The sequence below is a fragment of the Fringilla coelebs genome (genome assembly GCF_963513975.1).
Source record: "Fringilla coelebs genome assembly, chromosome: 14".
Taxonomy (NCBI): Eukaryota; Metazoa; Chordata; class Aves; order Passeriformes; family Fringillidae; genus Fringilla; species Fringilla coelebs.
Window position 1 is genome coordinate 326,039 of NC_140040.1, and position 288,358 is coordinate 614,396.

At 49.6% G+C, this 288,358-nt stretch overlaps 1 protein-coding gene across 2 annotated transcripts; it reads right to left on the reverse strand.

Moving 5' to 3' along the window:
• Positions 1-5,431: 5,431 nt before the first annotated feature.
• On the reverse strand, positions 5,432-130,761 carry ZFHX3 (zinc finger homeobox 3). 2 transcript variants are annotated; one of them, XM_084215096.1, is made up of 10 exons: positions 130,598-130,761; positions 86,864-89,607; positions 84,442-84,938; positions 62,414-62,645; positions 34,967-35,074; positions 26,259-26,392; positions 25,868-26,068; positions 18,623-18,728; positions 12,706-18,138; positions 5,432-9,993 (listed from the first exon to the last, which is right to left on the reverse strand). In XM_084215096.1, the coding sequence occupies exons 2-10, from the start codon at positions 89,559-89,561 to the stop codon at positions 8,429-8,431; spliced, it is 10,974 nt and encodes a 3,657-aa protein (XP_084071222.1). In that variant the 5' UTR covers positions 89,562-89,607; positions 130,598-130,761; the 3' UTR covers positions 5,432-8,428. The 2 variants fall into 2 exon arrangements, with proteins under 2 accessions (XP_084071222.1, XP_084071223.1); XM_084215097.1 differs by lacking the exon at positions 130,598-130,761 and adding an exon at positions 103,061-103,137.
• Positions 130,762-288,358: the final 157,597 nt, after the last annotated feature.

A 288,358-nucleotide genomic window follows, 5' to 3' on the forward strand; every position in this document is an offset into this window, starting at 1 on the left:
GGCCATCGGGGGCTGCTCCACACTGCAAGGACATCAGCGCGGCCGTCGGGGCAGTCCAGACCGGCCCTTCCCGGCTGCTCTCACACGGTTCTGCCGCTTGCCAGTGGCCCTGCAGCCTGGGCTGCAAAGGTGCCGTTAAAGGGTATCACCAAATGCCTGAGGGGCACTGCTGCCACACCAGCGGCAGCAGGAGCTGATGCCACGGTAGGAGCCGGGGGTCAGGCTGTGTCCCAGCCCAGGTGCGTGCTCAGCTCACCGCATCCGTCCTGTGCCTCCAGCGAGGCCCCACGCCCGCATCCTGCTCTCACCGGGATGTGGAATCAGCAGTCCCCAGCCCCGTCCGAGCCCCCATGGGGGAGAAGGGGCAGAGAAACAAAGTCATTTATATAATGTATCTCCCTGCTGAGCTCCTAATGGCTGGCGCTTTTGTTCTGCAGTGGCTGCCTGGCTGTGATGGGCAGGAAGCCGCAGTCTCCCTTTGTTCCACGGCCTTATTCAGCAATTTAGATCCATCATAAAAATCAAATATGCATGTTGCAATCGCCTTGCGTAAAACAGCTTCAATTTTCGCCTTTCTTTAATTGAACTCCATGGGAGAAAGAGGCAGGGCTGGGGAGCAAGGGGCAGCAGGAGAAGCGCTTTGTGTTTTTGTTCAGCGGGCTGTGAAAATGGGTAGTAATGAAAATACAGAATTTTTATCTTTGCCTCATTATTAAAAAAAAAAAAAAAGGACAGAAATCCTTGATAAGGCCTCCCTGGTAGAGGACAGTAGGGGAGCAGCCTTCTTTCCCCTGCGTTGTGGGGATGACAGGCTCAGCGGGGCTGGGGTTAAGGGATGGCCCTCAGCCTCATGGCAGGGACTGGTGATAGAGCTGGCAGCTCCATGCTGCCATAACACACAGGGCTGAGCTGACACACCAAGGCTCTGCTCCTTTTATCCTTCCAGAATGCCCAGGTGCTCTTCTGTTGCTGGGAGCAAACAAGTATCTTTAAACATTTTGCCATCACCTCCATGTGCTGCTCACCCGGGGCTGCTGGGCACAGGTGCCTGGCGCTGGTGGAGTGCTGAGTGCCAAGCCCGGCCTGGAGGGGCTGAGGCAGCACTAAGTGGCAGAGCTGTTTTCCCTCCACTCACTCCACAGCCTCCCCACAGCCCCATGGCATGAGAGGGTGACTGCCAGGGACAGAGCCAGAACCTGGCAGTGCAGGCAGGAGAGTGTGCAAACAGGTTTCTGTCTTGCCCCCACCTCTCTGAGATGGGGAGCTGCTGGGAGCAACTCCCTGCGAGCAGAGTACAGAGAGCGGCTTTGCCTTGAGCTGTCCCAGCAGGAAGGCCCTGAAGTGGTCAGGGGAACCTGCTGGTGTGTGCCAGTGACTTTTCTGGTGTCCTCCCAGAAGCTGTCTGCCTGCCCAGAGCCAAGTCCCAGCCTCACAGAACCTGGCAAGAATGGCACAAGGCAATTCACGGTCTCAATCCTGTATTTGTCCCCCGGGCACTCCCTGACCCTGGGCACAAAGGGGAGCCCCTTCCAGCTCACTGGGGCGTGGCAGGGCCGGGGGACACGTGGCAGGACTGGTCATGTCCGTGTCCCTCTCCCCGGCTGAGTGCCCTGATCATGATGCTGCTGGAGCGGGAGGGACACGATGTCACACAATGAACACCGAATTGCTGCTTAAAAAGGAACTGTCACTGCTCTGCCAAAACACTGAGCGTTCCCCGCACACATCTGCCTGACTGGGGGGTGAAAAGAGGCTTTGCCTTCTCTCTGCCCCAGTGATAATCCTCTGACAATTCTGATTTGGCACTGACTTTCCTCACTCTCTCAGTGTGCCCAGCTCTGTGCCTTGGCTGTGGAAGGGGCCCACCCCACTGACCCACTGCTGCAGCCACAAGCTGTGCTGGGGTGGCCCCAGTGGCTCGGGGAGGGTGGGAGCACTGGGACAGGAGGGGGTGGGCACTGCACACATGCACGTGTGTGCATGCATGTGCAGGTGTGTGCATGTGCATGCCTCTGCATGTGCAGGTGTGTACCCAGCCCGGCCAACAGTGCTTTGGCTGAGAACCCCCTCCCCCATGATGAGAAAAGACCCTTTTTTGCTGTGACAATTCAATATAATTGAAAGTTTGCTTAGGAAAGAGAGTCTTTTTAACAGAACATGCTCACAACCGAATCGATATGAATTATACGGCACAGAAGATGCCTAGGGTATTAAAACATTAATTAAGTAACATCATGCTCCCATCTAACCAAGAGAACAATACCATTTATAGGTACTGCTGTCTGCTCTCTGGGGCAGTGTGAAGTCTCTCCTCTATCACTGCAGAGGCTGTGGGAGACCTGGAGATCCCTTGGCTGTGGCTCCTTCCCAGCTCATGCGGGCGCCATCCCTCGGGTTGGGGCTGCGGGCACAGGCAGGTGCCCCCTGCCCCGTGGCCCTGTGTGGAAGGGGCTGCATGGCTGTCTCTTGTTTCTGTGTGCTGCCGCCCCGCTGCCACCTGTGCCCTGCTGGTGGCTTGGGGTGACAGCTGGGTCCTGCTGGGGACAAGCCACCAGAGCCAGTCCCACAGGGCCCGGCCAAGGGGTCGTGACTTGGACTTGTGGAAGGTGCCAGCAGCTCAGCACTGACCTGCCCGGGGGAGCCAAGCAGTGGCTGTGCCCATGCAGCAGCGGCTGGATTAGCTCACATCAGGCTGGGGACCAACACACTGATTCCACAAAACACCAAAATAGAAAGTCATTGGAGTGAAATCAGTGTCTTCACCACATCCCCTCTGGCAGAGCGTTAATTAAAATGACTCTCTAGTGCTTTAGATCATCAGGTGTACCTTGTTAACGAGCTTGGAACAGAGAACCAGCTCCACGCTGGAGTTTAAGCACTCAAGAGTTAACCCTTCCCCAGTGCTGGCACAGCCCGGCCTGTGGCAGTTTCCAGCACATCCAGCCATGCTGGGGACGTCTCAGCAGCCTTCCAGTGTCCTTCAGCCCAGGCGTGGGCACGGGACCCTGCCTGGGCCAGTGGGGCCAGGCCACAAGGGTGGTGTCACTGCCGCCTCTGCACTGTGCCTGGGAGGAGTTCCTGGGGCTCTGCTGGGTCCCTCCAGCTGGAAATGCAGCTCCAAACCATTGGCCAGGCACGTCCTGCCATGGGTGTATAAATATGCATTTTTTGGCCTGTAAGGTGCACTAGTGAGAGCTGTCTCTTTCAGATGATGGCAATGAAAGGTCATTAAAAATCACTCCCAGCCTTCTCTTACCAGAATCACAGCATGGAAGAACCTTTTTATTCCTGCCAGAGGTTTGCACAATTCCCATGGATGGGCTGCTCTGTGCAGGATGCTGCACAGAGGTTTTTCGTTTGCAGCTTGTGCTGCTACTCGAGGCCATTTACACCTTCCTGAACATAATGAGGCACTTCCTCAAGCGTGGCTGTTTTACAGTAGAATTCAACCCAGGAATAAATAGCAATGTTATATAATAAACTTACAAAGCAGCTGGTCTAGGAACAGGAGAGATGTTAATGCAGCGCAGTGCGAACACCAGTAGCAGGAGGGTCACATTGGCGACCCTGTCACTGCCGCAGTCCTGTCTGCCTGTTAAAAAGGCAGGATGGAGTTTTCCTATTCAGAAAACCCCAGCCAGCTGAGAGACAATCCAGATCCTCATCTGCTTAGGCTCATGTCAGAGGAACAGTGCCCAAGCCAGGGACAGGACCGGGCAGCCTGGCCAGAAGAGAGTTTGAAGAGTCCTGAGCCGCAGTGAGTCCAGGTGCACTTGGCCTCGCGCCCCTGGGTGCCCATGGGGCAGGGGGTCGCCTTTGGGGGCTGCTCCTGGGGCAGGGCTGGGGCAGCTACGCCACAGCACCCAGAATCACGGGGACCTTGGTGATTTTGACACGCTTTACTTTGTAATTCAGCGCCTGTGGAGCCCAGGTCAGTCAGTATGAATGTTAACCAAGGAATGCTGCGCACCCCTGGGAGCTGTCACATTTCCTCCCTGTGCCCTCTGCTCTGCTGGAGACAACGGAGCTCAGCCCCTCTTGCGTGGAGGGGGAAGGAAGGCCCTTGCTGTCCTGGCAAGTGCACCAAGGACACCCATACTGGCAGATGCTTGCCCCACCTGCAGTGGTGGGTGTAAATTATTTATCACTGTAGTTATAAATTAGAGATGAGCTGTGGCCCCTGTGACTCCTCTTGGATGTGGTCCCTGTTAGCGGATTTCAAGCTTTTTCTGCTGCAAGGGGCAATTTTTGGCAAGAGAATTGTGTACTGAACACTCAGCAGTTCCTCTGCGTTCCCTCCCTGCTGCACAGGGAGCGCAATGAGTTGCCACTTACCTAGTTACCTGCATCTTCTTTTGATTTATCAGCAGAAACAGGTGTGATTTTTTTAGTTCACAGGTTTCAGGATGGACCATCAAGGCATTGCACTTGCCCTTGAACCATTCACTACAGAACCATGCCCAGACTCATTTGCAGTCATTTAATAAAATTAAATGCACTTTTAATGTCCTTTTCACACACAGAGCATCCCAAAGCTGCAGTACGGACAGCGTTGCTTGGCTCATTACTTCCACTGGCAGGGAAACTTGCAGCACCAGCCCAGGCACTGTGGCCCTGGCGGGAGGGACAGGGCGTGCACGAGGACACGTGTGCGGGCACGGGCTCTGCGGCAGTGCCCACCTGCGACGGGTGTGCCCTGCGGAGCCATGCCACGTGGCACACACCCACCCAACACGGACCCAGCACCGCACACGCGGGACATTGACACTAGAGCTTTTGCTCATTTTTTTTTAATGTATCACAATGAGCAGGAAACATACGTGATGAAATAGTTCCAAAGGAGTATATTCAATTACCATCTACAGTCAACTCAACTATGACAACAAAGTCTTTTGTGACAAGTTTTTTAAAGTTTTGAAAGTTCCATGTGGTTTGTTTCTGTCAGTCTCATGTATTTTGGTACAGTTCGAGATCAGCATTGTTACAGTAACAAAAAAGCTAACAAGACTACAGTATAGAAAAACACCAAGAACATCATTTTTGGTTTCACTTGCTCTAGTTTTTGTACATTGCAAAGGCTGTTCATAACCCTCTTCACCTCATTTATGCTTTCTGTTCTACCGAAACTCGCCCCCCCCCAAATAAAAACAAAAAAATAGTCGAAGTTTTGTTTCACAGTGGGCAGTATCAGCGCCAACCAACCGACCAACAATCAAGCGACCGACCGACTGACCAACCAACCGACCAACCAACCGACCAACCAACCCAACTTCTGCTTCTATTTAAAAGCTTTTATTTTTTTTTTTAAAGCAAAATATATTTTGGTGAGCGTGCTGGCTGTATCCACCCCCTTTGTCCCCCACCAGCCCCAGGCGGCCCCGCACACCCCTGATGCTTCTCTTTATTCTCAATTGTATGAAACTTTGGCCATCTTCACCACTTAAAAAAGCTTTTTATTAAAAATAAAACAGAAACCCGCTTAATGCTAAGTTTGAAGTGTTTTCCTCGTGCCCAGCCTGGCCCTGCTCTGCCGCTTGCTGGAAAGGCCACGTGTGGGCTGGGGGCGGCACGAGGCTGGCGTGGGGTCCCCCCGCCAGCCCCGCGCAGCCAGGCTGCAGGAGGAGGAGGAGGAGGCAACCTCGCACGGAAAGAGTCTCTAGAAACATTTAGAAAAAATACAAGGAAATTAATTTATAAAACTTTTAGTGGGTGGGAAGGAGGAGGGGGAAGGAGGAGAGAGAAATTGCACTATGACCAAAACAAAACAAAACAAGATATAAGAAAAGGATTTCCAAAAGAGACCTTGCAGAATTGGACAGACAAAGCTTGTGTTAAACTGGGAACTGGCATCACAGAGAGAATCCAAAACAAAACAAAACAAAAATATTTCTATATGATACAGACAGAGTAACATACAACAGTTAAATGGCAAAAAATATATATATATATATTTCATAGAATTACAAACAAGATAAAATAATGGAAAAAAAACTGTACAACTTTAGAATTTAAAAAATGTTCATCTCAAACACAGGGAGAAATACAAGAACTTCTGTTAAAGAAAACAGTTTGTTAAAACAGCAAACGCTCCATGGGTACGTGGTTCTGTTTTTGACACCTTATGCTACAGCTGGGTCCCGGGAGGAACATCCGGTGGTTCGCGCTTTAGTATCAACTACTTAAAAAACAATTAAAAAAGGAATTTGCACTGTGCATTAGCCTAGTCAGAAATATGTACAACAGTTCAGGATCTAGTCTTTCGTCAAACTAAAACCAAAACTCCATAAAAATATAAGTGTCCCGCTAGAAACCGAACCCGCGCTCAGACGCTCCAGTCTCTCACGGAGGTGGCGAGCGGCTTCGGCCCGGCGAGGAGCAGCCGAGGCGGCGGGAGGAACCTGCGCTCACAGTCTTCCAAGTTCCCTTTTGAAGCAGGAGGAGGATGATGATGGTGGGCAGAAGGCTCTCGTGCTTTCGGGCAGAGGAAACATGGCGGAAAGAGGTTGTTTCTGTTGACATTTGGTTATGGAAGGGAACAGCAAAGTATCTACGTCTCCAAAAATCTACATTTTAGCAGCATAAAGTTTTCCTTTCAAAGTCTGGGCCACTTGAGGTGCGTGTGGGCTGGGGGGGCTGGGGGCTCCGGGCCTCCCTGAGCCTGGCACCCGGTGCTGCCACTGAGAGATCTTGGAAAGAGAAACCTGCCTGGGGTGCACTGGGTGCTCACTAAGAGTTGTCTCTCTGCTTGCAGAAGAAGCACAGATAACAACCTCGGTACGTTTTTTTATTCTTTATTTAAACTTAGACTTGTTTGTTTAAATCAGAAACAAATTCTCAAGTAAAAAGAATCCTTTTTGCTCATTCTGCACCAGTGGTGAAGGGTATGTCTTTGGATTTTATTTAAAGCATGAATTTTCTTTAGAGAAAAAAAATGTAACAAAACCTTTTTTTTTTTTTTCAAAAGAAGGAACAGAGTGCAGCCTAATTACACAAACAGAACTGATGCTCAGAGGTCAGGAACAGAGTCTTTGAAGCATTTACAAAATGAGTAAAGGAATAGGGGAAGAAAAAAGAGAAGAAAAAAAGAGAAATGGAAAATAAGAATAAAATAAGTGCACAAGGGTAACAGACATAGGTAAATCGCATGTATATGCCTTAAAAAGTTTCAAACCCCCAACAAAAAATATTCTGCAAGGGATCCTACTGACCCCCAAAACCCTTTGAACTTCTTTCTTTAGTTTTTATAAAATAATTATGCAACCACCCTCTAAGAAATGAAGGTAGCGACCATAAGTGGAAGATTACAGGATGGGGACGGGGATAAAGGTACAAAGGGGAGAAAAGCTCAGGCGAGTCGATGGATCGCAATCTATCTGTCTAGGAATGAACAAGACAACATCAAATGAGAAGCCGTCAGCTGGACCATACAAAAGCTAAATGTACACAAAAGGGTTTTTTCTTTTAAATCTACCATACTGCTTCAGTTCATTTCCAATGCAACAATCTACTCAACACCAAAAATGGTCATATCTATCATAAATACAGAAAGTCAGTTGTTTTAAAACTTATTTTTTTAAGCTCCAAGTCCTCAACACTCTTTGTGTGTTTTTTTTTTTCTGAAAAGTGGGAGTGCTTAACTTTTCCCCTTGGAATTGGCTTCAGCAGAAAAAGCTACCCTTAAAATCCCCGAAAAGCTAAAGCAGTTCACATTGTTTTTCTCTTGAATACTTTCTGCCCATTTTAAATTAACAAACTTCCCCGCCCCCCCACCCCCCCCGCCCCAAACCAAAAAACAACAACAAAAAAAAATCCTTTTCTGGAACAAAACCAAACCAAACCAAAACCCCCAAAACAAACGAAAGAAATTATATATATATGTATATATATATATATATATATATATAAAACAATGATTCTGAAAACAGAACAAAGTGTGAGCGATTGACCTGAGAATAAAAAGACATTACATTTCTTTTTTCTTTTAGCAAGCCATTGGTATCTGAATGCTAAGATAGCAAGAAATTTAAAACTGTCTCCAGGTGGGCTGCTTTCCCATACAGCGCTGCCGGGCTCTGCTGTGCTATCAACGGGGGATCGGACGGGGCAATGTACAGGGGTGCGAGCTCCGCAGGCGCCAGGAGGCAGCACGGCCTTCGTCTCCCAGACCAACAGTACCTTCCAGAGGACACATGTAACAGATTTTTTTTTCTTTTTTTAAGTTTTATTTTATTAAAAGGAAAGGAAAAAAGAAATGTAAAACCCACCGGCATCGTTATATGGGAAAACAACCCACGCTTTTTCTTTTTTTCTTTTTTCTTTTTTTTTTTTTTTGGTTAGAAGCTTTGGAATTGCAGTTAGTCTATTTTTGAAATTGGTTTGTTATTAACTTTTTTTATTTAAATTCATTTTCATTGTTCATCTTCAAAGCTTACAATCTGAAGGTGTCCATTCCTATGCTAGCTAGACCACTGTCCTTAGGGCAGCCGGGGTCCTGGGGCCCCTCCGCCGGGCTCGCCGGTCCATCTGACTTTTGGCTAAGATCCGTGTCAGACTCCTCCGAATAGTCGTCTGTTGGCATCGAGGGCTGAACCCCTGAGGTGCTGCATGAACTTGAGGTAACCGTTGAAGATGAGGAGAGAGGAGGGAAGGGCGGCGTTGGCGGCTGCCCTGGCGGGGCGCGCGGGGCTGCCGGGGGCCAGGGCTTTCTGGAGGCGTGGGGGGAAGCCGGGGGGGGCCGGGGGGGCGGGGGGCTGTCGTTTGAGTGAGCGGCCGACTGCGAGGTAGATGCGGTGCTGGGGTCGGGGGGGCAGGCAGAGTGAGGTAATAGACTGGGGTGCTCTTTGGCGTTTCTTGCTGCTCTTGTGATTGTTCGATGTTTGTGCGGGGCTGACTCGAGATGCTGACTGAGGGCTTCGTCCCCACACACCGTGCTCTCGCACGCCACGCACTGGTACGAGCCGCTGCCCTGGCCGCTGCCCGTGGGCACGTGAAGCACCATCTCATGCAGGTTCGCCACAGACTGGCCGAAGAAGCAGAGGGACTTCAGGTGGTCGCTGGCCGCCTCCTGGTCACCGAAGCACGCCTGGCACTTGCGGCAGACCAGCTTGTACTGCACCTTTGGGACAATGAAAGGGTCGCAGAGAGAGTCCGCGCCCTTGCCTTCCGCTTCAGGCTCTTCTTGGGGTTTGGGCAGGAGGGGGGACACCTCGCGGGGTGCGTTCTTCTGCTCTTCTTGCTTGGGGGGTTCTTTGGCAGGGTCTTTGTCCGGGGTGGCAGCCCCCGTGGGGACGGGGGTTTGGCTTCCTTTGGGCTGCTGCGGTTTCTGCTGCTGCTGTTGCTGCTGCTGCTGTCGCTGCTGCTGCTGCAATGCCTCCTGCAGACTCTGCTGGTATTGCTGGTACTGCTGCAGCAGTGAGCCAGGAGACAGCCCCAGCAGTGCCTGTGACAGTGCAGGGCTGTAGGGGAACAGCCCCTCCATCCCATACATGGGCTGCAGGTACCCGCTCTGCAGGGCGCCAGGGATCTGTGGGGCGTAGTAGGGGGAAAAGCCGGGGACGAAGTAAGGAAGGAACTGGCTGGTCAGCAAGGTGGTGGGGTCTGAATTCAGGGCGGCCTGCAGCGCCTGGAGCTGGGCGGGCTCCACCGCGTACTCCATGGTGGGCAGCGGGGCCGCCAGGGTGCCTGCCGGTGCCTCCCCCTTCTCCTTCTTGGGCCCTGGCAGGGTGTCCCCCTTCCCCTTGGGTGCCTTCTCCTTCTCTTTTGCCTTCTCGCTCTCCTTCTCCTTGCGCTGTGCGGGGGGTGGCTGCTGCTGCTGCGGCTGCGGGGCCGTGGCTGGCGGCTGCTGCGGGGCCACGGCTGCCGTGGCTTGTGCTGGGGTGGGCGAGCTCAGCGCGGCCGGGGGCTGCTTATTTGGTAATCCAGAGGTGGGGAGGCCGGGTGAAGGGACGCTTGTGCTGGGCAGGCCCATCAGGTTGGGTTTGGGAGAAGTTAAAGCTGCAAGAGGAAGAGAGAGAGGGGTGAAAAGTCACTTTGTGCTGGGCAGGCAAAAAGCATGAGGAGGGTGACCCCAATCCACCCCACAGCCTGGAGCCTCTGTCTTCTATGTTTGAGGGCAGCCACCAGCCTGAGCTGATGCATTGCTGCAGTCACTCTGCTGCCATCTGTGCTGCCACTCCCTCTGGAAAACGGCTCCTGTCCCACCCCACAGGCCCACATGGAGGGGACATGCCCCCTCAGCCCTCACTGCCTTGGCCGCACTGCCCAGTGGCACTGACTGTGTGACGGGGACACCCACCAGCACGCGGGGTGCCCAGCACAGCTGTTTTCCTGACTTCTCCGAAATTCCCAAATGATTAACACTCATGTCAGCATCTGCTCTAACGGGTCCTTGGGCCAAAGGACTCCAGCAGCAGGATGGTGCTACACCAAAGGGTGAGAACACTCAACACTGCTCATCTTGTAGAAATCTTTACAGATTGGGAAGCCCCAGTCATGACAACTGGAGACTGAACAGGCTAAACCTAACTTATTTTGTCCTTACTAAGCTGATGTTCATGAATCCACAAACCTTTAAAGCAACTCCTTCCTTCCCTTCCTCCCTTCTCTTCCTTCCTCCCTTCCCTCTAATGCCAGGGGCCTTGGATGCTCAGCTTCTGAGCAATTCCAGAGTTTATGTGGTGTTCAGACATCCACCCTGGGCATAAGCATCGTGTTTTGGGTGGAAACCAAAAAGAGTAGTGATGCTTCCCCATCATTAGGAGCTAGATTAATGGTGGAATGTGAAGCTTGTCCTTCTTCCCGACAGGAGGAATAGCCTCTAACAACACTTTCCCTGGTGCCAATTTCTGCTCTTACAGTGGCTGGGAGTGAGAGGACTGGAGAGGCTCCTGGAGTCACCTCCATTAGTCATGGCTGCTGCAGCTGGCAAAGAAGCTCCTGAAGAGGAACATTTTGCTTGGCAACTCCCATGATGCCATGTGGGGAAAAAACCTCCCAAAATAAAGCTCCAATATCCTGCTGGCACAGCCCTGTACATTCCCCAGCTCCTGAGCAGGAACCTGCTGTAAAACCGACGGGCAAAACCCGACCAGTCTGTAACAAACCCGAGTCCCAGCACTGCAGCAGGGGCTGCTCAGAGAGAGACCAGCCTGGGCAGGAGCAGCCGCGGTGCCTGGGACCAGCCAGGGAGGCATGGTGATTTTTATTTTAGGTTGTACTGCCAAGGAGCAGCAGGAGGGCTGCAAGGAGGGTGGCTGCAGCTGGGAGGGTTCAGCCATGGCTGACCCAAATCCTTCTGAAACCTGTGTCTGCTCCTGATGGGTGCTGGGACAAGAATGATTTGTGAAAACAGGACAGGTATGGAACGAGGCTCCACGCAGTGGCCCTGGAGATCTCAGATAAGGGCATGCTATACGTGGACACCACTGAAATGGATGTTTCCCAACTGAACATCCCTGAGAGGTTCAAGTGAAGGAGCAGGAGGTAATTCACAATGTTCCTGGATGCATGGCCTTATCTGCTCTGACAGGCCCGGAGCTGCCGTGGCCTGACCTTTGGAGCTTTATCTAAAGGCCACAAACAGACTGTTTGACTTTCTAAACAGTTCGGTCCTGTCTAGGCAGTCACTGACAGCATTTAAGATTCATCAGATGCAGTCCTGTCTCTCCAGGACACATCCTAGGCTTTGGAGAAAAATAAAAGCAACAATATGGACTGAAGTGCAAAAAAGTAATTTTAGTTTTTGTTATAAACTTGGGGCACTAAGCAAACAGTGCAGCAGAGCAACCTGCAACAGGGTGATGATATGATTTGCCAAAGAGATGCTACTGGCCAAGTGCTCTGAAACAAGATCTGTGGTGAGAAGGGTGACACGGACAACCCCTCGCATGTGCAGAAGCCCTTCAGACACATAATGAAACAAGGCCTTTGGATCACATTTTTTAGGTCGCTGCTGGTCATTGAGCTGCACTTTCCACTGCCAGTGTTTGCTACATGACTTAGACTTTCCACCTATCCACGAGGTACAAAGGAAAGGGGCATTCTCAAAAGATGAAGTCCAGTATCTGAGATTAGGCCACCCAAAGAATTATGACAAATTTCATTTTTATGTAGCATTATTAAGAAAAATCTTATTAATATACAAACTGGATTTGTCCCACAACTACACCATCTTTTGTTGAGGACATGCTTTCAGGTCATACCCAGCCATTACTCAAAACTGATTGCATTGTGAAAGCTGCATTGGAATTTATCCCAGAGTTCACCTCAGGGACACATAAAGATGCTCAAGGCATCTGTCACCAGTGCTGCCACACACACCACACGTTTCCCTAAAAACAGTTTGGATTTTTGAATGCTTGGGATGGCACCACATAAACTGAATGTCAAAAGGAGTAATGAACAGCACATCAGTCCTTCTGTTACACTGGATAAATCTTCTATATTCCACTTCCTTGAAGGAACTTCGGGATTTCTACACAGGGATATGCAGCATGTCTAGATGTTGTTCTAGTTCAGACTTTGCTACAAAACTTCCTTGAGTTCAGGAATTAGATAAAATACCTACTTGCTTTTTTGCTGTGAAGTCAACGTGCTGAACTAGAAGGACAGGAATCCTGTTATCAGTCATTCTCTGAGGGAAAAACTCCTTGTGCTAGGTATGTGCCAAGTGAAGGTGTGCCTAAGCAGGGTAGCACCCGTACCCACCTGTGTTGGATGGAGTGAAGCCAGGTAAGGATGGGCTGTTGAGGCCTGGGAGCAGGACTGGAGGGATGCCCTGTAGCGCAGGGTACGCAGCAGGAAGGTTCAGAGCTTGCAGGGGCGTGTTGTCAAACATGCCTTGCTGTTGAGCTGCCAGACCAAGAACCTCGTTGGCTTTTTTGATTCGGTCCAGCTCCTGCTGAGCCATCAACTGACGTACAGTAGCTGGGTCAAAATACTCCTTTTCCTTATCCAACTGACTTCCAATGGTTTCTTTAACTTTGGAGATATGCTGTTGAGAGAAGATATGGTCACGTACAGACAGCCGAGCGCTGTACTTGATGCCACACAAAGTGCACTCTGTTTTGGGTCCCTCGTAACTTGTTTGGTTAATACCAAAATGCTTGGCCATGCTGAGTTTTGACTTCTTCTCTTTCGCCCTCGCATTCTGGAACCAGACCTGAACAACTCTCTTTGGCAGTCCAATGTCATTGCCCAGGACCTCACACTCCAGCATGGTCGGTGTCCTGTAGTCATTAAAGCATGACTTAAGAACCTTGAGCTGGAGATTAGTCATCTGAGTGCGAAAGCGTTTCTGCCCGGGCCGGTCCCCGCTTTCGCCAGACTTGCTGGCTGAACCACTTGCACCAGGGCTGGGTGAGCAGGGGTCTGCAAGGCTGGAGGTTTCACTGTAGTCCACGGTACCTTCATTGTCATACTCTTTGCTGTAGAAGCTGGGAGCTGGGCTGACCAGGCCAGAAGACAGACGATCTTCATATTCGGAAATTGCTATCATGGCTGCTTTAGTCAGACCTTCGCTGGGTCCTGATGTGGATTTGGTTTCGGTTGCAATCCCTGTTGCACTGTCGTTGTCTGCGTTCCCTTCGTCTCCTGTGGTAGTGTCTGTGATTGCAGTGTTGACAGAAGAGCAGTCATCGTTGTCCAGCTTTGTCTGGTCAAAGTTCAGATTGACTGAGGACATGGAGGGACTCTCAAAGTCTTCAACCCCTTCCACCTTGATGGAAGATGGACTCAGCAGGGTTCTAGGTGACAGTTCCATACTCTTGTTCACCGGGGAGAGGGGAACGCTCTGTCCGTCACTGCTGGCTGGTGGCATGTGGGAGAAGCTGGCTCCATCAAAGATGTCTCCTTTCATCTGGAGCCCCCCGTCGCAGTCTAGGAGCATAGCAGACAGCGTCAGGTTGTACCCAGCTCGTTTGGCCTCGTGCCAGTGACGGGAGCGGATGTGAGCTTCCAGAGCTGTCTTTGCCTTAAAGAGAGCTCGGCAGAAGGGACACCGTCTGTGGGCTTGGGCAGGCCCCACAGCTCTGAACTGCCCCTTCCTCTCTCGCGCACGGGTGTTCTGGAACCAAACCTGTACCACGCGCTTCTTCAAGCCCACTTCGTGTGCGATGTGATCCAGCATCTTCCGTGTGGGGTTGGAGTCGAGCAAGTACTTCTGGTACAGGATTTCCAGCTGCTCAGGGGTAATGGTTGTCCTTAGACGCTTATCCCTTTGGGGTTCTTCTCCCCCAGTCCCACTGTCATTCTCTCCAGGGCTTGCACTGGCCTTTTCCTCCAGCTTTCTCTTCAGAGTGTTCATGGTGGATGTTGGAGTCGATGGTGAGGTGGCTGAGCTTGCTGGAATCTGTGGTAACGTTCCAGACAGCAGCTGGCTTGCCAGTAGTGGATTACTGGGATCAAAAAGCATGAATGGCATATCCAGTGTTCTGTCCAGGAAAGGGGGGTGGATAAACTGGTTCTGTGCACTCAGGAAATGGAGCTGCTGATGCTCTTGCCAATGCTCAAAGGAAGGAAATGCCAGTTTACACTGGTCACACTGGTATGGGATTAGCTGAGGAGGTAGGTTTGCCAGCTGCTGAGGGGTGGATGTGTGAATGGGTTTGAGGGAGAGGTGTGAGAGCTGAGATGGACTTGGACTCGACTGTGACAAGGAGCACTGAGGGGGCTGAGGAGGAGGTGGCTGTTGCAGCGAAGAGGGGGAAGATAACTGTGAAATCTTTTGGTGTGCTGAACTTGTCTTTTGTTCTCCTTGGTCCTGTTGCTGCTGAGGCTCTTGCTTTGGTTGCACTTGCTTCTCTTGGGTTTGGTTTTGCTGTGTACTTGGAGGTTCAGACTGCTTTGGTTTCTCATCTGTAGCTTCTGCTTTAGAACTAAAGGTGGAGGAATCGTCTGCCTCTGCCGTGAGCTGCAGAAGAGCTGAGGAGGTCGCGTTGGCTGAAGATGTAGGTGTGCTGTAAGCTTGTGAGGGCATCGGGGTGCTGCAGGAGGAACTGGTTGGAGTCAAGAGCTCTATTGCATCCATAGAGTCTTCATTCTGGCTATCATCCTGTCCATCCTCATCCTCATCTTTGTAACAAAGCTTTTTCTGGTGTTTAATGAGATCAAAAATGCGCTGAAAGACCAGACTGCACTTTTTGCACTGGTAGTTCAAGTTGCTTGTTCTAATGTACCTGTCATTTGTGAGCTCCCGTCGTTCCCCATCTTTGCCTTCTCCCTGATTCTCATAGTTTTTCCTAGCTTTCTGACGGGCATTCTGAAACCACACCACTATAACACGTGTTGGGAGGTTCAGCAAGTTAGAAAGCTGCTCAAATTCATCATCCTTTGGATAAGCATTGGCATCAAAGAAGTCTTGCAGGACTCTGAGCTGGTAGTCAGTAAAACGTGTCCGAGAGGACCGCTTGCTTCCCCAGTACTCCTGCTTTTGGGGCTCTGGAGAAGGAGGCCGTGAGTCTATCTTCAGCTCTTCCAGACTGGTAATGGGAGGGTTGCTGAAGTTGTACGGGGAGTCCTTGTTGCGTTGGCGCTCCTTGAACAGGGTGTTTCTGAACCAGTGCTTGATCACTTTCTGGGGCAATCCAGATTTGTCTGCCATCTCTTTGATCTGTTCCTCACTTGGGGAATTGTTAATGTCAAAATACTGCCGGAGGACTCTGAGCTGGTCATCGGTGATCCGTGTGCGCGGCCTCTTGTTCTGCTGCTGCTGGAGAAGGCTGGGGTTGAGCTGATGCTGGTACAACTGGGCCAGGTCGGCGGGCAGGGGGTCTACGGGGCCCAGCTGAGGCGGCAGCTGTGCTGGCAGCGTCTGCAGGGGCATGGTTTGCATCATGAGTGGTGAGAAGATGGGGAGCTCCATAGGCATGGAGAGCTGGGTGAGCGGCACCGAGGGCTGGGCTGGAGCGATGGTGGGAGAGGTGATGGGTGGGGCTGACGTGGGGATGGCAGGAGCAGCAGCGGGCTGGGGAGGGGCGGGGGGCAGCGGAGGGGGCGGCGGCGGTGGCGGCGGCTCCGGGGTCTGCGGCCGCAGCGGGTACAGCTTGTCATAGTGTTCTCTGTATTGTTTGGCAAACCTCTCTAACTGCTTAAAGGGAAAGTAATGTTGGTGAACGTGCTCTTGGTGGCTCTTCAGGATGAGGATGTTTGAGAAGAACTTGCCGCATGTATCGCACTCCAGCTTTTCCAAGTTCTCACCTTGCTCTGTCTTCCCATTTTTCTTCTGCCCCTTTTGCTTGTTCTCGTTGTACTGAATGACGAGCTCAAAGCCAAAGTTTTCCAGCAAAGCTTTGGTGGCATTGCCCCTTGCGTCAGAAGCAATCCGTGGAGGCAGTATGGAGGGCTCTGAACTGCTGCCTGGCACAAAGTCCTTCTTCTCTTTGGCCTTTAAGTTATCAGGAAGAGACTCCTTCAGTGTAACATTATTGTCTCCCCTCTCTGTGCTTTCCCTTTCCCGTGGGGTTTCTTTATCTTTCTCCTTCACTATAGATTTATTCTTCTTCTCTGGGTGCTGGCTCTGCTGTAATAGGACGGAGTGGGGTTGTGACAAGGACAGCTGACCTTGCTGCTGCTGCAAGAGCTGTGGATGGCTCTGCTGAGGGAGCTGAACTTGTGCCTTCAGGTCCTCCAGCAAATTTGGACCCGTCCCAGTCAATGTCAGTGCACCACTGGTGACAGGCAAGTTGACTTCTGGATTGAGCTGGAACTCAGCACTGGGGATGTAGAATGGAAACAGAAGATGCTGCTGCTGCTGCAGCTGCAGAAGGGTCTCAGTGGTCATTGGAAAGTGCGGCAAAAGTGCTGGGTTGAAGAGCTGGGACTGCAGAAGAGCAGCTTGCTGCTGCAGCTCCTGCTGCAGGTGGGCCTGGACCTGTGCCTGTGCCAAGGTTTGAGCTTGTTGCTGCTGCTGCTGCTGCTGCTGCTGCTGCTGCTGCCTGGATGCAATCATGTCTGCCAGCTTCTTGCGGTTCACCTCTTTGGGCTCTGCAGGGGAGGAGATGTTAGTGCTTACAGTGTTACCCAAGGGAGGAATTCCCACACTGTCACTGGAGACCTGGTTGAGTAGGCTGGGAATGGGAGCGGTGCCTGAAGTGCTCGTGCTGGTGGTTGCAAAAGCATTGCTGTTGCTGGCACTCACAGGGCTCGGCGTGGACGAGCCCAGGGAGAGGCTGCTGCTGCTGCTGCTGTTGCCAGCTCCGTTGCTGCTGCCGCTGGCTGCCTCCAGCTTGGCCGCGCGAGCCTTGGTCTGGTGCAGGACAGACCTCATGTGGATCTCCAGAGTCGAGCTCTGGCTGTAGGCCACGTTGCAGGTGTTACACTTGAAAGGTTTGTTGTCTGGGCTGCTGGTAGGCTCAGGCTGCCCAGTAGCAGACTCTTGGAGGGCTCGTTTCAGTTTATGCAGATGAGAAACAGAATTGTAATGTACCAGGAGAATGTTCTTCTGTGTGAAGGACTCCTTGCAGACTGTGCACTTGTATGGGCGAGATGGATCTAGAAATTTCTCCATAGTGAAGTTAGGGCCCTTCCTGAAGGGTAAGGCCCTTTTTGGTTCTGAGCCAGAGTCCTCTTGCACCGACCCCGAATCGCTGCCTGTTGGGCTCTGCTTATCTTCCAGGTCGCTCTCTTCTTCCTTATCTTCCTCGACTATTATTGTGTGGTCCTCAGCAAGTGAGGGGTCACCCATAGCAAGGAGGTCCCCATTGACCAAGAGACCACCGTACAGCTGCTGAATGTCAGCCTCACTCAGCTCCAGGTGGCTAGTCTCCAGGTGCTTCTTCAGGGCCTGGAAGGTTCGGAAGCTGCGCTGGCAGAGGCAGCACATGGTGGCTGCCCGGATGACGTGGTACTGGGAGTGGAGCTGCAGCTTCTCAATGGTTTTGAAGGCCAGGCTGCACTGGTTGCAGCGGTACTTGTAGACGTGGCGGTCAGAGACCGGCAGCTGAGGCCGCTTGGCGTGGACATCGTTGAAGTGTGTCTGCAGGGCTGCTGAGCTCTTGAACACCTGGCTGCAGCCCTTCTTCCAGCACAGGAAGCCAGAGTCCTCCCGGGCAGCGCTCGGATCCGCTGGAGTGGGCTTGGGGTCTCCACTGTGCTCTGCACTGTCCGATGACAAAAGGGTCTTCCCCACATCCTCAGAGATCTCTGTGAAAACAGAATTAGAGCAAACCCAAAAATTACACCAGCACACCATGGTAGATCAACACCCCTTTTCAGTCTTGAACACTCTGTGATCTCCAACACGACAACTATTTCTAACATTTCTCCTCTATCTTCATTCATTTGTTTCAATACCAGCCCATTAACCTCATCATGGCCCATTGCATAAACCTACACAATTTACTTCCTTGCTCACTTTGTATATCTGGAAATTATTCACGCACACATCCCTTAGTGCATTTATCACCTTCAATTCTCCCTTTCAAGCAAAAGCCATTCAGCCATCTCTGTCTTCACTGCTCCTTTTTGATGTCCTGCCTATTTTTGAAAAAGAAGGCTCATCAAACTGAACATAGTATTTGAGTCTAGGTCCTATCAAAGAGAGGATTAACAGGAATGAACTGGTCCCTGAGCAGGTGATGGAGCTGGGGGTGTGGTGGGACAGTCAATCTCATTGATCTGCACTCACCAGACTGTTTCCCCTCCCGCTCTTCTGTGCCCGAGTTCCCATCCTTCTCTGGAGCAGCTGCTGGAAGGAACATGCTGCTGGGCATCATCACCTCAGGGGTTGTCACCTAGAGATAGGGGGAAAGGACATAGGGAGAGGAAAAACACAAGAAAATATTTTAAACATCTCCAGTCTCAAGACTAGACATCAGTATTGTGAAGTCAGCGGCGTCATTTTTCCCAGCTCACTGAAGACTTCGTATTTATTAGACAAAGCTCAAATCAGTCAAAAGTGTTTCTACAGTTACATTCTGGACATAATTAGCAGTGCACACTTGAAGAATAATCTTATTATTAATATTTTTCCTTTATGTGGAATTCAGACTTTGATCACTGACAATGTTTTGTCATGGGCTGTGAAACTTCTTGTGCAACCAATTAGGTAGATAAGTTGAAAGGCCCACCTTAAGCTGCTGAAAACATAATAAGGCCCCTAATTAAATCATACCTAGTAAAGTACACTGTAATCTTGAACCAGGGAGCATTGCAGCACTGTTTTCAAAGTGTATCGATGCAGAGAAAGGAGGGGCATGAGAAAGAAAAGTACAAATAAGGAGAGAGGTGACAAAGGAAAGGATGAATAAGAAAGGACTAAAGAGAAAGCAAATTGTGAAATAAAAAGCTTTTGGTAACCCTTTCCTTGCTCTGACTGATGCATTCCCTTTGCTCCTCTTCAAGTATTTGGTGCTAGATCCTGCACCATGAAAGCCAGTGCAGTGCTGGGACACCACTGCTTCTACAGAGCTGGAGAATCTGCATGGCTCAGCTGGAAAGGCTCTTTGGAAAAGCCGAATGTGCACACTCATCCTGTTCTGAAAAACTGTTTCTTTGAATATACCTGGCCACAAACCATCTCGCCAGCAGCCTGCATGTGGCTGGCATCAGATGTGGGACAATGAACGTCCTTTTGAATGTCTGGAGACAATGTCTCACACTGCTGGAACGTTGTCTCACAGCACAGGGACATAGAGACCTGCCTCAATGTCACCATCCCTGTGTTTTCCAGCACAGGGCTTCCGGTGCTGGTCAGTGCCTGTGGCAAGCGAAGACTCCTCTACAGCCTTGGCTGCCACCCAGGGAGCGCTCCCCTTCCACCAGGGGCTCCTGCTCCCAGCCTCCCACTGCTGGGAAGGTGAGGCACAACTAAACACTCCCATGCAGGGGTAAGGCAAAGCAAGCCTCTCCATCCTTCTGCTGGATATGGAGAGGACATCTGAATGCTGGATTTCAGGAGAGAGAGAATGTGTGTGGCTGCTGCATGCCATGTACCTGGCTTCCTGCCCAGCCAAGGACCACAAGGCTCTGAGTGAGCTGCAGGACAGAAGAGCACACCTGTGGCAAAGCTGGAGCTCATGGAAAATCTCAGGATGAAATGGTGGCACAGAAGTGGCTGCAGAGCCATGACCTGAGCTGCGAGGGACACAGAGCTCCCTCCCTTTCCTGGGCCAGCCACTGCATGGCAGTGAGTGCCAGGTTCCATGGAACAGCAGAGAAGGCCGCTGACATATCCCAGGAGGGGAGATGAATGCACCAAACTCATTCATTCCACCTTCTACTCTAAACAGAAGCATCTGATGGCTGTGGGTGGTTGGCTGGTAGACGTTAAAGGTCACAGAGTAATTTCCAGTAGCTGGGCTTGGAGGAGGGGGATGAGCATGGACGCCGAGAAGGGAGGCAAGAAGAAACCATCCCTCTCAGCTCTAGCAGCAGGAAGAGCCTGCTTTCCTAGGATCTTTAGGAATTATGAAAAATAAATCATGAGAAATTAAAAAAAACCCCAACAGAGTAGAAAAAGAATAAAATTATCTAACACCTCAGCTGCACATCATTATAGAGCTGTGGCTTTTCATAGGCGTTACAGTACGGCAGCCGTCCCCACCACCACGCTCAGTACGACGGATCAGTAATTGTTTTCATACACTTTAATTAGAAAAACTCAGATGGCTATGAATAATAATGGAAAAGAGAGACTTTTGCACTTGAAAGGTTGAAGTCAATCAAGTGTGAATGACGGCAAAAAAGAAAAAAAAAAGACACCAATTCATCAGGCCTCTGTTGTCTCGCCGCGTCTTTAATCATAATTCCTGATTGGGATTCAAGAAGGCAGTAAGCAGCGGTTCTTTGTCTGCCTTCACCTTCCGTCAATTAACTCTCCCCGAAATATAATCATCAACCTCACATGCTCCTCTGCATCTTAATCTGGGGCTCCAAACCTGTAAGTCCTGCCCTATATGTGTTTAAGTAATTACCTTTATCTACCTGCATCTCCACAGCCACCATTCCTTCCCTTCCTTCCATCCTCCCTCCACCACAGGGTAGGAAAAAAAAAAAAAAAAAAAAAAGAGAGCGAGAGTAAAAAAAAAAAGGCTGTGGTACATTAATTGCTACAGGCACAAAATTCCCAAAGGCAAATGGAAAAAAAAGCTTGAAAAAATTGCAGGGAACTAGAAATTCTGGGTATGGATGTGGGAACTGCGGCAGTGCAGCCGTGGGCTGGCCTTGGGGATCAAACCACCGGAAAGATGGCACTGCTCAGCAACTGGACTCACTCTAGTCCTCTGGCTCTATGCAGGCGACTCCGGTCCCTTTCCTACCATCGATCCAGGGCAGGAGCCTCCGTCCTTTCATCCCCATGGACCAGCCCCGAGCAGGTGGCAAAGACACGAGTGCAAATGAGCTGCACATCCCAAATCACTCTGCACTGACACGGAATTCCAGACTGCCTTTTTTGAAGGGTTAGTCCTTTCACACTGCAAAAACATCCGAGGACATCTCATTTCTTTGGACCTGCAGAATTTGCCTCACTTGCTGAGGCTGCTTTTCGTATAAACCCAGAGTGGGGGCAGGAAGGTGCAGTGGCCCACGGCTCATGGCAGGTGTGACAGGAGCAGTGCTCAGCGACACAGCATCTTGTACTGCAGATGTATCTCATGGCAGCAACTGTTCCGTGATGGCAAGGAGTGCGTTCATCTGCAGCACAGCCCGTGTCAGCGCGTGCGGCTGTCAAACGCTCTCCTCCTCCCTCTCACCTGCAGGTACCTGGTGTGTCATCCTGGCATCCCTCCTCAGCTTGGCACCCCCTCCCCCTCCTCAGCTCCTGTCTACCCATTTCAATGGCTCCAACACTGTTTCACAACAGCAACACGTCAGTCAGTGTGAACCATTACTAAAACACAACCTTCAGCTGTGAGTTCAACAGATGTGGTTTGTCTCCTCCCTTCCCTTCTCCTGTTCATGCCTGTTCTTTTCTGTCCAACACCAAACCCTACCCCTGTGTGGCTGCAGCTACCATCTCCTGGCCCACAAGTCACCAGCAAAGCTCACTGCAGCATGATAGCTCTGTCTCAGTCACCCCAGATCCACCCCTGTGCCCAGCCTGAGCACCATCCCCTGCAGCTTTGATGGCTAAGGTCCCTCTAAGTTCTCCTCCTGTTACCACACAGAAGGCCCTTAAAGGACGCAAAGTTGCTGGACAAGACTCTCTGCTTCCAAGAACCCCACCTTTTGGGTGAAATTCAGACCCCTTCAGCAGATAAAATGTCTTTATGATGAGGAGATCCATGGAGAGGCAGGTGCACCCCACATCAGTGGCCATTTCTATGGACACAGTGCCCTGGCAACGACTGTTACAGAGCACCTGAGCGCCGATGGGTCAGGTCTCCTGCCTCCCTGCCCCACCAGCATGCACACGCCCTGACACCTACAAACCTGTCACCCCTCTGCAGAACAACCAGTGGGCCCACTCCTCACTGGTGACAACCAACCTCCAGCGGTGACACGCACGGCTCTGGCCACCACTGCATCTACTGGATTTTTAACAACCAGCTGCAGAGCTGCTTGTGTGCAGGGCTGGAGGCTCAGAGCCCAACACCCACCAACATAACACCCTCATATTGCTGACATGTCCAAACAATTACTCCTGGCTGGTGAGAGCCTCTCACACGGCACCTGCCTGTGCTGACTGTCCATGGACACGTAACGAGGGGATGGTTCCCCTGAATATACCCCAAAATGCTGAAATCATGTGGCTCTGAAAAGAAAACCTCTAGAAGAGGTCTGAGGAGATACATCACTGTCCCCATGTCTATGAAACCAGGGGAATTACAGACCGGAGGGAAGGTTCCCCACCAGACAAAGGAGGTAATTTCCATTACAAAGAGAGAGAGAGAGGGTGCTGGAGTGAAAAGCTTCATTAGACTCTGAGAGGCAAAGTGATGGCAGTATACCAAGGTCACTTCTAATTTAGACCATCTAATTGGCAAACATGGCTCCAAATGGCTATCATCTCACAGGGCTCAGAATTAATGAAGCCCGATTATTTTCATTACCTTCATCCGAGATGGAGAATGAGACACAGAGTGAGAGGGAAAGGGGGGAGAGGGAGGGGGCGAAAAGGAGGGAGAGAGAAAAATTGAGTGACAGCAGAAGGGAGAGAGCAATAAGAAAAGACAATGGGAAAGAGGGTAAAAATGTAAAGATTGCAGGAGGGGGAAGTGAGATGGTAGGGATGGGCAGGAATGATTCCTGGAGCAAGGGAGAAATGAAAAAGATGGAAAGATGACTGGAACACTGGAACACTGGGAAGATGGCCTAAATGAGGAAGAGAAAGCTGACAGCAGAGATGACGAGACAGAAATGTGTAGAAGGATAAGGCTGGCTGTGGGAGGAGGGAGAGCTCCCACTCCCAGAGGCTCTTGGGAAGCCATCCTCTCTCCCGGCTCCAGCCCATCAGTCTTGTAATCGCCTGCATGAGCAAACTGCACTTCACCCTCCCTACGGCCCCGCGAGTGCAGCGGGCCAGGCAGGGGTGCGATGGGCACGACGGTGCCTGGCCCTGCCCAGAGAGGCCACGATGCCACACAGAGAGAGCTTGGCTACCTTCATCCACCAGCCCCACGGAAAGGAAGCTGCAGGAGATGGGAGGACCCCGGCCTCTGTCCCTGTGGGGCACGGCCTGTACTCTGTTCCCCAGGCAGCCCCTGTCCCTGCCGTGGGGCCAGTGGGAGGACATGGGGGTCCCGTGGGACAGCCAGCCTGGCTGCTCGCTGATATGAAAAGGAGGGAGCACGACCAGGCAGCTCAGAGATGCTGAGCACAAGCAGGAGCCGTTACCATGGCAACAGACATATTAGACACTGCAGGTTCCTGAACGGCGTCTGATAAGGTGTTATTAACTGAGCCTCCTCCCGCCTGGCGAGGGACCGGCTCCGTCACGGGGCTGCGATTCCCTCGCGCGGTGCTCGCACCCGGCAGACCCAGATGGATACTCATGACAACGAGCCCAGTCAGGGCCCTCCCATGCTGCCATGTTCTGCACAAACCATACTGATGCCTCACAATATTGTCACAGAATACAAAAAGACCCACCTTCTTCACCCTGTGCTGTGAGACCTGGAGGAGGAGAGGCGACCCTCTAGGTGCCAAAGGGAAAAAAGGTGGGAAAACCAGAACACGCATGAGGATGAGCATCGTGGCTGGGCCAGTCTCTGCCACCCTTGCAGAGCCCTGTGGCCCTACTCTAGCACAGCAGGTGGGCTCACCTAAGGGACTGTGCCTGACCTGCTCTGCAGAGTGTCCTGAGCTCCTCCCATTCCCTCATATCCTGGAGGACACAGATGCCCTTGAGGACAGACCAGCCCAACACTCCTGCTCCAGACCACACACCCTGCCCAGGCACCCTGCCTGGCTCAAAACAAACCCCTCCACACCAGTATGACAGCTAACCTGAGCAAACTGGTTACGCCCGCTGGCCTAGGAAAGGGGCTTGGCTTCCGCTTGCTGCTCTTAGAAAGCCAAAACACCTGCCACCAATGTAGTTAAAAGGTGAACAAGGGCTGTTCAAACCCTCAGAAGGTATTTCCACACTTGAACAGCACCAGTGAAATGGACACAGGTCACAGAGGCTGTGGGATGGGACAGCTCTGTGATCCAGGTGCATAGGCTGGGCAGAGCTCGTCCTGAGAAGCCCTGAGGAGACAGGCAGCTAGTAATGCCAAGCAGGAAGGTAAGAACATAAAGGCACTTAGGGAGTGGGAACAGGAACAGGCTGCCCAGAGAGAATCTCCTCTCCTGGAGATACCCAAATGCTGTCTGGACACAATCCTTGAGCAACATGCTCAAGGAACCCTGCCTGAGCAGGGAGGTTGGACTGGAGCAGCTCCAGTGTCCCTCCCAAGACCACTCATGATTCCGTGACTCTGTCACTCCTGTCTTCAATAAGGAGTAACAAAAGGAATCACAGAATCATTAAAGCTGGAAAAGACCCTTCATCTTCCAAGTCCAGCCATCAACCCAACACTACCACCATGGTTAAACTGTGTCCTCAAATGCCACATCCACATGATTTTTGAACACTGCCAAAGATGGTGACTCCATCCATAGTGGTGACTGCTTCTAGAGGCAGCCTGTGCCAAGGTTTTCCAACTCTTTCCATGAAGAAATTTTCCCTAGTATCCAGTCTAAACTTCTCCTGGTGCAGCTTGAAGCCAGTCCTCTTGTCCTGTCACTTGTTTAGTGGGAGAAGAGACCTATCCCACCTGGCTCCAACCTTCTTTCAGGGAGTTGTAGAGAGGAAGAGGGACAGAAAGAGAAGACAAGAAAACTGGAAGGGAACAGCTGGGTCATGTTGCATGTCTTTGCACAGAGGATGACACATCAGGGAGCTGGTGAAGAACATCAGCGTTACAACAAACACCGTGTTATTCAGCCCCAGTGCCAAGAACTGGCAAGGAAAGGAGAAAACAAGCAGGACAGGGTGCAAGAAAAAGAAACACAAAGGGAAAGAACTGGCAGGAATCAAAAGAAACACTTACTTTATATACTTAATAAAAGTTCTTAAATGTAGACACAACTTTGCATTGAGTATTGTACCAAGGAAACAACAGCGACAATATATCCCATCAGCTGCTGGATCTTCCAGAAGCTTTTGCACAAGCTGCCATCTGAGGCACTGACCTCATAAGGTCAAGGAAATTTTATTTATCCTGATTTCACAGTGAAATCACTCAACAGTGGAGCTTCATAGGGCTGAAGCAGGGACACAACATAACAGGGTGCAGCAAACATGGACGGCAGAGCTCTGACAGGTGAAAGGGCTGCTACAGCAACTCTCTGCTCCTCACCTTTGTGGGCACAGCAGAGGACATGCCAGGATGGCAGTGGACATGCTGGGATGGCAGCAGCCATGCTTGCCTACACAGCCACTTACCGTCATGATGAGTTTCTCGACACAGTCAGGTGACACGCTGTGCAGGTGGGTGAGGTGCAGCTGCAGGTGGATCTTGTTGTTCAGCATGTCCTGGCAGAGAGGGCAGCGGAGCATGGGCTGCACCGAGTGCTGGGTCATGGCGTGCACCCGCAGCCGGTTCACATCTGTGTTGCTGTACTTGCAATATGGACACTGGTACATCTGCAGAGCAGACAAATGAATCACACAGCTCTTCCAGGTGCTACTTTCCTCTCTTACAGCCAGGCTTCAATAATTTGATGCCTTCTACCACCAGTTATTGCCTTTCAGACTCTTCCTCCCATTTTATTCTTTGCTTTTGGCACATTGGAAACACATTACCTGCACAGAGAGACGGGTTCTTCCGCCTTACCTGCTCTGATTTGGTCTCCTCTGAAGTTTTTGACCACTTAAAGGAGAGAGGTGACTCAGAGCTGCTGGGGAACGAAATCCGCTTGGAGGATGCTGGAGGCTCTGTCAGCTCCTTCTCTGGCTGGCTGGCTGGGGCTGCAACAGAAAGGCATGAACATCAGCACGCCCCACAGAGGCCTGGGCTTCCATTCACTGCTTGACATGCACCCTAAGGACTTGGAGGAGGATGAATCTGAGACTGACCTATGTCCTCAGTGCACACCAGGCCAAAACCAGTTCCCTCTTGCTCATCTCCCACAGCAAGGGAACTGTGTCACTGGTGGCCAGAAGCAGAAAGATCTCAGCTGTTTCTGGAGGATATACTTACAACCTGCAGGTGCAGGAGACTCTGGGCCTGCGGCTGCACTGGACACACAAATGCTTTGCCAGATGGTGAAGGCCCATGTGTCACCTCCAGGAGCAGCTGGACTTACTCGGAAAGGTAGAACTCACAGCCCCGGCTGACCCAGGACATTCTACACACGGACACTCTGAAATGCATTTGCCCTGGAGAGGGCTGGTGGTTGTGGCTGTCAGTCCAGTCAATGGCACCTGTGCTGGCAGCAGTGGTGCTGCAGGGATGGCTCTGGCTGGTTCAGCCCATGCCTCCAGAGGAATGAGCATATCTGATGCTTCCTAGCACATGGTCCTGTCAAAATCCCAATTTTGGCAGGACCTGGCCAAACATTCCCGCTATGATAAGCCAAGAAAAGGCTATTTTGTTCAGCCAAACAGATAAATGCAAATGAGCCCTAAAGTCAACAGCAAAACACTCCATGAGTTGTGGCACTGGGAGAATCACATCCCTGACCTTTCTCCTCCCCCGAACCCTGGCTGCCTTCAGTACATAAATTTGTGGGACATCTATTATTTAAAAACTGTAAGGACAAGTATATTATACACAGCCCCCGTCTCCTCCTCCCCGAACACACATTCATAACGGTACTTTAATCTGTCTCGAATCGACTTCAAACCCATTTTGCCCTTAATGGGAGTTATTCATTTTCACTTGAAAGGTAATATCTGACAGCTGGATATTTAATATGATGGATCAGCTGCCGATTAACAAGGCGCTGTAGCATTCTCAGGCCAGTCCCCCATACTCTTCCCCCTTTCTCCTACTCAACTTGTGAACCCGCTGGTATCTGCTCCTTGTTTCAGATGATACCACCAAGAGTCAGATCCCAGCAAACTGCTTCCTTCCCAAAGACCCTTCTGTGCACTGCCACGAGCTGTAATTCCAAACATACTGCATCACAGTGGAGAATGCAATTCTCATTCCTAACTACCTTCCCTGACAGTCCCCATCGCTGCATTCAGCTGAATAGAGGCAAAATAAGTTCAGGGAGAGGGAAAACAACTACGGGTAGCAGTACTGCCAGAGGGAGGCAGGGATTAGAGATCTGGGATCTGGGTCTGCTGAATTTCTCCTGGTAGGCTTGTCCATACTGAATGGGCTTGGAAGTGATCTTGTTCCCCACAGCACCGCTGGCTGCATGCCTGGTGCTTTGTGCCTGGCTGGGCAGCAGCCTCCACGTGTGCATGTACAGTCCTGGCTGCACCTGGGGTACAAAGCCAGGACTCTGCTGTGCTGCCAACTCCACAAAAACATCCAAAGCAGGGGTGGAATGAGCTTGCAGTGTCAGTGCTGACTGATGGACACCATCACAGACGCTGCTCTGCCCTCACAGCATGATGGGTTGCTCTGCTCAGCTCCCTGCTTGAACCGAGACTCTCCCTGTGGTTCAGAACTGGAAATGGCTTTAAGATGTCTGCAGGGCCACAGCTGACCTTCCCTGCTTCCTATAATGAATGTGCTTGGAGCACTGGGAACATGGCACCACTCTGCTGCCCCTCCACTGAGGAACACAGTCCCTCCTGGAGGCTTTGGGGAGGACAGACCCACAAAGAGCCAGCACTGTGGTGGGTGAAGGACCACCCTACCTTAAAATGCCCTGCCTGAGCCCTGTGTGATGTGAGTGGCCTTTGTCAGGGGCCTGATCACTGCTGGCACTGTCCAGTCCTCAGTGTGACCTCGGACACTGACAAGCCAGCCCCCACCAGGCTGCTGGGTGTTGGGAAGAGCAGCTGGAGACCCCAGGTCTGCCAGGGTGGTCTGGCACAGCCATGGGAGTCCTGCTCTAGACCCGCACTGGGCGGGGACAGTCATGGCTTCGGGCCCCTTTAGACCTCTCTAGGTGGTGACTGTAGCTCCTGTTGGTCACACTGCGTCCCTGGGCACTGACCACTGCCAGCTGCTCACCAGTGGAGTGTCTCTGGATGCAGTGACTGAATTCAGCCCAACCATCAGCAACCCCAGGCTGCTGAACACCAGCTCCAACCTTGGGAGTCACAGCAGGGTACTTTCTCATCTCCTTTCCACTGTGAAGCAGCCTGCTTAGAATTAGTAACAGGTAATTAAAATGTACCATCTCCTAAGTGTCCAATTTCATTAAATCACTTAGTCCAACCCATAACCTTAATCCTTCAAAACTAGAATTACTGATGATTGTCCGGACCAAAGAATAACTGATTTGTCGCACATAGGATATTTTAAGTATTAGTTTTTGAGTTGACAGCTCAAGCTGGGAATTTTAACACCAAGACTGAAGTTTGTTGTTGATAAACAGTCAAATGCACAAAATGACACATTCAGTCCACATCACAGATGATCAGAGGAATTAAGAACTCTCTGCTATCAGGAGAAATGAGGACATGGCTTGGCGTCTGCCCGCAGAGCTCTTACCATAGCCTGGGACCTTCTGTCTGTGCAGAGAGGACAGGAGAGAATGTCCAGAAGGCCATGGCCTCAAAGGGCTCAGTGACACTGGAGCACACAGGGACACTCCCTGTGCCAGCATCTTGCTTCCAGGCCCAGGCCTCGCCAGGCAGAAAAAGGAAATTGCTTTAAAGTAAGATATACCATCTGCATATCGGATAGTATTGTTATTACTTTGACTCTTTAGTTTAGATTCACTGAGACCTGTGTTTGTCAACAAATGTTCCCTAAAGCCAAGTGCGAAGGGGCAGGGCTGCCACAGCACTTCTGGAGATCTACTGATCTTCTTGCTCTTCTCAGCAGCTTCTGCTTTTCTCAGGAGGAGGAGAGATCCTCCCTGGGTACATTCAAGAGGTGAGATGGGCACTTCCTTGCAAGTGGGGGCCTTTCCTTTTCTGGTTCCAGAGGCAAAGCCAGCACGGATCCCCTAAACTGCTGCTCTCCATCCTGGTGGGAAGGAAGTCACCACCCACCTCCTACCCATCAGATTCTTTTAGCTAAAGTATCACTGACAGCCCCTTCATCTAAACTTCCATCTCCCAACCAAGCAACATAATGGAAAAGCCAATTAAATGATTATTAATTCATGCTGCTTTCCGTAAGCCAGAGGTTCTCATCTCCCTGCATTCCGTAAACCAGCTTGCCACTTGCCCTAGAAATTTACAGTGGGGTTTCTGCTATTGCCATTGATTGAAACACCACCAGCCTCCAAAAAACTCCTTGCCACGAATCCAGCTGCTGGCCTGGGCAAGTTCTCAGCGAGACCAGGGAACTGTGCTTTCCCTGACTGATGGAAAATAGCATTCTGCATTTGGTGGTGCCTCCTTCCTCAAATCACCTCAGTGTGCTCTTGGAGCCATCAATCCTCAGAGCAGTGGGAGCTGCTACTGTGCTAGTGTCCCGCACAGCCCTGTGCCATCAATGCCCAAGAGTTCTGCCCCCTGTGCCCTCACAGCTCCTGTGTGTCTCCTGAAATCCAAGGCTAGTTTATCTGTTCATCCATTCTCCAGAAACCGCCTTGATGCAGGAATGGCCAGAGCCCATATGGACCGCTGGGGAAGGGCACAGGGCACCCAGAGTGCTGCAGCACTGCCACCTCCTCAGTAACATACAGCCAGCACTTCCTCTCCAAACACTGTCTGTTTAGTTCCCCACTCCCTGAAGGAACTTCCATTCCAATCAGCTGCTGTAGCCACACTATCAGGCCTGTGCACTACCTGTTGCCCTGCAGTGTTTCTCAGCTCTGTATTTGACAGTAACTCAGCTGACAGGTAAATGTCCCATGCTCGGTGCACTCTGCACCCATCCTCACTCCTGCTTCACAGCCCCAAAAATGGCTGAATCATTTGTTTTTCTAATGCTGTGTCATACCTTCCCACCTGCAGCGAGTACCCACAGCTGAATTACTATTAAATATTCATATCCAGAAGCTCCAGCCGCCACCAGGCTTCCCTGCCTTGCTCCATATGAGCACGAAACACCCTGCAAGTGCCTCTGTGAGATGCCAAGCAGCACCAGGGGCTCCTGGAGGTGGGGCTTTGCCTGGCATCACAGACCTCTCCTGCAGCACCTCCAGGGCTGGCAGAGCCCAGCCTGCCCAGAGCTCAGCCAGCAGCTGCATGGAGCCACCCAGCCCAGCCGTATTTCTGGGCTGGAGCTGCCACCCAGGCAGCTGTTGTGTTTCACATATCCTTGGAAAAGCACAGTTGGAGGCAAGCTCCCAGTCCTTGTCTCCCATCCCCTCTCCCTGGTTGCCCTCGCTCAGGCACCGGTGCTGAGTGGCTTCATCGTGCCCTCGTCCCTTCCTGCAGCCTCTCAGGCCCCCAGAACATCCCGGCCATTAAGTGCTCCACAAACGCCAGATATTAAAAAAAAGCAGCAAAAAGCAGCCGGGGGGAGGAGCAGGAATAGATTTCCGTCAGGATGTGCCTGACCTGTTTTTTTCAATTTCAGTAATTAGAAAGGCAGTCGGCCTGTAGGAATTATTCATAAACTGCAGGAGCTGTGCAGTATACATTTATGTTAAACATGTCAAATCCAATTGAAATCATGCCTGCCAGCACCATACTCCATAAACACACTTTTCTGCAACAATTTCCCAGCTCTCAGCAGCCCATTAATACTTCCTTTAATAGCAATCTACCACGGATTCGAATCAGGGACGGTCCATTGCACTAATTGCTCTGTTAGGTGAGCATCACGGACAAAAAAAAAAAAAAAAAAAAAAAAAAAAATCATTAACAAAAATAAAAGCCCCTCAGGCCAGTCCTCCAGAAAGATTTCATTTCAATCTATATTTTAAGTAGACTTTGTTTCTTGTTTTTGTGGAAAAAACCCTGATATTCTCCATGTACCCAACGGACAGTGCATTAAGGAAGCCTCTGGTAGTTGGGTCACTGCTGGTGATGGGGTTGTCTATCTGAGACATGAACCAGCCCCACTTCAAATCTGAGAGGCCTTGTACTGCAAGGAGTAAGGCTTCAGCTGAGTATCCATCATCTACATCCTGCCTTAAAAATGGAATTGGAATCAGCCACAATTCCTTTCCCTCTTGCTGGTTTGCTTGTGGTGAATCTCACATTAGCCATAACGAGAAAATGTCTAACACTGAATCATCACGCACACAGCATCTCCCTGCTCCAGTGTGGAGGCACTGCCATCTTCCAGAACATTCCAGAAACCACAGAGATTTCTGTAAAAATCAAGATGCAATGAGTCCTTATTTGGGATGGAGTTTTCCCCAAGTATATTCAATTGAAAAGCATCACCTAAAAAAATGTTTCTGCTTCATACTACTGATTTTTAAAATAAATACATAAAATGTATCAATACATTTATTTTGCAGTTGAGACACTTTGACAAGTTTACAGTGAGAACAGAGGTTTTCTCCTTGGTGCTGACACTAACCCCAGCACAGGCTGTACCTGGACTGTACCCCCTGTGGGGCAGACACTCACCCCTGGGCTGGGGCAGGGAGATGGGCAAAGGAACTCAGTGTCTCGTTACACATCTTGCAAACCTTTAAGGAAGTGGAAGAAACAAATCCCCTGTGCACAGTGAGGGAACTGAAGCACAAAGGGGAGTAAATTGCTGAGGAACATAATCAAACTGCACGTGGTGAGCAGCAGAAAAGTCTGTCCCCCTCCCCTTTCACATGCCCCATCACTGGCTTTCCGGCCACACCTCTCCTGCTTCTCCATCTTCACACCTGGCTCAGAAGCTTTTCCTAAGGTCAGCCAGTCCATCCAAAGCAGGACAGACTAAGCCTGCCCTATTCCTGACGGCAGCTCCTCTATAATCTTCTTGAAAGACCTCTGAGGAACCTTCCCAGAAAATTCACAGCAGTGCTTAAGCCACAGGCTGTACAGGAGGACTTTTAAAAGTTTGTTATCTAACATCAATCTTTCTCCCTTCAATTTAAGTCCTTTGTGTCCTGTTTGTTGTCTGTATCCTCAACATGGAGAACAAATAATTTCCTTCCTTTCAGAAGCATTTCACACACAAGACTTATCTTGTCCTCCTCTTTGGTCTTCTTTTGGGTCAAATAAGCCTGTTCATTCCATTTTCTCCTCCTGACTGATGCTGCACTGTTCTGGGTTTTTCCTGATGTTTGGGCTTTCTGAAATTGCTGCCCAGCCTCCCCAACACCCCAGCTCAGGAATGGAGCGCTTTGCAGTACTAATGAAACCCACCAGTGGTGCAGTACTGTCACCTACACTTCTCTGTCTGTGCTTCACTTCAGCCTGTCCTGAAAAGTGGCACTGAAAGCCTTCCCAAGGAGACACTGACTCCAAACAGGACCTTCTTCACATGAAGGGAAATTGGGTCGTGCTGACATGATTTGTTCTTGACAAATCTGTGTCGACTGTTCCTCATCTCATTATCTTCCCATCAGCACTTACAAACAGTTGTTTGGTCAATTCCCGGGAAAATCTGGGGCAAAGATGGCAGGTGTACAGTTCCCCAGCCACTCCCTCCGTCAGGGACAAGCCCTGTGTCTGTCCCTCACTGCACCTCCCCTCTCTGCAGAGCACAAGAGAGAGCAGCTGGCAGGTTTGATATGCTCCAGGCACTGTGTCCCAGCACCCAGGTACAGTGCAGCAGGTCAGGGACAGCGTTCAGCATCACAAGTGCTCCGCAGCCCATCCCTGGTAGCTGGGGGACAGCCTCTCCCCAGGCTGCTGCTGACACAGGCTGTGCTGCTCTGCTCATTGAGGGCAATGCAAAGAGGGCTTCATGTTCTTTAATTTTATGACACTGTGGTCACAGCCTCCCCCTGCTGCTCTGTGTCAGCAGCCTCCTCCTCCTCCTCCTCCTGCGAGGGGAGCTTCCTGGAACTGCCTGCTCCCCTCCCTGCTCATGGCTCCACTGGTACCAGGTATTGTGTCCCTGCACCCTTCTCTTCTGGGGCTATCAGGCATAACCTGACCCAGCTTCTGTTCCTTCCCATGTCTGAGGTCCAGGAGGACTGTCAACACTCATGTTCCTCAAGGGACAAAAGCAGAAACAAGAGCAAGGTGTGGTGCCTCCTTTGCACACTGGCTGGACAGCAGCTATTGGTAATACAATCTGGCTTTAAGCTCAGGGGGTGGTGTTGCATGTTTGGCAGCAGCCTGAGCCCAGCACCAGCCCATCACACGCACCAGGGCTCACACAAGGCTGGGCCCACGCCCCATGGGCTCACAGGCTACTCTGTGTCCTCCCCACACAGCTGCCTTTGCAGACCCCATGGAGCTGTCCCATTTCTGATCTGCTCCTTGGCTCACCAACACTGGGTAAGGAATTGCGGTGGGTGAAGAAATTAAACCATCCAGATTCAGAGTTTCTGGACAGAAAAGGGTTTAAAAAGTAGGCTCCTCATCTTTCCTTACATATTTTGAGATATAAACTTTGCACACAGATCAGCCTTTTTAAGTGCTTCAGGTTTGGGCAAAGAGCCCTATTTACCCCTGAAGAGATTTAATCAATAAACAAAACTTACATGTGTCTGTCACACTTCACAAAATGGTTGTGCTCAGCATCACACAATCCCACACAATGAACTGAGACTAAAAACCACCTACAGCCAAGCCAAATTGCATTTCCAGGTTAAGAATCAGTATGTGATGGGAAGGAACGTACAGAGCAACCCCAGCGAGTATAGCCCAATCTGAGAGCACAAACCTCAACAGCCACAGGGCCCAGCTTGCTCTCTTCCCTTCTCCGGACACATCTTCCACTGACTGAGGCTGAGATGGGCCGAGACTGAAACTGTCGAGGTGAAATACCACATCCCATTTTGGGAAGACAGTTTAAGACAAAGTATCTTTGTCTGGGGCTCTCCAAGAGGCAACCAGGAAGGCAGCAGGAGAGGCTGCCTGGAAGAAGCATTTCTGAGCGTTTCTGAGGCATTGCACTGACCAACACTGAGCCTGCCAACCAAACGGGACCTGGAGCCAGAACTGCTGTGTCCTGGGCCAAGGAAAATCAATGCTACCTTCAGCACCTCGGGTTCTGGACCCAGGCTGAAGAGGGCAGCGAGGACCAGATACGGGTGGAAGATGGACGGCCCTCTCCAGGGTGGGACAATCACAGAATCATCAAAGGACACACTTAATGCAACCAGGCGCTGGCTGCTGGCAGGAGGGGTCATGCCCTCCTCCCCCCTCCTCTCCCAGCTGTTGGTCCCCACTGCCTGGGGCAAGCCCCAGAGCACCCCCGGCCCAGCCTGACCCCCACAACTCCATCTACTGAAAGCCTCCGAAGAGGGTGACACTTATGTCACACTGACACTGCCACATTGTGGTCAGCCAAAACCAGTTTTGTGGACCACTGTTTTTTCCATCTCCCCTTCCTGGATTTGAAGATAATGAAGGACCAAACACCACCTCTGCTAAATCACAGAATCATACCTGTCCATTTACTCTGGTCCTTGTCCCCTCCACTCTCTTGCTCCTTGGCAGGTTCCTCAGCATCACCAGCTGTTTCATTGGGCCCTTCCACATCTTCACTGGGTTCTTCTGAAACAAGAAAAGCAGAAAGTGTGACACAGACATGGAAGGCAGTACAGAAGAATAGGTAGCTGCCAAAGAGTAAAAGCAACAGCTAAGGCTGTGCACAAGTGTTGGGTGGCAGGCCATCAACATCCCCCAGTGTTCTCCCAGCACACCTGCTTATGGGTCAAGACAGAAACTGTAAAGAACTAAGAGATGAAGACAAAACAAACCTTGCCTACTTCTACCCTGGAGCTGCTGAGGTCCCCTGAGGTGTCATGTACAGTGACATGGCTCTCTACACAATAAGGTTCTACCCAGCCACATCAGGAATTACAGAAGCATGAGTGAGTGACCAGAGCCTCCAGCACCTTCAGCCTCATCCTTCCTCCTCATCCCCATCTCAAGCTCTTTGGACCCAGTGACAGGGTGCAGTACTGACCCTGCTCACCAAGATGCCAGAGTCACTGCAGACAAATGACATCCCTCCTGTCCAGACCAAGCTCAGAGCAGGCCGGTCTGCTGCAGCCCCAGCCCAGACATGAGGCACAGGAGGAACACACTGGCAGCCTTGCCTCCATCCCAGCAAGGGAAGAGCCTGCAAACCCAGGCAGCACCATGCAGGCGCAGAAGCACGGAGGAAACACTCAATGAAGTGCTGAAAGCTCAGAACAGAACATGGAGCACCATGGTCCTGCCCATAATGGGCACAGAGTGTGTGGGGCAGCTCCACTCCAAGGCACCTGGTCAGGTGACACTCTAGGAGAGAGAGTGCTGTGGCTGCCAGACCCCTTACACCAGGGTGTAACAGCCACATTATCATCTACTATTATGGGTATTGACATACAGTCCCTGTAACTGACAGGGGTTACCCCACCACTGGCCTAAAAGAGGCACTTTTAGGCCATTATACCAATTTTTAGGCAGGATAGTTTAGAATTTAAACTCACATTATCTGGTCACGGTAAACCCCATGAACCCACGCAATCCTGAGATTTACCCGCACCACCTAATGGGTTCAAGCACCAACCCCCATCCTCCTCCTAACAAAGACAAGGCTAGAAATTCAGATTAAAAGTATATATTAGCAGCTTGCAGATACTCAGCAGTGCCGTTTGAGGATATGACAGCCTAAATTGGGAGTGAGAGGGGACATGGGTGGCAGTGCTGACAAAGGCATCCAACATGTAGAAAGACACATCTCACTGGTGCAGGGGTGAGATGGGCAGTCTGAAATGTGACCTGAGTGCTCAAGTTTGCTGGGAGAAGGGCTGTGAAACCAGCAGTTGGGTTCACATTTCAGAAATTAAAATTCCAATCGTTTTTGCACTCTAGGGAAAAACCACAACAAACCATCCCCACCCCAACCCCACCACCCTGGTGCCTTCAAACCACTTCACACAGGGCAAGGGTGTCCTGTCCCTTCAGCTGGGGCAGCTGCTGTGGAAACAGATTTTAGCTGGTTTTATTAAAACCTTTGGTAATGGGTTTCTATACTTAATTTAAATCATCATTTTAACCATTCTTTGCTGGCTCAGGAGGCCCCCTGGACAGCATGAGGAGACAGCCCCCACTGCCCACGGTCCACAGCCCATCACCCAGTGCCCTGGCCTGGGCCCCCCACCACGCAGCCCCAGTCCCCAGCCCAGATCCCCAGCCCAGATCACCAGCTGGGATCCCCAGATCCCCCAGCCCCCATCCCACATCCTCAGCCCAATCCCCGGCCCGGCTGCACAACAAAGGGCGCCTGGCGCAGCGGCACTCCCAGCTGCGACCCGGAGGTGTCAGCATCGGCATGGGAGGAAGAGGAAGGGCGAGCCAGGCTCAGCCACTGTCTGGGCTCTAACCTGAGCATGTGGAAATAATACGTGTCTTCCAGTGTGCTGTCTGGTTCGAGGGGAATAAAATAGGACATTCATAAGCAGTTACACCATCTGTCTTTATACCATCATCATCATCAACAAGGGAAAAAATAGCTCTTTAAAATGGATGAAAGCCCAGGCTGACAGTAACCGGAAAAATGTGAGCTATGAATACCAATAACGGGAGAAAATGATTAAAAAACAAGGCTACAAACAGCAAGTCCCCAGCACGGCTCGGGCTGCAGCTCCTCACGTCCATCCACCACCAGCCTGGACTGAGCCCCCACATCTCTGGCAATGAGCATTCCACAGTCCTGCACCAGGAACGCTCCCTCTGCAGACACAAACTGCTGCTGGCTCCACACCCTCTGCTCAGCAGAGGGCAGGGAGCAGATCTAGCTGCAGACCCTCCTCCTGCTCCACCCTGGGCTTTTTTCTGAAAAGTAATTTTTCTAAAGCAGGATGGGAAGGGAGCAGAGTCTAAAACATGTACCCAGGGAGACTCTGAACCAGCTTGGGTAGGTCCTGTCCCATCCCTGCTCAGCTTCTTGCTGCCAGGGGCTCTGGCACAGATCCCTGGAAGGGGGAAGCACTAACTCCATCTCCTCATGATGCCCTTCCAGCAGAGCTCTCTGGAGGGCTGAGGCTGCTCTGCTCACCGTGCTCAATCTGGCTGGTGGCACAGCTGCCCAGGGACACTGGGGACAGCCACCCCAGCCGAGCTGGCTCTGTGCACTGAGTGGGCTCTGACCCACTGAGAACTTGCCTCCAGCACCCACAGCCGTGTCTGGCCCAGCATCCAGCCCACAGACCTCAGCACTGACAGCAGAAGCAGCCAAGGCCCTGCTCCTGAAAGCTCTGCTCCTGAAAGCTTTGTGCTCACGCTCTCTGAGCCGCTGCTGAGCCACAGCGGCAGCTCCATGGTGTGGGCAGGTCTGGAAAGCCAACACCTGTGTGAAGGCACCAACCAACCAACCAACCAACCAACCAACCAACCAACCAGCCAACCAACCACCCAACTAACCACCCAACCAACCAACCAGCCAACCAATGAACCAACCAACCACCCAACCAACCAAACACCCAACTAACCACCCAACCAACCAACCAACCAACCAATGAACCAACCAACCAGCCAACCACCCAACTAACCACCCAACCAACCAACCAACCAACCAACCAACCAACCAACCAACCAACCATTTAACCAACCAACCAGCCAACCAACCATCCCCTGTACTCCACTGGGGCATCCCTCTCTGAGAACAGGCTGGCAGCAGTCTGGCAGGGAAAGGTCTGCTCCTCTCCTCAATCCGCTGCACACCACAAGGAGCTTCCACTGCTGCTGCAAACTGGAGTCCCTGCACTGAGCAGTGACTCAGTCCTCATGACATGGCCCACAGGACCCACCTGCACAGAGTGTGCTGACCACCCCAAGACCAGCTCCTGAACAAGCAGTGGTCAGCAAGATGTAGGGAACGTCCAAACCACCATGACCTCTTCACCACCACCTGACCACTGCTCCCAAAGCTGCACGTTCTGTTCAGACTTCAGAGGTGCAAGAGCTGCTGCTGTGGGATTTTTATGGGGGAATCATGTCCCTGGGAAATCCAAACAACACACACTGTGCACAGGTTCCCATGCCACAGCTTCCTGAGTCCATGGTGGTTTATTAATAACTTTTAAAAGGAATTTTCCCATGCCAGGGCCCAGGTCAACACTGAGAGCAAGAAGTGCAGCCCCTGGAGCCAAAGGAGCTGCTCTTCCATCTCAATCCACCTGCCCCACACAAAATCCTAGGCAGAGTCTTTGCTTCCTTCATGAATAAATCATTTTAGGGAGCAGTATTTCCTTTTAATTTAAAATTAAACCGTTCACTAAGCGGGGGGTGGGGGGGAGGAGGGGGAAGAACAGGAGAAGTGTCTGGAAAATCACAAGTATCTGACTTCTGCAGAGGTCAGGGAAGCTGTGACTCAGTCACACACCAAAATGTACCCAAACTGCCGCATGCAAGTGCACAGGATCACAGCACTGTGGTCTGTCCCTTCCCAGACCCAGGAAGTTTGAGAGCTAGAGAAGTCAGGAAATGCTGATGGGATCCAAAACAGCTTGAACAGCTCGACCTCTCACCTCTTCTTCTCCCAGCCAGGTTTTCCTTAACAAACCCAGATCTCTTATCTGAAGGGATAAAGGGCATTTCTGGGGTGGTGAAAATGCAGGCATGGGAAAGAGCGTGCACTGCCTCTCCACCCTCCGGCAGGCTTGAGAGCTGAGAAACATTAGCTGTCATGAACCACAATCAAATCAGGTTTGAAATATTTAGCAGTGGCTTGGAAAATGTGGCGGTGCAGCTCTGACAGGCGAGATGTGCAGACACCCATTTTCCATTATAATGGAAATATCAAGCCTGTTCTGAATATGTATAACCTAGAAAAATGTATTGATTTTTCATTCGGCATTAAAAAAATGAAATACCCTGCAGCTGTCAAAAGCCTTTTGTTAAAAGCTCATCTTTCCTGGAATGAGGTTTACCAGAAACAAGTTTTAATTGTACACAGGGTCTCTCCTTTGGAACAAAAAGAATCTGTGGCGCTCCCTTTTTCAGGATAAGTAGCCAAAAAAGCCGACAGAAAGACAGGCCTGAGCCCTGGCTGCTGGCTGCACGCCGCGGCTGTCGGGGAGGTGAGGGCTGGCTGAGCCAGGCCCAGCACCACCTGACCCACAGCCCAGCTGCTGTCACCGGCACAAACCTGACCCACAGCCCAGCTGCTGTCACCGGTACAAACCTGACCCACAGCCCAGCTGCTGTCACCGGCACAAACCTGACCCACAGCCCAGCTGCTGTCACCAGCACAAACCTGACCCACAGCCCAGCTGCTGTCACCGGCACAAACCTGACCCACAGCCCAGCTGCTGTCTCTGGTACAAACCTGACCCACAGCCCAGCTGCTGTCACCGGCACAAACCTGACCCACAGCCCAGCTGCTGTCACCGGCACAAACCTGACCCACAGCCCAGCTGCTGTCACCAGTACAAACCTGACCCACAGCCCAGCTGCTGTCACCGGCACAAACCTGACCCACAGCCCAGCTGCTGTCTCTGGTACAAACCTGACCCACAGCCCAGCTGCGGTCTCTGGTACAAACCTGACCCACAGCCCAGCTGCTGTCACCAGCACCACCTGACCCACAGCCCAGCTGCTGTCACCGGCACAAACCTGACCCACAGCCCAGCTGCTGTCACCAGTACAAACCTGACCCACAGCCCAGCTGCTGTCTCTGGTACAAACCTGACCCACAGCCCAGCTGCAGTCTCTGGTACAAACCTGACCCACAGCCCAGCTGCTGTCACCGGTACAAACCTGACCCACAGCCCAGCTGCAGTCCCTGGTACAAACCTGACCCACAGCCCAGCTGCAGTCCCTGGTACAAACCTGACCCACAGCCCAGCTGCAGTCCCTGGTACAAACCTGACCCACAGCCCAGCTGCAGTCTCTGGTACAAACCTGACCCACAGCCCAGCTGCTGTCACCGGTACAAACCTGACCCACAGCCCAGCTGCGGTCTCTGGTACAAACCTGACCCACAGCCCAGCTGCTGTCACCGGCACAAACCTGACCCACAGCCCAGCTGCTGTCTCTGGTACAAACCTGACCCACAGCCCAGCTGCTGTCTGTAAACCCAAGTTCCCCCAGCCCTGTGTCGAGAGGTTCAGGTCCATATGGAGGAGGAGGAGGGAGGTCCACAGTGGGTCGATGCCCTCCTGCATCCTGGAAGCCCAGGATGAGCTCAGCTGCCCCGTGCAGAGCCTGGTGCAGCTGGCTCAGGAAGGTCACCAGGAGGCACGGGGAGGGCAGCTCCAGCTCCCACCACGCCCTGGGCCCAGCACAGTGCTGTGCTAACAGAGCAGAGAGAGGGCCCAGATGGGGGGCTGACCTCAGCTCCCACTCAGGATGCATGCATGTGCTGCAACTCCATCTGTGCCAGCTCCTAACGGGATTACTCTACATCGTCTTGTTCATTCCCACTGTTTTTCTGAAAGGAAAAGCAGGACTCCAAGCAGTACAAAGGGAGCACTAACCAAGGTTACGAGAGGAATGCCACGGAGCTCCATCCTGGATGCCAAGCTGGTGGATGAGTCCCACCTGACGAAGGGCTGCAGGAAGACAATATAATGCCACGTGTACCTTGGTTATTGAACTTATTTCCCAGACAGCTCCACTCCAGAGCATGGCCAGAGCATTTCTGCTGCTTTCACTGACAAACACAAACTGCTGACTATGCTGTGCTCAGCTGAGACGGACATCAGAATCACAGAATTGTTTTGGCTTGGGAAAGACCTTCAAGACCATCTTGTTCCAAACCCCTGACATAAGCAGGGACATCTTCCACTAGACCAGGCTGCTCCAAGCCCATCAAACCTGGCCTTGAATACACCCAGGGATGGAGCATGCACAACCAAGAACCCTTCCCTGGGGGAACATCACCATTCTCCCACTCCCTGGCAACAAGGCTGTCCATGTTTTTTGCAAACTGGGCTATATTTTAAGCCAGTGAAACCCAACAGGGACTTACCCCCTTTAATTTCAGTTGGACTAGAAAGGTTGCTGTTATTTTCACACATGAAACATAAAAAAAAAAAGGCAAATTCCTTGAGCATGTTTGTAGTGGAGCGTGATGTGATTGTGTTGTCATTTATGGGAAATAATCGCAAGCCCATCTCTCCCTTTCCCCCCATTTTCCAGTCCAAATAACCATGAAAAATTACACTTCAATGTCAGGAGGACAACAAAGGAGGGGCTTTCTCCTGCGGCTTGACGGCTTTTCAGCCTCCCCTTTCTTGGACAAAAACCTACCTTCAATTCTGTTTCATTTAAAATGTGATCTAACAAATGCATCTTGACAAGTTCCTTTCTCTTTTTCTTTTAAAGAGTATTTTGCACAGTTTAACCTAGCTCCAAACTGGAATCAGATGGAAAGGAGATGCATGCAAAAACACAAACGCAGATCCAACAGCAAAACAAAAGAGCCCATCTCCAGCTCCAGGTCTGCAGGGAGAGGACAGAGCAGTCCCCACACAGAGACCTGCAGGACAAGGGTCCAGAGACAATGGGACCTGTGGGAGGAGGAAGATGGAGGAGTTAGATGGCAGAGGTGACAAGGCACGAGCACAGGAAAGGTGCCCGGGGGCTGGGTGCCCAGCCCCACTTTGTGATGGAAGCAACGCCGGCCTTCTGCTAAAAACTCCTGGTGGAACTACTCGAGCAGACAACGGCAGCTGTTGTAGAATCATGGAACCATTTGGGTTGGAAAAGCCCTCTAAGATCATTGAGTCCCAGTGCTCCTCCAGCACTGTCAAGGCTTCCACTGACCCACATCCCCAGGCACCACATCTACATGGGTTTTAAATCCAGCCAGAGATGGCAACTCTACCACTGCCTCGGACAGACTGTGCCAGGGCTGGACAGCCCTCTCCAAGAAGGAATTTTCCCAATACACAACCTAAACCTCCTCTGGCTGAATTTGAGACCATCTCCCCTTATCCTGTCGCATGCTCCTTGGGAGAAGAGCACTGCAGGTCCTCACCAGACTGTGCCAGTAGAGCAAGAGATGCTTTCTGCTCACTGGGAATACAGGCTCACTTCAGAAAAGCTGTGGAGATCCACAAACAAACCAGTGCTGATGCCAAGCTGAAGTTAATAGCCAACTTTAGCAACTTCGCAGCAAGGTACATCTTGAGAACACTGTAACTATAACAAAAATGAGCTATAATTAATTCATGCTTAGCCTTAGGGGCCGAATATGCACAAGAGAGCTCCCAACAACCTTAACTCATCATCCTCACAAACCACACTTAAATGAAACACTAAAATGTCCTCTTCCTGTTTAGTTTTTTGTTTTTTTTTTTTAATATACAGCTCCTGCTCTGTCTCCCTCTCCATGGTATTGCTCCAAGGAGAAGTTAATTAATGTCTTGCTGACCCTCTTTCTCCCCCTCCCCAACTGTGCCCCAATCTCAGCAAGTTTGGAGTTCTTTTAAGCTCAGCTAAAAACTTGGGAAAGCCATAATTGCAGTGCCCAGGTTTATGAACCACTGAAATATCCCAGCAACCTGTCGGACCACAAGTTCCCAACACAGACATGGGGCAGTGAAGCAGAGTGGTGGGGCTGATCCAGGGCAGGGGAGCAAGGGACTTCAGAGCTAGGGCTGAGCATGCCCAGGAGCCCTGAGAAGGACAGGGCAAATACACCCAGCAGGATGGACAGACACTTAAGTACCACAAGGGCAATATCTGTGCAGGTTCACCAGGCAGAAAAAAGGCCCGGTAGAGCTGCAGTGCTGAAGTTTTTGGTGTGAATGGCCATGGTCTCACTTCACTGCAGAAGAATGGAGGCCATGTATGCACAACAAACACCTGCCGAGGAGAACAGGGAGGGGAGACAGCCCCCAGCTCGGCAGCCATGGAGCTGTCCTCGAGGGCTTGCTTGAGGGGTCCCACACCACCCTGCACGGCAGGGATGGCCACAGCCTGGCCTGGCTTGTTCCTCCCTGGTTTGGGTTAGTGGCACTGGCACAACATCAGTAATTGCTCTTCCCCTTGTACTAACGAGCTTTCAGCAGCAGCGACTTCAGCTTCCTGGAGCCAACAGCCCCTTTTTCTCCACCTCTCTGGGCTTCGGGTAATTGAAAGCGACTGCAATTTCAGCGCTGCCTCTCCGGCACTCAGCTGCTCCGAGAGGTCAGGGGATGTCAAGTGAAGCCTTTCCACTCACTCCCCACCACCGCCCGCTCACAGGGCAGCCCATCCACGCCTGAGAACAGCAAAACTCCAGGGGCTGCGAGCAGCCAGGGGAGCCGAGGCGAGGCGAGGCGAGCCCAGCCCAGCGCAGCCCAGCCCAGCCCAGCGCAGACCAGCCCAGCCCAGCGCAGACCAGACCAGCCCAGCCCAGCGCAGCCCAGCGCAGCCCAGCCCAGCCCAGCCCAGCCCAGCGCAGCCCAGCCCAGCGCAGCCCAGCCCAGCCCAGCCCAGCCCAGCCCAGCGCAGACCAGACCAGCCCAGCCCAGCGCAGCCCAGCCCAGCCCAGCCCAGCCCAGCGCAGCCCAGCCCAGCGCAGCCCAGCCCAGCCCAGCCCAGCCCAGCCCAGCCCAGCGCAGCCCAGCCCAGCGCAGCCCAGCCCAGCCCAGCCCAACCCAGCCCAGCCCAGCCCAGCCCAGCGCAGACCAGCCCAGCGCAGACCAGCCCAGCGCAGACCAGCCCAGCCCAGCCCAGCCCAGCTGGGACGGAGCTGCCCACTGCGGCCTTGCACCACCGTGAGCTGCACAGCCCTGCCCACCCTGGACCCCTGTTTTTTTTTCCTTTTAATTTAAAACAGCAGATGGGTTTCTTTTCAAGGAAACCATACCTTCATTCTTATTTCTTTTGCATCATCACAAAACCCCTTCCCCTGTGACGCCCACGTCTCCTGACACACACTGGGGAAGGATCTTCCACTTGTCATCAGATCTCAGGAAGCAACAGAGAATGGTTGCTCCAGCTCCCAAGTGAAAGACAGAGGATCAAGAGAAGGGGAAGAGCACAGAGCAGCTCCCAGTGAGACACCTGACGGTACTGATGGCTCTCAAGCTGCCAGCCTGTGGCCAAGCAGGGAGGCAGCACCAGGTGGGCCATGTCAGGGGACTGGGCAGACAGAACCCTTCAGCCACCCTGGGATGGTGCCTGGGGTCGGCAGTCCCTGAGGCTGGCTCCTTCCCACTAATAAGGGCACATAAGGTGCTCTGGGGACTGGCTCCACGGCTGGAACCTGGAGCAAGACGCATGCACAGGTGGTGAGTCCAGCAGAGGCCTGTGATAGGAATTTATTTCTCTCAATTACAGGCGGCTGTCCCCAGCCCCAGTTCATCAGCGCAGCAGAGCCGAGTCAATGAAAGCCCTAACACGCTAATCAGATGCACAGCGACTTCCTGCAGCTGCTGGCTGCTCCGAAAATAAGGGGCAACTTTGGGATGCATGTTTCCATCCAGTCCTGCCCCCTCTGCTCTGCCTATGGCCAGGCCAGAGGTGGTTCCCCTGCTGGGTCTGAGGCGCTGCCTTTGTGCAGCGCACCTGTGTGGAGGGGCAGGCAATGCAGTGCATGCCCACAGGAATCCCTCCTTGCTTCCAAGGATGGGTTACAGATTCTCAGATTAAGTTTTTAGAGGTTTTTTTGAGTTTGATATAAAATATATGTTCCCTTCAGCCCAAAACCATTCTGAAATAAATGGTGAATGCCCTGAGCAGAGAGAGAAGGGTCTAAATACCACCCTCACAGAGCAAATGTAAGACGAAAATGCCAGGGAAAAATCACGGCTGAGTTCCCTTCGGGTGTCCTCAGAAAAACAGCACCTCTGCTTTTGGAAACCTATTGGAAGTGTCAGGCTGCACGTGGCAGGTGCAGAGGGAGGGCTGCGCGCCCAGGACTGGGTGATTGTTTCCTGCTCTCTGGGATGCCTCTGGGCTGCGGCCATTTGGTTTAAAATAAACAAACAAACACCCCATCCCCTGCTTCCCCGTCCAAAGGGAGCCACAGGAACAGCCTGTGAACTCCGTGCTGTGCCCCCAGCCTGGCACAAACCATCCCTGCCCCAGCAGCTCCACGGAACCCGGCCAGCAGGAAGGCACAGGGACACTCCCTGCAGCCTGCTGAGAGAGCATCGATCCAACACACACTTGGTGCCTTCAAAGTTGTTTATGATCAATATGCAAATTGCCCACGGCATTGATCTGGTATTAATTTTCAATTAGGGAATCCACAAGGGGTCTCCCAGGGTCAATATCCAACAATCCAAGGTAACTCCACAGTAGAGCCTGTGGGACTGATGCTGCCCAGGGCCTGGGGCTGCTCCTGTACCTCCTGTCCCGATACCTATGGACAGTCCTGATGCTACAGTGGTGCTGGCACTTGGGACAAGCCTCTGACAAGTGGATTTAGGCAGCAGCCTTCAACCTACACGCTGTGTTACCTGTGTCAGCATGGTTACTGGTACTGGTGGTGTGGGAAAGTCCAGTGCAGGGCTGCGCCCAGCAGCATCTGCGGTCAGCGGCCGGCCAAGGGGCTCCAGCAGCTTCCCAGGGACAGAGCAAGAACCCAAGTTCTGCCTTTCACCATGGAACACAAGTTACAGAAACCTGTGCATCTCCAAAAACATATAAGTGTGAAAAGTGCCTGTGTGTTACACAAAGGTTACAAAAAGTGAAAGTAATAATTGAAAATGCCTTGAAAATCTAAAGAAGCATGCCCCTTCCCAGCCACCCTCCCAGCTCCCTCGCTCTGGGAGGCCCAGAGTGAGCTAGCTGAGGCTCCAAGCCCCTTGGTGGCACGGGGAAGGGACGTCCCCTGCACAGCAGAGAGGTGATGATGTCTCCTTTGTGCAGGGGAGGTGACGTCCCCTGTGCCCCAGCCAGCCTGTGCCACCCACGGCTCCACCACTCACTGTGCTAACCAGCACATTAGCTACCCAGGCTAATTGGTTTATGGATAACATTAATTACCATGTTGCTCATTAATGGATGAAATCTTTATTGGTTCCATTGATCAGCGGGACTTGTTAGCCGGCCTCCTAACCAATGGCGGATGTAACAAGCTCTCTTATTGGCATATCAATTAATGCAATCAATTTCTGGCCAGCGGCTGCCATTCGCTTCCCTGCTTGTTAGACTGGGGGAGACAGAGTCATGTCAAGTAAGCATTTATTTAAAGGGTTTCTAATTCTTCTTGAGCTGACTTCCCAGCAGGCTTTCTGCCACACAAGGGTTTTCTGCCTCCAGAGACCTTCCCCTTTCCTCCCCTGCAGAATCAGATCTATGACAGTCCCTGCAAACTGAATCATTTCTGTGAAAATATTTATCGAGTCTGCCGAGTAGGAACAGCCACAGCCAGAGGTATGGGATTGACAAGTCAGACTGTGCAACTATCCCAATTTAACACACTGGGGAGATTGGCAGAAGCACAACCCTGCTCCCCAAGGACAGATGGGCTCTCCAGCCCTGCTGCAAAGCCTTCCTGCACACGGATTAATGCTAATTCCAGGGTCAGTTCCCCAAATTAGCATAATTTTGTCAGGGAACAACAAGCCCTGGATACTTCTGCCCTATCCCACCTCCCAGAGTGAACACAGACCATGTCACATGAGGCTGCATCCACATCCCAGGTGGTGCTTGCAGCCACTTCCTCTGCCCCAGCCTGGAAAAGGAGAGCAGGATCACACTGCTCATGGGAGGAATTAGCTGGAAAACCCATGGAGAAATGCCACGGACTTATGTGAGCCTGACGGTCTTGGCAGACCAGTCCTGCCTTCCTGAGCAGAGTGGCACAGGGGATGAAAGCGCACAGAACTGGCTGTGGTATGACAAAGACTCAGAGTTCTGAGCCGTGTCCGCCATAAGCAAGAAGGGGCTTGCAGGTAACTGGATAGGAAGACAATGATGTCCACAAGGAGCAAGAGCCTCTGTTCTGACTCCAGATGCCTGCTCTGTTTTCTTTGGGGGTACTGGCCAGAGTTTGCTCACAAAGAGCTCCAATCCCATCCTACTGGGCTGAGGTTCCCCTGCTAGCAAGAGGCCCCAAGTACCCACAGCAATTCCTCCTGGCCTGAGCCCACTCCAGATCTTCACCCAGGTGACTGTGTGGGAAGGATCTTCCCCGCCAAACACAATAATAAATCAAACTTTATCAGAGCAGAACTATGAATCTGTGAAGACTCCAATAATTTCTAGCCATGGGAATAACACCACAAAAGTACTTTTTAAACTAATTACTCAGATTCTGAAGTGCTGCCCTAATGAGCCTTTCTTCTGCCCAGAACTTGCTAAGAGAAAAAAAAAAAATCTACCTTCAGTACAGTAATTACTGCTTTCCCCTTCAAACTTCTAACTGGAGATCAATGCTGCATTTTAAGACTCATTGATTTACAATTAGCCTGGCTTTCCTGCTAAAGTGTTTTTAAAGCAGAGTTTACTTTTATTTTATTTTGAAATCTCAAAGATCTGGTTCTTAGATTTTACATCCTCATGAGAGGTGTGCTGGGAGCTCATAGGGGGGCAGGCCCACATCGGAACAAGAAAAGAAAACAGGCTTTGTTATGCTGCAATTAGAAATAAGAGACTGAAATATTTAAGGGATAAACATGAAAAAATAAGGAGGAAAAGAAACAAAGCTAGAGGAAGGGAAGAAAAGGTGGAAAAATAAGAAATGTAATTGCAGAGACATAAAAATAAACTGCAGGCTAAGGAAGGAGAGTCACTGCTAGGTGGCTTGGAGCTCTCATTGCTCTGCTGCTCATCAGCATCCTCAGGAAACTCAGCAGCAGCTTTGTGCATCTCTGCAAAACAAAGCACTGGTTAAAAGCAGCGCGGGGCGGCGCCTGCGCAGCCTGGCTGCTGTGCAACCTGTCCCGTGAGGAGAGCACGAGAGCAGAGCAAGTGAAGCCATTAAGAATTCCTTGCTGATTGCTACAAACATGTTTTCTCTACGCCATAAAGATAATAGCCTCACAGATACATGTGCCTGCTCTCTCCTGCCTCCCCCCATCCCAGCATCATCTGTTTGGCATCCCCTGCCCTGGACTCCCAGCGCTGTAGCAGGACACTGGGACCCAGAGAGGCTGGGGTGGGGGGGGGGTCTTCACACCTTGGATATGCTTCAGACCCCAGAGGAGACAGCTCTGGCTGGCCTGTCTGTGAGCAGGGCCTGGGCTCAGAGGCCTCCAGAGGCTCTGCCAAGCTCTGCTGCTCCAGGAGGCTATGACCATTTCCAGAGCGCTGTAGCACTGCTTGGTTCTGACTAATTTTTGTGTCATTTCTGCTGGAAATGAGCTACATTGGACAAGCCAGTTCAGCCTTTGCCTCCTGCTTCTCCCTCCAAACTCAACATTAGGAAAGTCTTCCGGGATTAGCATGAGTAGCGACCCAACTGGAGACAGCCAGAGGAGCCGAGAAGCAAAGGGAACCACTGGCAAGGGTTTCCAGTTGTGGGGCCACCACAGCAGTGCAGCCTGCCCTTCACTTGTGATCTCACAGGTTTTATTCTTTATCACTGCGGAGTCCCTGGTGCCAGTGGCAGATGATGATCCTGGAGTGATGAAAGCAAAGCAAGAAAACAGGGAAGCATCTCTCCTTTTTGTGTTGCATTTTAGAGAAAGCTGCTTAGCCCCATTTCAAAGACTAATATGAAAAAAGTGCAATTAAATCCTTCAAAAACTGACAGATCAGCAAAACAAAACCACCCGGAGGAGAGCACGATTGAGCCTCATTAAGGAAGAGTTCAGTCTGTTTTTAAAACCTTTCTTAACATTTAGCTGGTACCGCTCAGCAGCCGCCACTCCCAACGCGCCTGGTGCAATTAGTGTCAGAACGGAAGGGAAAAAATCAGCCTAGGAAACAGGAATTAAAGCACCAGATCCAGGCAAGAGAAAAACGTTTGGCTGTAGTGAAGCCACCCAAATTTGGCCCCCTCCTCAGGGTCTATGGCAGCGTCAGCCCCGCTCCATGTGCTCTCACACACACACGAGAGCAGAGCACGGCACTGGGGCAAACCCGGGCAGCCCCTGTGCCCAGCCCCTGCCGGTCCCCAAACACTCTGCATGGCAGCCACAGCCCCGGCGAGGGCAGATGGACAGTAAATGACACTGACCTCAGCAGCAATTACAGCCACCGCCTTGGACAAGAAGGAAATGGATGCACAGGCAGAAATCCTGCGCCGTGCTGGGCAGAGCTGGGGCAGGGGGAGCACGCGGAGCCGACCGAGCCCACAGCTAGCCCCAAACAGCACCCGACACAGGCCAGAGCCATTCCTCTGCAGTGGGGGTGGGGATGAAGCACATGGGAGATAGAAAAGATGGCAGAGAGATGAAGCCATTTTATTAAATCAGGCAAATTCTAATTTATTCTAGGGAGATGGAGGAGAGAAAATGGATTCATTCTCAGCATGCACACTCCGTATCATCTGATCCAATCCTCACTGCCTCGCCAGAGGGGGGAGGGGGCCTCGGCCGGCTGCAGTGCTCCCACAATCACAGAAAAAGATTAAAAAATAGGATGATTCTCCTTTCAGATTGTACAGCAGTCACGGGGGAAAAGGCTTTTCCTGAGGGTGTGAGGTGCCATGCCCTGCTGTCAGCCATTCCTGAGTTTGGGGGTTTGCCCCTTGGGGATGTGGAATGGGCAGCACAAGGTCCAGGGCCAGCACAGCACATGCACCACGCAGGCAAAGGAGACAGAGACACATGTGGGAGGAACATCCTGCAGGGATCCTGCACACTGCCATTTGTGTTCACCCCAGCCTGCACCCTCACAGCTGGCAGGGTAACCACATCATTCTTCACCAGTAAGAGATGCTGGAATAAAAGTGCCACGTTAGCAGCACTGAGGAGGTTGGTGGGACCTCAGGTACCTGCGGGCTCATGCACTAGTGCAGAGCACTAGCAGAACACCACTGGTGCATGTGACCACGGGCACTTCAGGCTGCTCATGCTGCAGCCAGCACAGGGCTTCCACAGGTCTCAGCAGAACTCAGGAGCCGAGCCCCTCTGTGGCTCCAGCCAGTGCTCAGGAGCCGAGGAGCCCACCAGATGCAGCCAGGCTGGAAACCAAGAGTGAGGGCATCCCTTGTGATGGGATGGCTCAGGTTATCTGAAATGCCATGGGCTGCCAAGGGCTCTTGATCTGGGGATGGTGGGTTATGACAGTCAGGGGGGGACACCTTGCGCAGAGATGTTTCCAAGGGGAGTTGATTTACAAGCTCTGTGCTTGCTGGCTAAGTGTGATGGGCACAGCTGCCTGACATGCAGAAGCCAAAGAAACTTCTGCTCTAGAGAAGAAATGTCACTGAGCAGCACTGCACAGTTTTGGAACAGGGACAGAGTGAAAATGAAGAGGTTTGATTGAACAGCACTGAAGAAAAGCAACGGGGCTCCTGCTGCAGAGGACAGCCATCTCTGGGACTCATGGGCCAGCCATCCTACCAAAGGAACAGAGACCTGCAGCCCCTCGCTGCCCACACAGGGGACAAGGGCACTTTGGGATGGACATGGACAAAAACGGGGCACCCGCAGAAAGGGAAAGGAGAGAGAATGCTGCACAAAGCTCCGTGGGCACCAAGGTACCTCCCACTTCAGAATTAACTAGAGGAAAATGACAGCACCACAGAATTAATTACCAGTAGCCCAGTAAGTCCAGAAAAACAAACAAGACCTTGGGTGAATAAGAAGAATGCCAACCCTGGCCAGGGCAGAATGCCTTAGGCTTCATTGTCCTGCACAGAAATCATTCTAGTTATGCTTGCAATGATTAAATGAACTTTTTATACAACATCCTTCTGAAAATACTCCCCTGCAGGAGCCCCCCTTCCTAAAACCATCAACACTCTTCCCAGCTCAGACTGGGGCCTTGAGGGAACAGCTTTGCAGGAGGGAAAAGGCCAAGAGCCTGGGGAGAGGGGCCAAGGTGCAGCACCTGGAACACAAATTCCAAACATGAAAAATTCCTGTTTTGCATCCAACTCCAGCAGGGGCAGTGAAGCTGATTTTATGACTTATTTATTTATTTCATCTATGATGAACAGAAGGTTAATATAAGAACAACTCCTTGGCAAACCTTTAAGGGTAATTCAAGCGACACTGATGTGAATCAATGTTCCCTTTGTGAACGCATTACTTGGCAGAAACTGGCTTTTTGTAACCCCCTTAAACCTAGCTGGCAAAACAAAAAGAGAAAAAAAAACGTCCTTCAAACAAAAGGATGAGGTGAAAATAAAGAGAGAGTCGACTGCACTTTATTCTCTTTCACAGAAGCAAATGGATTTGGTGCTTTTTATACATTAATCAATCAATATCACTGACTGTACATCAGCGGCGCAGCCAAGTTATGAATGACCTTTCTGGCAAAGAGGACACTTTTAATGCTCATAAGACTGCTCATAGCTTAGCAACTTTCCGAATTTATGCCTGCATGATTACCCCTGGCAGGCAGGCGCCCATGAGCGCCGCGCTGCCTCTGACGGGGTTCGTCCTTGCCAGTCTGTGCAGCAGGAAGGGGCTGTGCCCCGCACGGTCACCTCCCGACAGCTCCTCTGGAGCAGGAGGAGACCAGCAGGGCCTGACCCTGCCAGGCCAACACGAACAAACCACGAGTGCCCCTCCACGCCACACACACCGAACAGGAGGAGCCAGCAGTAGGTGCTGTGCAAGGGAGAGCTGCCTGTGCAAGTGGAGTGGAACGGCTGGCGCTGAGCGGGGCTGGCAAAGGCCAAATTAATCCCATTGTTTGGCCACAAAGGAGGCAGCAAAGTAGCAGTGGAGGCCAAGGAACAATCCCAAACACTCAACCCTAATTCAACCTTCATCACCATGAAAAGGGGATGGAAAAGGCCAGAAGGCTTCAGCTTAATTGGTAACCAGAGAAGGTGCAGCAGCGCCTGCACACGTGAGCACAGCCATGGGCAGTCACATCGGGCTGTGCCCCTGGTGCTCTAACCCTAAACCCCAACCCTGGGGAGTGATGGGGGGCATGCAGGGCCCCCCCACACCATCTCAGAGCAACACTGAGATTTAGGGGTTTGGGGCCCCAGGCTGGGGCACGGAGGGCACTGAGTGGGGGGGATGTCTGGGGTGCACTGTGTGGAGCGGCCAGCACATCCCTGCAGACCAGCAGAAACCTGCAGCTGACACACTGACAGGGGAGAAAGCGCCTGTGTAGAACAGAACCAAAAACCCCAAACCATTGCTATTTATTTAATGAAGTGACCACACATGAATGAAAAGCCTGAAAAGGGGTAGGAGAAAGTACAGAGAAGTAGGGGGCTCAGGCTCTTTGAGCTGAAGGTGGCCTTCACAGGAGCAACCAAGGGAAGGTTCAGCAGAGTCAGACCAACACTGCTTCTCTGACTCACCACTCTTGGAAGGACTGACAAGGAAAAGGGGAAAAAATGCAAATTGGAAGCAAATACAGATAATAATTTCTCATACAGCTCCCAATTAACCTTTGGAACTTGTGGCCTCAAGAAATCATTGAGGTCAAAACAAAATAGATGGCAAAGGCATTGAGATGTGCAACTCGGAAAAGCAAACTGAGTATTTGGACAAAAGAGAAACCCTCTTGCTTAAGGGCATGAACTGAATTTTAGTAGGAACAAGGATGAGACCTCGATTTGGGTAGGTTATAATTTGTTTATGGGCCCCCAGATTTCCCTCTGAAGCAGTCAGAGCAGGCAGGACACTGGTGCTGACAGGCACATTATTAGCCAATCTTAGAGTTTTAGTGGAAAAATAAATGCATGTGGTAGCTCCCTCCCAGGCAGTTCTGAGGATGTTAATGTCATCACCAGAGGATCAATAGGCCTCACAGAAGGGACAGGAGAAAGTGCATTTCAGAAGTACAGGCAGACAGAAGACCAGAGCAGGGACACAGGAGAGTGGTCCAACATGCACACCACAGCAGTGGGAGTGCTGGAGCAGGCCAGGCCAGGGGTCACTGCCAGCTTGAGCCAGCTGCTGCAAAACCTTGTTTCACAAATCATCCCCCTGAAAATGTATGGAATCTTATTCTGCCTATGGCTCGTACAGGAAAAAAGGAATTCAATTCAGAACCAAAGCTGTATATCTCTTGCAATTAAATCCACAACCTACAGATTGGAGGTGAAGGACAGCACTTCCTATTCTCACAACGTCTCCTCTGAACAGAAGTCTCAACTCTCTCATTTTGGGCAGTGTATTGGGTTTGTATGGTGAGGTCTGGGTAGCAGGGGGGGCTCCTCCTTCAGTCCTGCCAGTTAAAGACCATCAGACGTGCTCCTGCAGCAGAATGAATTATGAGAGAACCACGGCAGGGACAAGGCAGGAACAACCAGGAGAGGAGCCGATGCCCTGCAAGGATATTCCCTGAAGAGAGGGAGGTGCAAGGACATTCTCTACAGTGCTGAGCATGATCCTGTAGGCTTGTATCAGCTTTGATAAACAAATGGATCTTTCACACAGGACTGTAAAGCCTGTAACTCTAACTGGGCATGTTTGGTGGCAGCAGTCTTCAAACCCACCTTCCAAACAGAAAGGCACATCAGCGTGCTGCTCCAGGTCTCACCTGCTCCACTGCTTATTCACAAACCAGTCAAACATCCTTGCTGCCTCTGAACACAAAGCCTGTGCCCAGCTGAACCTGACTGACCTTTCGTTTCTGCCACTGTCCCCAGCCAGGGTGTCACTGGGCCTGTCAGCAGGGAGCGAGGTACTGAGGGACCACTGTGCTGAAGCTCCAGCCCCTCTCAATTCAGGTCAACAGTGGAACAAAAGAAGAGACTCCAAACTAATACACCAAGAACAGCACAGCAGCTCGGCAATTCTTTCAACTCATTAACCTGGGAACACAGGAGGAGACGTTCATTCCAGAGATATTTAATTTGAAGCCCAGTACCACAGCAAGGGAGAAAACAGAAGCACAGCAGTGGCTACAAGAGACCTGTGGGAAGGTGCTGGATATGGGCTGCTGCAACAGAGTCTGTGAGAGAAACATCATAAATCAGGGCTAAAAGTGGAGGAACAGTTGCTGGAGAATGTGTCTAAGGTTTTGGAGGGTTTCTTTTTCTTCATGGCACCAGAAGATCGGAGCAGGGGTTTGGGTCAGACACAGCACCTGAGCAGGGGCGAGTCTGGGACAGAAGCAGCATGGCCACACTGACGGGACCTTCACCAAGAGGCCAGTCTGCTGTCAGTGTGAATCCCAAGTCACTCACATGGACATCTCACCTGCTCCAACACACCTGGGGACCATGCTGCAGTACCTGCAAGGTCTTCAAAGTCACCCCTCACAGGGAGAGAGACCTGCACCACTGCAACAACCACATCCAAGTCCTCAGGATAATAGTTCCCTATTCTAAATTGTGCAGGAGAAAGGGGAAGAGAGAAACAGGGAAGAGAAGAAGAAAGTGCAGTGGGCATCATGCCCTGGGCATCGACAGCAGAGCTTCAGACACAGAGTTCCAAGAGACAGGGATGCCATTCTTGAGTCCCAAGGGAAATAGAGCTCAGGGAGAGACTGAGCTCTTGATAGCTGGGCTTCAGTCTGGCTCTGGAGTTTGCTTGAATACAGAGAAAAGAGCAGAGAAGAAGAGGGACTGGGAGCCTCACAGTGTTGTACTGCAGCATCTGGTGATACTTCCTCCTTTACTTTTCCTAAGTGGAAAGGGCTTTAAGATGCAGCTGAACAAGAAAAACATCCTAGAACAAGTCAGCTGTCAGAGCCTCCTCTGTTTCTGCTTAATGAAAGCCACGAGCTCCCCAGGACAAGTGGAGGTGGAGCGGGATGGAGTTTGTGAGATTCCACCCAGCACCGGCTGGGTGCTGCTGCCCGTGCCTCCCCAGCCACCTCCTGCTGCCCTTTCATTACCCAGATGCTGCAGCCTTTGGGCAGGCTTCTGTAACAGCTCCCCTTTACCAGGGGCACAGGAAAAAAGGCACAACCAACTTCAATAAAAACCAAATTAAAATTATTAAACCTTTCATATCCTTTCGAGATTATCTCTTGGCTGCTGGTTGGTCAAAGCAGAGCTAAGGCACAAATGCTCTTGACTTTAAACTCAAAACCAGCTCCCGCCCCCCCAAAAAAACAACAAAGGAAATCTCCTTCTGCCAGACATTAAAGAGAACCAACTTTATCCCTGCATTCTGTGGACCCAGACCTCAACAGCCCCATGGTGTCCCAAATGGAAAAGGACAGAGAGATGCTGCTGGGATGGGAATGGGGCTCTCCACAATGTAGGTGGGAGAAAGGATGCAAGGAGGGAACAGATAGAAATGATGTTACAGGATGATACCAGGAAAGAAAAGACCCCTAAAAGTTTCGGAAACTGCTGGACTCTCCTCATGTCCTCAGGCCTTCTGAAGGAGCCAACTGAATGCAGCCACCATGATCCACGGCTGCTAGAAACACTTTTGCTGGATTTAAAGAGCATTAAAGCAACATGAAACTAAAGCAGGACCAAAAGCTTCCCCGTCTCTCTGCCTGACCATGGAAGAGAGACTCTGTCATCTGCCCAGACTTGGGATGGCCCTCAGTGGAGAGACCTTGCCAGAAATACTGCAACTCTGTTAGGAACTTGCTGGAAAGGTAAAAGGTCTTGAAGCCATTCAATCCATTAAAAAATGAAAAAAATTCCAAGGTTCAGCAGGAACAACAAAGGGCAAGGCAACAAACTGTCCTCTAAATGAACACGTGTGACACAAGATCTTGGAAAACAAGAGATAATCCTGCATGTGGGGGTAGCTGGTGGGGCTGGCAGGGAGATCAGAACTGCTGCAGTAAAGGGAACTGCAAGTTCAATCAGCCCAATACACACATGGCCCAGGGCTGTTTGCCTCTGCTCTGGGCCACATGTGCTACTGCACCACGGGTGAACATTGTCTCAAAGCAGGACAATCCCTGGTCCCGCTCCCTGAGTCCCAGCAGATGACAGGAAGGGCTTTCCACCCGGGACAAGCTGCTGCCCAGCCCCAGCTGGTGCACACCACGGAGCCCCAGCGCCCCAAGAACCACAGCTGCTCGCCCAGCTCTGACCCTGCCACACCACGGTTTGGCTGGATTCACATGCAGCACTTTGGAAACAGAGCTGAGCAGGGGCTACAGATCCCTGCCCTGGGGGTTACAGAGCACATACTGGGAAAAGGCAGTATCAAGTTTTGGAGAGTGAGAGGTAAAAAGCCCAAGAGATAGAGAGAAGCTGGGCAGCGCTTGTTGTTTGCACACAGAGCTCAGGCTATAACCTGGGTTGGCAGATTATTAAATGTGTCAATCAAGGACAAGCCTGGAAAATTCTTCCCCAGCCCTCTGCAAGGGCCACACATTGCAGACATGTAACTGGCATCACCAGCAGAGCCAGGGCTGCAGAGTGGTTTTGACTGGCAGATGCTGTAGCATGGGATCTGTCTGTTCTTTTCCTGCAGGCACCATACAGGTCATCTGCTTGGTAAGTTTTTAATTGCTGTGTGAAATCAAGTCCCATGAAAAACTGGAGAGAGATTACAAAGCAAACTGGTGACTTCTTTCCAAAACCCTCCATTACCTCCATCAGAAGTTGGAGACTGACAGGTATCATTAAGAATGACCACACTAATGGAGAGACCAAGTGGAGGACATCAGATCCCACTAAATTTATTTTAAGCAGGGAGAAATGTAATTTATCACTACCAACGTTCACTTCACAAGTTCTACTGAAAGTAGAGAGTCTGCTATCATGAAAAATCCACCCCAAAGGCACATCTCACACCTCTGCTGTAACAAACTCCATGAATAATTACTCCATGCTTGATGACGATGAAGGAATCGCATGACTCAGTGCACAGAGGTGCAGCAACCAAATGAGCACCCTGCTGTCTGCAGGTGACATAGGCAGAGTCAGGCTGAGGTGTGATTCTGAGGTTGGGAACTACTGTTTTTAAACCACGTGGGATTTTCTCATCTGAATACTGCTTTGCCTATACTGTAGCTCTGTTTACATACTTGGTTTCATTAAAGATTCACGTCCCGATTGCAGTCTGCAGCTCCCAGCCCTGCGAAAGGTCAAACACTGACACGAGGGAGATGTGGACAAACAGCGCAGCTCTGCCTGTGGGGCAGAGGGAGGGGGAAAGCAGGGGCTCTGAGGCATGCCCCCTTCAAGGAGTCAGCAGCTTTCCAGGGGTTCTCAGAGCAGAGCTTTGCAGTAAAGGTATTCCTCAAAATAACTGTAACCGCCCTGTCTGGAGCAGGGAGAGCAGCCAGCGCCTTGCTGTGGGCTGGCAGAGGGGCAGAGGTGGCCTCCCCAGCCCCCAGCAAGGGGTTCCCCAGCCTCCCCAGCCCCCTGTCCTACTGGGACAAAGGGGCTGTTCACAGCTTTTGATGTCCAGCAAGGGCCGCTGAAGTGCCAGCCCTGCTCCTCCTGCAAGGGCCCCAACAAGAATCCTGGCTGCAAGGAGATGATGGCCAAGGAACTGGCAGCAATGAGAAGTATTGCTGTGACAGTCAGGAAGGATTGCTGTGACTGTGGCCAACACAGGCACTGCCCTCTGCAGCAAAGGGGGGAGAGGCTGGTGCAGGCAAGGAGCATGGCCACCTGACGGACACCCAAAGGATGTCCGTCCCACACTGTGGGGAGGCTGGGCAAAGCCCTTCTGCTGCTCCCACAGGAAGACACCACGGAAAGGGAGAGCGGAGATGGAAAACAGGAGGAGTCAGGAGAAACGGGTAAGGGAGGAAACCCATCAAGCACTTGCGTGGGGGGACACAGGCTGAGCAGCGGGGGCCCAACACCCCCCCTGTGTGGGTGGCACGTGGAGAGGAATACCATGGGCAGAGCAGGGGCACCATGGGCTGGACACAGAGCAGAAATCCCGCTCTGACCAAGGACCCTGTGCAGCCCCTGTGCACGGCTGCCCCGGCTACAGAGAGGGGGGTGGTGCTCGATGCCTTCTGGGATGAAAGAAACACTTCCAAAGTCAGAATGAAAATTCGATGCAGGTTGTTCCACATTTGTTTCTGTCATTATCTAATGAGCTGTAAGTGCATTCATCAACATCTTGAGAACATTTCGGTTTTTATTATGGCCACTCTTTCTTTACTTTTTTCTTCTCTAAACCCCCATCATTAAAAATCAATTAGCTTATGGGTAACATTACACAGATGCTGCTGCAGCAAGGGGCTGACATCTGCAGCGGCAGCAGCTCAGATACCGCAGCAGGAGATGTTCAAAAATACCCTGAGAGGACAATACCCCCTTCCCTGAAGCTGTGTTCTCTCTGATCAACAAACCAGCTGAACTTCCAGCCGCTCCCCCATCTCCTGCATAATAAGCACACTTCTCAAAGCACAAAGAAAAGTTTAATTGTCTTTAATTATCCAGTTCAGGGAGGACTGGGTTTCCTGCCTGATGTCCCTATAATTTCCCTGCCAACAACTTCGTCATCCCTTTACTGGAAGTGGAGGGCAGATCCTAATACTCTTCCCCAAAAGACACCCAGGTTTGGAGAGGGCCGAGGGGCTGGCACAGGCAGGGACAAAGGTCCCCGTGTTCCTGGGGCGGCTGCTCAGGCTCCCTGTGCTTCTGCAGGGTGGGAGGGAGTGAGTTGCAACTAATGTGCAATCAAGAACCATCACAATTACAAATGTAAATGAATAGGCAATTGGCACTGACCTTTGCAGATTGTTAGAGGACTAATTAAGATGTGATCAGAGCTCTCTTCCAACAGATTGAGATGCATCTACACAAGCAAATATCTACTCACTATCTCCAGACAGCACTGCTCTCTCCTACATGCTTGCAGGCACCAGCGAGTAGGTACACGCAGAGTAGGTACACACAGAGCAGGTGCACCCACAGCAGGCACACCCACAGCAGGCACACCCAGAGCAGGCACACCCAGAGCAGGTGAGCAGGTACACCCAGAGCAGGCACACCCAGAGCAGGCACACCCAGAGCAGGTGAGCAGCCACACCCAGAGCAGCCACACCCAGAGCAGCCACACCCACAGCAGGTGAGCAGCCACACCCAGAGCAGGCACACCCACAGCAGGCACACCCAGAGCAGGTGAGCAGGCACACCCACAGCAGGCACACCCACAGCAGGCACACCCACAGCAGGTGAGCAGGCACACCCAGAGCAGGTACACCCAGAGCAGGTGAGCAGGCACACCCAGAGCAGGTGAGCAGGCACACCCAGAGCAGCCACACCCACAGCAGGTGAGCAGCCACACCCAGAGCAGGCACACCCAGAGCAGGTACACCCAGAGCAGGTGAGCAGGCACACCCAGAGCAGGTGAGCAGGCACACCCACAGCAGGCACACCCAGAGCAGGTGAACAGGCACACCCACAGCAGGCACACCCACAGCAGGCACACCCAGAGCAGGTGAGCAGGCACACCCACAGCAGGTGAGCAGGCACACCCACAGCAGGCACACCCACAGCAGGTGAGCAGGCACACCCAGAGGAGGCACACCCAGAGCAGGTGAGCAGGCACACGCAGAGCAGGTGAGCAGGCACACCCAGAGCAGGCACACCCAGAGCAGGTGAACAGGCACACCCAGAGCAGGCACACCCAGAGCAGGTGAGCAGGCACACCCACGGCAGGCACACCCACGGCAGGCACACCCACGGCAGGCACACCCACGGCAGGCACACCCACGGCAGGCACACCCACGGCAGGCACACGCAGCGCTCAGCCCCAGCAGCGGCGCTCAGCACAGACAGCGGATGGAGCAGGAGGGAATGGGGCGACTCCACTGCGGCACACGAGGGCACGGGACAGAACACACCACTGCACTCGGACTACAGCACAGCCACAACAAAGTCCCTGTCCCTCTGTGCCCCAGCAGAGACGTGTCACAGACCAGAGAAGTGTCACGGACAAGTATCTGTCAAGGTGTCTGAGGCTGATATCTAATACCACAGAGATGCCTTATCAAAAGGCAACAGGGAAAAGTCCACCCAGTGGTCAGGAAACAACAATAAACACCTTGATGGGGACACAGGAGAGAACCTGCTAGAGAGCAGGAGGAGACACAGGGCACAGAGTCACACTGTCCCCGCGCCCCGCAGCCGAGCATCCCCACATCTGGGGGAATGTAACAGGATCGGAATGAGTGGGAGATGGGAGCATCTGTTCTCCCCCTCAGGGTTACAGCAGCTTCTCATCCACACCTGACTCCCATCCCTGCAGGGACGCCTGGCCCAGCACACCAGTGAGGTGTCCCACTTCAGCTGAAGGATGGGCTGGAGGGTGTTTGAAATTAAGTATCTCAGCTTAAAGTGACTTGAAAAACCTACCCAAGATACCCCCTTTGCCTTCTGCAGCCTTATTCTTGGTTGTATTCACAACCTTTGAAATACAATATGATCAAGAAATTGTGACTTGTTTGCTGTCAGTTTTTGCTGAAGAACCAACAAGCTTAAAGGAAATTAAAATATTTGTAAATCGAGCTTTCCTTTCAGCGATTTTCCGGGACTTTTACTTCAAAAATAATAAGTTTTTTAAAATGGTCACCAAACTGTTTCCCCTCCCAGCCAGTCAGCTCCTGCCCTCCCAGTACCTGCCACGTCCTAATCTGGGCGGCCGGACAGGAAAGATAAGGTTTGTATAGAAAAAGACAAGGCAAACAGAAATTTCTAGAGTAAACAAGTATCTCAACCTTTTCAAGGTTGTTCTGTCTATCACAAAGGGCACGGATGGTTTCCCCTCGGTGCTCATTTTGCATTTAAGCAGCTCACAACCCACAGCCCTGCCCAAAGAGCCCTTTGGAATTGGGGATGTTTTTCCTGGGCAGCAGGGCTGCTGTCCCCGCTGTCCCCCCGGGCAGCACCACGCTCCCGCTGTCACCGCGACCTTTGGGAAGCGTGCTCCATGCTCTCCACTCTGCTGGGCCACCAAGGTCACAGATTGGGCACTTTTTTCCACAAGACTGAATTTAACTCTTAATGAAAAATCTCCTGTCATACTCTTGGGGTGTTTTGGGTTTATTTCAGATCTTCATTACTCACAGGCATACCAGCAACGAGACCCAGATGTGAATTCAAGGGACATTTCTGAAAACCCACATGTTCTCCCTCAGCTGCTGCTGCTGACCCTTCTCAACCCTTTTCAGCCAAGATCACCCTCCTTGTATCCATGAGCATTCACTGCAGAATGCCAGTTCCCCAGAGCGGCTATTTGTAGGATTTACCCATTTTCACAGCAGTCAGAGAAAGAAGTCCTGCTTGAAGCTATGAGGATTGTGAAGGTTTTTGCTGCCACACCCCAGCTCCAGCATCATTGTGCCTTGACAGCACACAAACCAGCTGATCCAGGATGATTCTCCTCCTCCCTCCCATGAGGGCTTCAGGAGACCTGGGTTTTTCAGAACATTAAAAACATCTCAACCCATTACATGACTAAACAAAGTACCATCTCTACTCCATCCAGCCTAGCCGCTCCTTTTAGGCACACCAGTTCCTGCTGGATTTGCAGCTGCAATCCCTGCCCGATGATCTATGTGAGCAAATGTTTATACAAGCCCTTCACTTTAGAGGAGACGTGGAAAACAGACATGGCAAACTCGCATGTTCTGCCCACCCCTTTTGCCCAGCTCCTCCTCCCAGTCCAGAGTGGCTGCAGCACCAGAAATCAGTGCCAAGCTGGCACAGCTTATGCTGGTGCTCAGGGCATCACTTGACTCATTGCAAAACATCTACCGGCGCACTGTTTGTTGAGTTGTCCAGATATGACAGTATCTTTAGATACTCATACAGTATTCCAGGACTTAAGACACTGACCTGAACCAACACACACATCAACCTCCCAAACCCCACCTCAGGCAGGTGGGATTCCTGAAATGTATTACTGATCAGCTGTGTCAGCCCACAGCAGGGAACAAAGACAGGAACATCACCCGGTTTGTCCCCAAACAGCACAGTGGGTTGGATGCCCCTCGCCCACCCCCGCAGCTCGGCCCCGCTCACGCCAAGGCAGCACTCACCAGCCTCGGCAGCCGGACACTTGCGAATGGTGAAGATCTGCCCGAGGTCCTCCTCTTCCTCAGGAAGGCCTTTCTGGAGGCGCTGCAGCTTGCGGAGGCTTTCGCTGCGCTGGTGTTTCATGGAGCGCACGTGCTGGATGAGGTTCAGCTTGGCCTTGGTGGAGTAGTTACAGAGTACGCAGTGGTAGTAGCAGCTTTCACCTTCGACCCCGCTCTCATGGTGCTGCAGATGCTGCGGAGAGCAAAGCAGAGGGATGTCAGTGACCTTTATCACCCCCAGCCTCCTGGGTTACTCCACTGTAAATTGCTAAAAGCCACCTGGGAATTAGTTAAGGAACCACATTTTGACACAGATCCAATGAGACAACGCCTGTTTGTTCCCAAGGTATTACACCATCTCCTGCTGAAGAGCATAAAAACCAAAATGCGCTGAAATGGGCACAAAGCACAGATGGACACAGCCAACATCATCCCACCAGTGAGGGAAAGCACCAGACCCAGCAGTTATACCTGCTCATGACCCACTCAGGGCTCATTCCTTCACACTTGTCCTGGGAGGGGATCCAACTGCATAACAAACTCAAAATTAAATTTGGTAAATTCTCATGGAAAAGTAGGAAGAGTAAAACCAAAGCAACCCTAGAACACAACAAACCCACTAGATAAAGAGTCCCTGGACACAGTGTATGGAAACAGAGAGCAGAGCCATCCTGTCCATCATCCAACTCTCTGCTCTCTGGCATCCAGGTTTTACTCCCTTGGATCAGGAAGGAAGCAGCAGCCTGGCATGTAAGATGGCTGTGACAGAGACCTTGGCTGAAAAGCCAGTGGTGAGCATGCAGCCAGGTACCACCTGAAAAACCCTGCCCCTCCCGAGCTGTGCAGTCACAGCCAGTACAGCTCATTCTGGATTATCATACCACAATTATTTGGCAAAACCTATCAGTCCCCTGGTACAGAGGTCCATGCCTCTGGGGAGACAAGCAGTCATTTCCTGTCATGGATCCCACAGACATAGAAATTTTTCTTAGAAGCAGAGGGTAGAATTCACCCTGCACAGCCACACTGGCTGCCACAGCACAGCTGCTGTCCCTTCCCCCTGCGCAGCAGGAGGTCACAGGAACTTTCCCAATTCCACAGTAAGGGTGTGTCACTAGCTGAGAAAAAATGAAAACCAAGGTGAAACAACATGAAATCCCTCAATGAAGGCCTTTGGTGTTTCCACCCCACATCTAACAGTTAGCTGTGCAATACTGCCTGCCAGCTCCTTCCATCCAACCCCGAGACCACCCTGAGTCTTTGTATCATCTCATGGAACGCCTTCCTCAGCACACACTTGGCCCAAGGCACAAGTATGGCGATTTGGACCTGATGTTGAGGTTTGTCAATCAAAAATATTGCCTACATGCAGCCAGGACCTTCTGGTAAAAAATTCTGATGCTTATTACCTCAGTTACAGCTGAGATAAGATTAAAGACACATATTACCCAGTGCTGTGTGCCTTGCTCGCACGGAGGAAGGAGAGCCCTCTGAGTCTAGGAATGATTAAAAATAGGATATGAGCTGATGCTGAGGCTTCTCATTGGAAGAGCAAGGCAAGAGAATAAATGTATTCTAGATCTGGCTAATTAGACGAGCCTCTTTTGGGATCACGATGTATTTAATTAAATTCACTGTAATATTTGAAGAATCCACGAGGGCACTAATCCCACTGGTGCCCTCAAAAGATTTTTTGCTGTTTTCCCTTATAAGAACTTCTTCCTCATCTCATTTCTATTGTTTGCATGCGTTACCCTCTTCCTGAGCCAGAAAAAGACGAATGGCTTAAGGCACGAAAGGTCAGCGAGCGCCACAAGAGCTGCATGCCCATCCCAGGCGGCCCAGCCTCGCCAGCCTGGCTCTGCCCGACCCCTGCCACAGCCTCCTGGTCCTGCCTTGCTGCCAGCCTGGCTCTGGCTCCAGGAGCCACACCAGCCCTGTCCTCCCATCCCACAAACCCTGTACCGAGCTCAGGAAGTGCCCACGGGCCCAGCGGCAGCTTCTGCGCCGAGCCAGAGAAAACCCCCAGTGAGCAATTAGAGAAAATCTGGTCACGGGTTCAAGGAAATATTAAGGACATGGTCTCTGTGGAACCAGAGGCACAGTCTGCACTGCTCTCATTTAAAAGGGGGTTTTAGGAAAACATTTGTTTTAAACAGTTTAATAAGTGTGTCTTATTTTATGCTCCTCTTTTGCTTCCTCCCAAACACCTCTTGTGCTGGGGTCAGCCTCGCCAGCCTACAATGCTGGAGGAGTCACAGGCTGAGGGTGCCACCAAGCCCAGCCTGGGCACAGCATCACATGCACCTGATTCAACCCATCCTCCAGCGGAGAAAAGGAGCAGTCCAGAGAAAAAAGACAAGAGGGCCGAGCCAGTCCGAGCCGTGAGCTGTTGGAGGTGATGAAATGTTGTCCAAGTACGTGTAGTTATTGCCCATCACACTGTTAAACTTCCCCCTTGTGAGAATTTATCCGTATCACAGGAAACAAATTCAAAATACTAAACCAGAACCTTGTTAGAAGACAAATCAACTTGAAAATCAAAAGAATATATTGTTCCAAGGAAAACCAACCAACTTCTGTCAGAAAACATTGATTTCTGTGAGTCTGAGGGGGTGTTCCCCCCTCCCTCCCCACAATAGGAAACTTCCAACATCTGGTTCTTCACGCATGGCATGCAAAATATTGATCAGGGTGAGTCAAAGCTACACTTTAAATCAGAAACAGAGAGAGGAACGCTCTGATGGAAACCATACGGCTCACGAGCACAGCTCCCCAGGGGACACGGGTGTTCCTGTCCGTGCACCAGCCGCGGCCTCCCCGCACCTATCCCCATACACAGGGCTGCCCCCAGTGCAGCCTGTCCCCACAGCGCTTGGCACAGCACGGTCCTGCTCAGAGGCCCCATCTCCCTTCTCTGCCCCAACTCTGTGCCAGCCCACCTCGGTGTCCCCCAGCCCTGCCCTGCCCTGCCCTGGCCCTGCGGTGTGGCTGGGGTGCCACTGCTCCGGTGCCACTGCTCTGGTGGCACTGCCCCAGTGGCACAGCTCAGGTGCCCTGCTCCAGTGCCCTGCCCCAGTGCCACTGCCCTGGTGGCCCTGCCCCAGTGCCACTGCACCGGTGGCACAGCTCAGGTGCCACTGGTCCAGTGGCACTGCCCCGGTGGCAGCTGCAGGTGCCAGGCCGGCCGGTCCTGCCACACTGACTGTCCAGCCATCACTCTCCAGTGTCTGCCTCAGAAATGCTTTCTTCTGCTAAGCAGAAAATGCTCACAGGGTACAACTATGGAAATCCGATTTTTAAACAAACTAAGGAATGACGCTACAGTCAGTTCTTGTTTCTCTCCCTCCATCCTTCACATACCCCAAACTCTTTTTTATTTTACCATCTCTCCTTTCCTCATCTTATGCTGCTTCACCCACAGTACTTTACAACAATCGTGGAATTGAACATGACACTGCAGCACGCTGCCCGACTGCAGACAGCCCCCTCAGCCCATGCCACACACCACACGATGCTCCTTGGAGCTGAGACTCCAGTACCCAGGACTGAGACTCGAGCTGCTGCTGCTGTTACACAAGCAACAAACTCCTGAACACCTCTGTAGCTGTTCCTGCAGTTCAATATTCACCATCTGATTTCTAAGCTTTTCTGCATCTTTTAAATGTTAAAAAATCTTTTCCATTTTAAAAGATGCTAAACCACTATCTGCTCAAAATCTCTTCTGCACAAAGTTTATTCAGCCATGGTGCAATGAGCCTGATTCCGATGGAGACAGGACAGAACCCCCCTGAAGCACTGCCAGGGGCACCAGGGGGTTCTTCAATCCCTCTCTGCCGTGTTAAACAGCTTCACTGAAGGACATCTGACCTGTAACCTCAACCCACCAGGGAGGCGCAACAACGCTTCGAACTATCTCGTGCTTTGGGTGTTTATTATTCAGTACAAAAAGGCCTGGCAGCTATGCAGCTTAACTGGCACAAAGCTTCCCTTCGGAGGGCCCTGAATGCTGCTCAGGACAAGCCCACAGCACTGGGAACCCCTCAGGTCCTTGGTTTGCACTGAGAGTGGGACACCCCATCACCACCCTCAGGAGGTGTCCATGCTACAAAAGCAGTAGAACATGTGAGAAAACTCTCTCCAGACTTGAGGATGGACCCTTCTGCAGATTTTGGCAGGACAACCAGCAGCAGAAACTCTGTCCCTGCCCCAGGGGCAGGCAGATGGTGGTCCCCTGGTGAGATACCCTGCACATGCCTGGATCTCTCAGGGCAGGACAAGCAGGTGAGGTAACAGGACTGGGGGCCAGAACCCAAAGTAGGAAAATAAGCTCATAAAGGCTACATAGCAGCAAACCAGCACGAAAAAAGGAACCATGCTCCTCACCCTGGCTGTGACCCAGCAGCTGCAGCCCTGGGATCCTCAGCACTGCAGGGCTGTGCAAAACCTATCAGGCATGGCCCCAGCGATTTCCCCACCCTCCTGCTTGCACAAACATCCTCTTCCTCACTGCTCTGACCATTCTGTACGGCCAGGTGCTGTGCGGGTCACTGACAAACAGTCTGCAGAAACCTCCTCCACATAACTCCCGAGCACTCGCACATCACAGCATACCCTGCCATGAATACAAAGGTCACTCCATTACCCCGAGCTTCTTGAAAAAGAAGTTGTCAGACTTCAGCATCTTTGCCAGAGATTTTCTCCACATGTAACACTTTTTCGTACCTCTGAACTCTGCACTCAGCTCTGTTAGGATGGGTAAAGCTAGCAGTGATTTCAAAGAATTGACAGATGCAGCTGGGGAAGAAGGAGCCAAAAATCTGCTGGAAGGTCACAAAAGCCACGGAAAGAAGCAGCACCATAGAGGTGCACTGCGCTGGCTTTCTCCAACAAGCACTGATGTCTGAGCAGCCCCAGTGACCGGAACCAGCACACGGAACCAGGCAGAGCCTCAGCGATTACTCGGAGAGGTTGACCCAAGCTCAGGAGCTACTGGAACCACTTCAGCCCTGCCAGGAGATCTGCAGCATAGGAGAAAACCCAGAGACTGACTTTTCTTCAGAGTGAGGTCAGACAGGGGTAATTAGTCACAGGCTTGGTAGGAAACTCTTCAGGTGCCAGTGAGGACTGTATGCCCCTGGGGAAGGATAGGTGACCCTTACAGCGGGGCTGGAGCGGGACTGTGGGTCACCACAAAAAGGGACCCGACCCCGCTGCAGACCTCAGAGGCCTCGTGAGCATCTCCTGCCCCCCGAGTGCCTCTGATGTGCTGCATGAGATAAATCACACAGCCCTGCAAGTGAAGAATCTGAATTTTTAATGAAAGTCATGTGGATGCAGCTGTCTGATCCTGGTCTGTTCCAAGTACTCCATAAAAGTCAGGGCTGGCCAATCCATCTTGCTCTCCTTTCACACCTGCAGCCCCAGCTGGAATTTCCTGGAGCCGGGAGTGGCGGGCGGGCAGTGCGCAGTAGGACCCGTGCTGGGGAGGGCTGCAGTGCCAACAGCAAGGGGGGAAATCGATCCTGCATCCAGCAGATACAAAAGCTGAACTTCTGCTCTTTCATATCCAACCAAATTGTTTACTGCTTCCAAAGGAGCAGTGTTACAAACCCTTCCCTCCTCCTGCCTCCGTGCATCACACCTCCGTGCTGCAGCGCCAGTGCTGGGGGTCAGGCTCATTTGCACCTGAGTTTCTGCAGCTGAGCTTGTGGTAACTGCTTATTTTATCCTTATCTTTCTTACCTAGAGGCTGGAAATATAGCACTCCCTCCTGCCACAGAGGCTGAGGTACCAGTCCAAGTTCCCAATTCCCAACAAAAGGCCGGAAGAACAGACACAACTGCCCCCATTAACAGCCATCCCTATACCCCACCACATCTGTATTTTCTGAGCCCTCCAGCCCTGCCTGGCAATAAGTGAATGCCACAGATGCTCTCCTTGTTAGCCACGTAGCCGTGCTCCAAGGTTTTGGGTTCCCCCACAAACCCAAAAGTGACCCAGCAAATGGGGTTTGCTCCACCAGCCCTTGAAGTCTCATTAAAAGCCAAATATTGCTCAGCCTAAGGATGGAGAGCTCAGCATGGATTTTACTGAACGTTAAATCAACCAGCAAGCATAGCCAGCAAACTCTGTGGCACTTTAACTTTAAATAATGCAATAATTATTGAATTTCCTTTTTATAACTGAAGTGCTGGAATGTAAACAATGGGGCTGTAATTGCAGGAAGGGGGGATCAATAGAGGCAATCGTTTTCAGCCATGTTAATTGTAAATACAATTGCTCCAAGATGTCAGCCTCGTTCTTCTCGCTCCCAGAATCATCCTAACGGATGACAGAGTCCAACTTTCCCATTACAGCTGTTCGTTCCTTTAAGAGGTTCTCAATCAGGTCTGATCAATCTGTCAAGATAATGCATAGAGTAAGTAAGACTCTTCCAAACACAAGCTCCCAATCAATAGCCCGGACCTGCTTAATGAGGAGGGGCTAAAGCCCAGGGGGAGGCACAGTCCCAGCTACTGCTTGGCTTCAGCAGCCAACTTCTTCATAGGGTCTTGGAGCAGCTCCTAACAAGGACATTGTTTATGCTGCCCGTGATGAGCAGCATCCCTGCACACCCACAGTCCCACGGGGTCTGTGGACAGAGAACAACAGAGGTTAACAGAAAGCAAGTGCCAAGAAAGGCTCAACTTGTAATCACAGCCCCCACACCTTTTTAATTGTGCAACAGACCTGCAAGCATTAATTAATCATTCCTTGGAAGAGATGCCTGGAGATGCAAACCTGTATAGGGACAGCTGACAGCCAAGAGCTTCACTAAGACTCCTCCTGTGGAAGACTTCCTTCCCATGTCTAGAGGAAGGACAAAGTCCATGGAGGAGCCAGCATTGGCCCAGTTATGCTGGCCAACCCCTCCCAGTGCAGGGGAAACAGAGTGGGATGCTGGCTGAAGACCTCTCAAGGGAGATAGGAGATGCCAAGGGAGGTGAGGGAGCAGCCAGAGATGCTGTTCTCCAGCTGCAGCACCTAACTCCAGTAGCACAGGTATCCCTTGCACACCTGGGTCACCATACAGTTGTTGAGCAGCCCAGAGAGGGGGGAAAGGAACACGTCTGACTGCACTTGGTCACTCTCCTAACAGCATCCAACTTTCTCTTCTCCCACAGCTGCACTGCAAAGACTTGCCAACACAGGAAATCCACCCTTGGGCAACTACAACTTAACTGCAGAGAATCTTCCAGATGCCCAAAATCTCCCCTGGGAGATGCAGGCACAAGTGCTGCTGCACGTGGAGATGCACACAGGAGCGTGAGTATTGATCCTGCTAATTATAGTGCTAAAACCACAGCACCATCAGAGTACATTTCCTATCAGCTGGCCTCTAAAGTGCTGCCCTCAACCCTGCACGCTCCTGCCTGGCTGTGGCTCCACCACAGGGCCCACGACAGCCCTGCAAGGGCACCTCTGCTGCTCACCCTGCACCTCTGGCCAACAGGAACCAGCAACTTCACACAAAGTGACCTTGCCTATGACCAGTCAGGATGTCAGGGTGTCACCCAGAGTCAGCCTCACCCAGCAGCTCCTGTAGAGCAGCACAGACCTGGGAATGGTTGAACTCCTCTTGCAACTGAACCAAAGCCTGGATTAGGGACATTCTGATCCTCAGGAAAGCATACAGTTTTGTCACTTCATATTTCCATGGATGCTGCCATCCCTGGAGAAACACAGTGGAAAAGCTGCACTTTTGCCAGAAAAGCACTGTATGGACAGCAATAGGACGGAGTGAGGAAAAAAGAAAAAAAAAAAAAGTGCCAGAATGCAGCAACATCACCAAGGAAGAGGCTCAGGGCTTCCAGCCCTTTCCTGTCTCAGTACTGGGATAGGCAGGAGCTGAGGAATTCAGGGAGCCTTGTCTTTTTCAGGGTCAGGAAAACAAATGGGTAAAAAACAACTGAAGACAATAACCATAAGCAGGCCTCACAATGCCACTGCCCAGACATTTATAACACATTTTGTACATCTACTTGAAAATAATCAGTTCAGTGTGAGTTGCTAAGCTGTGAACACTCAGGTGAACGAGAGCAGCCTGGGAATATGGAAAAACACTGGATAAAAAGTAAACTATGTAATCAAAACGTCTGGGGGGAACCTAGAAAGAGGCAGGATTGAAATCTGTGGTCCATATTGTAATTGTGTAGCTGCTGAGTGATTGAAGAGGGCTTTCTGTAACACAGAGCGAGGCTAGGACTCTCCATACCAGTGATGTTTTGCTTCCTCCTACAGCCCCAGGAAGGCTCCCTGTGTTACACAGGAGGGCTCTCCGAGGGGCTCTGATGCAGCACACTCCTTGGTCTTGTGCTGATAACACAGCTCAGAAAATGCAGCTCACTTAGCTGCCCAAACCCCTCTCCATGTGTAGAGCCTGCTTTAAGGATTTAAATTAAAATGCTATTTCCCCTCCATATTAAGTCTTTTGGAAAAGAACCACTGGTCTCCGAAGGAAAAGCCTGAGGACTGTCTGACACCACTGTGCCCTGCCCCACGTCCCAGAGTCCCGGGGCAGCCAGGTGTGCCAGTCCCTTTCCTGCTGCCCCAGCTGCAGGCACCCCAGTGGCTGCAGAACAGAACCCAGCAGAGCCCAGCAGCACCGTGGGGCTGAGGTCCTGCTGGAGGCAGGACGGGGGGACAGAGGGGACCCCCGTGTGCGGCCAGGGACTGCTGTAATAATGCCCATGAAACCATGTGGGACCCTGAACCAGCCACAGAAAGCCAGCCTGAGCTCACACTATTTAATAAAACACTACGGACACAGATTGACTCCCCTTGCCCGGGATTTATTGCTTCATGCATCTCCAGGGAAGCTGTGATGGACTGAAGCTTTCCTTGTTTTCATACTGCTTCTTTCTAACTTTTTTCAGCACTGTACTCCCTCAACTCCCAGCAGATAACCAAAACCAGTAACAACAACGCACAAGACAATTGTTCAATCCTCTCCATAAATCAGAGTATCAGTATCAAAGACACAGAGGACACAATCTCCTCATACAGAAGCCAACAGAGATCTGTGGAAAAACAAAAAACCCAGCCCATCCTCTACCCACAGTCCACAACAAGGATTTTTCAAGATCAGGTGATAAGGGAGGAAGGAAAACTAAAGGATGCTATGATGGACTAATATGACAGAATGGGAGCAGAAAGAGGAAATATATAATACTCCTTGAGTCTTGAAGGTGAGCTGAAAACCCTGGAGCCAGGGAAGGCTCCTGGCAGTGGAGCAACCCTTTGCCAGTGGCACAGGCTGCAGGGCTGGGCACCAGGCTGGGGAGCCAGAGCACGACCTCTGAGACACATGGTGTGCATCAGCCTACCCTGAACATTTGAAGCTGATTTCAGACCACGCTGCCAAGGTAAGTTCTTTAAGTGTCTGTGAAACACAAACAGAACACAAGCACCACGGAAATGCCCATGAGAAAATAAATAATTCTTCATTCAGTGAAAGCTTTGGATTGTATTAGACAAAGCCTGGGGCAATGTAATGAAAGAGGAAGATAAAAAGAAATGGAATAATTACTCACAGAATGAGGCAAGAATCCTGCTGGAAAAATATGTATGGAACTACTTATAATTAAGAACCAAAATAATGTCTGCACACAAAGGGCAGAATTAAGGCAACCTGCTACTTGCTATGTTCTACAAGGTTGTGAGGGCTTCGTGACTCAATTTACACTAATGTGTCCTAAGAGCTGTGTACAGAAATTCATGCAATTGCTCCTTGCCCCACACCCCTGAGCAACTACTCTGTAAGGAAAGCCACCAAGCTCTTGGGGAGGAGAAGCCTCCAAACACAGCCTCCTCCAAGTTTAACTGGGAGATCCCCCCGTCCTTGGGCATGTAATAGCTCCCAGCCCACCTGGTTTCCACCAGGAAGGACAGACACATGAGTGACCCACAGCAATCCACAGCAGCACAACTGTCTGGCTCATGGATTCCATACTGCCACCAAGCAGTTTGTAGCCTATGAACAGTTGGGTTTGCTGCTGTGTATTTCCTGTGTATATCTAAAATCTCATTCAACTGCAGAATAATTCTGCAGAGGGATCTACAAGAGAATAGAATGCCTCTGAGCATTAGTTACAGCTATTCCCTCCAAGACAGACTACAGCAATGGAAACACGGAGAGTGCAGAAGCACACTGAGGCAAACAGAGCAAACCAGAGATGATAAATGTCTCTGCTCTTTGGTGCTCTCTTTGTTCCTGTGTATCTGCACCAACTGGCATTTGCCTTCACAGATACAGAAACCCCTGGGAAAAACTGGGCCCACTATCTACTGGTTTGAGCCATTCTGGCTCTGCAATCCCAGTGGGCAGTCTGCAGAGACACACACGGGCTAAATGACAAACACTCAGCATTAGGAGGGTGGACTGACCACTGCAATGCAAAAATAAAACAGAAGCAACAAAACCTTTTTTTAGGAGCAGCATCCACTCACAGAAAGGTGTGAGGAGCTAACAGATTTCTAAACTCTGTTTATGAAATTGCAGGTGTAACTCCAGTTACTCCAGCTGCCCCAAAATTCTAATTTCTGTGACCACATGGGATTAACCTACCTGCAAAAATACCTGCTTGTGGTTACCATATGCTAGCAGGAGGTCAGTCTGCAGGTTTCATGTCCGGATAATCTTCCTGCACAGCCCAGAGTCAGACACTTTGATAGGCCTAGGTGGGCATGCACTGGGAAATCCAGGTAAGTCAGAGCCAAGAAGGTGTGAAAATGATAAAAGCAAAGTTCCTGCTTGGTGGGACCATGAAAAACACTCACAGGCAGCCAGAGGTGTCTGTAACACAGACCCCAGGACACGAAAACATCACCTGCAGGACTCCAAAGCCGTTAAGCCTCTCCCACCTACGGTCACAGCATGCTTGAAAACCTGCTCTGGGACAGCAGGTCCCTTCTCTGAGGGACTGCCAGCAGCAGGTCCCTTTCCAGCACTGCTGCTAGTGGTCAAAAGCCAAAGCCGGGTGCTGTCCTTCCTCTGTGCCTCCTCCCAGGGGCAGGTCCTGGGCTCAGCAGTAGGTGCCACAGCATGTGCACCCTGCAGACACCCCCAAGAGTACAAGCGTGGCCCTAACGTGACACACCTGCACTAACCCCAGAGTTACACAAGTCCCACAAATGTTTGGCGCAAAGTGAAGGAAATCAGAATACTCAAACTCACACCCTCTGGCTTTGTGCTGGAGAGGAAGGAGGTGAGTCTCACCTGAAGGCAGAAGGGGTCATCCCAGCAGAGCTCCCCGCTCTTCTGCTGACCCTGCCTAAAGCCCCTCCGTGCGAAGATTACAACAACTCTCTGGATTAGTTTTCAAAGAACATAACAGAAGGCTGACCCAAATGACCAGGACCTGCTGAATTAGGAGTTTCTCTGCAGAACAGACTGGGGACTGGATGGGGACAGGGCTATGGGGAGACCCAGCAGGAACCAGACCAGGGGACAGACACAGCTGCTGCAGCTGGCCGGAGGAGCTGACCAGCGACGGGCACGGGAGAAGCCCCACGCTGACGCACGCAGCGCTCACCCCGCGCAGGGCAGGGGAGCAGGCACACCCGGCACGGGGGAGCCGGGAATGCCCGGGAATGCCCGGGGTGCCAGGCTGCGGAGCCCTCAGCCCCACGAGCCCCAGGCACTCCGTCAGCGCGGCTGAGAGCCGTGCCAGGCACCAGAGCGAGCGCTGCTCTCCTTCCCCACCAAAACCCCCCGGGCCTCCGCGTGTGCGCTAACCACAGCCCTTTGAGAGGCTCGTGTATTTACAAACTAAGGCATGCTGAAATCAAAGGGGATACCGTATGACATAATTCACATTAAAATGTCAACAGGCTGACAATTTATAGAGTCAATCCACCAGAGGTGGGGAGAACTAAGACGCGGTAATTGTTTAATTCCCACTTAAACCAACAGCAGCTTCACCTTCAAAGCAGCACCGCATGCACGGCCTCTGGCTGCTGTCAGCCCTGGTGCCAGCCTGGACCTCAGCCAGCATGGAGGCACTGGCCTCGACCATTCACTGGCACCAGGCAGGGGCTGAGGATATGGGATGCCACTACGAGGAGTGCAGCTCCAGCCCAGCCCATGGCAAATATTCACCATCGGCACAAGGATAACCAGTTCCTCAGGAAGGCAGAATCACACTGGTCAGGGCACTGGCGTCCGTTTCCACACCTGGGCACAGCACACCTCCTTTGGACGGGTCACAGCAGGTAGGCGCTCTGAGGACACTGCTGAAGGAACCGATTCACCCAGTGCCTGGCTCTGCACGGCCCTGACAATACCACAGCAGCAGAACAATGAAAGCATGGAGTGTCCCAGCCATAAACCCCCTCGGGGCACACGAGAACTTTTTACCCCAGGTAGATGGCAGCAGCTTTGCCCACATCAAACATGTTGGGGTGTATTGTGATACTCAACACCAGCCCCTCAGCCCGCTGACATCCCCTGTCTGTGGACAGGCTGCTGGCAACACGTCTTGTAGCTTGCAATAAAGCATAAGGTAGGCAGGAGAGAGAAATGTGCACCATTGGGAGAAATTTTACCTGGATAAACCGCAGCCAATAAATTTTCTATAAATGCCAGCTAATGCTGTCCCTTGGAGAGCACTGGGCAGGGACTGCGGGGCTCCTGAGCCCTCGGCACAGCCTCGCTGTCTGTACATAAACAGTAACACCTCATTCTCTCTTCTACCTCATTAACTGAAACGCATTAAAACAAGTGTGCACTGGGAGCAGCAAATGAGACTGTTAAACCAAGCTGATATAATCCTCATCAGCTGTGGGAAATGAGCACACATCCATTACACTGAATCAAGCTGCCAACTGCGACTCATCGAGGATGCTGAGACCCCAGGAAGATGCTCTTCCCCCGCAGCTGTACCAGGCAGCTCAACCACTGCCTCCAGCACTCTCTCATGGGGCGTTTCCAGTGTGCTGGGGCTGCCTTTCCATTCCAGCAGCTCTCCCTGAGCACACAGCTGGGGGCCCTGGTCCCTGGCTGCAGCCAAGGGCTGCAGCCACGAGTCCGCTGCGTCCAGAAGGAATCTGCTCAGTGAGATGCAGGGAACCATCTGACTCCCCTAGTACCCAAGTAGAATGAAAGGCCAAGGCAGCACACACAGAACACGGGACATTTCCCAAGCCCAGTTTTCATGGGGATATGCCCAGGAAGCGTGACGGCACCTGGCCACAGCAGGGCTGGCCGCGGGTGAGGGACACACGTGCACACCCTGCCCAAATGGTACCGGCGTGCAGAACCACACCAAGGGGGGAAGGTACCACAACACCCACTGGTGGAGCCCTTGCACTGACACCACTGTGGTGCCACGGCTGTCCCCATTCCCCCGGCTGGCAGCCAGATGCTGAACGGGGGGAGTCTCAGAGAGGCTGACAAGAGCTGTCCTGCAGTGAGCACTGATTTTCAGCACCAGGATATGATCTGCTCCCTTCTTCTGTAGGGCGATCACGCCACGCTCTGCCCTCATGAGCAAAGACTCAATAAAACGTTGAAGAAATGTTCATTTTGCCTCTCCCCTGAAGAGGCAGGGCAGGGAGCCCTCCCAATGCTGCAAGAACCAGACGGACCACATTCACCTCAGACAGACAAGACAGCACTTTGTGCCCTCCACTGCCTTGAGTGTGAACTGCTGACCTCACCAGAGCAGTTCAGGTTTCCAAACTCCCTTCCTCATGCCAAGCAGAGCTGATGAGGCAGGATGGGGTCCCCTCTGCCTCGCCCCCAGCGAGGGGGTGGGAGGAGGTCCCCTCTGCCTCAGCCCTGTACTTGCAGCAAGAATGTAAACAATCCCTTCGATCTTCACAGCTGCCCTTTCAGAGTTTTTAACTGAGCAGAGCCATTACATGGCATTTCCCCCACGTGCAGTCTGCGCAGCGTGCAGCCCAGACCAGGCTGCCTGGGACTTGCTCCTCCCTGTGGAGCAGGACACCCTGGGGTCTCCCTGGCAGCTCCCAGCAGCCTGCACAGGCATTTTGAACAGGGTCCATGAAGTCTGTTTAACCAGCATGATGTGTGCAACAGAATCACAAAGAAACAGGCATTTAAAGTGACATCTGTTGGATTAATTAGCTGTGTAATTAGCCTCCCCTCTGTGGAGACAGGCTTTGTTACTGCTGCCTGAAACTTCCCCAGGTGATTCTCTTTGTATCCATCCTTCCCTGAGCACACGGAGGAGCAGAGTGGGTGAGATGGGGCTGTACTGCCCAAATGAGGGGCACCAGACAGCCCACAGGCCACGGGGCAGCTGAGGGGCTTTACTGGGTCAGAGAACCCCAACTGCTACATCTGTGTGGTGGAGCCCAAACTGGAACGTCCATCAGCCTGAGCACATTCTGCAGGTCTGTTTAAAGATGACAGGCAGGGATACAAGTCAGGCATTTATATCCTCCTCAATTAAATAAGAACATCTCTGTCAGCCGCAACCAGCTCCCCACCTCCCCGGCCCGTGAGCCCAGAGCTGACAGGGGCGTCACAGCAGGCTCAGACAGCTGGGGGACACAGCAGCCACGAACAGCAAAACAGAAAAATCAGCAAAACAGGTAATCTCCAGGACAAAGAGGAGAGCCGAGATTGTGGGAATAGCTGCAGAGCACTGATGGTTCCATGGCCAGCTGCAGGGATCCCCCTGCTCCAAAGCAGAACAAGAGGGATGCTGGGGGGGAGCCGTGCTGGGCTCTGCCCCGCACCCTGGACTGCAGGCACCCAGCCTCGCCTCTCTGCCAAAGCTACCTGGAACCAAGGATCTCCCAAGAGCTGCAGCCAGCCTCACCAGAGCCCGCCCAACCCTACCCCAAGGCTCAACTTCCAGGGAACCTGTTGCACGAGCGCAACTTTATTGCCTAATTTGACTTGCAGAACTTGGCTGCCCACGTCACAGTGCAGGAGCAAGATTTTTACGACTGGCAAGAAGGGGAAAAAGCCCATTATGGTATTAAGTTATGTACCGTGCATACATTATTTATTGTAATTTAATGAATTCCCTATGAGATAGCAAACACGGAACCTCCCATGCTGCTTCCATAGCAATTCTGGGGACTTTGTTGCAACAGTTTCTTTAGGAACAGCTCAGTTAAAGCCAGAGAAGGACAACACAGTGTCCTGCAGCCCAGTGCACTGACACAGTCAAGCAGAAACCAGCGGTCCATGCCAGGTCACACAGAAGAGGTTGAGGAAAGCACCTTGTGGGCCCCTTCCTTCAAACCAGCCCCTGCCAGAGATGGATGCTAATGAATGCCCATCCATTATTTAATGAGGTCGTCACCAGCAAGCTTACGGCTGCAGAACTGGTGCTTGGCCAGGGCTGGTACCCAAGGCCCTGAAAACCTGAACCTGCCCAACCAGAAAAGGAACTAAGAGCATTCTGAGGCCTTCGAGGTGTATCACCTGTGTTGAGGAATCCATCTAGTGCAGGCAGCTGGACTCAAGACACAGACTGAAATGCCCATTGAGCTCTGGGCTCCAGCCCAGGAGAGGAGGCCGTGAGCTGCCAGCCTTTGGGATAACAAAGGGCACGGACATGGGTGACACCAGCCAGATGAATGGACACTGCAGGGAGACACAGCAGGAACTGGGAGCTGCCAACCTCTTGGATAACAAAGGTGGGCGGGCAGGAAGAGAGAGGCCAGGAACCGACGACCTGGAGACGTGTGCGTGGGTGGACTGTGAGGATATAAAAGCCCAGGTGCTCTTTGGTTGGGGGTCCCTCCTCAGAGGCACCAGCTCTGTTTCTCTGTTGCTACACCAGGAATAAAAGGCTTTATGGAATGAGACATCTGAGGCTGTGCCAGGGGAAACCTGCGGTGGAACTGGTGAGGAAACCTGGTCTGACTGGGTGAGGGGGGTGTGGGGAGTCACATGGGACCCACTGGGTCACTGGAGCCACCACTGGAGGAGCTTCGGTCCCAGCAGTGAAAGTCTCTGGCCTCGGGAGTGTGACTGCTCAGGAGTCTTGGGAATGGTCTGACTGGGAGGTTTCCTTAACAACCTCTGCAAAGAGAAACACAAGGGCCCAGAGGGTGCGTGGGCTCCTCAGGGGAATTACTGGAGCACAGCGCCTTGGCACAGGCTTTGCACCCTGCCTCCAGTGCCACCTGCCTGCTTCAGCCTCACACCAAACTGCCTCCCAGCTCCTCTGCCTCCTTGCTCCAGCACTCCTAAACCTGACTCGTTCCAGGCCTACCAGCTCGTCTTCAACTGCCCGTGTTGGGTGTCAGCAGGATGGGGGAAAGACTCTGACAGGCATGCTGTGAATAAGATCCTGACAAACCATGCTGGGAAAAGACTGCAGAACCAGCTGGATCAGGCCACAACAAACAGGCACATTACCTGTCCTGGACAAGAATCTTCTCAGGTCTCCTGCCTGGAGCTTCCCATGGCAGAGCTGAAGCTGCAGCCAGGAGAGTAGGTGGATGCCGACCACTGCTCACAGCGGCTGACCACCCACAAGACAGTGCCAGACTTTTGGATCTGGACCAGCATCTCTCCTCCACGCTGTCCTCTGCAGAGCAGTGACACCAGCATGGAAGGGACAGTGGCTCACTGGTAGCTGGTACCACCATGGCAAGGTCTGCCAGAGCCTGTCAGCCACCCTGCACCAAAGCTGTGGCCAGAACCACTTTGTCCTCTCCCTGAACATGCCAACAAGAAGCATCACGTCACATGGGAAAAATTCCTGCTTGGAAATTTAAATACTCATCCCCATGCTCCAAAATTACCAGGATAAAAGAATGAACCATAAACACAGAACTGGCACCATGCATGGGAAAGGGTCAGATGCACACTGACACTCCTTCCAACATGATGACACCTGGTTTTGAGACGACACCCGAGGCTAAGACCCTCCCCACCCTGTGCTGAGCCTCTCTCTCCCTGCCAATCCACAGCTCTGCATGCATAGGGAGAGCCAAGACCCACTCCTGCTGCTCTGCCCACAGGCTGCTACAGAAGCCAGGAAAAACTGAGCTTATATAGATTAGGATAAAGCTTGACAAGGTGTTTTTCTGTTTGGTTTTTTTTTTTTCCTTGTTTAGTTGGGTTTTGTAGCCCATTCTCACAAATATTTTAGCTTCTAAACCCTGTTTGACCAAGGGTTTTTAGCTCCATGTTCTAGGGAGCTCCTGGTTCCTGCTGCATGACCAGGGCTCCTGCTCCAGCTGCACTCTCACTCCTTTGTTATTTACGTTGCTTTTACAGGGTGGTTTCTTTACTAAGCTGCTGGCCGCACATGGCTCAGCACTTACTGGAAAACTTGAAAGAAAAACCTAAGTGACAGACGCCCATAAATAAAACATAGAGCAAGCAATGCTGTGTGCTCTCAGCAGTTCTGATTCCAGTCCTTTCAAAAAGCAGTGCAGGGAAAGGAAAAGTTCTGTGATCCTGTACTAACAGACTTTGGTACTCAATACCTAAAGGAAGGTAAAGACATCTTTTAGTGTCAGGGAGAAATCCGTCACCCAGGTGAATGTGCGGCCCCATGGAGGACGGGTCTCAAAGGGTTAAACTGATACGGAGAGCTTTTTGTATCAAACACCAGTCACTCCCAACAGGACCAAAGGTACTGGACCTAGGGGTCCTTTCCTATTACAGTTTCTGTCAATTTGCTGACAATGCTTTGCAGTTTCTGGCCCACACTACTGCCAGGAGCCTCTGCCCCCTCCCGTGGAGCTCCTCCAGAACTCCCAGAGCAGAGTCCTGCTAAGCCAGTGACTTTTTCCTTCATGGCTCCTCCACATGAGACTACCCTTCAGGATTTATCCTCCATGCAGAGGCACCTTTCAATTCTGCTTTTAAACACATGAGAAGAATGCTCTCCTCCTTCTCCTCCCTGTAATATGGGCCTTCTTCTCTTGCCCTACCTCCACATGAAATACTTTCCTATTTGAACACACTGGGCTTTCTGCGGACTCTGGCCAGGTTCCCCCTGCTCTGTTTTCTCAGGGGTTGTTACATTTAACCCAAGGTGCTTTTTGGTAACTCCTCTGTGACCCACACAAATCACACCCTTTACTGTATCCAACAATAGCTCACCCATTTTCACATAATTTTAACTTCAAAGTTAGCTACTATTACAGAAGGTACTCTTTGCCTTGTTCTCTTATGGAAGAACATTGAATTTGAACACATTATCATCATCATCATCATTCTGTAACTACATCTCATACAATATTCCATGCATCCTCAGGGATTAAAACTTTTTGGGGATTTTCCAACAAGTGTCTTTGAGAATCCTGTGGCCAGCAAAGGAGACAGAAGCCCCAGTGGGAGAGGCATGATGGGACAATGCTGCTCCATGGTGGAACTGAGGCCTTCTGCAGGGTGTACAGCTGCACATCCTCCTTCCCTTCCCACAGGTCAGCTCTGCTTCTGTCCGAGTCAGCACAGATACAGTTTCATCACCACTACCACCACGAGCACTGATATTAAAGAGTCATTTTCCTGCACACTCTGCATCTCTAGCTAACAAAGAGCCTCTATGCATGGCACCACGTAACCCAAACCCTCTCCTCCAGACTCCCTATTCCCTAAAAAAGTGAACTCAGCACTTGGAAACACTGAAAAGGAAGACACTGAATGAACCCATTGAAGGCACTTGCTGGCAGTCTGGCCAGCAGCGTGCTTCTTCAGTAGTTCTTTGTTTAAACTTCTTCTGAGCTGCACATTATGAACTAGAGATTGTCAGGAAGTTGTAGGAAATGTCCAAACCTGGCTCTCTCTCAAGCAGATTAATTCCTTCTGGAAACTCCACCTGTGCAGGAGATGCTGGGAGCTTGTGCCCAACCTCTTCCAGATGTGAGGAACGCTCTGCTCTGCGGCCACGAGGAGACAGCCTTGGCTGCTGCTCCAGGGAGCTGCACTTGCCTCCGCTCACAGCCCCCTGCCACGTCCCAGCCACGGGAGGCAAGGTCTCCAAACCCATCATCTGCCTCAAGCATCCCTCCCAAAATGTAATGCCAGGCACTGACAATGGTGCTCTTGCCTTGCAGGGAGCTGCTCAGGATATAAACCCCCTCAGCCACCCAAGGTGGTCAGCAGTCACAGCCTTCCCCCAGCAAATGCCAGATAAACAACAGGATTTCCACTTTAGTCACAGAATTTTAGGGGGACAGCAAGAAATTGGGAGTACACAACAATAAAGGGAAGGTTTCCAGACCCTTCCAGCTTTTTGGCACTCCCCTCCCCTCACCCCTGACAGGGAAGAGGCCTGGCAGAAGCTATTGCAATGTGCAGGATGAAGATGGCAGCAGAAGACCAGACCTTCTCCCCTGGCACTGGGAGTGTTGCAGGAGAAGACTAAAAGGTTCTCTCGACTATGGACTGACAGTGTCTCCAGATCACATTTTCTGGCAGCAAAGAACACTGACAGAAGTGGCACTTGGGCAATGCAAGCAGCCAATAACATGTGATTTAGGAAAAAAATGGCAAAAGCAGCAGAATAAGGAGGATTGTGTGTGATAAGCCCAGTGTGTGCTCTCACCCAGCAGCATCTGGAGAGGATTTTCTCCAGCAGGCAGGGAAGAACTCGATTACATCCAGTTAACTGTGCTCTAAACTGATTATGCATGTGCCAGGCTAATGGATTACATTAGCAAGAGGAAAAATAACATCCAATCAATCTCAATTTACTGCAGACCACACCAAGGCCTGAGAGAAGAGAAACCATTCTGTGAACTCCCCCCAGTGCCGCTGCATCCCTTCAGTTATCAGCAGACATGGCATTACAGCTGCTCCAAGGCCTGAGAGCCCTGCTGCAGTTGTCTGATCCATGCCTCATCCAGAGAGGCTTTTCCATTAAATCAATCCCTGATTCCAGTCATGCTGAAGCAAGACTGGTGAATCCAGCCATCCACCAACCTCTGCTCCAAGCTTTATCCAGCCACACCTGAAGGCCAATACATGGAGCATTCCAAAGGAATCCATTACTCTGAAACGTGTTATCCTTCAGCTGGTGTTTCACCGCTCTTGTGTCAGAGGCAACACAGGGCTGCAGCAGCACTGAGACTGCCCAGGCCTCTCACAAACCTGAACACTGACAGCTCCTCTGTGCCTGCCCAAGGAAAACAACCTAGCAATCTTTATTACAAGAACCTGCGCCTGTCCCCTGATGTTGGCGGGATTTCTTTTTTCCTTTCTATTTTTTCCCCTTTTCTTTCCCCTCTATTCTGAGAGAATTCTAGTGCCTCAACTGTTTTTCCCCACTGGGACCCACTGTAGATGACGGGCCTGGATAAGGAAAACTTTAAACCTTTGCAATGCATACTTAAGAGAACAACATTATGTGTTATCATGGCGGTAGTGGTGATGAAACTGCGGATCTGTGCTGACTCGGACAGAAGCAGAGCTGACCTGTGGGAAGGGAAGGACGATGTAAAAAAAAAATCGTAATACAGCTTTCAAACAACTCTCTTGTACCCGAAACTGACCTCCACAGAGGAGACTCAGTTCCCTCAGCTGGGTTCTTGAAGTCTCATGGGCAGTCTGCGCCCCAGTTTTCCAAGGTGTGTAACTCTCTCAGGCCTCCTGCATGCCAGAGAGCAGAGGTGTTTGTGCAGACCTGATCATTTCCAGAGCCAGACTCTGATGGGTGAGGCTGGATCCCAGCTCAAGATGGAACAATCGCTGTCACGGCCATCCTGGCCTCAACAATGAGCTCAGAGAAACACAACCCTGCTCTGAGAAGCTCCCCACCAATGCCAGGTAGGTCCAACAACCACAGCTCAAGGTAAACCTTATATGATGCCCCTGGTTATAACCTTTCTCCCTGAATTGGCTGGAACTGTTAATTCCTTGAAAAAATACAGGAGTTTTGAAAATGTGTCTACACTATGAAGTGGGTGGGTATTACAGAGCTCAATGTCAGCTCTTAAATTCCCATTACATAAAGAAAAGTTTTCAAAGAAACAATTAAAAAGTGCAAGGTACACTCTGTGTGTACATAAAGAAACCTCAGCACATCAGAGGGAAAGCAGGAAGAAAAGGATGAGGACAGAAAACACAAAAATCCTGTGAGGAATGAGCAGACAATGAGTGGGAGAGCACGTGTGAATGGAGGGGATGCGGCTGCTGAGATTTATGGCAATTCGTACCTGATTGTTCATACTAAAGCTATTATGGGATGATTAGAGAAAAAGGTGAAGCTTTAAGTCCAGTGAAAATCAATAGAAACGTCTGGAGCAATTCTGCTGCACGAGTGAAAGGACTATTTACTGTATCCGGAGCTCCTCTTGGGTTACAGCCCACAGGGCTCGGGCCAGCGAGGGGAGGGGGCTGGGGACCAGACCAATGAGACAGGAAAGAGAAGATGGTTATAACGGTTATAAAGACAACACAGAACAAGGGGGGGTGGGAGGAAAAGACAACAAGATGGGAGTGACAGCCCAAGCAGTACCGTGGATGGGAACACGCACTGCCTCCGAGGTGCAGCGCCATGCTCACGGCTCCTCTGCTAGCGTCCTCCCCTCCAGCACCCAGCAGCACTTTGCTCACAGATCCCAGCCCTGACATACACAGAGCACAGCAGCACTGCAGCCACGGCCCCGCCACCCACCCCAGCACGGTGAGCCCTCTGAAAGCCTTCCAGCGACACAAAGTGACGAACTCCATGAGAAAGGGCCAACAAAACACAGGCAAACGTCACCTTGCACAACTTTTCTAACAGGGATTGTTCAATTTCTGTGCAGAACATCACAGCTGCAGTGCCATAAGACACACAAGCCCCCTCTAAAGCACTGTGGTGTGAACATCTAGTGCCCTGAAGCCTGGACAACCACAGCTGCCAACAGAACACAGGCTGAAGAGCTGTATCATGCAGTGAGATTGGGGGCCAATGGAGAGCTCTCAGCACCTTATCTCCAAAGGGTCACAATGCACTGTGGTTCAACTTAGATTTTCCTTGGAAAATGAAAGAAGATGAAGCAAAGCCAAGCCTTACCTTATAGAGCTTCAGGCTGGCCTCGTGCCTCGAGTTCACGGTGTGCAGACGCAGCTTCTCCAGGCTGTTGGTGTAGTAGTCGCAGGCGTTGCATTTCAGATGGACTGGGTTCCCAATGGCCACGCACTTGAGCCTCCACTCGTTGGCTTTGCCCCCCTCCTTGATATGTGCCACCAGCTGGTACTTCTGCACATGCTTGTCCGTCTTACAGTGGAGCTGGAAGTTGGCCTTGAGCTGTGTGTTGTAGCGGCAGAGCTTGCACTGGTACGAGTCCCCCATCACTGCCTTCCACTCGTCCTCAGGGAGGCTTCGCTCCACGTTCATGTGGAGGCCCAGCATGTCCAGATTATCTGTAGTGAACTTGTTGCACACGGCGCACTGGAAGAGCTTCAGCGACGGGTCATTCGTCTGCGTGAAACTTTCACCCAAGTTCATGAGCTCCTCAGACACCAGCTGTCCACCACCCAACCGCATGTCCAGCGGGATCTCGCCGCCCACTGCACCAAGAAAAAAGGGGAAGAGGTCAGAATGGCTGAATTCCAGAAGATAAACGCAGAGCAGAAGACGAGCTGCTCCCAAGTGCCACCTGTGTACCCACAAGCACACAGTAAGACCACACACAGCTGTGTGTCTCCCTGTACCCACTCCTCTGTCTTGCTGGTCTGCACCAGAGCTGAAGAAAAAAGTTACTGCAGCCAACACAGAAGGCTGGGAATGAGTACTGTCACCCTTGCTACCCCTCTTGCTCAAGGATCATCCAGCCCTCTGCCCACCAACGGTGGCAAGAAAAACCCTACAGACTTTGAGAGGAAGAATTCCATAGCACCACACTGAAACTTTCTGTGGCTATTTCAAGAACAGCATTAACACTTCATTCTGTTTTTTCCTGCCTCCCTGGAGAAGCAAATGCTACCTCATGCAGTAGCTAAACACAGCCCCTACCACATAAAACAAAGGTCAACAGTCACAAGCCCAGGGGATGGCCGCCTCACAGGGAGGTCACTGCACTGCTGTCACAAATTGGCAACAGTGTAGGACATGGCATGGACAGAAACAACCTGAGAAGTGCCACTCCTGCACTGTTATATCTCATCTCTTGTCCAAGAGTTCAAACTGGTGAAGAATCTTCTAAAAACAGTTTTGACAAGGTAAAGACAACAACTAATAAACGTGGTGTGAGAGCATGTCACAGACAGCCAGGAGGACCCCATGCTTGTCAGCCTGACTCTTCAAACTAGAGCTCAGCTCTGCTCACTCACAGCTACTGATCACAACAGGCTCCTACTCACACCAGAGCACCTGAGAGCTGCAGAGAAACTCTGAACAAGCACAGAGACAAACCAGGACTCCTGTGCCACTTTGCTCTTCTTTTCCGTGTTTAAGACATTTATGCTCTTTCTACAGCTTTTTGGTATTTTACCTTGATTTGATGTCACAGCTCACCGTAACAATCCTGCGAAAGGAACCAGGTCAACAATGCCTCAGTTAATCAAACAGGTGTTACTTCCTTAACTTCATTTCCTATGTTGCAACTTATTTGCTGAGAATCAAGCAGTCTTTAAGACACTCTCTCCTGAACTCAACATGCAGGAAAAACCCAAAAGCGGACTCTTCTGAATTATTAACACGCTGCTCAGATTTGGACCAAAGTGTAAGAACAGGAAAGATCTGCTTCACTTCTCACAAAGCGTGTGTATCTGAGCAAAAAGGGCCAACATGGTGTCAAGTGCTTATTAACACCAGCAGGGCCTCCCTCGGCAACCTTCTGTGTGAGACTTGCAACCATCAAGTGCACAGTTCACAAACTGCTCTCCAGGCAGCTCATGGACATCCAAGGCCCTGTCATTTACTTGAGGAGCATCAATTAAAACACTGCCAATTTTTTATAACTGCCCCGTGCTTCAGTAGTGAGGGGCTCTGAGTTTCAAAAGCCTGCAATCCCACCTGTCACTGGCAGTAGAGGAACACCATCCCTTCCACCCCTCTCAAACCTGCTCACCTTGAGTTCTCAAGGCAACACAGCGTGGAACAAACCAACCCCGAACAAACACACCTGCCTTTGGGAGGGCCAGCAGGTGACTGCACCTTCTGTCAAAGCTATCCACCAAACTACTCCCACTCCTCATCAAACCCAGGAGAAGTTCTCAGGAAACACTGCAGTTAGGATGCTTTCCACAACGAGGAAGAACATTCAGCGCCACGGCATCCGTAACCCGTGTCCGCTGCTGCATTAACTCCCTATGAAAACTCTTGGAAAATGTACTAGAAAAGCCACAAGATGAGGAATAAACTGCTCTGGGTGAACACAGATGAGAAATCTGCACTGCACAGCTTCCATGCTTGACCACCACACAAAGGGAGCTCATGGGCTGCCTTTGCTGGGTTTCTCACATGAACATGGTGGAAACCCCTTCAGCCTCACCTAGAGATGGAGCCATTGTTGCCATGGGGTTGGTGGGATCAAGCTGGAACCCCCCCATCATGAACTGTGCATCTGAGGAAGTGCTGTCCATCTTCAAGTTGGGAAGGTTCATGTTCTGCGCCAGGTAGTACTGGTAGAGCTCGGCCTCGGCGGGGGACGGCAGGCTGCCGAGGCCTAGGTGCCGGTTATGCTGGATCTGGGACATGTTCTGCTGAAGCAACATCATATTGTGCATGTGCTTCTCACTGGTCATGTGAATCCGAAGGTTCCTAGCTACGTTGGTCTCATAGTCGCACACCTCGCACCGCCACGTAGGTTTGGTTTTTGGTTTGGTGGGGGAGGGAGCCCCACAGGTGCTACCGATGTTGGCGGCGGCCGCGGCCGCGGCAGCAGCTGCTGCCGCCGCTGCCCCCGCAGTGTGGCTGAACACTTGCTCTCCCCCTCCGTTCTGCAGGTTCTGCATGTTGTTGAGATGCTTGTCAGACTGCATATGAATACTGAGGTTGCCTTTGGTAGTTGTGGAGTAGTTACAGACCTCGCAGCGGAAGGGCTTGTAACCACAGGTGTAGCTCTCACCCCGCGCCAGCCGCGGGTGCGGCTGCCCGCTCTTGCAGTAGACGCAGGAGCCACCTGGCTCAGGATGTTTCTCCTTCATGTGCGCCTCAAGCGTCTGCTGGTACTTGTAGTGCCAATTGCACTTGGGACACTTGAGTGTCTTACATGAGTTGCGAGAATGCATCATAGTCATGTGGCCACCCAGCGACCGCGAGGAGCCCAGGACCGTGTCGCACTTTGGGCACTCCACGCCGCTCCCCGAGGGGCACTCCCCACCCCCAAGTTCACAGAGGGGGCCAGCGTGCTGGTGATGGGAGATGTAGCTCCCGTCCTCGCCCTCCGCACTCTCATTTGGTTCTGGTGCTGTGGCATTGTCTTTATTGGCACTTTCATCGATGAAGTCCAGCCTCCTGCTGCCCTCGGCCACACTGGCTCCGCCGCCCTCATTGTTAAAGCTTAAGTGATTCCTCCTGTTTGCACCATCAAAGACAAAGGAAGAAGCAGAATTAGAACTAGTAGAAGCTGTGCCCCGTGACAAGGTCTGGAGCATGTTAGGCATTAAGGGAGAGTTAGAAATGCTTTGGTTTGAGAGAGCAAGGTCCTTTTTGCTGCTGCCACTGCCTGCCACAGCCCCAACATCCTCCTGGGGCCGGTCCTCCAGTTCATCTTCCAACTCGTTTGGAAATAGTCCTTTGCAACCCTCATCATCCTCATCTTCTTCCTCTTCCTCCTCTTCCTCTTCCTCCTCCTCCTCTTCCACATCCTCCTCCTCCTCCTCTTCCACCTCCTCGGCTGGCTCCACCTTTTCCGAGAGGCTGTCCTGGTCGTCCCCCTCTTGTTTCTCCCCCCCTGCCACCCCAGGGTCCTTTCCCTCTGAGGATTTGGTGGGACTGGAAGCCAGCGGGCCCAGGGGGACTGAGGTAATGGGAGTCTTCAGAGCTGAGCTGGTCAGCCCACCCAGGTTGAGGAGTGCACTGGGGGCCAGGACACCCGCTGCCGGCGGCGGCTCAGCTCCACCGCCCGCCCCGGCCTGGAGGGCCTGCTCACCTTCCATGCAAATGCCACTGAATTTACCATAAAAACTGTGTCCAGGGCCTATGAGGTTAGCTGCGGAAACAAGAGGGTGCTGAAAGGTTTTGTTTTTTGGTTCCAGAAAGCTGACAAGGGGTTCCTTGTCTTTGCCTATCCCTTGGATGATAGCGGAGATGTTCTTATTGCTAAGAATTTTCCGCTCCTCCTCACTCAGAGTCATTCGGTGGTCGTGCACGGCATGGGTCACGAACGAGCGGACATACCCAAAGGAGAGCTTGCACAAGAAACACATCAGGATGGGCTTCCTCTTCCCATAGAGCACAAAGCCATCGAATTTGGACAGGTCCACATTGTTGGGAACATCTTTGGATACGCAGGAGCTTTTGGCAGAACCGTCGCTGTTCAGGTAATCCTTGTTGCTTTTGTGTCGCACATCGAAGACGCGGAAGCTGTGCAGGACGGGGCTGATGCCCGCCAGGGCTGAGGTATTCGGGAAGGCCTGGTCTGAGCCCTCAAACCACTTCCCGAAGGATGAGGCTATGTGGAAAGTGTTGATGATCTGTGGGTAGACAGGAGCGGCAGCAGAGGGATCTCCCTGCTTGGGCAGAGAGTTCGGGAGCAGCGAGGGGAGAGTCCCACTGCCGCCGGCACCCCCGCTTTGCACCAGCTGGCTGAGGCTCTCCACGATGTAGGCTGAGCCGTCGGGCTGGTAGACGATCTCGCCGGCCAGGTTCTCCACGTCGCTCTCCTCCTCGCCGTCCTCGCTGCTGTCGCTCCCGCTCTCCCCCCGCAGCGGCGGGGGCGGGCGGGCGCCGGCACAGCGGTGCTCCATGTAGCTCTGCAGGCCGGCGAAGGAGGCCGCGCACTGCCCGCAGCTCACCTCCTTGCCCGCGGGCTCGGCGCCGGGGCCCGCCGCGCTGCTCTCGGGGACGCGCTCAGGGAAGGGGACCCTCAGGCTGTCCAGGGGGCTGCAGCTCTCCGCCGCGGGCTGCTCCATGCTGCCGGCCGGGTCAGGGAGGTGGGCGCTGTTGAGATCAGTCCATTGCTGGTGCTGAGGAATGCCGCACCCATTGTCCTTCCCGGGGATGACGGGCGAGTCACAGCCTTCCATGGCAGGGCCGGCACGGAGCGCTCATTGCACCCGCTACGGCTCCGACCTGCGGATGGGACAGAAGAGAGAGGCAGGTGAGTCTGGGTGCTCCCGTAATGACCCCACCACCACCATCACCACCACCACAAGGGCTGCTGACCCCGCTTCTCAGGACCAAAGTGGGGGCTGGCGTGCCAAGACGGGCTCCAGGGACAGGCAGCCCAGCCTTGGGCAAGGCACTGCTGGGAACCAGCAACGGAAACACCTTGGCAGCAGCAACGCAAGAGGAGAACTGAAGGGGCCTGGAAAGTGGCAAAACCCCTCCTTAAAGCTTCTCCTAAAGGGAGCCAGCGGGAAGATTGTAGGACCTGCACAGTGACACCCCAAGGCCTTGGGTCTTCAGAAAACAAAACATCATGGGAAAGCTTGTGACAGAAACAAGATATGACAACAAAACAGTTCTGTGGCTTTACAGCTCTGGTATTCTCTGGCTCCCCCTAAGGCAGATGTTTTTCTGGGTTTCACCCTTCTCCTAATGGCTTGGGAAACGCAGACCCATTGCTACCACACATGCACCTCAATGGGAGGCCATGTGAGCCAGAGCAACTCACAGTGATTTTGGAGCAACAGTGCTCAGTGAGCACAGGAGACGCAACTGCTCTGGTCTGGACAGAGCTTAAACAGAGAGATGTCAGGAGAGAAACCAAACAGGAAATTCCAGACCTGACAAGGGAGCATCCTGGGGATTGGAGAGCAGTCAGCCCACCATGCTCCAGGAACCTCCCAGAGGTCCTGCAGGGCACAGCCTCTGCACACAGATTGCTTCCTCTCACCCCTGGAGACAAACAGTGGGTGCAGGTCCTGGAAGAGGAGGACACCCATCCCACCACCTCCATCCCACCAAAATCAGCATGACTGGAGGATTCCCACCAGCTGCCAGGCAGTCAGTGGGCCTGGGCTACTGACCATGGCCGACACCCAGGGACCCCTGTCATTGTGACCCTTTCTGCTGCATCTGGCCGATGACTCCAATACTGCAATCCTAATGGAGCCCTCCTTCAGCTCATACAGAAAGTCTGAAGAGAACTGGAAACCTGCCAGAGGTCTGACCACCTTCAAAGCCAGTGATGTGCCACAGCAGCCCTGTGTGAACTACCTGAATTAGTTCAAGCAAAAGAAAACAGAGTGACAATCAGCATTTTTTTTCTGGTTTCACTATCTCCCAGTTTATTTTTTTTTTCTTTACTACAAAAAGCCATCCACACTTCTGCTCATTTCTCTAAAGTGTTAGTACTTTCTCTTTACATTTGACTTCCAGTGAAGCTCGAAGAAAAAGCATTTACAACTACCACTGAAGGCAGAGTCATATTCTCAAAGCCCATGTACAAGGATGCCAGCAGAAGGACACGAAGGTGCATTGCGTGGAGACACCACCCAATGTGATCACACACAACATTACTCCACAGTACCTCCAGTCTCACCTTCCCTGGATTCTCTGCCACATACACAGCTGCCTCTAGAATTGCACTGGGAATAATCAGGGATTTGCTCTGTAGCAACAGCAATCTGATGCACAGAGCAGAAAAATAAGGAAAAGCAGTATCCTGCTGCCAAAAGGCTCTGGGTTTAATCAGACAGTTTTGTTCCCCTAGCCTAAAATATGCTCCAGCTATGTAACAGCTCCTACTGCACCAGCTCCCTCCCTGGATCACTGATCCCAGATCCTTCTGTGTTGAGGCTGCACATTCACCTTCCCACAACACACCTACTCTCTCCCTTTTCACTGCTACTTCTGCACTGGCAACTGCAATCCAAATTAAACCAAAACAGATTTATTCAGGGGAAATGAGGAAAATGAAACTCCATAAGCCTTGTATTTTTGCCAAGTGAAGTTTTAGGAACATCTATGCGAACTTCAAGGAACAACGTGGAGCAACCACACCCTCCCAATTCTTTCAGAAATGGACCATTGTACGGGCCAGCCCACTCCTGGGACACACAGCCAGGTGAGGCACAGCCAGGGTCACAGCGGTTCTGCTATCAAGAGCTCCTGACTGGCAGGAGGTGCCTGACTGACAGCCAGGCCAGAAGGGTTAGCAGGGCTGGAGGGGCGGGAGGGTTAACAGCCTGATTGGAAAATCAATGTAATAAATGCTTGGTAAGTTACAGGAACATGCGGGAAGAGGAGGCTGCGATTGATAAAGGACTGCAGCTTTGATGCTGCACTGGGGACTTGTTTATTGACAGGAAAGCCAATCTCTCTGCCGGCCCGGCCCGGCCCGGCAGACCCGCACGCTCCAATTAATTGGTGGGCTTTTCTGCCTTGGCTTGCTTTAACAGCTCTCCCCCACTCACTCCAAGTTAACCAGCTCAAGATGTGCTATGCCAAAGGAATCTTCTCTCCTCTCCCTTCCCTCAACACAGAGGAGCCCTTACAGGGCATGTGGAAAAACCCAGAGCCAAAACGGCCAGCCCAAGCCCTGGACACAGGCTGAGCCCCTGCACAAGCCCAAGCTCTTCTGATGGTTCAGCTGCCATCAGAGCCGTTCCTAAGGCATTAAAATATTTGTTTCTATTCACGCAGAAGCTGCAGGAATCAGCTGTTCAAACTGAAAACAGCCATTTCCTTACTGTAGCAAATCAGGTTCTAAGCAGGAGCTCAATGCAGTTATTAGTCCACCATTGGGCCCAATGTCTTCCATCACCCCGAAATGCCCCTAGGCCACCTGTGTGGGGACAAACACAGTGCGAGAGCTCAGATGGACAGACAGTGGTGTGCTCCACACCTCCCATTCGCTCCCCCTGTCGCCCTCTCTGCTCTGTTTATCAGCCAGTCAATAAGAAAAGGTAGTTCTTACTTAAGGAGGCAGAAGTCAACTCGTCAGGTCGATCAGCACTCTGTCTGTAAACATGGTTTCCCGTAAAATCAATGAACTCCAGTTACAGGGAGAACAGCCTGAGTGCCAGAGACTCTGTGCTCTCACATTGCCCCAGTGGCAAGGAAGGGCCCTCCTGCTCCCTTCTGCAGCCTCACATCCCACCACTGCCATGCCCACCCTGCCTCTGGCCCACGGCCCATCCCAGCTGCTGCCCCTTCCTCACAGCACCACCTCACAGTCCCTTGGAGCCAACGTGGCCCAGAATGGAGCTTGTATGGCAGACGCAGGTCCCAGAACAACACTGTGTGCCCCACGTCTGCCACATTCCTACCAACCAGGCCAAGCAGCTGGCAGCCATGCCATGCAGAACACACGTTGAGTCACTCCCTGTGTCACCCTGCCACCTCCTCCTAGCCCCAACCTCAAAGGGACAGACACTCCGTTTCCAGCAATCCTTCCACCAAGGAGTGGCTGGTCCTAAAGCAACACCCTGCAGCTCCTGGCAAGCTGGGGCTCCTGGGCACCCCCAGCCTGCGGCACCAGGCTGCTTCCTCCCCTGGGGACACTGGCGAGCAGTGCAGGCAGCAGGGATGGAGCAGGAGGGAGGAGGGGGCTCCTGCTGTTGCCCAGGCTTCCCAAGAATTAAATATGAACAGCCGCGCTGTGTAATTTTAAATTGTTAATTAGCACAGGGTTAATTAGGCGGCCCTTTCACAAGAGGCTGTTTGGCAGTAAACCAAGACTAGAAGCAATGAGGAAGGAGGAAAACAAAAGGAGAAAGCGACAGTGAGAAACTGTTCCCTCAGCTAATGACCCACATGGCACCATGGAAAAGAGGGCGCTGAGGACAGGGAGAAGATACAGGCAGATGCATTACACCCACAGCCATTACCTGGCTGACAGTCCCTGCAGGCTGCCCTCCCCCTGCCCAGCTGCACGGCACAGGGAAGCGCTCAGGCCCTCAGTCAGCTCCAGGGTGCCAGTGGCTCAGGAAAGCCAAAAAGGACAGAGGTGAGGGAGAACAAGGACAGCACAGAACTCACAGAACTAAGGGCACGCTCAGACACTCTGCCCACACCCCTCCTCACACACTCAGCCTGGCCTTCTGCAGCGTCCTCAGAAGGACAACGCCTGGTGAGTGTGGTGGCCAGGTTGGCCAAGAAGCTCCTGTCTCAGCAATGGCACTTGATGACCCTTGCTCCAGCCTGAAAACTAGGGATGGACATACCAAAGGTGAGCAGCCAACTCAACTTCATGGTCATAGAAACACAGAGTAGCTTGGGCAGGGACCCTGGAGGTCCCTGGGAACAGGAATGCTCCAAGCTCCCAAGAGCAGGAGCCCAGGCAGGGGTGTGAGGCAGTCCCCGTGACCCTCTGAAGTGCGGACACAAGGAATCTGGAGCAGCAAAGCTTTCTGTGCTGCCTCCTGGCACCTGGCGCGCTGCACAGCACTCGGGTGTGCAGCGTGCAGGAACAACACTTAGGAAATTGCAAATGGAAAGACATGATAAAAATAATTGCCTAGGATCAAGAATTCAAAAATTAAGGAAGAACAGAATGTATGTTGCCAAAGCAGCTTTAATTTTGTTCCTTTATGCATATGAATTATGATACTGCCTGCAATTAGGTGAGCACACGCTGCCTTGCTTGGCAAGCAGGACGGTCACAGAAGAGGGTAAAACAAGGTGGCAGGAGCATGTTGTCACTTTATGTGATTTCCAACAGCCGCTATCACACAAATATGTGAAGAGTTACTTCCTAGAATAGAAATATCTTTTCAAATTTTCTCAGCAACACTGCCTGGAGATTCAAGTGGCAATACCAAGGTTTCAATTCCCAGTTCCGTAAAATGCTTCTACCTTTTAAGTTAAACAGAAGACGGGGATCCCAGCTCTCTCATATTCATTAAGGTGCCAGAAAGCAGCAAGATACCTGCCAGCCTAAGGGAAGTGCTGAAAACTCTGCAACACGGCTTGAGATATTAGGATAAAATTGTATTTATGTGCCAAAACCTGAGCATAACAGGGAACATGGATGCACAGTGTGAAGAATGATTTCTAGCTGGGGTTTTCCCACCAGCATTTTACAACATAGTGCCCTGGGATTTCTCTTATGCATTTCCTAACCAAAAAAAAAACCCTGAAAATACTGATATTTATTTGCCAAGTTCAACATTTTAATGAAGCAATTACAAACTAATTTTTCCTTTTCACATAGCAAGTCATATTTTGCACCTCCCCAAGTGAGACCAAGCTGTGTTTTAGCACACACCCTGATCACAGCGGAGTTGTTTCACTGGCAACCATGGCCTGATGAGCAAGATACCAGTCTTGCCAAATCCTGAACACCTTACATCTCTCTTCCTCTTTTGCAGTGAGGCTCTAGCTACCAAAAGCCCAAGATCAGTTCTGACTTCCTCCAGCATTCTGCTCTGTACCAGACTGTTTCTACTCAGACACACGGCCACATCCAACACCTCTGCAGTGGGAGCAGAATTAACAAGCCAGCCCTGCCTGCTGGTGGAAGAAACATCCAAACAACATTGACCCACAGGTTCCAAAGAGTTGGGGCTGCAAGTCCTCACAAACTGGTTGGTTATCCCAACAAAGCCAAGAATTCATAGAACTGAAGAATCATTTGGGTTGGAAAAGACTCTTAAGATCATCGTCTAACCATTAACCCAGCACTGCCAAGGCCACCACTAACCCATGTCCCCACATACCACAATACACACCTGTTAAATCCCTCCCTGGGATGGTGACTGTACTGCTGCCCTCGGCAGCTTGTGCTAGTGCCTGACCGCCTTCTCAGAGAAAAGCTTTTTCCTCTGTGGGAGCCCCTCCCCTCGGAGGGGTTCTAGCCCACGGATCCTCAAAGGCCCCAGAAGGGGATGATGTGGCACAAAGCGGTCTACTGAAAGAGAAGATCCATGGGGCACCTGAAAGGACAGGACAGTCCTCCCCCAGCAGGAAGCCAGCTGTGTGGAGGGGCTGCTCTGGGCAGCGCTCCAGCCCAGAGCGCCAGCGGTACAGCACTGCGCACAGCCATGGTGCGAGGTGACACTGCGAGGTGACACGGCTCCATGCATGGCACGGGGTGACACTGCGAGGTGACACGGGCTCCATCCATGGCAGGGGGTGACACTGCAAGGTGACACGGGCTCCATCCATGGCACGAGGTGACATTGCGAGGTGACATGGGCTCCATTCTCGGCACGAGGTGACACGGGCTCCATCCACAGGCTCCATCCATGGCACAGTCGGCCCCTCAGATCCTCCCGGCATCATTAGCATAAACAGCTTTTCAACCAGCAGGAAGCAAGAGAAACGCTGAACAAAACAGTGCTGAAAGCTGCAGGGCTCAAGCACTTCGTATGAAACTGAGAGAAAGGGGCTCCTCAAAAAGGTGAACTCTCCATATTATCCACATTTTCCCTCTGCCCTTCACACCAGCTAAAACTGAGCCAATGGGAGTAACACGAGTCAGGCAGCTTTTCAGAAGGCATTTTGTTATGAACTATTATTCCAAGTTTACTGATCCCTTTGAGCCAGCTACTGCAGTATACACAAAAATACTTATCTAATCTTCAACCCACTGCCATTGAGAGTGGAGTGATCCCAAGGAGGGCCAGAAGGCTTTCTGAGAGCAGCTGGGGACAAGAGTGCTTATTCCTTCAGGAGAGTCTTAGCACTAAGAATATTTTGCATCAGAGGTAAACTGGCTTCAGTCATGTTTCTCTCTACACAGCAAACTGAAGCACTTGCTTGGCTCATACGTTACAAGGAATTCACACGCTCCCAGGGCACGGAGCTTGTTCTCAGGTTCTGCAGGATCCTCTCCTCTTGAGTAGCACACCACAAAAGTTCCAGGTTTTGTTTCAAAATGTCACACATCTCAAGATTCTGCCGTTGTGCAACTCACCCCTTTGCTCCAAACCCCCAATCTTTCTTGTTAAATGGTGTTCTCAGCCTATGCTGCTGCATAAATAACTACATTTGCATATGGTTTGCATTTTCAGTGCGCTGTTGTTGATCCAACTCCAAAACTAATCAAAGAGCTGCTGAGGACAAATTGCTTTGCTCTGTCACACAGACCCCACAGTCCCTCTGGCTGCCCCAAGCCCCAGTGCCTCAGGAAGTGAGCCGTGCTCTTCCCCCCGTTTTGCCATGCTGCAGCTTGTCCTGTGTCCCCAGTGCCTGTCCAGTGGCTCACACCAGTTCCAGCTACCCCAGCTCTGTCTGGGCCCTGCGTCCCTCCATGGAGGGAGGGAACACCCACAACACCTTGCACTGGGCAACCCCTACCCGCACCGAGCCCCTGGTGATGCTTGTGAACACAGAAGGCCTGAAATGGTCTGAGTTTGCAGCCCTGCCACGTGGCTTTGGGATCAGACACAGCCCAAGAGCTGCTGCTCCGCTGCCAGGCTGTGCTCCACAGCCACGCTCCACACATGCAGGGACTCACCAACAAACCCTGCCAAGCCTCCTTCCTCCTACGGGCTTACCCAAACAACATGTGCGCTCCAGACTAGTGTCAAGGGCCAAGCCAAGGGTAAGAGTCAGACTCATAAGTCATGCGGATCTCCTCTGCCAGGGCTCGGATCCAGTCCTTGTTAGGAAGCAGACTCACTGCGACATTCTGGGCTCAGTTGCTCCTTCCCACCCTTTGGGAAAGCCAATGCTCTGGATGGGGAGAGCAGGCTTAGAGGAATTAGGTCATTCTGTAACCATTCCACTGGCTGCTCAGACAAACACCACGGCTGATACGTCAGCTCTGAACTACACACTGGGGTTGCACAGTCCCATCACAAAGGTCACCGGGATGTCTGCTCACACCAGCCATTCATGTTTCAGTATAAACAACAGTTACAGCCGTATCACTGGAAGATAATCTAAAAACCTCCTAAAACAGGTAAGGAAACTTGCTGGGAAACCACCACATTTAGGCCAACTTTTAGCAGATCCAAGTGGTCCCATACTCCTGTTAACAGCATCCACATTGGTTGCTTCCAAAACTACACCCTGCTCCAGACTTCATATACAGCCTAAGCATGTTCCTTATCTGGCCAAAACAAATCTTCCTGATTGCAGCAACCATCAGGAGTCAACACCTGTGGACCACTTGACAGCTCAAAGTCTCAAGTTCACACTCTCCATGTGCACAGCACGCAGTCCCTGCATCAGCTGCTACATCTCCAGTACACCTCAGAACCATCACCTGTGAAACATTTAACCACCTCAGCTGGGGAGCGCTGACACAGATCCAGGTAAATGGGGACGCCAAAGGATGTGCCCGATGCATCTGCAGGCACTCCCAAGCCCAGTGAGCACCACGCAGCAGCACACTGCGAGGGACACAGGAGATGAGGGAGGAAGTTGCTAAGCACATGTCTCCAGACCTCCAGGACTGAAAGTGTTACTCAGCTGCCTGGCCTCTTGCTAATTGTGGGTTTTATTTTTATTTCCTATTACCCTCTTGCACGCCTGATGAGATTATCTTACCGGAACTGACACAGCTGGAGGCAGCAGCCATACATGGAGCCTCTCAGGAGGCAATGCAATTTTATTTTCATTGATCAGGAATCAGCAGGGCAGTAAATGATGGGAAATTCCATTAGGAGAAATACTGGGCCACAAGACCCAACTACCCAGGTACAACCAAATCCCAGAAAGTCCCATCCTTCCTCAAAGCCCCATTGGGATGTGGACAGCAAATCATCTTTCTTCCTCCCAAAATGGAGTCAGCTACTAACCTGATATTCCTAATTGCCGCCTGCGCTGCCAGAAGCGGAGGCAATGCTGTCAGAGCACCCCCAAGGGCTCACTTAGCCCAGACAGTGCCTTTGGTAGAGCCAGCAGCACCCGGCAGCCCCAGCTCAGCCCAGCGGCTGCTGCAGGGCCAAGGCTGTTTCCCAGCAGGTGCCCATTCCACAGGCTTTGTTCTCACAGCCAGGCAGGTGTGAGTGGTGCTGGATGCCAGTGCCTCAGCCAGTCCCAGCAGAGCCGGGCCAAGCCGAGGGATGCCCAGCTCCCACCCGCAGCCCGAGGCCCCAGTAAAGCATGACAGCGTCACTGCAGAGAACAGCCCTCCTCCTCCAAGGGCCACTGCCTCGGGGCATACAGCACTCTGGGATCTCAGGGAAACGCCATGTGACAGAGCATCACACACCACACAACTCTCTTACAAGCCCAAACTCCTCTGAGCCCAAACTGGGAACCATGTCAAGCCTTTTATTTTAACCCCCCCCATACACAGGATATGCACTCAATCCCTCGCTCCTGGATTAAAATCCCACCGTCAGGCCCCTGATTCAAAGCCTGCCCCACCCTGCTGTCCCTTGCTGCACACACCTGGTGACAGGTGAGCCCGAGGCCCCAGCGGGATGGCCAGAGCTGCCGACAGTGCAGGGGTTAACGGGAGCCGAGCGTGGCACAGCTGTAAAGGTGATCAATACCAGCCAGATACTAAAGCAGCATAAGCCACATCATTGACTGCCAAGCAGATGATAAAACTGTTTATGATGATAATTGTGGGGTGCCTGCAAGGTGTTCCTAGGGCTGTCTTGAGCTTTTTACCAAAATAAGAATTGCCAAAACATCAGCCATCTGCAGCCCCCCTCGCCCCAGTGAGACCCTTCACAAGCCACTGTGCCCACACACTGACCCCAAACCACCTCCACAGCCCAGCTACCACTGGGATGGAGGGCCACATCACCGGACACAGGCCCTGAACTGTTTATCTTACACACACCCATATCAGGGCTTACTCCTACAGCTGTTGTACACCTTCGGCTGGAGCATCCATTCCAGAGAAAACAGAGCTCAAACACCAAAAGCTGTAACTTCAGTTCAGGATCCTCCTCCTGATCAGCTAAAAATTAATCTCCATTGCCCACTCTAAAACATTTCCTTCAGTATTTCAATTAATTTTACCTCTACTCTGGACTTTGTACAGTTTCCTACATCCTTTTAACAAGATTTAACAGAATTTATCTGTTCAGGAGCCAAATTCTTGTGCAATGCATTAGGAATCCTTTTTGAGAAGACTGAACTGTGGATATACTCGGTGTGGAAGATCCAGCAGGTGTATGTGCATGCAGGCTTTACCTCAGAACAGGTGACACACTGCAGCCTGCCACCTGCCACCGTGCGTCCGCAGGGCCAGCAGCTGATCTGCCAGCACACAGCAAGGCAGCCTTTGGATTCTGAAGTCGTTTCCAATATCAAAATAGTTTCTCTTGGATTAAACTCAGTAACACAGATGCCCCAGCCTCCAGAAGTGATGCCAAAGTGCCTGGTGGGATATGCTCTGGCAAAAGCATCTGCTGCTCCTCCATCCGCAGGAACAGCGGCTGTAACACACTTGGGGCTCCGCTGCCACCACAGTCAAGTGACAGCTGAAAATGAGTTTAACAAGGGCTGCAGCTCCAGGGTTCTGTCAGCAGCTCCATGGGCAGTAATTAAGGAGTATGGGTCCCATTACCTCCCAGTACAGACAAGGCTCTGACAGCTCCATCTCAGTGTTAACCCCAAGGACCATTTGCTATGGGCTGCAGGCAGCACTCCGTGCCACCTCCACTGCCTTGGCTGGCTGCTCCTAGGCAACTGAATGGTCTTCTTTAACTAATCACTGGTGACATCTGCAAAATAAACTTTACACCAGCAGCCTTGCTGTGGACTGGCCTCAACCTGGACAAGACCCCAGGAAGTGCTTCTGGCTAATGCTCTGGCCCTTCCTCCTCCTAATGCCTCCCCTTGTCAGGACCAGAATAACCCACCCTGTTGTCTCCTCCTCATCCCCCTGTTCCTTGGTGCCTCCCACCCCTCTAAAAGATGCCACTTCTCCCAAAAGCACAGTCAGCCAAAGACTCTCAAGCCAAGTTTTTCAGGGTGAAGGACAGAACCTTATGCCTCCACAAGCGTTTCATCCTTCCATGCTGAACCAACCCCTTCTTTCTCAGCTGCTCTTTCCCATGCACATCTGTACTGCAGGACATGGTGAGGATGGTGCCACACCTCTCCAGCTCACTTGCAGAGCAATGAGCAGGGTAATGATGGAATTGACAGCAGAACTGAACGCAGCACTCCAAGGAGCAAGCATATCATGCCACACAGCTGCTGCCTTACAGGTTGGAGATTCGGACATGAGCTTCTAAACTTTGTCCACTCTCAGCCCAAACATGGGTGATGGGCTGCAGAACCCTATGAAACTTATCCCAGAGGTCTTGGAGAGCTGGGGCTGCTCTTTCAAATGCTCATCAGTATACCAGTTATAAACAAGATTAAAACAATCCCTTCTTACCAAAATCTAGACAAGGGAGAAATCTCCCTCCCTGTTGTCCTTCTAATGAGCCATCTTCCATCAGGCTTTCCCCCTCCTGTTTTACAACAACACTCTAGAAAACAATTCAGTGTCTTAAACAATTCTGTTCTAGTCCTCCATGCAAGTCCTGCCCCCCTCCTCCCCCTGTGCAGCAGGAGGGAGCAGGTGCTCTGAGATGGGGCTGGGTGCAGGGCTGGGTGCACCTCTGTGCTTCGCCCAGAGCCATCCTGGGTTGGTAGAGCAGCAGGAGCTTCCTGGCATCTGGTCCCTTCCAGCCCCCCTGGACCTTCAGCTCTGAAGACACAACTCGCTCTCCTCCTGCAGAGAAGGCAGGGACAGCAGACTGGGGCCCCAGCAGCACTTACTTTTCTTGAAAACATCTGTTTTCATTATCACTATTACTTTTAATTAGCACTTTACAGCAGCCCTGAGCCCTCCCAGCTGGAGGAGAGCTCTGCTCCTAAATGAACAATTAGAAGGTGGACTAAGGGAATTTTTTTCTCATCTTCAGAACCCAGTTTTTCAGCAGAGCTCAAAGACAAACCATCGGGTTAAAGGAGCTCCCTTGAAGAGGTCTCTTCAGGCGCGGCTCAAAGCCTGCAGGTCGCCTGGGGATCCCTATGTTGTGAATGGCCACTGAACTCAGGAATCTGAAACACTGAACTGATTATTAATGTCAGGGTCTTAACACCTCTACCCTCAGTGCTCACTGAACGGCCTCCTCTTCCTCACCCAGCCACAATAATTGCCCTGCAGAAAATCAAAGACTTTAATGCCCATCTCACTCGTGCAAGGCCCTTGCTCAAGAGTTCAGGCCAAGTACAAGCTGAAAGACAGAGCCCTATTAAATGCATAAGGAAATAGGTCCCTATGAAGCATAATTACTAGAAACATAGACTCCTGATCAAGCGCTTCTCTGAAACCCAACAATGAAAAGCATCCGCATGAAAACCCCCAGAGACAGCCTCAGCCATCGCAAAGAAAGCAGAAGGACAGAGAGGTGAAGTGTCAGGATGAAAGGGCCGTCCCAGGGCCACCACTGCCATCTCGGCAGCCCTGCGAGTCCAGCACCCACAGACTCCAGCCTTTAATTAGGAACGAGCCACGAAGCTCCAAAACTCTCCAGCTGACACTGATGAAAACCTCATCTCTTGTACCCCTCGCTGTTTCCTCAGTGTTGCCTCTGCTCCCGACACCAGGAGACTCTGCTGCCCTTGAGGAGCTCCTAGCCCCAGCACCCCTCTGCCCCAGCAGGACACAACACGGAAGGGTGACCAAGAAGCCTCCCCCTCAGCATCCCCAAATCCTTGCATTCCACAGAGTCCCACTGCAGCCACGCAGCATTGCTGCATTTTCCACCTCCCAAGTCTGGACTTGGAATATGAGCCTTGTGCTCAAGAGAGCATTCCAGAACAATTCTAGAAACCCTAAAGTTGGATGAATGACATGGCTTACAGTAACACCATATTATAAATTCCGCTCCAATTTAGAATCCTTTAAGTCACCCATGTTCCCCTACGCCCCACCACATTTTCCTTCCTCCTCACCCTTTACTGCCAGCGCTGAGTTAAATTCCCATGGCAGTGAATTTCATATAAATGTCAAATAAATGTTACTCAATTATTTACCCTCTGATTACACGTCCTGCCATGGGAAGTTTACTTAAGCTACTCAGGTGGGACATGGCTTGCAGTGTGCAGCCTGTGGTAATGGACAGGAACAGCAGCACCAGAGGATCCCATGCTCGCCCAGGAGCCAGGGCAGCCGTAGCCAGGCTGGAGCAGCCGAAGCCACGGCCACCAGCCCTGTGTCCTGGGCACACCTGGAGCCTCCCAGGGCCAGCCCTGCCCTGCCACCGCACCCCGGGCACGCACGCTTGCCGGCAGCATCTCTTCTGTTCAGCACCTGCAAGCTAGCAAGGACTGGGAGCTCTGCTCAGCTCTCCAGCAGCTGTCTCCGCAGAAGGGGAAGCAAATGCCTCCAGTGCCCAATGGGCCCAGATACTGATCAGACCACAACACAACACAGGGGGAAAATGACACAGAACAATTAATTCTTGGCTCCTGGTTTTAGCTCTGGGCGAGGGAAGGTGTACAACAGAACGAGAGGAGACTGGAACAGACAGAGGCTGGGATGTGCTCCAAGAGCCCCAGGGGCAACAGCGCTGGCTCCCAACCCCACAAACACAGGGCTGCTCTCCAACAGGTGAGGGCTCCGGCAGGCTCCTGGGCAGAGGGAATAGGGAAAGCCTCTACAGCAAGATTTAGTCAGACTTTTCCATGCCAAACCCTTTAGAGAGAGAACAGGGCTGAGCCATACCTGATAAATCCATCTTCTGTGACCACGTCTGTATGGAGGTAGGAAAGGATTCAACAACTGATTCAACAGCTCAACTGATGTGCACGCTGGTGTCAGCAATGGAAGGCCAAGAAGAGAATGACATGAGAAACTGCCAGCACAGCCATCTGAAAAGGAGGCTTGAAATCCAGTCTTCATTCCCAAAGGCAGCTTTCTTCCTCCTCATCCAAGCTCCAAATAGCAAAGATGAGCAACACTCTTGCCTAAATCACACTCAGCTGCTGGCCATGCCGGTGTGCTCCAGGGACTACACAATGCGACTGTGTATGTATGGTGACCACAGCCAACACTCCTGACAATGGCAGAAGTCAGACAGGTCACCTTTACCAAATGGGAAAAAATAAAAATCTCTCAGTCATAAAATAGTCTGGAACAATGTGAAGCTTTTCCAAGACTTGCAACTTCATTACTGCAGGCCAACGAAGATGCATTTATTCTCTGAAAGTTTCCTCAGGAAAACTGAGGACTCACCGGTCCAATTTAACCATGTCCTGCCTACGCTGAGAGCAGAATTAGTACTGTACCAGAATGTGCATTCTTGGCTTTATTTTAAAAAAATTAAAAAGGGGCAATATACAGGGAAACAGGAACAGAGGTTTAAGAGAAAATTCAATATGGTAAATACCAAATGACTTAAAAAGAAATTGAACAGAAATTAAATGGAAAAGTTGCTCCTTATTTTTCTTTCATATTCAAACCCCCAAATGCAAAGTGATTTTTCTTTCAAAAGCAAAACCCCAGTTGGAAAAAACTTAATTATGAAGGCCTTCTTCAAAGGTTTGTGGCAAAGGACACATGAAAAGACAGGGGAAAAGAGAGTTTGAGCTGCAGAAAGATACTGCTCTGCATGGTGACAACCCACTCGCAGCCTGTGCCCACACAGGGCTGTGGGGCTGACACTTCACCCCACCACCCACACTGCCACCTCAGAACAATGTATGTCTGAGGCTCCTTCCTGTCCCTTGCTCCCCTCTGCCCAGCAAAAAGAATGAACTCATTTACACAATAAGTGCCAAATAGACAAACTCCTTTCCCCCACATCCCTCCCCCAGGGCCAGGAGCAGCAGCAGGCACCCCGCCACAGCATGCGCTGACAAGGTTTTAATTACCTGGGTGAAGGAGGATAAGGAGATATCTCCAGGCCTAAAGGAATCATTACTCATCCAGCCCAGCCTCTGGAGCATCAAAAGCTGAGTGGCTGACTCTTCATCAGCTGATCCAAGAGGATCAGTCTGGAAGGGAGGCTGAGAAGTAGTCCTGAATGCTCTGTTTATCAATACAAGTAGTACGTACATGATTTTCACGTCATAGGTTTTTACAGGCATGTCCCTGAGCTTTCTGAGCTTCAGGGTCCTCCTCAAGGTCCTTCCCCTCATCCTCAACTGAGTTCAGGTCCTTCCTTCTCAGTGACACAGTGAGCCAATCTGGACAGGAGGAGCTGGAGCCCAGCCAGCTGTCATGTGAGCTCCAGGCTCCATGGGGACATAAAATCAGCCATCAGACCTTGAAAACCTGCCCAGCCCATGACAGCAGTGTCTGGTGGACCACACAGCCACAAATGATGCCTTTTCTGGACTCCCTAAAACCTGTCCCTCTGAATGCATCCACACACCATCTCCTCAGAGCTCAGCCTGATCTGCTCCTTGCCCCCAGCTCTTCAAGGGATGTGGTAATCTGAAGACATTTTATAAAATAACATTTCCTTAACCCTGTTGCCTAACCCATCTCCTGTTGTGAACCACCCACTGGCATAGATGATCCTATGAATGACTCTACATCCTACTTAAAGCATCTCCTGGAGCCACAGTAAATGCCAGCATTAAAGATATAGCTATGAACAAGCTACTCAATTAAAATAGTAAAATTATTTAAAAATTTTGAAATTTTAACACATCACCACCAGTGGGAACAAGATGGAGGAGGAAAACTAACCCTACATGACTACTTTTTTCCCAAGGGACACAGGTCTGGAAAACACATCAGCTTGTGCTTTGCACAGAGATGGACATTCTCTGTAAGACACATGGACACCTGATGGGATGGAGCACCAGCCCCTCTGCCTCTACTCACCCCCCCAGAGGCTCCTGCCCTCAGAGACAGCAGAGCTGCAGGAAGGTCCATGGCTTTGCAGAGTGGGAAGTAAGGAGCACCACTGGCAGAGCTCTGGCTGCCCCTGGCAGTGCTCAGGAGAGACAGAGGTTCCCACAGCAGAGCTGCAAACCAGTTCCCTTTTCTGAAGGAGCGAGGATGAGCTCAGCAGCAGCCACTGTCTGGCGCAAGAAGTGTGAGGCCGAAGGCCATGGCAGGCAGTCCTACCCTGCCTGAAAGCCAACGTGAAGACTCCAGCTTCCCCGAGGTCAGAAGGGAATTTCCAGGGTGTGCGCACACAGCAGCAGTTACAGCCCAAGCTGTTCTGCTGAAGCCGCACACAGAGGAGGCCCTCAAGATCCAACAAAAATCTGGAATGAGAAGATCCCCTGGGTCTCCCAGCTGCATCTGCAGGCAGTGAAACGGTGCAGCTGGCTGTGCTAGTCATGAAATGAGATGAGCTTTCTGGTATCAGCCTGAGTCAGAGGACAACCCTTGGGGCAGTCCTGAGTCTAAGATCCTCTGATGAGGAAGAAGCTGATGCATCGTGGACTGTCAGATCACCGGTGCTGAGGTCCAAGATGACAGTGACTGATTTTCTTTTTAATCATAAGCTGCAGTTGCCAGAATGACCCGTCACAGCCATGGCTCAGCCTGCAGATCAAGCAGCTGGGAGCTCCTGCAGCAGTGAGAGCTGGCACACAGGGACAGAGCCAGCTTCCACAGGCCAGGCACAGGAAGCTGCTCAAGAACCCCCTTGGAAGGGTGCACGGCAGAAAGCACCAGAACACACAGTGGGACAAACATCCTTGACCCTGTGCACTGGAAGTCAGAGACGGCAAATTCAACCAAGTTCTAGTCAAGCAGCTGTAAAATGAAACAAAAGGAAGAGCAAGACAAACTGACAGGGCAGAGCCAGCACTGCTGGCTGTGCCAAGGAGCTCCCCAGCCACCCCTAGTGCTCATGCTCTGCCCTGCACAACACAGCTGGTACTGAACATGCCAAACCAAACCTGTGGTGTAATGTGGGCTCTCTTTGGTCCCGACCTACTGCTGCCTCCCAGCCACCTCCAGCACAGGACTGGGACAACCCTGCAGAGGAATGCCTGCTTTGGGATGATCTGTGCTCTTTCAAAGGTTTCAGTAATAATCTATTTCGTTTCAGCTTCCATTATTCTTTACACGAATTTATCTCTTGTTTAAAGACTCAGATTCAAGCACAGCAAAAAGGCAAATCATTACTCTCCCTCTGAACCCCAGGGCACAGCAGCATGGCACTGTCCTCTTCCCACTTTACACCTGGCTGTCATTCCAGTGGCACCTGCGGGCACTGTGAAGTACCACAGACGACTTCAGGTTCAACTGCTTTCTCAGATCTATCAGCCAAGAATGAGCCTTTCCAAATTTGAACCACCCAGGTCCAGAATGCCCCCACCTCTCTTGAGGGAGACGGAATGGAAACTGGGAGCGCAGCAGCACAAGGACAGTCCTGCTGCTGCTCCAAAGCAGAGAGGGATGAAGGAGCCCCCTCAAAAGCAGCAGCACCCAGAGCCAGGGAGGCTCAGGCAACAGAAACCCACCAGACCACACAGAGCTGCTCCACCCCAGGGGACCATTCACCCCAACTTCCAAGATACCTTCCCTGCCTCTGCATTTGCTCTTAATGTTTCATGATTTGAACTAAAAATAACAGCTGTCATGGAATCACAGACTGGGCTGGAAGGGTCCTTAAAGCTTAGCTCATTCCACCCTCTGCCATGGGCAAGGACACCTTCCACCAGATCAGTTTGCTCCAAGCCCTGTCCATCCCAGCCTTGGACACTTCCAGGGATGGGGCAGCCACAGATTCTCTGGGCAGCCTGTGCCAGGGCTTTATATCTAATCTAAACCCACACAATCTAGAACAATTAAGAATATCCAAGTACATTTTCACCAGGTTCAACAGCAGATATTTGTAACCATCCATCAGCTCAGGAACTGTGCTGGGTACAGACAGCAAATACCTGTGCTCAGACAGGGCTGGGGAGACACTGCTGTGGGGGTTATTTCTGTCCTAACAGAGAGAGCTGCAAGCACTGTGAAGGCAAGAATAATAAAAGAGAGAGCAATAAACGAAGACCAGGATCTAACATAAAGTGCACTTATCAAACACACACTGAAAATTAACCCTGTGTCTCCCTTTACGGAAAGAACTTCCCCTTCTCCCACACTGCACCGGAGAGCTGTGCTGGAGAAGACGGGCAATAGCTATGATCTAAAAAAGGCAGAAAACTAGGCCAAGAGCAGCTGACACCAAAATGATGGAAAGAAAACACTGCCCTGGATAAAGGTTTCCCCTCTTGAAAGGCCTTGGGAGCCTTTGCACTAACATGTCTGTTGGCCTTGCTGCCAATCAGCAGAGACCACCCATCCTTGATGAAATTAAATTGAGAAGCACATCCAACACACTGGAAGACCAGATTGTTAAGACCACAGAAAAAAAAATAGGACTTGAAGACTAGAATAACAAGAAAGCAACTAAATCCAAGGTTATGACAGGAAAACTGAGTTTCTGCAGTAAATTCAGGGTTTACCAACTGGGAATTAAACAGGAGGAGACAGACTAATACACTGGTCAGGATAAACCAAAGGATGCAGCTGGACAAGTGGCAAACACAATCTCCAGGATGTTGCTCAGATTGTTTGTGGAGACAAGGAAGTAATAAAGGGCACATTAATAGCACTGCAGGGTCTCAGCTGGAATGACATGTTTGGCTGTGACCATGGTAGAGAGAACACCTGAGCTGGGAGCAGAGGGGGAGCTGCAGGTGGGGCACACACTGGGGCAGAGGCTCTCCAGCACAAACCCAAGGCTTCAAGCCCCCAGCCCTGCTGTGTCAGGCAGCTGGCACGTGCCACCACACAGTGCCCACAGGCTCATCTGTCCTGCATGGGGAACACGGCAGCAGTTCTCCCTTCCTCCCAGCTGAGCTTCTGGGACACAAACTCTGCAGCCCTCACACAAGCCCCAGGCCTCACTAATGCCAGTGCAGGAGAGGCTTATTGGTTTGTAAGTTAACTTTCCTACTTTTCCCTATTTATTTCTTATGGAGGAAAATAAGAGCAGGCCACAGTGACTGTGCCATGCACTACGCAAGTGTTTGTCAGTTAATATTTTGTTCCAGCAAGGCAAAGACCCGATAAATGATGCCTTGGAGCCGCTCTCCCTTGCTGGAAATGCAGTGAGGAGCTGCTAGGATTTTTGGAGCAGGTCCTGACCCAGCTGTGACACCTACAAAACTCTGCTGGGCTGCCCCAGCCTCACCTACCTGCATACCTGCTCACTGTTCACACTGGTACCTGCCACCACACGCTCCTCTACAGCTACAGATCAGCATGTGTGAGCACAAGCCTTCTAAATTTAGCCCTGCTTCTTCCTGCTCCAACCTCTCCTTCCATAGCACGGGAATAATGGTGGCAATCTCTTCTGGCAGCAAGCAGAACTAAAAGGATTAATCTGTTACATCTCTGTAAAAGTACGCCAGTAATTAAGAGGAGCAACTGCTGAACGAGATTAGCAATAGACTAGAACAAAACAGAATAAGCCACAGGGACCTCTACAAAAGCACATGCCGAGGTGTCATACCTGCCATCCCAGCCAGGCAGCATCCCAACAGAAATGCCTGCTGCTTCACCCTCGCTGAGGTTCAACAGGCACTGCATGCAGACGTGTCCTACTCCTCCTGCTGCCCTCCATCACGTGCCACTGCTGCCCTGCTTACACTCTCACCAAATCTACCTTTGTATTGTTTTTTGCCACAGTTTTTGAAGCGTCTGAAGAAAGCCAGTATTGCTCCAACGTGGAGTGACTGGGTCCCCAGAGACCTCTGGGTGGACTCCCAGCCACACCAAGCGCCAGCTCTGCTTACAGCCTCCACACAGAGCAGCGAGCTCTGGGACAGGCAGGCACCTGCTGCTTGCTCTGGCTCTGAAGGCAAAGGGGAACACCTGCGCTGGGACGAGAGCCTGGTGAGGCAGGGGGACAGGCACACGGTGCCCACAGCAGCCTGGCCTGCCCCAGAAGGGCCATTCCCAGCCTGGCAGGCTGGCACCTGCGGCTGCCACCAAGGCCACCCACCCGCCAAGGGCCACCTGCGCCGCAGAGCCTGCTCTAGCAGGAGCCTGCAGACACTGTGACACTCTCCTCAGAGAGCTGCAGGACAGCCCAGCACCGACTGCTTTAGGCTTGCTCCCTCCTCTCCCCACGCTCTGCAGAGCCCTGACGCTACACACGGGCTACGACAACCTGTCCGCATGAAGCAACACGGGTATGGGAAACACGACCTGCAATATGACCTAAATTCTACTGCAAAACCAAGAGGCACTCCAAGCACCTCCCTCACGCAGCACACTTGCTTTCTTTCCTTTTAGATTTAGGACAAGGGTTTTCTAATCCTCCCAGGGGGTTCAGGCACATAAGGGAACTGTGAAGGGAACGGCAACCAAAAAGCAGCACCACAGCTAACAGAGAATGTGTAAAATTGTTTGCCAGGCAATGAAGCAAAACAGGAAAAGCTGCACTTAAAAACCAGTAGTTTTACTGTCCCAGCACGCTGGGGCTGACAAGACCATCCACTTGAGTCTACAACTCCTCAGGCCTCCTGCATTCCTCTAGCACCAGCACCTGATGCTCCTTGCTGCGCACATCCCCGAGACACAAGTTCCCCATGTTCTGCTTCCCGCCTCCAGCCATCCCATTTCAGTACTCCAGCTCTGTTCTCATCCCATCCTCAGTCCTTCATGGCTTAGTTCCCGTTTTAGGGAGTTCAGCCTCAAAGAAATATCCTGGATGTTATTTTTCTTGAAAGTATTTGGCAGCAGATGATCTCAAGTTTTTCTTAAAAGGTGTGTGTGTATGCCAGACAGGCCATCAGGCTTAGCTGTGCTTGCCCCAGGAAAACAGACAAATGGGACAGAAGGAATCCAGCTGCTGCAGTCCAGAGGTCCCAGGCACTTTGGGCACCCACATTTCCACTTCTTCACTGAATACATGAATAAAGCTCATCCCACGTGAGACCAGCTCTCTGGAGCGCAGGTTTCCCACCTCTCCAGGGAGCTGGTCCTCACCCGCCTGTCCCATCCGAGCTCCAGGGGCAGCTGCCAGCCCCTGGAGGTGCCTTTGGAGCAGCCTGGGCACGGCCACACCTGCAGCTCCAGGCCAGGGAAGGCGCAGGTGTGATGGGAGCCCAGCAGTGCTCCGCAGGAGCTGTACCTCTGGGACTGCATTCGGTGTCAAGTGTCAGCACGTAAATTGCTATTGGCTTCTCAATAAGCAGCAGCAGTGAGCTAAGTGTTTCCCTGTGTCGTGCAGGCTCTCTCTGACTCAATACAGCAGTATTGACAGCACAATCACAGGGTAATCCAGGCCCCACTAATATCTCAGCACCTCCTCATTGAAAATACACTTTCTACTTGGACAACAGCCCATTAGCACAGGCTCCATCAGCAGCGTCCCCCCAACCCACCAGGACACACAGCAGCACGGCCTCCTGACACTTCCTGGGGCACAGCCTAGGGCACCACAGAAAAGGACTCTTTGCCATGAGAAATCACCAATGGAAAAAGGATGAAAGCTAATCAGAAAGTCTTTATGGCTCAAGTCTCTGTAGATTCTGGAAAAAATTGGTATTTCCTTGCTAGACAAGAGAAGTTCATTCAGGGAATTAACTCTGTTCTTGCCCCTGACCCTCTGCCTGTCATTTGTCCTCACTACTGTATCTCTAAACCTCGCCCACACCTTCCTCCAGGCAGCAGTTTATCCTTTCATTCATGGAAAACAAGAGACCTGCACCTGCACAGCATGAAAACTTACACTGTACTCCCTAGTGTAGGGAGTGTAGGAGTTTAGGGACCTAAACTCTACTTCTTCTACTGCAGGGCATGGATGATCTGGAAGATCCTTAATATTCCTCTGGCATTTGGAGGAGAGAGAGCTTTGCTCATTTGCAGGTACCTCGTGTTACCAACCACTTGAAGACAAGATCAGAAAGCGAAGAATGTTAAAAGCTGGGGCCTGGTGGGTTCCTCGGGCTGGACCAAACACCTGGTGACTGCCCAGGCTGTCCTGCGGAGCGGCTCCGGCTCCACGCTGCCCACATTCACCAGCTGCATTCACCTGGAAAGCTGCTGCCTCACGCCCCCAGCACACCAACGGCGCGGGCTGATCCACTCCTGCAGCTGGAATCTATTCTGGTAACAATCACAGCAGACCCAGGAGGACAGACACCTCCAGGAGCGCAGCACACACCGTGCCCAAGGCCTCCTCCTGCCCCACACAACTTCCTGAAGACCATCCATGATGCTTTCACTGCTACTGCTGCCATAGAAAAATGGTTGATCTAAGGTCCAAACCAGGAAACTAAGGATGCCTTTTACAACCTCAGCCCAACACGCCTGGCACAGCGCCAGATCTTTAACCAACACAACTCTATCATGTCCCAGCGCTGATATGCAGTCATCTTCCCCCTCACCAGGGCCGTGACAGCATCGAGTCACTGGAGAAGAGCAGATAAACTGAGATGGGAAGCACTTCAGCAGCAGTGCCTGCTGTGACCCCGTGCCCAGGTGGCCCAGGGCCGTGCTCTCCCACTGGACAAGGCATGCTGCAGAGAGCTGAGCACGAGTGTTTGAAAGAGAACCCCTGTGGCACAGCCACGCCAGTGTGCCATTGCTGGAACTTCACAGGCAGGGTCAGAAGCCTTCCGGGTGGACAGGGAAGATGATTTGGTCTGGAGGCAGATGAGGAGCAGACCCCTAGTTAGGAAGAGGTTAACACTGCTCCAGCCTGGAATCTGATAAATGGTCTGCAGAAAGCAGGTTCTCTCACTTTGAGATATGATGTCACTAACCTTTATTGATCCACAATCAGAGAACTTTGCTTATCTCTCTCCTGTGATATGCCCTCCTGTACTCAACTAGTGTTTAATACACTGCTGGGCATCCGGCACTCACTGCAGCTCCCACCACACCTCTGCTGGCCCAGCAGGGACAGTGTCTGACAGGCTGTGTCTGCAAGTTATGGACCAGCTAGCTCGAGGGGCAAAGGCAGGAGTGCACCCCTCCCACCCCACCAGGAACCTGTGTTCCAGAGGATCTGGTGAGAAGAGGGGGCCAACAGCAGCCAATGGCCCAACACGGTCTGACAGCCTGGTGCTCGGTCACCACTCCGTGCCCCAGGTGAGCACGTGCCCTCTGAGTTATTCCTGTGGGAATGTTTATCTTGACACAACTTTTACTATTTTACAGAAACAACACCTTACTTTTAGCCTCAACTTCCTTTCTAATATTTGAGGTGAAACATGAAGTTAGGTGACTAATACAGGAACTATCAGTGAGCCACAGGCTCTGACATGGCAGCCAAGTGCTATAAACTGTATGCCCCAAATCCAGTGGGGTATGTTTCCCATACACCTGAAAACACTGAACAGCCACCTAGCAAAATCTGTACCGCTAACAATTACATCACCCACATGTAGAGATGACTGGAGAGGAGTTTCACATGCTGGTTTTCTGCTAGATAACACAAAGGAGCGGCCAGTGAGCCGGCCTTACACCACCACAACCACAGCAATACTCTGTGCTCACACTGCAGGGCAGCTCTCACTCACCTCTGAAACCAGGAGCTCACAGGATCAGCCAAATTGGAGGTACTGGAGAGATGGAGTACAACACCTCAATGTTTGCTTTGAAGGTTATGTGGGAATAGGTCTTGTAAAGCTTTGGAAAAGACAGAGTAGTAAGTTTTCCAACACATATATAAAATAACTGTGACCTATTTTACTCACTATTCACTCAAAAAACCACATTCCTGTATCACTGCAGGCCAAGATTTAGGGTAGGAGTTAAATTTTTTCCCTCTGTTAGCTACAGGCGATGAAGCACAGGCACAGGGTCCCTAATCCCCAAAGCAAGATCCTAAGGAGAACCACCACGGTCTCAGCAACATCCCTCTTGGTACAGTGAGAGCCCCCTCTGAGTCTGTGTCCCTGTAGCTATAAATACACTGCTCTGCAGACAGGTCAGAGGAGAAAATTAAGAAGAATTTGTCCACTTTGCAAAGGTCAAATTACTACACATTACTGTTCTGATCCAGTCTAGTGATTCTTACAGTTTCAGACATGTACCAAACTTTCTTTTTTTAATTAAAGGTCTATTGAAACATGTGCTTGTCAAAATAGTAAATTACAGCCTTCTCCAATTTGTGAAAATAAATTAGGGAACACTGTCTGAATGCCAGCCTTGGTAGAGAGCACAAAAATCCCAAACTTATATTTCCTGCAAGTTGAGAGACATTTGAATTAGAGGTTTTAGACTGTAAGTCGTTAATATTCCTGCTCATTCATTAAGTTCACACACAGAACACTAAATATTTCAGGATGCAAAGGAGAAACACACGGGCCAGTGGCCGAGCCACCTCTGTCTCTGACAGCGGAGATAAATCATCACTGACCCACCAGAAAGAGCTCTAGCTGATCCCAACCCAAAAGGCAAAGCTGGGAAGGCATGGAGATGCTGCTAATGGACGGGTTTCACCCCGGTGCTGCTGTTCCGTGCTGAGTGCAGGGCAGTATTCATGACAGAAGTCACCCCGCGTGATGCCCTGCTCCACAGAGAGCTGTGGGCAGCAGCTCCAGCCCTGGCCAACAAAAATGGGTGGAAAAACAAGCTGAACACCTGACCCATCACAATTCTCCAGCTAAAAGGAGTAAGGAATTATCTGCCATCCAAAGTTTCACAAACTCTTTATCCAGACTTGGAGTGTGGGACTCCTAGCTGTGGCCAGGAGGTCACAAAAGGCCCCAAGGAAACCCTGAAAACTAATCTGGAAACAGTAGAAAATATCTGGTAGCCAGCAGAAAAGTCTTGTTCCAACCTGCCCTTGCCTTGAGCTTCGGCATCAGCAGGCGTGAACGGGAGTCAAGTATCTCAACACAGTAAGGACTGAGTCACCTTTTAACAGCATCTTTTCTGAGGATCTGGTCCACACAGGATTTCCCTCAGTTCTCCCATTGCCTCAGCTCTCCCAGCCAGGGGAGGCAACCTGCACAGCTGCTCCCTTTCAGCTGCCCATAGCTGTACCAGGAGCTACCAGAAATCTAAAGACATCATTTGGGCTGTTCAGCTGCTCAGACGTTTCCTCCATGAAAAAGCTTTCAGTGTAAATATATCCTGCTGCAGCTCAGCATCTCCACTCCATTACAGATCACGAGACTCAGCTATTCCCTGCCAAAACACCAGACTTGGAATAGTTACAATTTTTAATGTACAGTCTATACGATAACTTCACAACATCAGGGAAAATGCAGCTCAGTGCAGCCAGCAAGGAAGCGGCCAGATAAAGAACTTCATTGCTGGAGGATGCAGCTTTTAGATATAAGCATGTCCCAGGGCAGTATGTAAGAGCTGTCTCAGACCAGTCTCAGCTACAAATGCCTACAAGGTATTTCTGGAAAGTGGATCTGCCTCATAGCAGGCACTGCTGGATGCCAGGCAGAAGAGACATCAGAGTGCTCTGCACAAGCTTAGGACAGAAAAATGATAACACTATAGGGCCATCTTCTACCTGGCAGCAGTTTTATATGACAAGAACCTTCACTTCACTGGATTTAATTAAATTAATGGTTTTTAAAATCCCTTCACCACAGTATTGCTGTGACCACCTCCAAGACCTGGGTCCTCTGCTCTAGCTACAGACCACTCTGGACGGGAATTCCCAGAAACATCGCTACTGCCAGCCCTGTAAATCCAGACTGGTGCAGAGTTTTCTCCCAGTAAAAGCCTGGACCCAAGGTGCCAACAAAAAGCCCCCAGCTGAGCACCCCTCTCTACACAGGCACCCCCAAACCCTGCATCTCACTATGCTCAGGAGGCCTGGGTTGGGACCCAAGGGGCAGAGTAGAAAGGGGAGGGTGGCTGCTGCTTCTCTTTATTTAAAAGGTGCTGCTGGAGGTAGAAACACATGAAAGTCCATGTAGGACAAGGGAAGGAATTATCCCTCCCATTGATTTTCGCTCTGGGGTATTAGAAAGAACACAGCATTTATCTGGAGATTTCTTCCCAAAGCTAGCTATGGACTTTCAAACGTAAATGAGACTTGAAAGGGGCTTATCTGGCAAGAATCCACTGAAACTTCACACGGGAGGGGCTGTGGGGGGAAATAGGGGGGCCACGTGAGCCTGGCAGGGGCTCTCTGATCCATGGCCTCTCTGGCCCCGGAATCAAGCCAGCAGCCAAGGGGCAGAGCCCAGGGCAGGCAGCAGGGAAGGAGCCCTAGGCAGCGGGGTTGTCTGCATCCACATCTTCCAGCAAGCATCCCTTCTTCAGAGTCCCCTCTGCAGGAGCACAATCCCAACGGCATTGGGACCTGATGGCATGGACCACCCCACGCCAGGGAGGGCAGAGGGCTGGGGACAGCTCCCTGGCTGAACACAGCCCAGGGACCCAGGCTTACTGCCCCTCCAAGTTGTCCCCATCCTCCAGCAGCCAGGGCCGTGCCCAGGAGCCACGGGAGCCTCAGCCCTGACCCGGCCAATCCCTTCTGCAGCATCCCCAAAGGGTATCCACCTCAGGGCCACTCCACTCGGTGCCACCCCCAGTGCAAAGCCCCTGCCCCACTCAGGCACTGGCTGCCACGCCACGGCCCCACTCGCTGGGAAAAGCCTCAGCAGGCTCATCTCCCGTGGCTGGCTTTCCCAGGTAGCTGGGAGGGTGTAATTGGTGAGGCAGGAGATTAGAAATATCGGCAGCCTCTAAGTAAGACTTTAATTTACTGGCAGATCAATAGCGCTAGGGTTATATTGGCAAAGTGTCTACAACTCTATTGACTCACGCAATTCCTCTTATCAATTTATCAGAAATCTGGAAGCCAGAAGATATTGTTTGAAGAAAAAAGGCAGCAGGAGTTTGAACACTTAGCATGGGCTGCCCAATCAGGCACTCAGCACTAAGCGTTTTACAGCAGATGTATCAGCCGCAAAGGAGGCCAATATGATATGATTAAGAGCTAACTTGCTTCCTCACATGCCACACAGCCTTTTTAAGCTGCTTCTCACCTCAGACCTTTGCACTGAGACAGTCACTATAACAGACACGTCCCACCAGCCCAAAATGGAACTAGAAAAATTCCTATTTCACTCTGTGAGATCCTAAATTCAACCCCCTCCTGCCTGGACCCTACCCAGGCTCACCTGGGTTTTCTATAAAGTCTCAGCTTTATGGAGTTAAATAAACCCACTACAGCATCAGGAATCTGTTCAGAAGGATTGCAGAAAAATCTCCATTTCTGTACTTCCTCAGAAAAATTCAGCATGGCAGCAGAAAAGGTCTGCAGTGCCACATCCCTTTGCCTCGTAGGGTGTGAAATGGAAAAACAAGAGTAGGGAAAAAACACATCTCCCAGGCCTAAAAATCCAACGATGACAAACACTGCCAGGTATGAGAAGCCTTTCTTCACCTCAGAGGGGCACTGGAACAGGAAACCAAAACAAAATACTCCAAACCCCTCTCTTCCATTAGTCCTCAGATGACTAGAAAACACACAGCAATCTGGGCTCTGGGACCAGGAAACGTGTCTTGACCAGTGAGTTGACACTCCTGGGAACCTGCCCTTGATGTGCCCACACTAATGGGCACATCCCCTTTTCCAGCTGGATGCAGCACTGCACAACTCACCACTCCACCACAACTTTACTCCACCACTCTCCTGCCACAGAGCACCAAGGCTCCAAAAATTACTAAGGCGACAAGAAGTATCAACCCAGGGGCAAAGAGTCTCTGGTTTCCAGGTGGAACTTGCCAGTCCCTGGCCTCAGGCTGGAGGCTGTCACCCCTGCTATTGAGAAGACACAGCCCTGCCTTCCAGGGGGAAAACAAAGGTTTAAAAACTAAACAGAAGTTCTGATGCAATAACTGTGAAAAAGCCTTGGCTGCAGGACAGAAAGAAGCAGGGTGGGACAAGCACAACTGCCTGGGCTCTTGGCATGACCGAAGGGAAGGCCAGAAACCACAGCCCAGGCACTGCCAAAGCCCCCTGGACCAGCAGGGGTGCCCAGGGTCTCCCTGCTGCCCACCCCACCTGCCCAGAGCACTGCAGGTAATCCGTCCAGCCTGTGGCTTGGGCAGCTCTGGCAGACCCAAACACCTGTGGGGCCCACAGAAAAGCAGATGGAATGAAAGATTAAAATGAGTAAAATCCTTGAGCCCAAACAAGGACACAAAGATAGCATTCTTGGGAGGGGATGAAATGACTGCCTTCCCCTCCATCAAAGCAAAAAACCAACACCCAGCTGGTTGAAGGCCAGCAATTCCCACTCCATTGCTGCTATGTCCAGATCACCAGAGCCACCCTTGGAGCCTCTGGTCTGGTAGGAATCACCCATCCCATGGCATTTAAGGTGCTCAATCCCAACATTAGAAAGCAAACACTGGGCAGGTCCAGGACAAACGGAGCTGGCTTGGTTCTGCTTGTCCACAAAGCGACTACCATAGCCAGGGAGCAAAAATTCATCTGGACAGCCAGAGCATCCAGCTAGAGTGACCACTTCAACAGACACCTTTGTCCTGAGGTCCACCAGGGTCTACAGCCACTTCATCCAACTGGGCTTGAACTCCCCTAAGGACACCCAGCACAGCTGAGACCACTGAAATGGGGAGAATAAAGACCTTTTGCTTAAGCTCCAGGAAGCAAAGAGAAAAAACACTAATTAACTCAGCAGCAAGTTGTTAGTATTTGCATACAAATGCAGCCACAAATCACGACAAACAAGGCAGGACAAGGCAGGCCCATTAGTACACAGGGATCCAGCCCAGCTCCTGTGGGTCACCAGCTGCACAGGGCGGGGGGGCTCAGGGAGCTAGCCCTTATCTCCACCAACACTCCTACAACCAGCAGCAACAGAAGCCACAGCGAGAAGGTTTCCTTCCACATGAAACAAAGGACTGGGATGAATTCTTCAATCCCAATCAAGAGTAAAGGAAGAGCTGCTGAAATGGAAGCTCCTCACTCGGGCAGCTGTGCTGCTCCTCACCCCAATGAGGGCAAAGCAGGCTTCCACCACAGCAGCCGTGCAGGGATGGACAGACCCACACCACAAAGAACAAATCACACCTCATGGAGCAAAAGAATGTGCCCAAAAGCCTGAAATGAATGATCCGAGCAGAACAAAGTCCAGCAACTGCAGCACTTCAACAAGTTTAGCCTTCCAAAAGCCATTAGAGCAGTAGGCTTTATCACACATTTCACCTGATTGCGCCTCCTTGCTCTGGAGATTTCTCCTCCTTGCCCAGCAGAGGCTGCAGGTGTGCTTGGCAGTGAGCCTCCCAGCTCAGGCCCTCCCTGGGCACTGATGGACTCAGAGCTCCCTTTGTTTACACGCTTTGCATTTGCCTAATGAGTCACTTATTACTGCTGGGGGCTCAGTATTACACAAAATTTACTATTTTTCCTCTCGCAAAAAGACAAAACCTGCAATTCCACTGTTTGGGGTTTTGCTTAATTAGGTGTTCCTCCCCCCCAGTCCCCTCAGCTGGGATCTGAGGATTTAAAAGAAAACTCCAGCAACTACCAGTTCACATTAAGGCATAACAAAAAGAAAAGAAATCTGATTTCTAATTCTAAGTAGGAAACTCTCGCTGGCAAGATCCCAAGAACCCTTCCACGGTGACTTTTATCAACGTCAGGTTTCTCACGACTGCAGCTCCGAGCACAGACCATGGGCTCAGGCAGAGAGCAAAGCAGCACAGCCTGGCGCCGCCGTGGGGCACGGAGCCTGTGGGGCACTCGGAGGCACAGCTCTCACCTGCTGGCCTGCAGCACCTCTGTACCTGCAGCCTGCCGCCGGGGCTTGGCGTGCCCGCAGCATGACACATCCCAACGGGAGCCAGGCCCGAGCTGGCAGGCAGGACCCACGGGGGAGTTTCCCACTACAACACACAACATGAACTGAAATGAAGGATCATTGCACTACGAATATTCTACACTAGATTATTTTGCTCCTAAAAGCAAAGTTTCAGAGCATTCTTTATTGAAGAAATCACAGCAACTCTAATGGCTATTCCCATGCTCAGGTCCTGCAGCATCCAATTTAGAAACCATCCTTCTGGCTTTTGAGTGTGTGTTTGCAGGAGAAATCACTTTTGCTTGTCCTCACCTGGGAGCCAGTTAAGATCCCATTTTCACTCTGGGGTATGATATTTTGCTTTACTAATGACTTTACAGAGAATAAACCATTAAGAAATCATCAGTCTATGGAAACAATCAGAATCTGGAGGTTTTGCACAGGAATCACCCTGTAACAACCAGGAAAAGGGGCATCTATACAAAGATGTTCCCAACAGAGCCCCCAGTGTCCTGGTGCTTGAATGTGGATGGACAGACAGACCTCAGCGTAGAGTCTAAACACACCTGGCGTACAAGCTCACAGAGAACACTACACATACCCAGCTGAGACCCAGGAGAACATCCAGACCCAGCACTGCCCACACCAGGGCAGGGCACAGTGTGAGTCCAGCCACCCTCCCCTCTGCCAGTAGTCGGTGCAGCCTCTGCCACCAGTGACATCCCAGAACTCAGCAAAGCAGGAAAGACACAAAAGAGACTCCTCAGACATGAGATTAGGCCATTGCTTAAATAAAACCAAAATCTGTTTCAAAAATGGCAGCAAATATTTGGTTTGGAGCTAAAAAGAGCGCTGGACAGTAGAGGAGGGAGATACCCTGGGAGGAGAAGGAGCTACCTGGGGCAGGTATGGACCCCTCAGAGTACAGGATCCAGATCCTTCAGAAAAAACACTGGGCAGTGCTGCTGCAGAGGCACGGGGTGGAGGGGAGCAAACAGATTGTTTGTTTATTTAAGCAGGTGAAACTACAAACAGAAGCCACGCAGGCTGCCAGCTCCAGGTGCTGGCTTCGCACAGAACACAGGAACGCAGCAGGGCACGGAGCCCGCAGCGGCTGGAGCAGGGCCAGGGCAGAGCCCAGGCACCAGGCCCTGGCTGCCAGCAGCCCCAGCTGCTCACCCACAGCACAGCCCAGCAATTTCCACCCAGCTCCCCGTGCCAGAGCTCCCAAAAGGAGAAGGATGCTCAGAAGGAGCCAGGGCCCTGTGGGGACCAGCTCATCCTTCCACGGCAGAAGGAGCTCATCCTTCATCTAAACCTAAGCCTCAGCCACAGCTCAGTTTCCTTAGGTCAAAGGGCTGTACAGGGATCCTCTAAGTTTAACCATACTGCCCTCCTGAAAGGGTAAAATAGTAATACAGTAAAGATGACTAAAAGCAGTGCCTTCCTCCCAGGCACCCTACACCAAATGCACACTTAGGTCCCAGCCCCACACGGGGACCAAGCTTTTGGCTGGGGCAGCAGCAGTGAGCCCTCCGCTGGGGATAGTCCTCGGTCTTGTCTGCCTGCTCCCCTCTGCTCCAGCAAAGCCATTTCAACCTGCATCGCACAACTATTTCAAATTAAAGGGAAGCTGACAAAAAAGCAACTAAAAATAAAAATATTTTGAGGAAGCTTTTTCCCCTCCATCCTCTAGCAGTTTTTCTAACCCAGGTCCCTTCCCTAAAATACTTCCCCGTGCCACTGACCCAAAGCTCTATGTCAGCAAAAGGAAAAAGCATCCAGGGCAAGGCTGGCTTGGCAGCAGCATCAGTGTCACAAACAGACAGGACACTAGCCCCTGCAGCCTCTCCAGGTCCTGCCTCAGCACCACTGATGCCTCTCTGTGATTTACTTGCCAAGAGTCCCTACACACAGGTAAACAAAAGGAGTTCAGTGCAGGTGTGCAAACACAGCAATGTGAACCTGCTTGTGTGAACAGGACGTTCCTGTTTTGGTTTGAAATCCAAGTTGCTTTGGTACAACTCATAACTGTTTCCAATTCAATTAAGCCAAACTAAAATAAACCCTCCTTGAACTGAAAATAATGTCCACGGGGCATTCTAATGTGCAAGTAAATCCTTTGAAAAAATAATAATAAATCAATGCAAACTTTTCTAAGCAGGAAAAGTGCTGGTAAGCAGAAGGTATTTGTTCTGAAAACCTCTGAAACAGAATGAGGAGCCAAGCACAGTTTTCACCAGACACTTCTCAGAGCCCATCTGCACTGTTTACCTAAGACAGTTAAAAGAGTACCAGGAGCGTGAAATGCAGTCAGCTTCAAAGTCACAGTCTCGAGTCCTAAACATGCCACAGCAACCTCATTTTAGGCAAACACAGGCTCTATTTTTGTTAAGTGTTTCTCTTCCTCGGCTGTGCAAGAGGCTCATACAAGGAAGAAGGAACTTTAAAATATAAAACCAACCAAACAAAAAAACTTTCACACTCAAGACACCAAGAGAACATTAAAGAACAACTCCTCTGTCCTTTCTCCCACAGTACTCACTGTAGCTATTTCTACTGAAAGAAGCTTCATTTTACCATTTTCTTCTCCTTTTGTAAAAGATCTGCACACTAAGACTCTCATTCCTTTTCTTTCCAGCCACCAGGGAGTCAGGAGCCATCTCTGGGGCTCAGCACTGCCCTAGCCTCCTCATCATGACCTGGACCATGGGGCTGACTTCAGTACCCCATCCCCTCTGTGCTGGCCATGGGCAGCCAAGGGCAGCACTTGGAACTGTTCAACATCCAGGTAATGCCATGAATGGAGAAAGCTGAGTCTTAACACAAGTAAATTCAAGCAGCAGTTGAGAAATCACCCAGTCCTACTCCACAGTCCAGCAAGGCCTTCAACAAGACATAGACAGCTTTTAATATCCCAAATATCTGCACAAGGGAAAACTGTGACCAAAATACTCCTCCCCTCCACCTTCTGGCACGCTATGCTTCAATGGCAGCTGGAGCTTTTTTGGTTTCTCCACTTTTTTTTTTTTGTTTTAAAATGCAGAAGACCCACTGAGCACCACCAACAGTAAAATACCCATGTCTGTGCCTGACACCTCTCGACTCATTTCTCCAGTAGTAGAGAACTTCAGCTCTCCAGAGGACAGCTTCTTGAGGAATCTCACCAAATGCATCTCACTGACCATTGCTACTTCATGGGCTTCGTACCCAGAAGCAAGAAGAGCCTGAGAAAAAGACTGCTGGGGGGATAAAAACCAGAATCCAGACATCCAGTCCCTGCCTAAAGTAAGCAGACATCCACACAGCCAGTGGCTACTTGGGACTCGAGGAAGGAAACCTCCAGTCCCAAGAGAGCAACCCATCATCCCAGAGACACAAAGGGATGCTTAGAGGAGGAAGGAACATGGCTGGAGAAGTAGCTAGTTGGACACTTCCAGTTGCACTGCTAAGAGCTGGAAGACTTTGCAGGGGGCTTCTGGCAAGTAGGTCTGCAGCCCTAGGCACAGCTGGGAGGTTTAAAGAGAAGAGCAATCAGTCATGCTGTTCCTCCTGTGAGGCCGACTCCAGCCACTGCCGTGCAGGACAGAGCTCAACCCTCCTCCTCCTCCTCTTGCATGGGCTCCAAGCAATCCCCCAGGCACTCCCAGAGCTTGGCTCTGTTGTTCACACATCTGCAGTTCCAGGTGAAACCGCTGCAAGCCTGCCATGAAGGCAGCTTTTCACACAGGGCTGCGCTGGCACCAGACCCACCACCTGGGCAATTTCCAGCATCTCGTGCAAACCTCCGGGACTTTCACATCACCCAAAATAAAGAGGAAACAATGGAGAGGCTGGTTAAAATAAAGCAAGCAAGGAAATAAAAAAATCTGTGGCACGTCCTTCAGACAGGCACTGCTATTCACCAAGTTAACTGCCCTGTGGAGTAGCAGAGGGGCACGTGGTGCTGACCACCCTCCCCAGGGCTGGCATCCCACGCCAGCACACAGCTCATGACAGGCTCCGTGGCCAGCAAAGGGCACGGGCTGGCAGCAATGCCCAGCTCACCACCTGCTCTCCCCTCTGCCAGCCATGAGGTACTGACACAAACTCACCCTGCTGGCCCTCCTCCAGCACCAGCCTGCTGTGGGGTAGTGTGTGCTTCTTGTCCACCACCCTCACTCCTTGACCAGTAACACAACCAACCCAGCTGCTGCCTCCTCCAGCTGTGCTGCAGGCCCGCCATGCCCACAGGAGCTCAGAACATACACCTATCCACACCTTCAAATCTACCTCTACTTGGACTTGGACTCTGGGACTACAAACCCTAGCCAACATGAGCAGTCCTCCACCCCAGTGCTCCGTGCCCCAGAAAGCAGCAACATCAGGATGGATGAGATGGTGTCTCAGAACAAGCACCAACCAGCTCCATTTCTCCAGTACCACAGCATGAGTCTCCAGCACGATGCCCTGCTGGGAGGTGCTGAGGTGCTCGGGACAATCCCTCTGCTCCACAACTACCCCCAGCACGGCAGGTACTACCATTTAAAATTTAAGAGTGCAACAATGCTCTGGGGATTTAAAACATGTTGTGATTTTTCACAATTAACCTCCGCTTTCAGTCCCTGCATGTGAACTACGCATCATCCCATTTCATCCTCCAGCTGAGGCAAACACTTGGTGTCTTGCCCAAAGTCAGCGTCAGAGCTGAAAAGGATCTTTTGGCTTCCAAACAAGCTCACGGTGTTAAGCTGCTTTTAACTGTCTCTATGGAAGATGAAAAACAGCGAGAAGAAAGGAACTGGGGAAGAAAGTATGTAAGACTAAAAGAGACAAAATTAACAGGAGAAAATTAAAGAGGAGAAATTTAGGCTTTGACATCTGAAGTAGCTGTGTAGGAGCACGTCTGGGTGCTGCAGACCCAGCTTCCAGAAGAAAGGCCAGAGCACCCACTCCTCAAAGTCGGATGCGAAGGCGCTGACTGCAGCGCCCTGGGGACACGGTGAGCCCTGCCAGCCCCTGGGGCCCACTGGGCGCCTTCATCGCCGGTGCCTGGGCCCAACACTGCCCTGGGCACCTGCTGTCCCCCAGCCCCAGCAGCAGCGGGGAGGAACACCCTGCCGCTGGCCCTGCTCCTCCACGTAGCCCAGTGTGAATGACAGAGGGCCCGCACTGTGCTGGCGGCTGGGGTGCCTCACTCCGACACCAACAAAGCAGAAGGTTAATTTGAACCTCACAGCCCTGCTGCTGCGCGCTTGTGCCTCCTCCTCGCCCTCCCTCCCCGCTCTCCTTTCTGTGCAAAGCCTGACATCTACAGTTCTGTCTGGCACAGTCAGGGGCTGCGGTGGGAACCGTGCAAGGACACGGGGACATGGTGGCCGGCTGCCCTGCGCTCCGTGGCCTTCGCTCACGCACACACCACAGCACAAAGCAGCCTCAGCCCGATCAGCGGACACGCACCAGGAGCCAAGACCGCCTGGCAGCACCACTCCAGCGGCCGCAAGCACACTGCTGCAGCTCACCCGAGAGCAGCTCCTGTGCCGGCATGGACATCCAGCCCTGTCCAACACTGCACAGCCCAGGAACCACAGCCCGGCAGCATCGCCTCCGCAGCCATCGCGCGGGAGCCTCCTGCACCCCAGCGCGGCAGAGCCCCTGCTCTGCTTCCAAGGTGTCCAAGGGGCTGGGCACAGCCTCTGCAACACCAGAGGTTCAGCGGAAATGCACAAGCTGCTGTGCACAGCCTGAATTCAGAATACCTTCACACTGCAGGAGCAGGTCTGGTTTGCACACTCTGCAGCTCTCAAACACCAAGTCGCTCCGTGCACTTCCCCTGCTCAGTCTCCTGAACCAACCTTCAGGCCTGCCGACATGTTTTTTCACCACATGGTACCTCAGCAAACACACCTTGGGCAGGAAGCCCCAGATTCTGCATCATCTCAAACAACATGCACCTGACCGCACTTGTCAGCCAAAGCGACCTGCACCTGATGGCAGTCAGCCAGCTGTGCCTCCACACCCTCCTCACCTAACTCCATTACAACAAGAAGACCAAAACCCTCTGAGCCCACCACCAGACATCACAGTCACTCAGGAACCCCAGCCCGGCCCAGCAGGATCAAGCACACCATCGCCATGTTACCATCAGCCATGCTGTTTGTGCGCCGAGCTCTGCATCGAGCGCTGCTCTGTTTGCACAAGGCAGCTGGCGGCAGTGTGGAAGGAGGTTAAACCCCCTGCCACCCAACTAACCCAACCAGACATTTCAGAGCCAGGCTGCCACCAGCCAGGAAAGAGCAGCTGGAAGCCCAAGGTGAGCCCAAGGCAGAACACAGGTTATGCTGCTGTTGAGACCCGAGGGTTTGGGAATAGCTCCCATCTTCCCTGGGCAGGGACCCGATGCTTCAGCAGGCCTGCTGGGGCCATGTAAATTAACACTGAGAGCCAACATGTTACAGGCCCTGCGGTCTCCACTTTCCCAGAAACCACGACAGGTGGAGGACAGGAGAAAACCTTTTACCAGAGCTGCCAAGCACATTGTCTGCTCCAGCATTACTGCCAAGCCAAGGAACCTGCACAGCTCAGCCCTCACCAGATTTAATACCTGAAAGCCTGGTTACCACAGGGCCAGCATCCTCACATTCAGCAGTAACATGCACCACACAGTTCAGAACGCTGTGAAATGTTTGTTTTCCAGGGAGTAAAAAAGAAAAATACTGCTGGTCCTCTTTGCCTTTTCATAGCGAGAGGGATGTTTGGCACTTGTGACATAATGAAATTACAATCAACAGCCAAGTGTCTCTCCCAGCAGCAAACTCAAGGGCAAAGGCGGGTGGCCGCAGCCTACCAGCGGCACCCGCTATCATCCCACTGTCCCTCCACCTCAGCAGCACCTGGAACATGGTGGCAGCCACCGCCACCTGCGGCCTGTGTTGAGCTCTCTTCCTGACAACCCCAACCAAAAAATAATTTTGCTGGGGACAAACTAGGACTGTGCTCGCAGCCACCTCTGGTACACACACAATGCACACCTGGCGCTGGCAGCCCCGCACACAGCCAGCGTTGCTGTGGTGACGAGCACCCACCTCCCGCACAGACAGATGGACACGTCTGTCCGGCACAGCCAACAAGGAAGCGCTGGAAGCTCTGGCTTCTTGCCGGTGCAGCGAGACCTCAGCAAGACCCGTAGCATCTCTGAGGGGAACGAGGAACGCGGGGGTGGCCGGGGCTGGTGGGATCCCCAGCCCAGCCCAGCAGCAGGACCACTGCCGGCAGCGAGGGAAGCCCGACTCATCCACACTGTTTTGTTGGGTTTTTTCGGTTTGTTTTTTTTTTTTAACTAGCTGGAATTTATCTATTTCTCCAATCCCTGCCTACACACAAACCCAACCTCGGGAGCAAACAAAAATGCCTGAATCGCAGATCAGAGACAAAGCAGAAGGCGAGCGGGCGGCCTGCTCCCGCTGCCCTCACCTCACCCCTCGGCGCGAGGCGGTTATATTTAGGTACCGCCACGGTCTGCGGTGCCGCGGCCCCCTCGGGCACGGCGCAGAATGCAGATTTTCCAGACAACAGACCACAACAGCTCCGTCAAAACCATTAGAGGCTGCGGCGCCCAGGCCTGCGCACAGATGTTTTGATTCCCACTCTCCTGCCACAACAGCCCTCGACAGCCCCATCGCTGCCGCCATGCGCTGGACACCCAGCCTGAATTTTGGCTGCCGAGCAGGGAGGGAGGAGAGAAGGGCAGCCCTGCTCCCTAGAGAGGAGCTCCTCTCTCCAGTCTCCCCCTGCATCTCCCCAGGGATGGACAGCCTCCCCGAGGACTCCCAGTCGGCATAGGGAATGACCCACCCTTAAGGAACAGGAGCAGCACAGCAGGGGCAGCCCGCACGGGCACCTGCCACGGCCCCGGGGGCCTCTCCCAGGCTGAAGCCCCCACAGCCATCAGTTGCAGGACCCTGCAAGCAGCACGGGGGTCCGGCACGTGCTGGGCCAGAGGGACCTGTCGTGACTCAGCTTTGTTCACAGCCCACTTCTCCTGCCAGCCGGACGCACCCACGGCTGCATGGCCCCCAAAGCAAAGCCACACAAAGGCCAAACCCTGGCCACGCTCTGATGAGGGATGCAGGAGCTCTGAAATGCTCAGCCTCTCCCGAGCCTGTCTCTCCAGAATCGACCTCTGCAGCGCAAACACACCTCCAGCCCCGGCAGGGCCGGCGCCAGCACCCACAGAAGATGGTTGCCGAAAATTCTCCCACCGCAGTTGAGAAAGCAATGCTGGCAGGGAAACGCTCCCACGAGGGTTTGAACCCCCGCAGAACAAAACACGGCATGTGAATAAAGTTTATGTAAAAGCCCACTAGTCCTTTTTCTTTCTCCACGTAACATTTTTTTAATTATTATTATTACTGCTATTACTGTTATTTTGGAAAGCGGAAGGAGGTGTTAACAGGGAGGCTGACACAGCCAGCTGTGTGTCCATCAGTTTGGGATTCAGCGATTCCTGCTGAAGCCTTTTAACCGCTGGCCAGGCCCAAAGCAGATCTGCCGCTTCTGGCCTCTGGCACGACACCGACAGCAACCGGGGCGGGGGTCAACGCAGAGAGATGAAAGAGGGACACACGCCTCTGCTTTTGTCAGAGCAGCCACCGCTGGGCCCCGGTGGGACAGCGGCCACCACAAGGCCAGGCGGTGGTACCAGGCACACGGGGCCACCCGCACCGCCCTGGCCTGCCAAGCAGCACCTTGGCTCAGTCCTGCGGGAACAAAAGGCAGCGGCAGGGTGGGAGGGAGGGTCCGGAGGCTCTGCAGCTAAGGACCAGTGCTGCTGCGGCCGGCACCGCTGCGCGGGAGAGGGGCTGGAGCCAACTTCCTGCTGCCCTCTGTTCACAAAATGACCGCGTTAAAAAGAAAAGAGGAGGAGAAAAAAATACAAATACAGCAAAGCAACTTCTGGGGCCAGATGCAGTTTCGCTCCCCTCCAATGTGCCTTTTCTTTGCTTTTGTTCCAGTGGAAGACAGCCCGTGGAGCGGGACTGGGCAGGAGGCAGCTCAGGCAGCCACACGGGGGAAAGCCCTCAACCGGCGGCAGACCAGAAGCCTGGCGAGCCCTGGGCCTGGCCACAGGGCCGGCGCTTCGTGGTGGGGAGCCCAGCGTGACCCTGCTGTCGGGGCCCTGGGACACACCGCTCTCCCCCCTCCCAGCTGCTCCCCGGTCTCCGCTGCTGCGGCAGCCGAAAAGCCACGCTCCGTCTTCGCTCAGTGCCGGACCAGACAGTGCTCCCTAATGAGGGAGCATTACAATCAGCTTGTAATGCTGAATTTTTAATGCTGCCGAGGGCTCTGTTACATAATAAAGGGGGAAACGGGAGCAGAGGGCGGCCGGTGGGGTGGCCCGATCCCCCCGGCCATGCAGGTGGTGGCCCCGGCCCGCTGGCCACCCCTCACACCCCCTGACCCGCCGCTTACCGCCAGCGCCGCAGGACAGGGCGCACTCGACGCCCATCGGAGCTCCTGCCCTGCCGGGAGGGTTGCACAAACTTTCCTCAAGTGCGTGGAGGGGTGATGCCAAAACGCTGGCTCCGCACTCTGCCGCGGCTCGGCCGGGAAATGATTTAAAAGCAAAGTTCACGAGCATGTTAACGGCATGCTCTCGTATGTCCCCGCACACACGGGCTGCGCCGCGCCGCTCAGTAATACCCTAAGACTGTAAATCTATAACCACTGCAATGATTTAGTGATTAAAAACATGATAACATATTGTGTAACTGCAAACCACAGAATCCCTGCCAACTCTCCTCCGAGATACAGGAACAAAAATACAGAAAATGTGTTGCTCGCAGCGGTCTTCCTAAACTCGATGGAAAGATTTTAATAATAATGCAAAAAACCCCAAAAAAACAAACCCCAAAAACAAAAACCCAACCCAGACATTATAAAAGGCTGGATATAAAGCAAGGGTAGGAAAAAAATATTTAAAAGATGGAATTTTAAATACGGATCTTGCTCTAACAAATTACAATCTAAACATGCCTCGCTTTTTTCTCTTTTTAAGTTTGTCGTAACTGGAATAACTGGTCTTGTGTGATGTCTTGCATATTCAAAGTGCTTTGTAATAGGATACGGAGACCAAACCTTATTTGCCTAAACTCAATGGGTTTTATTTTTTCCCCTCTCTCCCCCCCATTTCTTTTCCTTTTATTTTCCCTCCTCCCACCCCCCCCCCTCTCCCCTAACAGGGGGAGGGTGCAGGGGGGGGAAGCAAAAGGAAGCGAGGGCTTTAAGCTGTAAGGAAAATACCTGAAAGGGGAAGATGCAATCCATAATACAGCGAGGAAAGCCAAATATTATACATATATTTTTAAAGGCAGCTATGGGAGTTTTGGCCTCTAAGCAGCCAACTTGACCCCATTTTCTCTATTCTCTTATTCCCTCTGTTGCAGGATTCCTGCACCTTCAGTTGTATTCGAACTCAATGTGACCCTAAGGAGGGAGTCACCGAGTCTCCAGAAAATTGCTCCATATTAAACAGGAGCAAGAAGAGGAGAAAGACAGCCGGCGCAGAAGGGACACGGTTGCGTTAGAGTCCAGGACATACCGAGAGCAGCCCCAAGCACAGCGGCAGAAAGAAACAGACCTTGCTCGGAACCAATTTTTGTTTGTTTGTTTTAAAAAAGAGGGGGCGGGGGGAGAGAGGGCGAAAGGAACTGAATAATTAAAAAAAAAAAAAAAAAAAAGACAAAGACACAAACGCAACCCAAAATATAAATAATTCACAGTGCGAATCCCGCGTGTGCGTGGCACCCACGCACGCCGTGCACAGCCAGGGCACATACACAGACACACGCTCCCCTCGGAAGGTGCGAGCGGCAGCGGGAACCCGAGCGCGGCGGGTCCCGGCGGGGACCGACAGGCACCCGCGTTTCACGTAGTGCGACAAGCGCCGGGCGATGCAGCCCCGAGTCATTAACCCCGGCCCCGAGCGGGCTCGGCCTGCGGTGCCGCCCGCCCCCGCCGCGCTCCCGCACCGAACCGCCCGCGGGGAACAAGAATCGCCGTTCCTATGCGCGGCCAGGCCGTGCGGGCCGCGGGGCGCGGGGCTCCGCGGGGCCGGGCCCGCCGCCGCCGGGGCAGTTTTCGGCACTTTCTTCGCCCCTTTGTTTTCCGGCGCGTCCCCGGCACGGAGCGGTCGCAGCCCGGCGGGGTCCCGGGGGGCGCGGGCTCCGCGCGAGGCCGGGCCCCCGCCGCCGGCCCCGCCGCGCACAAAGCGGCCGGGCGGGCGCCGCGCTCGCTGCGCGCCCCGCGGCCATGGCCGGCGGGCGGGGCGGGGGGGTCCGCGGGCGCGTAGCGGCCCCCGCGGCGCCGGCACCTGCGCGTCCCCGGCGGCGGCGGCGGGGCTCCCGGACGGCGAGCGGCACAAAGTTTGCTGGGGGATCCGGGGCGGTGGGTGGGAGCGGACGGGAGGGGGGGCCGGACCAGCCCCATGCAAAGCAGCCCGGGCGCCCCGAGCAGGAGGAGCCCGAGCGGGGGACAGGGCAGAAAAGTTGCCACTTACGCGGTCGCTGCTCCGGCGGCGGCGGCGCTTTTAATCCCGGGCGGCGGCGCGGGGGCTACAGATCCCATGCAGGCTGCGGCGGCTGCGGCGGCAGGAGCGCGGGGCTCCGCGGAGGGGCCCGGGGCAGCAGCAGCGGGAGCCGGGGGCAGCAGCCGGAGCCGAGCGGGAGCCGCCGCCGCCGCCGCCACTGCCCAGCAGCAGCATCGTTGTCGGGGAGTTTGCAGCCCCCCGGAGAGAGGGGGCCGCGGGCGGCGGCAGCAGCAGCGGCGGCGGCGGCGGCGGGTCGGGGCGGAGCGGCGGGCGCGGAGCGGAGCGGGGCGGCGGGCGCGGAGCGGGCGGCGGGGCTGGCGGTCGCCGGAGCAGGAAGCGCCCGGACTCAGATCTGATGATTGGGAAGAAAAAAAACTCTTTGGATCTTTATTCTGCTAATTAGTTTCCTGCAAAAAATGGCTGATTAGTGCAGTGCGCATGTGCCTCATTACCCAGGCACGACGGGAAGGGCTAATTAGCCACCTTCTGGATCAATAAGATTCAGCCCAGGCGGCGGGGGAGGGAGCGAGCGCGCAGGAGCGGGCGGGGGGAGCGCGGCGGCGGCGGCGCCGCACCGAAACTTGGGGCAAGCGGCCGGCCCCCAGCCCGCGGCGGGGGGGCCCGGCCCGGCCCCGCTCCGCGCCCCGCCGCGCTGCCCCGCGCAGCGCCCTGCCCGCGCAGCGCCGTGCCGGCCAGGGCAGGGGGCGCGGGGCCGGCCGGCGGCTCCGCACCGCTCCGCGGCGGCGGGACCTCCGTGGGGCCACCTGCCCCCGCGCCCCGGGCGGGGCCGCGCCGCCCCGCGCAGGGCAGAGCCGGGGCGGGCCGACCCTCGCCGCCGCCGAAGTTTTCCCGGGAGCCGCCGGGAAAGTTGCGTCCGGCAGCGATCGCAACTTTGCGCGCCGGCCCCGCCGCCGCCGCCCGCAGCATCCCCGCGGCGCGGCCCGGCCCCGTTCAAACTTGGCGGCCGCCGCTCCGAGCGGGCCGGCGGATCAATGCGGCCGCGGCCAGCCGCGCTGGGAGCCGGGCTACAGGTTTCACCAGCCATCGCTGGCAACAGCTTTGTCATTTTCTAAAAATAAGAAGCTAAAAGTTATTGTAGAAGAAGGGGCTTTTTTTGTCCCCCGTACAATGTGCCTTTTGTGAGTTTAATGCCATTCTGGGGCTCTCTATGGCCCCGGACAATGGGGAACTCCAGGAGGCGGCTGTGCCTCTGCCTTTTTTCTTTCTTGCTTTCTCTTTTCTTCCCCCCACCCCCCTCCTCTTTTTTCCCCCTTTTTTCTTTTTCTTTTTTTTTTTTCTTTTTTCTTTTTTTTAGGAGAGGATGCAACATTCCTCCAGTCCCACCAGAACCTCTGCTTTGATTTAATAAATATTTCTCTAGCCTAACGGTAACATTTTTCACTTTCCGCTCGGGTCCATGTCCGATTATTATTTAAAATTTTTATTTCCAGGAGTTTGTCCCTCCCCATTCCAGCCCTAGCAAGAAATGTAGATGATCGCTGGGAACGTGGGATTTGAATTTTAGGAGGAGGTGAACCAGTAAAGAACCTCTATCCAGGCTTCAGGAATATGGTTTTTTTCATGTTTCTGTAAGAGGCTATTTTTATTATTAGCAGAAATGAATCTAAATTAAATAATGTTTTGAAAATCTAAAGAAGCTTTTTTTTTTTTTTGCTTTTCTTTTTTGCTATTTTTTAACCTTTTTTTTCCCTTTTTTTTATTATTTTCATAATAACTCAAATAATTATCTTCACGGTTTGTTTCATAGCTCTGAACGAGGAATGCAGTTGCGGTCAGTTTTTCCATTTGGGAGAACCTTAATGTAGATGTATTTTATACTGCAAGGTAATAAACTGCATGTTTGTTAGTACCTATTATAATGAAATGTCTTGAGCTTTCCCTATTTCTTAACGTGGGGGTTGACATTTGGAATTTTGACAAGTCCCTTTAAGTGGGAAGGGGGTGAAGGAAGAGGACGGGTGATCAGGAATTTGACTGTACTGTTGATGCATTGCTGGAGGTGTCTGGCGTTTGGGAGAAAGTCGCAGGTTTTAAGACTCAGGGTTCGGTAGATGCCACGGTTCTGGGGATGTTGTACCTGCAGCCCCGGTGTGCCCAGTGACCCGGGTGCGCTGTGTGTGAGTTCTGGTGCGCGGATTGACTCCAGAGAGGGACAGGTTTGCGTTTAGAAGCTGCCCTTAAAAATCTGTCTCTGCCTGCTTGGTACATGTCTGGTTTTATGGAAGAATAATTGTTAATGTACTCATCTTTCAAAAAAAAACCCAAACAAAAAAAAAACCCTACCAAAAACAAAACCAACCTCCCCCCAACCCTAAAAAAACCCAACCCCAAGCAAAAAAAAAAAAAAAAAAAAAAAAAAAAAAAACCCAAAAAAAACAGGAAAAAAAAACCCAAAACAAAAACCACAAAAAGCAACCAAGCCCCAAACCATGGAGCCCTGTGGGAATCAGAATTTTTTGGGGCTGCTTGGTACGCTGTCTGGGAAGCTGCATGGAATTTGTAGCTGTTCTTGCTGAATGTGAACCAAACGTGGGTTGAGGAAGAAGTTGAGGTGAGAATAAAGTAACCCTTGTCTTTAGCACTTGGGATAACTTAGAAAAGTGCCTCTTTTCCCCTGAGGCTGTGGATCTGGTGGCCCAGGCTGCGGGTGCTGCCTGTGGCCACACTTTTTGCAGAGCAAAGCAAAAGGAAGTGTGTGGGGAAGTTGGGGAGCAAACGAGTGCCTGTGGATGCTCCAGAAATAGGCACCTCCACAGGGACGTGTGCGAGCGCGGGTTGGAGCCATGGATGTTGTCTCTGCGTTTGCATCGTGAATTCGAGCTGTGTGCCGCTGTCCTCTAATTTCCCATGACAACATATGGATCCCATAAAGGCAAACATGCCGAAGTGCATCTGTCTGGGTAGTTAACACAAACCAAACATCCCCCGCTCGAGATCCCGCTGCTCCTCCGGCCGCGCTGCGCGGAGCCCTCCTGCCACAGCCCCTCGGCGCTCCCTCCGTCTTTCTTCTCCGTCGCGCTCCCGGGACGAGCCCGAGTGCCCCGGGAGGGAGGAGGGCAGCAGGCGCCGGGTCAGAGGAGCGGAGGGGTTAAGCGGGGAGAGGGGCGTGCGCCCTGCAGCCCCCCACCCTCCCGGGAGCCGGCCCAGCCCGAGCAGGCTCTGCCCTGGGGTCAAGTCCTAGGACATCTTTCCCTCCCCTCCTGGCAAGGCAGGAGCTCAGGCTGGGAAGGGAAACAGCAGATGAGGGCAGAGGTTTGCCCCTCATCCTGGACGCAGACGTCTGGAGGCTGGGGAAAGAGAGAGTTCCCAGTTTTCCAGGTTGCAAAAAGAGGTGATGAGGGGAGGCTGTGTGTGAAAAGAAGGGAAGGAACAAGTGACGGCTGCAGGACCAGCGGATAAACCACTACGCAAACACCGAAACACAGCCAAGGAATTAAGGGATAATTCGTACAGAAATCATTAGGTATGATTACATGTATGTGCACGTGTGTCTCCTCTAAAAAATTTACTTTCCATAAGACTTCTTTGTTCTAGGCTAAAAGACAATCTGGTTGCTAAAATAAAAAAAGGGGCTTCCCTTACTTTAATTAGAAATTTTGATACAGCCTCATCTGCAATTGTGTGGGTGCCTCTTGTTTCTATATGTGTATCTGCATACGCATAGATGGGATTTTGGGTTCAAACAGCTTTTAATGTGCTTAGCAGACAGAAGCTCTTAGTATCAGATCTGCAGGGAAAATAAGACTGATTTTTCCCATAGGAAACTTGCTAAAGACACAGCTGAATTATTAGATTAACCCTTTTTTTTTTTTTTTTTTTTGTCTCATGGCATATCTGATGTATTTGCGCAAAGATTTGTATAATTTCATTTCTATGTTATTTTGAACAGACGCAACGAATAGCGGCGGTTTCAAGGGAAGTTATTATTTGCAGAAATGTATACAAATTGAGACAAACAACTTTGAAGCAAAATGTTTTTCCAAGGCGGTGAATATGGCTTTTTGGACAGGACTCTCAGCAAGAATAGTTGTTATCTTTAACATGTAAAATGGGGGTGAGCAGCTCTGGTTCCCTGGATTCTGCAGTGAGATCAGGTCTTCCCCTGGAGACATGACCTGGCTGCCAGGGGCTCAGGAGGCAGGGTGGGCCAGATTTGCATAGGTCTGTGGTGAAAGCACTGGACTCAGCTGAATTTTAGGGATCCACGAGCATATCCCATTGCTCGCCACCCAGCACGGGGGGGACTGGGCCAAGGCTCTGTGGTGCTGGAGGCTGACGGGGCACAAGGGGCTGATGTATGGGGAGAGCTAAAAAAAAAGTTCCAGGCTATCTTTTAAAATTCAGGCTTTAAAAATTATTGTTGGGAGGGGGGAGATTCAGCTTGGAAAAAGTCTCCATAATATCATCCACTTCCATAGCTGTGTGCTTCTTGGAAATGTGTCTGAAGAATCAGAACAAAGCATGGAAGGCCAGAGTCCTTGAAGGAGCTCCAAATGATAAAGTCTGCCATTCATTTTAAACACTGCGTGCATTGTGGAAACACAGGTCAATTTGAAGGCATTTGTCAGATTTCCAGTTCCCTCTGCTCCTTTGCAATGGAAATTTGCAATCAAATCCCTGTGCTGGAGTTAGGATGTCTGCCTTGATCAGTTTGTATGACTCTATGCCCAAAGCACTGGCCAGGTAAGCTAGCTTTTCCTTTGGAAAGTTTGTTTGTGAGGAGTTGAGCAGGAGAAGGGGGGAAGGTTGAGGGGAATTGAGCTGGAGCAGATGTGTTTGTTCTGGGTTTGGAAGGGGGAAAGGGCATGCAGTCGGCAGCGATGGATTGCACAGGGCTTGCTGAGCCGCAGAAGCGAGTTGATACCATTTAGAGACGCCCAGCAAGAAGCACGGAAAGGGATATTCCAGCAGCAGCACGGTCATTGTTGGGATGCAAAAATGCAGCACGGCTGGAGAGCCACACTGCTGAGCAATTTCAGCCAGACTGCAGACTTCTGGAATCATGTTTGCCTCAGTTACTGGGGGGCTGCTGCCCTTATTCCTGAGACATGGGGTGCTGGAGGGGAGAGACTATTCCTCTCAAAGAAATGCTGTAGGATTTGGGGAGGTTTGGGCTGAGGGGGATGTTCAAAGGAACATTTATTCTTTTGTCTCCAATCTATTTCTGGGGCTTTACCTGATTATTAAAAGACATCGTGCTCTAGGCAGTGGGAGTGACAGGACCTCTGTGGGCTATTCCAGCTGTCCCCAAACCTGGCAAGGCTGCTGCAGTCAGGCTGAGTAAACACCCCTCAGTCAGACAGCAGGTTTGTAATGTGCATTTGCTTGTTTTGCAGGCCGTTACACGAGTGGATGTGTTTGCCATGGAAATAAATACTTGGAATACATCTATATGTTTCTTGGCTTTTTGAGAGAAATGAAGAAAAAAGTCTTGGCATTTAATTAGGAGTTGCTAACCTGATAAATATTGAACATCATTTCTTTGTGAGCGGCTCCATGTGCTCAGAGTACTCTATGGATGTATTCCACAATTGCACTTATTTAATGCCTGTATCACCTCGTGCCTATTGTATTTATGTTGTCATCAATGTCAGATTTTAATTAAACAATTAAATCACTGTCACAGTAATTTCCCTAGAAAACTATTTTAAATGAAAAATCCCACAATAAATGTTTGGGAACCATCTTAAAGGGATAAAAGAGGAAAATAAGTTACAGAATAAAATTCCCCCAGAATTAGGGAAAAAAATCCCATCTTTTCAGTATTGAGAAGAATTTTGGACTACAGCATGGTTTCCACAGAATTCAGTGTGTCAGCAGGGAGACTAAGACACCTTGGCTTGTCTGAGGGCTGGTCTGGGTCTGTCAGGTGCAGTGGCTGCACAGGGACCCTGGCCCAGGGCTGGCAGTTCCTGTCCTCACCCCCCCACTGGGGCCAAGAGCAGTGACAGCAGTGCAACCCTCTACTCTCTGTGCCAGCCAGGTACCCAGTGCTCCTTGGAAAATAGTCCATCAGCCTCCTTTCCCTCTGACTTATTTCAGAATTAGGCTGGAGATTTGCAGGAAAGTCTGCATTGAATTATTCACCAAGTTAAGCACCAGCACCAGCTGCACTTACTATATAGTAACCACGTCCTCCACCCCTGCGTTGTAAGCAGTGAGAAATCGGATCTGACATAGCATCTTTGCTGCACTTAATCAAACAGTTCATCGTTATCTCTTTGTAAATATCTGCTCCTATTCCTCTAAAACCTGCACTTCTTTGCACAGAAAAATCACAAACAAGAGATGCAAAATTCATCAGACAAGATATCTGCAGGAATCACGCTCCCAGCCGCACGCCACGATATTACCTGTATTTAACATAAGCACATCTGACATTTGCGGCACGTGAGCGGCGCATATTGAAATTGGGGCCCGGGCTGTGACTGCAGCACCACGTCCCCCGCAGCCATCCCCAGCCACCCCGGCCAACAATGCTTTCATTTGTGCCCCGGGAGGGCCGTGCCGAGCCGGCGGGGGCTGGGGGCCTCGCCGTGCCCCCCTTCCCCAGCGCCAAGCCTCAGGGGATCCCTCCCAGCCCAGCACCCATCCTGCCACGGGAATCCTGGACAGTGTTTCTTTTAGGTCCACGCTGCGCTTTTATTGGAATGCAGCTTTGCAGATTGGGTTATGGCTGGGCTGCGTGTGGTTTCTGTCAGCCCTGAAGTGTTTTACAGCTGGAGATGATTTTGGGGGGGGTGGGGAGGGGACACAGGCAGCCTGTCCACAGCCAGGTCTGATATTCATCTGCCGCTGTCTCTCTAATTTTTTTTCTCTGTGTCTCCATCAAAAGGTGAGGTTGGCACTGGAGGGGGTGATGACGACAATGGCAACACCAGGTCCATCCCTTCCTGCTCCTCGTTTGAGTTTGGTTCTCCCAAAAGCAATTTTCCAGCAGATCCCTTTTCCTCCTGTGGCCACAACAAACTGACGTACCTGGTGTCCTGTGCCCAGGCTGGGCAGCCTGAGGCCTGGCCATAGGCTGGCTGCAGGCAGTGCCCTGGGGGGACTCCTGCCCCAGCCAGCTCCACTTGTGAGTTCAAGGCACAGAACCTTTAACCTAAATTCAAACAGCAAACCCCAAAGCACTCCCTGCATCAGTCCAGAGTCGTGGCAGTCTCCACAGCCCCCTTGGCCAGGCAGGCCCTTGCCTGGACCCATCCAGGGCCACCCGCACTGCCCCCAGAGGCTCTGCCACCAGAAGGGCCTTGGCAGAGCATATGCAACCAGAAACACATTTTTTATACACGGGAAAGGGGAAAATGGATGAGGTTGCACAGAACCCTCCTCCAAGCAGGAGAGGCTGTGCTGGAGGAAAGTATTGCTCATAATGACACTTAAGCCCAGACACTTGAATGCTAAAGGTTAAACTTACATTCTTCAAGAAAGGGCTCCTTGCCAGCTTGAACTGTGTTGTGTGTTCACTACTGCCTCCTCCTCCTCTTCATCCACTGTCAATCCACTTTTGGTATGTTTTGAAATAACTGAGGTTTTGGGGTGGATTTTTTTCCTCCCCTAATGTCTGTGTCCTGTACCAGTTCTCAGCCCTATCTCTGTCACAGATTTTAAAAAAATTTAGAAGTCAGTTTAATGCTTGTACAAAAGTGAAGTGTTTTTTTCTTAGCTGCAAACTACTGTAGCTTCAATCCATCGAAGACCAGCCTCAGCATATATTCTGCCCTCCAGTGCCACACAGTTCATAGAACACCATAGGACCTCCTGTCCTCAGCTGAACAACCAGAACGTACATTCTGACAATCAGGATAAAATTGGAATTAAAACACACATTGAAAGACTGATATACAGTAACAATAGGGTGGCAAAATCATTTTGGGGGCAGTCCCCACCAGGGCCAGAGACGAAACTGATGACAATGCTTCCAAATGCTCAAGCCAAGGAAGAAGAAATGGGAAAATGCCCACGCAGGAGTCACACTTTAAGATGAATTTCAGCATAGTATGAAGAAACAGACATGCAGTTTGGATGCTACATTTAGACCTTACTGATCAAAGAGCGCCTTCTCCATATACTTTCATGCTTCTCCCCAGAGATATTTCCCATAAAAAAAGAATGGAAATAATATTACATTGTGCATGCCTTCTAAAGCAGCCTCTTTACACAGCCTCATGCAGGCTTTTCGTAGAGAATCAGTCAGGTGAAAGCACAGAACACGGATCCCTACATCTCAGCAGCAGCAGGTAGAGGAGACCCAGACAGAAGGCTGGATCAAAGGCTTTGAGGAGGAGCATGGAAAAGAGCCAGAGTGAGCTTCAGAAGTCAAATGTAATTTTTATTTGGGTTCAGAGATGATAAAAGGCCAGTGATGTTCATTTTCCTACTTCCTGCAGCAAGGGAACAGGGGCTGCAGGGCTCTGCAGCTCGCTGCAGTGTATTTCTTGGCACAGCCCTAATTGTATCTCCTGGTCCCAGTGGAAGTTCACGCTTTTTAATATCTCTTATTGCTTCTGCAATTGCTGCCACCAGTCAGCAATCACAAACAGGAAGCCATGAGTCAGCAGAGCCATAACCCGTGGGCTGCCAGCGGCTGGAGGAGAGGGACGCTCCTGGAAAACACGGCGAGGCCCGCGAGAATGGTGCCTGGCCAGGCCCGGGAGCTGGGCTGAGCCCTGGCTCCCAGATCAGCCCTTCAGCTTACACCAGAACCCGGGACAAAGGCCCTGCTGCCCTGGGCCTGGGCGCCTTCGCAGAGGTTTCCCAAAGCTGGTCTCCAGGGCTCAGGGCCGTCATGGCCCGACTGGCCACGGCAGGGTGAGAGCAGACAAGGACGCTGGGTCCAGTTGCCTCTCTGTGCTCCAAAAAGCAGATTTTTTTACCCCGTTAGGGAGAGGCACGGCAGAGGAGGCAGCAGTGACCCCTCAGCTGGGATACGTCAGCATGACCCCGTTTTCACACCGGCGGCACCCAGGGCTCGGCCACACCACGGCTCACGCAGCGCGGGGAAGCAGATGATCTATTCCCAGCCTGGTTTCGTCTGTTTCCCAACTGTATTTAGCAGCGAGTTTACTCCAGACTGAGCCTGCGTGAGTAAGTGTGTATGTAAGGGTTGAGGATTGGCTGCAGCAGGCAGAGGGTTTGCTGAAAGGCTTGTTAAGGAAGCACTACTGACCATGCAATCCAATTACATAATGCTTCAAAAAATAACCATGCTGGGAGTTGGGTCTGGGCAGTGCATTTTGGCAGCAGAAAGAGGTATCAAATGTTCATCTTCCAAACCAAAGGCTGACAGTGTATTTGTGCCACAATGTGACACTGCACCTCGGCAGTAAACTGCTCGAAAGAGGAAACTTGCTTCCAGGGGAAATGCCTGCTGTTCCCTTTCAAGGCAGTGCTGCACCCTGCAGACCGACGTTATTTGAGTCCTTGTAAAATTACCACTAATCTCTGCACTCAGGATGCCTCGTGTTTTATGGGCACTCGTGTGACGGCAGCTTTGTTTTCTGGGGGGAAAGCAGAGTGCTGAGCAGGGAGAAGCAGGCACCTGGCCATCAGCAGTGGCTCGGGGGTTTTCCTCAGCTCCCTATCTTGCAGTTCCTCTCTGCCACTCTGGACAGGACAAGAATACAGATGATGCACAGTATGTACTGGACAACGTCTGAAAAAAATACCCTGTCCTGCCTGAGGAACCGAGTCCCACTCCAGGCAGAGCCTGCGTGGAGCTGTGCATCCTTTCTGCCGAGATGGATGCTGGCGGAGGGGACTGAAAGCTCAAACTCCAGGACGGCTCCATCCACACGTTGTCCGGGATGACAGGGATTTAGAAACCCTGTCTCCAAACAGCACTGGTAGTTTTTATCGTAGTTACTAATTTAACTGCTGGGCTGCTCCGAAGGCGCCGCAGAGAAGGCACATTTCTGGTGAATGAGGCAACAGCAAACTAAAACTATTCTGAGCCGCCGCGCAGCTGCCTGTACCTGAGCTCTGGGGCTCGGCTGCTGGGGATGCTGCATGCGGCGCGCGGGCCGCCAGCGCCCGGCCCTGACCCCTGTCCCTGCCCGGGCACGGGGGGGGGTCCCTCGGCCGGATCGCATCCCGGCCCTCCCGGGCGCTGCCCACGCCGGAAGCCCCCCGGTGACACGGGCGAGCCCCGCGCCGGGGCCCGGGGCGGCAGCGCGGGCGCGAAGGGGTTACGGGCGGCTCGTCCGGCCCGGCCCGCCCCGCCGCCTGCCCCGGCGGTTCCCGGCTGTTGCCGGCTGTTCCCGGCTGTTTACCTGGCAGCGCCGGCCGGAGGCCGCGCTGACATCACCGCCGCGCCCCCTCCCTCCCTCCGTCCGTCCCCCCGTCCCTCCCGCCGCCGGCCGAGCCTCGCCCGCCGCCGGGGCAGCGCTCGGCCAGCCCGAGCGGCGCGGCCGGGCCCGCGGGGCCGCCGCCCACCTTCCCCGTGCCCGCGGCCGGAGCAGCCCCGGCCCAGCCCCGGCCCCTCGCCCGGCCCGGGGCACGCGCGGTGCCCGGCGCTGCCCACCCACCTGGCTGCCACGTCGCAGCCGCGTGCTGGCCGGGGGCCACCATGCTGCCGCTGCTCACTGCCGGCACCCTCTGCCCCGGGGCTGCGCCCGGGCCCTCGCATCGGCCTCTCCGGCAGGCCCGGGGGCCCTGGGGACACCGTGGGCCACGGCCAGCGGCGCAGGTGCTCGCCCCTCTGGGGGCTGCTCGCTCCAGCCCGCGGCGGAGCTGCTCTGTGGATGCTTTCTTGGTGCATTTGGGCAGGGAGCCAAAGTATGCAGCTTAAAGGAAATGTTTAATAAAGACACAGGAGCCTCAAACTGTTTATTTTTCCTTGCAGAAAGGTGGAGAGACGATGTCCCTGGAAAGGCTGCCGGGCCAGGTGCGGGCCGGGGCCCAGCCAGGGCTAACTCTGCCTCTCACCTCTCCCTCCCCTGACAGCCCCGGCCGCGGGGTCATAAACCGTGGGGGGAAAAGGCAGCCTATTAGTAACTCTATTAAGTCTCCATTAGTTAGGTGTGAACTCATTACTCTAATATACCTGGAGGTGGGATCCCACTTGCAGGACATTAGCGCTGCAATAAGCACGTTTACCACCCGAGCTGGACCGAGCGAGGAGAGGATGGAGCAAAGGAGAGGAGCCTGTCGACACCTGGAGCAGCACCACAGCGAGCCCTTCTTGCCACACCTGCCCTGGGGCAGTTGAACCTCTCCCACACAGGCTTCCTCCCTGTCCCCACGGTCACTGCCCATATGAGCAGTCCCTAAAGCAGCCCTCGACACCTTCCCTTCCTGCAGGAGTGACAGGGCAGCCACTGAAACACAGCCGGCTCATCTGCTCACATGATGAGTGGCTGCACCATGGGAAGCTGCTCTCCCACCCTGTTGTAGGATCAGTCATTTGGGTTGGAAAAGTTCCCCCAGCACTGCCAAGGACAGCGGTAACCCGTGTCCCCAGGTGCTGTACCCCACAGCCTTTAAATCCCCTCCAGGGGTGATGACTCCACCACTGACCTGGGCAGCCTGTGTAAGGGCTGCACAGCACTTTCAGAGAAGAAATTTCTCCTGATTGCTAAACCATAGAATATCCTGAGCTAGAAGGAACCTACAAGGAATACTGAGTGCAATCACAGGACAGGACAGACTCGAGAATCCCACCACATGCCTGAGAGCTTTGTCCAGGACTTCCTGAATGTCCAGTCTCAACCTCCCCTTTGCCTGGCCCGGCCTTCTCGATGTGTTGGCGTTTTGTGACACGAACTGTTCTGCTGTCTGCAGCTGAGCACCCTGTGAGGAACTCAGGCAAACTAAATAATGAGCTTATAGGAAATCAATTAATTAATAATAGATAGGATGCAGGAGCAGGGGTTTGCTGAGTTAGCACAATGAAAAATATGATTGTGTGTAGAAATCTGTAGGCACAGAACTTTTTCTCCACCTTTTCAATGGCCTGAACATGCCAACATGAGATGCCTGAGCCCCCAGTGCCCTCTGCCAAAGCTCCTCACAGACAGGTACTGCAGAACACAAAGACTGTGCACCATCTCCTCCCCCCTTACTGCCACTTCAAGGCTGCACAAAAGCACAGTCCATGCAGAACTCTTCCCAAGAGTAATTTTTAAGCCCATTTGTTCCTAAATAGTGCTAAACTGTACACGATCCCTGAAAAAAAGCTGTCCAAGAGCATACAAGTACGAATTTAAAAAATATTTCAGGAGGAAGCATAATCTTGTTTCTAAGATCCTTGGCCAAAAAGAGTATAAAATTAATGGTATTAAGTTCCTAAAAATACTCTTGAGGATCTGGGAGTTGGAACAAGGGCTTGGATTCTATTCCTAGCTCTGCCACAGACTCACTGTCTGCCATGAAGGACCAGCTCAGATGGGACACGGGGTATGCTGGAAGTGCCCAGAAATGCACTTCAGAGCTCACTCCCCCCGCTTTTTGCCCTATTTCCCATTTTGTGCAATGGGTACAAAAGTGACTCTGATGGAGCAGAGCACATGAGATGGGATGTTGGTGTAATTCCTCCTGCTTTGTTTCCAGAGCACCATGAAACCATGTCCTTTCATGGTGCCTCACTGATCAAGCTCACCTGCCCTTCTCTTCCTTCCCCATTTCTCTGGAATTAACTCTTAAAAAACACCAGCAGGTACCAACAATTATGATTAAAAAAGAAACTACCTGCTAGAAAAGTGCTTTCTCCCTCCCAGCAAACACATCACTTCATTGCACTGTCCTCCTCCAGGGGCAATTTGTCTACTGTAAGGGTGCCCAAGTCAAATGCCCTGCAAAATTCAGTATTAAGTCTGTCTCTTTATTGGCCTGAACAGGAGTGACAGGCATCCTTAAAATGCAACACTTGTTTTTAGCCCTGGAAAATCCTGAAATACTCACCTTTGAATATGTTATATCTGGGAAAATTGTTTCATCGTGCAAAAATTATTTTATGGGCCTTTCTCACCCTGTTTTACCATTACCTTGTTAACTAAGGCACCTGTTTCTACATGGAATCCCATACAAAAATGGATTCAAATAATTGTGAAAGTTTCTAAAATTTGAACAAGTTACTAGTGGCAGGATGCCTGATGACAAAACAACAGCCCATCAGCAAAGCCTGAGCTGAACTCAGTGGTGGCTGCTCTAAATACAAAAAAGGAACATCCCAATGGTACTTTGACAGAATCTCAAATCCCTTTAATTTCCTCTGTGTCTTAGCTATGAAACCACTTTTGGCACAGTAATTTAAACTGCTAGATAGAATATTCAAAATAGCACATTTCAGTGATAAATGGTAAAGTTTATGCCCCAGAGTTGCTTTTACACCATCATGAGGCACTGAGATGGGACAGAATCCTGCAGATTGAGTCCTGTATGGATCCCAGACCCTGCCAGGTTCTGCCATCAGTGAAAGTATTCCAAGTGATGAAAACCCAGGCAGTGAAAACCTCTGCTCATCCCACTAAGGGAGAAAAAGAGACTGACATTTCCATGGATGATTCTGTCTGATGAAATCAAGTATTTAAATTACTTCTATTTACACAGGATTTTGAGAAATAATGCTAATTTGCAGAATTGGCATCTGGGGTATGAGTATATATACCCTGGGAGAGCACTTAGGGAGCCTTTGTGAAGCTAAGTAATAAACGCTTTGTCTTCACCACACTATTTATGGGTTGCTTGGGGGCATCCTGCTCTCCTCCTGCCCCTACCTGGGCATAAAATTATTGCCCAACTAGGTTTTAATCAGAGCAACAGTAAATCTGAATGACCACACATGCACAGCCATTCCTGCTCCCTGATCTCCAGCATTAATTATAAAGTGAGACTGTTTACACAGTACATACCACTTTCCTGACTTCTTTCTTGTTTATGTCTAAACCTTTATGGACATAAAACTTTGGAATTTGCTTTTGGAATAAAACTGTAATTTAAGTGGCAATAACTGTGTTGGAAAACAACTCAGCTATTGCTCCCCCGGTGCCGCGGTCACGGCAGGTTTGCACTGGAGCCTCTCCCACTGGAGTGTGTTGGTTCAGGTCATCTCCTTGCTGTCCCAGCTGGATGGCTCCTCAGAAACTGCAGCTTGAGACTGCTCCCAGCAAACACTCCAGCTTTCCCTGCTGAGTCCCTTCCTTCAGTTTTCCCCATGTCTGGCTGCCCTGTGCATGTCCCTGCACACCCCACTCTGGGGTTTGTGCTGCTTTCCCTGTGCCAGGCTGGGGCTCAGGTCCTCACCCCTCCCCTTCCAGAGTACCGACCTGGCAGCCTCTTTCCTCCTCCAGACAGAACCCTGTCCCATGCCCTAAGACACCTCCCTAGTCAGATTTCCCCTGAAAGGGAAATTTTTCTTGTGCAGTAGGTCCTTACAAACAAAAGAGACGTCCATCAGATGCCATACACAAGTGAGGGTACCAGTAGTAAAGTTACTGATGTTCCGCAAGCACTAAATTATTCCTTGTCACACTGGCCTGGCTGCTCATTTTGTCAGGCTGTCCCACAATAAATTAATATGTTGGCTGTTTGGGGCTGAGAACTCTTCTATTTGTTCAGTAAAACAGATACTGCACACCCCGGGCACCCTATGAAAATAATGAATTCCCATAGCACACAGGCAAGGTATTACTTGTCTCTCTCCTTGCCTTTACTTTATCCCCTCCATCCTGTGCCTTTCCTCTGATCAATTCATCTTCCATTTACTTTCTATTTCTGTCTGTAGGTTTCACTCTAATACATACTGCTCCGATATTCCAACCATGCCACCTGCTCCACAAGTCCAACTACAGAGGCTCCACGGATGTGGAGAAGAGGAAATCAACAAAAGTTCAAGGGGAGGAGAAGAAACAATGTCTACACTGCGTACTGCAAGAATATTAGGAAAAAGGAATCAAGCCTCTACCTGGTGCTGTCTCTTACGCTGACTTGGGTGCCTCCTGATTCCTGCCAGACTCCCTTCACTCTTCACATCCAACAGAGAAATGTGGAGACTTGGTAGCCAGAGGAATTGAACAGCCTTCTCTGTGTAGGCAGGTTGGGAAGTGTTTGACCCAATCTCTCTTGTAGGTTAAAATGTCCTTTAATTCTGGTGGGCTGCGCTGAGATGGGAATGAATAAACTCTCTCTTCATTTTAGTGTCCAGCTCGTGGAAGCTGCACAGGCTGGATGTTAAGTCTGTCCAAATTCCTTTCCTCTTTGGCAAGGTTATCCTACCTACAAAAATAAGAATTAAAATTAAGGTTTTGTTTGGCTTCTTACAAGTTCAGATCCTGCCCCACATTTTCCAGGACACGGTTCCAACCCAAGTTTTAGCACACAGGCTCCTCAAGAGCAACTGCAAAGTCATGGGAAGTCATCAAGTTATTGCAATACTTAGTGCATTATGCTTCCAAAGCATCACATAATCTCAACTAATAAAAAACCCAACAGAATTTACTGTTTGTTCTTTTAAAAAAATAAATAAGCAAAGAAGCAAAATTTAAATATTTATTGAAAAGCTAAATATTGTAGCCTTGTGCAGTTATTGGCAGGAGACGCTGTGCAAACAGAGCCCCGGCGGGCTGCTGCCTCCCCGAGCCCTGGGGCTGGCCCGCGGCCCCGCTCGCTCCCCGGGCGAGCGCCGCCGCTTCGGGCCCGGCCGCGGCTCCGCGCGGGGTCGGGCCCAGCCTGGCGGCGCCCTCCTCCCACGGCAGCTCCGGCTGCCAGCAGGACCCGCTCCCCGAGCAGGGCACACGCCGGGGGTGCTGGGGGAGCCCGGCCCGGCCCGGCCCGGCAGAGCTGCAGGGGAGCCGGGCTGGCCGAGGGCAATGTCTGCTGCTTCTGGCATCTCATTCCCACCCCTCCTATCCCACGTGGCCGTGCATTAGTGATGGGCACTGCTGGCAGATGGCAAAGTTCGAGCCGGGCTAATTAAACATACCGAGCTAATAACCTTCCATTTTGGGACTGGTATAATTCATAATTTAATGTATTGCTGCTGAGACATTAACCTTTCAATGACTGGCACAGTGCCCACAGCAGCCTGAGTGCTGACCATCTTTCAGGAAAATGAGTATTATTGTTAAAACAGGTATAAATCATTCATGGCTTCAGCTTTCGTGTCAAGCTGCACATGAAAATAAGTAGTAGGCTGGGTAATTTATTTACCTTTTGGTGGTTATTCTTATGATTTCATGATCATATTCTCTGATTCATAAACACTGGCCAATTGCCATTCTTTTCTCGTTTCATCGTTTCAATACTGCAATGGTTATTCCAATTTCCATCTTTTAACAAGTTCAAGACTGGTGCAGAGTTGCTTGATCCAGGCACAAACATAATCTCATTTCAAGGAGGAAAAACTTATTTTAAGTTAATTCCACAGCATTCAATGCAATTATTAAAGCTACCAACTTGTTACAATTTAGCATTTTGCTAAAAGAAGTGTTCCTTTGGAAACTGGTGCATAAACACACAGATTAAAAACTTTTCAAAATTCTCCTTCAGAGGCAGCTGGAAGGAAGCTCACACATTACTAAAGAGTTTAGTAAAGATCGTGTCCTATCTCTTCCAATCAAATGGTGAACGAAAATGGCCAATGCTCAGTCAAAAGGGCAAACTCTCTGTCTTTGAAGGCACATTAAAGATGAGTCTAAAAAAAATCCTAACTGGATGCTGAAGAACTAATCCATTTGCAAAATTGCTATTTTTGAAGAAAGAAATTAACTAAGAAATCACCAAGAAGCTGTTTGTGAATGTCTGTCACATTTTGTGCCTAGGATAATGCCAAGATCAGGACATTTTGGAGGCATAAGAGAATGAGGATATATCAGCATCACTGATTTTAGGCTTCTCCTCAGGACTTTAGATGGTCACTCTCAGGACTATATGAACACTGCCAGAAGATAAAGCGCTTGAACTTGTTCACGGGGACAACACTCAGACCCCCTTGGAACAGGAATTATTTGAGAGGTTGAGGTTCCTCTGGGTACCTTCTCTTACTGGAAACATACAATGTTAGACCCAAGAACATCAATTTTTTCTATTGATAATGATGCAGGAGACAACCTGTCACTCCTACAAGTGCTCACCTGCCTCTGTTAACCCATATCTGTGTCACCTGTGGCCCAGGGCCGAGCTGGTACACCCTCCCTTTGGGTTCTGAGATGTGTCATGGAACCAGATGCACCTGGATCAGAGCCTGGCAGCTCCTTTTCCCATGGACACTACAGTGTCCCTGCATTTCACTCCCTCTGCTGGCTCCAGTTATACATCAAACAAAGGTTTTGAGACTTCAAATTTCTTTAAGGCTGGGACATCTAAAATTCACCTGGATCTTCAGGTTCCAGGGCCTGCCCTGCTGTTCTTACAGGCAGCTGGCAGGGATGCAGCCCTTCCTCCTCCCAGGCACAGCATCCTGGGCTTGGGACAGGACCAGCACTGCCAGCACTCCCCGTGGTCAGTCTGAGTGGGGAGTGTGTGTCCCCATTCCCCCTGAGAGAGGGCAGGGCCTCAGCTCATCCGGCTGTACCTGCTGGGTGCGAGAGCTGTGTGTGGCCGCAGGTGGCTGCAGTCACTGCCCCGTGCCTGCCGAGCCTCCTGCCTGCTGCTGCTGCCTGCTGCCGGGCCAAGGGAAACAAGGCAGCCAGAGCCTGGCCTTCCAACATCTGGCAGCTCAGCAAGAAAAATCAGGAGTAACGCTTTTGAGGAACTCCCCTCCTAAGGCTGAAGGACCAGGGGTATCCCAGCCGTGGGTGTGTGCTGCTGCTGGCACAGCTCCTTGGGAAGCCAAGGGCCCCCCGGCTGTGGTGGCTGGTGGAGCACGGGCCCTCCTGGCCAAGGCTCCCCGACTCAGCCGTGCTACGCAGATGGGCTCTTATGCAATTCTCTGCTTTCCAGTAGCCACGTGATTTTCTATGGCAAGAATTACTCAATGTGCAGTTCCTGTCTGAAGTGGCCTATCCAAAGTATTCAAAACAAGCTCTGAGCAAACCCGCATCTCGAGGGTTGGTGTTGCCTTTAGGCAGATACTGTTGTTATTTCACAAGTGGGAAAACTGAGGTCATTTTTTTTCTTTAAAGGGGGCAGATGCTGCACATGTAGAGGCACTGAGCACCCTTGGTGTGTGTCTAAAGCTGAGAAGAAGCATTGAAAGCACCAAAATGTGATAGAGAGGCTGCAAATGTGGGCATGAATCCCCCTAAACCATTATGCTTTTTGCCACACACACATTTACTTTCTGTGGAAATGGACCTTGTACGTCATTGTTCAAATACTTGTCTGCAGTTATTCTGTATTTCAGGTTTTTGGTATTTCTCCCTCGCTCACATGCCAGGTGGCAAACCCCAAACTGGAGCAGAAGTCACTTTCTACACTGTGGTTATAAGAGAGTTAAAGTTCAGATTTCTAATTGCTCTCCCGTGGCCTTATTACTTGTTGATTAGGGTCTTTTGGGAACTGCATCAAACCTATAATAATAAACACTCATTTCACTGGAAGTTAGTAGCTGCTGTGGCAGCCCTGTAGCCCTTCTGTAATGGCACACATACAAACCAACCAGGAAAGGCCTCTCTAACTTCTTCAGAGGCTTTCCAGGCTGGACAGGTCTGAGCCATGGGCATTTACCTGCCAGACTGGAGCTGGGGCTGCATCTCTGGCAGCACCCGTGCCTGCATGTGCCCCTCTGCCGTCTCCCAGCCCTCAGAGCAGTGCTGTGAGCAGCATCTGGGCAGGAGCCTGGCGGGGAGCTCATCTCTGCAGGGACAGCTGCTGGGGCTCCTTCAAAACAGCAGCTAGTTCCCTAAATGCTGGTAGATTTGGGGACAGCGGCCTGTAAGGAGAAGTAGGACTGCCAGGACACTGCTGGTGGCCAGTCAGTGTTCATAGTCCATTATCTCCTGCTCTGTTATGGCATCTGACCAGAACAGATATCCTCAAGGTGCCATCCAGAAACCCAGGTGCTCTATGCTTCAGCAAAAGCCTCTGCTGTGTGAGAGTGCTGCTGGAGGACACGTGTGCTGTATGAGCTGGCACAATAAACCTCCCTACTCCCACAGGTACCCCTGGCCCAACCAGCCCCATGGAATCTCTGGCTCGATGCCCAGCGCCAGCCCAGGCCAGGGATGCTGCATCCTGCTGGAGCACATGGGGCACATGGGGACACAGCCCTCAGATCCCCAGCTGGGACAGAAGAGGGTCCCCCTGTGAGGAGCAGTAATGGGACAGTTGCAGATGGTCTGTGTCTCATCAATGCACATGTTCCTAATTGCAAAACCTCTGAGTTCTCCTAACTCGAGCAGTCCAAGGTGTCATTCCCAGACTAGGTGCTTTGGAAGTGCTTGTATGGCACTGTTTTTACAGGCTGGATGTCGGAAGGGATGGGATGGGATGGGATGGGATGGGATGGGATGGGATGGGATGGGATGGGATGGGATGGGATGGGATGGGTGGGATGGGGAGCTCAGTGTGGTCATGGATTGTCCCAGGCAGGAGAGAAGTTGCTGCAAGTGTGCTCTTGGTGAGTCTCCAGAGAAGGACAATGTGTGTCCTTGAATCCCCCCAGAATGAATGAGCCTGCAGTAAAAGCAGGTGCTCATCTGCAGTTGCTCTCTCAGGTGGGCAGTACCTGTTGGAAGGGGCGGATCGATGGAGCCCAGGCAGCCACGCATGAGCTGCTCCACAGTGCTGCTATTGATCAGAGCTCACGCTGCCGATAGCAACGCCGAGCGGCTGACAGGCCGACGAGAGGGAAGGAGGAAACGGCCCTCGCTGGTGGCAGACGCACAGAAGAAAGCCGATAAAAAGTCAATTCCACTTAACTGAATGGCTGCTAACTAAATATTTTTGGGGCCAGAGCCTTCCCAGATAGCAGCTGGAATGTCTCTGCTCCAGAACTGAGACATCAAGTGAGCGTGGCATCGACGGCTGAGATAAAAGACGCTGTGATGGCCAGCGGAGCAGGAGAACCTGATGAGCCAGCCCTGCCTGCCTGCCCTGCACAGCCACACACCGGAGGAGGACAGAGAGATCCAGAACTGCTTTTCCCAGGCCCAGTACTAACATTGTGGACGATGTTTCAGGCCAACTTTTAGCGGACTGGATCAGTGCGTCAGGCACTGAATATAAAGTAATTCTCCAGCAGTTTGATTAATAGTGTCATAGTCATAGCTTCAGTTCAGGTTCAACCTTTTTAACGTTTTATTATTTTACAGCGTAATAAATCAGGGCAGCAGGAAAAGACAGATGCAGGAATGTCCCTGTCTCCTGTCTGCTGGTGCAGACAATGGGTCACGGGATAACGGCTTGCAGGGCTGAGGCAGCTGATAGAAAATCTCCTAGAGAGGAGTCTGTAACAGAGCCAGTGGCGCTCTGAGGAAGGAAGAGGCAGCTGGAAGCCAGTCAGCATGTCCTTTGGAGCTGGAGCATTAACCAAGGAAGGAGCAGGCCAGGGCTCCCAGGGGGCTCACTGGGATGAGATGTGTCCTTGCTGACTGCAAGAGGAAAGGCAGCTGTGCCACAGCACCAGCTGTCCCTGGGCACAGTGGGATGCAGCCCTTCAGCCCTTTCTCACAGAGCAAACGAGCCCCTTCCTGCCCTTCCAGCATCAGCAGTGACCAAATCAAGCTCACCACACTGGTCCTTACTGGGCTTGCTGGTGCAGCGATGGACACAGGTCAAGGACTGTCATGGGAGGCTGCAGCTGAGGGAAAGGAAGGCATAGCCATGTAGGGCCAGTGCAGGCTACAGAGAGGAGAAAGCAGAAGCTTTGCAGCTCATTTGGTGGACAACAATATAGATAACAGAGGTGAAAGAAAGAAGGGAGATGTTTTTATGAGATCAAAAGAATAAGAGAAGTAAATGTAGAGGTTCATCTCTGGTGGAGCTGATGGAGACACTGTGGGAACATGAACCTAAAACACTCAGAGGAAGGGCTGGAGGTGGTGAACAAATTTGACTTGTTAGGAAGGAGGGATGGAGGAAGAACAAGAGATCTGAAGGGATAAAAAAGACAAATCAAATACGAAGAAAACTCCTAAGGTGTACTTTTTATGGACTGAAATGTGTGTGTAGCAGGAAAAAGAAGTGGCTGTGGCAATCAAAGGAAGCAATGACAGAGCCTTGTAAAAGAGGTTTTGTCATTAGAATGGAGAGTGGAGAATGATCCAATCATTCAGAAATTTTGAAGGGTAAGGGAAAAACTGGGTCACAGTAAGAAAAACTTCATGGAAAAGTAACAAAAATCTAATAAATGTACTTTACTTCTCATATCGCCTTGTTTGTTTTGTTCAATGCAAACCTCGGGACAGCACATTAAGATGCAAATAAATTCATGTGTAACATGGTGAGAACAAGTGAGACTAATGCTTGAAATTTCTGCCCTGTATTTATAGGCTGCTGCTTATATTACAGAGCAAAGCAAGATGTATATTGAACAAATATTGCACAGTTTTCCATCTTCCTTTAACAGGAGTTAATTTTATTTTTAAATTTTAATTAGTTTCATGTAGGGGCCTGGCAGTCCCAAGGCAGAGGCACCACAACTTACAGGTTATTTGTCATCACAACTGTGAAAGAGGTACAAGTTACAACCCAGGGACCAAATGACTAAAATATTGTCAGCAGCTGGACTCGGCACACAGTTACTTGTATTTGCATGGACTGATGTTCAGGTGTTTATAAAACAAGGTCCTCACTGCTGTCAGGGCCTGCCTGACACTGACACCCAGGTTTGTTGTCAGGTAGGTGTCACAGGCTGGACCACCCAGGGCATTGACACGGACAGACACACTGACATCCACAAATCCCACAGCTGTTATCTACATGCTTTTAAAGAGAATGCTTTGAAACTGTGTATCTACTTCTGGACTAATTTAAATAAAGGTTAACTGTGAGATGTAAGCCACTTTCTGACAGTGAACCTTCAACTACACAGCGAAGGCATTGGCACAGCTAGAAAACTCCTTCAGCCCATGTGTACCATTGCTGGACAGTCAGTGGGTTAAGGGAAGAAATCAGTTCAATATTCCAGTATCTTTTCTGCTAAATTCTGTGCAATTCCAAACTAGACCAAAATCCAGCCTGTTTCACTCTGTTTTCCTACCAGGCTACCTCCCTGCATTCTGTTATACTGGAATGCTTTAAAGCTGACATGGTACAGGAAAAACTAATGAAATCTATTAGACTTCCAGTAAAAAAGAGAAGAGATTTCGAAGAAATACTGCACAAAAAAAGGGCAGATTTAAAAAAATGAAGCAGCGGAGAACAGCAACTATGTGCCACAAAAAGATAAACACAAAAAGCTCTGCTCTCTTATAAGACACCCACAGTCTCCATCTGTCATCCCAACCCTTCCTCTCCCAACTGTTCTTAAATTAAATGAATGCTTCTAATGGGCAATTTTCTCATGAAAGCATATGAGAATTCATCCAAAGACAAATTAAAACAATGCTGTGGAATCAAGCAATTCACCTCTCTCACAGGCTGCCTGGCTTCAGTGGTTGCATTTACAGCAGAAAAAAACAACAATAAAATACCCAAATAAAGAAAAACCGGGAAAAGAACAAACCTGGCACTGACCATAGCCAATGCAAACACAGGTCGCTGTCTGCAATGGTTCTCACAGTCCTACAGCTGAGACTAAAAGTTCTTTTCCTCTGTATAAGAGACTCCTGTACACATCAGATTTACTGGTTCTGTTGTTTGTGGGCCCTGCAGTCCAAATACCTCCCATGGGATCAGCAGTGTGTAAACAATATATTATATTTTTCTTCATGTAAATACATCTAGCTTGGGCTACTATGACTAAAGTGGCTTTAAAATGTTATTTTCTTACTCATCACGTACCGTTTGAGTTGCTTTTAACATCCTACACAGCATCCCATCCATGCTGGACATGAGTAACACATTCAGATTTTCCATTCTCACTTTGGTTTTTGGTCACCTGAATTTTGAGGTTACTGCTTAGTAACAGAATTCTTCTGTATTTGGGTTGAAAGCATTTAATTTCTGTCACTTGAAGCCTCAATGGACATATTAGCAAAATGGCAATGAAATGTTTCTATTAAACTCAGGTCTGAAAGAGAACACTTGAAAAGGAACCAGATGTTAAATTCAGACCCCATCAACTGCCAGCACCTCCTTCATAAGAGGTCTTGGCTGCGTCTGCATTTCGCTGTTTGCTCTTTGCATTCACCCCAGGCAGTCTGATACCAAATGGTTTTGGTATTTTAGTTTTCTTAGCTAAGAGTCCCACTAAATTTAGATCTAGCAGCAGAAAGGAACTAAAAGGAGATGAGCCACCCCTGGGGCCCCAAAGAAGTTCTCAGAGCCAGAAGAGGCTGAGGCTGGAAGCACCTGGGATGGGGAATGTGTGTTTGGGCACTGCTCCTCTACGGCTGTGGTGTCCATGGCTGTGTGTCCATGGCTGTGTGTCCATGGCTGCGTGCCCATGGCTGTGTGTCCGTGGCTGTGTGTCCGTGGCTGTGTGTCCGTGGCTGTGTGTCCGTGGCTGTGTGTCCATGGCTGTGTGTCCATGGCTGTGTGTCCGTGGCTGTGTGCCCGTGGCTGTGTGCCCGTGGCTGTGTGTCCGTGGCTGTGTGTCCGTGGCTGTGTGTCCGTGGCTGTGTGTCCATGGCTGTGTGTCCATGGCTGTGTGTCCGTGGCTGTGTGCCCGTGGCTGTGTGTCCGTGGCTGTGTGCCCGTGGCTGTGTGTCCGTGGCTGTGTGTCCGTGGCTGTGTGTCCATGGCTGATGGTGCCCATGGCTGTGTGTCCATGGCTGATGGTGTCCATGGCTGTGTGCCCATGGCTGTGGTGCCCACGACTGTGGTGTCAGCAGGTCCTGGGCCAGGGCTGTGTTTAGGAGTGCCCATGCTGTCACCACAGGGATGCTGCAATGGTGGCTGGACAAACCAGGGGCTCTGTCATCGGCCCCCTCTGCTCTAGACCGTGCTGCTGCTGCTGCTGCTGCAGGGGCTGCGTTCCTCTCTCTGGGTCTCAGCACCACATCACAGTGCACGCACTGCCAGTCCCCTTGGATTTCCTTCTCTGTTTGCTTTAATCTTTTGTGCTCCCTCCCTGCTCCCTCGTCGTCTTTGCATGATTCCTGCCCTCACCCTCTTCATTAACAAAGTCACTGGGACTGCTGGAGCTCGCAGAAGAAGGTAACTGACCCTCCCCAGACCCCCCGCTCTCCGTGACTCCTGCATGTGCTCTTTCACGGTTTCTCTTACTGAAGTCCCTCACTGTTGTATTTAACCACTGTGAGTGACAGAAATCCAATGCTGACCACTTCATTATGTACCGACCTTGTCCCCTGGCCTCCTGCCCCTCCATCTCTCTTGGGCAGTTTGCCCTGTGTCGTGAGTCCTTGTTAAAGGTCAGGACCCCAAACCATCAGCACTGCTCGTGTTTTTTTACTGTATCACCAGAGAAATCAGGGCTGTCGGATCTCATTAGAGCCCTATTTACGGGTGGAGCACCGCTCCTGGCGCGGGATGAGCCGCTACCTTTGAAACACAATCCTCCTCAGATCAAACCAGCAGCACACAGGGATTATATTCCAGCAGTCAATCTCTCATAATCGTTCCCACCCTTATTGGCATGGCTACTGCAGGCCCTGCATGAGAAAGGAAATCCTCTTAAACAAATACTCCCCACAGGAGTAAGACTGCTTCTCGATGAAGGGGCACAGGCCATGGGCACAGGGAGGGCAGGGCAGGGCAGGTGGGCACAGGGAGGGCAACTGGGGACAGGGAGGGCAGGGCAGGTGGGCACGGGGAAGGCAGCATTGGTGGCCACCTGGGCTGGCCTGGAGCAGCCAGGTGAGCAAACCCTGAGCGCTGCCTGGCTCTGCAGGGCAGCGGAGCAGAGCAGAGCAGCCAGGGCTGATGGAGAAGCCTGAGCTGATCCTCTCTGCGTGCCCCAAACCAGCCGGGAGCTGTCACCACCGCCAGAGCGGGCAAGTGACACCGCTTCCCGCATGTGACACCGCAAACCGGGCAGCACTGGAGGTTAATTATTCACACCCTTAGAAAAACTTGTTTAAATTGTAACTCTTATCAGCTTCTTCCCTGACATGAGTATTAAAACAGAGCTACCCTTTCCCTCTCGGATTACATCGCAGTTTTCAGTCACAGCCATGACAGCGCACTGAGGGATTTCCAGAGGATGTTGTCAGGTGGGTTGGGTGGTAAATAACATCGTGCTCCACATGTGAACTGAGCTTTTAAAAGAAAGTTTCAGCGTGGCTGTTTCAGCGTGGCTGTGTGCCGAATTGATAATTTCCCCAGTGCACAATGCAGAAAATGATGCAAACCCATTACATGAATTCTGAAGACAAAGAGAAAAATCTCAGCTGCCTAAATGAGAATAAATCAAAAAGTAAACACAGAGGCTAACAAGAACCATAGGAATAACCTTGAGAACCAAATCCCATCTAGGACAAATCCCTGTACAACATGGCAGGACAGAGGAGGCAGCATGTTAAGCTCGCAAAATACAGATATTTCACTTAAATGAGATTTTTGTAACAACTGCCTTTCAAGCCACATGAGCTCCAAGTTGTGCACTACAGGGTGACACCTCATGATTCTTCTAGAAGCATTTATAGTATTTCAGCATTCCTTGACTGAAAAATTCCACCTTATCAGACGATGACGTTCCTCCTCAGGATAAGCTGAGCTGATGTGCAGGGACGTGCTGCTAAAGCGAGCAGCCCATGGATGGAAAGGGAGCGACAGTGTGAGGAAAGAGGGCCTGAAGGAACCATAAGGGCAACCAAGCCTGGAGGCAAGGTTTGGATGAGTTTTTATACCACCTTCTTGGGGGTTTTGTTATTAAACTTAATGCCTAGAAAGAGGATGAAGTTAGATGTTGTACAGTGAGAGGATTATCTTTGTATGGCAGACTGGGAAAGGCACGGCTCATATGCAGTTCCACAGCAGAATTTTGAAAAATCCTTCTTCAAAAAAACTATAAAAAGAGGAAAAACTATGAAATCCTCAACTAGATGGAAAAAAGAGAAGATCTTAGCAAGTCTAACAGACAGCCCTAAAACCAAAGCATGTAGGCTTGATATAACTTATTAGAGTGGCAGGAGAAGGCAGTATCTGCACAGGAACAGCAAAGTTATACAAGAGGAGGATTTACCAGGAGCTCAAAAACCTGAGAATATGGTCCAGATTAAAGAGAACTCGACATCTGCTTTGCCCACTTCTGAGCCAGGCAGGTGCAGCTGCATTTTTAAGAGAGTGTGTTAAAGAGGACTCTGACACACACAAGAGGTGCGATGGGGAAGAGCCTTAACCGAAATCAGCAACATTTTACTCCAGATTCTCAGGCAACTGGGAATGAGAGGATAAGGTTACCACACGTGTTGTAAAGCCAGATCTGCTTTCTTCTAGGTCACTAATTCTGATATTTTTGCATCCATTTGGGTCAGCAGGGTCATAAAATATGACCTTTCCATTTTGCAAAGTTTCTTCTAAATCATTCTCTAAGAGCTCCTTTAATGTGTTCTTACCCAGAGCAGTGGGGCTGGCTCAGCTGGCTCCTTTTCCATTCCATGCACAGTTACAGACATTTATTGCAAAGGCCTGTGATGTTCAGTTGGGGAAGAAGAGCTAAATTAGGCTAACGTGTATTTTAATTTAATACAATTTTAGTTAATACTGAAAATAGACATATATGTGACATTGTTTAACATTTGAGTATTTGCTTAATTAGCAGTTCCCTATGAGAAAAAGTCACTCTTGGTGAGGTGAACGGTTCCCTGGGGGGTTTCAGAAGGGATCTCTGCCCTACGTGGGTGGTTCCCAGAGCTCCTTCTCTGTGTGGCCACACTGAATTTGCTGCTTGGCTTCAGCACTGGAACTATCTGTCAAGTCCAAAGCAGAAACAGTTTGAAAGGCAAACATGATCTGTGATCAATATCCTAACAAATCCAATGGAAGCCCCAGCTCCCAAAGGGTTAATCCAGAGAAGAAAAGGCATCCGCATGTTTAGTGAGCTAATGCGTTTATTGACTGGGAGGCCTTTAAGTCTTCAACAGGGAAAAGCTCCGATAAGTGACTGGAAGTTCGAGTCAGACAACCTGGTTTGGGTGGAACTTGGGTGCAACAGGGTTAGCTTTTCCAGCTGATTGCCTTTTTAACTTCTACGGGGGTCATTGCTGGGGTGTCCTTTGGCAGGGGGTTTGCACCTGCCCGGAGTGAAGCCCACTGTGGAGCAGGGATGTTCCCACAATCGGGAGTGTCCAGGCTGGCTGGTGTGGACACAACACAGGCACCTTGTCCCAGAGAAAAGTGACAGACCAGCGTCCCTCCAGCGTCTGCAGTGCTGCTCAGCATGTTTGAGCCTGGACCTGGAGTGTGCTGTAATCCTCCCCCAAAATCCTGCACCCAGGATTTCCACTGGGGCATTCCAAAATGTGACACAACTCCCTGCTGAGACGCTGCTCAGTGCGTCCCCTTCTCACCCTGCAGCTGACTCCTTGCTTCCACAACGTCCAGTGCTGGCCATCGGGGGAGCTGCCCCCCCACCAGCCTGGTGGGCAGCCCTGCCCACCCTGTGCCAAGAACCGCACTGGCCCCCCTTGACCCCTTGTGTCCACGCAGCATCAGGCTCAGGCTCAGGGGCCGGTGTCTGCCTGCTAACAGAGTGCGAGCCAACACTGTCCTCAAATTGCTGGAGGGAAGAGACAATGCCCCCCTCCCTCTGCCAGCCGTACCACAGGGCTGGGGGTATTTATTTGCTTTATTGGAAAACTGACAGCCCAGGAGGTGATGGAAGTGACTGAGAGCGGCTGGAGAGCTGGCTCGAGGGACCCACAGAGCTGGGCAGTCGCCAGGGATCAATGCCCAGGATGAATCCCCAATCTGTAGGCTCAGCCCCCTGCACCAGTCAGGCTGGCACCAGCTCTGGGCTACCCTTCCCAGCCTGAGCAGAAACCCTGGTGAGCCCACAATGGCCTGGTTCAGGTACCATGGTGGTGACTACAAAGGCGTAATGCGAGGATATTCCTTATGGATTTCCGTTGAATTGGAGAAAGATTCTAACCAAACCATATACATCCCATTTCCGCATTAGTTAAGAGATTATAAGAAGATGAATTAAATTAAAGGTCCATCTAGCCAATGTCCTCTCATCAACAGGGACCAGCAACAGTCCTGCAGGCAGGACTACAGAATTAGTGAGCAGACAGTGCTGCTATCACCAACAGCTTCAGGTTAAAGGACTCTCTGAACTACAAGGATGTCCCACTTTTCAGCAGTCCTCAGTGGATTTTTCTCCCAGGAAGCTGTTCAGTTGTTCCTGCACACCGAGATCATCAAGAGACGCCAGTGTCCCAAGTGTCTACTCAGGAAACAAATAAATGCTCTGGAATATTGTTCCCTCTAGGTCTGGCAATCTGGTTGGAAATATCTTAAGAGTCAGGTGAGGAGCAGCAGCACCACGGCCTCAGAGAGGAAAGAGGGCAGAATTAATTCAGGCACCAGTCCCAATGAAAGGCCTGAATTAGAGATTCAGGGTGGGTGCTGCCCAGCACGCGGCACAGATCCCGCAGGAATATTCTCCTCTTGCAGGGTCCCAGCCTGGGGCAGGGCAGAGACAGCCTGAGCAGTGAGATCTGCATCAGAGCCTGAGCCGGGGACTGAGCCGAGCTTTGAGCTGCGGTGGCTCCGGAACCCTCCTGGGTCGGGACGTTGGATTGACCAGACCTTCCAGAGCAGCCACGGTCGCTCCTGCTCTCGGGCTTCTCCTCACCTTCATTTGCATATTCAAAGATCGCCCATGTCTGGCTGTCAGAGATGGTGACAGTTGGGGGGGTTTTTTAGCTTTATCAAGGGGGATTATTTTTAACCCAAATTATTTTGCATTGTAAATGTTTAAATCCACATCAAATCCAGATTAATGCATAAAATAGTCCAAGAGGGTATTTACTGGGGGAAAAAAATAACAATAAACCAAATTATTATGGCTAGCTTCCAACCAAAGTGTTTTTTAAAGGGGGAAGTCTGAAATTTTGGCTAAAATATCACTTCAAGGAGAAGATTGAAATAAAACTCTCCGCAAAACGGCACAAGTTTACATACAAACTGGAACCCTTGGTACTTTTTCACAACATGGCTGGAATTAATAACGCAGATAAATCCTAAATAAATCAGGATTAGTGTTAACTACGTCTTGAGGTTTAATACGCTGTAGGAAAATGAAAGGGGGCCGGCGGGGGAGGAAGGAGCTTTGCCGGGGAGCTTGCGGAGCGGAGCCCGGAGGAGCGGCCGCCCCCGGGCCGAGCCGGGCAATCAGAGCGGCTCTGACCGGGGGCTCCGAGGGGCCTGCCCGGGGTCACCGGGGAAACGCTGCGGGCCTGCCCGGGGGAGGGGTGTCTCGGATTTTTGGACAGCCCGGCCGTTTGGATCTGGTTTCAGGAGGTCAGCCGGACTGCAGTATTTTAGCGTCTTATCAGCAAAAAGATTAAATTTCCCTTCGTGGTTAAAGGGCTCCGCTCCACACTGAAAGAAAATATAAATAAAACTGCCAACACAATCACCCGAGAGAAACGCGTGGCAGCGCGTCGGGGCTGGGGAGCGGCTTCCCCGAGGCCAGGGTGTCCCCAGCCGTGTCCCAGCCGTGTCCCCGCTGCTCCCAGGGCTTGCCCGGCCAGCACAGACCCTCTCGTCCCATCCTCTCCTCCTCCCGGCGCCGCACGGAGCCGGGGCTGATGAACCCCTCGCTCTCTGATACAAAAGAAGAGGATTAAAATATTTACATTTGCTTTCAAAACCCCAGAGGAGTAGAAAAAATGCTTCTTGTGCTCACTTTGCTACCTGGAATTTACTGTCTCTATTCTGGTTCTGTCCTTGCAGCCCCGTGTAAGGACGGCAGCTCAGGGCTGCCCTGCCTCTCCCAGGTGCGGGACTGGGCTGGAAACTCTCAGAAATTTGCAGCATTCTAAGAAATCTCATCTCCCATCTGTTTCCTGTTCCTCTTTCAGCACTTCCCCAGGGCTCACAGCAGCTCTGGGGCTCAGACGAGCTGAGGGCTGGGTTCTCACCCGCCTTGTGCCACAGCTCATCACCAACACCTGTACCAACGGCAATAAATCCAACACAACTACAGTCCCACAGCACACGTGCCACTTCTGCCATCTCGGGTCCCCTTGCCCCTACGTGTATGTCACAAACCTGAGCACAATCCCACCTCCTTGCCTAAAGAAGCCAGTTTGCTCGACTTTAATGATAACCTGTTGTTTTTATGTGGAATATTTACCTATGATTAAACATCGACCACTAAGCAAACAGAGGAGGTTTTCAATAATTTTTCAATATTTAAGAGCTGGAAATGACCCTGTTTTATATCACACAAAGCAAAGTGTCAGCAGTCAGTAGTGCTGGAGCTGATGTTAGTGGTTGGGGTTCTGAAACAACACCTCCTGTAAGAGTGAGTCTGTGTGTCTGGTCTCTGCAAGAGCAGCCCTGTAGGTCTGTGTCCTGTGAGAGACCTGAAATGGTCCTGGTGACACCCCTGGCAGGTCCCCTGCATGAGTCAGCACATTCTCCTCAGTGCCACTGGAAACATCAAAAATAGAAAATAAACCCCAAGTCTGCCTTTGGATTAAGGGAACTTCAGCCTATGTCTGAGGAGATAAAGAAGAGATGCGCAAGCGTTAGAAGTCCTGAGATGCCTCAGATTGCTCCAGCTCTCACAGAGATGACACTGACATCACTCAGGAAATCAGAGCACGGTGCCACCCCTGGGTTCTGCTCTCCCAGGAACAGCCACGAGCCACCCACAAACTCCAGGGGACCTTCAGGTCAGTTCAGGTGGACCAAACCCAAAGGATGCTGTCCAGCAGCTGCAGCACCTGTGTGGCCCCAAGGCAGGACAAGCCCTGGAGCGGGCTCACAGGGGCTCAGGCTGCTCATCAGTGGGGGCACGTGGTAGCAGCTGTGTAATGCTGAGGCCCTCCAGTTCCTCACTGCACCCACCCATCCGTGCAGCCAAGATCCCTTCTTTGGGCTGGCATCAGCACTTCAGCCAACTCCCACAGGCACGGGGCTGTGTTGGAGCAACAAACCGACTCCCTCCTTGCCCAGTTCCAACAAAATACCTGTCAGAGCAGTGGGACCTGGGGCAGGGCCCCGGCCCTGCTGGCTCTGAGCCAGGCACATGGGCCCCATCCACCCCCTGTCCTGTGCCCTCGGAGCTGCTGTGTCCAGCATGGGCCACCAGCCTCACGTTCAGCTGCCACCAGCAAATCCTCCCCAGAGGCTCAGGAACGTTTCCCTGCCAGCTGCAGCGAAGTGTTTCTATAAGTTTGACCAGGATTCTCAATGTAAATGTCCAGAAACCATTGGGTATTCATAGAGCACAGGAGCTGGTTTTATACTGTCATGTTTAAATGTTTGGGGTTTGCTTTCAGCCACTTCCGATAGGAAAAAAGGAAAAAAAGTCCCAAAGGGACAGGGTGGAAGGTCACTGAGAAATGGATGTGACTTGGGCTGTGTCCACTGCCATAATAGGGCCATGCAGCATTGGCCCCTCATTCTACTTAGCAAACCCTGAGTGGATTAAATGCACAAAGAGACAAGACTGGTTATATTCCTTAAAAAACCCACACAGTGCTATTCCCATGTGCTTGAAAGGAGTAAATCTCCCAGCCCTAAAGACACCTGTGTGGAAAAGAACAAATAACCTGAAAACTCCCTGTGAAAACCAGCCAAGATCTAAGGACGATTCATTTGGTGCCCCAAAAGCTGCAAATTTCTCTTCACAAGGAAGTTTATACATCTCTTCTAAAAGAGGATATGAAAGCAGCTATAAAAAACAGGAATCAAAGCGCAACAAATTAAACAAGGAAACATCTGTGACGATCAGTACGAGCCAAAGCTGATGGGTGTGAACAACTTATAAGAAGAGCCAGCTGTGTCAAGCACTACCCACAGAACCCTCACAAACAATAAACCTGAGAGTTCTGAAGTTCACCTTTGATACGATACATTCAAATAATTGATTATTATGTGCAATAATTAACCGTTACTAAACAGAGAAGGGAAAAATGTCAATAACTGTGGAGTAAAACATTCCTGGTGCACATTTGTAATCAAAGTGGTTGATGTAAATATATAATCAAGGTCATGTAACAGTAAAAGGTGTAGGTTAAGTAGCATCTGTTAAATATAAAGATTTTTAAATCACCAACTCTGAACACTTGTATCTAATAATTTTAAAAGAATCATTTGGCAACTCTTCAAAAGGTTCTGGCTAATCCTTAATATGTCTTTGAGAAATGGGAGAGTCTCTGCAAAGCTTGGGAAGAACTTTGGTTGAAGGTCTTTTAGAAGTCTTTTAGTAGTCAGGACTAACCTGAGTGTGCAGCAGAAGGTAACACTGGCCACGTGCCAGCAAAGAGCTGAAGGACGGAGACACGCTCCACGGGGATGGTGCTGCGCTGGAAGGAACTGCTGGTTTTCATTTTCTCAGCAACTTTCATTGTGGACTCTCAGATCACCAAGTCTCACTTACGGCAATGTTGTAAATGTGTGACAAGCCCCAGTTTCCCAAAGGAAAGCTATGAGAAGAGCTTCCAGCCCTCCATTCAGAACTGGAAAACCAAACACTTCACGGGATGGTCTTTGCCTACAATACGTGAAGCAAGTGGAGGTCTGACAGAAAATGTCCAAGAAGGCCAGGCAAAGCAGAGTGACTCCTTTGGATCTGACCACCCCTGAGAGCTGCTGCCCTGCCAGGAGCCTTGCAAGGGGCTCATCCACTCGGTGATGCCCTTTTGGTGTGTGGTCAGAACCTCGTTATCTCTCACAAATGAAGGACTGCAGAGCTCCCCTGCAGGTGTCCCACGTCCACCTGGGTCCTGAGGCATAGCAGTTTGAGCCACCAGGTAACATCAACTGCCTGAAAATCAGGTCCCTTTGCAGCATTCAATGCTGGACACACAAAATTGTGAATAGCTTTGGTCTGCTGACCAAAAGGCCAGTTTCTAAACAAAGAGCTACAAAATGTTATATCAGATGGCAGAATTCAGGAACTGAAATGACAGCCAAGCTGCTGACATACAGACAACTGGGAAAAGAAAAAAGTATTCAATAAGTTTGTATACAAATAACAACTGACTCTATAGCCACCTTTCATAGGAGAGGAGGGACCCATAAAGGAATATGGGAAGTTTGTTTTCCTATGGCATTTGCAATGCAGTATTATTTGAAATGATCCTTTCCTGTGCACACTGATCATGAGGATGTGATCTTCCTCATCTCCTTACCTCTGTGTTTTTTCTCTCATCAGTTTTATTTGGTCTTAAACCAGACAGTTTTATTTATGGAATAAATGTCAGATTTTCTCATGAGCTTAGTGGCAAGCACCATGACAACCATGTGCTGGTGTAGATGCTATTGACATTAAAGTAGGATGCAGTAGTAGTAATAATAATAATAATAATAATAATAATAATAATAATAATAATGATGTTGAGGCCCTGAAGTGAGGTCTCCATCATTGCAAACCATAACTTACAAGTGCTCACCAATGTTACACCACTGCAAAGCACAGTGTTCATCCTGATGCTGGACAGTTAAAACCAATCATGTGGTCAGTCCCAGGAAAAAAATTACTGACAATCACAAGCAATCTATTATTATCCAATATATCCCTAACACATCTCTGTATGCAGACATGTATATATCCTTGCATTTCATAGGGAGTGCGTGGAGAAAGCCAGGGCAACGCTTGGTGTTCCCTTCTTCCAAAGTGGTTAAACCACCGCTGATGTTCTTGGTACTGGCTGATTAATCTGAGCAATTTTAATAAAAGAAACACTACCAAATAAAATAAAGAGTAAAGAATCCTTTCCCTCTGCGTCACATCATGTGGCTGCATCCTCCATATGGCCAGAAGGAAAAGCCATCTCCCATTTGCCCACCAAACCACATATTTAATCCATGTGCTTATGTCAAACTTAATTACAGCACATTTGGCATAAAATAACAATCCACATCCTTGGAGAGGGGAACTTAAGTAGTTAATATGTGTGATTGAATGAAAGTGCTTTACTGAATGTTTATGAGAAACCCAAGACAGCCAAATGTGGTGATAGTTTAACCATTTAAACACCAACTCTCCCACCCTGCCCTGGAGCCCCTGGTGCCTGTGTGGCACCTGCCCAGCTCCCCCACGCCAGAGTAGTGCCCTGCACACACACCTGGCCAAGCCTCGCCCAGCAAACTCACCAGCCCCTAATAACCCACGTGTTGCTCTGAGAGACAATTTTCCTGCCCATCTTCCTGCCCTCTTCTCTCATTATGTGCATTAAAAAGATCTTGGTGCTTCTTCCTTATTTTCATGCCAGTTTCTAGAACTCACAGGTCTCCAATAAGCAAATTTTCTCTCTCTGTATGCTCCAGGACCTCTAAAGAAGCAGCCCTAAAACCTGGCGAGTGGTTCTGGAGTTATGCTCATTCCAAGATTTACTGGGAAGATAAGGACAGAATAAAGAAGGACAGAATGCAGAGGTGCTGCAGGTCCCACAGGGGAATCAGGAAAGCTGGCCTTGGGAGCACTCCGAGACAGAGCCAGAGAACGCCTGGCCCTTGGACTGTGTGACACTCTGAGCCTCAGGAATGCTGCCCATGGGGACCCATGGGGCACAGGACAAGGTGTCTGCTGGCTCCAGCTGACTCCCTGGCGCAAGATGCTGGGAGACGGAGCCCGGGGAGACTCCGAGCACACTTCAGGAGCACAGAGGATCAGAGGCTGCCTGGGAAACAGGCTGGGCAGCGGTGGCATAAGCGGATGGAGGCAGGTCCTGCTGGGGTGTGCGGTCAGGGGTGACACACAAACAAATCTTCAATGAAATCAGTCAAAACGTGGCACAGGGGCCCAGAGAGGCTGCTGAGGTTTTAATGCCCAACTGGAGAGGGTCCTCAGCAGCTTGATTTCTGCTGGCCTTACTTTCAGCAGGGGTATGGACAAGGTGACCTCCAAAGGTCCCTTCTAACTCAAATTACACCCCAATAACCAGGAAGGACAGAAATAGGGGGTCACTGCAGTCAGCGCCTGAGATCACAGAGTGCGAGTGAAGTTCCCGTGTGAGAAGCGGTGTCTGTGGATAGAGCAGGGGAAGAATGAAAAGTGTTCAGCAGTGACCTTGCTACAAGGAGCAGGAACAAAGAGGAAACAGCTGAATGTGGTGCGGGGGGTGACGAGCCCTGGTAATGGCCTGCTCCTGCTCCCAGACAATGCGCATGGAAAATCTCCCATTAACTTCGGTGACACAGCACCAGGCTCTAAAAGAGCAGGCACTAAAGTGGATGACAGTGTCAGAAAAGAGAGGAGGAAAGAAGGAAAATTTCAGTTTCGCTTTCATCATGCTGAGGATGAGTTCACTGCTGAAATTCTCCCGTCCCCGCTTTCAAAAATGAACATAAATATTTTGCACCAAACTCAGAGGAGTGGCTGGAATGAACTGACTTGGTGTCTTTAAAATGATGGCATGGCCTTCTTCTTGCCAGAGATTAATTCTTGATGATTTATCAGTGCGAGTCCTTCACCATGCCCTGGATATAAAAACAGTGGTAACAGCCTAAAAATCATCACATTGCATGCAAAATCCTACAGAATGCCTGCTGTACACTGATGTAACTGAGCGTGACACACTGGCTTTTACATCAACACCACCACCCTGCCTCTGCTAGCACAAAATAAAGTTAGTTTGCACACTGACTGAGAATATTTACATGTAGAAGATACATATACAGAGGACAAACAGGTGATGGAGCCTTTGATAAGTATATGTATATAATACAACCATATATTCCTATGTCTAGAAAAAAGCACATGTTGAAGAAACTGCAGTTTCTAAAAACCTGTGCTTTTAGTCAGGGTGGCCAAAACACTGCCCAGACTAATTTATAAATTGTATTTTCCAATATGGGGAAGCTTATGAGAAGAAATTAGTGAGATTCATCATACACCTTTGGGGCAGAGCTGCTCTGTGGCCTGGAGTTGCTGCTCACTGCTGCCACTCGTTCTGTTAGCTGTGGCATTCTCGGTGGTTTGCGCCTCACGAAGGAGTAGTGGACTTTTGTTTGGATCCAGGGGACAGAGTCCCTCATGCCAACACAAATCAAATATCCATGAGCTGGGATCCAGGAGAGCCTGAGCCCTCTGAAGCGAGGGCGACCCTGACCCCCAGCGCCGTCCCGCGCTGCCGAACCAGCAGCGCTCTGAGGCACAGGATCCAGGCACGACCCAAACTCGCTGCCACGCGTGGTCCCCATCCCACAGAAGCCAGTGGCTTCCCCGGGCCCCTGCAGAACGCGCGTTCTGTCCGTGCCCACCGCCGTTATTGATCGCAGACAGCGCACGGGCCGTCCCGGCAGCGCCCAGCCCGCTCAGTGCCGTCCCGGCGTCTGCCAAGCGCGGTGCCCTCTGCCCCTGGGGCTGGACTGAGTTCCCCTTCCCACGTCTGCTTGACAGCCCTGTCTGCTCGGAGGGACCCAGGATTCCAGGCAGAGCTTTCCCATGCCATCGTCCCTCAGAATAGCTCTGCTCCCTGTATTTTTAGCAAGGCTCAAATGGGCCAATATGTTTGATTTTCCACTGTTTCCACCCAGCTCGAGTCCTGTCCGTGGCAATCTCCCTGTGTTTCTACTGGCACATCTGGCCAGTGCAGCAGGGCCAGGAGGAGCTGGGAGATGGTAGCTCGGGCAGCAAGAACTGCTTTGCATACTTGGAGTTGTACAAAGCTGATTTTCTGAGAGAGAAAGACGGAGAAAGGGGTTTCTGTAAGTAGCGGAGACAATGAGAACAAGGCAGGCACTATGCCAAGCACGGGAGGACTGCCAAAACACATATCATTAGCTTGGGCCAGCTATAAGCAAGGAAATGAGAAACATATGTTGGAGAGCAAGGTTAGGAGCGAGGGACTATGGGTCAGTGACAGTCGTCCGAAAACTTTTCCCTTGTTCTTCAGCTGTGGCCCGCTGGTGTCAGATGTCACTCTGACAGCCTTCATTTCTCATGACGGCCAGGCTTATTTTGGCCTGCTTGTTTTTTGTTGTGTTTTTTTCTTTCCCTCCCCTAATGGGAGTTATTGAGAGGAAGAAGAGAACAGACAAGAAATACTTTACCATTTTTTTTCCCACAGTTATGGGAAAATAACCTTGTTTTCTGTGATGTTCTCTGAAATCCTCACCCTTTATAAAATAACGGAGTTTTAGGATTGGGATTCTGCCTAGCCTTGGTGAAAAGAAAAGGGTGGGTAGTATATTCTTAAGCAGTTCTTGATGTTCTTTCTTAAATATAATTAGATGCACCTCATTACCTCAAACTAAAGGCCTTTTGTACTTCTTCAGGGCTGTGCTTCCTGAAAGCCAAAGCATGCCACAGCTTGCAGCACCCACTCTTATTTTATTTTATTTTAAGTGTATTTTTAACATTTTTACCCTTTATCCGGGCTGTTTGCAGATTGTTTCATTTTTCCACGCAGGCTACACCCAGATGATATGTTCCTCACTGACATTTAAGGAAGAGTTTGAAGTTCCTATTCCCTGTCCCAGCGTCATTATGTCTGTTTTCCCTTTGATGGAGCTTACACTAGAGAGTGTCTCAAAGAGCACTGCTGCTTCCCTCTCTAGGCTGAAATATTCCCAGATAGAGAAGATCCTAATAGGAATCTTAGAGACCATCCCAAGAGACTTCTGTTTGACTCCTGTTCCAGCAGACTGACCCTGATGGGCCCCTCCGCTCTACCAGTACCATGCTGGGGCTGAGCACCTTGTAAAACCTCAGGGGGCCTTGGGTTGGAAATGTACAGGAGGTTCATTTGCTTTGGGGCTTGGAACTGTGTACAGAGCGGAAAGGAAGGCAAGGATGGAAGGAGAAATTCATCCACCAAAAGCCAAATGCCATTCCTCATGGATGACCCTTGCCCTGATGGGAGATGCAGGATCACAGGTGGACACGATGGGGTCGGGTCCCCACTGCACAATGTGCAGGCATCTTTTATGCCTAAAAGTTTGCAAGAAATAATTTAATTCTAGTGTCTTTAATTGCTTTCCATTCTCTAAAGCCTGCTCTGGGAGCCAGGCAGTCCTGGCAAAGTTACTAAGGAAGTCCAAGATGAGGTTTGAAAGGAAAAGGGAGATGAAGCAAAGGTTGTGCAGGGACTCAGTGCAGGCAGACAGAGGTGGATGAGCAGTGCTGAGGACAGGCCCATGCTGAGGATGGCACTAACTCTTGCTCCAGCCTGGGCTGTGACAGACCTGTCATTTCCAAGCACTTTATCTCCCCAACTTTGAGGAAGGGCTGGCACAGCACACAGCCACTGACACCTGCTTTCTCTCAGGCAGTAAGTTAAAATGCTTGGAAATAATATTCCTCCCTGCCTGTTTCTGGAGCCTGGGCTGGGCAGCAACAACAGCAGCAATCCTTACAGAGTCCTTCCTGCCCATCTCTGCTCTGAAACACACCTGCAGCAGAATGCTGAAGAATTTGCTGTATTAACATACTCTGTAAATTTGATATCTTTAATTTTTAATGCGCCATTAAAAAGATTTGCTGGTAAATTTCTATTTTTATTATAACAAAAGAGAGGAAGCCATGCTGGCTGTCACCTTTCAAACACCTGCTTTTCACATGGCCTTGACTTGTAATACAAGATGATCCAGGATGAAATGCAAGGTTTAAACCAAAACTGGTGACCCAGGGTGCTTCAACTCAGTGCCCAACCACCTTCACCAGCACAGACTTGGTCATTCCAAGTCATCATGGCCCAGAAGAAATCACTCATTTGTAATTACATGCAATGTTCTAGGGGCTTAAAGGCAATACAGACCATAATTGTGATACCCAAGATTATTGGGAAGATGTGTGTCCTTATGTGGCTGCGGGCATCCAGACATGACTTGACGGCCCCTGTGTTCTGGAAAAGCTTCCTCAGAGATCCAGGTGTTCCTCTGCTGTTGGCTAGTGGCTCCTGGGGCGAAGGTCGGTGAGAATGTCTTTTGTCCCGCAGCTGGAGAGATGCAGTCCCTTGCCCTTGGGAGGGACCTGTCACTGATCTGTCACCCCGCTTGCCCAAAGGGCCACCAAGAGCCAGAGGGTGACCCTGCTGGGAAAACCAGCCAGGAACCAGCTAGGGAAGGGAGGCACAAACCAGAGAACTCCTGTCTGTCTTCAAGTGCCCAAATTACCATGATGTCAGTGCAAGACAATACCTCAAAAGAGATACAGCTTGATTAAAATTATAGACTCCAGGTAGAACACATCTGAGCAGAACCAGAAATGTGGACTAAGGAGACCAAGAGAAAGTGTGTGGCATTAATTACGTTAATTTCTGGTTTTACTCTGCTTTGAGAAAGGGTTACACAGAATTCCAGCAGCCTCAGGAAGTGTAGACGGATGCACAAGGACTTTCATGTTTCTTTGGACTTCTCCACAGAGGTGGAACCATCCAAAAAAGATAATTTCTTTTCACTTGCATTTTTTAGATTTATTTTACAGTCACATGCTGTTATTTCTGTAATTAATATGCGGGGGGTAATATTTAATGTGTCTTATGAGCATTTTTATCTGTTTAATTAGTTTCCCCCAGGCAGACTTGAGGTGACTGTAAGGAAGTTTTACTTGGTGCTTGCCATCAGCAGAAAAGGTTTCTTACTACTGTCCATTTCAGACAACACAGAAGCAGAGAAAGACAGGAGGGGGTTTGTGTTAAATCTGTTTGCACCGAGCAGAAACTCAACTGGACAAGTCCTTGAGCAACTCGATCTATTTGTAATTGCCTTGAGCAGGGGCCTGGCCCAGATGATCCCTGGAGGGCTCTTCCAGCCTAAATTATTCTATGATTCCCTGGGTTTTATTTTCTGCCTATACAGCACATGCCCCCTCAGAAGATCAGACCCAATCTGAAATGGCTTGTGCTCAGGGGATGTGAATCCCTGCAGAGCTGGGACTGCACAGAGTCAGTGTCCTCTTGGATGGCATTTTTTGGACCACACACTGAACCCACTGTGAATAATATGATAAGGTTTTTTCTCCAAATTTATCAAGTTTATAATGAGGGCATGGAAACGTGAAAAAACCCAAATCATTCCTAACACAGTGATTTTTATATTTGTGTTCAAAGGTCATCACACTTCAAAAATATTTTCATCTAAATGCTTTGTTTCCCCTGTTCTGAGCCTGAGAATTGGGACCAAGCTGGTAACTCCAAGAATGTATGGATACTTTTGAAAGTGGAAACTATTTTCGTGCGTATAAGTAATTCTGTGGGAGTGAATGTATTTGCAGCTTCCAGGCCAGGCAGGATGACCTTTCCAGAACTTGTAAAATCCAATCAAATAAAAATAGATTCATACTTCCTTAAAATGAAACTGCTCAAAAAAGAAGCCCATGGGCTGAAATGCTGGAAGAAAACAGAATGTGTACTCACAAATATACTTAAAAATGAAATTTTAAACTTAGAATGATAGTATTTGTACCTCTGCCCCTGTCTGTTTCTTCACTCTCTGCATATCTATCTCATTCTTATCAGAGCTCTGTCAGCCCCTAAACTGACATTTTCCCATCCTGATCATTCCCAGGATAGAGGAGACAGAATTTTTTTTCAGTTGGCTGATGCAAACAGCAGATCATCCTACAGAGAAACGTCAAGGACAGTTCAGAGTCCTAATCCCTGACCTGCCTGCCCTTTCCTAACTCACTATTGACATTGAACTTAGAAAGCTGCAATGCTGAGATGAGATAATGAATTTTGTTTGCTCGGAGTGTGCAAGAGGAACAGGGGAGATAGGGAGGAGGAAGGGCTCTGGCTGTAAGGGCTCTGCTGGGGTTCCAGTCCAGCTCAAATCTCCTCATGCCTGAAACCTGGGTAAGGAAAATAACTACACAAATAACCACTGGTTCCCCCTTGTGCACTTTAATGCTCCACAGGCACATCCAGGGAAGGTGGGAATTATTCATCAACCAAGACTCCAAAGTCTTCTCTGTTTCTAGGATCAAATCTAAGGTGCTGCAGCTCAGAACGATGCGGTTTATACTTTTAAACAATTACTTGTTGGTTTGGGAAATTTTAGGAGACAATACTTATTGTACTTATAATTCCAAGAGTGGCTCATCTTCACAGAAGCTGCTGCCCCAGTATCACTCACACCAAACTCCATATAAGTGGGAATTGATTAAATTTTGCCATTGTGATCTCAGGAACACTCGACTTTGAACACTGCCATCCACAGCTTTAGCAGGTTGAGTCAGAAAACCTGTAAATCCTAATGGAAGTCACAAGGCTTGTAATTTTTAAATAGCATTTTCTTCTTGTCCTTATATTGTATATTGATATTTTTACTAAGTTTTCAATTAAGGACTCATTAATCACAACCTGAGGATGAGTCTGCCTTCTGGAAGCTTATCTGGTTTGTTACTTTTGTTATTTTTAGCACTAACTATTCACCTATACTGTAGTTATCCTAAGATGCTGAGAGAAAACAACACAATTACTGCTCCTGAAATATGAAAAAATTAGTATTTCTAAATCAGTGTTTAAATTCTGAGAATGCTGGGAAGATACAGCTCTTCCTGAGAAAAATAATGCCTGTTGTGGAATGACTCATTAAGAAGAGCCAACAGTGGCACCAAATGATGTCACCTTGTGTGAATTTGTCTACTTTCTTCCAAAGCACACAGGCTATTGAGTAGAAAACAATCACACTAAAGGCACTACTTCTTCCTGCATATTTAAGCCCTTTTGATGACTAGGTATTACTGAGATGGAAAAGGAAATAAAAAAAAGAGAGAGTTGGAGAAACCAAATTACTCTTGGCTGTACTTCTAGTAGGATTAATTCACTGGTTTTTAAAAATTATGACCACTATTAAGTATCAATAGTGGCAATTTTTAGCTACTTCTACTAATTTGCCCAGCAGGAAACCAGGTATCATCTCACCTTACTCTGAGCCATGTTCATACAGAGTCTGCAACTGGGTATGACATGGCAGCTCTTACAAAGTCAACAGGACGCAACTAAAAGTTAAAATTAACCGTAAAAGTTTAAATTCTTGTTTCTACTAACTCTGCCTGTGTAGGAATCCAGATCAGGTAAGCATCAACTTCCTGTACAGAGGGATTGACTGTAATTATCTATGAGTCTACCAATGCACAAACCATCTGAAAACTTGACACAAATTTTGAGATGCAGCATTTTATCTGTTCTGCAACTGACCCTCCACAAAGAGGAAAACTCAAAGTTAGGCTCACAAGTGGTTTGAAATTATTATTTGTCCACTTTTGTCACTGGTGGCTTTGCAAAACAGAGCAAATGAAACCAAACTCCAGCTGCTGGAACAGAGCTTTCCCTCTTATCTCTTCCCAGCCACACTAATCAACATAATTCATGGTAAGAAGGAAGGAAAATGAGCATCCTCGCATGGATATTTCATCAAGATTCTGGAGAGCTTTGTAAAGCAGCCTCTTTAAGGAACCATAAAATGAAACAAGACATATTTCTAGGGTTGTCAGCAGGTAGATCCACTGGTTTTGTGGTAAGTAATCTCTTTGGGAGGAAGTCTTTGCTCTGATGTCTGCGTTGGATGTTCTGTGGCTCCCCGCAGCCGCCCCGGTGCAGGTCTGTTCACTGGAAGAGAAGGCGGTGATGATATTGCTTCTAACAACCAGACTGAAGTATAGCCCCAGGCCATCTTCCAAAGCCCCCTCCAAACAGCCTCTAATTAATTTTAATCCTGCCACTCCAATGAGTCCCAAGAGTGCAGCAACCAAAAAAAAAAAAACCTTCATCAAGTCATTCAGAGGAGCTCTGACGGCATCACGTCACGATTTTAGGGCTTCAAGCAGAAAGCACTATAGAAAGCTTTTAAATGCCATTTTCCTTTGGTTTCTTTATTTTCTGTCCCCAAAACCATAAAGAGCCTGTTTCTGATGAAAATGTAGTTCTCATGTCTCAGCAGGCCCCTCCAGCTCACCCGAAAGGTGGGTGGCAGGGCTCAGGGAGACCCACCGCCATCGCCAGGGGAATGGCTCTCCCCAGCCCGGGCTGAGCCGTGCCCAGAGCTGCTCCTGCAGCCCTCAGCCTCCCCAAAAAGGCTCTCTGCAAACGTGGGAACCAGCCCAGCATGCCCAACCAGCACCACTGGACACTCAACACTGGAAGCACTACCTCTGGAGCCGCCGTTGGCTTCAGCACCCACAAACCATCTGCCTGGAGTAGGAGGAGCAGCATGCTCCCTAAGCTGCTAATTTTGTCATATCATTTGGTTTGAAAATAGAAACTCTCCCTCTATTTTTGTCTAGCTGATCTATTGCTCTAACAGTCTCGTGAATATGAAATTTTGGGGATGCTCTCAAATTGAGCAGTAAAAGTGCTTTGCAAGGTACGATTCTCCACATTTAACTTTCCACCAAGTTTTATTATTATTACTAGATTTTACTACAAGAAACAGTCACAGAAAACAAGTCTCTGAATTGTTATAGAAGACCTCCCAGTCTGAATTTTATATTTGTGTGTAAGAATATTAGTAATGGTAGATGTGTATAAATAGAACAGAGGTGCTCATGGAAAGGGAAGCCCAGGAAGACATGAGCAATTACACTGTAATGCAAATAGGTGGTGAGTATTTCCTTGTGAATCACCTTAGTAAAGAATGTTGTTTTTCCTTTTGGTTTATTCCTTTTAAAATGTGCATGAAGGAATTAAGTTTTAAGAGTTTCTTGGGAAAAGGACTTAGCTGGAGATGTGTGAGGAGACAGAGACACTTAAAACAGGCTGTTAATGCCAGATGAGAGAAAGACACACGAAAAGAACTGGATTAGAAATGCAGACACCCTCTTCCTCATGATATAGGTTATAAATTGGGGGCCACATTATTTTTCCCCCCACATTTCCACAGTTCTGATGCATTATATAGAGCAGACACACATATTTTCCCCCCATTGCTCAATGCATGGCTCCCTTTATTTACTTTATACGATTCAAATGCTGCTCTGATGTCCAAGATATTAAATTCCTTGTAAGCTTTTCCTCAAATCCCTTGTGATCCAAGGTGCTATTATTACCTCTATTGCATTGACTGCGGAGCTGAGATCTATAGTGATTAAAGGAAATGTATCTTCTAACTGTGGATGTCTAATTAAGAGAGGTCTACAAACTGTTTTCTCAGATCACTCCTTATGTGTCCAAAATGGTCTTCAGCAGCAGTTGAGTACAAATTCAGAGCCCTGCATCTCAAATGAACCATGAAGAAACTGAAGAATACCCAATTAGTAACAGTCTGTGAAAAGTTAGGTTGAAGTGAATTAACCAGCGTCACAAAGGAGAAAAGGTGGCAAAGGAAGGGAAAACAATCAGTTTTCCAAGGCAGCATCCAATCATCTTAACCATTAAATAATCCTTTCTTCTCCTTTTCTTAGGCTGATTTGCTACTTCCAAATTCTGAAGCAGACAAAAGAAGGGTCCTGCAGCCAGCAACCTCCTGCACCTCAGACCCTGGTCCTTCCTCCTCCTCCCTCGTGCTGGCCCCAGCAGGGGTCACTCAGAGCCCAGGAACCACGGACTGCCCAGCACCACTCTGGACTGGATGGCATCCTCTGGATCACGCTGGCAGCACCATGGTGTGCCATCAGCAGTGCCAACAGGACTGTCTATTCTGGCTGTCCCTGCAGGTGCCATGTCACCATGGTGCCCAGCACATGCCTGGCCAGGCACAGAGCCTGGCTGGGTCAGCACCAGCCACCTCCTCATCCTCCTCCTCCTCCCTTGGAGGCAGATGGTCCGACTGAGGCTCCTCCTGCTCCCGTCAGCTCTGATCCTGGGAACAGGCGCTGCAAACACGTGGTGCAGCTCTTTTAATGCACAGTCAGACCTGGATGATCTCACCTCGTCCCCTCTGCTGGGGACAAGCCTCTCTGTCCCCAGCAAAGTGCCAGACCAGAACAGACCCCATGTGCTGCCGTGGAGCCCGTGTTATATGGACACTGGAGGCTCTTCCTTCCCACAGGGAAGTGCCAAACCCAGTGCTGCTCTGTAGCTTCCATCATGGAGCAAAGCTGCCAAACAGGAACAACCAAACCCACAGAAATTCTCAGGAGCACTGCACATCCTTCTACAAGCACCTCAGTGTGGTACAGCAGGCACCAGCTCTGACCTGAAACCCAGGGACAACCTCAACATCTGGCTACAGTGTGCCCACCACAAATGGAGTCTCCTGGACAGCTGTTTGATCAAATCCCACCCTCCTGCACACCTGAGAAATGTAGGATTTGGATCATTCTTTAAAGGTTACAGTCGGGGTAAACCAAAGATTAATCCCTGATGCAAAATCCATCCTCTGCCAAATGTCACATTTGAAATCTGGAGATTTCTGGGAAAAAAATTGGTAGAATTCCTTAATATAAACAAACTATTGTATCTCTAACTCTCTTTCTTTTTCTTTTCTTTTTCTTTTTTTTTTTTTTCTTTAAAGGAATCAACAGTTTGATTGGTGGGGAAAAAAAAAAGAAAGAGACACACCATTATAATGGCACTTACAGCAGACATGGTGAATTTCCAGCTGAAGTGGTTTATGCCAGACAAAGGCAAAAGCAGCATTTCAGAATGGGAAGTGAAATTCCCAGGTGCTGGTGCTGTGGAATGCCAGCACCGAAGGTCTCAGGTTAAGTTGCCAGGACAGGAATACTGGTCAGGCTTCACTGGAGATCGCAGTGGCAGCAGATGGTTTGTCAGGGTGATGAGAAAAGGCAGGTAAGCTCTGCATCCCAACTGGAGTCCCCAGCCCCAGGGCAGGAAAGGCTCTTCAGGGAGCGTCCTGTAAACACGGGGATGTGTCCGACAGTGCGGGAAGGCTGAAGAGCTGCACCCTCCCTGGCATATAAATGTTTCCTCCCAGTTTTTGTAGTGAATGCACTGTGGAACATTCCAGATTTACACCAGTAGGATGCTCATGTGTAAAGAAATGCTTCTGCTTCCAAGGTCTACCTATTCTGCTCCATTAAATTCCTTGAGATCTCCTTAGCATTTACATGCTCCCTCCTTGCAAACAGTCCTGTGGTATCTGGAATGCTCCCAAGTGTCCATGCTAAACACAGTGATTCATTGCACTGTGTTAATAATAATGGACAAGAAAAGAGGCTTTTGAGGTCTGTAACCCATAACAACTTTGAAAAGAACAAAGGGCCCTCTCCAAAGTCACTGGAGTTAATGGGGTCTTTTCACTCAGACCCAACCTGGGCTTGCCGAATATCTAAACCGGGAGCTGCTGCCATCTCACTCGAGACAACTCCGGCTGCAGCGAGAGCGGCTGTTCATTTCCCGCTACCCCCTAATGAAACAAAATCATGGAAGGTTAAAGAAAGGCACAGATGGTCTGTGGAGGTGATTGGAACCAATGACTTGGAACCAGCACCCTCCCAAGCATCCGCAATGCCCAGAGCAGCCAGCGGCACGCCCGGACTCCCTGCAGGATTTTTCAACCCTGCGCCTGCTTACCCAGCAAGCATTAATCCTTATCAGGGAGATCATTTGTGCACATTAAGGGAACTATTTTCTCTCCTCCTTTCCCAAGGACTGTATTTCTCTGGCTGCCTCTGGCAGAGGCTCCTCCAGAAGCCAACACAGAACCCACTTTTCCAGGCAGCAGGCAGAAAACATAGGCAAAAATACCCAGAGGAAATTTGCGCAGGACCATTATCCAACCTGGCTTTTGGTCCCCTGGGATCAAAGAGCAGTTCGGTATCTCTTAAACCTGATTCCTTTCAAAGATCTACAGAGAGGATAACAGGCAGATTAGCCAGAAAGGCTGAAGTGGGGGGGACTTTCCCTTCACACAAAATGCTGGTTTATCTTTTAGAAGATATATTTAATTTGGTGGTATTTCAGTCATTCATTTTGTTTAAATACATTTTAACTACCTTACATATCCAAGTGGGAAAAAACTCATCAACTTTAAGAATTCATTTGAGAAAAGTTCATAGTTTATGGATTCAAGCAAAAGACTCTCATGGCAACACCCAGCTTGGGAAAATTTGTTTCAGTTCAATATTTTTCTTCTCTTTTTGGAGTCAACTACTCTTTTTGAACCTGATTTTCTAAGGACTTAGCCAGGAAGCAAGACTGCCTGCCTGGCCATTCCCACCTCATGCCCAACTTGGCTAATTCCAGCCAAAATGAAAGAAGAGAAAAAGCCTTAGAGACATTCTGTGTGCCTTTGGATGTTGTTGCTTGGAGGAAGCAGTGGGCACCGTGACCCCGTTGAGGAATGCCGGCTGCTTGGAGGGAGCAGTGTTCCCAGGGAGAGGAGCCCAGCCATGTGCAGCCATGAGCCCAGCACAGCTCTTGGCTGCACCAGCCCCAACACAGGGTCCCAACATTCCAGAGAGATGGAAGGAGCTGGGGGATATTGCCATGGTGTGGACAGAGCGAGTCGAGGGCATGGCCTTCAGGGAAAACCAAGCCTTGTGGATTCACTTGCCTACAGAGCAATTCATATTACTGTAGAAAACTGTATGTCAGAAATGTGCTGTCTCCAGCTAAGAAGGACCTCCCTAGATAAAATTCAAGGCTGACATAAACCCATGTTCAGTCCCCTTGTGCACCCTGGGAAGGCACCATGGGGTGCTGGTTTTCCAGGGAAAAAGTTCTGCTGGTGTTTCCCAGCTTGCCCATACGAGATAACTGGACGAGTAGATGTGAGGATTACTGGGAATTAGAAAGAGGCTTAAAGAACACTTGGCACAAGCTGACATTAGTGCATAGGCCACGGAGGCAGAGGAGCCATGTGCAGCTTCACCTGAGGAGCAAGTGCCTGCCCAGATCCCTGCCAGCACGGGGAGGGGGACGCGGGATCCGGAGGAAGCGCACCCGCACCTCCACACTGCTCTTTTGTATTTCAATTTTCTCTGGCCAGTGGGGATGATTTTATAGCATCACAGCAGAACATTATCTTTTATACTTTGACAAAATGAAACTGAGTCCTTGGGATTTTTTCACCCACTGCTCTCTTGGCTACTTCACTGCAGTACTATTTCATTACTTATTGATTTTTCAACGTGCTGTCTGCATCGCTGTAATTTACACAAGTTCTGATAGCCCTCAGCGATTCCTAACACCTCAGGGTGAGATCATGGAGCTCACTTGAGATACCAGAGGTAGGCAACAAGTTCATCAGAAAAGATGACAAATTGACAAACTTGATAGTCAAGGAGGAAATTTGAGCAGCTGCAGGCGTACCATATCAAGATGTTTTTCTTAGCCAAATTGAATTAGAGTGAATTTGTACCCCCAAAATTAGTCACATACAGCTAATAAGGGACTGCGAAGTGTATGGCTAAACCCCAAGAAATTAATAATGCATGTCCCACACAGGGCAGCTGAACTAATGCTATTTTGGTTGTAACTGGAGATAACCACTGGTCTGCGGACCGGCAGGTGGTAAGAGAAGGCAGCCTCGTGGTGAGCAAGGACAGGGAACTACAAAGAGCTCCTCTTACACTGAGGTGAGTAAATGCTGCTTCTTCAAGGCCTCCTCCACAGCTCTGCTTCTGAGAAGCTCAGAGCAGTTGCAGGTGGCAGTGCTGTGTTCACCCTGAGCGGAGCAGCCTGATGTCCCTGACACGATGTCACATCCCAAGGTTTGTCCAGCTCCCTGGAGCTCCCACACAGGGATGCTTCTGCAGGAAAAGGGTCAGTGCTCAGTGAAATGAGCTCTAATCCTGCTCTGAGTTTCTCACAATACTGTTCACAGGGTCAAAATACAAATTTAGGTCACTTGCCATGAGAATCTGGCTATCCTATGGTTACAGATTTCTGCTACGCCTGTACTTGTGCGGTGAAATCCCTTTACTGAGGGGTAAGAGGGATTTACCTCTCACTGAGGTAAGTGAGAGGGCACCTTCTCACTCGAGCTTCCCTGGGGACAGCCAGCAGCAGACTGGTGGGAGACCAGCCCCAAACAGGCAAACCTGAGCAGAGACTGAAACAACACAGACTTTCAGGCTGTATCCTAAGCATGTGTTCAGATTTAAAAGGAAATATTTCTGCTGTCACTGTTTTCCAAATCAAGAAATTATCTTGAGAGGGTCTTTTCTTCTAAAAGTAAGACAAAAAATAAGGCCCCACAAGGCCGAGTTTTTGTGGCCAGTGAACTGACCACAGGACAAGCAGAAACAAGGTGGCCGGTAAAATTAGAGGAACAAATTATCAGTGAAGCTCTGTTAGCTCTTCTATAGATCTTATTTTCCACTGCAGACCTGGATTAATTGGGCTACTCAACAAGAGCAGCAGTCAGAGCACAGCTCGGTGCTCCTGCCTGGTTGGGACATAGAAATCAAGTGGTTTAGAAAGTACAAAACTGTATCTGAATTTTCATGCATTCAGAAAGTTTATAATGCTCATGTGCTGTCCTCGCTTTTATTGCCATGAACCAATCTTGGGCTTTTCTTGCCTTTCCCTCTCAGCAGCATGATGTGCACGGGCCCAAGCTGGGCTGAGCACAGCTGTGCTGTCCCCAAGAGCTTTTCCAGTGCTGCTGGAATTTCTCATGAGATTTGTCAGCCATGAAACGCTTCATGGGAATGTGTTGATTTAAGCCCATCTTGTGAGGAGCCCCAGCAGTTTTTTGACAGACACCTCTGCACCCTTGCACATTCCTGCAGTGTCTCAGCAGTTCCCACCCCTCAGCAATGTCCTACAACCTATATGGACAACCCACATCTCAGGTACTGATATTGAGAGAGTCCATCAGTTTAGTTCATTATGAAGGGAAAGACAAATGCATACAAAACTGATGAAATATTCCTGACAATAAATTTTTTAGAAGTACTGTGTGTTTATTTTAATAGTTTATGAATTTGAAGTGGCTGATCTCTCCCTATTTTTACTATCATAAACTGTTCAGACAACTGTTCCACATATTTCCCTAATGCTGTTCTAACTTCAGTTCATTTCACAGTTTTATTTCATATTCCTCAACTATCATATTTCAAAATTTACAGTCTTGCACCAAAGGTCACATATGGCCACGTCTAAGTCCTCTAAGATGTGTGATTCCGAAACGCTAAGCTGATGTCGGTTTAATTGATTCTGTGGAAGCAGCGATGCCTGTAACTCCTGAGAATTAGGGCTTTCCACAAACTGGCAAACTTTCAGTGGGTAAAATAAATATCCTCATATCCATGTGATAGCGGGTGTATGCACAGCACGCAGTTATATCAACACACCTCTCTAATGATGCACTTTAGATTAAAGAGTGTGTCCGAAAGAGCCAAAGGATCAGAGTTTCTGAAGCACAAGCCCAAACAAACACCAGTAACATGTCCCAGCCGTTCCCTTTTTTGGGTGCAGCTGCACCAAATTCTGAAGATGCCAGCAGGAGGGTTAAAGGAGCTGAGGTGACCCCTGCTGCACCTACAAGCACCCAAACAAGCCCATCTGCCAGCACAGAGTCCCTGGAGTGGCCCTAGCCTCCCCCATCCCAGGCCATGCCCTTACATGATCCCACAGAGCACTGGACACACCTGCTATGGGATTTCTGAGCCTGGCCTGTACACTTCTCAGAACAGATGTAATAAAACTAATTTATTGCCTCTTTCCCCCAACAGGATTATAGAAACATAAACAAAGAAATGTTGAGTTCTTCAAGGAAAGGCCCCTTGAACTCACGGATGTGACTGGGAGATTTAAGACCACTCTTCCCAAAGTAAGGCTCGGAGTACAACTTTCCTCATCCTATTTCTGCAGAGTTCTGGAGGAAGTACAGCAGTTTGGGTTTGAGGACTGTTTCCCTTTGAGACACCAAAGTTGCAGCTGCAGGACTGGGGTCCCCTGCCAGTATCCCCCACGCCAGTAGGAAGCTTGGGGGCTGCCCAGGAGCACGGGCTTGGAAAGCTCAGACCATGCTGCAGACGGACACGAAATTATGGACAGGAACCTCAGAAAGTGCTAGAGAGTGAATCAGGAACACCGGCTGATGACAGCACAAACATGATGGAAGAAGATCAACACGGTCAGAACCTTTGTCAGAAGAGCCCCATGTCCCCTCAGCGCCGTTCCCTGTGCTGGCTGTGCAGCATGGGACCCTGCTCCCACCTCCCAGCCAGCCCCAGCTGCAGCGCAGCCCTGAGCGGGAAGGGCAGGGCCCGGCAGTGCCGAGGGCCGGGGATGCTCCCGGCTCCTTCCCCGTGACGATGGGAGCAGAGCACCCAGAGCACTGCTTTCCCAGCAGCTTTTCTCTGAGTTTTGCTGATAATAACATTACGGTTTTCCCTGCGCTGGCAGTCGGATGAGAGGAGCCCGCAGCCTTCGGAGGGATCGATCTGATCGATCCCAGAGGCTCCGTGTCATTTCCAGGGGATTTGCTAAAGAAGCTACTTATGTCCCTTTTTCATTTTCACCAACTCATTACCAGCTGCTGCTGCTGCCTGCACTTCAGCAGCACCTGCAGGAATGAATCCCGGCGCTCCCAGCCCCGGTCCTGCTGCAGGGCCTCTCCCACGGGGAGTGCGGTCCGGAGCCGAACGCTGAGGGCGGGTGATGCGCCAGGGTCGCTCCCGTCTCTCCCTCTGTGCAGGCACGCACAGACACTCTCCTTTCTCTTTTCCTTTTTTAAAGGGCAGCCCAGCAGCAGACTAAGCAACTGATCCCCCGGCTTAACTTTTAAATTAAGACCATTGTAAATTTGGGAACTTGAGAAGAGATGGAGAGGACACCCATAATCCTTTGCAAATGTCAAGTGGCTCTCGATATTGGTTACTTTTCAAAGGTAGCTAGGCTACAGCGTGCGCAGTAATGAAAAACCCTGCCAGGCCCACTCCATAGGGCTTCAGTCAATATACATAATATTATTGGGCTTTGAAAGGATTAAAGATTGTTTCTTTTGCTTCCTTCTAATATGGAGATCTATTGCACTTAAAACTCCGAGCGCGCCTCGTCCCGCGGGGAGGAGGCTGCAGCCCTGGGATGCTCCAGCGCCGCTCCCGTGCCCGTCCTGGCACCTCGGCACCCACTCTAATCAGCCGTTCCTGCCATGGGCACCTCATCGCTTTCCCACATGGAAGAGGAATCAACAAATTTTTAAAGGAAAAGTTAAACACTGAAGGTCTTCAGTTACCAACAGGGCCAGAGGGCAGACTTGAAAGGATTGAAGCATCTGAAAAAATACCATTTTTCCCTACATCCTACTCAAAAAAGTTCATAGATCTGTGTTTTGACTGCAAGAACTCAGTTCCTCACAAACACCCATTAAGTACAAGAAATCTGAACAATTAGCACTGATTTGAAGCTCCCAGGGCTCCTCAGAGCCGTCACGGCAGCTCTGGCAGAGGAGGATGAGGCCCTAAAGCAACGACTCCTGATCCAGGTCCCCTCATTGAGTCTGGGGCTTCTGAAGCACCATCTGCACAAGGCCCATGCAAACTGTGATTTGAGGGGTCTCAGAGAGAGCACCTTATGGCTGAAATACCATCAAACCCATATTCTTTTTTCTTTTCACATCTGTATTTTCTTGTCCTGATCTTTAATTAACATTACCTCATTGAATATGGGGAATTTTTCTTCCCACCAACCTTGTAAATACGATTATGGAAGGATTCCCTCGACTTCTCCTTTTATGAAGCCAAATGTGCAATGTTGGCAAGGCTCTGCTCTCAGTTATACTCAAGAGAAAAGCAGCACTTGAGATTCCTGAGCAGGAGAGAGCAGGATTTAGCATCCTGGATGCCAGCAGGGCGCTGCAGTCCCTGAGCTCCCTCTGCTCTGGAGTGAAGCTCCTGTGACTTAATGGCAAAGAGCCATTGATCCCTCCCCACAGGATCTTTGCTGAAGTCACACTAATTCTGAAAAAAGTAGTTGAAAAATGTAGCTTTCCCCTTACTATGGATATGACATCATGATCTTCAGCAGATGAGCAGGAGACCAGAACCTGCAAAATTACCATTTCAGCAGAAAATAGGAAATAGGGGAAGAGGAATGAAAGGAAATGTTGTAAGATTTTTACCAGCATCTTAAAAACCTCAGTCAGGAAGATTTTCAGCTGAAACCCCAACAAAACTGCTGCTGCAGGTTTCAAGGGTCCTTTCTTAGGGCTGACTCAACTTTGGTTGAATTCAAGAGAAATGATGCCGCCACAGGATAAAGCCTTTGATTTCAGATTGATTTAGTAAAGAAAAATATTCCATATTAAACCAGGAATAAATAAAAATAATGTTTACAGACTGGATGGCACATTAGTCCGGGTGCTGGAAATAGCTTTCCTGAGGTGAGGAGAGGTGAGGTGAGGTGAGTGACTGCCCCAAGGTCCAGCTGCACAGCCTGGCCAGCTGGTTTGACAGGCTTGTCAGGAGTCCTGAGCTGGCTGCCACTGGCCACTTGTTTACAGTGACCATAGGACTCCATCTTAAGAAGGATTTTGGTAATTCTGTGTGTCACCAGAACTAATCTTACCAAAATGGGTAGGTTTGCTTTATTATAATGTAAATTTCTTTTAGAAGTTCTAGATGAAAGAATTAGTAACATATAAGGATCCAAATGAGTTCTTAATCATTTACATTAACTTTCCAGGGCAACACATACCCAAAATGGAATAACCAAAAGCTTACAGTGTCTCTGGTTCGTCTGCTTCTTGGGACAAACACAAAAGCAGTGATGATAGAACAGTTTATCTGCTGATATCCTTTATCAGATATTGAGAGATTCCAGAAACTCTCCTAACATCTTGTAAATATTTTCTAAATGTCACAAAAATTCCCCTCTATCTTCAAAGGGTCTGTAAAACTTTACAGAGATCTGCAGGTGAGGAATCCCACATGAATTGAGGGAGAAAGGAGAAAGAGCACCAAGAGAGTAGAAAAGGCCCCATCCAGAGGGTAGAAACTCAGACATTACACCAAGATAATGGGGGAAAAGGGAATAAGAATAGAAAAGGAATCCACATAATGACCAGATGATCCTTGCTCAAATAAACTCTCTTTATAGGCATCACACTGTCACTTTCATCTTCTGTGATCACAGAAATCCCAGACTTGTCTGGTGCTTCTTGTCTGGTGAGGGAGAGAAACGAGACCCACCCCTGCACTGCCTGCAGGTGTTGTACCCACCTTTGCCAGCAAAAGGGTCTCCAACCTGTTTTGAAAGGCTCCAGCACAAATAGCCTAAGTCCATTAAAACAAGGGAATTAAAAAAAAATAACATCAAAAGATTCTAGCCTGGCAGGGTGATGAATCAGAGGTTAAATACCCAACACTTGTTCAGGTATCCCTTGGGGAATTCAGTTTTCCTTTTCATGGTAACTTAAAGTTGAATTTTTAGTCCAACAGTTGTATTTCTTGAGAAATCTATACCATTCTCCTAGCAGTTTCCTTGAAATAACTGATGGATCTTCACCAACTAAATTCCCATTTAAAAGATTTGTCAGTAAGAAAATCCCAGTCTCAATAGAAGGTAGGTGCAGCCGGAGCTCTCTGAGCCAGGCTGATGGCAATAAAGGAGCAGGGAGTTTCTATTAGCTCGAGTAAGTTAACAGATTCCAGGTAATCCTTCCTATTACCACCAAACACCTGCATACAGATGCCACATCCTAAGTGAGGATGGATTTTTAATTTCTGGAAACATAAAATCCTGGGCACACCTTGTGCTGGGAAGGCAATGGAGGAGGGAGGGATGGGGCAAGACCTTTGCTGAGAAGAGGCTTCCTGCTGCAAAGTCCACGGGATGCTGTAGATTGGTAAAGTCATTCATCACATGTATTTAAAGTTGAATTTGCTGATATTTTATGGTATTGGATTTTATTTCTATTAACATTTTATGCTGAAATTACAGAATGATTCGTGAGTACTGAATTTTTGATTGCTTTTATACTTGCTGGGACACTATTAACGTTGATTTACGTTAATAGCACTGTAAGAAGATATTAACAATGAAATTTCCAAAAGCACTTAGCATCCCATAATTGGAGTTAAATGACAAAAAAAATGAGGGGATAATAAAGTAGAGAGAGAGAGAGACAGAATTTTTGACAATACTCCCTCTAAACTGTATTTTTCAGGGAGAATTGGAACAGGACAATTTTATTAAAGAATAAAGTCACCCATCAGGAAGAGAACACTTGTACTGGCTGAGAACGTGAGGGTGAATGGAGCTGCAGGTGCAGCACAACTTCCCGTGGAGGGACCCCAGGGAACAGCACGGAGTCCCACCTGCTCCTGCTGAAATCCGGGAAAGCAGGGGGAGCTGCTGCAGGAGGGACCTGGAAGGGGGCAGAAACGAGCCAGGTTTCATCTGCTGAGGTTGAGGATGAGGTTTCCCAAGGGAAGGACTGAAATGGGACTCTGGTGAAGGTGCTGCGGGATCGGCCAAGATCCCAGAGGTGACTGCACACCCCCCCTCCAACTTCCTCTGATCCCAAACCAACTAAACCAAACTTAATTTACTTCTTTAAAGCAGAATTTCCACAAATTCTAATTTGACATCACTTGGATACTGGTTTTAAAATTCTCTTTCCATTAAAAAAGCATCAAAGTGCTTTTTTGTTAAAAAGTGCTTCATTGATCTCATCATCAGAAGTTAAACAGCTCTGTCAGGGAACACACAGGGCAATGTGACAAATCTTATGAAAACTTGGGGAAAAAAGTAAACTTGAAACAAAAATCCTAAACCAGACAACATAAAGAAAAAAACCACCTTGACTGGCTTTGAGTAGCTCTGGGAAAAAATGCCAAGAATGTTCGTAGGGAGGTGTTTTATCAGTTTTGTTTAAATGACATTTTTGTGAGGGTCAGAGGGGAAATTTGACAAAACATTTTCAAGCAGTTTTAATCGAGAAAATAACTACAATAATATTATGTTGCAAGAAGATTGTTTTGTCATTTCACTCAGACCAGGAGGGAAGCTCATGTCAGACTTTTGTTAAAAACAAATAATTTCAGTGGCATTTTATGGCCCACTAGAATGTGGAAGAAAGTCTTTGTAGAAGTCAAACTACAGAGCAGTAAATGAAAACTCCCGGCTGTACTAAGGAAAACAAATGTGTAGCAACAACAAGTCTCACCAAAGCAATGACACATCAGGTGTGGGAAGTAAAAATGAGCAAAGCAAAGGAAATCTTAGACAGGACCAAACCCTCAGCTCTGTCTGAGATCCACAGATTTGACTGATCAGAGAGAACACTGGGATCTCACAGCCTGGTGATCCCATCCCCAAATTCAGACATGAAGCTGCTGTTACAGCTTTTAAAATATAAATATAAATATAAATATAAATATAAATATAAATATAAATATAAATATAAATATAAATATAAATATAAATATAAATATAAATATAAATATAAATATAAATATAAATATAAATATACATGCATAAATGAGCAACCTGGTCAAGTGTAAAGTGTTCTTCCTGCCCATGGCAGGGGTTGGAAGTGGATGAACTTTTAAGATCCCTTCCAATCCAAACCATTCTGGGGTTGTATGATAAATACTAATGTACAAACCTCAGCTGAGGAGGGATCTGTGAGATGGGTAAGTGGCTCATGACCTGTCTCTTCCCACGTCAACCCACCTCAGGTCTGGGGATGTCCAGCTGCAGGTTGTGGCAGAGATCAGCTGAGGAATGAGTTGTTTTGTGTGACCACAAACAATGATTGTGCTGGTCAGGAAACGCAGGTTTTGTTATCATACAAAAGCAAAAAGATTTCTTGTTTTGAAAGATCAGCCAATATTTCCCTTCGATGGGAGAATGACCACAGGCATGGCTGTATTTTGGGCAGTGTTAAAAACAAACAAACAAACCCCAACCCAACCCCTTTTATCAGCAGGAACCACATTTGCTTACACAGATCTGTCAGCAGCTCAGAGTAAATAGATCAAATGGGGCTGACATGCTACTAAATTTAATATGCATCCTCGTGTCTTTAAAATTCCCATCTCCCCACACATTTCAAAGGTAAGTTTGTGGATTTCTTAAGTAATTACATTTCAATAACAAGCAAGAGAGAAATGCCTGGAAACTTAACAAAACCACTGATGGCTACATAAATTAAAAACTGATTGATGGATGGAAAACTTAGATGAATTGTTAAATTGGCACATGAATGGGTAAACAGATCCGAGGCTCGAGTAGGGCCCAGCTCAGCAGGCGTGACAGACGTGCCCACAGGAACAGCCACGCAGACGTAGCAAGGGGTAAGCGCTCACTGGGTACCCAAAGGCAGCGTCGGCTGCTGGATGGGCACCAGTGTGGAGGAGAAACACAGAGCTGCAGAGCCAGGTACTGGCACACAGGTGTGAGGACACAACTGTCCCCAGCCCCATCACCCTCCTGGGTGTTCTCCCACAACTTGTTTCCAACCTGCTCCCCACTGCTGCAGCAAATCCCACCTCTGTGGGGCTGACACCAGTGCCAGAGGGCCTGGGGGGAGCAGGGCTGACACAAGGGAGCCAGGAAATGGCTATTTTGGGAGCAGAAGTATCAGAGAAAAGCAGATTGTATGAAGAGGAGAGAGAAGGCGGCCACATCCCTGAGAGCAGCACCGATCCCTGCAATGCCAAATCCTCCCAAGGGCCCAGAGCCGCACTCGCCTCTCCAAGCTGCGCCACTAGCCAGCGCCTGCAACATCTCAAGTGGGAAAATGTAATTTTATTAAGGCTCCTGGAGCTTCACTCTCAGCATCTGCACTGCAGCAGAGCATACAAAGGGAGGTTATGAGGAATTTCTCATTATGGCCACAGGCGCAGACTCATAACATCCCCCGGTCAGCCTCAGTTAATAAAGCTCCTGCTCAGCCCACCTGCCCCCAGCCCCTCGCCCACAGGTGCCCCCACCCTGGGCCACCCTGTGCATCGCCCCCTCGGCCCTCACGGACAGGAAACTCCTGCTTTGTCTTCCCTAACTCTTATTGCATGGGCACCTTCATTTGCAAACCTGCTCTTGGAGGCCCAGAGCTGTAATTAATCCATGTCACAGGAAAGATGTAGTGTCGGGAGAATTTATGACTGGCTCTGAGCTGCTGTGATGAGCAGGGGCACCTCAGCCCCTTGTGATATAAATGCCTCTGCTAATTGGATTGCAGGAGCTAATCAGGAGCTGAAGAGAGAATGAAGGCGCTCAGCCTCCTCGCTGCTGGCGTGGGCTGATAAAGCTGGCAGCCACAGGAATTGCATCTGCGGGAATTGCATCCCGGCCCGAGATGGCTATCGCAGGGTGCCCAGGGCCACTGGCGCGGGGTGGCCACACAGCAGAGCAGGGAGGGCAGCTGCCCACGGGGCTGCACACAGGGCTGTGCACGGGGCTGTGCACACACCCACGGGGCTGTGCTCATACCCACGGGGCTGTGCTCATACCCACGGGGCTGTGCACACACCCACGGGGCTGTGCTCATACCCACAGGGGTGTGTATGGAGCTGTGCACACACCCACGGGGCTGTGCACACACCCACGGGGCTGTGCTCATACCCACGGGGCTGTGCTCATACCCACGGGGCTGTGCACACACCCACGGGGCTGTGCTCATACCCACGGGGCTGTGCTCATACCCACGGGGCTGTGCACACACCCACGGGGCTGTGCTCATACCCACAGGGGTGTGTATGGAGCTGTGCACACACCCACGGGGCTGTGCACACACCCACGGGGCTGTGCTCATACCCACGGGGCTGTGCTCATACCCACAGGGGTGTGTATGGAGCTGTGCACACATCCACGGGGCTGTGTGTGGGGCTGTGCACACGCCCACGGGGCTATGTGTGGGGCTGTGCACACACCCACGGGGCTGTGCTCATACCCACGGGGCTGTGCTCATACCCACGGGGCTGTGCTCATACCCACAGGGGTGTGTATGGAGCTGTGCACACACCCATGGGGCTGTGTGTGGGGCTGTGCACACGCCCACGGGGCTGTGTGTGGGGCTGTGCTCATACCCACGGGGCTGTGTGTGGGGCTGTGCACACGCCCACGGGGCTGTGTGTGGGGCTGTGCACACGCCCACGGGGCTGTGTGTGGGGCTGTGCACACGCCCACGGGGCTGTGCGGGTGGGCCCGAGGGCACACCTGGCCAGGAGCTGTTCAAGAACACCCTGCTGGCTGCTCTGGCCAGCAGCACCTCGGGCAGCCCTGGGCCGGCACTAAACCATGGCATTGCACGGCCGCCTGGTCTGGCCGGTGTTGCAGACACCCCACGGCCCCCCTCAGCAGCCCTTGGGGTCTCCACTGCTGACCTCAAGTATTAGAAAGGAGCTGAATACTCAATGATCCCAGTACTGTGTCGATTGACACCTTCAGTACGTGCCTTTCCCCAGATAGACAGAAAACCAGAGAGATGAGGTGGAAGAGACACAACAAGGACCACAACCACAAGAAGTGAGGTTGACCATGCCAGGAGCAAACTGGGCGAATGTCACTGGCTACTCATGTGCTCCACACACCACACAGGCTGTCAGATGAAGAGTGGGCAGGCGGGAGGTGGCTCCTGAGGACAGGCTCAGGATGCTCTTAAGATGGTCTGACTCAAGCCTTCACAGAATCTTAAAGCACCATGATCATCCCCAGCTACTGACCAGAGCAGACCTGTCCACAGGGAGATGGGAAGAGACCTGGATGGAGAGGTCTGATATGGCTCTCCACCCACATAAACCAAACACAAGCCGGTCTCCACTGGAGAACAGGGGGGTTTTTGGCAATCCAAGGCTCTTCTACATTCAAACAGCTTTTCTGTCTTCTCCATGTCCTTCTTATTGCCCTTTATTTTCATCTCTGCATCCCTTTCTTACAAACACATGGATTAGAAAGTAAATCCTGAAAATGATGACTAAACCCAGCCATCTCTCCTTACGGAAACACTTTCCCACCTTCTTAAACCTTTTTGGAAGCACGAGGGAAAATAACCCTTGTATTTATGCAAATTTCAAAGTGGCGTGTGATGATGGAAACAAAACAGTGCTGGAGCGCAGCCAAGGCATGGCACCGATGGGGCCTCTCAGCTGCTCGCCTCCCGATTCTTCGGGGGAAGCAGCTGTAGAGAAATGAAAATACAGAAGCCCCCGCACACACCCGCCGCCGCCCGCGCGCATTCCAGCACCCGTCACCTCGGAGGCGGCAGGATGCGGGCTCTGGCCAGGCGCTGCCTGCAGCCCAGAGCACCCTGTCGTCCCCCACAAGCCTCCCTGTCCCGCTGCTCCCGATTCCCCTTTCAGGAATTTACAAACATTTTCCGCAGATCAATATCTGTATTGATTATTCATTGTGAGCGAGTCGTGTGTCTTTGGTGATCCAACCTGGCAGAGTGAGCAGCCAAAGGCTGCAGCAGATACGGAGGGGGGGGTGAAAAGGAGAAAAAAGCCCTACAGAAGGCGAGAGAGACCCAGATCTGGCTGGGTTTGCTGCTGCCAGCAATGGAGACGGATGGAGAGGAAGGAAGGAAGAAAATGGGAATGGCATGAAAAGGAATGAAGAGACAGAGAGCCGAGGAGAAAAAGCGAGAGCAGGAAAAACAAAGTCACCGCTGGAGAACTGGTGCCGGGGCATGCCGGCAGCCTGGAGAGATTCCAACCTTGTGCTCGCCCTTCTGCACAGGGATGCGATGGACTTACTGCTTCGGGAGTGAAAAGTGACTCACGGTTTTGGTATCTGCTACGTAAGAGCTTTGGGGGGATTCCTTGGCTGGCTGACAGAAAGGGAAGAAAGCAGCAGCAGTGAGGTAAAACGCGATCCTTTCCTCCTGCCTTCCTGGGAATATGCGTCGCCCGGGCTGGCTGGAGCAGCTCGCTGCTCGCTTATGATATGCAAAAGGAGAATAATTAAAAGCGCCAGCATCACTTGCAAAGTGAGTAAACACAAAGCCTTTCAAAACATGCTCTTCAGCTAATGAGAAGCTGTAATTTCTTATACTTAAAGGCAAAAAAGACCCTGATGAGGCTCGGTGGAGTGTGCGCGCGCGCCTGCGTGTGTGTGCATGTGTTTGTAGATATGAGAGACTCAGTTAATTGTTGATGATGTTTAGAAAAGGGATTATGAGAAAAGACACTGAAATGATGACAGGGAACATCTTGGATCAGAGCCAGAGAAATAAAATAATCAAGGACAATCAAGCCTGCAGCTCCGGAGAAAGCGCCGACTGTTCTGCCAGGGACTTGGAAGGAATTTCCCCGCGCTGCCGAGCTGCAGCTGGAATACGTGCTTGGCACCAGGAGAGAGAACTGCACGGAGCAGTTTGCTTGGAGCATGAGACCACAGAAGAGAGAACTATGGAGCTCTGCTATAATTCAGAGGGTAAACAGCTTTGTCTGCTTATGTGTCAGGTTGAGACTTGATTTTGTCTTGTCCACATCTGACCTGCCCTGAAAACGCAACTTCTGAAATCCCCTGGGCTGAAGCTGGAGCTGCGGATTCTCCAGACGCCTCTCCAGAACTACTGTGACGCTATGAAAACAAAGGAAAGGGAGCTAGAGGAATTAAGTTCTCCTGTGGCTGCAGGACCTGATGGACCTGACCATGGAAACTGTCTCTGGAATCGATTCCTTCCTTAATCCTGGAAATCAGAACCCCCTTGCTCCCGCTGAGGATTGCAACTCACAAGCACACAGGAAAGGTGGCGGTCATCGGGAATACCAGGAGCAAGCTTTCCTTCCAACCTGGGCATCTAGCTGCTGTCCTGAATGGATGGATTTTAATAAATGTTGGCTTTCTCTTGGGCTGAGGTTGGGTGGGGAGAGAGAATAAAGGGAAATTTAAACCATACTGTGACTGCTGTGTTGTCAGTGAGCTACAGAAATGCCGTCCCTTTGTTTTGGATGCTAAAGTCCGTCTGACTTCATTGTTGCCGGATTTTGGCACATTACACTCTGGGCTTCTCCAGCAGCAGAAACACATGGTCTATTAAAGTAGGAATCTTTGGGGACGCGGAGGCAGAGGAACGAGCCAATAATACGTGGCTGTTGCACATTCCCTGTTTTGCAGCTTTGCGGAAAGCGTTCCGGATGCTGCGGACGGCAGGTACGCGCGTGCCCAGGAGGGCGGAGGGCAGCGGGGGCGCGGAGGGGCCGGGGCGCGTGGCGGAGCCGGGATGTGCCGCGGCCGCGGTGCTGCCAGGCAGACACCCCTTCCTTCCCCTTCTTTTCCCTTCCCTGCGCCGGCTGCCGAGCCTGCTCAGACCTGAGCGGAATCTTAAACGGCCACGAGCAGATTAGCATATTAACCAGCGCTGCCCGGGCGGTGTCAGCCCGGCAGCCGTGGCCATGCGGGGCACAGCCTGTCAGAGCTCAACCGGCTCCTTTGTCAGAGCCCTTTTTATGTTGGTGTTTGCCTTTTGTTTCCCAATCAGACCCTAGAAATTCATTAACAGCAAAGAAAGACGGGGATGCAAAAACCTATAATGAAAACAAATGATCTCTTTAAACGGTGCTGGGGCTGAAAGGAGGGGGTTCGTGGCGCCGGGAGTAGAGGAGAAGGAAATCCTGCCACCTGGAAAATGCCTGGACATGCGTGTCCTTCCCCGTGCCAAGGCTCCAAGGAGACAGTTACTACAAAGCCGGTGGTGTGTGTAAAGATGTAGCATTGTCTTTACAGAGCCTCAAACAAATACCAGCGACTGGTCAGAAAGAGAGGTCGGTGCTCATTGTCCCTACTCTGGCTGCCGGTAATGCCAGAATTCCCCTCTGGTACTCGATGGGCTTTAATCAGAAACAACTTGCAATGCCGTAAAGATTTAAAATCACTTGACTTTTAAAATCACTCGAGTTTGTTCACACGGGTCCTCTGCTGTGGCCCAGCAGTGTCCTTCAGCCTGCAGCCCTGACGGGAAGGTGTGGTGGCCACAGGGGACGGCACGGACCGGGCGCTGCCACTGTCCTGGACCTGGCCCCAGGATGTTGGACTTGGCACCAGGCTCTTCAGGTCTTCTTCTCCTGTGTTATTTCTTAAACAGATTATTTCACAAATGTTACTGTCCCCTAAAGTGTCACATGGTTGTGAGAATAAAAAGATTTAATGCAAGCATGGCGTTTTGATCGGAATTGATCAAATAAGAGAAAAACTGAAATAATATATGTTGTATGATTTCTATTTGTAAATGGTGTGGGAGGGGTTTTAAATATCACAGAGGCACAACTTATGTATTTATCAACAGGACTTTTAGGCAAATCTGAATGTCCTCTTCCCCAGAGCTCCATGCCCAGGCTGAGTGTGCCCATCTGTGGGGTCAGATGTACAGCCGGGGACATCCTTCCCTGCCCCTGACATGGCATCCCTGAAAATGTGTCACTGGCACAGTTCTCTGAGCTCCAAGAGTCTGTGATTTGTACCTCTGGGAAGCAAACAATGTTAGCAGGGAAAAGGGAAATAGGCTTCAGCCCCTTTGTCACTCTGTATCCAGCTCTTACACTGGCTGGGTCCATGGGCAAAGGCTCCAGGGCTCTGTCTGTGTCCCACTAATTCCAGCTGATTTCATCTAAGAACCAAAGACAGACATCACAAAGATTTTATCTGTTGCAGGAATTGAAGAAAATCATTCAACACCTGCCACACATCCACATTTTTCAGTGAGGAAAACAACAACAAACTCTTGTTTGAGGAAACCTCTCCAATTTGTACCTGGTAGAGACATGCTGGATAATCTTACTCTAATGGACTTTAATCTATCTCCACAATTAGATAAACAAACTAAATCCCTTAAGAACTTTCAAAATTTATCCTAAACTACCACCAGCCCTTATCATTAAAGTTTTTTATTGTAAACATGGCAAATAATGGTGAAATCACAGAACTATAGAATGGTTTGGGTTGGAAGGGATCTCAAAGCTCATCCAGTCCCACCCCATGTCCTGTGGGCAGGGTCACCTTCCACTGTCCCAGGCTGCTCCGAGCCCCATCCAGCCTGGCCTGGGACACTTCCAGGGATCCAGGGGCAGCCCAGTTGCTCTGGGCACCCTGTGCCAGGGCCAATTGTTTGCTGAGGGCTCAGGTTCCTGCTGACCATGGCTGGACTGTTGATGTGGTGCCAGTGGGTTTTGGAGACACTGAAATCAAACCACATTTTCACAGCAGCTTCTGAAAGAGCCTTGTGCTGGTTAAAAAAGTATTTTGGAAAATCACATGAGAACTGTCTCTCATATGCCAGCATATCACCCAGGTGATGAGCTGCAAACACATTCCCAGGCATTCTTCTTGGTATTGAAATAAAATAGAGGAATGTTACTAAAAATATGCTACATTCTTAAACCAGAAGATCAATACATGCATTAAAAGACAATAACAAATACCCTCCTTGCACCCTGAAATACAACCTTGGTCCCATGTGGTCCCCTTGTTGTCCCCTTCCTCTGCACTTTAATTAGCCACTAAACAGGTAATTAAAATAATACCCCATAATCACATCTATGAAACTATCACAGAGTATGAACCTTTTCCTCACCAGATTGAAATCAAAGCCTTCAGTTTAATGACCAAGTCTATTCTAGGTCCAAAAGAACCATTGTGACTAGCACAGAGAAGAAAGTTCTTTTTTACAGAGGAAGTGACCAGGGTGTGTTCTACTGACACAGAACCAAAACTGCCGATTTTTCTCCCTCAGCTAGTTAAGGCCTGGAGTCTCTTCTGAAAGCACGTGAGCCTCACAGTATCCTGCCCTTTGGCAAAATAGAATTGTACCTACTTGTACCAGCTGTGCAAATTTAAAAGTTGTAATTCTGTTAAACAAAAGCCAATTTTCCCATGGACATTAGAACAGTAACTCTCCTCTCAAGGCTTTCTCCTTGTCTTCTTTCCACCTGTGTGCGGTCCTTCCATACTTACCTCAATACTTGCTTTTCATCACCTGTATATGTCTCTAACCTGCAGTTTTAATTAACTAAGATGCTCAAACCAATCATCCCAAAGCTCCCCGAGGCATTCATCACCCATCTCTTCTCTGTCACCCCAGTACCAGGTTTTCTTTAGAGTTTGTGTCACCTCACAGTCCCATTGTCCCACTCAGTCTGATGAAGCTCTGAGGGTGGGCTGGAATCCCACAGCATAATCCCACTTTTTCTATCACTCTCATTGATGGAAACAGCACACAGATTGGTCCCAAAATAGAGTTCTTTTACAGGTGCTACACATTTTTAAAGAAAACTTGCGATCTCCAATACAAAAAAAGCAGTGAGGACATCATAGTGTGAGAAAGTGACAACTGGCCACAAGTGTTCTCTCTCCAAAATCTTTCCAATTGTCCCCATGCAACCCCCTTCCACTTGCTCCTGTCCCACCCTCTCGGCACTTTTCTGTCCTTTCTGTGCTCCATCCATTGCTTCCCCCTCTCATTCTCATATCAAAATCAAGAACACTGACCCAGGGAAGGTGGGATTTCAGCACTGCCATTCCTTCACAAAATGTCTGGATTCAGTTTGTAACACCTGAAGAACACTATTCATCTCCTCAAAGAACACCAAGTCCTGGAACATTTCCTAACTAAATTGAAAAAGTAGATGCTTTCCTCAGGATCCTCTGAGATACTGAGAGCAGAAAGCAAATGAGAGTTTGCCTATCACACGATTTCCCAAGGTTTCCCTTACATTTATAAGTCTGATGATTCTCAAGAACTTGAAGTGTGCACTCATGTTGTAAACAAAATACTTCAGATAAAAATGTAGGAAGAAAAGAGGAAAGAAACCTTCTTTAAAGGATAAAACCACCCCAAGAACTAAATATGTGGAAAAAATCTAACTCCAAATTTTGCATTTCTCAGTTTTCCATAAAGATAGAGTACTCTGCTGAGTATTTTTTTAAACCTGCCATTAATCTTTCCATCGCTACCAGTATCACGCAAGGTTAGTTTGGTAATACCAAGTATTCCAGAGATTATGAATGACCTTTTAATGACTAAGTATATACAAGTATATTAAAAGCAGGTACTTCACAGTGACTCACTGAAGTCTATTTACACACAAAATAATTTTTAATGAAATTACTACTCTTGGACCACAGGTATTTTTCGAGGTATTTTTCTCATGGTGGGAACACTGGGAGGAAGGAAAGGGGTATTTGTCCCATGTTCAGGAAGGTGTGTTTTCTGCCAGCACATAATTTACCATAATTTTAGGAAACTCATATTTACTAATTGTAACAGACCATCCAAATATGATTTACTTTCACCAGTTCACATGGAAAATGAACCAGATCAGGAGTCTCACCCTTTCCTCATCCTTCCTTATGGCTGTTTGATTAAGACACGTGTTCAAGGGACAGTTTTCCTGCTAAGAAGATTAAGCCAAGGGCAGTAATCACTTGGCCTGTTCTTTAATGACAGAAACTAACAGTTAAGGACAACATAAATAATTAAATAAGAGAGCCCAGACAGAGCTACAGCATGGCAAGGCTTTGTAGACATGTAGGAAAAAATACAATCTGTGGATGGTCTTGTTCAAAAAACGCATTTTCATTGAAAATAAGAGGAGCCAACACTACTGGCCAGTGAGTGAGGTGCTCAGAAACACTTCAGGCAGGTGGCTTTTAAACACCATGAGGAGAGGAGAGAGCAAACTCTGCAGCTCAGGGAGCACAAAGAACCCTCAACTCTGCCTGAGAACAGTTCTGTTACATGTAATCACATCTCTCCTAATCCAGGTGATTTACATTACACATCCCAGGAGGGCGATCAACACAAAAATCACTTCTACAAGGCTTATGAAAATTAGGTCTTCCTACCTCACTGTGGAAACATGGAGATGTCACAGGATCTGTTGCTGATGAGTGGAGCAGGGGAGATGATTCCTATTCAGACCACAAAAAGTCAGTACAAACTCTCCAGGTCAGAGCCTGCCAAAAAAAGAATGGGAAATATATAAAATATTTTGAAGGATTTGGAATAATGCACCAAAAGAAGAAGAAGTTTGGGTACAGCATAGAGCTATTAATATTTTTTGTGTTCAGTTCCAACTCAGCCAACATTCCCAGTCGTTCCATCTCCTCGGTCACTTAGGGCTGACCTGCAGCACCTTTGTGACCAGCAGATTTTTTGGGACAGGACCTTTCCCATTCCAGTGATGGCTCACGCTGCAGTCACACATCTGTGGCTGTCAGGAATTTATAACTAGAAATTACAGAACTCTCAGGAAATCCTGCTTGCTATTGCCCAGTTTGTTGCTGCTCTCTTTGTCCTCTACACCTGAAGCTGGGGCTGCCCCTGGATCCCTGGCAGTGCCCAAGGCCAGGCCGGACACTGGGGCTTGGAGCAGCTGGGACAGTGGGAGGTGTCCCTGCCATGGCAGGGGGGGGATGTGGTGAACCTTCAGGCCCTTCCAACCCAAACCATCCTGGATTCAATGAACACCGTGGGACACCAGCATGTGCGAGACGCACCAGGGCAAAGGCTAAACCACCACACATTCAAAGCTTGGTTTAAACCAACGGGAAAGGGAAGTTATCTGAAATAAAAAAGGTAACAAATGGAAGTTGGAAACAACTTCCATTTTCAGGAAAATGGAAGTTGTTTCCAAACAATAAAAATAGAAAAGGATATAAACCCAGCACGCTAAGTGCAAAGCCACAATAAGGCAAGGCAAAACAGGGTCTGGAGAACAATCATCAGAGTTCGCAGAGCTAATAAAAGCTTCTCCAACACAAAAGCAGGAAGCCTGTCTGTCACCCAGGACTGCTGATAGATGGGCAAGGAGTAAAGGGGGAATTAAGAAAGATAAGGGCACAGCAGCAAAATTAAATTAATTCCTTGCACTGCCATTCACTATGCAGGGGTTAGCAGGGTTCATATGCCAAAGCAACAAATCACCAGAGGCCGACAGTGCTTCCTCAAGGAGGCCAAATATGAAATTGCTGAACTTTCTTCCTTTGCATCTGAGGATTGGAAGGTGACAAATTTTTACAAAAGGCTTTAGGAGTGACCCTGGGAATGACAGGGCACCAAGTCTGATTTCCAGAACAGGCAAAAGTGTAGAAAACTGTGTGACTGATCAGAATTAGCAGCGATGAATAAACACGTCTGGGGCAGAGCCTGAAAAACAAGAGCAGAGTTTATATGTACATATCCGAGTCGTCTGATGAGGAACCAGCCCTGCTAATACAGGAGATTTGGGCTGATACAGTGGAATCTGATTTTCTAAAAGCTTTTCTAGAACATCCCTCACTAAAGGTTCTTAAAGAAACTAAACTGTCATGGAGTAAGAGGGATTAATCTTCCTGTGAATGCCTGATGAAAAGACAGGAATAAAAAGGGCACAAACACAACATTAGCAAGGAATGGAGCAGAAATTCTGCACTCCTTCAGCTTAGTAAGGAATAATTTGCAAGAGGAGAAAGCAAAGTGACACACAGATAATGAGGGTAGCATGCAGAGTTTTTCAGGAAAGTCAAGTTTAAGAGAGAGGAGTTCCTGCCAAACCACCCAAAGTTCAGACTGGAGTCACAGTGCCAGTGCCCATCTGTGTAATGGGCCATAAAATGGGATCCATGACTTGGACTTTGGTAGGTGTTGTGAGCCTGGATTCCCCCAGTCTCTGAGGTGGCACTGGAGATGTGACAACCATCCTTTGGCTACTACCCAGCTAGTTCCTGGTGAATACCTGACTCCATCCTCTGACTGACTGATGAGAGAAGGAAAGCTTTGCCATGGCTGTGAGAAATCTCCCTGCAAAAACCTCCCACCTCAGAGGATCATCCTCCAAATCCAACTGCAAATGGGATGAAATCCCTTTCATTGTTCTGGGATGGATGCAGGTGGGCAGGGGCTGCTGAAGCTGCTCTTGCCCTGCCCAGGAATGTGCCTGCAGATGGCTCACTGCTCTGCTCCCAGTGTCACCTTGGGGGCACACGACATGTCCCCTGGGGCGGGGGGGCAGATGGAGAGAAATGGCTCTGAAGCCATGACAAAAGGACTGCTTTCTGGAAAGGGTACTCTGCTGGAAGGAAGCTTGTCCCTCTGCCTGGCCCTGCCAGCCCCTCTCCTGGACTCCAGAATGACATGGGAATTCCTCCTGCCCGGCTGAAGCTGGCAGGGAGCTTTCCTGGCATGGCAGGGAGCTTTCCCAACATGGCAGGGAGCTTTCCCAGCATGGCAGGGAGCTTCCCCGGCATGGCAGGAGCTTTCCCAGCATGGCAGGGAGCTTTCCCAGCATGGCAGGGAGCTTTCCTGGCATGGCAGGGAGCTTTCCCAGCATGGCAGGGAGCTTCCCCGGCATGGCAGGAGCTTTCCCAGCATGGCAGGGAGCTTTCCTGGCATGGCAGGGAGCTTTCCCAGCATGGCAGGGAGCTTTCCCAGCATGGCAGGGAGCTTTCCCGGCAGCAGCTGCCTTGACTCTGCCCCAGCTGAGTTCCTGTATGGCAAAGAAAGAGCATCCAACAAAGCCCACACTAAATTAAACCCGAGTCCTGCTCACCAGCACGGAGACAAGGGGGGGTTCCCGAGGCCTGCCCAGGGCAGGCAGCACCTGCCCCTCGCGGGCCGGGGGTCCCTTTGTCCCACCACGTGCCCACATACTGAGGCCACTTGTTCCCGTCTGATCACAATTAGCACCGTGCCAAATTCCTCATGCCCCGCGCTAATTTGAGAGGATGGGCATGTCACACCCTGCCAAGAATTACAGCCACTGCCAGCCGGGGCAGCCCGACCCTTTCATTAGGCCTTTGTTTCAGAAGTGAGGGCTCACGGACTCTTTCTTTGTCAGAAATACCCGTGGAGGCTCTGGAGGAGGCAGGAGCCGGAGGCCTGGCCCTGATGATGCCGTGTGTGTGAGTGAGCCAGGCGAGGGGCTCTGCCACGCTCCCTGCTCCATCACAGGAACCCGCACATTTACAGGAATCCGCTGTCTCCAGGGGCTGACGCCCCAAGGCTGCATTGCTGCTGCGGGCTGCGGAACGCAGCACGGAGCACATCCCTCCCTCCTGGCCACAGCCCAGAGCCAGCAGCAAGGACACAGCTGTGCCCTCCCCGGGCACACCAAGGACATTGGGAAGGGCCGAGATGAAAGCAGGGACAGCCCTGCTGCCCTGTGCCAGCCCCTCCGCTGCCCAGCAGCCACAGCTGTACCTGGGCAGCTCCCATGGAGCAAGCAGGGCCAGACCCAGCCACAGGGTGATGAAAACATGCTCTTTGCTGCTTCTTGTCTCCTGTTGTCATTTGAACATCACTCCTGACAGCATCTGGGGATACCGCGATGATGGCCAAAACATCCATAAATTCTGCTTGCTAAGCTGGTGATGTTCCTGACATCTCTGGGTGGTGATTCCTTTCAGAAGAATCACAGAATCCTTTGGGTTGGAAAAGGCCTCATTGAGTCCAGCCACTCCCCAGCACTGCCACGGCCACCACTGCCCCATGTCCCCAGGTGCCCCATCCACATGGTTTTCAAATCCCTCCAGAGATGGGGATTCCACCGCTGCCCTGGGCAGCTGTGCCAGGGCTGGACAGCTCTTTCCAGGAAGGAATTTCTCCCAATACCCAACCTTACACAGACTCAGCAGTTTGGCTTTTGAAGGACACTCTGCTTTCCCAAAACCAGCCCGTCGGCAGCACTCAGGGCTGTGTAACATGTATGTACAGGCTGCTGTAAAACCTCAGTAATTCCAACTGACTTCAAGGAGGATGCCGTGAATTACCAAATTTGTCAGGTTAGCAGCACAAGAGCAAACTGTTCAGACAGAACAATGCTTCGCAAAATGCAATTTAACTTATTTTCTTAATTGTGGGCTGATTCTGATTTATGCTAATTCATAACAGATTATGAACTCTATTATGTAATTGGAAAAATGGCCATAAAACTTTCACAATGCTAGAGAGGTTGTTGGTTATTTGGTTTTTACACTCCATTGCCTACGAGGGCTGGCACACACATGGCTGGGCCTGTGTCCCCATGTCCCCCCGACACAGAGCCACCACTGATTGCAGAGCACAGCCCTGCTCCATGCAGCAAATGAAGCCATTTATTGAGCACTGAGGCTGCTCTGTGAGGGACTGAGGAAGGGACACAGATCCTCCATGGAGGGGCTGAGGCACATCAGGATGTGGCAAGGTATTGCTCTAGCCCTGGAACTGTGCAAGGGCAGGCTGGACAGGACTTGGAGCACCCTGGGATAGCAGAAGGTCCCTGCCCATGGCCGGGGGTGGAACAGGATGAGCTCTGAGGTTCCTTCCAGCCTAAACCATTCTGGGATTGTACAACAAGGAGCTGCTCTGGTTGCTGGGGCTGACTGGGCGCCTCTCTGGGTCAGGTCCTGCTCGGCGTCCTGGCTTGGGAAGAGGATGGACCAGCAGCCACTGAGGCCAGAGGGGAAAGTGACATCCCCAGTACCTCCAGGAGGAAATCCCCCAGCAGAGCACTGCAGCAGGACATGGAATTGGTACATTTAAAATTCTAGTTGTAAGGTTTTTACCCCGAGTGTGCATCTGAGGGGGCCTGAGCAGGAGTGAGGGGCTGGGTGAGCAGCCACAGCCCAGAGCCGGCTGCTGGAGCTGTAATTGCTTTTCAGTGATTGTATCTTTGCCTGTGTTACTGCTGCACATGGCTGGGTTTTGTACGATACTGAAAATCAATAAAAATGCATGAAAAAATGTTCTCCCACCTCCCCCCTTAAAAGTTAAATAATCTTGTTAGGATTCTGGCACCGCTATTTTAAATCAGTCAGTCTTTGTTTTTCATGCCAGGCCTGAGACTCGCTGGGTTCCCCAGGACCCTGCTGAGCAGCCAGCACCGTGTTCCAGCCCAAGCTGACGGGCAGGAGAGCCCCTGCCCTCCCACACACAGGACCCAAAGGGTGGCACCTCTGGCACCGCACACACGCTGGCTTATATGGAGGGAGACTGATTCTCCTCCCAGTTACAGGGAAGCCTGTGGCAGGAGCAGCCAGTCTCCTGATGCAGCTCTGATGTCCCTCTGCATGGCTCCTCAGGACCAGCACAAGCAAATGTGCTCCCAAACTCACACCATGTCACCAAAATCACTGGGGTTTTGTTTCCTAACATATACAACAAACCATGAAAACACACAACTTTTTGGGTGGGAAGGGACCTCAAAGTCCATCTCATCCCACCGCCTGTCATGGCAGGGACACCTTCCACTGTCCCAGGTGCTCCAAGCCCCATCCTGCCTGGCCTTGGATGCTTCCAGGGATCCAGGGGCAGCCACAGCTGCTCTGGGCACCTGTGCCAGGGCCTCACCACCCTCCCAGGGAAGGATTCCTTCTTAATATCCCATATATCCCTGCCCTCTGATAGTGGAAAGCCATTTTCCCTTGTCCTGTCACTCCAAGCCCTTATCCAAAGTCCCTTTCCAAATCTCTTAAGCTCCTTCAGGCACTTGGAAGGGGCTCTAATGTTTTCCCAGAGCCTTCTCTTCTCCATCTGAACCAAAAGAGAATAAAAGTAGAAAAAAACCCCACAACACCCTATTTACTCTCCATTCCAGATGAGGATTGGGATGGAGATGCTACAGGCGGTAACGAGCGTGATGAGATGAGAAGAGGGGAGCTCCTCAGAGAGGTGAAGGGACTCGGGGCAGTGTAACTGACAGGGCTGCTCACAGCTCCACACCAGGAGCCCCACGTGCAGCTGCCAGCCCAGGCAGTGCTGGCAATGTGGAGGGAATGGCACAGCTGGACAAGGGCCAGGGCACTCATGGACACCCCCAGCACCTGCTCATACTGAGCCCCGGGAGCCCTGGTACAGCCTCCTCCCTTTTGGATATAGGGATTTGAATCCACTGCTTTGCTCTGGCTCAGTGCATGGCCATCAAACCCAGACCCTGAAAGGAGTGCTCCATGTTAAATGGAAACATTTATATTCCTGAAGAAAAATCAAAAATATTTTGAATTTTGTAAGAATATTTAGTTTGACACAAGCAAAACTTTTCAATTGGACTGTGGGGTTTTAAAAAATGTTCTCTTTCAAAAAAAAACCTTGCTAACAAAATGTAGTGATTTTATTTTCTTCTAATTTTTCTAAAATATTTTCACTTTTATTCAATCTCTTCCATTTAACATAGCTTTGCAAACTTTTAAAAACTGTTTATCTGAAAATAAATTATTTCCCTCTATGTCTGGGTCCCCGCAGGAGCCTTTGCTCTGCAATGAACACACACATCTCCAAGTTCAGTATTTTGTCACATTAGCCTGGCCCCACAGTCTGGAATTCCTCAGGAATTAAAGCCTTACATAAACACAGCGTTTAACTCCATTACAATATAATAATGATTTTTAAACAACGTTGTAATAGGTTCTATAATTTTTTTTAAAGTGCACATTATTGTACTGTCACCGGTTCCTTCGCTCCCCAACAGCCCAGTCAAAGCAACAGATACAAAGGTAAACACAACTGGGAAGGTACTGAGCACTACGTGGCCACTTTCCCAGGTTTAGAACTTGCTTTTCCCAGCTGCCAGCTGCTCCATAGACAGCCCATACTAAATGTGGGACAATTTGGGTATTCTTAAACTAAAATATTTTTCAGTTAAAGCAAGCATAAATTATTTATTCATTTGTATTCGCATTTAAATACTTGAAAAATGTCCAAATTGACTGCTTTGAAAATTGTTCCAAAATTTCCCCCTAGGCTGTGACCTTGTGGCCAAGTCTAATCTCAAAGCAAACTGAAAGGAGGGCTCACACTGAACATATCCAGCAGTTGTGGATGTGCTTTGCCCAGAGAACCAATGCAGCCATTTGCAGACTCAGCCAAGCGCTGGGTTTGGGGCCCATACTTGGGGTCCAGACAGGGCTTTTCCACCATCTTACCCAAGCCTAGAGCTGATGACCCAATATTTTGTTGGGAAGGTTTTATTCATCCAACTTGGTGGCTTCCTTGAAGCTCCTGTTTGCAGCCATACCCAGCTCAGCCTTCCGTTAAAAATCCTTCCCAATGTTTGTGGTTGTGGTGGAAAGCACCGAGTTTCAGAAACCACAATTCCAAGGAAAATATCAGTTTTAATACTCCATACATATTTTTGTCAAAGCTGCACTTTAGGGAGCCCAACTCATAGCCATGACAGGGGTTTTATTTCCCATCTCCTCTAACCCTGCAGGTACCTACACCCAGCTCTGTGGCACCTCAGGACCCCAGGCTCACATCCCAGCTTGGCCACGGAGCTCCAAAGCCAAACACCCTCTGGGAGTGGTCCCCATGGCAAGCTCAGCTGCAGGCTTGTCCTTTGTCATAAATCTGGTTTCTGCAAAGAGCAGAATTACAGCAGATTAATTCCTTACACCATCCCTCGCAAGGAGAACTGCTCAGAGGGAAGAGAGGAAGCCCAGGCACTACTGTAAGGTCTCAGCCAGCTGCAAAATGTCATGAACCAGCAAGAGAGGTGGTTTCCTGACAACATGTGTCCTGATTCCAGTTCCCCCAGATGAGGGGGAGCTCCTGTGCTCATGACTATTCTCCTTTCAGGAAAAGAATGAAGAAAACAGATATAGAAGAGAATTCTTATGTGTGCAGAAGAGAACAATAGTCAGGAGTTCGTCTGTCAAACCTTTGGCGGAACAGACACATGACTTAAGAAGTATCTGAGAGGTTTGTTTTACTTAATATTTAAAATTAATAATCAAATTCATTCTAAATCAAGAGAGCAGGATGGACCTGCGTTTGGAGTTCCTAACCCAGAAACCAGCTCAGCACCTCACCTGAATGTATCAGCTCTCTGAGTGGCTCTCAGAGTCTGCAGACTTCCAAGATGGGAGTATCTCAGGATTTCACCAGTTTGACCTCTAGGTTTGGGTCATGGTATGCTCTGAAAAACCCCACACATCCTTGCTGGATCCCCGGGCAGGGAGGTGACCCAGCAAGCCCCAGGGGTGTGGCTGTGCAGGCAGGCTCAGGAGACAGGGCTATGGCTCTGGGGCTGTGCCGTCACGTGCCAAAGACATGAACCACATTACAATGAACACCCAACATGTTCCTGAAATGGGTGGAAAGGAGCTGGCAATGCTGTGCATGGTCTAGTTGCTGTTTCTTTTATGCCATTTTATAAGAGTGTGTGATTCTTTAATAAAATCTTAAAGGAAACATCCATAGTCTTCCCCCTCCCCAAATACTCATGTGTCAATTTATATAAACCAAAACCATTTACTAAGTAAAGGAAAAATATTAAAACAGCAATATAAACAGCAAAGGAGGCATTCCAGCTCCTTGTAAATGGTTTAAAACTTGAAGGTAGAAAAAATTATTGAATTCTTATCTTGAACAAATGGATTGGCTGGTAATCTCTCTGGCACGGCTTGCTTGCTTCCTGCCAGCCTTCTGAGGTACTGGACAATCCCAAAGGACATTTGCCCAGAGAAGCTGTGGCTGCCCCATCCTTAGAAGTGTCCAAGGCAAGGCTAGATGGGTCTTGGAGCTAATGGAAGGTGTTCCTGCCCATGGCAGGGGTGGGACAAGATGAACCCTTCCCACCCAAACCAGGCTGGGATTCTGTGATTCTCAGGATGAGGAGACTACCAAAGCTTCCACGGCTACTTCAGCCCCTTCTCACTGCAGGTTCTCTGGGTCAGAGCCCTCTGAGACCCACAAGCTCTGCTCCAATTTCTTCTCCTGGCTTAGGGGCAACCTGTGCTCAAACACAGAAAATTAAGAGTTTTTGTCAGGGAACGGCTCCATGTTGGGAGAGCCGTTGGGTGCCAGAGGGGAGCGGCAGCCCTGCCCTGCTGCGCACACATCAGTGACAAGTTCCCACCCTTACTCCTTCCCAGAGCAGCACTAAGCAGCCCCTGGGTCCCTGCCACTTTCCCCTCCTCAGGTCATTTCTTGGTCTCTTTCTAACACTCTCTGACTCCAGTGTCCGTGACCGCAGCTCCTGCCCAGCAGCGAGGGCCCACAGGAGCAGCAGGAGCGGTGTCCCGGCACAAACACCCAGAGCCGAGGCGATGCTCCGGTGCCTCCAGCAGCACGGATCTGTCTCCTGTAAATAACCCTGGGCTTTCACATGGATTATTTAGACTTTCTGATGAAACTGCAGAAATGCCACTGCAGCGGCCGCGCGCCCAATCAGGCGGCGGCTCCCTGACCCCGGCCTCTCCGCGGCACCGCTGCTACGAGCTTCAAGGGGAAAAACCCTCCTTGTCTCTCGTTAGCCCTTTTTTTATGATCTAGGATTCTGTTAATAATGACTCCGTGTTACATAAAACAGATACATTAATGTCACCAAGTCCCAAAAGTACTGAATCAAGCTGACTCCTTCAGAAAGGAAGAAAGTAATAGATATGAGCCTTAATAAGAGCGCGGATCCGAAGGATGGGAAGGGCTCCACCAAATCGCTTTCTCCTTCCTATTTGAAATGGGGGATTTAAAGGGCCATGCAGCTGGAGAAGATCAGAGTCGTGGCAAGATAACTCTGAACATGCCATCAAAGGGAGCAAATCAAACGTGATTTTAGGTGGTGTTGCAAAGGCACGCTCAGCCTGCTCCACCTGCCCGCTCCGCTCCCAGTTGCTAATGGGGAAAGGAGATGGAGAGGCTCGGCAGCCCCGCAACCTGGCACTCACCTTTCATCTCCACAATAAAAGTGCTGGCTTAGACCAGCATCTTTGGAGAAATAAGTTGCCTGGACTCAGTTTAGAGAAAAAGTGGCCAAGTCTTTGACCTGTGCACACGGCTTAAGACTATTTCTACTCCTCTACAGCTGGAGCAGATGTTACAATTGAAAGCAACACCCAGTGACCATTAGTGCTTGACAAATATTAAAACAGAACAAAACCTCTAATCAGAGGGACGAAAATACTTAAGTGGCAAAACTAGTCATGTCTGAAAGCTTCAGAAAAGAAAATGCAGGACAGTCGGACCAAGTCGTCTGCAATGGAACGTGATGCAGAAGAGAGGTGTGATCAGAATCAAACACTGGTGGTCTCACACAGACACAGGGTGCACAACCTGGGTGGCAAAGTCCCTGTGAATTGTGCCCAGGGAACATGAAAATTGATTAATAAATTTGTAAGCAGTTCCAAGTAGTTTAAGGAAAGAAATATGATATGAAAACCAAAGTTATGTTTGCTGAATCTTGCTTAGTTGAGCATCCACCAGCCAGAGACAGGGAAGGTGTTTGGATTCCCACCTTGGTGAATTTGTGAAAAGGTAAAATCTTAAGGCCGAGATGAGGCTATAAACAGACACATATTTTGTAGACACACATATTTTGTAGAGTGGCACCAACACATAAGGCTGGATTTGGCAAAATGAAAACACAAGGAGGAAACGTGAGGCCTGATGGGGCCCTGGGGTGGTGCTCCAGAAAGATAGAATCAAGGCAGGAAAGTGTCACCAGCCAACAGAGGATGCAATATCCAGAACAACTCAGGATTTACCTCATGTAGATATGTAACAAACAGGGGAAAATCTAAACTAATGGCAGAGATCTGAGTGACAGACTTCCTTCCTCCTCTCCCGTGGCCTGCTGAAGCTGGAAGCCACAGGAGCAGAAGGATGTCCATGGACAGCAGTTGTGTCCAAAGCTGTGAGTGACTGCTGAGCAAAGCCAGCAACACACAGACCGTGGGAGTGGGGAAAGCAGGAAGCAGAAGGTTATTCCTCAGGACCACCTCTCCCAGCACGGCCTGGGAGCAGCTCTATACCAGCACTCAAGTGCCATTCAGACTCATCTGTACAAACAAATCCAAATTCAACTCCCCTGACAGAGATCCTCCTGAGGATTAGGTCTATTAAAATTTGTATTTTGCAATTACTTCAGTTTGCTTTGCTTCTTTTCAAGGTTTTATGCTAAATTACATGGATGGAGGGTCAAGCTCTGTTTAGAAGATCTGGGTTGTGATCTTTTCTGGGTTGTGCCGCTGTTGGAACAAATTTTAAATCGTGATACAATCATCTTGTTGATTGATAGGGTTACTTTTAACCAGCCTATCTGTGTTTAATAGAGCAAAATCTGACTTAATCTACTAATTTTTCATTTAACATAAATAAAGAACATGACAGATCAGCCACTTTTCCTAATGCCCCACTTACTATAAAATACTCAAACAGGGATGAATTTTGTGTTTATGCAGCTCACCATGACACAGCAGGCACCACCACTTTTGGGGACAAAAAGCTACATCTCTGTGCGTTCATCCCAAATTCACAGAGCAGCTGTACCAGTTCTGATCTCAGAGTGGTATGAGAATTAATTTGTGAACAACCAAAAGTATAATGTAAGCGCTAGGCGCAATTATTTCAAGCGCTAGCTATCTCATGATGATGGCAGATAAGAGTTAGACAGCAATGAAACCAAAACTGTGGTTATTTCATTATTGCATAGACAATGCCAGCCCTCAAAGCATGCCAGGTATTTTCCAGATCAGAGGAAAGTGTGATCCCTGCTCTGAGAGTGCCTAATCTAAAAAGTCAAAGATGAAAAGAGGGAAAGGAACTCTGGATACAAAGGAATCTATGTAGTGACAGGTCCCAGCTTGTTATTTTAATTAAAAATATGCTAAATCCTTCTTTTTGCCTCTTTCAGCCCTCTCATCCTGGCTCTAAGCTTCAATTCCAGTGTCCACATAACCTCCCTAATCATCCACTGCTCCCTCCACATAAAGGAGCTCTTTGGAGCCGTGTCAGTCTGGGAACAGGGTACGTGGCAGAGGGTGACACTGGGCATGATGACAGATCCCAAAGACTGGAAATCCAACAGATCCAGCCCAAACGTGCTTCCAGAGAGCCATGCACATCCTGCCAACAGGGGCCTGGAATTCAGAGGTTTCTTGTGACTTACAGGGAGTAAAATGAAGAAAAGTCCCCAGTAGTGGCTCCCTTGCACCTGCATCTGGGCACAGCTTGCAAAGGGCATCCACTGCCCTAAACCTGCCTCAGAGGACCATCAAATCCCCTGAGCCCAACACATGAAACCCTACTTATCAATGATTACAGAGTGAGCCAGCGGTGTCGTGCCAGTTTAAATCTTGTCCAAGAGCTTTAGCAGGGCTCAGGGGTCCCACTGCCACCTTCCTGTTGGCATGTCTCCAACCTGATGCAAACATCCCGCTGCTGTGCCCCACTCCCTGGCTTCCCCTGGAGCCCACTGGATATTCCTTCAGATGTCTAACAAGCATTGAACACAACTGAGGTTTAGAGAGAGGCAGAAATCAATACAGCAGCTTCCAGCAGGCACGCTGAGGGATTAGCTGTCCCAGGGAACAGCACCGGCGGCTCAGGGGGAGAGCCATGACTCCGAATAGCGCGCGAGGTTTATGAGGCTGGGGAGCAGCCCCTGGCCTTGATAACCTCCAGCTGGCCGGAGGGAAAGCCAACGTGGGAACGAGCGCTCTCGACATCCCTGCTGCAGCAGCAGGAGCAGCTGCCCTCGGCAGCGGGCAGGGCAGCAGCGGCCCCAGAGGTCACTCTGGGCACGGCCATCTGTGCTTCACACCTCCCCTGCAGCCAGGTGACGAATTTCAGCTCTGGAGCTTGAAAGGGAACAACCCAGAAAGGCTGTGGCCTCCCCCTTCCTGGAAGTGTGCAAGGCCAGGTTGGGCAGGGCCTGGAGCAACCTGGGATAGTGAAAGGGCAGGGGGTAGAACAGAATGAGCTTTAAGGTCCCTTCCAACCCAAACCATTGCGTGAGTCCATGATTCCAACTCAACAGCAGCAAATGGCAGGCAAGGCAGTGGCACAGGTGAAGGCAATGAGATGAATCCTGGGAAACTGCTGAAAAAAAGATGGAAAACTGCTCGGCTTGTACCATGACCAAAGGAGGCCCCACAAACCTCTAATAACAAGACACGAGATCCTGTGTCACTGCTAACAAGTTCCTCTGTCTTCAGAAATCTGAATCTTTGGGAGTTGTGCAAGAAGCAGAGGCAGGGTTAGGACAACCACTCAGAGAACAGAGTTGCTATTAGCTTAGCTAACATCATCTAATTTTATGTGGGTTTATGAACGGAATATTTGTTGCTCCCAACTGCTCTCACATTTATTGTGGTCACTGCGCTGGAATTCTGAAAGCTCAAAGATGCAAGTTTGTCTTTAACTGTCAAAAATTGTGAGAAAACAGGGACTCCAGAGGAGAGGAAGGGGGAACCAATGTCCAGAAGGCCTGCAAGAATTAATGAGGTTTTGGTACTATATTTGTATAGTTTGAGAGGTCTTTAATGACCTCCGAGGTTTCCAATATTTGTGGTTTGCCACCCTGCAGGTTTCTGAGAACCCCAAGTGAATAACTGCTCAGCCCCTCCGTCCTTGAGCCTACACGACCAGGAACCTTTTCATTTTCCCCCGAATCCGTGGTGGAAGCCCCGCTGTTGGCCTGCCCTGGCCCTTCTGAGGCTGCCCAGCAGTGCCCCCGAGCCCTGCCGTGCCATCCCGCAGCGCCGGCTCCCGGGCAGTGTCCCCGCAGCGCCGGCTCCCGGGCAGTGTCCCCGCAGGGCTCGGGCAGTGTCCCCGCAGGGCTCGGGCAGTGTCCCCGCACGGTTCGGGCAGTGTCCCCGCAGCGCCGGCTCCCGGGCAGTGTCCCCGCACGGTTCGGGCAGTGTCCCCGCACGGCTCGGGCAGTGTCCCCGCAGCGCCGGCTCCCGGGCAGTGTCCCCGCAGGGCTCGGGCAGTGTCCCCGCACGGTTCGGGCAGTGTCCCCGCAGGGCTCGGGCAGTGTCCCCGCACGGTTCGGGCAGTGTCCCCGCAGGGCTCGGGCAGTGTCCCCGCACGGTTCGGGCAGTGTCCCCGCAGGGCTCGGGCAGTGTCCCCGCAGGGCTCGGGCAGTGTCCCCGCAGGGCTCGGGCAGTGTCCCCGCAGGGCTCGGGCAGCGCTGGCCCCTCCCGGAGCAGCCCCGGCTCCCGCGCCGCGCTCTGACCCAGCGCGCACAGCGCCGTAAATCTGCTGCACCTGATGGGAGATGGGCTTTTTAGGATCTCTCCGGGTGCTTTGAGGTAGCACTTCCATGAACTCCGTGCCACAATAAATAACGCTACCTGCAATATGTCTTAGGGAACGTGGCAGCAGCCGCTGTCCTGCCATGAATTTTTATTCTTTTGCCGTCTGGAAGATAGATTCCAGATACAGCATTTCCCCGCACTTAGTGTCAAATCTCTTTACCCCTTTGCCCCGACAGAATGACAGGGACCACAAATAAAATAAAAGAACAAAAAAGAAGCATAGGAAAAATGGCCTGAGAGCAGAGGGAAAGCACTAAACTCCCCTCCCTCTGCAGCTGAGCAGCTTCAGATCTGACAGCAGTGACTAGGGCAGGGGCAGTTGGAATGGGAAAAGGCAGTTTTCATGCGCTGCCAATGAGATTTCTGCAGGAGGATTCCACAGAAAGGAGCGCAGAGATGAAATTTCTCTGAAGCATATAATGTATGCAACAGTGGAGAACATGGGAAAATGGGTTTGTGTGCTGGCCCAAACTGCCGTGCCAGGGATGGGGAAATAAAGTACTGACCAAATAAAGGGATTTTTAAAGATAAAACATTTTTCATTATAAAGAAAAGGGTCACTAACCAAATGCTCTAAATACTTGCAAACCTTGATCTGTAGATCTGATACCAAGGCCGGAATGCAAAGCAGGAATGCCGTAACAATTACCAACAAGAATACCGGGGAAAAATTGCATGGAACGGGCAGGAGAATGCTGCCAGGGGCATTGGGATTGCTGAGGGCCAGGGCGCAGGGCACCCCCCGGTGCGCAGCCAAGCAGCAGCACGCGCGGGGGCTCCTGCAGAGAAGGACTCTGGGCTGACCCCGAGCCAGGAGCGCCCTGGGATGTGCTGAGGGACACGGCCAGCGGCTGGAGGGGGCTGATCCCTCCTGTCTGCTCTGCTCAGCACTGCTGAGGCGGGGCTGCAGCACTGGCCCAGCTCTGGGCTCCCCACTGCAGGACATGGACATTCAGGCTGGACAGGACAACATCCTGAGGTGCATGCCAGCCTCGGCAAGCCCAGGACCAGGCTTTGCTTTCCGGCTGCCACATTTAAGCAACTGAGCAAACCACCCACAGCACTCGCCTAAAAAAAATCCCAAACGCAGGCAGGTAGAATATTATTAGTTGTACAATTCCTTTGGGACTGTGAGAAATATCTGCTCAAACAACAGGATAACAGCTGGAAAAACTCTAGAAAAGGTAAACAGCTCTAACTAGCCAGGAGTTAACAGTGCACAGGGCTTTTTTCCTCTCAGTTTCCCTCTTCCAGTTCAATGCCTTAAAGAAAACCAACATCGTGCTCTTTTCCACTTTGAATATCTGGTCTGCATTGCAATCTTGTCTGAATTTAAAGACATTATTTTACTTTCTTCCTTCACTCTGATGAAATTACCACATTTCCTGTCTCTGACATCTAAAAGATATTAGGGTCAGCACTCCAGTACCCTCCCATTAATACACACATCTAGTTATAACACAGTATGGCAAAGAGCTCATTGTTCTGCCACCAAGTCACCATGGCTCAGTCTTCAGGTGAAGCTAGAATCCATGGATGCCCCATGAAATGTCCCCTTCAGCAGGTGTGAGCCCAGTTCACATCAAAAATGATGGCCCAGTGGTTGAAACACAGCTACACAGCTGCCTTAACTTCTATCCTCTTCCTATTTCCACCTCTGAAACTGAACTTTAACCACTGGAACTAAGACTTTGCAAAACGTATATTTTACTGAGCAACGGCTGCACAAAACCAGCCCCCTGAAGATGTCAAATGACACTTTTGCCATACGGCAGAGAAGTGAGGAGATTTACAAGGTCATTGACAAATGCAGGTATTGATTGAGTATTAAAGTGTCTTGTGATTAATACAGCCTTCGAAGTAATTAGTGCAGAAGATCTCTTATATCTCCCCATGTTTAAATAATGTATCTGTGAACATGCAGACCCCCTGTCAATCACTCTGGCTGAGGCCAAACACCATCTCACCTGATAACTCATTTGGAAACTGGGCTTCCTGCCTGTTCAGTCTTTCAAAACCAGCAGCTCTTCCCTAATTGCCTGGGGTGACCTATATTTAGAGCCCTGCAGTCCACTGGGGGGATGGAGAGAGAGAAGACAGCAAGGAAAAATGCTAAAGCACCTTATTCCTACAATGGCACAAAAACCCAGGAGAAATTCAGAGGCACTGAATGGAAATGACCTCATAGGAAAGGTTCTGGCTCTGTGAGGGGCTCCCCACTCTGGACTTAAACAAATTCTCCAAGCCTCTCTTGGTTACTCCTGGGAGTAACTTCTGCAGAGGGAAACACCGTGGCTGGTGCCGAAGACTCCCAAACTGCAGCTGGCAGTCCCGGTGTCCCTGTCCCAGCTCTTGGTGCCCCCCAGAAGAGCCTAAATCCCACCTGACGAGGTCACCAACAGGAAGATCAGGCTGCCAGCAGTTCCTACAGCTACATCTGAGTGTTCCTAGAGCAAGCTGGCACTTACTGCTCCCCTGGACCCAGGATGGAAAGATTCTGCTTGAAATGCCACTTCAGAAAAAGATCAGCTTGACACCTTCTGGGGTTTCTGGAGCTCACAAAGCACCAGGTACTTATCTAATGTCTTCTTAATCCCTTTTCTACCAGTGTCTAAACAAATGCAATCACTTGGTTTCTCTGAAGCACACTTTGAGGTCATTAAACATTCAGTGCTTATTGGGTAAATAAGGCTTCAGGAAACGGTTTCCTTGCAACTCACCCATTTCTGAGTTGCTGTTTGATTCCAGGTTGAAAAAAGCCAAGAGCTGAACTGTGACCCCACCAGCATCTCTCTCTTAAACTTTCTACTAACAGAGACCAAGGACAGGTGTAGAGTCTACATATATTCCAGAATGCTGCTAGCACTACACACTCTTCCTTCCTGGCCAGTGCCAGTGGGTGCAGAGCTGCAGCCATTCCTGGTTTTGAGGAGAGCTGGGAACCCAGCGTAGGTGGATGTCTGGAGAAGACACAGCCCTCAGCTTTTATGGCCTGTTGCATTTTCTGAGGTTAAAACATGCAACAAATGGGAGTTAATCACCCTCAGACCTGAAGAGACCAGAGCAACTCCTAATCTAATTCAGAGGGAGCAAAAAGAAGGAAAATTATCCTTCTTCTTTGGAAGAAAGTGAAAGAAATCCAAACCTGTGACTTCACAGAGTCCCAGACTGGTTTGGATTGGAAGGGACCCTAAAGTTCACATAGTCCCACCCCTGCCAAGGCAGGGACACCTTCCACTGTCCCAGGCTGCTCCAAGCTCCAGTGTCCAGCCTGGCCTTGGGCACTGCCAGGGATCCAGGGGATCTGGGCACCTGTGCCAGGGCCTGCCCACCCTCACAGGGAACGATTCCTTATTCCCAGTATCCCATCCATCCCTGCCCTCTGGCAGTGGGCAGCCATTACAGCTGGGCCTTTTGTCCTTCTCTTTAGAGGAGCCACTAGAAAGAGTCTTCTGCCTTTAGTGTTAATCTCACTTTCTTTTTTCTCACACCTGCTACTGTCCCATAACTCGTGAGTCCCTCTTTCTTCTCGTCTTTCAAGTTTATTTATTATGACTATTTAACCAGCTATTGGTTCTACACACTCTGCTCAAATATTCATCATTTGGTTCTCTGAGTAAACCCTATTTAATCAGCACAGCACAAAAACCAGTGTAATTATAGATGCCGGATGCCATTACACTCAGAAGAAATTAAGCCTCATCTTAAGCTGTCCAGTGGTGCCCTGAGGAAAACAGGCTGCTTGGTGGGAAGGTGACCCAGAGGTTAGTGCCAGATGTGCTTTTAGGTCCTCCAGACTCAAGAAACATGAAGGGCAGGGAGGCACAGAGGGAGAAGGAGACAAGCCTTTATGGACAAAGAGCCAGAACTTCTCATGAGGAAGTCAGTAAATGCATCTCTTTTTCTGAGAATATGGCAGTGCCTGTTCCGCTTTATGCCAATTACAGCACTTCTAACAAGGTTTTTTTTAAGGTAAATAATTCTATTTTAGTAGTACTAATGGAAAATGCCTTTACTGATCGATAAAGTCCAAAAAGTTATTACAGCAACAAAGATGCAAGAAGATGCTCAGAGGAAGCAGTGGGACAGACTCCTCCAGCTGGCACAGAACTGCTTAAAACTCAACACTACCCTAAAAAGCAGCACAGGTTAGCCATGCTTTGGCAGGAAGTGCCGGAGGAGACCCTTCCCCCGCAGACTCAGTCCATCACCTGCCAGCAGCAACGGCCCCAGATCAGCCCAGCAATGCCCAGAGAGTCACAGAGGAGGAGGGGAGGTATTGTTGTTGTTTGGTTTTTTTGCTAATAATACATCTGAGGTTCAGATAAGTAACTAAGAGGAAGGAGAGCTCCTTCTAGTCCATCCTGCTGCTGACAATTAAGAAACCTCAAAGTAATTTTTGAAAATGTCAGCGTCTCATTTAGCAAAGGGATAAATAATGAATGAAGCATAATCACTGTCCTGCGCTGGTGGTACAGCTTCGCGGTGTCATTAGTAAACTAACGGTATAATATCTTCGTGTCACAGTTTAATTATATCTTGTAATTAGTTTCAGCAATGGATTGCACAGAGTCAGGCCCCCTGAGCTAAACAAAAGGTAATAGAACTTTCAGAGTCCTCGCATAAATCAATTATGAAAGTGTCCTGTGTTATTTGAGGCTTGTTTGCTGTAATTTTATGCACAAAGAAGAGACGATCCCTGCTGCCTACGGAGGGCGATTCACCTCACCAACTGCCTGCCTAAATGAGTGTGAGTGCTGAGGGGCAGGGGCTGCTGCCGGAGCCAGCAGGGCGGGCTCTGTGTGCAAACGAGCCGGCCTGGCTGTCAGCGCCACGAACACTGGAGCCCCACTGCAGGCACGGGGTAATAGGAGCAAATTCTTCACTGTGAGAATGGTGAGGCTCTGGCACGGGATCCCTGGAAGCGTCCGAGGCCAGGCTGGATGAGGCTTGGAGCAACTGGGATTGTGGAAGGTGTCCCTGCCCACGGCAGGGTGTGGAATGGGATGAAGTTTAAGGCCGCTTCCCACACCACCGCTCTGGGATTTGATGACATACAGACAGAGCAGGATGGCACCATGATCCTCCTGCTGCTGGTGCTGATGCGCTCCAGGCCAGCACCAGTGATGAGCACAGCCGTCCTGTCTCCAAAACTGCACATCGCTGCATTTTGTTCACCATCCCAAGCACCATCCAAACAGCACCACCACCTGCCTGTCCCTGTTCTTCATCCAGAGCAAAACTGCCCTGTGTGTTTGGATCTGATCTCAGCATCAGCACATCCAGACAGATTAGACAGTAACAAAGGATTTTTCCCTTCCAACCTTTATGATTTGGTGAAGACCAGCCACCAGCAGCAGTTCCTGGCCCAATGACTCTTCAACCATATCTGGGGTTGTTCTTTCTCCTGCTTCATTTCTGATCTTACTAATCTGCTGCCACGGGAGAGAATCACACAGGAGGATCATGCTAGAACTGGATCCAGCCAGGCTGAGGGGTCCCTTGAGGTTAGCCAGTTGTACTTGCAGTTGATCAGAACGTGCTGCCATCCTACATGCTACTACTTGAGCTCTGGAAATTCTACAGGAGATGCCGTATTCCTAAGAGCTCTTCATGCCACACCAGGACTGTGGATAGAACAATCTGTACCTGGGAAGAGTCTGGGAATGATCCCCACCATCCCAGCCTCTAAGTTCTCATGTAGTTCCAGGGGAGAAAAAAAAAGAAGTTGAATTACTGGAATTTAATGTACAAAATAACTTTCACAGTTCAGGCTGGATAGCTGTATTTTATTTGCATGTTTTTTCCTCAGCCTTCTGAAGAGTCCTACGTATTCCGTCAGCACTCCTGTGCGTAGGGATGCATGTGCGAGGCTCTCGCTGCTCTCATGTCTGAGTGCCTGAATCATTTATCTTTTCATGTTGCTCCTCTGCCCCCACTGCTTGGTGTTGGAAGCTGCCTATGTGATGTGGGATGGAGAAGGTGGAAAAAAAAAAACCCTAAATAAAATGAAACCTCTCAGTGTGTCTAATTTTGGCCTACTGATATCTCCAAAAGCAAAGAAGGCTCACAGCAGCAGCAAAGGGCTGTCCGGGGGTCACCCAATCCACAGCTGAGCGTCTGGGACCCCACTGTGGGCAGCAGAGGGGAGTGTGGAGAGGAGTCTGAAAGGTGCCAAGACGTGTAATTGTCTCAGTCCTGATCAAGCTGCAGGACACACCGGGGCCCTGCTTCAAAGCCCTCCTCAAGTCTGCCTTGAAAGCGAATCCTGTGGCACGCTGGCCTTGCTGTTTATACAACAACTTCCAGGTTTAAATGAAAAGCTGCTTCCCAAAGCAGCCTGAATCCTCCCATTGTGAGCCCTTCAGCAGACTTAACAATAGGAAAAGCACCGAGTAGGAAAAAAAGAAAAGGGGGGGGGATGGAAGGGAAAAAAAAGTCCAGTCCTCCGAGCGGTGCTGCAATCTAGCCGGTTGCCATGGTGACATGATGACTTGTTCACATGGCAACATACCTTCGGTCCACTATTAAAATGATGAGAGCAAACTGGGCTGCACTAAGCACAGCATCCTGTGTGCTGGAGCAGCCGCTCGGCGCGAGCCGCGACAGGCGCGGCGCGGGAGGAGGGACCTCAGAACAAAGGTGGAGAGGGCACTTTCGGGGGGCAGAGGAAAATGAGGGGGATAAACTGAGTTCTACATGTGTATCAGAGATGAGTAACAGCTGCAGAGATGATAAACTAAATTTTGCTCGGATATAAAATCTGCCCTTAGAAGCCAAAGGATGTTTTCTGTATGTGAGTGGCATCATCCAGAGGACATTGAACTTCTTTAGGATGTGACCTCAAGGAGTCATGGCAAAAAGGGAATTGGGAAAGGAAGGGAATCACTGGAGACCCCATCAACACAAAACCAATTGTGATGAAGATAAAGCTTAAGAAATAGATGCTGCAGCAGTGAACTGCAATCACGTAGTTTGCAATTTACATTAAAATCCCAAACAACTAGCAAGTGGGAAATTGTGCAACATCTACTTAGTCACAATGAATACCCAAGACTATCAAGAAGATATCCCTGTTGCCAGGTTATTGGTGTGTTTTTCTTTTAATTTAACAGATTTACACCTCTTCCGGATAGCACAGAAAATTGTGATACCGCTGGGGAGCTCATCATCCACTTGTCCCTCATTTAGATGAAGGACAGGATGAATCTCTTTGGTTTATGAAGCATGTTCATGATACAACAGACATGAGAAAGTCTCTTAAAATATAAAACATGGGGGGAAATACCCTTAATCCAGTTTCTGTTTTAATTTAATTTGCAGAATGAGGATACAGTGAGGCTCACCATGGGTGAGGAGGTGGTTTTGGAGTCACCCAAGTGAGTCCCCAGCATGGAGGGCACGGAGGTCCCAGATTTTAGCAGACGTGGGAGCAGAGGAGGATTCATTTAATCTCTGTCACTGACGAAACAACAGCATTGTCCCACTCCCCAAAACACAGTGAACAATAATGACCTCCGAAGGATAGTAAACTGCATGTGGGAGGGAAGAAAAGCAACCTTCTGGTGTCCATCAAGCCATCACAACAGCCACACTCACCTTCCCTCCTGAGGACTAAAACAGCTACAAAGTGCCTGAAATCATTAAGCAGATGGAAGTGCCAGAGGTGGGCTTGGGCCAAACCTCACAATTTCCCAAGCACAAGGCATCAAAGACCAATCCCTCACCATTCACTTGGTGTTTCCTTTTTCTCTGCATGCACCTGTACCTGTGAAGTCTGTCTGTGCTTGAGAAGCCCAGAGAATCCTACACCCTTCCCACCCAGAGGTTCCCTATCCATGCATGGGCAGCCAGACAGGAGAGAGAATGGCTGCAGCTGGCAAGCACAGGTGGGCACAAAAGGCTTTTGGAGTGCATCTGTACATCTGCACAGCCACAGCTCCACATTTGTAGGAGCTTTTCAAACAACAAAGGGATTCTGGTGATCTAAGGTAAATATCATATTTTGCATGAGTCAATATGACAGTGCTGGCAGGAGCACAGAGGTAAGGGGCTGGTCTGGAAGCAGTCTGGGAATCTAACTTCATATATTGGAAGGCCTCATTTTTATTGATTACACTTTAGTCGATAAACTCAACAGTTTAAATGAACTTGGAATCTTTCAGTGTGACTCAGTGCTTCAGTGTCCAGTACAGGAAGTTGTAGAGCAGAAATCAAGGCTATAACTGACCAGAAAAATCTAAAAGCAACGAACAGGCTTCACAGCTCCATTTTGTAAAGACTGATAGCAAGCTGGAGGAAATATACCCTCAGTATTTATTTCAATTGGTCTAATTCAGACTTTCGAAGTGGGCACAGGAAGTCTTTTGCAGTGCTTTTCTCTCTCATCTCTTACTGCTCCACCCTGGCATATTCAGAAATGTTTTGTTACTTTCCACATCCCACTGGCACCACATACAGCTGCCCAATCCCTCCTTAAAACAGCTGTTTCTACAAATTGCAATAATCTTACTTTTAAAAAAGAATAACAATTCCTATAAAGAGCAGAGAAATAGAACAAAGTTCACCTATTCCTAAACTTTTGAGGATAAACCTAATTTTAGAAATGAGATTTATCTGAGGAACAAATCAGGAAGAATTTTCAGCCACTTGCAGGAACTTCATTAAGGAAACAGGAACCTGCAGGTTCACCAGAGAGCCAACAGGTGTTTAAACAATTCCTACTACCTACGCTCTCACGTCGACTTTATTTTCAAGTTTCACTCAATGATGGAGTTGTTCCTGAGCTCCTTGTGTGCTTAGCCATTTAATTAAAGCAATCCATATTGAATTCATGTCCAGATGCCTTGACCAGCAGAGCCAGATCCTCATTGGCATGCCAGCTGCTCAAAGAAGAGGACAGCCCCTCGCATACTAATCAGAGGGGAAGGCAGTGATTCATCAGCCCGCGATACTGCTTCAGCATCTACAAGCACTTATGACATGTAATTGCTGGTGCATAAGCAAGCCAGGCCACATTAAAAAGCCCACAGATAGTCAGAGATAAAAATTAATGACTTTTGCTTTGTGTAATCCTGCCTGTGTTGGGGGGAGGGGAGGGAGACTGGGATTAATGGACAAATGTAAGGAGGCACAAAGGAACAAAGAGTTTCTTGGCCTTGTTTACATATAGAAGAATAATAATAAAAGAAAAGTGACAAGTTATGGGAAAGGCGAGTGTGAATTTTCGGCACGAGTGAGTTGGAAGACTGCTTGCGGTTCATTATGGATGCAGAATTTCCATGCTCATTATTCTGAAACAAACCTCCTCGGAAGGCCCTTCTGGGACCAATGGCAGCAGTTTTTATTATTCATCTTGGGCTGGTGCTGAGGATGTCATTAGAAGGGCTGCAGGGCACGTGGGCAGCGGGGATCGCTGTCTGGGGAGGAGCAGCTCCTCCTTCCGCGGCCGGGCAGCCGGGTGACCGTGGGCCACGCCTGGAGAACCAGGCAAGGACACCGAGGTAAACCAAGGACAGCAGACAAAGACATGATGTCATGCACCCACAACAGAAGCTTCTGCAGATCAAGTGCTCGTCAAAATATTCATGCATCAGCACGGTGGTTTGAATCGCCCTCTCCCTGCCCCAAGTTCCCTTTCTTCCCCAATGATGGATACAACCTCTTTGGAACACTTTTGAAAGAAAATGCCATTTTTATGTCTTATTTTTTCTTTAACATTTTCTTTCTGAAGCTTTGATAAGAGGTGAATCTGAAGTTACGTGAGCTGGCTTTGCACTTGGAGGGAACAAAGATGATGTGCGTGATCTCACACATAATCAGACTTAGTCTCACCCGAAGCCCAGCTCCAACCCACCAGGCAATATATGCTACCTCAGCAGTTTCCAGGGCTCTACTGAGCTCAGTGGAAACCTGCCCAGGTACAGTAGCAAAGATCTGGGAGCAGTTTCCTGGCATGAAAACTTCTACTTACACATGCAGCTGCACGTTCTCCAGACCAGCACCTCCAGTTCACTCCTAAATGCTGGCTCCAGTCTGGACTCTGATTTCCAGTCCACTTCAGCCATGACCCTCATCCAAGAAAGCCAATTTTACTACCTGTTGAATGAAGGTTTCTTCTCTGTAGCTGGGAAGAATTATTTTAGGAACTATGGAGTTATCCTAATTGCATGTATCTCAGCACTATGGAAAACTGCCACTGCCATGACAATAGTGCCAAAAAAAAGGATGAAAAAAAGCATTCCCTAGTCAAGCATGTTAATCATTTTAACATGCAAATAAAGTTTTCACACAGAGGTCAGCACCACTGCTCAACCTGGAGGTGACAACACAAGGGTCTGACATCCAATGTGGACACGGAGGGATGGGCGTTACACAAGGGCGGTGCTTTATACGGCACAAATTAATTCACCTTACATTTGACCCCATCTCCCAGCTGGTAACATTTGTAAAGCCAGTCTGGAGGACTTCTGTGCCTTCCCAACCTTGCACAGCCCTGAGGAGCGGAGGGCAAAGCAGCAGGTCTCAGGAAAACAGAAAATCATTGCTATCGGCAGGCGGCTGAGCAGCCACTCAGAGCCATCACTTGTGTTTAAGCTCTGCTGCATCCAGCCTTCCCCTCTGCACACCTCACTCCTTATGTTTCAGGTTTACCACCTAATTTCATCTGTTTTGCAGAAATATTTACCGGGTGCAGGTGAGGAAGCAGCAGCTGCATCCTCATCACCGCAGGATTTATTTACAACTGGGGCTTTGTGGTGCAGCCAGATAAAAGAGGATTAAATTACGCTCTGTAGATTAAGAGTCTGAACACTATAAAACTCCTAAGCCTTTGTATGCTAAGCAAGAACTTTGGCTCCCACGGGAGCTGGAACAGAGATTCTGCATACACAGAGAAGACTTTATTTTTTTTTTCCTATCTCAGTTTATCTTTCCTAAGCAAAGATACTATCAAACTGATTTGGAAGCACTTTGTCAGCACCAAAAAAGTTCAACTGAATCATGACGTCCAGCGCATTTTCAGCTCAGCTCCTCCAAATACTTGTTCAAACAGGTTTTCCGATTGTTATGGTGTTCTCTCCAGTTATGCAGTGTCCATACACCCATCCCACGGGTCCCTGCCCACTGGAAGACCACTGTTAAGGATCTTTGTTTACTGACAAAATGTACTAACACATCACTTGCCCCAACCCCTTTCCTGCCCCTCTCCTCCTTCCCTTCCTTTCTCAGACATAACTTACAAAATGCACACAAAAAATTCTCATTCAAACTAGTTATTTCTTTGTCAGTCTTATTTTCTATTTTTCCCTCCCTAATTTTGGAGAAAAGCAAGAAAACATTTCTGTTTCATGTCCTCATACGGTATCTTCTGCACTAGAAGACAGAATAAGATGATAACCTGCTCTGCCAGAAGATGTTTGAGTTTAATCACTGGAAGAGTAACAGCTGTTCCTGGAGTTAAAAACACAAAATGGAAGTTACCCATATAAAACTGTTCAAGACTACTGGGATTTTCTGTATATGTTGTGCGTTGAGCACTTCAAGGTAAGTCTTGTGGTATCACCCATAATTTTCTTTACTCACAGAATGCTGAGGCCCTGGCACAGATGCCCAGAGCAGCTGTGGATCCCTGCAAGTGTCCAAGGCCAGGCTGGAGGGGGCTTGGAGCACCCTGGGATAGCGTGAGGTGTCCCTGCCCACGGGTGAGCTTTCAGGTCCCTTCAAATGCAGAGCAGACTGGGATTCTGTGAAGAGCCTGCTGCTGGAGAAGGGCTGGAAGAACAGACTCCCTGATGCAGGCCAGCCCAAGGGCACTATCAGACAGTAACAGCCTGGCAGCCGCTGAGGAGGGGATGTTAACAGCAATCACAGGTAACTGTCTCAGACAGACAGGAAGAGAGGGGTAAAAAACCTGAAGCGGCTATCTTTAAAGAGAACAAGCAGATCTGAGTAATCCAATTTAGGGGAGATAAGAGTCTGCTGGTAGCACAGTCCTTTACTGGACAAACGCCTTCGTTCAAGTGTCAACCCCAATCCCGGGGAGGTCACGCGCGGGGCCCGCAGCCTAATGGACTCCTGGATTGCCTGAGTGGATTCCCAACAAACACGCCGGCCCAACGGAATTGATTTGCAGGCAGTGCAGGGTCCCTAACGCAATTACCCTGCAGCGAGGCCGCCCGGGCCGCCGGGCAGCGCCACAGGCACAGCTCCGCTCCTAATTGTTTAAACAGCTCTGGAATTCCTTTTGCTCTTTCTCAACAGAGAATAATTATACCCCTGCTTAAAGAGGTCTGGAGGGACCTCAGAAGAAACTTTCCCTTCCAGCTTTGTGTGTTAATGAAAAAAAATCAAGTCTTAGCTCTCTAATAGGCGAATTCAATTTATGACAAGCAAATACCATCATCTCGACACCAGCGCTGCAACAACGCCCACCCAGCTGAGGCTGCACGTGGTTCCTACAGATCTTCTGACACAGGAGAGCCAAATTTCTCCTTGATACAGTAACATCAGATCTGTTCACCAACTGGTTGGAGCAAGATCAGATTTACAGCGTTTCCTCTAATTTGTTGAGGTGACCCGGGAAGGTCTGGGGTTCTGAGAGCTGTACAAAAAGCCCCAAAACCCAGAAGTTACCTGCCCGGGACTTGCCAGTGCCGTTGTCCCGTGCCCTGACAATGCAGGGCTCCAAACACCACAGTCTGGGGACTGAGAACCACCAAGCTGGGTCCAGCTGAAAGCCAGGGTCCTGTCTCCAGCCATGGCCAGAGAGCATGGGCACATGGGCAGTTGCTCAGGGACTCCCCAGCTGGTATTTCACCCAGCTCCTGTGTTCAGTACCCATCAATGAACCTCTTCCCCACAAATTTCATCTATCTTGAACTCATTTATTCCTCTGTCCTCCACAATACCCTGTGCAATAAATTCCATGAGTTAATTCTGTGCTCTAAGGAAAGGGACCAATTTGTCTTTGGTTTAACTTTCTCTGTTTGGTGAATACCTCACTTGCTTCTTCTAATTGTTCCCCAACCATTTTTCCTGTGCCACTCACAGTTTACAAGCTGCTACTGCATTTCGTCATACCATTTACTATCATAGATTATGAATTCCAAACTTTTTAGTTCCTCTGCTGGTAGGAGATGCCTCATATCCATAAACAGTCTGCCTGATAACTGAGCTGCCCCTCTGGACACTCCTAGGTACGGCCCAGCATCCTGATCATCCTTCCAAGGCTGTAGCGCTTCTGAACACGGAGCATCCCCCATATCTCCACTCTGGAGGGCCAAAGGATTTTCTATCCCTCAGCTTTTCCAAAAGCCATGATTTAATCCATGGTGCTAAAAATTTCTGGGCAAACTGAAGCTGCAGCTATACAAAGCTGCCTGACTGATTTTGTATTGAGGGAAGCAGTGCAGTTGCAACCAGGCCAAAGTTGGGCCTGAGCAGCCAGAATCATTCCTTGATGGAACATCTACCTGGATGATGGATTCACTGCAACCCAGTCCTGTGCTGGCTCCATCCACATTTCCTCAGCCAGTCGGACGCTGCTCCAACCACACTGCGCTCTCCTGCTGCTGCTGCACAAAGCCATCTGTCAGGTTCTCAGCCTGATTTCCCTTTTCCTGTCTTCCACCAAAGTAGGAGCAAACGGGGCCAGATTCCAGCTGTATTTTTCATCCTCCAATTAGCAGGCTCCAATTCATCACTCTGAGTATCTCCTGGCATCAGTGCTGAGATTCCCTCCTCATGCCTGGTAAATCGGTCTTCATTTAAAACCCTCTCTCTTAGCCCTAAATGGAAATCAATTCTGCAAGTTTAGCAAATAGTTAATTACTCCACAAAGAGGATTGATTGGCCTTTGATCACCAGAAAGCTCTGTAGTGCTATTAGTCTCTTTCATCTGTGATTAAACCACAGAGAAAAAGAAACAAAAACTAAATTAGGCTTCTCCTGTTATCCTACAAATATTTAATGATGGGATAATCTCCTAAAGGTGTGATCAGGGGATATACATTCTGCCAGGAAACGTCTCCAGCTCAACCTTGAACCCAAAATCTCTCCCTGCAAAGAGTCTGGCAATGAACTTTACAGAGGCGTGGAGCAGAGCTCAAAGGGATGCTTTGTAGTACACCCTCTTCTTGGCCTTTTCTTCTTTCCTCTTCTTATGTACGTTTTAATGCAGATAAAGATTTTCCCAACGGAGCCCTGACATGAATAATAATAATAAAAATAATAACAACAATAAAGGTTTCCTTTAAATTCAGTTTTGGCTCTACTGACTTTCTCAGCAGGACAAGCCTGTGTCCCGTTGATTTGCAGCATTGTTCAGAGCTGTTTCCCCAAATGATGGGATCCTCCCACTTCAGACAAATTTCAAGTATCGCAGTCCCCCACTGCTAACCCATTCTAGAATTCAGTCCCAAGGAAGCACAAAGCCACAGAGCTGTACCACGACAGATGCCGTGATGGGAAGGTCATAGGATGGAGCTGCATTAGGATCAAGCTGCATTTCTCACATTCCAGGCAATTTTAAGGTCTGGGAATCTTCCTCTCTGACACTAATGCAAAGTTCATTAGGGGTGGCTGGCACGGGCTGTGCCCCTCACAGCCACAGACAGACCAGATACAACCCAAGCCTCTCCAGAGCCCTGGGTACCCAGGCCAGGGCTGTGCTGTATCAACACGTATCTGGGCATTGCTTCTTCCCCATCACCACCAGAATTTTAGGAGAACCATGGAAACATCCCCGCTCTTCTCCAGCAAATTTTTCTCAGCTGCAAATGGTGCTGCTCCCAGCACACATTCCCAGATGCACCAATGAGGACTGCACCCAGCACCAGGCATGGAGAGTGCCCCAGATTTCTGCAGCCTTTGTCTCCCTGGCTAGAGAGGGTAACACCTATGGCATTTGGCTACTGGTCATCTGGGGAAGCCAGTCCCAAAAGTCAGTGATGCTTCCATAGCCACTGGTACCAACAGCAAATTTGAAAGGATCATTTCTGCCATTGGAAGGCAAAGACCCCGTTCTGCAGGCCAACAGGGAAGCACAGGACACAACCATGTATCCTGGAGAAGGCCGGATTTCAGGAGGTGCGTCTGGCCAGGTGACCTGATTACGACACAAGATGGGAAGGGAAGGGATGCAGCTGGTAATGCTGAACTTTGAGAAGTTTCACAACTTGCTATGAAAACTCAGAAAGTTGTAACTTTTTTAGCACTAAAATGTCATCATATTCCTCATGCAAGAGACAAGAAGAGCCTCCTGACGTGTTTCAAGTCTCGAATGGCAAGGAGTCCTTGAGGGGCCGTGCCACGCATCAGGCAACAGCAGGCGTTAATTAGCCCAGATTTCCTGCGGAATTGTTGTGCGCGGGTGTGCGGGTGCGCGTGTGTTTTTCTTTCCCTGGGTGTCTCATTTGCAGAATGTTCAATCATCCCCTCTCTCCCGACTCCGCAGCCGCGTGCGCTCCTGTGCGACTGCCGAGCGCTGACACCTGTCACACAGTGCCACCGCAAATTGGACGTGTCAGCCCCAGCGTGCTGGTGCCAAGGTGTGAATTAGATGGAGGCTCTCAGCGCCACTCTCCTGACCTCTCCACTCCATTACCAGGACATCCCGAGCCTCAGGGTATCACAAACCAAAACACAAGGAAAAGAACCCTACACACCCATTGCAACCATCGGCGATGCTTTCCTCTCCAAATGAGGGGAAGATTCAAATAACCAGAATTTGTAAACACGCTGATTTCATTTGCAGAACGCTTTGCTTTTTTGTTTGTGCCATACCAGGAGGCTCTAGAGGCCAGAAAGAAAAGGGAAAGTGAATAGTTAGTGGAGCTTTCAGATGAAAAGACTCCCAAGTCACTCTGCACAAAGGAAAACAAGCGTTTGTGTCGTGCCTGTCGATGTGGATGTGGTCACCAGCAAACTGCGCCAACAACCCCCAAACAATGCTCGTGGCTGAGATCACCCCAATTCCCGGCCCTTACCTTGCATGGGGCTTGGGGAGGGGGGTGGGGGGCTCTGTGTTGTTCTGTTTTTTAAAACAATGGCTCCCAGAACAAAAGGCTGATTTCTGCAGCAGGCAGAGCTGGGACCACCTAGAGCACAGGGCTGCAGCCCCATATGGCGCCACACAATAACAAATAAGAACAACAATAAGGAAAGCTGCACCCACTTTGCTCGGTACGGTGTTCTCAAAGTTACACAGTACGAAGCAATTATCCCAAAGTGGCAATTTTATTTGAAAATAACATTTAAATTAAAATGGGCATTTCAGGGCCTCCTGCTGAAGAGTGACATGGGCTGTTCAGGGGCCCACTGTCACTTTGTCAGCTGTCACATGCTGCCTCCTGCTAAATGGGCGCAGTTTGCCTTTACCCTTTATCCAGACTCTTAAAAATGCCGCACGCATTTTATGAAGACCAACTAAGTGGGATTGCATCTCTGACAGCTGTTCCAGCTTGGACTCGGTGAAAGCACTTTGCATACATCTATCTTTCCTGCTAACAATTTGGATAGATAACAAAGCTCAGGGAGAGGGGTGTGCCAGGGGAGAGTGCTGGAAAAAGGCCTGCCACGCCCCAGTCACCTGCGAACACCCAGCCCAGGGTAACACCAATCAAGGGGATGTTTCATGAGAACTTGGCTTTGGTTCAATAACTTTTAGATCTCCTACCTCCTTGCATCAGGTAACTGCACCGCCTGCAAACCCCACCACAGCCAGGTGTCCCTGTGGAGCTTGGCAAAGAGGCAATGCTGTCGTGGGCTGGGTCACCAAGAACGAGGGACAGCAGTACAAAGCTGACAGCACAGGAGGGACTCAGGATTCTCTGGATTCCTTTACACTTATTCTGAACTGCTCCTTAAAATTTCACAATTTTCCTGATTCTCTCTCCTCCTCTTTTTACCAACACATCTAACTATTAAACTTGCTGTGTCACAAACACTGTCCTACAACCAGGACATTGCCAGGCCTAACCTTTATGCTGTGAGTTACCACCTGCGCACTCTCACCACAGCCTTCTCTTGAGGCCAGTGTTGCCCAAACCTGAAGCACATTTCAAGTCTCAGATATGCTCGAGTGCTGCTATGGACACAGCCACATGTTCCTCAGCACACGCAGACACATCCAACAGCAGCCCCAGATTGTCTCTTGTGTTCCTCTACACCTGTACCAGAATCCCAGAGTCACTGTGGCTGGAAAAGCCCTCCCAGACCAGAGTCCAACCTGTGACCCACCCATACCTGGAGTGGAGCACGCTTGGGTAGGATTTCTGCAGTCCTGCTGGACCTCCTGTCTGGGAGGAGGCAGCCCCTAAAACTAACCTAGCTCTTCTGATGCCTCTTCTCTCCAGCATCATCCCCCATGGATAAGAAAACCATTCTGATGAAAGCAGCAATTCCTATTGGCAAGGCAGAAGCAAGGCATCCATTCAAAATAAGGTCAATACTGTCTGAAATGGTTCTCTAGAATCACTAGATACTCATACTGAGGATTTTGTAGTTATAAAGAGTTAAATCACAAAATATATGAATACAGAGATAGTTTTGAAACAAAACCTTCCTCATCAAAAAGCTCCTATACAATGGAGCTGAAGCGGTGATCATGGCTCCTTCTGTTTCTGGGCTCAAGAAGAAAGTTTCCTACCAGGAGGGCCAATGTCTTGGGCCAGTGTTTCCCCAGTAAGAAGGCCAGTCTTGGCACAAAAGTTTTGCAGTTCCATGAGACTCTCTATGCTTTAATTTCCTTCCACAACAAGATGACGTTTTCATGGTGGATTATGTTACAAAGATTTTCAGAGCTGAGATTTTCACATCTATGGTAATGAGGACCCCTTAGAGTAGGTGCAACATGTGCAGGAGATTCACTGATGGGAAGCAAATTCTAATTTCTTCCTGCTTTTATTGCTGATTAAAGTGAAGAAATGTCTGTACTTTGCTCCATTCTGTGTTATGAGATCTCACGCAATCACTGACAATAGTTTAAGGTATTATCTGATCTATGGAAGTGCATGTATTTTAAAAGAGGTAAAAGTCTTAAACCCAACATATTAAACATGAAAGGGGTGTCTGGTTTACTTGTTCAAAGTAAGGGATTTGCTCCCAGGAGTGACACATCTATTACTAATTAAACAATTAATTTATTATGCAGCACTTGCAGAAAACAACATATTTGAAGTCTGAAAACATCTGCTAAAGAATGGAAAATAATTTGGATACAAATAATTATCTTCAGGATTTTTCTTTACACTGGAAGATGCTAAACACAATTCAAGTGTTGTTTTCTCTGAGCTAAATAACAGTCATGGTGTCACCAGCAATGCCAAGGCAAAGTGGAGCAGGAACAGTGAGTCATTTTCCCAACCATGCCCATTTCTGGGTCACTTTAGCACATGTGCAGAAAGACAGAAGGTGCCTTATAGCTTCAAGCTGTCAGTGTGCAGGATCACCAGAACACAAGGGATTCCCTGCCCAAGTCCCACAAGGAGCTGCTCCTTGGCTCCCCAGAACCTTGGCACTGGGCAGGAGGTCAGCTTCTTCACTCTGTCTCCCAGTGACCAAACATCAACAGCCATCAGTTTTTCTGTCCTACATGACCAAAGAAAACCCACAGCACATCGCATGTAGCAGTACCTATATACCCACATATACGTGTTATAGAACGGGAGGGAAGGATGTTCTCAACCACAAATACAGATGCAGCTGCCTCTCGGGGAGGATTCAGAGGTCTATCCCTTTATCTGAAGGTATAATTCAAAATCTTGCCCATCACATCAAACACCCCATTCAGCTGGAGCAGAGGTCCTAATCTGCCCTGCAGAGCCTTTTTCAATCCCTGCTTTCTCAAATACCTTGACACTGAAGGAACTATCTCAGCCATCAGCTTTCACTTCAGCTTTTCTCTACCATCATTCTCAGATTTTTGTCTCTTGTTGACTTTCTTTCTCCCTAACACCCCTAAAAATCTTTTACTTAACATCTTTATTGCTTAAATACTTGCCTAGACGCCCATTGCTTGCACACAGAATCGAAACATCCTTTCTCCAGTCTTACAGCTTCTTATTCCTCCATGAGCCAGGGTAAAAAAAAATCTTCCAAGTTTAGCATGGTGGCATTGCAACCATCTACAGGTGCTTCCTTTTTAGTGCATCTATATATTATCTCCCTCCTTTATGGTCCCTTATGATCCATTTTGTACCACTTCTCCTTCAGTATCCAGCACCTAATTCCACCCTTGTACTTTTCTTTCCATCAGCCTCCATCACAATTCTTTTCTGTATTCAAGTTCTCTCCTGTGCTGCTCTTTTAACTGGGTCTTCTCTAAGACCCATAAAACAAACCCACTATTTTTGAATTGCTTACTAAAGCTCTCCTTTTCTGTGTTGGCTGCAGTTAGGCCAAGTGTGTCTGGAGCCCATGCTGATCACACCACCCCATATCCCCACAGTTTTTGTGTCGCCTCTTGATTTCAGTAACACTCGTCACTCATCTCAGACAAGAAAGACCCTTAGGATTACAAGAAAACCCTTTAGGCAGAGATTGGTTTTATCCCAACAAATGTATCTAAACTACTTGTCCTCTGAACTACAGCCTCTTTCTCCTACAGCACATCTGGGCTGAGAAACAGCAAATCCACAAGGGGTGGAGAGGCCACCAACAGGACACGGGGCTGGCAGGACACACAGCTGTGCCAGATATCCAGAAACGCTCCAGAGCTGGCAGTGCTGGTGGCCATGGGGCCCCTGAGAAGGACAGGGGGTGTGGGCACCTGCCTGGTCTCACACAGCTCCATCCACACTGCTGAGCTGCTTCAGTGCAGTTCTCGCAGGAGGAGCTTCCGCCCTTCTGAATGTGATCAGAGAAAAGACTGGGAAATGGGATCCTCATGTTCATTATGAGAAAAGTAGTGCTTGAAATAAAGTCCCAAATATGTTTTGTAGTTGCCTTAGATATCACCATTATTAGTGGCCTTCAGAGGTGCGAGAAATTTCTATAACTAAAAACGTAACAAAGGACCAGAGTACTTGGGGAGAGCAGTAGAAAAATCAGTATTCTTTTTTATTTTTTTTTAATAGATTTTAAAGGTATACAGTTCTTGCGATTTAAATTTACCACCAAACCTCCCAGCTTCTCCCCCAGTGTACCAATTCAGGGCTACTTAGAAGGAAAAAAAGAAGAGAAAAAGGAAAATCATTAAACAACCCCCCAAAAAGAGGGCTCAATGAGGTCTCATTTCGTCGTAATGAGCTCCAATTTAACATGATCATTATTTCTGACATTAAAGGCCTGTGAATAGTGTCACATGCCCAGAAGCTATTTTTTTTTTACCCTCTAATGCCAGAAATAACAAGCTGCAGTTAAGGGACAGTGAATCAGGGTCTGTAAAATTACATTAAAATAGGAATTTCACTACTGATAGAATGGCTCTTATCTAGGCAGCCTGTTCTGAAGAAGGTTTCTGGAGCGTGGGGCTCCTGGAGATGGGGCTGGTACCTGCCAGCCCCGCACAGTGCCCACGTCTGCACCAGGGAGAGGGAGGCAGCAGCAGGCACAGAGACACACTGGGCTCATTGTAACCAGGGACCAACTGCCCTGCCAAGGCCCCTTCAGCAGCACGAGCTCAGCCATCCCCATGCAGGGAAGCTGTGGGTGGGCTGAGAAGGCCCTGGCAGAGACACCCCAGGGTCAGAGACACCCCACGGTCAGCGGTGGGAATGAGGGATGAACCAGCAGGGCAGCCCAGAAGAGCCCTTCCTCAAAGGAAAGACACTGCCTTGGGAAACACGGTTTGCCTGATGCAGGAATAAATTATTTCACACAGGGTACAAGGGCATGAGACACACTGGTGGCACAGAAGCACTTGGAGCACATTTCCCTCAAACATGTGATGCCTTGACAGAACCCTACACAGCTCAGAGCCCTTTCTTTTAGCTTTTGGTTGCAAGGAAGTTACTGGTTTGCTGCAGGTCACCTCCCACTTTTGCCATCTAAAGCTGTCCAAGGTGATTCCACAGCCTCTCAAAGGTGCCAGGGGTTGATCAGTTGAGGTGTGGACAGAAGTTGGAATGCCAAAGGTGGCCAGTGCGAGGTAAAGGGAAGATCAGCTACAGATACGCTTTGGGAAGATTTGATCAATTTTACTTCCTTATATTAAATATGCATGATGCCACATTTCCACCCACAAAGTACAGATCCAACACCAGGGCATGGCTCCAGAACTGGAAGAAGACTCCAGATGGTCCCAGCTGTCATGTCACACTCCATGTGAAATATTTAGTGTTACTAGAAGACAGAGACACATCTGCACCCTCAGAAAACAAACTTGCCTGCATGCAGCACACGCAAACCAGCTATGTCCAGTGGTATTATGCCCATTTTATGGTAGATGAAAGCCTCACTGATGTAAGCTGGGGATGAAGAGATGATTTTGGGGGTATTTTTGTCCGAAACACATGCAGGTAAGGTCACTTCCATCCAAAGGAAACAATGAAATTCTCCAATGAATTAATGACCCAGGTCTCTTTCCTGGGCTCGTGTAAGAGCCCAGGCACACAAGCACACGCACGTGGATACTGACTGGCTTTGCACAGATCAATAGCGGGTCTGGATCTGAAGTACAAACCGTGGGCAACTGGGAACAGGCAATTCAGCACCTGCAAGGCAGAGACAGAGGGAGAAGGGGCAGAAAGAAATGCAAGTTGATGCGTACCTGTGAAATGTGGGTAAGGGCAAAGCTGGAGGAGCTTTCAAGGAAAAAGGCCCCGGTTTGCGTCTTCATTGATAATTGGTTTGTTTGTGTGGAGCAAGCAGGCGGAAAAGGCATCGGAAAAAAGCGATGGAGTGAAACAGCACGGGCTGTGCTTCCCTGCCTGACGAGGGGGAGAGAAATTGCGAGCAACTGAGGGAGGTCCCCGAGGGGTTCATTAAGTGACCGGCCCTTCACAGTGCCCTGCCAGAGCTGACCTGGAAACATTAACGTGAGGCCAGAGTTCCAGCACAGGGCCAGCGGAGGCCAGCTGCACAGCGCAGCGCTCCTGGGCACGGCACGCGTGCCTGTCCCGGGGTGCCGCACCCAGCCCCGGCCTGGCAAACCCGGCCCCGCTGCTGCTGGAGGAACCGTCCTGGCGCCTGTGGAACTGGGACACGGGACCAGGGAAAGCAGCGTCGCAGCAGGGATGACAGAACAGCGCCTGCTTTAAGAGATGGCAAATACCTACCAGGAAATGAGGCAGCTGCTGGGACCAAGATGGGCAGGTAGAGGAGGAATAGGAAAACCAAAAGAAAGCTTAGGGAATTATCCCATTTGTCATTTAAAATTTGAGGATTTAAAAAACATGGAATATGGATTTTAGAAATAGAACTGAAAGGTGTCACATCACCCATCTAAAAGAGCAATCCTAAAGAAACATGTTCCAGTCTGCATTGAGAGTCCAAGCAGCAGACATCAGTACTTGCACTGGCCAGTGGGACAAGTGAGAGTGGGAGCCGAGCATCAGGGGGATCCAACAGACCTGCCACAAACCCCTGTCACATCACACTTGAGAAGAGGACACAGATGTCCCCAGAGCAGTCAGTTTAACCTGCACTAACAGAATAATTCCCACTTATGAGCAAGTCACCTCTCCAAAATCATGTTCATGCCACCCTTACAAATGTGGCCACCTCAGACCTAAAACGTGAGTCTTCTCTCCTCCTTCCTGTGCCTCCACTGGAATATAATCACAGGATTTTAAGCCCTACCAATCAATCAAAAAGTATTTTAAAAGGCTTAACAGAAACTTAAAAGAAAAAGTAAAAATAAGCCAAAACAACTGACCTAAGAGGGAAGGGAGACAATGATTTTCTTGTTACAAAACAGAACACAGCCAACCACATTAAAAAATGAACTGAAATAAGGCCCAAACATGGCATGAAGGAAATGTCTCCTTCTCCAAGAGCACTTATCTGTTTGCTAACAACATCACAGTCATATGGGGGGATTTTGACTGCAGCAGGGTCATCTACATGTATTTAGGTTCTTTGAGTGATGAAAATCCCCCAAAAACAAAGAAAACCTTCCCATGCATTAGATTTGTTCACAAGACCATAGATGAAAGGTGCCAGGCTGCCCAGCCTGGAACTAGGACAGGTGACAATGACCCCAGTGCACAGGTGTGGCTGCAAACACCACGGGCCTGGCACCAAAGCCTGGGGACTGGGAGCCAAACACTCCCATGGGGCAGAGCCATCTGCTCTGCTCTCAGACAAGAGTCCTCCAATATAAGCATGTGCCAGGTCTAAAATTATTTTACTGCATTAACTTCCTTTTCCATCGCAGAAATCCAATCCCAGCAAACCCTGCTTCAGGAAAAGGCTCTGAACAAACAGCTGTGCCTGTTCCTGTGACCTGCCTCTCTCTCTGAGCTCTGTGAGCACCACCACCAGCTGACTATGTACTGGAAGACACATATCAGGAGAAGGAGGACTTGGTAATCATATATTGGTATTTTTTTAAATAAAAACTGACTCCAAGTTTTTTAGTCAATTAAACGCATCCGGCACATCATGTATGTGATGTAATGACAGCTTGAGACTCGAAATGCTTTTGATGCATTATTAACCATAAAAAAGGCATTAAATACTGAGCTTGAATGCCATAGGGATGCATATTTCAATAGAAATTATTTTTCAATATATGCTTAAAGTTTATTTTGGTAAACAGATGACTGGGGGCTGTCAAGACTACAGACAGATTTATGTTTAGTTGGAGTCTTTTGGAAATGAAGGGAAATAGCTGGACTTGTTGAGCACATGGAAGGGATATAATTCTTTCTGCCAGCTCAGAGGAGGGTGAGCAGTAGCTTGGAAGCTTCCCCAGTCAGGAATATTAATTTCAGAGTGACGGTTGGGAATTTTGCCAGGTAAATACAATCTTGGGGAAAAAAAAAGAATAGGAGAAACATGACATTACTACCTGATTGAGAGGTGTCACATTCATTTTCTGCACCTGCAAACAGAAGTCACAGTTCCAAGTACCAACATCAAATAATCCCTGGCAGAAACTCGGGTTTTCATCCAGTGTTTCGTTACAACCGTAAAGCCACTCTTGCCGTGTATTAAAAACAAAGAAACCCAAAACCAAAGCATCCCTTGCACCCCTCACTCCCCCACAGACACCCTCAGGGGAAGCCTGGCAGCACACTTCTGCTCTGCTTCGTGCAGACCCTGAACTCTGGTGTGCAGACTCGGAGCAGTAAAGAAAGCAGAACCCAGTGGAGGAGCCCATGCAGATCCCTCCACTGCCAGGATCACTCTTGCCTCACTGCCAACTGACCTCTGCATATTAAATGGCCAGGCTGAAGAATTTGGTACCTTCCATTTTAGGAGAAATCTAAAATTTCAGCTTATCAGTGGTGCAAATTTCTTGTTGCTATTGACATTACTTCACCAGCATCCCTACATAAGTAGGTTTATTATCATAACCAAGTTTGGTTTTGGGGTTCAGGCCTGCAAAAGTACCACCCAATGCCCACTGATTTTGCAGGGGCTTTATGGAAGTGAGGTGTGCAGGATCAACCCCTTCACATTTAGATCTTCAAACATCTGTACACCATTATCAAGCTGCCTTGTACTTCTCTCTCTGCCAGGCTACACATAGTCAGCTCCTTTAATCTTTCCTCAGAGATCAATCCCTCAGCCCCTTAATCCTTTTTGTTGCTCTTCTCTAATCTCCTCGTGCTTTGCCGGTAGCTCTCAGCCTTGGTGCCCGAACAGAATGCTCCACGCACGGGGAGCCCCATCAGCAGAGAAGCTTCCAGAACATTTTCTTGCACTGGGAAGAGATTTTCTCCAAACACAGTAACTGGGTTGCTTTGTCACCATAGTGCAAATGAGGTATTTTTCACCACACCCCAAGAAGGTGCCTCTGCTTTCATTTCGCAGCCGCGGAAGAGGCAGAATATGGGCAGCCCCTCCAAAACAGTAATTTTTTTAATGCGAGACCTGACAGTTTGATGTATTCAGGGGCAAAGGGTCCCTGAGCTGTCCTGTGGTGGAGCCAGAGCTGCCTGGCCCTGCGGGACACCCAGGCCCCACATGCAAACCCCTGAACACCACACACCAGTGTTAGGGCCATCAGAGAGGGAGCCCTGAGCACACCCCAGTAATTCCCTTAGCTTTGCAAGGCCTTTCCCCAGTGAAACAGCAGCTCTGGGCCAGGTGGGAAACTGCTGGGGGTTTTCCCTGCTCACACCCACACTCCTTGTCTGATCTGAAATGTAGCTCCACCATTTCACTGCCAAAGAAAACTGCAAAAAAAAAAAAAAAAGAAAAGCACAGGTTAAGTTGCCTTTAATCTCTAATTCCTGTACAAGAAGGGATTGCACGTGGTAAAGGATAAAGGCAGATCCGAAGTCAGCGGGTTATGCAGACTGCGCCAGACCTTCGCTTTCAGAGAGACACAGCCTGGGGAATTACACAAATGGCCTTCCATTGCCCTCTTCGGTTCTTTTTATGGCAAAATGCTTTGCTTTTATCAATTCCTTCCCCTCCTCCAAGTCCCAGAGGCTCCGGCCAAACAAAAGGCAGATGTGCAAAGTGCACCCTTCTCCCCTGAATGGAGCGGGAGCCGCGCTCCGCAGGGAAGCCACGGCCGGGTGGAAATGCTCTCGGAAAGTAAAAGCCAGAAAGAGCGGCCGATCTTTCTGCCTGGGTGAAGGAATTTGGCCTCAGCCAAAAAAAAAAAAAGAAGGAGGGAGAAAGGGGGGAGCTGCTCTTTTCAAGCCCCCGTAGGCACCGCAGCACTCAACTGTGTCAGGCTGGAACAGACAGAGGAGGAACACGAGTCTATTGTTGGAGATACCATCAAAAATAGAGGCAGAGAGAAAATGATCCTGAGCGAGAATCTCACAGGGAGAGGATTCTGAACAAGCGATGGCTTCAGCCACGGAAACACGAGGTTCTCAGGGTTCAGAGCAGGACCCTTAAGGCCAGGGAGCACCCACGGTGCCAACAATGGCAGCACAGTCACTCCCAGAGAGGGGGCCAGAGACCCCAGCCCAGAGACCCGAGGGCAGGGTCACAAGCATCAGACCAGTTGCAGGTGAAGTTCTTTTACAATCAAACAAAATCTACCTGCTGTAAATGAAATTAAGATTGATTTCAGGACTGCCCACTTTAGACTGCTGATGCTCTTACTCACGTGACTTTTGATGGCAGACAATGAAGAATCTGTAACAGGCAGAGAGACATACAAACTGATGAGGAATCAACCAACATTTTCCTGCCACCTTTCAATCTTAATATGTCACTGACTCACACACAAAGACCTGAATAAAGATTAAATCTGTAATAATATACTCAAAATCAGATGCTTGCACAGTAGGACTGAAGTACTACCTACATGCTGATTCAGCTTTAAACAACTAAACCCACAGCACTGGCTCTTGATAACAACTGATGAGTTGTGTTTGCTGCCAGGAGGAATGTTTAGCCACTGGATTAAATCTGTACACAAACCCTGAAGCCTCACTGGTACAAGTTCATATTCAACACATCAATCTATTGGGTAGACTCAGTCTAAATGGGAAATCTCCTCCACTGCCATTATTGTTGTGCTGGATCATCGCTCCTTGGAAGCACCAGGAAGTGCTGCTTGCAATCCTCAATAACAGCCCTGGCTGCCGTCTCCAAGGATGTGTCTCCTACCTGAAACAGTTGGCATCTCACTGCAGCCTACCTCAGCTGAAGGAATTTGCTAAACTCCAGGACATGTATATTTTAAGTTTTGGCTTCTGCATTTCACAAACACAACCCATGGTCTCAGGTCAGCACATAACCTCCACATCAACATCTGTTTGGGAATGGACCGAGGCCAGAGCGTAACTCACAGAGGTGCAAGGTGTCCTTGCCTATGGCTGAGGGTTGGGATTAGGTGAGCTTTAAAGTGCCTCCCAACACAAACCTCTCTGGGATTCTGTGATTGCTCATCTGAGTGCAGCCTTTTGCACAGCTCCACCATCCCTCCTCATTGCCCATCTGCCTATGAACACCATCCCAACAACACTCTGCACAGCAAAGCCTTGAGAGCCGGCCAGCACGCCTTCCCCCACTAACTGAGCGGAAGAAACAACAATGAAAACATTTTTCAATACAAAAAAGTATCTGTGGTACCAGTGCAAGATGGAATGGGGCATGGAGCAGATCCCACCCAGCATGCAGGGGCAGAGTATGGATGGCAGTGGGAAACATCCCTCTGGGAAACATCCCTCTGGCACACCATGACCTGCTCCTGAAATCAGCTTTGTAGAGAAAATTCATATTTTTCTATGCTTTATCTTAAAAGAGATTCTAAACTGCCATTTGTATTTACAAACATGAGATATTGAAAGTTTGCAGATGTGGGTACGATTAATAAAACATCAGGTGCTGCCTCTCGCTTTAAACATTTGTGTGTCTGCAAGCTGGAGAGCAGCTCATTTAAACAATGTATGTATTCTGGATAACGTTTCCCTGCAAATGTTCCCTCTTTCACTATGATACCCTTTAAAAAGTGTAAAACATTCCATGCTAATAAGAATCAACAGGGGAAAAAAATTCTTAGCACAAGTGCTTAAATAAATTATCATCTTTGTAACTCTGCCATAAATCCCCTGGTTGGGATATGATGATTTAGCACTTGCTGCTCTGGCATTAATCCAATTCCTAGGGTTTCTTATTGGATAAAATACTGCCGTTTCACCTTTCTGACCTCCCTTCAGCTTCAGTCTGAGGTGACACGAGTCTCCTGGTGTCCCCGCAGTCCTTGATGGACCGTGGCAGACAGGACACCGGGGCCTTTCTTGCAGCGCTGCAGGCAGGGGCTGCCCAGGCAGGGGGGCAGATGCCTCCTGCCAGCCCCAGCTCCCCCATAGGAAACACTTGCCTTCATTTTCTCTCCTAGGCAGAAAGACTTTGGCTCCCAGAACAGGCACGGAAAATATGCCAACAAATCCCCAGGAATACAGAAGGAGAAACCCCCAAATCCACAGTGAAGAAAAACTGAATTCCTTCCTCAAAAAACAACCACCAAATGCCTGAGCAGGAGGGGTCACACAAGAGCTAAGGCTTATGTTTTCCTGTGGGAAAGAAGTGTTTGCCGCTTGCTTCAGACATAACGGTGCTCCCAGCCATGGTGAACGCCACACAGGTTACTCTTATCCAAAATGCAATTATTTGCTTTATTCAGTCTGGGTTATCACCACAGGAAGAGGAGCAGCAGAGAGAGCAGCTCTGGGCCCAGGTCTTCCCTGCCTCAGCAGAGGAACGCGAGCAGTGTGGCCTCCTTGGTGACACTTTTGAGGCGGAAAAATGCCCTCCAGGCCTGGGCACTGGTTTTGTTGTTAGAGAATCTCCTGCAGCCATTGGACACAGACTGCACCGATCAGGATCGTGCCTCCCTGCAGGAGTTTCCCAAGCTGCTTTACAGGAATGCAGCTCCAGATACATGAACAGCTTGGCCACCCCACTCACTGCTTCTTCTTGAACATCGCCTGCCTTTTCAAAAGGTGATTCTAAGGCTATTTAATGAAGTCAAGTCCTCAGCTAAACAATTTCTCTTAGAACATTTAAGGGGTGCGTCCTGTAAGCACATGTGCTTATCTGGTTTTTCAAGCTTCCAGGGACTCAGGAAAATCTCATTTTAGAGGTTTGGTTCACTTCTCTCCCAGCTAAAATTACAAGTCTCAATGTCTTTACAAACTGCACGACTAACTCCAGACCCTTTCACCAGGCAGCATCCAAGTTTTACTTCCCAGCAAAACTGGGAACATCAAATTAAGGAAACCTGCTCCATTGCTCCTGGGCACAACATTAGGTGCCAAACAAACATGCTAGAAGCTTGTGGGTACATAACATGCCAAAAAAAAACCTGTTGAGGAATACATATTCTGAAGAAAACATGTTAATTCACCAAGACAGAAATTAGCACAGCATCTTCCAGCTCAGCACCACAATCCTGAGCAGACAAACTCCTCAACTGTGACATGCAAGGCCATTGGAGCAGCACAAAAGGGGACTCAAATGCAACTACCAGAGATCCTTGTGTAATCACCTTCTGTCCATCACAACTCCATCCACAATAATAGGTCCTTGCTCACCTCTCCCTTACCCCAGATACCCTTAATTCTGCCTGAACATTGACCTACAGCTGAACACAATGTCTGAAAACCTACAGCCACACACAGATCCATGGCAGAGGTCACCGTGACCACACAGATGTTTTGAGTTTGCTTGCCCTTGGTCCACCTGTCATTTTTGCATGGTGCCCTGCAGAGACACTGGTCTTCCTGGTGGGAATATGGGAGTCCTGCTCCCCTGTGGTCCTGGCTCTGCTGATGTGACCCGAGGGCGCGGATAACCCAGACTGACAGCAGCGACAGTCAACCCCAAGGCTGCGCTTCCTGCAAAGGAAGTTGTTCACTGGAACACAAACCCAGTTAAGCTGTGAGTGGGAAAGGCTGGTCAGGCTACAGCAGGTGAAGGACCCCCATGTCTGGTGGTGCAGAGCTGGGCAGGGGTCCAGGGGACATGGCCAGTGCTCCATCCATCCCACAGGGACAGGCTTCGTGTCCCACTGCCTCTGCCAGCACTGCCCTGGGGTCGGAGGCTCACACGCCGGCCTTGAACTCTCCGTCTGTCTCTCTGCTGTCTCCCTGCCATATTAATTACCATTTCCCCTGCCAGGGCCAGAAAACAACCTTCACTGCATTAGTGCTAATTAAGAAGAGTGACTTTCCTATCCTGGCTGCTTAAATCACCCTCCTCTCCTCATCCAGAACAGAAAGCAGTGCTGACAGTCTTACTAAAAACAGAAGGCACCACCTCAGTCACACTTTGAGCTGGCAAATGGGGCCAACCAGCTCTGCCCTTCTGTGGGGACAGTAAGGCTGCACGGGGCAGGAGGAGAGAGAGAAAGAAATGACACATGCCCTGGGACTTGGGAGACCTGTCCCTCAGGGAGAGGCGGGGATAGCATCCTGCTTTGGAAACATCTCCTACCTGAAAGCAGAACAGCTAGAATGAGCATATTTACAACACAGCCCTGTTGGCAGAGTGGCAACGTGCCTCTCCACCAGAACACAGATCCTGAGCAGCCTGGGAGGACAGTTTTATCGAGCCACCAGTATTTGCAAAATACCAATTCTGAGTCTCTCAGTATCAGATCCTAATTGCAGCTGCATTCAGATACTTCCTATCTCCTGGAGTCACCCTCCCCTAGACCTGCTGGCTGCACAGACAGGCTGGGGTGTTCTGCTGGTGTCTCCTCACGCTGACTCCAGCAGCAGCCTGGCCGTGGCTCCAGCGGATCTGGAGAGCAGACTGTGATGCCCACCATGGCTCCTACTTTTACAATGAACCACAGTTTCTGCAAGACATGAGATGTCCCTACCTCAGGTACTCGTTATACGTGACTGGAAAAGCCTGAAGCCACCAGGAGCCTCATCAGTATGAGCCTTTGGCCTTTGGTTTACAGTCCTCTGGGAATAGCAAACGTGTGCTGAGTGTGTGCTGTTATTTTAGTTTTTGTTGCTGATCAACTTTCAGAATCAATAGAAGGCAAAAGTCCCGTTCCACACGGGAGGCAGGTTCAGAGACCTTAAGTGGTGGGAAGCCCCCAGGGCCCAGAGCCAGGGCCCAGCACTGGATGAGGTGGATTTCTCCTAAATCATATTAAGTCATCCACAGAAACATTAAAGAGTTTCCTGACATTACAATTCTGCGCAAGCAGTTAGAGCTGTTGCCATAGGAACACTAACAAATACAGGGATGGGTATAATTGCGAATAAAAGGGACGGGGTAAAGGTAGAAAATGGCCTAGGCAAGGACAAAGTTTGGACTCTGAGCCGCTCGTCTGAGTGCCGGGAGCTGCAGAGACCTGGGCAGGCAGGGAGTGCAGTGCACTGCAGTGTGGGGAGTGGGCTGGGGGCCTCTCACAGCCCTGCACCACCACTGCCCCGGGCAGGGGGTCTGCAGAGCAGCCCCAGGCCCCATCCCACCATCCCCACCCTCTGCTGCGGGCTCTGCTCCCTCTGGGGACAAGGACCCGGAGCCTCAGCCCTGCCAGCCCTCGCCCTCCTTCCCCTCTTTCCCCCCGCTTTACAAAAATAGAAAGAACACATGTTCCCATTAGTCACTTGCTAGAGGGAAGCTGGGGGGTATGTGCTGACAGCCACAAAGCTGAGCTCTAATTTGAATACTATTTGCATATTTCAGGTAGACAAAGTGCAGCCATATTAAGAACGTGCGTGAGGACGCACAAAGCGAGGCAGCAGCGATGACATTTGCCACAGACCCAGCCTTTTTCCCAGCATGTTCCCTGCCACAGGTGCCAGGGCCCCTCTCGGCTACTAAGGCCCGGCCTGACTGGTCTCAGGGAAGCTCTTAATTAAACTCTGCTTGCCAAGAACGCTTTGTGCTTGCAGGAGTGAGGACATAGCCGCCCTCGTGGGAACACCACACAGAGGGCTTTTCCCTTTGGATAATGCCGTTTGCCAGCCCCAACAAGCAGAAGCCATCCCAAGGCAGTCTGAACACAATAAGTGTCTTTCACTGCTGTTGACTAAGCTGAAATTCGTTATTTTCAGGCGTTCAGCGAGGACTAATGAGTGTCTGAGGCTCATCGCGCCGTCCCTCCTCACTGACATCCTCTTGATCTCTAAAAGCTCGCTGATCTTTGGCTTGAGCATAACCCCGGGGAGTTCAGAGGTTAACTTTTGGGGATGCAACCAGTGTCTGAGCCAGGCAGGATGGAGCTGCACCAAGGTCATGGCAAAACACTTCTGGGAGAGAAGAAACCTCGACTCCTACAGGTGTCTCTTATTTATCTACCCACCAGCTCCCAGATGTCACAGCAAGAGCAGGATGTCTCACCAGTGCCTCACAAAGCCTCTGCCAACTCCAGCAAGGCCAAAGGTCAATAGATGCCAACTCTCCTTATTCAGGGAAATGCTGTAGATTTTTAATCAGCATTCTGTTTACCTGTTGGTCCACTGTGAATCTGCAACACAGCAGACCAAAAAACAATCCTGTCATCAACACTGGGGCATACACGAGGGCATAAATAATGCACAGAGGGACACTCACCTGACTGGAAAACCTCCTGACTTGGCAATATCTACTTGGAATTACCTTTCAACTGAAAATGTCTTTAGCAGAATCTATTAAAAACCATGTCTCTGCAAGCCACAAGAGCTGTGGCTCTACTTATTATTATTATTACTATTATTATTGTTATTAAGCAGTTTTCCAACCATGACAAAGCCAGAAAAGGATGAAACCACCAGCATACAAAAACCCAGTGGCAGGTAAGAAGCAGAACAGTTGGGAAGATCCTTCAAGAATTCGGCCAGGTATATCTTTGTCACTCTGTAACAGCCCTCAGCGCTCTGAGATAAAGCTATGAACTTCTGGTGTGGAATCAGCAAGAAATCAATTCATCTCTGAGGAATAGGAAAGGGGTATTTGCACTGGAAAAGCAGCTGATTAATTGTAATCAAGGCAAGGGGAATGGGTGAGATGGAAATGGGACCTGGCAGGGCTAGAGCCTTCTCCTGTTCTCCCAGGAAGAAGGAGTTTGCTCCCTTTGTGGCTTTGTTCTACATCCATCATTGAAGACACCATTTGACATTTTTCTTTCCCTTGCTAAGGATTTTTTCCTGCATGGAGTTCCCTGAACACCACCCTTCCCCTCCTGTCCAGTGACTGACTGGGAGCTCTGAGCAGAGCCAGAGCCGAGGTTTGGGCAGGCAGTGTTCCCAGTGTACTGATTACAACATATATAAAATAATACTTTGTACAAGTTCAGAGGGAATAATTAAACATTGCTTTCAGCTCTTGGCAGTGACTTTTACAACGCTGGGTAATGAGTTATCACATTTTGACCTTTATGTCTAACTCACCTTGGCAACTTGCTGAAAAAACTTTGACCACTATATAATCAAAAATAAGAGAAAAAGGAAAAGGCAGGCTCGGGCGCTGCTGCAGCAGGTAAAGATCACAAACACCAGGTATCCGTCCAGGAAACCACTGAACTACTTCCTAGTGTTGGATTTAATAGCAAATTACCAAAGAGACACTCCACATTACTACAATCTGCGCATCAAACCAGGCAGAAAGCAACCCGCAATTATACAATTAGACTGATACACAAGCTTCCCGCTCGTGTTTATTCCTGCTGCCAATCACGCTGCTTACTGGAAAACAAGGGCTTGGAGCTTCTAGCCTGCCTCACTTCCCCTCTGTGCTTGTGCCTTTTGAAGGCCTTAACCCATCACAGCTCGTTCTTGCAACACCCTGATGAACCCACCCTTAAGATCACACCTTGCCCAGGTACCTTTGGGCTGTACTGAGAGCCACCTTTATACATGGGACACAATTTACCCCAGCAGCAACTCACTGTGTGGAATGGGAGAGTAGAAAAGAAGAGACAAATAAGTGTTTACTATTAGCTGATGAAGGCAGTTGATTGAAACCTAACAAAACCCTTGCTTTCAAATGAAAATAATGAAATGAAAATCATTTCACTATGCGGTGACCTGATAGAAACCATGAAAGGGGAATGCAGTCAGGAGAAGTCTTTGTTTTTGAGCTTGGTCTGCTCATAGCAGAGTGTCTCTCGATGCCTGAACATTGAGAACATCTCAGGTACTTCAGAAACGTCTGCTTGGTCCAGGTCCAGTGCACTGGTGACCCCTCAGGTCCCTGTGATAATTCATATTTTCCCACCCTGTCTTCAGCCACACCTGTTCCAACAGTTCCACTTTGCGTCCCTCGAGCACCATCCCCTCACACATACCCATTCCAGCCAGAGCTCTGCTCCTTTGGGGAGAGCCTGTGCACCACGAGGGCTGTCCTGAGGTGCTGCTCACCCAGCATAGCAAGCTGGCAGAGCCCACAGGGACACTGACCTCTCCCAAAGAGCTGTGGGATCCCACTGAGGCTGGACGAGGTGGAGGGTCTCTCATCCAGGCAGCCTGTGGGAACGGGAGTGGGAGTAAATCAGGGCACCCAGCATGCTGGGCCAGCACAGTTTGGAGGGTCAGGCAGAGGATGCAGAAGGTCCCAGCAGAGCTGGCTGCACACAGCATAGCCTGGCAGGGGGTGGTCCCATGGCTCTGACATGCACACACCGCGGCGACTGTTTTACATATTCTGTACATACATGCAAATAAACCATCTTGTCATAATTATCTTTTCAGAAATTACTTTGTTTAGGGGTCTGAGTTTCATTTTGCTTTCCCGTCACACTTCCCACAAAAGAGACCTCCATTTCCCAATAAATGGTGAGATTGTCTCCAAGACCTCTGCAGCACTTCTCAGCTCAGCTCTCAGTGACTCACGCATTTTCCGGAGCCCGCATCTCACACTAGCAGGAAATTATTCAGGTTGGAGGCCCAACAGCTCAGAGACACCGAATGCATCTGCAAGATCTCAAGCACTGACAGGACACATCAAAGCACGAGGTACAAACTCTGTGCCTCCCCAGTTTGCCATGGTTGTGAGATTCAGTCTGCCCTGGCCCCTCCTTTCCAGCCCATGGGATCAGAGCTCTAACCCTTCCCTGTGGCTCGCTTTACCCTGAGGGTTACCAGCTCCTGCATCCACACACACCTCCCACGAGCAAATGGGGAATGTCTTCTGCTCCCTACCCTCCAAGGGAGTCCCTGCTTCTCGGCAGAAATTCTTTCATAACGCCACAGCAACATTTGGATTGACAAAGGCAGTGACACTACAGACCAGTCTGGGATTCAAAGGAAGCCTTTCCCCTCAGGGTCAGGAAGCCAGCAAGACCTCCAGCTACATTTTCAAAACTACATGGGGATTCACGTGCCTTTTGGTTGTCAAAACAAATACAGGATTAAACCCAAACGCAGGGTCCTGCAAACACTCGTGGGGCTGTGATAACCCAGCTCAGGTCAGAGAGCTCAGGCTGCCAGAGCCAGCCCCACCAGGCACAGCTCCTGCCTTTCCAACCCTGCAGCTGCTACTGCACTTCCTCGCTGGGCAAAGAGAAGTTTCTGTATTTAAGAGGCATTTAGCAACTGCAAACAACTGGATCAAATCGTGCTCTTCCATTTTTTAACATCATCTAAGGAGAAAGCACTTCTTATCAGCACACAGAATTCAGCCATGCTGCGGAGGAACAGCACAGCAGTAAGAGCAAAGGTAGAAAATGGAGGATGCAGATTATAAAATTCAGTCACATTTTAAAATTTTCTGCTACAATAATTCACTTTATGTAGAATTAATGTGGCTGATTGAACGTTTGTGCTGTAATTTACTTATAATTAACATTTTATGGTGAACAGATTTCACCATCTCCTTCATGCTGTGAACTCCAAGCCATAGGTCAAAAATAGAGATGAAACAGATAAGCACAAAATATTCTCACTGAAATATTAATGAGATTTTAATTTACTACTTTAAAAATACATCTTTCATCAATGCCTGTATATCAAATCATTATTTTAATTTTTTTTCCACATTGTATTAAAAATATAATGAACTTTCCTAACTGGTTGAAAGACCCTGAAATATCTTTTGTGAAGAGACAGCTCAGGGGAACAAAAAGGTCCAAAACACAGTTATCAGAGATCTCACACGGGGGCTGGGTGAGAGGCAACTCCAATTGAACACACCACCTTCACCCTCAACCAGCTAAAACGGGGGCTCTCCGCTCTCAAACCCTGTGGTCCAGCACAGAGGCCCTGCTCTTCCCACCAGTATCTTATTTAAAAGCATAAGGTCAATCCAGAAAAATAATTCAAGGGACAGACACTGCTCCCTGTGTTGCACCAGGAGCTGTGGCATTCACTGCAGAGATGTAACACAGAAAAGGTGCTGCTTTCATCAGCCATTCCCATCTTTTTAGCCCCTTCTGAAACCTCCAGGACAAAGATCTGCTGTTAAGGAAGACACCACGAATCGCAGGAAAAATGGTCTGGGAAGGAAGTCGGAAGGAAGCTTGTATAAAATCTCCCACCCACTCTCCACGTGCGCTTGAAGCCTGCCCAGAGATGACAGACCACATCTGAATAAATTATTGAGTCATCTGCAATTCATCCATTTGCTATATTCCAAAGCGCTATCAGACAGGCAGCAGAGGACATTCCCGGAACGCTCTGATGACAGAGAATGAAGATATGGGATGACAATGAAAAAGTCAGCAGAAAATCATAAGTCAATGGGACTATTTTATGCTCTTTACTTCCTAGCCTGCACTAGACCATTCAAACAGCTCATTGGAATTTCAAATGAAAAGCTGAATAATACAGGATTATAAATCTGTTACAAACAAACCTAAAACGCATCAAGAGAAATATACATGGAATTTTCCTTCTGAAACTGCTCAGGTTTTTCCTACAGCTTTGTTTGCTGGGAATTAGCAACTATCTGTTTTGAGGGTAAAGCTGCCTTTCCTTATCTTTCTTTTTAATTTTCTTTTCTTGTTTAGATTGAAGGCCAGTGCCGGGCAGCCCCTTGATCCCTCCAGAGCTTGGAGAATGGAATCCAGACCCTTTCAGCTTTCTCTATGCAGCCATGGGCTTGCTCTCTTTTCCCTTTCAAGGTATTATGAGTTAAAAAAAAAAAAAACAAAAAACAAAAAAAATTTTACGTGTGGGAGAAATTTCAAGAGAAACCAGATACTGAGCAGCATCCCAGCCCAGAACTCAGAATGACTCCAAATAGGAAGGTAAATTCTCAGCTGCAGAAAGTAGGACCCGGTGGAACAGCAACAGGATTTCAGACAGGTCTTGAACCCCCACACTCCTGTGACATGGGGGAAGCATGTGGGGCTCTTTCCAAAATTGTTCTGGGAGATCTGGGGACTGTTCATACACATACCTCTGCTCGTGATTAGAACTACTTGTTAGAAGTTCTTTAAAAAGAAAATAAAGCCCTAATGTTTCCTTTGAAGTAAACAATTCAGAGCATTTGTAACAAACTACCAGCAGAATCTGAGAGGGGTGAAAGCACTGCTTCTGGAAATGGCAAGGAAAACTCCCAAGTTACAAGAAAATACATATTACTACATTAATTTTCATTGGTTTTTGTTTTTAAAACATTTTTCATTGTCAGAATGAGGAAAAAACCCAAACCAAATAAATCCTGAACAACAGGGCAGGGAAAAGTCCCAAAACGCAGCAGCCGAATACTGAGCCAAGACTTCCCAAATAAAAGCTATAATATGATATTGCAGCAGATCATCCACAGAAATCTCAGAGGGACCCAGGAGTTCTCAGGCTCTGCCAGACAGCAGGCCCGCAAGCACAGAGCCAGGACAGGGCGCTGTGCTTTGGGGAGCCACAGCAGGGGAGGAAGAGGAAGAGGAGTTGATGGCTGAGGCTCCCCAGGGCTGCTCTGGGTGCTGCACTGACAGAGCAGGACAACCCAGCTGCCCCAGGGCTGGACAGGGAACTGCCAAAGCCAGGGCTTGCTTTAAAAAATAAAATCAAAAAACTGCAATGAGGTCAAAGTCTTCAGCCTTTCAATCCCCTCCCTGGTGCTCACAGACCACCAAGCTATATGGACTCATCTTTAAAGCATTAATGATGAGAAGCTATTCTGACAGATGGTATCTCTGCATTTTCTCATTACCAGCACCTCTGGTATCATCTTCCAGCACACAAAATTCTTTTTGGAACTTCAACTAGGCTTCTACTCTACCATTGGACCAAACCTTGAGAGAGCAGCTCACAGGCATCTGCTTGAAGAAGATTTTAGTGCAAAATCTGAACGAGATCCTTAAATTCTAAGCACCTCAGAAGTTCTAATTTACGTCTCAGAAGCATTATTTACGAAGGCCCACATTCAGCTGCAGGAGACATTGATGCTGGCAGGGCCTGGGGCTCCCTGGCAGAGGAGCAGCAGTGCCACAGCGGGGGCGCACCCCGGCCTGCCCGGAGAGCAGGAACGGCATCCCACAGAGGGATTAAACTAGCTTGCTGAGTCTTAAGGAAACAGAAATGAAATAAATACACAAATTAACAAACACTTCAAAGATAACACGGAAATCTCACCAGTTGCAGCACATGTCCACTCAGTTTCTTTTTTTTTTCCTGAGTGCCTTTTCCTTAGTAAAAGCCATCAAAGATCATTGTGAATTAGTAATAATTTTTTTTAGCAGCATCGAAGAATTAAAGCAAGAGAGAAAGGGAAGGCATGCAAGGGAGAAAAGGAGGGAGAGAAAGAGAGAGGTTAAGCTCAAAGGCAGAGAGAGCGAAATGGACCAGATTATACAAAATTAAAAAGCAAATACGCACAGACAATTTGTGCCGAGTGATTGCAAGCAATTACAGTCCGGCTTTTCTGGAGGGAAAATTGGGGGGGGGGGGGGGGGAAGGTTATTTCAGCTTAAAAGGAGACTTTATTCATTCCTGATCAGCTTCTCCTACTATTCTCTCTTTTATTCTCGGATATCAATTTTAAAAAAAATCACCCTTCAGATGTTACATGTCTAACCCTGGGAATCCCACCCCTGGGCAGAGAGGGAGGATTTCAGCTTCCAATCGGTTCTTTCTATAGCCCTGAAAAAGCAATTTGCTCATAAAGGATAAAAAAAAAAAAAAAAAAAAAAAAGGAAGGGGGGGGACAGAAAGAAAGAAAAGGAGGGCAAAAAAGGGAAACCACAACAAGGGCACACGTTCCTCTTGGAGGAGAGCTTCAATTTTACTGTAATTGTCTGAAGAAGAGCTGCTTTGATCTGCAGAATTATTATTATGCTGCAAATGCTGGGCTGCTGATGTCCCAGCTGGGCCAGACATGGGCACACTGAGGGGCCAGAGTCCCTCTCCTGGGGCTCTGGAGTTGATTCCATGGCCATGGGGGCCGGGCTGGGAGCCCAGCAGAGATTAACCTGGGCTGGGGCAGCAGAGGACTCCCAGCAATCTGCCCTGGTGCCTTAGCCTTCTCCAACCCCTCACTAAGCACTGCCATGAGGCTCCTGAGCCTGTACTGGAATTCCTGTCTTACAGCACTACCTGATTTGTTGGGAATGCCTTCATTTCTGAATTCCAGCTAAATCAGCCTCCGTGTTGGAAACACCTCCCTGCCCTGTGCCACGCCAAGCTGGCTCTGTGGGGAACGGAGAAGAACCCGCAGCACAAGGCCACCAGGGTGGGTACAAGCAGTCAAAAGGTAAGGTCAGTGCCTCAGAAAGGTAGGATTTTCTCTCATCAACTCATGCTAGCTGACATGTATCAGAATGTTTTCCATGCCCCATATCAAGTCCTGAGTGCCCCGTGCTGCCATCAGAGGGGCTGGGTGCAGGCGCTCATGTGTGGACACAACACTCTTTGCACCCTCGCCCTCCTCCATCCCTTTCCCTTCAAACATCCCTAACTTCTGCTAAAATTTCATCCACAAAGCCCAATTTGAGGTGAGGCACAGAACAGCATCCAGACACTGGTGACAGGATATTGGCCACTAATACTATTGCAGCTCACTAGGAATAGAATAAGGATGTTGGTATTTCATCAATTGAGGAAAGCACTTTATACCTAGGAAGTTGGAGATATGTTTGATCTTAAAATCTTCCCATTATTATATATACAAAAATCATACTTTGTATACGCAAAGGTTTCTAAAATCTTATTTGTACAACTTGGTACTGGTAACTGCCAGTCTGCCTTCACATGGAGAAGTCTATGAAAAATGGTACAAATCATTCATTGAAGTCTCTAACATCTTTCTGAAATAGTTTGCCCGTAAAATATGCAGCACACCCAAAATACACTGAGACTGGTGTGACACAAACGATTTATTGGCATTAGTCTGGGCTGAGCCCCATAAGTCACACAGGGCCCCCTCCTTGTGAGCATTGCCCTCATCCCAAAGTCATCAAGTACACCGTGACTCCACCAGAGCCCAGCAGGAACCGTGTATCTATCTCAACTATAAACATACACAATTTTTCAGTCAAAGAGTAATAGGCAAATAGCTGGATTTCACTCATTTTGTGTTCTCCAGGTAGTAAAATAGACACATATTTAATGTACATGCCCAAAAGTGCAGTGCCAATAAGTAGGGAGAGTCATATATCCCAGTTAGTTTATGGATGGCTGTATTTTATGGTTATACTGCTAAAGCTGTATTTGCATGCATCTAAATATAGATAAATATCTGCAAAGCCAGAATCTGCAGACGTGAAATAGAGAACTGGATAAATACAAGGCAAGACACATGATAAAAATAGTCCTTATTTCTAGATACAATTATGAGCTCTTGACTAAAATTACTACTTGGGTATAGGATACTGAGGCTATGCAGTGTCCTCTTGTGCTGATCCTGGAGGTTGCTGTTGGAGCTATCGCTCTTTTGTTTCATAATTTTGCTAATTGGTCATTAAGAAGTCTCTAATTCTAATTCTGCCTTTGCCAGCAACACACCGTGGGTCAGCAAGGAAATTAATCTGCCTCTATACCTCAGTTTCTCCAACTGCAATACAGGGAAACACAGATCCATCACCAGGTCCTGCAGGAGTTAATCTGTTAATGTTTGTATCAATCAAATTGTCAAGTGCTATTTAAGTGCTTATTATTACTCATACAATAATTCTCTCCTTCTGGGCTCTGCAGGTTTGTGAAAAACCTCTTCCATCACACGCATGAGGTTCTTTTGGGGCAGGGGAGATGATCTGGACCGGGGGCTGGCCAAACAGGGCACCGTGGGTGGATTCCTCACACCAGGCGCTCCTGAGCACGGCTGACCAGGCATTCCTGACGCCTGCTCCTCTGCTGGGGGACACCTGGCCCCTTCTGTGTCACCACAGCACTTCTGCCAGCTGCCCTCTGCCCTGCATCAGGGAACTGGAGGAGCCTAAGGACACGCTTGTCTCTTAGGCCTGAGTAGCACTACAGACATAACCTTGCAGGAGGAGCATCCTTCCCAGGAGGCAACCCTCGGGCAAGGCCTTCACCTCCCTTCAGCCTGTTCGCCCTCCTCCCATGCCCTCTTTTTTGGCTTGGAGGCACAAACTATGAGGAGCTGCTCTGTTTACCCAGAGCATCATTTGCTCCTACCGCTCCGGGGAGAAATTCCCCTTACTCAGGATGCATGTCTCTGAAACACCTTGCTGTGAGGTCCTGCTCTGGGGCCGTGTGCTTTGGCCAGCTCCTGCACCTTTATTCCACATGGAATCTGTGCTCTTTGCAACATTTGCCAACACCACAGGCATGCAGCATTCCAGGCACATGCCAGCTGGGATTGCTGGAGCCTGCCTGTACTGGGAGCTTCTTTAAAAATATAGCAGCTTCTCATCTAGTCTGCTCCCAAAATGAATTCTCTCTACTGGCACCAGTGAAGCTAAATACAACTTATAAAATATTGAGCAGATCTTCATATGGAATGCAACTAAAAAAAAGTGACACTTTAATTATTATCTTTATGCTCCAGAAATATCCCATCAATATGAGGAGCAGATAATTCACAGCCACTGTTCCAAGCACTCTGCAGCACCAGGAGCTGCTCGTGCCTCATCCACACGGGCACACAAACGTCAGTGTATCTGTGCACGCAGCCTGTAGTTATTTATCAATTGTTTATGCAGCACTTAGTTATGAATGCATTTAATTTATAAACATTTATATTGTAGAGCACGAGATGATAAATTCAGAAGAAAAATATCAACTCATAGAGCACAATCCCCTGCCTCGTTTAGCCAAGAGCTCTGTCCCTCCTCCAGGTGCCCCAGCCTGAACCTTCCTGCCAGCCATTCCAAAGACCTCACACTTGGAAGAGCAGTTTTCAGCAAACCTCTTCCACGTGATGTTTTCCACAGCAGTCCTGAGCATACCAGCTCTGGCAGCCTCTTGAGCTCACCTTACCCAGTCCTCTGCCCATGACTGATCCCTGGGGACTCTGTGAGACCCTGTGGCTCTCGACATGTTAGCAAATTACCCAGCTTCCAAATGATTTTTGTGTTTTCAAAATAAGCTGTTGTATGTGCAAAACTGCAAACCCTTCAGTCAATCACACAAATAAATGTCTGTCCATATTTACTGGTTAAAGAGCTAATTTCCCCTTTGCTACAGCATCAACGGCTGCTTAAACCCAAAGTCCATCACTTTTGAAGGAAGACATTTATCAGGAGGGTATTTTACCCCCCACACTTAAGAGTGTTTATCCAGAGGAGTTTAAATAAAACTATTTTTTGTTTAAACATATATATTTTTTATGTTTTCTCAAAGTGCTGGAACTTGACAGCACAGACCAAGCCATGGATGAGCCAACTTCTGTCATGTATACTTATCTTTCCTTAAAACTAAATATGCATTTTAAATAGCATCTTGATTTAAAAATCAACATTTCTAATAATTTTGATCTTTTCATTCTCTTAAATAGTTTAGACCCAAATCATCCCCTAGTTTGAGTCTGAGCTTTCTGCCCCCAACATTCTAAAATTATTTGAGGTATTTCTTCTCTTCTAGCAGCTCTGCCAGCTCCATGTTTGTTCTTCACTTTCAAGAGTAATTTATTTATTTTCTTCACTTTCAGCTATTGAAGGTGGCAAGAACAAATTTATATAATGAGCCTTAATAACAGTTTCTCCTATAAAGTTCCCTATTTATCTCCTATTGTAGTGGTTTAGAAAGCACAAAAACGCTGGAAAAATACAGGTGCAGTGATAAATCTCTGGGACTGATAGTGAATAATTTAAAACAGCCTTTATCCATGGGGTGATGCTTGGAACTCTCCCACTCAGTGCGAACCTTTCCCAGTCACTTCAACTCCTCCTTCTGTAACACTCACAGTGGTATCCTACTCATAGGATTTGTCACCACACAGAAATAAAACCCTGTTTGTTCCAAATCTCTCCCATCTCTTGGCCTGAATCTCTTACCCAATAGTCATCACCTTTCTCTCAATGTTTGTGATGTCCTGGATCAGTCTGGTTAAGCTGTTTGGGGGACACACACATGACACATGGTGCCTATGCTCAGGACAGCTTGAATACCCCACAGGAAAAGGGTTTCAAAGTTATCAGCAAAGATTCTTCCATGGGTATTCCTCTCATAACCACCACAAAGGCAAATTAGAGACCCTGAGCAGCAGGAATGACTCTGAAGCCTGCCAACAGTGTGACCAGCAGCAGACCCCCCGAGCAGGCACAGCTGGGACCTCAGAGAGCTCCAGACTCACCCCAGGCTCTGGGGAAGCAGCTGCACACCGAGTTTGTGCACCAGGTACAGTCCACACCAACGAAAGCCACGTCAGCATTTTGTTCTTCATTGTTTACCCATTTTTAATGGTGGTAAGAAATGACTGTAACAAGCGCTGCCTTTGCTCTGAAGACCCCGGTGCAGAGAAGACGGAGCCCACCATTTATTCCGTATTTTTATTTACGGATTTATCCACGGGCAGGTCAGAGTCCAGCGGAGCCCTGGCTCTATCCCCCTTTCCCTCCAGCACTAATTAGCAATGCAATCCCACAAAGAGTGAAGTTGCCCGAAACCTCCCCTCACTCACAATGATTTATGTTCAATTTGTACAAATGGAGAAAATGAGATTTCAAATTTCAATGCCATTTCTGCAATGAGGTGATTAAAAGAGAGAGAGGTATTGCGTTCTACTGTATAGAATATTGATCCCAGTGCTATTTTCCTTAGCAATAACCATTAGCTCAGTATTATTTGCAAACCTCTAATGTGAACCTGGAGATGTAATTTACATTTGTGCTTTACTTATTTGCTTTAACAAAACAACACAAAAGCTTTGGGTCTTTCAATCTGTCCTTATTGTCAATAAAATTAGCAGTTCATAAAAAAATTAATGTATATGCAAAACCATCACTTCCTTGTAAACCGCACCAAGACTGTAAACGTGGCCCAGAACAAAGGGGAGATGAACTATTAAAAGGCTCTGGCCATTAACAAATTGAATCGCAACCAAATTAAGAGGAGCTCTCTTTTGTCCCCTCCCTTAATTTCCGGGCCCCTGGGAGCGCAGGGAAGTTTCGGCAGTGCGGGGAGGTGTCCCCAAGGAGCGGGGTGTTGACAGGGTGCACGCGGCGGGGACGTTCCGGGCTCGGGCACGCGCACGGGCACGCGCGCGGCTGGCCCGGGAGCCGCCGGGGACGCGCGGGGGCAGCGCGGGGGCGGGCGAGGAGCGGCGTTTGTCACCCGGGCCCGGCCGGGACACAGCCCCGGGCTGCTGCTGCTCCCTCCAAAGCCATCAGCTGCTTCTGCTGCCTGGCAGAGTTTAGAAGATGAGAACAAGGAAAGAAGAGGGAGAAAGGGGAGAAAAAAGAAAAAGCTAATGACCCATAATTGCCATGATAGTGGAATAGGGCCCGGGCAGCTGTTTTACATTCCCGGTATGTATAGTATGCAAATATCTACAAAGGGCCGACACAGTTTCTCTATTGTGGATCCTGAGGGTAACCAAATTAGCCTTTGGCAACCATGGTAATTGGGAGGTGCTGTTCCCATTAGGAGTCCTGCAAATTATGAAGAAAAATGGACCAAAGGCTTTGTCACAAATAATAATGCTGAGAAGAAAAGAGCAGGCGGCCGGCTTTGCTTGCTTACTTTTTTTTTTTTTTAATTCCTACATTGTGTTGTTAATATCTCCCTGTTTAGTAATAAGAAAACAGTCCTCAGTGCCCTGCTGGACCCTCCTGGGCTTTCCATGGCAATTCTGAGTTCTGGGAGCACCAAATACGGGACAGCAGCATCAGCTGAGAACTGCCCAAGCAGAAGCCCCTGTGCTCAGGCAGCCGAGGCTGCATTGCCTTGAAAACCCTGGAGCTGCTTCTCTCCTTGGCACAGGCCGAGAGCACCAGCCGCTCTCCTCCCTCCCCGTCTCAGATGCGCGCAGCTAAACACAGATTTGTTCTCTGAACCACCCAACTTAGCTGCACAAGAGACTCCATTTCCCACTAATTATTTGAATTTGTCTTTCACTCTTCCCACCTTCTTTGATCATTCCATAGTTCTCAATCCCAGCATGCAGAATCCTGTTTGATTGTTATGATCTACTAAAAAATTCACAACTGCCAAGTTTTTGAGTGGAGCTCTCAGCTGTGACACCACGAGTCAATGCCAAAAACATTAAATGCTGCTGTCTCTAGCACTCACAGAGCAGAGCTCATTGTTCCCAGACCCTCATGCCTGAGGTCCTGCTGAACTCCCCACACCGAGACACAGCCATGAGATCGACCCACATGTGCCATCAGCCAGGGTCAGCTAATGCTCCAGCCTCTCTTCTGTCCTGCACATCTTGAGAGTTTTGGAAAACATCACACAATGAAAATTAGGAAAGGGTCTCACTTGCTTTTGCATTTCTTCCCTGAGTCAACGCTTTGCCTAACTGGCAGCATGAACAGCGCTTTTTCAAGGAACGGGAGAGCATCCAGGCCTTTTAATATCAAGAAGATTCAGAATGATCTCAGGAATCCACACTGACTCCGGTGGCTGTAAAACCCAAACTGGTGAGTTTTATTAAAAAAACATTTACAAAACAAGTCTCACAAGAGCAGTCGCGTTTTCATGCCAGGACTAACTCTTCACCTTACAACCGCTGCAGCGCAAGCCTTAAGTCCATACCTTTATTTTTTCATGGTTTCCCCTCAGGGCCTCTTTAAAGAGCCGGCAGAAGAGTCACTTCCCCGCCGGTGCAGTTGGCACGACTGCAAGTGTACTTAAAGTTTGCGTCTGATCAGGTTATGTGTATTGGATCTGAAACCAGTTAGTCAATTCTTGCCGGTCCCTAAGTGGCGATTTGTGGTAATGTCTACATCAATACTCACAGAGCTGCGAGCTGCTTTACGTAAAGCAAATGTCTGCAGGATGGAGGGGCTGCTGTGCTCCCAGGGCTGCGGCTTAATGGAGCTGTGGCCGAGCAGGAGCCTGCGGGCACAGCTGCAGTGCCACCCTGGAAGGCCCAGCCGTCCTTCACCCTCCCTGTGCCTGTGCCCACCCGCCCCTCAGGCTGGCACCTGCCAGGGCCAGCTCCGCTCTGTTCATCCCAAATATTCCTTCTCCCTTTCCAGCACCGGTCCTGATCCCCCCCCTCCTGCCTTTCCTTACCCTCTGGGCTCCAGAGGGTGGATACAGGGCACAAATTAGAAACAGCAGAAGGTCAAGAAAACAAACCAACCAACAGCTCCACACCAAAGCAAAGTGCAACAGAAAATTAGAGAAGGATAAAAGATGTTATAGCATGAGAAAATTATGATTAATGAAAAAGCAGGAGGTGGCTTCTGTTCAAACTACAAACAGAAGAACTCTGAGCAATAAACAATATTGGATTAGGCTTTTCCAATAACAGCTTTTTTCTTTAGTATTTTTCTCTTTGGTGGCAAACAGAACACAAACCCTTCAGAGCAAGGATTATCTTTGTTTGTGAAATGCACAGCAACACAAGCTGACCTCTGCGAGGCCTTGGGCATCAGTGACCTGCACCCACCCACAGGTGTGTTCTGTTCTGGGGAGAGCTTCCCTACAGGGCCCTTGCTCTGAGACATGCCCACGGGCGTGGGGAAAACCAGCCAGCTCCTGTCACACCCCACCTCTCCTGCACATTGCTGCTTCTGCTTCGAATGGAGTAAAAGGGCCATGACTCCCACAGCAGCTACACAGCAATTTACACCTTGTAAGTCATTGAAATACACTGCCTGAAGTGTAAAATCTGGGAACTGTCAGCAAACCTCAACTTGGCAAAAATCATTGCTATTTATTACAGTAAAGTGCTTTCTGTATGGCAAGAGCTGGCTCTGATACATCACATCTCAAGCAAAAATATAGAATAAATGATCTCCCAAGATTGCTTCCAACCTGTTTCCGAAGACTTTACAAAGAAAAACAGCAGAGCACAAGCCCTATGGAACAGCCCTGCCAGTCCACCCCTTTGGAGCACCCAAATTTGTACTCTGCACTAGCAAGGAACAAGCTCCTGTGCTCCAAGCTGCCCCAGTATTGAAGACATTACTTCAGACCCTCAGTCACACCATCTAAGACTTCATTTCCAACGAACAAACAAAAAAAAAAAAAAATCACAAAAAAACAAAAAACAAAACAAAACAAAAAAACAACAAACACCCAAAAAAACTTCATTTGCCAAACTACAGCAAAGAAAATGTACCCAGATCTACCAAATCTCTGCACCCTCAGTTATTCCACACAGGCAAAGAGGGTTCGAGCAGTGTCATTCAGGGGCTTTGCAAACTACAGCTTCACTTTCTCTTTCTAACAGAGGCAAGGAGAGAGTTATTTTGGGAGGAAAGGGAAGGCTAGAAATACTCTTTATTTACACAAACAGTTTTCCTTAGAAAGGAATAATTACTGACTCTCTTTCTTTGGAAGTTCCCATCAATCTCAGTGGGAGAGCAAGTCAGGCTGAGCAGGACCAGCCCCTGTGGAAGGCTCAGAGAAGAGCAAGGGCAGAGAAGCAGAGATGCTTGTTCAGGGGCAGGTACTCGCAGTGTTTGTTTATGGCAGACATTTGACTGATCTGACTGTTGCAGGTCTGGGCCGTGGAGCCAGCAGAGCTTTGTTACTGCTTTTGGGGTTCACTTCAGTTTTATACTCTATTTTGTTCTTCTTTCTAGATCAAACAGCAAATGATTGGCAGGAATCCTGTAAATCTGAAAGAATGCTTGTTTATTTCCCACATTTTTGTCCTACATTTTCAGAGATTAGTGCATGTAATATTTCAATGCTATGGCATAAATTTGCATGAGAGGGAGAGCTCTTACATTTACACACTTACAGTGTGTGTGATCACAATATCCACGTGATTTAGATACAAGGTCATGTGGTGAAATGCCCTTAACACAAGTCTGCTTGGGGCTCAGGGCCAGCTCTACCCAGTGAGATGCAACAGCCAAGTCTGGATTTTTCACCAGAAAAGAGAGAAAGTCTGTACTTCTAACAGATCTGGTATCTTCTTTCTGTTCCTGAGAAATAAGTTTGAAGGTCCTTATTCCCTAGGAAATAATTTTAAGATTTGGGGTGTCTTAGGATCAAAAAACATTAATTTGTTTTAAAGACTTTTTAAACTAAAAAAATTCAATTTCTAACTTTTTTTTTCTGAGTTACATTATGGCAGGTTATATAGTAGATTTATGGGACAGAAAGGGACTTTATAAAATGCTTAAATACATATTAAAAGAAGAAAAATCATTAAACTATAATAGTCAAAATAAGGTTAAATCAAATCTAAAGCCTATCTCAGTAATTTTCTTCATGAAGCCTATGCAGGCATCAGTACTCCTGCTAATGACACAGAAAGGAAAAAGACAAGAAAAAGTGGGATATATGGAATATTCTGGAACAAAGAAAATAGAGATATAGTTACTACAAAGGTTACTGTATATTTATTCAGTCAAGGCTGGAGTCCATCACTAGGAAGCCTTGAACCTGTGGGATCCTCACCCATGCTGGACTCCAACAGCCCACACTGTCCTGCCTCCTCTTTTCCCCCTTGGGAAGGACAGAGCAGTTTTCCTAATTCAGGGCTCCTCTCTACTCAAAAACATGGGCAGGATTTATTTCAGGAGATTAAATGACCAAAGATTGTCCTGCAGAAGAACCATAAAACAGGCTGCACACAAAATGTAAAGGAAGCGTTACCCAACAAAACGGTTAAGCACTTCAGAAACATGAGAGAGGACCAACACTTGGTTTGCTTGGGTTTTTTTAATGTGTAGAATCCCAGATTGTTAAGGTGGGAAAGGACCTTTAGGATCATGAAGTTCAAACCCAGCAGGACCACCATGTTCACTGTCAAACCCTCAGCTACAAGCCACTGAATGAATTTGGGCCATCTCTGACTGAAATCGTTGGGTTTTGCCACTGCTGGGTTCTCACCTGCTCCTAGCTTGGTCATGGTCCCACACTCACTGAGAAGTGATGGACACCCTTTGGGAAAAGGCCAGAATGTTTGTCCCACAGCAGTCTCTGTCTGGGACCAAAGATTTTGGCAAATCACTGGCTCAGCTCTGGGCTGATGGGATGAACTTCGGTTCCTTCCCAATTTTAGCCCTTCCAGCCATCACTCAACACCTGGGCAAGAACCAAGTCACAACATCTAATGGGCTTTGGCCATCATCAGAGAGTGAGAGCAGAGGGAGAACCCTGCCAAGACCCTGGCAGGCTGACTCAGTCCTTGTGCCCACGGAAATGGTGTTGGAGGCAACAAAAAACCCCACAGGCTTATTCCCACTGAGTGGGAAAGGAAGATGACTCTCCTTTACTCATTCAGAGGTCACAGTCATTCTGCTTCCCAAATGCCACATTAGAAAAGAGAAAACAAACAAAATAACTACTCTTTGATTAAATTCAAGGATGGGTTAAAATTGATTTAAAACTAAGAGGAAGAATTTTGGTTATGGAAATTTCAAGTGTCTCTCCCTCCTCATGTCCTTTCTATCTCTGGAATAACGACTCCAATCCCTGCTGGCAATGTTCCTCTCTTTTCACTAGAGATGTGACACGGGACAGCTGGGAAGAGGAGAGCAGCAGCCTGACTTGCACCAGATCACTCCCGTTTGGTCACTGGGCAATTCAACAAAGTAATTGAGCAGGAAAATGCTCTTTTCCCCCTTTTTTAAAATAGTATGACTAAATCTGTCTGGGAGGTCATCTCCTTCCACAAAACCAACCCAAAAGTGACAATGTTCACTGTGAAAAACAACTGCAATGGTTTAAAAACAACCAACCAACCAAACCAAAACAACTTAAAAAAAATCAAGCTGAAAGAGCAAAACACAATACCTAAGGGGGACCTGGGCCGAGCAAAGACAAAGCAATGGACTGGACCCACCTGGAGAGCAAGGCTGGGTGGCTTTGTGGCGGGAGGAACGTCCGCTCGGGCGCATGTGGCTGGAGAGCGTCTGCGGCCGCGCCGGAGCCGCGCCGAGCGCTCCACGTCTGCCCACGGCCCCGGCACGCCGTGGAGATTGGCTGCCGAGCCTGCCGGGGAGGGGGGACCCACTGCGAGCTGCTGGGGGGATCTGCCTGCCTGGGGAGAGGGGCTTCCAATTTTTTATTTTATTTTTTTATTTTATAAGCTACACGCATGGAATGCAAAACCTCCATTTATTCCTTCTGGGTCATATGAGGGAGCCACTGGCGAAGATAATAATATATGAAGCAAGAGAACGAGAGGGAGAAAGAGGGAGGGAGGGGAGGGAAGGAGGGAGGAAGGGAGAGAGAAGCAAAAGGCTTTCTATTATTCGGGACACTGGTGATGCACACTGAGGCAGTTGGAAGATTAAATTAAGTATTATATCTGCTGACCCCATTGCCATGGTTACCGGACAGCGGAAAATATTAATCAAGCCAAGCCTTTTCAGCTGAACATACCAGCAAAAAATGCTAAATATAAATATATATGTACATATTTGCTGCTCTGCCATGCTAATGTGGGCTGCCAGCAACCAAACCACCTGATATCACAGAGATAAACAAATTTAAAATATCCTTGCCGCACAAGAAGGCTGACGTCAGCGTGGCGAGCGCAGCGCGAGGACAGGGCTGCAGCGCTCGCTCGCCCTTCAGCCGATTAGAGAGGGAATTTCAATAAGGAATGGCGACATCTTGCTGGGTGCCTGAGCTGAGGAGGCTTTTAGGGTTCTCTTCCCAATGGGAAGAAAGGCACAAGGGACTGGCCACAAGCCGGTTCTGCCATGCAGAGCCCTGGAGCCACGTCCCACGGGGAATTAAAGCAATTCCCACCAACTTGGTGTTCACCTTCAAACCACAGTGGTGCTCAGAGGAGCTGCTGCTGCAGTGGGATTGGTCCTCGGGGGGGATTCTTTGTGAGCAGGTGACCTGCAGGTCGCTGCCCTCCCGCAGGTGGGACAGACCCAGCGTGGGGGACGGACACAAGCCCCGCGCAGTGACACGGAGGCACCTGAGGTGACACCCAGCCCAGGTGGCCGGGCTCAGAGAGAGCATGGCCGAGGTCTCAGAAGGTGTCATGGCACTGCTGAAGCCTCGAGCCAGGCTACACCTGCAGCCAAGGCCCTCCCAGGGTGGGGGCAGGTCCATTTGCAAGGAATCTCTTCAGGTTTTTGGAAAGGTCAAGGTGCAACCAAACCAAACCCAGGTGAATAATAATTTTGATACTGAACTACTACCATTTTTGAACTCTAATCTTAAACACGGAAACGGGAACAATAAGACAAAATAATCTGTCCTTTTTCATACAGTAAATCATTGGCATAACTAAAAAGGGAACATAAGCTAGGTGTCACTGGCCTAACCACATACTAAAAAAGCATGTACATACAAAGACAATATTTCCTCCCAGTCACCATCTTGATTTTTGCCTTGTTGCTTTTGTCTGTATTTTACAGGAACGTTTCATGTGGCTGCTGCCGACTTGTGTAATTTTCCCTGAGGTATTAAAGCCAGCAGAACACTGAGGTGACAACACATCCTAGGTTGTGTCCTACCCACACATGGAGGTGGTAGAGATGAGAAACAGGAAAAAAATTGAAAAATAAAGGAAAAATGAGCCACTAGACCCTATGAGAAGACCAAGCACTTTAAAGGAATCCGAGATAGAAGCAAACAATATCTGTCAAGGGAAGCTGTGGCTACCCCTGGATCCCTGGCAGTGCCCAAGGCCAGGTTGGACACTGGGGCTTGGAACAACCTGGGACCAACTGGACCTTGGAACAACCCTGTCCATGGCAGGGGCAGGATGAGATGAATTTTAAGGTTCTTTCCTACTGAAACCATTCTGGGATTCTATGAATACTTTAATACATGTACTTTATAGCAGTTGTGTGGGGCTGGATATATACCAGTCTTCTCAAAATCTAGCAGCCTGAGCTCACCAATACAAACATACATATAAAATACTGTATAGATTATACAAAACAAATGTTCTGGTTCATTTACAGTTCTGTAAAAGCAGAGCCAAATTTACTGAAGGCATAAACAAGGACATCTATTTCATTTTTAAAATGTTAATGAAGAATGAGATTGTTATTTGTTCTCAGTCTATTTTGTGATTTTAGCCAATAGTTCTAGTGATAATTATCAACTGTTTATATTTAGATAAAAGCAGCCCATATGGCAACAGCAGAACAATCTGATGTTTAGATCCTCAGCTACATGTTTTCTATAAATAATATGATTGAATAACTGTAACAAATTATTTCATCAGTCTAAAAGCAGATACCAATATATAACAACTAAGAAAGCCATTTACTCATTATCGGCAAATAATAAATACCTTCCCAAGTACATTTAACACTTAGGAAAAGAAAACTATAACAACACAGATAATAACCCATAAACACTTACATCAACGTATCTTAATATTTACTTCTTCATTTCCATGGACACGGACGCAGTATTATTTGGGTTCTTATGGTAATTAAAGGGTCTGCCTAATTTTGCACACAAATGTGCATGATTACGTGATGTGTTTGTACCCAAATCTTATCAAATCTCAAGCCTATTTAAGCTGTCCTACCCATTTCTCACATTCCAAACCTTAGGAATGCCCCGCTGAAGGGATCTCGATCCTGGAACCCTCCTCAGGTTGGAACAACCGCGCTAACGCCATCCCCAAGGCTACGGCAACACCGGCACACCCGCAAGAGAGAGGCTGCAGCAAAGACTGCCCAGGATTTCTGGGCTCAGCCCTTCAGGCAGGATTCCAGGTTGCAGAGCCCTTCTCCTCCTCACACAAAGGAGCTCTCCAGGCCGGGGCAGCCGTGCAGGGCCTGCCCAGCCAGCGCTTCCCGGAGGGAAAATGATTGCGGCACAATGGCCAGCACGGCCAGCTTAGGGCAGCTGTGTCATATAAATTGTCAGCAATGACCATAAGCACTCAGAGAAACAATTTAATTCCTCACTCCCGCCATCATGGGCTGATATATTCTTTCAAGGTCATTACCCAAGGCTAGGAGGGTCGCGTGATTAACGAGTGACACGTCCAACGAGGGCGGCTGTGCCTGAGCAGGCCTTATATTAATTAGACAGAAGTGCTGAAAAATAAATGGTGCCTGGCAAGGAGGGGCCAGACCCACACCTCCATGGTTCTGCACCTCCCCAAACTCTCAGCCACCACCCTGCTCCTTCAACCTGCCACCACATCCCAGCAATTCACGAGCAGGATACACAAAAGATGCTTCTTTCCTGGTTTAAATGACTTGGGCTCTCACCCCAACTTTTTGAGCCTTTGGTTTATGCTCTTCTTCCTTCTTGCCATAAGTTACTGACTTACACTGCATGGAAGCACAAGAGACTGGTGTTCACAATTAATTTTGCATCTCCAGAGCAAATCTAAAATTAAAAAAAATCCCAAGGCTTGCAGGTTTGTGGCAGGCACTTGGAGAGACCGAGAGCACCACCAGAGCATACACTGGCTTATCATCAGCAATAACTGGGCTCCAGAACCCGTGAGCAGGCCAGGCTTTCCAGAGCAGTAATGCACCCTCTGATAACCTTCTCTCCGGGGCTCTGGGACAGCAAGCCTGCTGTGCCACCCCAAACTCACGTGATGCTATGGAACCAGGAGAGATGGCTCTCAGCAAATATAAGGCTCAGGACTATCTAGATTTATTATTCAGAGAAAATGTCTTTGGACACCACCTCAATCTCAGATCTCCCCCCCAAAAAACCTGGAAATCAGCCCGCTTACTCGAGCCCACAGCACACTGAACTGGGCTTGGTGTAGCTGTTCCAACAGAAAGAGGGAACCCACTTCATTTTCACCATGGTGGAGGTGCTGCCAACAGCTCTGTCTGAGGTTTATGGGTCAATAGAAAAGCACCTTTCAACAAAGAATACTCCAGATGTGCTTGAGCAAGATGGACACAATGCTCCAAGATTCTCAGCACTTACAGCTTCAACTGACCTAAATGAAGCCACCTCAACAGCTCTGCAGGATAACAGTCAAGCATTGTAGATACTCAACTGCTCCCCACAACACTGTGGCACCTTCCAGCTGCCCAGCGCTGGAAACCAGGACTCCTTCTGGTATTTTACCTTACAATGGCCTCTTCTCCGCAACCCCAGCCAAGATTTTGGTGACACAAATCACTCACCCCTGGCAGCAGCACCTGGCCTGCAGACAGCTCCAAAAACCTGACATCCCACTGTGTCCTCCAGACTCCTCAGATAAATCTCGCCCCAGCAGTCCCTCACAGCATTCCTGAGGCAGAAGAACCCCCATGGCTCCATTCCTTTAACATGTTCCCAGCCTTTGGTGACTCTGCCCAGAGTGGGGAGCAGCCAGACCAGTCCTTACCCCCCACAGGTGGCCCTGCTCTCTGCTAATCACCATCAATTAACTCCTTAACTCACCACAGCTGTGTTTTTCAGAGCCCGCATTTTCTGTGTCCAATACACTATGGCAAAAATGAATCATAAAGTAGAAGTTAAATCTGAGCAGCAGTTTTTTAGGGTGTCACTGGCCTAATGACACCCAGTGGCCTTCTCATGATCTCACTAGACAGACGCAAAAGACAGCAGGAAAGAAAAGCAAAACTCTGCCTTAATCACTAACTTTTGATCATCACCTGCTTCTTATAATCCACCATCAAGGATTCCAAGACATTTCCCTGGGAATGTCTTTTGGAAAAGAGCCAACACCTGAGAAAGGGAATTGAGACAAAAAGCCAAACACCTGCGACTAGGTTGTTAATTAGATTCAAAAAATAATTTATTTTTTAATCTGAAGTTCCACCTTATTTTGGAGCAGCATTCGGATTGATGCCCTTCTTCCTCCTGAAAAAAATGATTAACAAGAAATCCCCCCCAGTTTACCCTTTAACCCAGCTGCCCCCACTTGTGTCAGCAGCAGAGGCACAGGTGGATCAGCAGCTCTGGGACCCCTTCTGGGTGTGGGGCCAGCAGGTGCTCAGCTCTTGGGGCACCTCCACAACAAAGAGCAGCCAATACTAGTGCAGGTGAAATGCAGCAAACAAATAATTACATAGAATATGTATCAGGAATGACCAATAACTATCAATTAACCTGGGTTACTACAGAACTAAAAAGTGAACATTGCCCAGGACCCCAGGTTCTGCGCTGCTGCTCGTCACCTGAGGCAAAGGCTCTGTCTTTCCCTCTCTGCCTTTAAGGCTCCCGAGCTCAGGGCAGTCCCGAGCAGCCATGGGTCACCTGCCAAAGGTGGAGCTTCCATGGTGTCCCCAGCCCTGCAGCTCAGGAAAGGGTGGCAAGAGCAGGATCACTGCCTGTGCAGGGAAGGCACATGCACAGGTAACACACACAGGTAACATCCGTGTGCGCAGGTACACACACACATGTGACACACGTACACACACTGTACATGCACACATGGAACTCACACACCCCTGTACACACATGTAACACTCAGGTACACACTCACATGTACCCGTGTAACGCACGTGCACACAGGTACGCATGGACACACACATGGCAACCAAGACCATTTGCACACCTGAACAACAGCCAAACTCCACGTTACCCTGGTCCTGGCTGCCTTTCCCACCTCCAGGAGTGCCCATGGTTTTGGCAGCTACAGAAGTACTCTCCAGGCTTTCACAATAGCCTTTTCCACATCCCCAAGAGCGACCAGTAGGAATTTTATTTGAATTTTTTTTTTTTTTTTTTTTTTTTTTGCATTTCTGTAATTTAATTTTGGATTACCTAGAAACAAGAAAACTGAAAAGAAAGAAAACGTGAAAAGGCTACATTATCCCTAGAACCCTTTTATGACATGGGGTTATGACTTGGAGCTGGTTACACTATTTGATACTTCCCTACTCTTAAATTGCTGCATTTTTGGCCCTTTCTCATAAGACTCGTCTTCATGTCCATAAATTGCTCTGCCTTGGAAATCTAGTGGGAAGAACTGAGGTTAAATCCCACTCTCTCCTCAATTTCTGTCCTCCATCGCCGACATCAGGTTGGATGCAGGATGAGTTATGGCAGAGACAGAGCAGCTTGCAGGATTTCCAAGAGCTGCACACCCCGAGCGGTGAGTGCACCGTGTGTGGGGTACAGATGTGACCCCAGATGTGGTGCAGCTCCACCAGTCCCAGCACAGCTTGCAAGCACAGCTCACACGCACGGAGCCACTCCACACACTCACACATGATCCCGCAGTATCCCAACACATCCGCACAGGGTTGGATTCATTTCCCAGGCACCTGACACTGAAGCTCTGCAGACACATTCCCTGCAAAGCTCGGGACAGCCATTTGAGCAGTGGTTATTCAGCACCAGCACCATCACCACGAGCAACGTTCCCTAGCCTTATGCCACACAAAGGCCAACATTCATTACAGAGGCCAGGAAAGAAAGATTCCTCCCTTTCCGTTCCAGTCCTTCCCTCCCAGTAACACCCCATTTTCCTGCACATCTGGGAAATGGGAACAGCACTGGGCACCTGCAAGGTGGGCAGTTCAGGTGGAAAGCTGACTCTCGGGCTATTTTTAATGTCTTCCCTGTGTATCCATTTACGTTACATCTATTTAAGTGCGTGTGAGTTTATGTGTTAATGCCTGCTCACATCCAGGATAAAAATACACAGCATGGTTAGGCAAATACATGGAAATACAGACAGAATCCAATTCCTCTGGCAGACCACACAAAGGCTAAGAAATGAAAAATGCACTCACGCCCTCTGACACCCTGGCCGAGTGCACCGCGAGAGCTCTCGTGGTGGGGACTGAAGGCTGGCTGCTGGCTCCCTCTCTCTCCCTCTCCCTTTTCTGCTAAGGAGACACTTTGAGCGCCGGGATTGCTCACAATCTGGCTCTGTGATCCACATGCAGGACTGGTAATATGCCTGCTATTTCCCTCTCTCTCCCCCATCAAACCTCCCCCCCATCGCTCTTGTTCTCATGTTCAGTGGTTATTTTAGCTTAATGCGGTGACATCACAGCTCGCTCAGTGAGTAAAGCCCCGGCTGTGAATACAGAGCGCGGCTCCACTGATCACCTCCCAGCGATGGGATTTAGTCAGCTTTGGTATTTAGTGCTCGTCCCCAAGCAGAGGATGCTCTGTCCTGGCGCAGCTCCGCGTGGGTTCCGCGGCGGTTGGCACAGCCCTGCTGCAGCCGGGGGGACGGTGACGTGTCTCACGCCCGGACTGGGGCTGAAACCTGGGAGAGATACTTGCAATAAGCTCCCTCGTTTTTACTAGCACAGGAGAGCAGCTGGACACCTGTCTGTTGCGGTCCCCTTCATCTGGGGGAGGGGGTGTATGCACAGGCTGGAAGGAGGTGGTTCTTAGGTGGGGGGAGAGCTGGAGCGCTGGAAGGCATCTCATTTCTCAGCATCACTGAGAAGCCAAACCCCCGCCTTGCATTAAAATGAAAATACTCTGTGGTTTTTTAAAGCTGAACCCCTCTACAACTCTTCATCTCCCTGTAATTCCTCCACCCCGTTTCATCAGATCTGCAATAGTCTCATGATTTTTTTTCCATGTTCTTCTAAAATAGGAAACAAAGAAACAGCACATGATATTAGAAAACTTCACAGCAGAACAGATAAGATGCAGGAGGAGAATAATGCAGTCAAATAAGCTTTCCATTATTAACAACCGTGCCCCGAGGTCTGCGGGCATAGTCCCAAAACCTAAATTATCTTAAATCATGAGGTTACCAATAAAGACAGCTCGGGACAGCAGAAGGGGTCTGTGATTTCAGGGGGTTTGCAGACCACATATATATGATTAACATTTCTGTGCTACGGTTTATTACTTCATTATAATATTTTCCATCACAAATGAATAGGTAAAACACCTGGCTATTAAATATAAACCTATCCCTCAGGATGATCAGATTATCACTTGAATTTAAAATCTTTCTGAATTTTTAATAATGCATAACAAATAAGATTATTTATGCACTTTCTTGGCTTTGCTTGCAGGGCCCATGGTGACGCGCAGCCATGTCTCCTGAAATCCAGGTCTGGGGGGGAAGACACACTCCCTGCTCCCCCTCTCCACTCCTTCAGCCAGCTGTGCCCCAAATCCCGCAGTCTGGAGGGATGAGGGCTCCGAGGAAGCCTGCGGCGCGGCACGGCCGTTCCGGAGCGCGGCACGGAGCCCTGCGGAGCCGTCAGCCGGCGGTACGCAGGCAGCAGCTGAGGAATCGGGCAGGCTGATGGAAAGTCAAGTGGAGGCCTGGCTGTCTGAAACCTCTTCAATAGATCTGTAGTCTGGACTTGAACCCTGCCCTCTCACCTCGGGGTCCCATATTTCTTCCCCCACCCCCCGCGCCGTCGGCGGCGAGGGGCCGCGGGTGACCCCGGCGCTGCCGCCGGCGAGGGAGGGGGAGCGGCGAGGGGGGAGCAGGGTCCCCGACTTCCTCACAGGTAATTAAGGGACTGTTTTCAAGGTTGCATGGGCAAAAGACAATTCGGCCTAATGAAGCATCGATCGGCCGGCGCGGGCGGCCAGGCGCTGACATTCCCTCCGCTCCTGCCCGGGAGGGAGCATCCCGCATCGGCGCTGCCCCAGCCACCTGCGGGGCCAGCCCGGCCCGCGCCGAGCGGGACAGCCGCACTCATTAGAGAGCAAAGGGGGTTTGGGGCGGGTTTTGTTTGTTTGTTTCTCTTTGGGACGAACCTGGCTCATCGTTCCCATTCTAACCTCGCCAATCAGCGCCGCCGGGGCTGGATGCATGAGGTCAGTTATGGAGATGCAGGAAATTACTGGGGATTGGCAGGGCCGGTTTTGTCAATTTGTAAGCAAAACCCTGCGTTATTGCCGGGTTTTCATCTTTTCATCACTGTCAGCCTGTGCTGGCACATGGGAACTAAAAGCAAAATTGTCTCAAAAGCTTCTGGAAAATTAACGGTGGGGGATTAAAAATATTTTTGTGTAAAATAAAAATAGGAAGCAGATACTTACAGCAAAAAAATAAAGCAAATTAAGCCCCCTGGAAGTGCTGACACATCCAGCTCGCCGCTCGCCCTACCCAGGCATCTGCTCCCCGCTCCGAAGCCAAGCAGCTCGGCCGCATCGCGTTTCTGGGCTCCCCAACCTGCCCTCGCCTCACCCAGCCCCTTTCTTCTGGCCCAAATGTTTGCATTTGTAGGACATCTGAATGGTAATAAAAGGGCCAGGAAATGATAGTTGTGCCAAGTAAATTGGGGTGAATGCTGGGGGAGGGGAGGCCGGATCGATTGTGAAACAACTTGAGCATTATCCGGGAAGGATTTGCTCACGGTCCTGCGCTGCTCCGCGTACGAGAGGCCCCGCACTCAACAATAGCGAGTCCCCTTAGAGCAGGAAACACAAAGGGAATTTGCTCTGATTCAATCCACACAGTGAGGCCCCTCTGGGGCTAAAGAGGGTCACTTTTACCCTGGCTAAAAATAAAGAAAGAAGATTTTCTTTTTTCCCCTCTGACACACACACACACACACACACACACACACACACACTCTCACACAGGCACACGATCCAGCTGAGGAAAGCAGCTCACCTCCACTCAACCAGATGCTTAAAAATCATGAGCTGCCTCTCATTTTTCCATTTAGACTTTAGAAGGTATCAGAATTTACTTTAAAAAAAATTAAACAAGTAGAATGTGATCAAAGAGTAGCAAAACAGCCTCTTCCTTTTATTCCATTTCCTTGTCTAACAAGTGCTTTACCCGGGGACTGCTGCAGCACCAGCCCCTAATAACAAAGGAGGTGACACTGTGAGGGCACAGAACTGTAAACTGAATTTTGAAAGCCACGTGAGAGCCCGGATATCAAGGTTGTGCTACATTCAGATATATTTGTTTCCTAATACTTCGCCTTTCTTGTTCTGCTTCTAATCCCAAATTCCTCCACCAAGCACGGGTCAGTAATGATGCAGCAATTGTGCGCAACACCTGCTGAAATTATGCACAACAACAAGTTTTCCCTAAAAATCGCTAAAATGTAGCTCAGCAGATTCTATCTGCATTCATTTGGCAGAACAACAAGATATTGGTGAGGACAAGCTCCTCATAAAGCAGCCCTGAGCCCCCTGAGTTGGTGGAGCTCAGCCCAAACAATGGCCGCTTCCCATTCACCTTTCCCCGGCTTTTCAAAAGAACATCCCAGAAACACAAAGCAGCAGCGGGAAATGGCAATTTTATGAATCCTAATCAATCAAAGGGCTTATTAACTCAATGTGAAGCCAGATTAAAATCTTTAATTATAAATCGTGCTAAAAGGAAAAACAAAATGTACTTATGGTACATTGAAAATTCCGGATATTAACATAGTTGCCATTATCTCTCGCAATATTAAATTTCCCCTCCCTGCCCTGCAACATGCTCACCTTTTTCTGTTCCTAAAGAACAGAACTGCAGAGCAAACTCATTTTTCTCCTTCCCAGCCTAATTAAAATGTATCCCCGCTCCCCGCAGCCGGGGCTTTGCGGCGGCGGGGCTGCGGGGAGCCCCATCCTGGGGGCAGCGGGTGTTTATCGGGCGGGCCGGGTGGGAGCCCCGGATGATTTTTTGGGGCCGCAATCCGGCGCGAGGCGCGCGCGGGGCCGGCAGCGGCCCGGGACGGGGCCGCCGGGGCCGCAGCCCCGGGAGAGGCCTCGGCCGCGCGGGGCCACGGGCGCTTTTCTAGCAGGCGGGCCCTGGGAAATGACCGCGGCAAATGTAATCGCGGCCGCACGGAGGGGGAGGGCCGGCAGGGAACGAGCCGCATGTTTTATTTATTTGTTGGAAGTCACGGCCATCCCATTGTGTCCCCGTCCGTGCGGTCCCGCCGCGCAGGGGCACGGCCGCGTTCCCCGGCGCGCGGCTTTGCCGGCGAAGGGCCCCCGTCCCTCTGAGCTGCCAGGGCAGGCTCCACCTCTGTGCCTGAGCACGCTGCTCCCGCCCTGCGCCGCCTTTCCAGCACGTTCCCTCGCACCCCGGCCTCGTGCCCGTCCCCTCCACGGTACTGCATTTGGAATTAAGGAATTTTTCCCCTCCACAAAATTAGTTTTTTGGAGGAGAGTGGTATTTCTTTTAGAAAAACATCCTACAGGACCCACTCAGATTGTAATTCTAGGTCATGTTTTACACAGAATTCCTATCCTCCTTTCACTTGATGCACTCCTTCCCTGGGATTTATTCCTGAAGCACTCCCCAAAGCAAAAGCACCTTTGCTGAATTGAGATTTTTCAAATTTGCTGTCACTTTTGGAACTATAATTGAAATCCCAAATCGTGTTTCCCTTCTGTAGAACTTCAGAAAACACAGCTGGTGAATTTGAAATACGGTTTAAGCTTGAAAAAATGGGAACTTAATTTTGTATTTTACAAATGACTGGTTGTCTCTAAAACGTTCACTAAAGGGGATTTCACACCTCAGGAAAGGGAATCACTGTCTCTGCCCTACAGTTGCTGCCTGAGAGTTCTGCACCCTGTGCCAAATTTCCTCTGCTGCCCCCAGCGCCATGATTCCCTGTCCAGCTCTTCCCAAACCCATCCAGGCAGGGTCGTGTCCCACCAGGTAAATCATTCCTCCTGCTGCTTTCCAAATCTGTCTGCAAATCCTGCCCAGCAACACAAGTGGAAGAGTCTGAGGACATGGAAAACAGAATTTAAAGTATAAAATCCATCAGGGAGTGAACCTCTCTGTGCTCAGCTGGCACTGCTGGGACCTGGGGCGTTCCCCCCTTGCTCATACACTCTGCACACGTGTTCCTGCATGGAGCATTTCTACTGTGGCCTGTGCCCAGAGCAAGGAGCTCACGATGGGTTTAGCAGGATTGTCCCAGGCTCACTGCCAGGGCTGGGGTGCCCAACACCCCCAGCACCCCCCAGACCCCTGCCGTGGCACCCCAGGCTCCCATCCTGCCCTCTCCAGCCCTGCCTTTCAGGAAATTCAGAAAAGATCCTTTGTGCCCAACTCGGGTTTCATTTCATTGCTTTTAAATTTGTTCAGCTTGACTTTTGACACTTCAGAGGCTTAAGCCTTCTTTAAGTACAACAATATAATAAATATTTGTGTTGCCAAAGGAAAAGTGGATCCATTGTTAGTGTTAGGGAAAGCAGGATCTCTTTCTCATTCGTTTGGTATAAATAATTCACACAACTATGTGCATTTTATAAACATCATCTTTAGGAAACTGATACTATCAAACATTTTCAAGACAACACTCAGCAGCATATAAATATGCACAAATTATTTACTACAGCGGATCTGAAACTAAACAAAAAATTGTTAAAGAAAGCAGAAAAATAACGATATTTTATGTAAATAATTATGTTAATACAAAGTGTTTTCAGACTTATTTATACAAATTAGTCATCTGAATGACAAAAAGCTTTGACAAACTACAAACACCTATCAAAAATCATATTATTTGGCTCATTTTCCTCACAATTTCCATCTTTAGCTTGCCTTGGAAAAGCAGATTTAGAGCCTCCCATGCTCTCTCTCAGTACAGCAGGGATAAGCCCAGTCAAAGGCATTTTCTTTACTTAGATATTAAAAAGAAATGTTTTTGTGGGTTTTTTCCTTCAAAATATTTTAAGAAATTGTGGTCTTTTTAAAAAAGAAAAAATTAAACAATAGAAATCTATTTAAACACACAATTATTTCCCCAAATATATTCATGTGCAGCATGTTTGGTTTAATTCGGAAAAACCAAAACATATTTTCGGGTAACAATTTGATATGCAAAAAAAATCTTTCTATTTTCCAACAGAAAGCACTTTAAAATCATCCCAGAAAGAAACGATATATTTAAAATTGATATAAAAAACCCAGCGCACAAACTACCCAAAGCACCACAGCCGCATTTTTTGCACTTTTGGTAAGCAATCTCATTTTAAGATTTAAGTATTCTCGGCTCGTTGATGGAATGAGATTTTCTCGCGTTGTTAGAAATTACAGTTTGGAATAAAACTTAGCGATGAATTCACACCCTGCGGTTTCCCCCGGCTCTGCTCGGGGCCCGCGGCTGCGGGGGCCGCGGTGCCGCTCCCGTTCCCGAATTCCCGCAGAATTCCCGAGCACGGCCGCCCGCTGTGCCTCGGACGCTCCGCAGGCAGAGCCGGCCGGGATGAAGCGGCGGCGCTGGCGGTTCCAAACCATTTGCTGCGCATTAATCGGGCCCCGCCGGTGGCCCCGGGCCGGGCAGGGCCGCTCCGGCCGCGGCATCGATCGGCCCCTCCCGCCCGGGGCCGCGCTCGGGGCAGCTCCCCCCGGAGCCCTCGGGCCGGCGCGCCGGGGAGGCTCTATTGAGTCATGATCCGAGCGGCTGCTCATTGAGGGAAACGGGTATTGGCGTCCCCATCAGCCGGAGACACCCCGCGTGAGCTTAAACAAGTCCACTCGCTTAATGGCAGGCCCCCGGGGACACGCTCGGCCCCTCCGCTGACCATTAGACCCCTTGATGGAGTGGACAATAAACCTGACAGGACAGGCTGGACGCTGCTCTCGAGCGCGACTGCGCCGGCGGCACGGGGGGACTGTTCTCTGCTGCTGCCCACGGTCTGCCCGTGGGCCACCTCCACTGCCTGCCCTCGGTCCCTGCTCCATCCCCTGCCCTCGGTCCCTGCTCCACTGCCTGCCCTCGGTCCCTGCTCCACTGCCTGCCCTCGGTCCCTGCTCCATCCCCTGCCCTCGGTCCCTGCTCCATCCCCTGCCCTCGGTCCATCCTCCACTCCCTGCCCTCGGTCCCTGCTCCATCCCCTGCCCTCGGTCCCTGCTCCACTCCCTGCCCTCGGTCCCTGCTCCATCCCCTGTCCTCGGTCCCTGCTCCATCCCCTGTCCTCGGTCCATCGTCCACTCCCTGCCCTCGGTCCCTGCTCCATCCCCTGCCCTCGGTCCCCGCTCCAGAGCCCAGCACGAGCAGCCCGTGCTGTCCCTGTCACGGCAGGCACTGCCCACACCTACAGCAGGTACAGGGGGACACCAGAGCCTTCCGGCCACCACCAGTGCAAAGGCAACTGGGGAATGTCCCCTAAAAACACCACAGCCAACAGGCCAGGGCGGGTTATTTCAAGCCATGTTCTTAGGGAAAAAAAAAAAATCAAAAGGGAAAAATAACAAAATACACCACTTTTCCTGATCCAGAGAACAATTCTTGGGAGAAGAAATGAAGTTTCAAAGTATTGATTCTGCATTCATCAGCCAGAACAAAAAAAAAAAAACAAACCAGAAAAGTCAACCTTAGCTGTTTTCTGATAACGTATTGATAATTGCATTTATATTATTTAAAGAAATAATATCTATTTTTGTTGTTGCTGCATATGATCTTATTAGTATTTACTTTCTTAAGTTTCTGCCAGTAAAAAGGGGCCTGGGTTTGACAGCAAATTTTCTAGTATTTGGAAGCTTTTATCCCAATTTTAATACCTTATTTCTTTTTCTCTAGAGAATTAAATGATACTGCATTAATCCAGAAAATTATATAGAATTTTAAATAGTCCACACAAGTGATGAAGAGACAGGTCATTAAACAGCTCTACTGGAAAGAAACTTCCTCCTAAAAATTTAGAGGTTTACATATAATATAGGAGTATATCTATATTTACGCATATATATGAGTATACATAAGCAGCAATTTTACGATAGCTAAATAATTTGTCTAAAATTAATTTAAATAAAACCTACTACTTAAATACTTTATCAATAAAAAACATCAAGCACAGAGTTTTTTTTTAACCTAATGGTCAACAAAAAACAACACAGCCAAAGAGTATATAATCCAGATTATTCTGATCTGATTTGTATTTTCAGTTCAACCTTAAAAGCTTTTAACAAAAGAAACATCCTTTTTGGCATAATGCATTGTCTAAACTGCAGAACATGCTCAGATTTCAAGACATATTTATAAAAAGCCATTGAAAAAGCCTCAAAAATTTTGTGACACGTTTCTGACTAACTCAGTTAATGCTGCGTTCGGATGAATCCAACAACAAGCGGGTATTTTCCTACCCCCAGGTAATGGCTTTTGCTCAATGAGTTGGAATTTCTTTTTATATTTATGTATTTTTATATAGCTTATCACTTTTCATTGAGATTAAAAAAATACATAAAAATTAAGAAGAATGCCAACTTTATTTTTCCCTGAAGGACCTGTTACTTTAAAATATTAGGAATAGTCCAGAATTCTCCGGCAGTGCATGCTCCCGGGGCCCGAGGGCACGTGGGCTCTAGATAAGGAATAATTTAGTTCATCAGAAGGTGAAAAGAAAAAACAGAGGGGGGGGAAAGCCCTATTTTTGCAGAAAGCCTTCTCCCCAATGAAGGCGAGGGCTGCCGCTCGTGCCGGCCGAGGCCGCGCTCCCCGGGCACAGCCCGGTGTCAGAGGGGAGCCGGCACCGCTGCCCAGAGCTTCACCCACGGCTGCTCTTTGTGCCGCGCTCCCCTCACATCTTCCCCGCCGCATTTCCATTTCAAGCGGCTGCGCAGGGACCGCCGCACGGATCAATTTCCGCATCGAATATTTAGGAATACAACCGATGTATATTTTATATAAATATTTTCATTTAGGAGGAGCAGAGCAGGCCTTTTGAAACGAGGGACACAGAAGCTCTTCACTGACACTCCGGGCGCCTTCTGCTTTGGATCGCCAGAGGTTTTGTGGAAATTCCCGACCCTGCGTCATTCCCTCAGCTCGCCGCCTTCTTCATGAAGCCTTTCCTGCCCTGGCAGCGGCCTGTGGGCACCGAGGGGCGTCACGGTGCCCGAAAGGGTGGCTCGTGGAAGGTGCCACCTCACGCGGGGCCCTCTCCGCGCCCCGGCCCAGCCCTGTTGGGCGCTGCCCCCGCAGAGCCGACCAAGGGCACGGAGCGCCTGAGCCATGGGAAAAGCAGCAGGAAGGGCCCTGAACCCAGCGCCCGCTGCCAGCCACCAATGTCATCGTTCTGTGGGATTAGGAGAACGTCAGGGGCAGAGCAGGGACCGTGGCCACGCCGAGGCCTTCGGGGAAGAGAGCGGCGTTCCTGCTGCCCGCCCGGCCCAGCGGGGCCCGGCTCGGAGCGGGGCCCGTTCCTGCCGCGCAGCCCCGAGCGCAGCATTTGCACACTCCCAGAGCTCGGAGCCCACGGACGCTGGTCAGGGAGGGGCTGGAACACCAAAGCCAGTGTTGTGTGCACAAAGCCCTGCCCGGAGCGGGCTCTGTCACACTGGCCACGGGGGGAGGAGCAGAGAACTCCAAACTTCACCAGACAGAATGGACCTTTGACCCCCGAACCTACACAGCGATTACATTCCAACAATCACTGAGATCTCCCCGTGACAGTCAGTTTATATACTATAAAACAGCTACAACCTTGGGAAAAGATACTGTGAAAACAGAAGGATTTTTAAAAATATTTCAAACCACTTCATTTAGAAGGAGCACAAAGGAAAAATGGTACTAAGTACATAATAAAACCTCAAAGGTTGCATCCACACGATCTCAATTTCCATGTCCACCTGACTGCTAAGCCCACCCCTGCACAGCACAGCTCAGCCCTGAGAAACGCTCTCAGTCAGTTCTGCTCCGTGCACCTGCCCCACACTCGTTACCCGTGTGGTGCACCTGGTGGGAATCTCCGCACCGTCCATGCGTCAAAGGATTCTTTTTCCCCCTTCCCTACCTTTTCATGTGATGTCTAAAATTCTATGTGACCGCTCCATTGTTTTCAATTGCAAATTTCCTTAAACACTGTAAACCTGCTTGTTCCTTTCCCATTTTATCTTTTGCAAATCACCTGCATGTTCCTCTGTTCTCATTTTTGCCAGACAGTTCCATGCTAACCAGCAAGGTCACTGCAGAACCTGTATTGATTTTCCTCCCAAATATCCAAGTGTACAAATACGGATTTTACCAAGGGTTCAGAAGTTGTCCCTGAGAGCCAATGTAAACACCACCCAATACAGAGCAGAGCCCTCAGAACATGGAGTCAGAAATGGACTTGTGCAGGTTCCCTTGGAATAAAAAGGGTGGACCTTTTTTTGGGTGAGTGAGGACTGCGGCTGAGACCTGGCACTGGGGCAGAGACTGGGAGTGCCACTGTGGCACCGCTGTGTCATTTATCCCACGGGTGTGTTCAAATACAAAATATTTTCCTTGGTTGATTGAGCATAACATTCAAACACACCTTCCACTATTTCAACCCAGAGAGATTCCCTGTTCTTACTTTGAAATATAGGCAGTGTAAATTTTCCAAAATTATCAGCCCAAACTGGAATCTTTTCCATGCCGCGATAAATATCTGCAATCTCCCTCTGTTGCTGGGAGCCCGTGGGGCTGAGCCTGGCCTGACCCTGCTTTTGTTCCCCACAGAGTTTAAACACCAGGCCTGGAGCTCACCAGAAAAATGCCCGACTTGGGCGGGAATTTAATATTGGCAACTTCTTTTATTTGTTCCTGAGAATCACTGATTCCTCCAAAGGCCAAGTAAGGACTAGCTGTCCCTCTGAGACCACAAGTGACATAAATTCACAGGTAAAACCAGATTTTCTTTTGTCTTAGCTTGGTCACCACTAGCTACTGAAACATTTGAATCAGGATTACTAGGAAAAACCCAAACAACCAGCATGGACGGCAAGAAAAAGGGATCAATGTGGGGCTGTGCCTCAGACACACATTTATAAGAAGCCAACTTTGCATTGTTGTACCAGATGTAGTCCCAGGGAAAAATGTATGCAGGCAACAGGGAGTTAAGTAAATAATTTTTTTCTTTTCTTTGTCGATGTGTTTAGTTCTCTTCCTGCCAAGACTCATTTCACTCTGCTATCTAGTGAGAGACACATATGGCGCAGTGAAATTGCCATCCAAGAAAGCATGTCCCAGCCTGTTGAGACATCATCAAATAAGATTAAAGCAAAGTAAAAATAAAAAGATAGAACGATTTTTTTTTTCTTTTTCTTGTACAGAGAACATCTGATGAAAGTCACCAAGGTACTTGAATGCTTCTAAAGGTTTTGCAACCATTTCTTTACTTTGCCTGGTTAAGAAAAAGGCAGAAATAACAAGCCAGTATCTCCTTTTTCTTCTTCAAGTTAGTGAAAAAATGTGTTTCATAATCAACCTGATGTATGTGAAAAAATACAATATTGCCTTCTCTGCTTCTGAGAAAACAGCACTTGAATGCACAGAAATACCCCAGACCTTCTGCATTGATGGCCTCTCCACCAGCATCTCTTGAGTTCTGTATGCAAGAATTGGGCCAGGACAAAATAATCTGGCTACTAATCTCCCATCTGGTCCTTGGGCATTCCCTCCAACCCAGAACATCTTATGTTCTAGGACTATAATCCACAGAAAGGCCCGAGTTACCTCCCAACCAGCATATTCTGGTGTCTCTGCCTAACAACTGCTACATTACATTAAATTCATCCAGAAACCCAAACTGCAGGATTTAAATACGTGTGAAACTGCTGCCAGGTTTCCTTACACAGGGACACTGCATGAAGGTGACTTTACAGGTTCTTTCCCTATAAGGTTCTTTCAGTTCCCACATGAAAAAAAGGACTGGGTACAGAAACCCCAGCACATCATCACTTGCTCTTGCACGTGGTACTTGCTGACAACCTGTAGGACCAGGGTGGAACTGCTGTAGCAACAAGAATCACTGAGAAGCAACTTGGCAGCTCCTCTCTACCGCTCTGAATTCAGGCTCTAGAAATATTCCACCTCCCACCAGGAAAGCATCAGCAAACACAACACATACAGTATGTTCTGAACTCTAAGTAAATAAACAGGAGTCTGCTCAAAGCCAAAAAAATTTCCCATGGGAGAGGAGGAAGCCCAAATCAAATTTCTATTGTTGATCATGAGAGAAGTTATGGGGAGCTTCTTAATCTGCAGAATAATCTGCAAAATGGGTCCAGCTTCAGAAACAAGACATATTTTGGTTATTTCTCTGCCAATCTCACCAGTTAGAACTGCATTTCCAGTCTTGTTTCCAAGCTGTCACTGGACTGCAGGAAAGCAACAATGCATCAGTAGCAGCGATTATCCCTGGCCTTAATAAGCTGTTGTTGGCTTTCATAACAACTGCAGCCTAGGCCGAGTCACACAGAGCTCAAAGACAATCTTACCAATAGCCTGGAGCAAGGATTATAGAAACAAGAATCCAAGGGGGGGTGGGAGGGAGCAAAAAATCCCAAGAAACAGGGGCTAATGTAAAATCGTTTACATATTAACCTTCTTCCCTTCTGACAGTGGTCAAGTTCTGATTCAAAATACAAATTATCTCCAATTACTTCAAAAGAGGCAGTCACAGAGCTGTCACTTAACCTTCACCATCTGTTTGGCTCAAAAGCAAGCTGTACAGCCTGCCACTTTGACCTCATCTTTCTCTTTCCACACTGGACAGGCACCAAAAGAAGAGAAGATGGTTTATTGTTCTCCCGAGAAAACCCAGGGGCTCAGGGAGCCGGAGGGAAGGGCAGCGCTCAGGAGGTGACTTAATTTAACTCTTCAGGGGGATTTGTTTGGGGAGGATGAGTTTGCAAACCTTCCTTGCTCCTCCTGGCAGCTCCCTCCAGAGATGGGGTTTGTTTAAGAGTGGACCCTCTCTGTGAAGAGCAGTGGCTGTGAAATAACCAAGTGGGGGAAAGGCACGCGCTGTCTCACGATGGATTCTGGCTTAGGGACTTCTCTGAATCCAGTAGCCAGATGTATACAGAAAAGTATCAGCTATTTAAGATGTCAAAGGAGAAATAAATCCTGGACATGAAACAGCTTTCTAGGAAAGATAGCAGGACAAAATGTTGGGGGGAAAAAGCCCCAAAACCCAAAAACCCCAAACAAACCAACAGAGCCCCAAAAAGAAAAAAACACATGGTCTGGGAAAGCACAGCTTAAAGTCTTAAATACGTCCTCACTGTAAGATAAATCAGAGTTACCACGACTCTCAGCTGCACAGATCCAACCAAGGCTTGTCCCGATCTGCTCATTAACCATTGCATATTCCAGCCCCTCTCCTGGCTCTGGGGGAAGGCAGGAGCAGAGCTCAAACTCACCCTGGAGCAGTGGCAGCGTGAAGGACCCAGGACAAATCCCCCCCGCGGGTGTCAGGAGCTCGAGGTGTAGAAGCACAACCTACAGCACAGAGGTGTTGGGAATACAACAAATCTGTTGGAGAAAAGAGATTCCAGAGGGGCTGGAGGGCGCAATAATAGGGTGCTAATTTCTGAATGCCTCATGCTTTATGGGCAGCTTCTAACGCTTCTGCCGAGAAACATTACAGCATTTCCATTGGCTCTGATCTTTATTTTTAGTTTTATTACCCACTGCATAACAGGTTTCTTCTAGAGAGAAGGAAAGAAAGCAGATCCCTCTGTAAACAGGAGCAACTCCTGAACATTTTGGATTACGGTGGTTTAGCACGAGGATAATTCCACACGCGAACGCAGCTGTGAGAACAAACATCTCTGTCCCTGTGCAGTGCCTGACACTGCTGGCATCGCTGGGCATGGGGAGGGAAGCCCCTTTCTTGTCCCACCGTACTTAACCCAAGAAACACGCACCACAATGCACACGAGCTGCAGATGGTAACAAGTCAATTAAACCCACAGTGCTCAGGCACCACTGATAGCAGCACGAAGCACTGAGCATTCTGGTAGTGGGAGAAAGAAAAGGGCTGCAAAAGGTGCTGAAGCAACTAATGATCTCAGAGAAACAGCCCTGACTTCCTAGAATCCAAATTCCTTTGCTACCTTTTTTAAGAAGGCAGACACAATACTGAACTTGATTTGCAGCTCAGAGGGGGCAGGAACCTCCCTGTACCCCCGTACTGGAACCGCCTGACACCCACCACAGCCACACTGAAATGTTTCATTTTACTTAAAACATTCTCTCAGGCCTATGTATTATTTGAAGTATAACATACAGAATTATCTAATGAATTCTCAAATCAAATACTCTCATTTTGCCGCAGGCCATTTCCCGACAACAAACTAAAGGCACAGAGGCTGCTCTTGTGTGCCTGACTGCTGAATTTAAACAGATGTCCAGTGGACATCAGCCTCGCTCACATTACCTCTCCCATTCACTCGCCTCTATCTCGGCCAGTGCAAACCCCCTTAAATTAAAAACAAACAGAGACTCCAGATAGCAAAAAATACAGCGAGACTTCCCGGCAGAGCCAGGCCCGTGGTGAGCACGGCCGTCCCCTGGCTGCGGTGAGGGCCTGGTGACAGTGAGAAAGTCGCTGGGGAGCAGCATCTGGCTCTGATTAGGTAACAAGCTGGAGCATCTGCAAACTTGTCAGTCCCCAGCCCACAACAAAGCCCAGCCAGCAGATCTGTGTTTAAAAAGGGAACTGGCTGTTGGGTTTTATAAGACAAACATTATCTGTTCCATTGCAGGGTGCCGTTTTATTAAACACCGCCTAGAAGGGGAGAAATTAAATGTGCTTGTTATATTTTACTTTTCATCTCAAGGAAAAAACCCATTTGGTTTTGTCTGTCAGAAACCTTTTTCCTCGTCTTTGCTCTGTGAAGGGCGGTGAGATACTAGCAGAGCTTTCACAGCCCACAGTAAGCAGCCGCTGTGACCCTGGGGTGCTCTTACAGCATTTCTGTTTTCTCTAAACAAGAAAGATAAAATAAAACAAAATAAAACTTCCATGCAGTGGACCCAGAAGCGATGAGGATTGAACCCACCACAGCTGAATTAAAATTTACTCATATCCATGTTTTCACTTAGACACTTCAGCAGTGTATTTGACTGTGAAAGCTTTTACATTTCAACATTTTTTCTTCTACTTTTTTCTGGGAATGTTGAGATGGCCTTTTTCTCTGCTCTGCCTTACTGAATGACAGCTACAGTTCTCAGTGCCTCTTCTGTACCCTGAAATGTATTTATACTTCTCTTTTGAAAAATGAGAAGAGAATACTCTGTGCCCCACATAAGACCGAAGTTCAACGCAACTGAGGAAGAACTGAAGAATATTAAACCTGAAAAGTCAAATTTCTTTCCAACCTCACAGTTATTTTTGAACATCTAAAGGAAACCACCTATGAGCACCTCCACAAAACAGGGACCTGTAAAACTAAGCATTATTCAAATCAGTAGTAGAGACTAAGTGCAGATCCTTCTGTGTGGTTCCGGGAATCGGTCAGAAATGAAGGGAATTCAAGAATTTCTCAGTCTGAGCAGTTTGCTTCTGAAAGCACTGCCCGTGGTGCCCCAGGTCCCTCTGGGCCCAATTCCAGACCTGCCTTAGTGTGCTGGTCCCCCGCACCGCACGCACAGAAATACCCGGACAGGCAGCAGTGACACCGGGCAGGCACCGCCCACCAGACCCTCCACGGAATCCCAGCAGAATGGGAAAATGCTCTGCTCCCCACACCCAGCATACCGCAGAACTCCAAAACCAGGACTGCGAGGGAAACATGCACGTGTAACGAGAACTTGGGTGCAGAGCCTTTGGTTAGCTTTTTTCAAAACCTTGCTAAGAGATATGGCCTATTTATGAGTTGTGAAATACAAACCACATTATCAACCATCTTAAGGAAATGGATTGATGTTAAGTGATACTTGAGAATCCACCCCGTAGCAAAGCTCCCACATCAGCACAGACAGATAAGCAGAAAATCCTTCCTGCAAACACCATGGCTGTCCTGATACAACATAAACCTGGAGGTCTGAAACCACTGTCATGACGTAACAGCCTGGAACACTTTGCTACATGTAGAACTGATGAGAGAAGAACAGTTGCTAATTCAGGCAATTACCCCAAATGCTGTTACATAAGCTGCAGCTCCAACTTCTTTTGCTAATAACCCAAATGAACCTTCAGGTCGCCTGAGCCAGAGGATAAATAGAATAAAACCCCCTACTTGTAAAATTAGAATTTGCTGCTTCTGAAAAATGGCACGTGATAGAAAATGTAACAGATATGTTTGGTGTTGTAGCAATCCTTGCTGCTGAGGGATCACTGAAACAGCACACTGAGAACTGGAGTGTGCCGGAGAATCCCCTGGGAATGGGCCTGATAGGAGCCAAGGAGCAGACACAGCCTCCTATCCCCACTGCCCACAGTGGCACTGCCTGCCACGGAGAGCCCTCCTCTCTCCGCACAAGGAACCTCAGCTCTGCATTTGCTCTTTTCTTTCTGATTTCAGAGCTTTCAGGATGCTGACAAGCCTTGGGTCAGCCAGCCCGCCCTGTGTGTCACAGAGCCAGTCCTCCTGCACATCTCTCCTGGTGCCTCCTGCGGTTCCACAGGGACCTGGAGGTACAGCACAGGTAATTTCCTTTCCCTCCTGCTTCTCTATTCAAAACAAAACAGGGGCTCTTGAATGCTTCAGTTCTCCCAGCGTTACAGCTTTTCTCCCCGAGCTGCTGTGATTGCCATTACGGAGCTGACGGAGCTGGCGTTCCCCGACACCATCTGAAGTGCTCAGCAGAAGGCTGTGCATTCCAACAACAACGTGCTTTGTCCATTATTATGATTTATTATATTTTGCAGTACAGCGGTAGCCGAGGCCCTGCCAGGGTTCCTGTGCTGGGCACATACAGAACACACAACAAGCGGATCAGAAAAATTCAGCCTGAAGAGTCCCAGACACCTCTCTCTAGGCATTGCCTTGCTCAATGCATTAATTATTTTTATCATCCTAATAATAATTAGAATTCTTTTTCACAGAACTAAAGATTTAGAAGTTTCCCAGCACCTCTACTCCCACTTCCAGGTACAATCCTGTAATTAACACCACAACAGGCTCCATGATCACCTCTGAAATCTTAACAGCCAGAATTCAAAAAGTCCTTTGGATCCAAGGACATGCAAGGTACTTGTAAGCATCAAGATGATACAAACTGGCCTGCACTGAAGAAATAATCAGGGAAAAATAACATGATTTGATGTGATTCTCTTTCCTTTAGCTGGGAAAGAAAGCCCAAAGCAGCTCCTCTAAATGAGAAAAAATATTCAGCGACACAGTAAACAAAAAGAGCCATATGGCCATGGATGCACAATGTTGTATGGAAACAAAGGAAAGGTGAGGAGACAGCATCCATCACCCTGGAAGGCAGGCATGGAAAAGTCTCTCCTATCTCTACAAGCAGCTGGGGATGATTCGCAGCGGATTTTTCTGTAATAAAATTCCCTCATGTTTCCTTACTTGGAAAACTCAGTTTATAGGTCAGTTAACAAGTATTAAAACCACAAGAGAACATGAAACGCACCACCTTTTCCTTTTGATCCTTTTCCCTTTTGGATGAAAGTTTTGAAGTTGGGAATATAAAATCCCTGAATTTTTGTTATGTTTTATGCCTCCACGAAGGCATTAAAATGGCAGTTTGTGGGCTGAAAAAATATCCCCTAAGTGGCAGGGAATTAAAGCAAGCTGTCCCTAGCGCAGCCCCGCTCGCCAGGTGCGCTGCTGCCCAAATGGAACACCTCATTTACAAAACAAATCTGCCTCCAAAATTACCTGCCCCTCTTGATTGCCGCAAATGGTTTTCATCAGCCTGCGCCGCTGTCCCCGGGTTCGCAGCCCGGCTCTGGAGCGGCAGCAGCGCCGTTGCCCGGCCCGCACAAAGCCGGAGCCCGGCGAGCGGCGGCCCTGGGCGTCCCTTCGTTAGGGCCGTGTCCTGCCGGGCACAGACAGAACCCACCACCCAGCACGGAGCTGCCTTGGCTTAAAGGCCCCGTGCTCTCGCAGGATGCTTCGGTTTTGAAATCTATCAAAGGAATCTCAAAACAAATTACATGGTAAATTATTATCTGTGTTCCGGCCTCCTCTGCACACCCCACTGTTCGGCATGAATGGCGGTGGGAGAGCCCTGTGAAAGGCGGCCAGATAAGCAGATTACGGGATGGCAGGTGCCTCGGGCTGCTTCAGCCCAACTTCGCCGCACTGGCCGCTCATCTCCCCTACGTGGGTCACAGGCTATTTCAATTAATGCACCTCTAATGACCAACGTTTGTTCCTTAATGGGAAAGGAATAAATGCGGAATGCACGGAACGGCCTCGAAGAGCAAAACGCTCTCCCCTCGCTCTCCCCAGCTTCGCTGTGTTTGGCTTCTCCAACCAACTCGCAGAGAGGGGAAATGAGCTTGTGAGGAATTGAGAATTTCTATCAGAAAGAAACCTTTTATGTAGCTTTCCTATCATTACCCACGCATTTCTGGCAGCTCTCAGTGTCCTCTAGATCCCAGTGCGCTGCCTAACAAGACCCGCTATGAAAACAGAATGCAGAAAACAAATTAGCATTTTGGAAATAAAAAGCCTGGCTTTTAATCCTATTAAGATCATGCCTTTTCTTTTTTTTTTTTTTAAGTTCTCTGAAAGATATACTGATGTTCCATTACCATAACTGCTGAAATCAGCATTTCCTTTGAAAGAAGTTGTTAATATTTGGAAATGGTCGGATTTCCGATCCCGGATTCGATTGTTATTCTGTGCTACCCCGCAAGTGCCAAGGTCACGGGGAGATTCACCTGCACACCGAGCGAAATGAATGCACTCGGCCACAATACATGTATAATTTAACATTCTCCTCTCCAGTACCACCATGCATTCCGAAAAATATTTTATTACAATAACAAATTGGTTTCAAAATCATGCATTATGTATCCTGAAATTAGGTCTGCCAATGAAACCTGGATGTACAAACACAGCAGCAGCCATGCAGGGCAGCATGAACACAGAAATTATGGGTTCTAGAGGGGCTGAAAGAACAATTAATTCTTCCCCTAACTCCAGAAAGTCCTTTTTTATTGCTTTAATCTGCATAGTTAAAAAGAACAAAACAATCAATTGCTGCAAAATGCGTTTAGCAATCCAATGGCGTGTCTTTTTCTAGATGTCTTTATAGAAAGGAAATGTTTAAGTGCAAAGTGCCCAGTATATCAAAACATCCATTGGGGACTTCAGTCCTCAAGGGCAGGGCAGGGGAAAATAATACAAAGCTGCTCAAATATTTAAAAGCGTTAGTTATATTTCAAAACTTTACCATTATAACATTTTAATTTTTTTCCCCTCAGATCAAGCTCCTCCAAATATTTCAGATTGATTTATCAAAATATTTCTGCTAAATTCTTGATAAATAAAAGGACTCCTTTACCATTTCCTTTTTAGTTAGAGTTAAAAATTTCATAATATTGCTGAATTTTCAGCAGCAAATGCTGTAAGGTTAATGCACTTTCATGATAGATGGTTGGTTCTGATTTGCAGGTTTCATTTTAAGTTAAATCTACATTGATAAATCCTCCTCTTACAGCCCAAATATCTTTTTTTCTCATGCAAAATAAGCATGTTTCTTGGTCAACTGACATTTTGTTCAAATGGACTTGAGGTAGCTATTTATGAATAATTAAGATTAAAATGTTTCTGTGATTCCCTCAATGCTTTTTTATTTTAAAACATTTATATCATGTCAAAATGGACTTATTCTTCCAAAGGTAACTTTCCATTAAAATAATGGAGAAAATGACATTTCTAATTTTGATAATAGCCCTGAGTTCAGAACAAAAGTCAGAGTCTCCTGCTGCAGAGCACGAGGGGTTTTAGGATTGAAACCACGATGTGAATTCTTTGTAATGGTGTTAAAATCCTGGATTCAAAGTATTTACAACAGGACAAATAAAATCAACGACATTTCCATTTTAAAACAGCAGCCCTGACTAAACCTTTATTCTGCACTCTGTTTCACTCAGTTAAAATGATCTGCTTTCTGTTCTTTATGGTTAAAGAGTCTGGCAGATACTGCTATTAATTAGAATTGGTTCAATTTTAAACTTTAGAAACTATTTTCCTGAATAGCTTACAAGCAGCTATTCAACCTGGACATTTGTTATTTCATTTTTATTCCAAGTAGCAAAAATGAAGAATACTCTAAACACAGCACTTTACCACAGGAAAGGCAGAAAATATCGAAGCCTTTACATTTCTAAGATATTTTAATTCAGTAAATATTGCATAAAATGAGAACCTTGACACTTCCCCGTTTGAATCCAAGTGCAACCGTTGCCCTCAGCCGCTGTTTGTCTGTAATTTCGTTGAGCTGCTCTGATCTGACCAGACACAGCTCGCTCGGGAGCAAAAT

Excerpts from the sequence above, each read along its gene's own strand:
- ZFHX3 (XM_084215096.1), bottom strand. The coding sequence starts at position 89,561 with ATGGAAGGCTGTGACTCGCCCGTCATCCCCGGGAAGGACAATGGGTGC. Across the intron at positions 84,939-86,863 it reads AACAATGGCTCCATCTCTAG|TGGGCGGCGAGATCCCGCTG; the intron begins GTGAGGCTGAAG and ends TTCTTGGTGCAG. Across the intron at positions 35,075-62,413 it reads GTGTCCGGCTGCCGAGGCTG|AAGAACCCAGTGAAGATGTG; the intron begins GTGAGTGCTGCC and ends TTCTTGTTTCAG.